At 34.1% G+C, this 288,358-nt stretch overlaps 1 protein-coding gene across 3 annotated transcripts; it reads left to right on the top strand.

Moving 5' to 3' along the window:
- The first annotated feature begins 58,422 nt into the window (after positions 1–58,422).
- Positions 58,423–208,909, top strand: LOC149069120 (uncharacterized). Of its 3 annotated transcripts, XM_089250977.1 has the most exons (4): positions 58,423–58,717; positions 149,716–149,833; positions 178,523–178,568; positions 205,704–208,909. In XM_089250977.1, exon 4 carries the CDS (start codon positions 205,835–205,837, stop codon positions 207,509–207,511), a length of 1,677 nt encoding a protein of 558 aa, XP_089107103.1. In that variant the 5' UTR covers positions 58,423–58,717; positions 149,716–149,833; positions 178,523–178,568; positions 205,704–205,834; the 3' UTR covers positions 207,512–208,909. The 3 variants fall into 3 exon arrangements, with proteins under 3 accessions (XP_089107103.1, XP_089107104.1, XP_089107105.1); XM_089250978.1 differs by lacking the exons at positions 58,423–58,717; positions 149,716–149,833 and adding an exon at positions 162,418–163,186 and having other exon boundaries at positions 205,704–208,810; XM_089250979.1 differs by lacking the exons at positions 58,423–58,717; positions 149,716–149,833 and adding an exon at positions 171,253–171,511 and having other exon boundaries at positions 205,704–207,937.
- The last annotated feature ends 79,449 nt before the right edge of the window (positions 208,910–288,358 follow it).

Here is a 288,358-nt window from a genome sequence, read left to right as displayed (position 1 = left end):
GAGATTAATATGGCCATGCTAAGCGTCAGTGATTTTTGCTGAGTCCTGTCTAATAAATTTTGATAAACAGATAATATATTAATTAAACAATGCCTGGTAATGATGTAAGAGGAAAAAATAATCCGAGGTATGTCTCAACAGAAAAATACGAGTTTTGGTCATATTTCCAAACAGGTGGAGGTAATATATCACAATAATAAAGACTTCAAGGTATTTATTTATATCGACAAATCAATAGACATTTTTACGAGAACTTATTTGTTTACAAATGTTATTGAAAAAAGCAAACTTTTAAACAAAAGTGAAATATAAAAAATAAATTTTGGTCAAAAAATGAAGTTCAATAGCTTAACTACAATTAAAATCGTAATATTACTGAGTTTAAAAATCATAAAAAATTGTCATTCGAAAATTTGCAATTTTTTTAACGACAATTAATAGGCACGCTTCTCGGACGGATGTATTATTTTTTGTCCTTCTTGGTGAATATAAATTCGTGGTGAAGGGGCATCCGAAACCTGGTTATGAGGCTCCCAATATTCCCAAAAATTCCCGTACTCGGGTTCTGAATGTCTTGATCGGGCTGCAATAGCCGCTATGATCCATGTACGTGTGGGAGCTGCTTTTGTAATTTCTTTCCTATAGTGAAGGCACGTATAAGGTAAAAGAAAGTCCCTTTCTCCTGTTCTTGGTCAGTTACTTTCAATTGGCTTCCATAAGGAATTCTATAAGAACGCGGTAGCATTGAGAGTTCTAGCACCCGCTTGACGATTTTTTTCCTTCGTAAGGAAAGAAATGGAGAACAGTCGTTAGTGAAAATTCTTGAAGCGGGTTTTAAACCCGCTTCTTCTATTTCCCATGTCACATGGCCCCCACATCCAGGAGTAGGGCCCTAGGCTAAGATCTTTCATGGGTCCTCCCGGGTCAGACTTCTCACGGGCCCTTCTATAGCTCATGTGTAGCATGAAAAAGCAAAAAATGATGAGAATTTTCCCGGGCCTCAGGGCTAGAGCCCTGTCAGCCCCGGCCATGTGGGGGCTATGCCCATGTGAACGGGGCTTATGAAACCATTGCCATAATACTCTATGAAACCATTATGATACACTATGAAAAGTATCGTATAATTCAGGAGTTCTCAAAACTGTGCTCCGCGGTGCCCTGGAGTGCCTCCAACCTTTGCCAGGGGCGCTGCGAAGCGGTGAACCCTGACACCTCTACTTCACCGAACACCAAGTCTGGTCATATCGCTATCTTTCATTTCACTACCACTAATTAGTTGGAAATGAAGGAACCATCTATCGGTGGTCACCTCTGAATCTTGTTAGGGAAAATATCTATATTCATTCCCGGGTTTGAACTGTAACGGCAACCTTCACTGCGGTAGACGAGCATCTTACCACCCGGACACCACCTTTGGTTCGTGGACCACAGGTTTAGAAACGCTATATAGCGTATACTCTATATAGTATAATATACGGTATTCCTCAGTCACATTCTAATGTATTGAGAGTTTAATAGTTCAATCAATGTATCCTATACGTGAGCATTTTTTTGAATAAATAAAAAAATATTGATTAAATATGCATGATATAATTTTGAAAACAAAAAGAACCTACCCTATTCTTAAAACACATTCGTGGTAGTGATTAATTAACTGTATAGACTAAAAGAAGAACGGATTATAAAGATTTTCTATAATCCGCGCTTATTTCTATAATCCTAATGATAAATGTCCTTTATCCTCATGGTGATTAATTATGACCGAATCAATTATTTTAATAACTGAATTTATTTTTATTATGGTTGCTTTAAATATAGGAAATTTTCTTATTTGACGCGGTTAATTTGTAATATTTCTAAGTAATTGTTTTTCTAATTCTCCCGATGGCTCTGCAATGCATGTTAATAATCATGCTGACAGCCAGTAATTTCTAACGAAGACCAGGTTTTCTGAGTTTATACCAAAGTATGAGAATCAAAGGTCTACTTGAAATTCTCTAGCTATTCGTATGTTACGCAAATCGGTTATTATTATGTAATAAATGGTTATTACTCATACTTACTTATCGTCTGGATATGTTTGATAAATTTAATACAAATTTATACAAATACAAGGCCACAACAGGCAAAAATTTCCTACGAGGTGGCTGAGAAAAATATGCTCATAAAAAAAAGTATATATATATATATATATATATAAATTATCCCTTTAAAAAATATATATATATAAATTATCATCTTTACCGTTGAATATGCATAATACCCAAGCGTCATTCGCGAATCCGATAAATAATTGAAATTTATCGCCTTTATCCGTGATTATGCGTAATACCCTAGTGTAATTGGTGAATTTGATAAATATGAAAAATATTCCAAATGAGTCTGGTATATGTGATGAATATAGTTGGACCCCGATTTAATAACAAATTTTACGATCGTACCTCAATTTAATAATAAATTTTACGTTCGTACCCCGATTTAATAACAAATTTTGCGATCGTACCCGATGTAATGATACAATACACGCTTGAATTATCATGTATAGTATATCAAATAGAACGATTTATCATGTTAGCCAACGACACGGAGCTTGGGTATTATGCATAATCGCCAATACTGAAGTGATAATTTTTTTAGTACTTATTAAATTTACCAACGACGCGTGGGTACTACGCATAATCACCGGTAAAAGTGATAAATTTAAGGAAATTTATCAAAATTAACAAAATGCTCGGCGTATATGCATAATAGACAACCGTCGAGACAACCATATTCTTTTATAGACAATATATTTATATTTTATCATAATTATTGATTTTTTATTGCTCTTATTAGGTTGCTGTATTTTTGATATAGTTTAGATATGTATTCGACATTGATATTTTTTATGGGAATCTTTTTTTCGGCCACCTCGTTGTGCATTTTGTCTGTTGCGGTCTTTGTATTTGTATTTCTATTATGTATAACAACCGGATTTATCACATTCACCGTAACACGTACAAACCACCCACAGTCCATCTTGCCAAGTCCCTCTCCCATATTATACAGTTCTAATCAAAGTATATTGCTAATACTATACTATATTCTGTGCCCATCTTTCTAGGAAATATGAGCGGATTTGAATGATACTGAATTTTTAATATTCTGCTCGATAAGATTGTTTTTTTTTCTTTAAATTCAAATTATTCCCGTAAATTTTTGATTTCTGAATATAAAAATTCTGTACAACGAATATCTCTGTAAAACGAATTTTCTTACAGGAATACTCGTATATTTTTTTAAAATTTAGTCCGCATCGAAAATTATTCCTCTATATAACGCATTTCTTGATAGATTAAAGTGATTTCATTACATAAAGACTCAAAAATCACTTCACTGCATAAAATTCTTACATATATCTTTAAAACAAAAGATACGATCATTACATTAATTTTGATACAAAAATAAATAGCTTATTTTTGTATCAAAATTAAAACCGTTAAATCATTGCAATAATCGGAAAACCATTAAATCATTGCATAAAAATGTGTATGTTACTGCTAAAGCCCGAAGTTGGCCACTTTGCGAAGTGGCCAGCCCAGTTGACCAGGCCAATGACCGAAATTCGGGCTTTAGCCGGCCTCTATATATCGATCTCTACACATCTGTATATCTATCCCTATGATTCGGGGCGATCGTCGCGTTGGCGAATTTTTTTGTGATAATTACGGATATTTATAATTAGCCATAGCAAACCATAATTACTATGGCCATTTATGGCAACCCTAATAATCAAAGGAATCTGAATATCGATATCTTAGTGATAAATAGATAGGGATGTATAGGGATCCACACATAAGGGCCGGTCAAAGCCCGTCGAAAGCCGGAATTTCAGTCATTAGCCGGGTCAACTTCAGGCTTTGGCAGTAACATGTATATGTCTTATTAATACCATCAGCGTGATATTTTTACGAATTCAAACAAACGTATTTCCATCAACAGAATTAAATTTTGCCATTTTTTTCGCTCAAAGAGGAGTACAATGTTTTCCCTTTCAGTCAACATTAATTCTCCAACTGATTAATATTGATTTATATTACTTTAAGCATGGCGTAGTATATTTACCAATCCTGGCGTGTTGCGACAGTATTCCGATCTAAGAGAGTCAGCTTTCACAAGAAGCCATCACGTAATGAAATACAGTGAAAAACCTCAGAATTTCTTAGAACCAACGTGATCCCTGATTTCAGAATTCTTGTATCAATATTTTATACAAAAAATGATTTCATAATTCCCTTTGTCGCATTTTGCTGGCAAACCGTTGATCGTAGAGGTATACTTCCACTTAGAAAAATTATCCAAACAACGTGCAGAACTCAGATACGTCAGTCATGTTGCAAGAAGTTGTTTAGTTATTAAAATAAAAAAAATATATTTTTATCCGGACGCCTTGTCCTCAAAAGCCCCTATTGTTGCCCCGTGTTCCCTGAGGACATCAGAAAAAAATTCCACGTTTCCAAGTGCAACATTCGCTGGGCTAATTTGATGCGAGAAAACTGGGAAAAAGTTGGGAAAGAACAGCATAAACTAACAGACAACGCTTAGTTTCCTCGTTTTTTTATGTGGTGTTCTTCCCCAACTTTTTTCCAAATTTCGAATCAAACTAAGACTCGGGGGGTTAAGATGGATTCCAAGAGGAAGTGTTACCGGGAAAAATTTGATTTATTAAATAAAATTTAGCAATCAAATTCTGGAAAATATTGCATGTGAAGATGAATATACCCTCCATCATCTCGGCAGAAAAAGTTTGAACGAAAAAAAAAGAAGAAGAAGAATAAAGATTTGGTGACATTAATGTTTCTAAAGCATTTTTTGAGTACAAAAAATGCAAAAACATCTTGAAAGTTCCAAAAAATGAATGCTCGGGTCTGAAAGGGATAATGCTGATTAACTCCGTTTATCATAGACCGTATCTGTAAAACTTTTATCGAGAAACTAATATCATCCTTTGCACAATAAATGTAAGGCAAATATTTAACAGAATATTTGATATATGTGTTCGATTTATTTATGAACCAAAATTACTGTTTATGATAAATTTGAAGAAAGTATGATCAATATCTTAATCAGAGTGAATTATCGTAATCCCATGAAAATCTGTTTCTCTTGGTACTACCAAAAAAGAAAGATTTACTTCTCTTTAAAAATTCAGTGCAACAAAAAATTCTTCTGACAACATCGAATCAGATATTATTAAGGCGGCGTTTGCTAATTATTCGAACTCCAACTAATAATATCAAAACGTTGAGTCTTGGGAAAATGAATCTTTTATTTGACTAAATCTTTTCCCATTGCACTTGATGTCATCACCGTTGAGGACATTTTCGTCGAAGATATTTTATTATGCATTAACAAATTTAGTAAATATTCTGGAGCTATCTAATTATGAATGACAGTTCTGCATATATATAATTAACAGCTTTTCTGACGTGGACGAGTTAAATCATCCTATTGGAGCCAGAGGAAATGCGCATAACTCCAATCATTGGAAAAGTAAAATCAGGGGAAAGGGGATCGCAATCGGTAGACCAAACACTTTCAAAGATCCAAAAAGTCTATTTTCTTTTGATGTTTAGTTAATTAAATAGAAAACGTTCAAATCTTACCTCTGACTTCATGGGCGTCAAGAGATTCAAGATAAAGTCCTTCTACACGCTAGATTCAGTGAAATCTATTTTCACTCATAAATAGCAATTTATCGTGTAAAATATGTTTTCGAATGGTTTCATTCATTCACATTTATTTTGTGTAGTGCAGAAAAAAGGGGGGCTTCGGACCCTTGTGATTCCACTTTGAACGAGACTCCCTTCATTAACGAAATTTCAACTTTGTCTTTCATTAAATGTGAAAGAATACATCCTGATTGTGAGCCGAGAGTTGCTCAAAGGTACCTTTTTAAATAAGAATTTGGAATTCAAACACGTTGTGTGAAGATTTTCAGATTCAAACATATATTCTTGGTTTTTCTTGGTTTTACTTCTCTATTCTTGAGATACATTCTTGGATTTGGACGATTTCTGAAGCCTGGTTATGAGATTTGAGCGATTTCTGAAGCCTCGTTATGGGATTTGAATGATTTCTGGAGCTTTTTTCTGGGAATTTGAACGATTTCTGAAGATGCATTTTTAAATTTGATTACTGGAAAAATGTAGGTATGGAAATAAATATAAAAAAATGTTATATTTTGCATCTATAATAATTTAATGTATCAAAATGATCGAAATAAATCCATATTTGATCCTCAGTTTCATACTTTTATAATAATGAAATTTTTTTTGGAGGAATCATGTTGTGGAATTATTGCTGTATTTAAAAAACGCGATAAATGGAAAATTATAGATGTGTTGAAAACGGAGATTTTATAAGAATCTGTCTTCTTCCTTATATTCGTGAATCTTTTTGTGTTAAAAAAATATAATAATAAGATTGAACTTTCTACTCCGGTTTTCCTAACACGATTTCTTCAAACATAGGTTCAACCATTATCAATATTATCAAAGTTATAAATAATAAAAATCCAATAATATGTTATTTACACTAATTTATCCAAAGCATTTGATAGAGTTAAGCATGGTATACGAATTACCGTTACATTAAAAATAGGTATTAATCCTTATTAATCAGATAGTTTGACTTTAATTAGGGCTGGGAACCGATTAAAAGTTTTAGCTGGTGAATAAAAAACTTTTAACTGGATAATCGGATATATCTTTTGTGACCATATAGTTATTAAGTTGCTCTAAATTCATTTCACTCACCTAATTGGGTGTAAACAAATATAGGAATAAGTTCAGAAATGAAAACTATCCGCTACAATTTAATATGATAATTGAACACACAATAATTGCAAAACTTGTAATTTCTTCGCTTGAATCTCTTGTCGTTTTTTTAAACAGTTATTTTTGGCTATTATTCGCAGATTTCAAAACTAATTTTGATTATACTGTTGCTTGTTTTACTAGAAACTCCCCTCGAATGGTACTTGTGAGGAGATGAGATGATGCTTCTGAGAATACGGAAAACTACTGTTCATAGTGGAGACAATAAATTTTAGACTTGTCTTTTTTTTTTTTAAACTCCAATAAAATTCAATGTGAAATTGAAATCATCACTTTTCGTTGAATGGAATTTGATCAAAATATTGATTCAAATATTTTTTAATATAGTCGCTTATCCAAAATGTTCTGTATAGAACATGATTTATAATACATCTAATCGGTTTTTTCAAACAATCAAGTTAATTCACAAACTTTGAAGTAAAATTGAATCGACTTTTAATCGATTACCTCGACTAAAAATTTTAATCGCGATTAATAATTTAAAGGACCAGCCCTACTTTCAATATTCTGTATTTATATCCAACTGATATATTATTCTATGTTTTCTACGAATCATCTTTTGGCCTGTTATTTATGATGCTTGTAATTTGTCTTGGTGCTTGGTCAATATTTTTTAGATTAGACACATTTAGATTTTTTTTTGTGGGTGTGCGTTTCGTTCACTATTATTTACAGTGGACATGCCAATGATCGTGCAATGCTTAAAATTGCCTAAATATATCATTATTTCACACATAATTAAAAAAATTCAATTTTTTGAATTATTGATGCAGTTTTAACCCTGAAAATGAACTGATTTTACTCCCCGAATATTGCACTTATAAAAAATGCAATATTCATGGAATATTCTATCATCTGAATACTCCTCTTTATCTGAATATTCTATCAGTAAAGTTTTATTATTTCTGATAGTTTTACTCGTACAAAATACATAAATAAAGAAAAAACAACTGACTTTGTAGTCGTGTAATTTTTTAACTGTACAAGAGAAATTACGATCTCACAATAGAACTCTATGTACCACTTATGAAACAGTTTCATTGCAAAATGTCTAAAAAACAACTCGTTGATAGATAAAATAATCTATCTATTGAATATCGTAGTCCCATTCTTTGGTGATAGATTGCAGCGGCTTACTGTTCCATCGCGATCAGTTGTATGTATTCAACTTCATTCTATTTGTTGATATGCACATCATCAATCTCATTTCTGAGTCACGTGAAACTTTCGGAATACAGATATGTATTTGTATTTGAATTAGGGCTAGTCAAATAAATTGGTATTTCGGATCAGTTTGTCGATCAGTTGTTCATCTCAGTTAAAAGTTTTAGTTGAGTTAAGGGGAGTCACGACCCTTTGAAGTCAATTTTTCAAAAATTGCTTTGAAAAATATTTCATCCATTGCAAATCAAGTGAAAAAAAGTATAGTATTACTTGGTTAATTTTGTTCTTTCAAAATAAAAGAAAGAAGTAATGAATTATAATATAAACGTATACAAGCGAAAAAACACTTTGGACGCAAAATTTCTCAGATTGCAGTTTTTGAGCTCATCCGTAACATTAAAAAAAAACTACTGCCCTAAAAATTTTGAAATTTCGAAGAATTGTTTATTCAACATGTATTAGTAAAATAGATCTCGAAATTAGATATATCCATTCGTTATAATTTTATAAATTTTTTAAAGTTTGAAAAATATGTAAATCTGCAATAGACTAAATTACATAAATATTCGAATTTTCGGTCTAAAAAATGTAATTTCCGTGGATTTCCTTCTAACAATTTATTACGCCCGGATACCTTCCCTGATTCAGCATGCTATCTGTGTCTGGGAAGGAGACTATGAATCAAACATAAATACGATTAATATTTCTCTAAATCTAATATTACGTACAATGTTCCATTCAAATAGAGCTCGTTATCACGATGATTTTCGCTATAATCTCAATAAATTACATATACTTAAAGTACTTAAACATAATACATGGAAATCATTTATGGTTTGAACTCAAAACTAAATCAAACCCGGAAAGCAGACGGGGAATTTCCTATCACATTCACAAACCCAAGAAAATCGTTTTTACAAAATCAGTTTGTTTAGATTATAGAAACTATAATAACTGAAACATTATTTAAAAAATGGTAAAAATTTAAATTCTTTTAGGAAATCCATTATTAACTATGCAATTATAAATATACACAATAACATGGAAATTTCTGTACTTTAAATGAAAAATAATTAGATTAAGAAACAATTTTAAAAAATTAAAATTAAAATTGGCTTGTGATTGGATTGATTGCGAAAACCATGTTTAATGCTATGCTATTCACTCTGCTCTATATGTATGTTTACCACCAACATAGATATTATGTTTAGTTTGCCTTGGAGATCGCACTTAGACACAATAGAAGTAAACCATGCATGTTGCACCTGTATGTTCGTATATGTGTCACGTTGCAATTATTTTGTGTATTTATGTATTGTATATGTGTGTTATACAGTCGAATCCTGTTTTAACGAATACCATTATAGCGAAAATCTCGTTTTAACGAACACTTTTCTAATCCCCCAGATACGTTTACATAGGAACAATGTGAAAACCTGGAAATCCTTTATAACGAAATTTCGTTATAACGAAGTGATTTCTTCGGTCTCTTGGAGTTCGTTACTACGGGATTCGACTGTATCGATAAATTTCAGTTTCTGTTAAAAATATTATGATATTATTATATAATATCTATATACATATATAAATTCAACATACTTTAAAAAATACTTCCTATTGGTGAATTGCTAAATCCGAGATCTCTATTTTACTTAGGGTTTACACTATAAAAGTATTGTAAACGTGCTTTTATAAAACTTGAAAAATACAATCGATAAACAGATCGGTTGTATTTACTTGAATATAATCGATCAGCTTATTGGTTGTATTTTTCAAGTTTTATAAAAACACTTTTACGAAACTTTTACAGTGTAATCCCGGCCTTACACATGCCGAATAATAAATTTCTGAAATATTCACAATTTTCGGGGAAATTTTTCTTCTATCTTACAGATGAACTCAAAATTTTCAATTTGAGAAAATCTCGCGTCCAAAGTGTTTTTATCTTTTATATATATATATATATAAAAGATAAAAAGAACAGGAGTGACTTAGAGCGTGAGTAAGCATGTGAATGACCAAAAAGAATGACCTACATAGCGAGTGACCAGGTCAGTGAGTGACCTAGAACGTGTGAAAGCTCATGAATGACCAAAACAGTGACCTGGAGTGCATACAAACATGTGAATGACCAAAACAGTGACCTGGAGTGCATACAAACACGTGAATGATCAAAACAGTGACCTGGAGTGCATACAAACATGTGAATGACCAAAACAGTGACCTGGAGTGCATACAAACACGTGAATGATCAAAACAGTGACCTGGAGTGCATACAAACATGTGAATAACCAAAATAGTGACCACTAGAATGCGTGAAATAATCATGAGAGGCAGGTTTCCCATGTAGGCCACATATATATATATATATATATATATATAACCAAGTAACACTACATTTTTTGCACTTGGCTTGCAATGAATAAAACATTTCTTGAAGTCATTTTTAAAAAAATTCGGCTTCGTGACACCAATCTGCATGTAATCGCAGTTCTCGAATGCAAAGTTTACAGGGTATTTCATTGAAGGGTTAACCAAGTGTTCGCGAGCACGAAATCTGGCATAATCATTGAGCACCCATGGTGCTCTCGAGCAACAGGTTGAAGATGTCTGGTCTAATGTACATCACGAATTTCCAATACTTTTTATAATGTACGGTACTTTCCATAGATCTCGGGAAAGTCTTTCAGGTGAAAACTGAATCTGGACAACTAAAAGAAGTGACCAAGAAATGAAGGAAAGGACATATTTTTTTTAAAAATCAAACATTCGCTTCGCTATAGTAGGAAGGCCATTGCAAGCTTCACAGTAAATGGATTATAGCGAATACTATGGCTCGCACAATCACATTAAGTACAGAATATTTATTAACAAAGAGAGGAGATAGAACACTTTCTCTCTTCCTACTTAGTTTTGCAGGCTGATAACGATAACTTACGATACCTTAACTTCGAAATACGGGGGGAAAAAAACTTCAGACGAAAAAAAGAAATTGATAACATAAACCGAAGTCCCGATAATTACAAACGAATTTCCCCCCCCCCATATTATGGTTTTATGGCGTTCCGTTCTTTGCAAAATTTATAACAATACCCAAATGATGACATTATCCGTGATTTTAATATGCGGCGTCGACAATAAATACTTATTTTTCAAGTTTAGCCTTATTGCATAGCAATCCAATCGATGAGAGTTACCTATGACAACAGCACTGAATTTCTTCTAACTCGGTTCCCATGCAAGTCCCATAGAGCAAGGGTTTCCAACGTAAAGTATCTCGCGGAACCCTTGATAGTTATAAAGCAGTTCCGTGGAACCCTTGATCATAATGAGGCTGTTCTACGGAACTCAAATTTTGGAATATTTATCCAAACAAAAATATCCCTGCTGCTGCTCAGAAGCATCATAGCCCCTGTGTAAAATGAAAGACGACTTTGGAACTACTACTTAAATGTTATATACATGTGATAAATTCGGTTATTATACTTACATAACAACCTTTATCATACATAATCACCGAGCATTTTGGTAAGTTTGATAAATTTCCCTAAATTAATCATTTTTACAGGCGATTATGCATAATTATCCAAGCGTTGTTGGTAAATTTAACAAGTGCTAAACAAATAATCACTTTTACCGGCGATTATGCATAGTTATCCAAGCATTGTTGGTAAATTTAGCAAGTACTAAATAAATTATCACTTTTTTACCGGCGATTATGCATAATACACCACCATCAATTCGTTGGTAAACATGACAAACTGTACTATATGATACACTATACACAATGATAATTCATACTTGTCCATATAATGATGTTATTCATCATTATATGGACAAGTATGAATTATCATTGTGTATAGTGTATGATATGATGTTATTCATCATTATATCCGGGTACGAGCGTAAAATTTATCACTATATCGGGTCCGACTATATTCATCGCACATACCAGACCCACTTGGAATTTTTTCACATATTTATCACATTCACCAATTACACTAGGGTATAATCACAGATAAAGCCGATAAATTTCAAGTTTTTATCAAAGTTACAAACGGCAATTGGTTATTATGCATAATCACCGGTGAAATTGATGTTTCCAAAATTTATCAAACTTACCAATGAAGCTTGGGTATTACGCATAATCTCAGGTAAAGGTGATAATTTTATCAAACTTAACCAGACGATTGGTAAGCATGTGTAATAACCGTTTATTATGTATAGTAACCGATTTATCACATTTTTTACCGTAACATTTGCATAGCTAGAGAATTTCAAATAGACCCTTGATTCGAATACTTTGCTATAAACTCAAAAAAGTGGGTATTAATTAGAAATCACTCACTTTCAGCATGATTATTAACATGCGTTCCAAAGCCATCAAGAGAATTAAAAAATATATTTAGAAATGCGGCAAATTTGAGAAATGATTGGTCATGAAAATTAGTAGAATAGGGAAATGGCGGCAAAAAATTTGTATAGCCCTCAATAAATCCGCCTCTGTCCGGACAGCTAGGGGCTAGGTCAGTGAGTGACTGAGAAAGTGGCCTAAAGACTTTACAAGCACCTGAGTGAGCACAAGAGTGACTTAGAGCGTGACTAAGCATGTGAATGACCGAAAAGAATGACCTACATAGCGAGGGACCAGGTCAGTGAGTGACCTAGAACGAGTGAAAGCTCATGAATGACCAAAACAGTGACCTGGATTGCATACAAACATGTGAATGATCAAAACAGTGACCTGGAGTGCATACAAACATGTGAATGACCAAAATAGTGACCACTAGGGTGCGTGAAATCATGTGAGGCAGGTTTCCCGTGTAGGCTAGGGTTTCCAAAACATTTTTTTTCACCTTGCTTCACCAAAGCATGTTGTAACATCCTGATAGCCCCCCGCCCCCACAACCCACAACCACTCATAAAAGACACACTGGGGGAATATGCTTATTTTGTCAAGATGACCTAAAATTGAAAAAAAGAAAAGAAAAATAGTAAGAAAAGTTAAAATACTGAAAAAATTCTTTAAATGCTGTGTTACAACTAGGGCTATTCCGATTAATCGATCAATTTTTAATCGCAGTTGAAAATTTTAGTTGAGTAAATCGACTCGATCAGTCCGATTAAAATTCGATTAAAGTTTGTAATTTAACTTGATTTATTTGACGAAACCAATTTTTTTGATGTCTTAAATTATGCTCTTATACGATAACATTTTTCCCACACACTACACTTACAGTCACACACTCTTTCACCTCACATCGAACTCAAATTTCCCTCAGCCAAAATTCCAAATTTCTAATTGATGACTCCAGTTCGTATACAGCCGCACCCTTTACAGAGCGAACAAGGGCGCGTTAATAAGGCTCCCATTACCTCCTACAAAGTCCCATTTCAGTCATTCAGACATAACATTTTAAATGAGTGATAATATTTAAAACATTTGAATCAATGTATTAATCAAATGTTTTGACATTGGGGAAAAATACATGTCGATGAAAATTGGTGATACAGAAATTTCAGTTTCAAATTGAGTTCGACGGGCATTTCAGAAGGCAGCACAAAAATTTATTGTCTCGTGTTATACGTAAAGTTTTCGTGTATTCCGTATATATTTTTGCAGACATTATTATTTTTTTAGCCACCTCGTTGGGCAGTTGTGGCCTTTGTATTTGTATTTGGGAAGCATCAGCTTCTCTCCCAACAAGTACTATCCGGCAAAAGTTTCTAGGAAATAAACAACAGTATGAAGATTGGAAGTAGTTTTTCGAAATCAGTGATTAACTTAAAGTAACAAATTTAAATGACAAGATCCAAGTGAAGAAACTCCACAAGATGTGACAAAAATAACGCTCAGCATCTTAAATTGCTTCATGCGAGCACAGCCTTGATTTATTTTCATTTATCCTTATACAGTCAAACCTCGATAATGAGTCACTCTTGGGAGAGCAAAAATATGGACAAGATCCAAGTGAAGAAACTCCACAAGATGTGACAAAAATAACGCTCAGCATCTTAAATTGCTTCATGCGAACACAGCCTTGATTTATTTTCATTTATCCTTATACAGTCAAACCTCGATAATGAGGATCCCTCACTCTTGGGAGAGAAAAAATATGACTTGATAAGCGGAGTGACTCGTTAAACGGAGTAGGCCATAGCTGTGAAAGTTCCTGCCTGAGGATAATTGGGACTTCCAAAGAGTGATCCGGTAAGCGGAGTGACGTGTTAACCGGGTGACGCACGAAAGAGGTTTGACTGTATTCGTTTAAAACAAACGAATACGTATATGAAATGAATAAAAAAAATATTTTTATAGCAGCAGTGTTAATATTATATACGAATATTAATAATATTATTATTATAAACACAGTTATTAAACATTATTAACACAGTTACGAAAAATATTAGATTAAATTAAATTAATCGGTCAAAATTTTTTTGATTAACCAGTTAAAAATTTTAATCGATTCCCAGCCATAGTTACAATCTATTTCTGTGAATTTGGAATTACAGTAAAACCTCGTTAAGTCGTCATCCTAATAAGTCGTCACTCCGGTTAAGTCGTCATTTTTCTTCAGACCTTTCCACCTCTCATACAAAACAATGTTATTAAACCCTCGTTTACTCGTCACTAATTTCGGTTAACTCGTCAGTATGAAAAATTTGAGAAAGTGGAACAGACTATTTTTATGGCTCCCATTAAAAAGAGGGTTTGTTAACAGCATTGCCATATGCTTAAAAGTCACCATAAAATCCTATGTACCCAAACGGAACAGTTTAAGTAACGAAAGTTACGCTGGGGAAGTCCATTTGCCGACTAAGGTTTTTGGAACATTGGGGACTGTTCAAGCTAGATCTCATTTCTGCATGGGCTCTACTGGAGAAACCGCGAGATACCCAGGCTCTGTCGCAAGAAGCAACGTAAGCACTTCGGCTCCCCCAGTGGGGAGGACCAGGGCATTTCCAGCAAAACCAAAACTTATTAATACGTCAAAGATACACATAGTGGAAGGAAATCAAAACTATGTAAATCGAAGAATCAAATTAATCAAGTCAAAGTGAAACGCGCGCGTGCGGGCACGGATAATAAATAATCATAGAAAGCATGGGCTCTACTAATTTAGGGCTTGAAATTTAAACAAAATATCTTTGTTGAAATCCACCAAGTCAAAAGTGTTCGTGATTACTTTGTAGCTGTGTCATGATGATGAATTTAAATTCGATATAATTATGATTATATGGGCCGACGAAAGCCCGAATTTCGGTCATTGGCCGAATCAACTGCCAATTTGGGCTTTGGCCGTAACATAAAATGTGCCCTCTAACTTTTTCTCCCAGAGATATAATGGGTACATTCTATTTTATTTTTTCTGCACAGAGATCTGTTGTTTCTCTGCGCATAGAATTCTGATGTCTCGATATCAGTGCGAAATGACATAATAAAATGCTTAAACATATATGGAGGGAATCTTTTTCTGTGCAGCAGAAATTCTATATACATACAAGCGCTCTCAGTCATTCTTGTAGGACTCTAAACGTCTATATTTTGTAAACCTTGTTCACCATGAACACAAATGGTACTTTTCTTAGTTACTTTTGTTCAATAAAATTTTATCAGTAAAAATGTGTCTTCTAGAAAATATTGAAAATAAATACAGGCCTACACAAAAGAACAGTTAATAACTTTCTTACAATTAAATGTAAGAAAAATAAGTGAACTAGAATTTCTTCCACCACCTATCAAATAAAATTGTTATAATTCTTCGATTGAAATGGAAGACTATTTTTTAATTAATGTACTGTATATAGAAAAAAATCAACGCAGTATGATATTAATGAAAAATTTTAAATTAATAATATTAATTTTAAATTTTTTTGCTTCAAAATTTTAACAGTTGTTATTTGTGTACGGTAAAATAACATAAGTAAAATGCACTTAATGTAATTAAATTATCATAAGAATTGTTGCTTATATTAAATAGGGTCGGCACACCCCTGAGAAAATGCATCTACCTCAGTCAGATAATCGTCCTCAGCTTTTTTGGGATTACAAATCGAAAAGAATGGAAGTCAGAATGGATTTTAGTTTACATCTTGTTGCTAGTTGGTGTGAAGTATTGAGCTCTGGTCTTGGCTATTCAACTGTACGGTCATTTGGCGAAATTGTGAATCATTTAACAATGCTTTTGCACATAAGCATAGATAAAATCCTAATTTACCGTACACAAACAACAACAGTTAAAATTCTGAAGCAAACGTTAAAACTCGAATAGCACTATTGCTAATAAAATATTTTTTAATATCAAATTATATTGATTTTTTTATAAAGGTACATTAATTAGAAATTAGTTTTCAATTTCAATCGAAGAATTATAACAGTTTTAATTGATAGGTGGCAGAAAAGGCTTTAGTTCATTGATGTGTGTTGTATGTGTTTTTTCTCACATTTAATATAATACAGTACTCTCTATTTCTGTATTCTTATTTTCGATATTTTCACAGAGAAGGCACATTTTTACAGATAAAATTTCATTTTTTTACGCGTTTATTGGTTATGTGCCATTTTAAGGGATATTATATTGGTTAAGGCACCATTTTTTAATCATTTGATCATTTTGGTCAACACCACGGTCATTTTCTGCACACGAATGCTAATTAGACCGGGACCTACAATTTATTGCCGATTCCGAACGGCAGTCTTTCTTATACTCACCGAGAGGTTGGTGCGCTAACCCGTCGATGTGAGATCCCCTTCGGTAGTAATCTTTTTCTGTGGTGATGCCGTCGTTTCTGTTGTACCCCGGCGCCAAGAAAGTTTCTTGACAAGGCCAAACCGGGTATCGAACTCGAGATACTCGAGTATCTTATCGACCTGGGCTACCGCGCCCATTATTTTTCAAAGAATTTCTGATCTCTTAAATATACCAAAATGTAGGCATCTCATCCGGTAGGGAAAGTCTTGAAAAACCAAGAAGAGATTGGAAAAATTTCTTTCCCAATATAAATAGAATCGCCCGAAAAGACAAAATGCCATATGTAAAATACAGTGAAAGTCCTCTAAGACGGCCACTCCACGTTCCGCAAAAAAGTGGCCGTCTGCGGAGGCGACCGCCGAATAGGGGTTGTACGATAGGAAAAGCACATTTCAGGGGGGCGTGTCAAAATATCGGTTTTTAATGTCACAAAAATGTTATGCTCAATTTACTTACAATGCCCACAAAACAGATACATATACAGTTAAAACCTCGCTACAACGATACCCGATATAATGATAAATCCCTCTACAACGTTATTTTCCAAATATTGTTTGGAACATTATAGTCTGTAATGTTAAACTTCTCTCGATACAACGATATCCTTTACTATGATAAACCCCCTCTATAACAATATTTTTTAAAAAAATTTTGAAACCGCTACCACTTTTTTTATTATTTTTGCAATTTATTTATTTTTCGCTCGAAATATCCTTCAGTATATTTTTTTAGCACATGCCACATGTTTCAGTTCTTCCGAGGACGTCTAATAATAATATCGGTGTTGGGCATCACCTAATCACCGAAAGTGTTCGGTATTGCTACTTTCCGTGCGACAACAGCAAAGTTTATTGCGATAAACCCTTTTACAGGCAATGTCGTCTTAACGCATGGGCCCACCCACATGGGTCCGGGGGCCTCAAGGGAAGAGGGGCCTCAGAGAAATTAGAACGGTTGAAATTTTCGAAAATTTGTCAGGTAGGGCCTCAGAAAAATCACTTGGCCCGGGGGCCCATGATGCTCTTAAGACGGCCCTGTTTACAGGAGCAAAATACACATCTAACAGAATTTTTTTTACCAGCTAATCGATTGAAATATTTTGCAGGTTTGAGGGATATTTTACTCCCTCGCTGTTGTTCTACTGAATCTCTGAAGAAAGTATCCTCAAAGCCGAAACTTCCACATCCTTTACCTATTCAGTAAAGATCAACTTATATATAAATGTGAAAGTATGTATGTTTGTTCTTTATACGAATCTACAGTTTTAGACCGATCGTCGCCAAATTTTGCATATACTGTATACCAAACAGAACCGGGATTGAACCGTAGGCTATTTTAAAAGTTCATTAGACGTGGGCAAGTGCCCGAAATGGGCGAAAAACCGACGGGCAACACTGGTTTCTCGACTTTAACAATGGACTTTTGGAATGTTTACTTACGTTACCGAGGTTCTTTAACAATGCGTATCAGCCGTATACATGCCTTTACAATGGTTTGCCACTTCTTTAATGCTGCCAGTATTAAGTATGATAGTTGAAGCCCTTGTAATGGTTTGACACTTTTTCACTCCTCTCAGTAATTGGAGAAAACCCGAGCAGCGCCGGGCATTACAGCTAATACACTATATTTGTCTGATTTACTCTGTCACCCCGAGAGTAAATTTTCAAACTCTCTCTCACTAGCAACTGTATAGTATTTTAGCCTCTCTCTTTGTCATCCTATTTACAAATAGTTCCAACCTGATAGTGTCATACATAAACAGAAAATCCGATTAATCCGAAAAGGTATTTATGCTGATGTATAAATATTATAAGGTTATACAAAAAGAACTACCTGCCCTGCTCCGAATGCATTAGGAAAGAAAAAATGCACAAAAAAACTTGTTTTTTTTAACTGCTATCTACAAGGAAGTGGCCGCGGACAGGTTGGCCACTGACCGCATACAGAGGTTGGCCGCTGAACGGGGGTGATTTTTGTATTATTTCTATGGAGCCTATTGTCCGTTCGGAGGAAAACTGGTGAAGGGATGGCGGCCGGGGAACAGGGTGGGCCACCTACTGGAATTTCACTGTATTCTATTCTAGTTCTATACGAATCAAATAATTAAAAAAAAAATTATTTGATTTCAAATAAATTCGTCAAATTCCTTTAAATTTTTCGGAATTATTTTGTATACACTGTCTGTATACAAATCTTATATCTAATTATACAAGGTGATTACTTGATTCTCCCTGCCGCATTTTATTGGCGAACCCTTGATCCTCCTTGAGGCATACTTCTAATTAGAAAACGTATCCAAATAACTTGTAGAATTTTGATCATGGGCGGATATATGGGAGGCGGGGGTATCACTCTCCCCACCCCCAGCTGTTAAAGGTACAGCCGGCTGATCTAATGTATTTGCTCATATATGAATCATCATCATCATCATCATCGTGCCCCTCCCCAGACTTTCAAGTCTATCTCCGCTTATGACTTAGATACGTCATTGATGTTGAGGGATTCTATAGTTATCAAAATAAAAATGACAACTTTTTTTATGGACACCCTGATCTAAAAAAACAATTAGAAAGTTTTGAGAACAGGGTGTCCCTATAATTTTTTTTTTTTAGTTTTTCTAACTATACAACCCCTTGCAACATAGATAATGTATCCGAGTTCTATTGATTTCTATCTGAGTTTATTTGGATAATTTTTCTAATTGGAAGTATGAGCTTAGGATCAACGATTGGCCAGTAAAATGCGGCAAGGGGAATTAAGTAATTACCCTGTATAGTAAGCATTTTAACTAATTTGAATATGTACATTTGATGGTTCCGATTGAAAATAATAATTAAAACATGTAAAATTTGCAAAACGTAATGAGAACATGTTCCAAAATTGAATATGAAAAACGTTGCTGGAATTCATACTTTACTGCGTTTTTTTTCCACAAAAATTTCATAACCAAGACCCGGATGTTGTTGCCCTGAACAATCTCGAAAAACGACTTCAAAAAATACCCTAAAAACTTGAAAATAATGCCTTAAAAATTAGAAAAAAATACCTTAAAAAAATAAAACAAAGTTCTCTTGAAGAGCCGGTTATGTTCGAATGTCCGAAAAGAAGAATTTTGACTTTTGACAGTATCAAAATCATATGTAAATTTTGTTATTACAAACAATTATTTAAACAATTATTATATCAAAAATAATAATTTTTCTAATTCATGAATCGGTAAGGAACACTGGCGTTGTGACCCCCTCCTACAAGGGTGGGGCTGACAGGGCTCCGGCTTGGGGGTCTGTGTGAGACGATTCTTATTTATTATTTTTTTTCATAAGCAATTCACTATTGAGAGGCCCGTCAAGAATCTGATCATAGAGCCCTGTTGCTAGATGTGGGGGGGGGGCCTACGTTTGGCTTACTGGGGGGGAGGGGATAGTGTTTTCGCGGTGAAAAACAAAAATGACCCCCCCCCCCCACCTATGGCGAGGAAGCCAAAAAAAATATTTTATTTTCCACGAAATTCAAGCATATTTTTTCATAAGTATTCGATGCAATCAGTATTGATATAATTTTTTCAATCTTTTCGACTATAAAAAAAATTTAAAAAGTGAAAAGTATCGTGAAAATGCCAAAATGTACCCCAAAAACCAAAAAAAAAAAAAAAATGCCCTAACAGTGAAAAAAATAATAAAATGTAAAAGATGCAAAATGACAGAAATGTCACCAACATCCGGCCCTGATGGCAACCATTGATGAATGAAAACTGATTGACAAACGAATATTTGTTGCCTTCATAATGATAATAATTGTGAAAATCCTTACAAAATTTTCGATTTTTCCATATCCTTTTCACACCTGATTAAAAACTCGGAAAATTTTTTTTTTTGATTGATCTGTGCTTATTGTATGTCAAAATGTCCTTTAAAAATTAAAAAAAATCTAATTAATTAATTAGAATATTTTTTTTATAGTCATTGTAGAGTTCCTTCACTGTTGATAACAGGGAAATTTACTACCGTTTGAGTTCCATCGGAACATTTTACAGCAATGTAACACGTCTGTATGTATGTGTCTATCGTTTCGCGTTATCCATAAGCAGAGCCGTCTTAAGAGCATCGGGAGCCCCCGGGCCAAGTGGTTTTTCTGAGGCCCTAACTGATAAATTCTAGAAATTTTTTACCGGATCTTATTTTTGTGAGGCCCTTTTTCTCTTGAGGCCCCCGGGCCGTGCCCGGGTGGGCCCATGCGTTAAGACGGCACTGTCCATAAGCAGTTGGTCATGCCATTTAGTTTCAAGATCGGCAGTAAATAAATAAATAATTATTTTGGATAAATATAATAAATAAAATCATGTATATGTGTTTATCTTTTCATATAATATTTTTTAATAGTATTTACGCTCTGTCAACTATTGGATTAACCTAATTATTGTAAAAGTATTTATATTCATAATTTTATACCGGCCATTACGGTATCTCCTAAACAATACCTAAATAACTTTCGAATCTCGTGAGAACCATTCTTGTGGGAATTGGGTCTATCCAGGGACAAAATAGAATACACACTGCAATATTTGATCACTACAAATCTCACACTCCAACAATTATCACGCCAAGACTTGCCAGTAGCAAACCGCTGCGTCTTTTGGCATGGAATGCCAGAAGTCTGAGAAGTGACCTTAGAGAGTTTGGGCAGGCACTCTACGACATGGAAATTGATGTAGCCCTCGTATGCGAAACATGGTTGAAGCCTTCACCCATCACTAATATATTTAACTACACCTGCCCCAGAAGAGATAGACAAAACGAAAGAGGAGATGGAGTAGCAGTCTCCATCAAAAACGATGTACCATTTAAAGAACCTGATACACTAGACTCTGACTCCATGGAAAAACTGGCAGTTACCATGTTTTTCATTAACAGGCATCGAATATCTCTATGTGCAGTATACAAGATATGTAGAAATGGACTTGACCTGAACTTACTTAACTTTCTTATCAACACCAACAATCCAATTCTACTGGCTGGGGACTGGAATTGCAAGTCCTGCCTTCTGCTGTAATAGATCAAATTCTTGTGGTAAAATTCTGAGATGTTGTAGAAACAAATGGCTACAAATACACTCCAGCTCCACTCCAACGCACTACCCTGGAGGGTGGGGTACACCGGATGTACTGGACTATGGTTTATCTAAAAACTTTAGGAATAACGTTGATTTAGAATCGTTCATCTGCCTCAACTCATCACATAATCCAATCATATTCACTATTGATCTAACAAGGCCTCAAGATGTTCCTGTCACCGACTGGAATGAATTCAGATACTTGCTAGATGTTGACGAAGCTCTCGAGCTTCAGCATGCAAACAAGGAGGAAGTTGAAGCAGCAACGGGCATCTATTCGGACAGAATTAAATCCACATTACACAATTCAACTAGAAAAATTAAATACCCCAGAAACAAATTTGGAATCTCTCTTGAGCTGAAGGAAAAAATTAGGCTCAAAAATAAAATAAGAAAATCCTAGCAAAGATATCGTCGTCCTTTGGACAAAGTTGCGCTTAATCGACTGGAAAAAGAAATTAGGAAAGAAATCAAAGAATTTGTCAACTTCATGTTGCGTATGAGTATCTATTCGCATACGTGGGCTACATCAATTTCCATGTCGTAGAGTGACTGCCCAAACTCTCTAAGGTCACTTCTCAGACTTCTGGCATTTCTCAACAGACCAAGACATCCGGACGTTAGTGGGTTTCAAGATTCAGAGCTAACAGCTGTAGAAGAGGTTAGAGAACTTATTAACAAGCTCTCGATCAAGAAAGCTTCTGGACTGGACGAAATATCCAATCTTGCTCTCAAAAATCTGCCCCTATCTGCCCTTATGTCTTTTAAATAGACATTTTTTAAATAGATTGTTAAAAACTTGTCACTCCCGAAAGTATGGATACTTTCATTAATTAAACCTATCCACAAATCTGGCTCTAACCCTCTCATAGCCAAAAATTTTCGACCGATCAGCCTTCTGAGCAATCTATCTAAGCTCTTTGAACGTATCCTTTTTACACGATTCAATAACTATCTTGACTCCTCTAATTTTCTTCGTCCTGAGCAGCATAAATTCGGAAGAAATCACTCCTGTGTCACACAGCTACATCGAGTCGTAGAATTCGCAATACAAGCCTTCAACCACAAGCAGTTCACCTGCGCAATGTGCTTGGACATTAGAAAAGGCGCTTGACAAAACGAATCACGTAACTCTGTTGGCCAAGCTGGTTGAATACGGTTTTCTTGTCCACTACGTGTTGTTCTTCAACAGCTATCTTAAAAACAGGCATTTTCTGGTCAAAAATGGAAATGCTCGTTCTTCTATTCGTCCAATAAGAGCCTCGGTTCCCCAAGGATCAGTTCTTGGGCCTCAGCTCCTCTCCATCAACATCAATGACTGTTGCGGGGCAGGGACCCCCAAATGGGAATACTGGTACTCTTTGAGGATGATGCAATTATTATCACCAACAACAGAAAATCTGATAAATGCAGAGAAAATCTTCAGGGAACTGGAGGAGGTTGAAGACTGGTGTGAGGATAGTGCTGTTGAGCTTAATCATGTCAATTGTCAGTTCATCTGGCTAACAAGAACCAAATTCACTAGAGCACCAATCTACCTGGTAGGAGAAGCCATAAGACCTGTGAAGGAAGTGAAATATTTGGAATGTATTCTAAACCAATCATTATCCTTCGTTCCTCAAAGAAATCACGTAAGAACTAAGGCTACCCAAACAACCATGGGAATGACGTCACGCATTACACTCCCAAATACAAGACTAACTCTTAAAAACAAAGTCATATTGTTTAAATCGATCATTAGACCTGTCATGACCTACGCCGCCCCAGTTTGGGCGCATGTTTCAAAGACCAACATGCAGCGTCTGCAAAATAAAATACTGAGAACCCTTGTGCGTGTTCGAATTTATAAATGAACTATATCAAAAATACAGCAATCCTATAAGAGCAATAATAAACCAATAATTATGACAAAATACAAATACATGCCCATAAAAAAAATTTAGTTGTGTTATCTAATATGGATAGCTTCTCGATTTATCTCAATATGTTTATCATATTTCTTTTTTAAACGTGTCAATTGTGTTAGAATTCACGACCACCGGAGGTAAGCTACTCCATTCATTCACAGCCCTATTAGAGGAAAAACGGCCTGGACAAGTGCTCCCCAACTCTCTGTGTATATACGTGTACCTCCGGAGCGAAGAGGATACAAATAAAGTAATTCATAAATTTTATGAAGGCAAAATAAATAAACTGATATATACTGTACTTTACATTCATTTCTTTAACTCATTAAGTTGTATTAGTATAGATATAATATAATATGGAGTGGATAATATAATATAATATAATGGTATAAACACTTCAAACACTTGTATAAAAATTTATGCCAGTGAATTTACATCAATTTTTTTGCAAGTGGTTCGCCTGTGTGGGTGTTCTTCTATTAAAATTCGAATGACTTTTATTGGAAAATATTATTACAATTAGTATTGTTTGAACAATTTTCATATTAAAATGAAAGTCACTCTTATAAAATAGTGAAATATTTATGTGTTGCTAATGCTCAAACTACATGAGTCGTTTATTGCTTCCTTGCTTTCATCTTACCACCCCCCTTTCCCTATTAAACGAACAGGTAGATTCCAGTAACCTGAAAAATCTCCAGCGTCTACCCCCCCCCCCTCCTCAAGGGGCGATATCACCCAGTTCACTATAAACCACACATGCACCTATTCATATTCCTCTACGGAACTCCTAACGAATTGGTGCATGTTGGAATGTGCACGCACGTGTTGTGAATCTAACGCGAAGTTTGCTTCGGTGTAATGCGTGTCAAGAGTGTAGTGTTCTTCCATCTACCATCAATTTTTCTAACTATCAGTTAAGTGTAATGATTGAATAATTGATATCACGCAATTTGGGAAACACTGGTTTAGAAACTTCCGGATTACTCAAAGACTTCCACGCTGAATTTTTTCAATTAAATTTCTTAATTCACTTAAAGTTTCGGCAGGGATATACAGGGTGTCCTGTAAGTCTTAATGCAGCCTTTATGTCATCAACCGTTCTTCCTAGAGGTATCGTTCCACTTTAAAAAATGCTCAAAATGTGTTTGGACATCATCCTGTTCAGTCTTGAGAGGGTAAATACTGTGGGTTACGAAATTAAAAAAAAAAAATCTAAATTTTTATACAGACATACTATGCTCAAAAGTTCAATCAGAAAGCTGTTGCCTTGTCTCTGCTGCGACTAACAAAAACATTTCACGTTTCTAAGTGCAATATTTGCCGGGATATTTGAATTCAAAAATCGGAGAAAAGTTGCCAAGGAACATTATACCTTAGCAGACAACGCTTCTTTCCCTCGTTTATGCTGTTCTTTCCCAACTTTTCTCCAATTTTCGGATGCAAATGTCTCAGCAAAACGTGAAATGTTTTTGTTGACCTCAGCAGAGACAGGACAACAACTTTCTTATTGGATTTTTGAGCCCAGTGTGTCCGTATAGAAATTTTATTTTATTTTGTGACACTGTGTTTTCCCTCTCAAAATTGGTACAACGGGGATTTCTGAAATGATTTTGAGAATTTTTTAATTTAGAACCTACCTCTACGACGAACAGTTGATGAGATAAAGGACGCATTAGGACTTGAGGACAGCCCGTTTATTGGTTTATCAAAATAAGCTTCGAGCAATATACAAGATCCCTCAAATTGTTCATCACTAGAGCTCGGAAATTAAGGCAAAATGCCATAAATGCCTTTTTTTATTACCTATTTCCAAACTTTTTCGGTGAAAATTCTTTGTTTGACATTTTTCTGCCGTAAATGCCTATTTCGACATTGCTTTAAGTCTATTCATGAATTTTAGCGACCATTTTCTGTAGAATTAGATACAGTCGAATCCCGTTATAACGAACGCCAAGATACCGGAGGAATCACTTCGTTAAAACGAAATTTCGTTATAAAAGAATTCCTGGTTACCTAGTATTGTTCCTATGTAAACTTATATAGGGGATTAGAAAAGTGTTCGTTAAAACGAGATTTTCGCTATAACGGTATTCGACTGTATATTTTTAGCATTGAGAACTTCAAAACGAAATTTCTCTTTCTAAAATCTTCAACCCTCAGCGGTAATTCCCATCAGAAAGTCTTCCTTCTATTTAGCCACAAATAGGCATAAGTGCCTGAGAGATAGGGAAATTGGTGTTAGGCATAGAAGTGACAGAGACTTCATCATCTCTACTACACGTAGCTTTCAGATATCAATCAGAATACCGTCTAATTTGCATAAAGAATGTGAGCTCTAGACGAAAGAAACCCATGTACAGCATATGAAAAGGCGAGAGTAAATTAGTTTGTCAACTTAACATGTGTTGCATAGCATTGCAGTTGAATAGCTGGCCGGTGACTATTCTAATAGCCCGTTGGTTGACAACATTAGCTACAACAGGGTGGGATGGGAGCTAGAGCCCACATGTTATTTTTATTTAATTTTTTTTACACCATGCAAACAAACCATGGCAAGTTATTTCAGATGCACAAAAATCATGTTCAGAATTTGACAGATTCTGGAGAGATTTTCCAAAATCGACTCAGACCGACCGAATACAAAGCACACTTAAAAATTTTGAGAAAAAATGTGTCGTTATTATGATGTTTGTTTTTAGTAATTCCATCTGTAAAAACGTTGCGACTTTGATATAATTATTCTTCGATTTTATCTCTAGCACTATCTTTGTATGTTAGCTAATTACATATCAAGTATCCGATTGAATTTAACTCCGACCTAACATTGAGGGACCATAAACATTTTCTTCTTTGCCATGATAATGTCAAATCAACTTGACTAACAATACAGTTATCATTATCTATTATTGAAACCGTAAATTGAGTGAGTGCAGTCGGGATATTTTTGCCATTTTTCGGACCCTTAATATAACGTAGCTTTCAGTTTCTTTTTCTTTTTACCATTAATTATAAATGCCTTTTTTAGTGCCTATTTTAGGCATTTTAGTGCCTTTTTACCTGCCTATTTTGACCATTTTTAGTGCCCAAACTTCCTGACTCTATCATCACATAGATGTCCATGGTACCGTTGGTAGTAATTATAATATACCAAATGAGAAAAATATACCATCAATATACTAGTACCGTTAAACCAGAGTTTCTTAACCTTGGGAGCAATGTTCTTTTCGTTTTTAATTTTAATGTTGTTTCTAAGGACTTGGACAAGTTTAGGAAACGTACAAGAAATTTTTTTTTCATGAATTTGATATTCTAAACAAAAGTATCAAAAAGAAAAATATCGGGGAAAAATTTAGGGAAAAAAATCATGTGTGTGAATTATTTAATTATGTTAATTCATCGGTAAAAAACCACTGCTTCCATATAAGAACATGAAACGTTTCTAAAGTGTTCTAGATCTTCTCAACCTTTGGAAGCTCACAGGACCGGTTTATTTTATTTCATTTTTTGCGAGTGGCGGCCCGGTCATACACACGGCTAATGGGAAATACAGTCGAATCCCGTTTTAACGAATACGTCATAGCGAAAATCTCGTTTTAAAGAAAACGTTTCTGATCCCCCAGATAGGTTTACACAGAAACAATGCAAAAAACTAGGATTCCTTTGTAACAAAATTTCGTTATAACGAAGTGATTTCTCTGGTCTCTTGGAGTTCGTTATAACGGGATTCGACTGTAAATGGGTAAAAATGAAACGGTGAACCACTGGTTCGACTGATGCCTGGGCCCGGTACCCGGCCGCGGCTCGGTAGTTGAGAAACACTGATATAGAACTGGGTTTCTCTGATTCTAGATCGGAGAAATTCAGGAAAAATTTGGACATTTTCCATTCCACTACAAAATGTGCAACACGGATGACAGTAGCAGTAGTATAACGCAAAACAAGCATACTCCGACATCACAAATACGTTGTGGTCATGCACATTCACACACGCGCAACACTTTCCGGCAATCACCAATTCGTTAGAAATTAGCTCAGAGGAATTTTCACGAGATGCACATGCGGTTAATTAGTAGTCTCATTAGCTCTAGTAAGCATATAATGACCTTAGAGCGGCATATAATGCCGTTGTTATTTTTCTTGTACGGAAGGATGACCTTAAAGTTTGTGTTTAAGGCCGTATTACACTATAAAATCCCTTTTATAAAAATTAAAAAATCCAACCAATAAAGCTCATAGGTTACATTCGAACAAATACAACCGATAAGCTTACTGGCTGAATTTTTCAAGTTTTATAAAAGGGATTTTACCAAACTTTTATAGTATAATCCCGACCTAAAACCAATCACTGTTAAATTTATAGTAAAGTCAGAGAGTTTGTCAGTTTCTCTCTCTCTCTCTCTCTCATTTTAATATCGATTGTCAAAGTCTTTGAATTTAAATTTAAAGTCATTTTATGAAAAATTTAGACTTTTTCTAGTCCATTTGAGAAATGTATTATTGTATTATTGAGTCTACTATTATTTTTTTTTGATTGAAATTAATACCTCGTACACTGCATATGTTATTAAGAGCGGGATGGAGTGAGGGGTGCCCTGCACCCAAAGCTCCCCATCTTCGATTCTCTTCGAGCCCCGTCTACCAGAGGGAGAGAGTGGTCTTGGGTGTCCTCTCTTGAGGGCACCACAAGACCCCTCACGGTTCTCGTCGGGTCCCCAATATTTGACGAACCTCATATTGTATTACAGTGTTTATCAACGTTTCTGAAAACAAGGACCAGTGAAATGTCTGAAACAATTTGACGGATCATTTCTGTAATTTTCGTTGTTCCGATTTTTTAATAAACATTTGTGTCCCGTTTTTTCAACAATACTTACTTGAATATGTAATATTTACTGAAGTAGTGAATGCGCGCACACACGCAAAGAAGCATTTTCTTTTTGAAGCAATTTTTTTGATAATTTATGGCAAAAAATTATAAATATTCACATCTCACGTATTTGTCCAGTTCAACGTTTTGTCCTAATTTTTTTTGGAATTTTTAGTTAATACGAGAAATTATTATTGAGTCTACTATTTAATCGAAATTAATGCCTCCTGCTACGTAAGTTATTACAGTGAATCTCGCTTATAACGTTTTTCAAAAAGCCGTCCTGAAAAAACGTTGTAAACAGGAAAACGCTTTAAACCGGAAATGCTAATGAGAATAAGTTGTAGTTGAGATCACGAAAATGAGATGTACTAAACGGGAAAACGTTCTAAGCGGGATCATTATACGCGGGATCGACTGCAATTAGACTGCCGAACCTCATGTTATATTCAGTACTATATCAGTGTTTCTCAACCATTATGAAAACAAGGAACAGTGAAATATTTTGAATAATTTGAAGAACCTCTTGTGTCCCGTATAACGGGACATTCTTGTAATTTTCTCTATTCTAATTTTTTTTTATAAATTTGTCCTGTTTTATCAACGATATTTATTTGAATTATTGAACACACACATTATATATATTATTTATAATTATGGCAAAAATAGTATAAATATTCATCTCACAAACACAATACTTTGTCAAGTTTAACGTTTTTTTCTCAAGTTTTTTGGAATTTATTACGATTGGGGTGATTGTGTCAACTTCTGACAATGTTTTTGATGGCAATTGGCGATGTCCCGTATTTTACGGATTGCTATTTGAGATCCCAATTTATCGAATTTTATTTTTCTTAATGAAATATGGTCATAAGATCATTTGAATATTTTTTTTCGTGAAATAAAATTTTTGTTTACTGTGATTTGTAGCAACTCTTTATTTTCACACCGTTTAGAAATTTTAGTAGTGATCAACATATTGCATTTGAAGCAATAAATTGCAATTTTTGGCAAAATTTAGTGATATCCAGTTTTAGGATCGCGATTTCCTCCATTTTCCTCGGTGATGTAAGGTGTACCTAAGTATGAAGGTATAATGTTATTTGAACATATAATAGATATTGCCAATATTAATTAAAACGGGTGAGTAATTTTCTCAAGTCTGCCTGCGGACTACCTATGTCATCGTCGCGCACCACAGGTTGAGAAACGCTGTTCTAAGTTAATGTTATAAACCGAGCCAGACAAGTATAAGTATAAATAGTATTATGCATTTATTTCAAATAATGTGGAATCTACCCTGTGCAGAAATTAAAAAATATACGAATAATATTTTTCGTATTTGAAGAACTCAAAAATTAATTTTATAAAGTAAAAGGCGTTTAAAAATACACCTGTATGTTATGTTTCAAGGGGGTCTTCTACCTTTTAACGTGGCAAAAGCTTCCTTTAGTAGAAATGCCATTAAAATGTAATTTAACCACTGATTTATTTCAAATTTTTACGCATGTATTTGATTGTATATGTTATCCTGCGGCAGAACAAAATTTTACACATTTTCAATATTCAATATTTTGAAGATCTGTGTTCAACATGTGATAGTGTTGTTTACAAGTAACTGACTTAGACTAATTTTAGTGCTTGTGAAAATATAGTAAATAATATTTTAATATGTAAATTTTATTTTCTGAGCATATTTTAATCATATCTGTTCGTTTTTTAATCATGAAAATTACGTTCAAAAAATTTGATAAATAATTAAAAAAAAATTCTCAGAAGTCAGGTTTCTCTTCATTTTTTTCGAATGTGTATCTTAATAATAGAAAATTTTTAGAAAAATAATTAAAGAAATTTGAAAAAATTTTGAGTGAATTAATATTGACAGATAAATGAGGTCATGTAAAAAACCCATCGTTTTTATGAAGACGGTTTTGGTTGATTTTTAAAATGCATTAATACTTGCTGGAGTCAAAATGATCCCACGACGCCAGTTACGCACAGAATTTTCACAACGCCAGTTAAGGGGTAATCAAATATATGTGTAAAAAATTGAAATAACTCAATGGTAAAGTAATATTTTTAGTGATATTTCTAACTAGAGAAAGTTTTTTGCCATGCTAAAAGGTAGGAGACTCCTTAAGTTCTGGCATTTTTCCGATTTTGCTGTTTCGTTCCAGAATCAACGTTTGTCAATTTCAAACAAAACGCACCCCTGTACCTGATTTACCCAGAGAAATTTGTAGTGAGTCAATAACCAGCACTTTCAAAGAATCCAAAAAATTGTTTTCCTTTCGATGTTCTTATATAGAAGACATTCAAATCTGACCACTCTGGCTTCATGAGCCTCAAGAGATTTAAGGTAACCCCCCCCCCCCCCATACAAGAATCAGTGAAATCAATTTTCACTCATTAATACCCATTTATCGTGTAAAATGTAATTTCGAATGGTTTCATCCATTTATATAATTATTTTATGTAATTTTATATAATGCAGAAAAAAGTGGGCCTCGGACCTTTGTGATTCCACTTTGAAAAAGACTCCCTTCATTAACGAAATTTCAACTTTGTCTTTTATTAAGTGTAAAAGTGTCCTTTTGAACACGTCAACTTGAACATATTCACATTGAGCTTGAGTCACTGAAAACTGCCTTTTTTTAAGTAATAATTTCGAATTCAAACTCCTTATGAACACCGGATTCAAACTATTTCTGAAGAGGCATTCTTCTCGAATTTGAACTATTTCTGGAGCTTCACTTCATTCTGTGATTTTAATAATTTCTGGAGATGCATTCTTCTCGAATTTGAACGTTTTTTGAAAATGCATTCTTCTCGAATTTGAACGTTTTTTGAAGATGCATTGCCGGATTTGAACGATTTCTGAAGATTAACTTACTTGGATTTTAACGATTTCTGAAGATTAACTTACTTGGATTTTAACGATTCCTTAAGATGCATTCTCTGATTTTGAACGATTTCTCAAGATGCATTCTCTGATTTTAAACGACTTCTTAAGATGCATTCTCTGATTTTGAACGATTTCTTAAGGTACAGTACATTCTACGAGTTGAATATCTTTTGAAGTGACATTTTTGAATTCAAATTCCTTCTGAAGTAAGGTTTTCAGATTTGAAAAAGTATTTGAAATTTTCAGAATTGAAACAGTATTTGGAAATTTCAAATTTGAAACAGTATTTGAAATTGGAATCTCGCTGGAGGCACCGAGTATTTACACCTTAGTAACACCTTTACATTGAAGAAGTGACGCTTTGAAATCGGTTTTTTTAATTGAACCTGGATTAAATTTTATTCGATTCATTTCTGTGTCAAATTTCATAGTACAGTAGAGTCGTCCTGCAAGAATAAATTTCACTTCATTAAAATATTTATCATACAGAAAATTCGTTTCTGAGTGACACTTTTCAATGTCCCGAAGATTGAGATTTCTGGTAAAAATTTCGCAATAATTAAAGAAATTCGATATGCACACAGTAACTATTCTGTATTATTTTCTATTTTAAAAGTGATCAGGTGAAAACCTGTCTGTAAATAAATTTCGTTTAATTGTCCGTAAATAAATTTCACTAAATTGTCCATAAATTAATTTCAGTATAAATTGTCCATAAATTAATTTCAGTATAAATTGTCCATAAATTAATTTCAGTATAAATTGTCTATAAATTAATTTCAGTATAAATTGTCCACAAATTAATTTCAGTAAATTGTTTTTGAAGTACTTTAATTTCATTGAGTTGTCATTGAATTGATTTTTATTATTTTTAAAGATTAATTTTCATCATTTTTAAGAGATTAATTTCTAACATTTTTAAGAGATTAATTTGTAGTTATTTCTTAGAAATTAATTTTTAGTATTTTTGAGGGATTCATTTTCAGTGCTTTTTAGAGGATAATTTTTAGTATGTTTTTTAGATTAATTTTTGTTATTTTTAAAAGAGATTAGTTTTCACTATTTTTAAGAGATTATCTTTTTAACATTTTTTAAGAGATTAATTTTTAACGTTTTTAAGAAATTCCATAAATTAATTTCAGTAAATTGTTTTTGAATTACTATAATTTTATTGAGTTGTCTTTAAACTAATTTCATTGAGTTGTCATTAAATTGATTTTTATTATATTTAAAGATTAATTTCTAACATTTTTCAGAGATAAATTTGTAGTAATTCTTAGAAATTAATTTTCAGCATTTTTGAGGGATTAATTTTCAGTACTTTTTACAGGATAATTTTTAGTATTTTTTTAGATTAATTTTTGTTATTTTTTTAGATTAATTTTTGTTATTTTTTTAGATTAATTTTTGTTATTTTTAAGAGATTGATTTTTGTTATTTTTAAGAGATTGATTTTTGTTATTTTTAAGAGATTAGTTTTCACTATTTAGATAAACTTTTTAATATTTTTAAGAGATTAATTTTTAATATTTTTTAAGAGATTAATTTTTAATATTTTTAAGAGATTAATTTTTAATATTTTTTTAGATTAATTTTCAATATTTTTTAAGAGATTAATTTTTAATATTTTTTAAGAGATTAATTTTTAATATTTTTTAAGAGATTAATTTTTAACGTTTTTAAAAGATTAATTTTTGAAAATTTTCTTTAGTAAATTAGATAAATTTACTTTCAGAGATTGGTTTTTTTAGTATTTTTTAAGAGATTAATTTTTAGTATTTTTTAATAGCTAAGTTTTTTAGAGATTTTTTAAGAGATTAATTTTTAGTATTTTTTAAGAGATTAATTTTTAGTATTTTTTAAAAGATTAATTTTTAGTATTTTTTAAGAGATTAATTTTTAGTATTTTTTAAGAGATTAATTTTTAGTATTTTTTAAGAGATTAATTTTTAGTATTTTTTAATAGCTAAGTTTTTTAGAGATTTTTTTAGAGTTTTTAGAAATTTTCTAGTTAATTTCAGTAAATCCCCTCTGTAGCGGTAAACCGAGGTTGTGTAGATTAGTAAATTAAGCCTATGTACTAGTTCAGAGCATTTTTACCAAAACGAACATTTAAAAAAAAAAGAGTTCAGTGGAACTGTTTCTGTGAGAATAAGGAATTAATTTATATACAAAAAAAAAGTTTCACGTGAATTAGCGGTATTGCGCGTTGGGGAAAACAAAGAAAAAAATCGGGAAAAAAATTTAACCAAAAAAACCACGGATGACGGAAGATTTACCGGAGGGGAGGAGTAAAAAAAAAATTGCCGGAAAAAATCCTCATAAAAAATGTCTGCGAAAAGTTTACGAAATAAAACAAAAAAAATTCTAAAAGTTAACTTTTTCGCTTTTCTGGGATTTCGACGCGATGCTCGTCGTTTTATGTGTAGGTACTATAATTAAAATTATAAATTCAATTTACAATTTGAATAACTTTGATTAAAATCTTTCGATTTTCTGAGTTTTCTGTTAACCGCTAAATGAACTGTTTCTTGTATTTGTGGCTAAATTTCTGATTCTATGTAAAAGAAAGGTAGATCTTCCAGTTCCTGATTAAACTGCCAATTTTTTATGTATATGATTATTAGTTAAATTTGGAAAGTTTCAAAAAATTTGATTATTTCTGTACGGTTTTCATTCTAATTAACTTCCCAATTATTTAATTTCAATTAATATAGATTAATTAACTCAATTTAGTTAAAATAATTAGTAGTTATGATCATTGGAACCCATCTATTTATGATCATGAAAAAAAAATCCAGATCGAAAATCAGGATACAATTTCCAAAATTTCATTTTTGAAGTCATAAAAAATTGAATTTTTGAAATTGAATTTAAAAATATCTGAAAATACTGTGACACTCGAATTTTAAATACTCAAAAATTAGTTTAAATCTCTTTTTTTTTTTAACAAAGTGTTGACGCAACGTCAATCAGAAATGGATTAAAGAATTTTACCGTTCGGAATTTATTTAGACTTTATCTTCTGAATTTTATGATATAGGCCTACTGTACTTTTAAACAAGTATACAAAAGTATTAAGGGAGTCTCCTACCTTTTAACATGACAAACAGATTTCTTTTGTAGAAATATTTTATTAAAAATATTATTTATCTATTGATTTATTTGAAATTTTTACCACATGTATTTGATTCTGTATGCTCTATTATTCCACTAAATAGTTTCCACATATCTCTAATACTTAATTTTTTACTAATTTTCAAAAAAAAGCGTTAAAAACAGCTTGGGTGAATGACAAAATTGCTTGAAATCAATGAAATTGAACAAAAAATGATTCAAAATAAAGAATGCTGTTCAGTTCATAAAACGATGAAAAGGATTGAAATTTTATCGATTCAGTCTTATTAAAAATTAGACTTTAAATTTTAATAATTTTATAATTAAAATTTTTTTTATAACCCCAGGATTAAACGGATCGCAAATCTTTTTCGTTATTTTATGAACTGAACAGTTTCCTTTGTTCCGAATCAGTTTTTATCCAATTTCATTGATGCCATCTTACGTGCAAGCTGTTTTTAATACAATTTTATTTTTAAATTAGTAAAAAATTAAGTATTAGAGATATGTGAAACTGTTTGCTAAAATATAAGAGAGCGTACAGAATCAAATACATATGGTAAAAATTTGAAATAAATGAATAGATAAGTAATGTTTTTAATAAAATATATATATATATATATTTCTACAAAAGAAGTTTACCATGTTAAAGGGTAGGAGACCCCTTTTACGAAATGTTACAATCTTTATAATAAATAGTATTTACAGTAGAGCCTCGATGACCAGAGCTACTGTGGCGCGGACCGGGTCACCATTAATAACCAAAAACTAATAATACTGACCTCATTTAATTTTAAGGTAAAATAAAAATTAAAACTGAAATAGCGGGAATTACGTTTGCACAAGGACTATTTTTAATTCACACCAAAGTAGGAATATTTAATTAAATTAGACCAAAAATCTTTTAAAATCAGATCAAATAAATTATTATACTGTACATAGTAGTAAGCTCTTGCTACACGCTGAGGCTATAGTTGAACCAGTTTGTTACTACACCTATTTTTTTCAAAATCAACATATAATAAATGCCCCTCGGATAAACCAAACCACGGTTAATCGAGGCTGGTATAAGCGAGGCCATACAGCATATGCAAGCAATTTCAATTGCGTCCCTTCACATACACACGAGGAATTTTTTTCTTTGTACTTTGTCATAGCCACTCGGAAGAAAAATCGTGGTCAAAATGGCACAGAAAGTTAGGGCCGTCATTTCAAATTTTTTCCAGGGGGGAGAGGGGCAAAGAACATGTACTCAATGTATTTATAATTATATATATACCATTGTTAGTGTTTTTTCAAAAGCCGGGGGAGGCAACGGCCCCTCGACACCCCCAAACGACGGGCCTGCAGAAAGTGACACTATACTATATATACAGCCTTTTTAAAAAAAAATCCCCATTTAACTTCTATTATGACTACATCACATGAATGCTTATTTGATAATTGGCGAAACAAGGAAAAACGTATTATCTTTCATTCATATTCCAACTATGGGTAATTACAAAAAGGGCATTCACACTCCGCGAGAAAACAATCTTTTGAAAATAATTGTACTGAAAGAATGTTTGACCTTAATAAGAATTTAGAATTAATATACATACCAGAATACTTTCTCAACCCTTTTAGACCCTGCATGCACAAATGTGGTAGCTGCTGCTTTTCACTACAGATTTTTTTTTTAAATCTCAAGGAGGTAAGCCTTAGCATCAAAAATACAAAAACGTCTCAAACAGCGGGTCTGAAAGGGTCTGTGTGCGCACAGCAGAACTTACTAAACCTCCTTCAAAATATCATATCTTTTTTAAAGAAGTAGGTTTCCGTCTGATTTTCAGCAGGTTTAAATTAAGCCGTATAGAGAAAAGTGCGCCATTGAGTAATCAACAAAATATCTGGGTCTATTGAATGCTAAAATAAGAGACTTTTAAGGAGATGAGCAATTTTGTCAATGTGTGTGTCACTTATGGATGGGGTTATTGTTTTTCAGATTGGTAGAATTAGCTATAAATTTTTCATCAATCTTTAACTGTTTAACAGTATAAAAATACAGTTATTTAGAAAGGCTTATTTTCCGAGCAAAACTGTACACATTTTGTTTTTCAGAAACTGAAACATAACGAAAAATATATATGAAATCGAGTTGCGCTTGTTTGGCAAAAATTCATACAGAAAAGTGAAATGATTATTATACACAGAGTGATACTAAAACCCGAGTATACACTCGGGTTTTAGTATCACTCTGTGATATACTGCTGAGTGGTTAATTCGACTTAATGTGTTATACTAATAAAATTTGAAATGAAATGAAAAAAGAAATGAATATTGATGCCGTTATATATATATTCTTTCGGATAGTTGGTGATTATTATAATCATTCTCATTAGGGTTTTGGTAACTCTATAATCTGTATAATAATTTATTTGGTTCAGGTAGATCATTTTACTCTGTAATGATCCTATAGAGCAGAGAGTCTCAAATTTTTTTACGTTCTTCACATCCCTAATTGATCTCGAGGAATTTCGGTGCCATCCTGAATTGCCGTGACACACTTGTTGGAAATCACAGCATCATTAATACTAATCGGCACTTCGTTGGCACCCGAATTGCTATGCCTCACAGATTTGCAATCACAGCCTTACTAATAGTAGGCTACAACACTGAAAATAATTTCATCATCGAAATGCCTAGTTGCGCACTCATGACTGATTTCACGACGCCACTAAATACCGCGGAGCACTTTTTGGGAATCATTACTATAGACAGTGCTGCCTTAACGCAAAAGCCCCCGGGGAGTCCTCAAGGGAAAGGGGGACCTCATAAAAATGATATCTGAAAATTTTCGAGAGTAAGCATGTAATTTTGCCAGATAGGGCTTCAGGAAAATCACTTGATCCCGGGAGGGCCTATGACGGCTCTGACTATACCGTAGATCATGGCTATGCAATCTGCTTGTCCAAAGTTCTGCTAGGATAAAATTTTTGGACCATGTGCCTGTATTATAAATTGCAAAATGGAACGTTTTAATTTAGTTTTAATTTAATTTAATTTAGTAGGCGAAGAGATATCTGCGAACGTCAGTAAATCTTCAAAGTTTATTTGATTATATTTCATGTAAATATCATATTGAACTTCTCGTAATTTAATTAAAATACGTAATTATAAATCGGATTAACATGTATTATATATATATCTATGCATTAAAAATGTATAAAGTGAAACGAATTTAAAAATTTCATTGGTGGATCGGATAAAATTATCGAATAGGCCCGATAGGTTTGAAGTCCGAACCAGTGCCATCTTAACGCATAGGTCTAACCCGGGTCGTGCCCTGGGACTTACAAGAGAAGAGGGGTATCAGAAAAATGAGAAGTTGTAGAATTTTTCGAGAATTTGCCAGGTAGAGCCTCATATAAATCACTTGACTCGGGGACACATGATGCTCTTAAGACGATCCTGGTCCGAACTTGTGCCTATGCTGTAGACAACATATCTTCAACAGTGAGCACCGTGGCGCTCTTGCTGTTTACAAGCACTTGACCGACACTTCAATTACCTACCCAGTTAAGTTCAATTCAGGAAAAATATTTTTCACATTAGGCTTTTTCGAGTAGTTGTAATTGTTGTAGTAGTAGTAAAATAATATATATATGTATATGTAATTAGAGCCCGGATAACATTCAAATGTATAAGTGCATATCCAATTGCATAATTTCAGCACGTTTTATAGTTTCTGCAAATAAACGCATGAAATGACCGAATTTTTAGAATAAGTGCATTCTTTAGCAACTTTTCTATTAATCACATTTTACTAAATGTTTTCAAGATTATTTTCATCTTTGTATCCTTAAAATTTAATCAAAGTTCTTAAAATTTTTCATGAAAATATTTCAAAATTGAGCATTGTTCATTTTACAGCACGTTTAGGCATTCAATGTTTTCTCATTTATTGAGCGAATTTTTTTTAGTGTATATTTTTCTTTTCTCTTAGGACATACTGCAGTGCTTTTAGCATGCGTATTTCTCATGATTTTTTCGCATATTTTGTTTCCATTTTTCTGCCATTTTTTTGTAAATATTTTTAATTTTTAGGTGAAATTTCTGCATTTTCAAAAATCCACGGTTTTTTGTTTTTTTTTCATTTTCTGCCCACATTTTTTCTTTTTAGAAAAGCTTCAACTTTTTTATAAATGTATTTTTTTTTTCATTTGAAGTATGTTTTTCAAAGAATTTTTAGAGCATAATCTTTATTTTACGCATATTTAATTGTTATAATAATTGTTAAAATATTCATTTTAAATGAATATTTTAAAATTTTTTATGAACTTTTTCATTTTTGGCACTGCCATAAATTCATATATATATATATATATTTTTTTTTTCATTTTTGAGTATTTTTTTCATTTTTAGTCCAATATTATTAGATGGATTTTTTTTCCATTTTTCGCACTTATTTTCGATTTCGTGTCATACCTCGGCATTTTTATAGATGAAGATTTATCTTAATTTTTAATGGATATTTCAGCTTTTTTAGTGCATATTTCCCCTTTTCAGTTCATATTTCCCCCTTTAAGGTATATAATCCGTTCTCTAATAATAATGATTTCCCCCTCCTTTTTACTCCTAAAATTTATCTCCAGTTCCGGCCCTTATTTGCTCTAAATATTGTCAATAGAATATTCCATCATATTAAAATATGATGACTTATATATACAGTGAAACCTCGATATAACGATAATCTGTTAACCAAGAAAAAATATCATTGTAGAGGGATTATCACCATATCTAGAGTTAGTTATTCAACAATACACTATAACCATTTCCAAAAAAGAATTTGCAAAATATCATTGTAGAGGGAATCATCGTTATATCGAGTTATATCGAATAACGTTGTAGCGAGTTTTCACTGTATAGTTATATTAATAGTTTTAAAGAGTACTCAATAGTATAGACGTGCTTTACCTTATCGAGAACCGGGTCACGCACATGATTTAACGTAGGGTTTTGGCTTTCAATGGCGCCAGCACCTGTAAGGTCAAGCTTCGTCAATTGCTTCATTTTCACTTAGGCCTATTATTATTTTTTATGAAATTTTAAAATTACTGCTTTCTCTAATTCCGAATTTTAATTTGTTCTAAACAATTTTGTTTCTTGGTTAGGTTTGAATTTTCCTTGATTCTGAAATTATTTCTTTTAAGAATTCTGAAATTACTTTTTTTCATAAAAATTGTAGAATTTTGATGTTCTGAAATTTTTTCGATACTTCCCCATTCTGAAAATTCTATTACTCTATGAATTTTTTCTCATAAATTTGAAAATCCCTCCCCCACTGAATTTTTTTGACAGATTTTAATTTGTTTTTTTCACCCACATTCTGAAACCCATTTTTGTACCCATATTCTGAAATTTATTCATGAAAATTTTGAAATTTTATTGTTTTTTTATTATCTTTCTTTTATTCAAATTTTTAAATACTACTGTTCTGAAATTATTTTTTTCATTGATCCCACATTTTCATGAATTTTTATTCAAATAGAAAGCGTGTGGATATTTTTGTATGTTTTTTATTTTTTCATTTCCGCACACATTCAGTGATTTTTATCATTGATTATTTATTTATTTTTGATTTGATTCATATATATTTTATGCAAAAAAAGAGCATATATATATTTTTTTCATTTCTTCACATTCTGTAATCATGTAAACCTATTTGGATGCTGACTTTTTCCTTCCAAAATTTATGGAATTGGAAGCTCTCAGAAATATTTGGCCCGTTTATCCTTACGTTAAAAGGACCCTTCGCAGGGCTATATTTTCAAGTTAATAATATGGGCCATATTAATATTTATCAAATATGGGCCATATTTTACCAACAGATCATGTTTAACATGTATGAACTACCACATAATTTACTTTCCTCTCCATGAGAGATTCTGAAAATTCATTATTCTGATAAATGTTCTCTGTTAATCAAGATTCGTGTTATCGAAATTTCAATAAATTATGGAAAAATATTAAAATGCTTCCATAAAATATGTTTCACCACACCGATAATAAAGTTGGTAATGAGAGTACTTGAACAATGAGGTAATAAAATTAAATACTTTTCCCTTTGGGAAGAATAATGAATAGCAACTGCTTATAATTTTCGATATATCATACATTTTGAATTTTTTTTTTTATTTAAGATAAATTTATGTGAATTTTCTTGATCTTTAACCCATTTTTGACTGACGTTGCATTCGTACAACTCTTTGTTTAAATTTTTTTCAATTAATTTTTTCATGGAAGTTTTTGTATGAAATTTACATTTTTGGAAATTAAAAGAGCTAATGTGTGTCGTAGTATTTTTTAAATTTTTTAAATTTTTTATGATTTTTCATAAATGAGATTTTCGGAAATTTTATCCGGATTTTCGATCTGGAAATTTATTTTCCATGATCATGAACACAAATAATTTTTTTTCAAAAATTGAAAAAAAAAGTTTTTCCTTGAATTTCTTTTTGTCACATGACACATGAGATTTCCCGAAATCATAATTACTAATCATTTTAACTAAATGGAGTTAATTATTTTAAATTAATATCAAATTTTTTTGAAATTTCTGAAAAGTTTCTGACTAGTTTTCATACATTAAAAAAATTTCCAATCTGGTCATGAATTGGAGGAGCGGTCAAAAATGGGTTAAAGCATTAATGTTATCAAAAAAATAATAATGTAATTATAATATAACATATAATGTAATAATTCTGCATATGGACTTCCAAAACTTTGAAAATGTGTGTGTGTGTGTGTGTTACGGTAAATGTGATAAATTGGTTATTATACATGATAACCGGTTATTATGCATTAACCAATCATCTTGGTAAGTTTGATAAATTTATCACTTTTACAGGTGAATATGCATAATACCCAAGTGTCGTAGGTGAATTTGATAAATACTGGAAACATCAATTTCTCCGACGATTATGAGTAGTACCCTAGTGTAATTGATGAATTTGATAAATATAAAAAAAAAATCCAAATGAGTCTGTTATTTGTGATGAATACAGTCGAGCCCCGATATAATGATACAATATATTTATTAATTATCATATTTTGTGCATCATGTAGCACGATTTATCATGTTTACAATGACGTGACGCTTGGGTATTATGAATAATCACCGATAAAACTGACTAATTCAGAGAAATTTATAAAATTTACCACGAGGCTTTGATACTATACATAATCGCCGGTAAAAGCGACAAATTTCGGGAAATCTATCAAACTTACCGAAATAATCGGCGATTATGCATAATAACCGATTAATATTTATAAAAAAAGTAACCGGATTTATCATATTCGTAGCAGTTATTTAAATAATTCACACATTCTCATAATTTCTAATATAATATACAGCATTTACCTCCTGATTCTGCTTGAATCCCGCAATAACAGAGAAATTAATCCAGAAATCCAACACTAGCACCATGCACACAGTCCATTTGTAACTGTTAATGTCGACATACTGTATATATAAATACTGATTACCAAAAATATGACGAAATAAGAATCACTGTGGATCACTTTGTGTGCCCTACTTTGCCCGTGCCCCATCAGGTAGCCTTATTTTTTTTTCACTTTTTTTTTTCCTCTCCGGAGGCCCCTTCACCTTCCAATGACGCGCGTGCGCCTCGCGTGCATCGGGGGCCCCCCTATAAGTACGAAAGGGGTAGTTTTAAAACCAGAGTGGGGCCTTCTGGGGTCCTCATACTTAAATAACAGAAATTAAGGTGCAATGGGCCCCTCCTCTGAATGAGATGGAAATGCTGGTAGGTGGTAAAGGAGGCCTACCCCCTTCTCTTTTCTCGGTTTCCTCAGCGTTGAAGGTGCCCGTGACACGCATATTCCCCTGTACGGAAAGCGTACGCTGTATGTATTGATTGTTGGAAGAACCCCTTTGAGCACCTCTGAACTAACTGCTTCTGTACGAATACTATTACTAGTAATTTTTTTACTGGGATTGACATTGAAAATTTCCCAATGAGCCACTCACAGCTGGGAATGTATATGAGGAACTTTCACGAAATCGGCTGAAAAAAGCCTGACCTTGAGCATTCAGTAATATTTACTAATTTTTTTTTTTCAAATACACTAAAACCTCGCTACAAAACGATATTCGATACAACGATAAATCCCTCTATTACGATATTTCTTCATATTTTGTTTGGAATTTCCTATAGTCCAATGCATACATGCTTACCCATGACCCGCGAGCCAAATGTGGCCCTCGGAGTCATCTGATGTGGCCCGCTACAAATAACCTTCAGTTCATTTTCAGATTACTCAAGAGGCTGGCTGGCACATTCCGAAACCACTTCAGTGGCTTGCAGTGCACTTTCAGATCAATTAATTTGCTCGTGGCTCATTTCCACTAATTTTTCTGGTACACATTTCTGGATCAACCAAGCGGCCCACAACACATTTTCACATCACCAGAGTGACTCGTGGTACATTTCCGATTACTCAAGTGACCGCGACACGTTTCAGAACCAATAGAGTGGCTCGCACTCTCAAAAAGGTTGTGTACCCTTGGTCTAATGTTTAACTTCTCTTGATACAACGATATTCTTCACTATGATATATTTTTAGAGGAAATTTTGAAACTGCTATAATTATATTTTTTTATTTCACTCAAATTACCTTCAATATATTTCTGAATTCCTTTCTTGCTCTTTCGAGGGTGTGAAAGTCTCTCTGAAAGTCTTGATGAAGAGTGCCGTGAAGCTACTTTCTGTGTAGTACACAAAGTGATGTGCAGTAAACCACTTTACAGTGTGAAACAATCAACTTAATTTTAATAATCAAATAATCAATTTGCATTTTTGTTGCGAATAAATACTTAGAAATGCATGTTTTATGGTGGTACTAACAACGCCAATTCAGAAGAGATTCCAACAACAGCATAAATTTGGCGGAGCCTGATGATAATTCTAAAATCTCGATATAACGATAAACCTTCTATACTGATATTTTTTCTTGGTCCGTCGTCATATCAAGGTTTCACTCTATGCATACAGTCCACTTAATCAAACAATGGATAAACAAATATCCCGCTTATGCGAATAAAATCTTCTGAGCAAAAAATTTATCGCATACAAGCAACGTTAATGTTCCCCCGCTTATTAGAATAATTTCGGCATCTTTCCCCCGAATAATGCAATAAAGGCATTGATGACTCAGTAAAATTGATGGCTCCCAAAAAGAAAAGACTTGAGCTTATGCTCCAAATTTTCCAAATTCCAGTTTAGGATGCAATGAAAAGTAGAAAAATCCAAAATTGTCTGGGGGTGTCTGGGGTGTCTAGCCCAAATATGGGGATCTTAAACTATGGTCAAAAACTATGCTCTAGTATATTGATTTAGTTCAAAAATTTGATACACATATATTTGATTGTGTATGATTACAAAGTTTATATATGTGCAATATAATATTATACATATTTCCAATTGTTTTTTTGTTTTTTTTTTGCAGTTTTCTCACCTTCTGCGCATGATAAAATAGCATTACATTAATGTGATTGGGTAAAAATTGATTTAAAATAAAGAAAACTGTTCAGTTCATATAAAATGATATAAAAAGGATTGAGATTGACTCAATTTTATTTAAAATTGAATTTTAAAATTTAAAAAAAAATTAAATATTTTTTCCCAAGTATTAATGAATGGATGTCAAATCTTTTTTTTTTTTTTTGTTATTTCGTGGACTTAAGTTTCCTTTACTTTTGAATCACTTTTATTTCTTCAATTACATTGATGTCATGGTATGCATGATGTCATATTACCATGCACGTAAGGCGTTAATAATGCACTCACTCTCTTTGAAAATTTGAAGAAAAGAAAAGTAATTGTAATAATAAAGAAAAGTTTGTGTAAAACATTCTATTAATATAAAATAATAAATACAATCAAAAATATGTATACTAAATTTTAAACAAATCAATGGTTGAATAGTATTTTTCTATGATTTTATTACTAGAACATAGTTATATCACCTTATTACCCCCCATTCTTAACTCACTCTTAAAAACCATGGTAATCGATTTTCATCATGTGCCCCCACCCCGATGGACATGAGGTAGCCTGGTCATGTGCGGATGGGCCTATGAGTTAAAATGGCTGTTTCTATCGGCAGTTCTCTGAATTCTGAAATCAGTCATACCCCTCTTCCCTCCCCGTTTCAATGTAAAGCATTATTTCGTCACATCTAAATTTTTTTCACAGGTCTTTATGGCTCCCTCTGCAACTTGTTTCTCACCCGTGGCCTCCTTATAATATTGCAAGACCACAAGGGGCATATGGCCCCCAGGTTGAGAAAAGTGAGCCTATATATAAATGGTAACTCCTTTGTAAAATATGATTTGCTCTGATAAATAATTTACATCTACAGTATTTGGAATAAACTCCTAATAATAACAATCAATGTACATTTCAATATTTATTTTTATTTTATAATTCGCAGTGTAAGTAGTTACTTATAGAAGTTGAATGAGAGGCTTCTCAAACTTTTAAGGTGACCCCGTTCAAGCAACACAAGAGAGATCTAATTCCAACAATGTCCACCAAACTGTACTGAATGAATGAACGCCAGAACTTTGCCACTAGACTTATCCCGTTGCCGAGATCTCTTCCAGCCCAGCTTCGTGGCAGAGTCTGGAACAATTTATTTTGTGTCAAAAAAAATGGATACATTTGGGTGCTATCGCGATTAATAAATGTTGTGGTGATTACAGACGAGATGTGGGGTTGAGAGTTGGAGAAAAGTTTCAGGGTTTCGTTAAGACGGATGAATGTACACATATTAGGATGGAGGTATGTTTTAAAAGCAATTGAGGGCCCCCCATGCCATCTCATGTTATCTTACACTTGCCATATTATATACAGAGGATACAAAAAAAAAAAAAAAAACGAAATGAGAATCTTATTGTGGAATATAAAATATCCATCGGAGCGAGTCATCTCGCTTAACACCTTATTGGTGCGCAAATGGGTTTGATGACTCACCAAACTGTACTGGAATGGCATTATGCTCAAAATGGCATGGTGTCTACGATGGTGCCACAATCAAGCAAGAATTTGAGGGAATCGGGAAAAATTTTGGAAAGGGTGAAAATTGTTTTGCTTCACAAGGAAAGTTACACATTGAGATGAGAGCAAAGTAACAATAAAGTTGGACGTTCTGTACCAGGGCTGGCCAAATTTTTTTTCCAAGCAGCGTCACAGTTACGATTACTTCCAATGTGCGTGCCACTTTACGAATTTTTAACATGCAGGTCATGCGTCCCGTTTTTATGGGTCGTGAGCATTTTCCTTCAGGGTTATGCAGTATGTATAGTATAAGAACTGTCTCATCCCTTAGAAGTTGCTCTTGCCGCCTTGGCTCGGTGGGCGTGGTATCGGATGAGGCATGAGATGTCACTGCTCTATCATTTTTTAATGAAAGCGCAACCTTGTAATACCATGGTAGCCAATGGTAATTAACTGGTTCTGTCAGGGCGATGATGTTAGATAGTGTCGACTCCGGTGCGTTATGAGACAACCCTTATTATATGGCCGTGATATTCTTCAACACCCCCCCCCCCCAAAAAAAAAAAATATATATATGGTTCGGATGTCCTCTTGTTTTCCTAGTGTTCATCTTGTAACTCTTTTGAATTCTAAACTTTTTCCATTTTTGAGTCGTAAATTCGATTACCGCAATGCGAATTGTGTATGTACGAAAATTGATAGAAGCTCATCTTACCTACACTATGGTGGGCATGGGCACTAGAACCTGAGGGTTCAGACTGCTTGGGGGACCCTTCTTCAATAAACTTTGCAAAAGAGCCGAGGCCCTGCAGGAATTCGTGGATACAGGGTGCAATAGGGTGGATCGAAAAATCAAAATGTGGATAAAAGGATCGGCGTGGGGTGCAAAAGTTTTCTTTTAAGCATACTAGCATGTGAATACAAAGTTCTTTCAACTTCAATTAATTTCTTCCGGTGCCTCAAGACACTTAAATATTTGCCAAAAATCGATTTTTATGCAAATTTTGAATTTAAAAAAAAATGAGTTAAAAAGAATTGATTTTACAGGGAAAATAACACAGACAGGGAATGAAAAATTGTTTATTGTTTTTTATCAAATGTATAAAATTATTTAGCATAGTAAAAGTTGGAAGGAATGGTCAAAATATTCATGTTATACCCAAGCTGTTGAAAGATGCATTCGCCTAATGTCCGAGGCGTCGGAAAGTGTGTGTGTGGAGAAGAGAAGAGACACGGCTTCATATTAAATAGGATAAAATCAAGAAGCCATATATCAAACATTTTAATACCAATAAAGCATTACAACATTTAGAAATATCTAAATCTTCAAATTAAAAAAGTGATTATATAAGCTCACTTTTTATGTTTTATTATTTATTGCTTTGATTTTTAAATTTATACTTTAATACCTGAATACTCTGCAAAATTTATAAAGATTTTTTATTAATTTACAATTTTTAATACATTTTCATAAAAGTGTAAATTTTTAACTATTTTTGGGGCGCTTGGGCCAAAAGAAGATATGAATGAATTTCAATAAAAAAAATTATGCTAACTTATATACACCCAAGACACAACTTTCCCACCCCACGCCAAAAGTAATTTCGAAAAAAAAAATTTCCTATATTTTTCGATATAGTATTAAAAAAGTTAAAATAATTAAGTAAATTTATAGTATAAATTAATTTAGAGATGCTTGATTTGTCCCATGGGTGAATATTATGCGCTGGAATAGCTGCTATTCGTTTAGGTGGGGCCCTGTAGCAAATAAAATTACTATAATATATAAAATAAGGCCTTGCAGAGCTGTAAAATACTTTATGAAAATGTCTTCGCCCTAGCCCCCCCCCCCCAAAAAAAGAACCGTATCTTCCTGCGTATTCTCTACGGTTTTTATTTTTCTGAGAGAAAGGAATATAATAACAATAGTTGTGAAAATAAAATTGTAAGAAAATATATTTTTTTTTATAAATTTGTAGATTTCTTATAGATGCGAGTAAGAAAAATGAAAATTTTTACCTCAAAAACGTGACAAACCAACCGTTATATTCCTTAAGATTTAATTCCTGGTTAATGAAATTTGCATACGCAGATTTTATACACAGGAAAATACCGTTTTTTTTCGGAAATTTTATTATTTTGATGATGAAGAGATATAAAATCGCCCAGAACCATGTCAAAGGATTATGGTCGAGGAGGCAGTATCTGCCAATGCAAAAAATAGTCAGTTCGTGTAAACATTGACCCCCGTCTCACGAGCCGATATTTTAGTGCTTTGTTTGCAATAAAAAATTAACCACCCTCCGGAAGGAGAAAAAAAAAGATTGACAAGGTATATTGTTCATCAGTTATCGTTGTGTAATAGCTTATTCCTCAACCGTTGGTCCTGGAGGAAATTTTCAATTACAAAAAAAGTTTGTGAAATATCATAAATGCATTCTTAAGACGACTGAAATTGACTGAGCCATAGGAGGTAAAATTTGTAAATTTCCAGGAATTTTCTTTCTAGCAAAAGTATCATTCCAACCAAGTTTCGACGTGTTACAAAAATAAATATCCAATAAACAATGTGATTTACTTGAAATTTCATTCAATGAAATTAATTCAGGTTTAAGGGGTGCTTCTGATGGATAATTTGAATTTATCGAAATTGTGTGTCTCTGAAGTACTTCTGTGCACGACCCACACACATTTCTCAGTGAGAAATGCATCACCACTTCAACTTTTATTAGTTGTAACTTGGTCCATTTTTGGTTTTAGAAAGACGTAAGAGATTAGATTTTTTCTTTAAACACATGTGTCGTCCAGTTGGAAAACTCGTTAAGTGCTCCATCCAGATTTTTCTTACAGAAAGTGAAAAAAAAAACTTTTGTAAGTGTATTTTTCGAGCTGACTGCGTTTTCATTAACATCTCAACAAGCGGTCAGCTCCAAAAATACACTCTAGAGAAAAAATTTCACTTTCTGTAAATTTGGATGGGGCACTTAACGAGTTTTTCAACTGGACGACTCACATGTCCGTGCATAAAGAATATTTTATTATATAAGAGAGAATTATAGGACTCTGACAGTGGGTGAAAATTGAATTTTATAGCTTTCCAGAAATACTTCTTTTTGGCTTGAGCTACTTTTGAATGATGTCCGACAACATTTGAAACAGTTTTTGTGGACTGTCTCGAAGACTTTCGCGGTAGGGGGAATTAGATATTGAATAGGTAACGTTTGAAATGTATAAAAAATAATATATATGAATGAAATAAAGTTAATTATAAAAAAATATTATAAATGATAATAAAAACAATAAATAAAGTTATACTGTGTATTATTATGCATCCGAATATGTAAGATATGTGTATGTAGTAAAACCTCATTAAGAGTGGCTTCCTCTATTCCTCAGGAGAGCCTGTCCGTTCGTAGAGGTGAACTATTTTTGAGGAGGGAGAAAGTTTCGGGGAATGGTAAAAATTAGACTTACATTGGGAGGACTCTCTACGGACCTGTCTCTTCGGTTTTCACTCACGTTCCAGTGAAATTTTTCTTAACATTTTACTTTGTAAAGAGTCTACCTCCCAATTGTGTTGTTTTTTAATCCGCACTTTTTCTGTATACCAAATTCCATCTGGAATGAAGGTTCAATTCCTTGAAATCCGTTTTTTCCCCAGTGATGGTTGCCCGTACATTATAAGTTTAACTATAGTAAGGATGTATAGGTAACAGCACGCACGACATTCTGCTGGCGGACCGTTTATCCTAGAGGCATACTTACAATTAGAAATGGTATCCAAATAACGTGTAGAACTCAGGTACGTCATTTATGTTGCAACGGGTAACTTTTTTACACCGACATCCTGCGCCCTAAAACCAAATTGTTGCGTGGTCTCTCCTGATGCCGAAATAAAAGAAGAAAATTCCATGTTTTTAAGTGTAACATTCACACCAAGATATTTAAATTACAAAATTAATTGGGGGGAAAAAGCAGCATTAAATTAATCGCACCCAAGAATATGCTAGAATCGATGGCAGGCGCCCGGGCAGAAGGATTTTTCTGAAGCTCTCCACCTGTTTGGAAATGATTGACTCCAGCCCCAACCAATTTGCATGCTTGCTCTTGAAAATTTCAATCAGATTTAATTTTTATGAGGCTTTCTATGCGCTTGAGGCCCACCTTCGGGTCGTAGCCCGGGTGCGCTCATGCATTGAGACGACACTGCCCCGACACTTTTCTGGTTTTCATACTATGAATTCACTGTAGTGGAGCCCGTGAAAAATCTGATCATAGTCCAGAAAAGTTCCTAGCCTAATACCCCTGCAGTGGAGGCCATTCCTCGGCCCTCGTTATTACCTTTCTCTCCTGATATATACGAACCAACTTTTGAAAAATACTACAGTATACCCTCTAACGGACAATCCCCATCAACGGAAACTTCCCATTAACGGACACTTTTTTTTTTGAATTGCGCGTCAACTGCATCAATGTATTTTACTATCCATTAACGGACATTCCTCGTTTGCGGACAAAATCCTCACCCCCAAGGATGCCCGTTATCAAGAGGTTCTACTGTATCGTAAATGGAAATTAATTCTGCGTTGACTAATTCGCTCTCGTGAGATAATTTTATCTTGTCTGTTGAAATAGAAATGAAATAAACTATAGATGGTTTCCTTACAGAAGACGGAAACTCTCAATGCCAAGATCGATAGAATAGTTATAGAAACCTCATTCAGTGAAAGGGTTTTACTTATTCATATGAAATTTCTTAAAGTAAAAAAAAAAAAGTAGGCAAGAAGAAACTGTTTCAAGGTCAGGAGTTACCTTGAACAATTTTTTAGCTTCCTGCTTGAAAAACCCCTTATACCCTCAAACAGCTTCCCGCGAATATGGATAGGTATCCTGGAATATATAAAAAAAAACGTAATAAGGCTCCTGAAGAAGAGGAATACATACGTACGTACGAATTGGATGTCGGAGGCACCTTTGGGCCCTGTTTGAATTCAAGGCCATGTCTTGAATACATAAATCCTGCTGGTCCGTCACAGGAAATCGATGAAAGAGTTACTCGAAATTTAAAAAAAAAAATCGCTCTCTGACTTTATAGCATTTTATCAATTTGGATTCGATATTTGAATTCAGAAAAATTCATATTTATTATGAATGAAAAATATAGAGGAAAAATTTCTTGAAGTTTGTATTTGATATTTCTTCTTATAAGTTTCATATTAAGCGAATCTATTTATTATAAAATTATTATAACTATTTAATATAAATTAAATTTTTTTAAATCGTAATTTTTTATTGATTTTTGAGAACAAATATTTAAACCTTAAGATTTGATGAAATATTCTAAAAATTTGTAATTCAAATTCAATAACAACTTGAATCTTTTTCAGTGTCTAATTTTAGGCAAACTAATTTTATTTTGTCTTTTCCTTCCATTACAGTGATAATTTTCATTGTTGGGAGTAAAATATCATGGATGAAAGATGTAAATATTATCAAAACACCATGGATGTAAATATTATCAAAATATCATGAATCTAAATATCGTAAAATAGCATAAATGTTTCATTTTTCAATGGATTTAAAAAAATTTTACAATTTTAATTTTTCACGTTTGTAAAATTTCTGTAATTAGTGAAAAAATTGTATCATTTATTTACAAATATTTCGATATCTAAATTTTATAATTAATAATAGCAATAATTGACTAGAATAGATGAGTGTTTGTGAAAAGGTGGTCGATGTTTTTCAGAATAAATTGCAAATTAGAGGGAATATATAGGAAAATTTTAAGATTATACAGTACACAAAGCAGAGGTATTTGATTCTTTTATTAGCTAACAAAGGTAGTGGTCAAGTAATCTAATCAAAAAATTCTGTGATAGATCATCATTTGAATAAATTATTTGATAAAATTATTATTTATAGAACTAAAGTCGTTATTTGATAAAAATTCATAAAAAGCAGCTGCTACCTATTTTATTTATGTGTAGTTTTGAACTAGTATTTTCAATGTTTTCGAGCATTTGTTAGCCCAGTGTTTCTTGACAACCCCTCCCCCCCGTCTTATTCAGGACATACACTTCTCACCCTCATCCAGAAACGACCCTTTCTCCTTACTGTTGAGTGAATTTAAATAGTGAACAGAAATTTAATAAATGCTGTTGATAACCGGGCAACCTGGGCTTCGGTTAGTTTCCCCCCGCAATGGGTAAGGAGTTCTAAGCAAATTCCTCTCAACTTCCTGGAGTCCCAAGCAAATTGATGCTTTGGAGGTTGGGGTCCCCGTACTTGACTGAGTAACAGCTTACATATATTTGTATACTCACTCTTAAAAATCATTGTAATCGATTTCATCATGCGCCCCCTCCCTCGACGGACATGAAGTAACCTGGTCATGTGCGGATGGGCCTACGCGTTCAAATAGCTCTGTTTCGGTCGGCAGTTCTCTGAATTCTGAAATCAGTCATACCCCTCTTCCCTCCCTGTTTCAATGTAAAGCATTATTTCGTCACATCTAAATTTTTTTCACAGGTCTTCATGACTCCCTCTACCACTTGATTCTCACCCGTAGCCTCCTTATAATATTACAAGACCAAAAGGAGCATATGGCCCCATGTTGAGAAAAGTGAGCCTACATAAATGGTGACTCCTTTGCAAAATATTATTTGCTCTGATAAATAATTTACATCTACAGTACTTGGAGCAAACTCTTAATAATAACAATCAATGCAAATTTCAATATTAATTTTTACTTTATAATTCGCACTGGAAGTAGTTATTTATGGAAGTTGAATAAGAAGTTTCTCAAACTTTTAAGAGGCAACTACATTGGTTAAATGCAATTTATCATCTGTAAGTTTTTTTTTATTCACCATGCAAAGATACCCGCAATCAGAACATTACTAAAAAGAAATCTATAAAAGATTATCCCCCGATAATCCGAATTTTTCAGTAATCCGAACCGATCCAGTCCCAATTAAGAAAATGAAAATATCTCCGAGATGCATAGAAATAATTTAGCAATAATATTGAATCAACGAAAGAAGGTGCCATATAATTTCGTTCTATGGGGTCTCTGCCGCAGTGGTTTCAACGTAGAGTCATATGCCCCCCCCCCCGCCTATAGTACTGAAACGCTCTAAGAGGGCCACGGGTAAAAATCGTGTGGGAATGGGAGACAGGTCAGGTAGCTATGGGGCCACAGAAAGCTCTGAAATGAAAAAAAATCAGATGTGATGAAACGAAGCTTTTAAGCGAAATACGGTGGAAAAAAAAGCTGTGTCTATTTTCAAAATCTATCAGAATTTCCCCCATAAAACCCCAGCTCATCTTACAGCATGCCATGGGTATCATGTCCATAGGAGGCTTACATGATGAGATCTGGTACTATATCAAGCTCAAGTATGAAAATATGTAAAACTGTTCTTCCAGAACATCTTTTTTCCCCGGGAATCCGTGATTTTGAGACGACCCAGCAGGGGATCCTTCCCTTCCTCTTTACAAACAAGAGGTTTACTGAAATGTTGCTTAGGGCCCATACATCGATTTTATTAAATTTTTATTCACTGTAAATTTACTGAAAAAGTAAATTCAATAAGTAGAAAGGGTCCCGTTTCTGAATTGGGGGGACGGGACGGGCTGTACCAGTCGGGAAGGGAGGGGGCACAGGAAGGAAATATGGTTCGCAGGGGGTCGTGAGAAGAAACATTGCTCTACTGTATATAACACATTTTTTAATGGGGCAAAGCAACTTAGGGGACTTGACTGTATAATATGACCGCTTGAAATAGTTCTATCGGATCCCCGCGTTGAATAATATGAAGGCTGAAATTGATATTTTGTATCTACGGTCTATAGTAAAGGAGATAAAATTATAGACGTTAAAAACATATTTACAGAGCATCAAAATAAATATGAATTCAAAATAAACATTTGAATAAAATATAAAAGAAAATTAGAGTAGTTCGTTTCATTTCCCGATATAGGTAGCAGCATACATAGTATATAAAAAGTGGGGACAGAGCTGTCTTAACGCATGGGCCCACCCGGGCACAGCCAGGGGGGCTCATGATAATGAGATCTCGTAAAGATTTTAAAATTTAAGCATGCAAATGTGTGAAAAGAAAATCAATTCTGGTCAGGGGGGGGGGGGCTCTGAAAAAAATCAATTATCCCAGGGTCCCATGATGCTTTTAAGATGGCCCTGAGTGAAGATAGTCTCCCTCATGAAAGTTTTAGAATTCATTCCAGAAAATTAGTTCATATTTTCAGGAATATTTTATTTGTTGGAATGACAGCCAACACACCATTGGAACCATGAAGTAACACAAAAAAGGAGCTCATTTTTTGTTGCGAATAAGATAAAACAGTATTTTCCCTCATAAACATACATTATTACTCAAAGAAATCAAAGACAGAAATTGGGATCCAGTGAGTCCATTAAAGTTTCAGTGTTTATGTATGGAATTACTGTGATGTGGAAGACCTCATAGAAACCGAGAAATATTTTCACTGTCTTCGGGTAAGATTTCTCGTACTACAGTCGACGCTTGTTTTCACGAACCGGTACGAACGTGAAAAAGTAGTTCGTAAAATCAAAAGTTCGTAAATGGGAAAGACATTTGAAACACTAGTTGCTTGGGAACCAGAGCGTTAATCAATTCGTAAAAACATGTAGTTCGTAAAGTCGAGCGTCGACTGTACAAACACGAAGGTCACAACAGACAAATTGCCCAATGAGATGGCTGAAATAAGATGCCCATAAAAATATGCATGTCAACTATAAACAAAACACAGCGATCTTTATAAGAGTACAGTCAAACCTCGTTAGTGCGTCACCCGGTTAACACGTCACTCCTCTTAACGGATCACTTTTTGGAAGTCCCTATTATCTTCAGGCAGGAAATGGCACAGCTATGGCTTACTCCGTTTAATGAGTCACTCCGCATATCAAGTCATATTTTTGCTCTCCCAAAAGTGACTCAAATTGACTATATAATGTCACTAAAATTATGTAACTGCATATTACAAAGAAAATAAATAGTAGTCCTATCCTCTTCACTCCGAAGGCTTTGAATGGTTTTTAACCCTTCAAGCCGGTTCAGAAATTTAAATGCCACAAGGCCCTATTTTCGCGGTATTTAAATTTAAAAATAAAATCGAACTTTGTGCAGTTCTGCTGAAAATAATTTGTATCTTTCTCAATTTTAATTCTGAAATTGTAAAAAAAGGTTATGTTATAGTAAAATGTCTACTCTCTGCAATAAAAATGTTACTGTGATAATTTCAAAAAATAATAATCAGGCGGTAAAAAATTTCACCGCCTGTAACGTACCACGTACTCAGACTGAGATCCACGCGGAGGGGTTGATGATTCTTTTTCCAAGTTTAGATCTAGGGAACACATCTGTACCTAACTCAAATGGTTCTATTAAAGATATGGACCCGAATTCATTAATTAATTTGACTTAATTATTAATTTTCTTTTTAAAGGACATTTTGACAAACAATAAACACAAATGAATAAAGAAAATATTTTTGATTGTCAGTTTTGGCTCAAGTGTGAAGAGAATAAATAATTACTGGACATCGAAGTGTATGCAAAAAAAAAAAAAAAAAAAACCCAAACTTTCTTTTTACGTGCTTCTACACGAAATTCACAAGTTCAAAATTAAAGAAAAAAAATGAAATATTAAAAAAATATTATTGACAGTAATTTCAATTCTTTAATGTAAAAGTCAATGACTGAGAACTAAATAACCATCGCAAATCAATAATCTCGCTACCCCTAGCATAAAAACCCCCACCAGCATCCACTAGAATCATTCTCATTCATATTTCATAGAGAGAGAGAGAGATAGCAAAGGCACACACACACGCACGCACGCACGCACGCACACAAACAACCACAGCAGCAGCAGCAGCTTTTGTCATCGCAAATTCCACAAATACTCTTTTCCATCTTTCCCATACCACATACTACCACATATTCCTCTTTTAGGAGGGAACGTATTTGCCCATCTTTTTATCGAATGAAAAATTCCAAACTACCCTATTTGGACTAGACGAATGAACTCTCCCTTCAAGGAAAAGAGAGAGAGAGAGAGTCAACCAACACACAGAAATAAAACTAAAACTAACCAGAGCAAAAACAATACACGTAAAAGCAGCACATACACGTATAAAAGCCTTAGAGAGAAAGAGGAGCTAGCTTAAAATTTTTCGCAGATACCACCACCTTTTACTCATTTGTTAAAACTACGTAACTAAGGGAGGAAAAAGAATAAGCGAGAGAGAGAGAGAGAGAGCGTTTAAAACGAGTGAAACATTTTTTTAAGATTATTACTTATTTTTTAAAAACAAAAACAAAAAAGAATTCGGCATCTCCAGATCTCTAATTAACTTTACCGAAAAGCGCGTCGTGTAAAACGAAACACAACACCAGCGCCCTCTAGAGAGCGTTGGGGAGTTAGCGAGGGAAAGAGAGGGTGAAAAGCGCTAAAAGTCGACAGCAACCCTTTATTTCCAAAATGCATTTTTTTGCAATCCCACCAGCTTTGTTTTTGCTTTTTTTTTTGTTGTTGCTTTCTTCTCTCTTCGTGCCTCTAACCCTTCCGAATACCAACCTCTCCATCTCTTTAGTTTGCCCAACTCCGAAATTATTGATCTGTTTTTCGGGGAGAGATGGCTTTTTGAGTAAAGAGAGAGAGGAGCGAGATAGAGCTGGAGCTAAAACCAGAGAGAGAGAGCAGCATCTAGAATGAAAAATGTTCTCTCGGAGAGAGAGAGCTATATGGAGAGCTACGAGAGAGCGAGAGGCTGGAAAAGAGGGTAGAGATGGGAATGTTGGCGGCTGTTTTCTCTCGGAGTTGGAAAAGGAGAAAAAGCGCTTCTCTCTTTCCAGTGTTGTTGTTCTATTTTAGGGGTTTTTTTTTAAAAAAAGAAGAGTTTTCGGAAAGAGTTTCGAGAGCGTTTGGGGGGGGAAAAAAAATGTGAATTAATTGGGCTGCAAGAAAATGATAATTTTTCGCCCTCGCTTACCAATTAAAAAGAAGAGAGTTTTTATCCTCTCTGGCTCGTGGACCAATCCCCGAACGGTAACGCCCGCTCTGCAAAAACTCGCTCTTGCATATCATTAAAACTATAGAAGCTGGAACTTTTTTTTTTTATGAATACGAGAGGAAAAAAAATATCTTATTATTTTTTCCTTTTTTACGGAAGAAAAGTTTTTAAGTGTGATTTTTTTGTTGTTGTTGTTAATGCTGTGGAATGTTGGATATGTTCATGCCGTGTTGTGTTCCCGAATTTAATTTTTTTTTTTTTTAATAAAAAAAAAATATAAGTAAATTTCGTTTTGTTTTTTTTTTGTTTCGATTTTTCATTTATGTTGTTATCTGGGTTTAAAATTTTTTTATTGAAATTTTTTTTTTGTTGAATTTTTAGTACTGATTTTTTTTTATTTTTTTATTTTGGAAATTTTCTATTTCATAACAATGGGAGATGATTGAAGTGAGTTTTTGTATTGTAGGATTCTGTGATTTAAAATTTTTGTTGTTTTTCATGATTTTTTTTAAAAAATAATAGGGAGAATATAAATATATATTTTTTTTCAAGCCGGTTTAAAAAGCAAGATATATTTCTTTTGAATCAATTCATATGAAAAAAAAAAAATTGAAGATAAGGGAGTCAAAAAAGAAATACGATTACAACATGTATATCGTTCTTAATAGTTATTATGAAAACGTAAAAATTGTAAGAAATCACGAAAGCCGAAAATTTTTCAAAAAAAAACTGGAAAAGATCGAAAAAAAAAATTATTAAGAATTGTAAAAATAGTTTTCCGAAGAAATCTTCAAATTCGAAAAATAAAACACAAAATTCTGAAGAGAAAAAAAAAATTGATAAAAAAATTTAAAAAATGTCAAAAATCTAAAAAGAAAAAAAAATTTTTAATGAAATTATAAAAAAAAAAAATAGGACAAAATTAAAAAAAAAAATTGACAAAATTAAAAAAAGAATTTGACAAAATTAAAAAAAAAATTGACAAAATTAAAAAAAGAATTTGACAAAATTAAAAAAAAAATTTGACAAAATTAAAAAAAGAATTTGACAAAAAAAAAGAATTTGACAAAAAAAAGAATTTGACAAAAAAAAAGAATTTGACAAAATTAAAAAAGCAATTTAAAAACCAAGTGTTAAAAATATTAGAAAATTAATTTTTATAAAAATTAGCAAGAACTAATAATTAATTAACTTAAAAATCAATACAACAGATTTTTAAATAAAATTAGCAAATAGTAAAAAAATTATAACACAATTACGAAAAAAAAATTACAATTTTGCAAAAATATAACTTCCTAAATGAAAAATTAATTTTTAAACATTCATTAAAAAAAAAAAATTGAATGTTTCTCTTTAATACGGAGATAACATCTCTTGTTCCCGTTCCAGAGAAACCAAAATCCTCGATTCCAAGAAGCCAAGAAAACTAAGAAAAGAGAGCTAAACACAAAAAAAATAGGAAGTGTCTGCGCTAAAATAAATACCATCGAGGAAAGAGAGAGAGAGCGCGTGAATACAAATACACACGCGAAAAAAAAAAAAAGAGAAGAAAACAAGAAAACGAGCGCTAGAGGGCGCTGCTCACGGCGCTGTATCTCTCCACGGTTAGATCAACACACCGGGCGCTCGCCTTGAAGATTCCGGCTCCGGTGTTTTAAGGGGGCCCCCTCCGCCGTGTTGTGATTTTTAAACGTTGCTTCTCGAGACGGCAAAAACATGAAGCCGTATGCCACGACGAGAAAATACGCCAAATACATTTTTTGTCTCGTAATATCCGACGGAAACACGTACACGTTATTCTGAATATGTCGGTTCGCTGTATTTTTACGCTTTTACCTGGAAATTTGTTATGTTTCGGACGTAAGAACGCAAGTCCATGCTATCCAGGTAAGTTTTTTGTGTTTTTGTTTGTTTTTTGTTTTTTTTTTTAAGGAAAAAAAACTTTTTTTTTTTTTTTTATGTATGCGCTGTAGAAGCGAATTTATATTTTTTCGCACTTCGTTTTGATTGGTAAAAGAGCACGTGTTTTTATCGGATTATTTAATCGTAATTAAGCGTGTTTTTTTGTTTTGTTTTTTGCCTGTTAATTGTTATTGTTTTTAGTTTTTTTTGCGTTTGTTTTTAGTTAGTTTTTTTTTGTGGATGGTATTTAAAAATTCTAAATTTTTGTGGAAATGTGTGTTTATTTTGTTTGTGATTTTATCGATTTTGTAAGTATTTTTTAATTTGAATTTTTTTGCGTATCGATACCCGGAAATGTGATTTGTTTTTGACCCCCCCCTCCTCTTCCTCCCCCCCCCCGGTTGTATTTATATGCACTGCCCATGATGCATGGAATGGAATTTACGTATTCGAATGCATGATTTTCATTGATATTTGAAATAGAATACGAAGTCGTATATATACTTAAATTTTATTTAAAAAAAAAAATTTCCCTAAAAGATAACATTTAAATTTTTGATTTGATTTATAGTGACTTCGAGTGAAAGTCATTCTTAACTAGATCAGCTATTAAGTAAATTAAAATGTAGCCTTTTACATTATATTTTAAATTTATCTTAGCGAAAGTACTGGCACTGAAATAGTTTAATAATTATTTCGACAAATATATTTTTTTAGCTGATTTAGTTAAGAATTATTTCCACTGGAAGAGTTATTTTGAATCAAATCTTAACTTTTGCCGAGTAATGACAATAAAATAATTAGAATTATCAAAAAGTAAGAGTTAAATTCAAATTTATTGTCGTTTATTTCAGTTGGTTCATATGATTCTCCAAAAATTTTTGATTCAAAAATTCGAAAACATTAAGAATTTCAAATTTCTGTATTAAAGTTAAATCGCAGTCATTGGAGATCAAAACATAGTGTTATTTCATATTTATAAATTAGAGATTTAGATTACAAGAACAATTTAATAGCAGTTATAAGAATGATGATACTTATTTTAGATTATTATTACACTCATGAAAATATACGTATATAATACACTAAATAAATCAGTCTAATCTATTTCTACTTGTCCTATCAAATACCTAACAAAAGATCTAAAACTGATTCAAAATTAATGGACTTAATTTACCTGCGTGAGTTTTTGGATCAAAACTTGGAGCAGTCGGATGTGTTTACAAACATGTATGGACATTTTTAAAACAAATTGGATGCTGCATTCATTAGTGAGTGCCATCAATTATTAACTTATTATCTGAGCTATAAGTTAAAATAGATTTCGTTCATTATTTCTCTTAATTTTGAAACAATATAAATCGCTTTTAAAGTAGATACAAAAATGAAGGTATGCAAATTACTACATAAAAATCATAACAAAATAATATTATATCAGGATTTGGTTTCTTCAATGTAAAACAACGTTTCAATTTGTCAATTTATCATACTGACATTGTTCAACTATTGGAAGAGCAATGTCTATTGTTTTCATTGGCGTATCATTATTCAAATCCAATCATTATCGGGGGGAAAACATCATGGTGTAATCCTTATTGGCATTGATAAAAATAACAATATGATATCTGAACTTGGTTTCTTCACAGAAAACAAATCATATCAATTTTTCAATTTATCGTAACGCTCTGCTTAATTATTGGGAGAGCAACGACGATTGTTTACATTAGCGTATCATTATTGAAATCCCATCCCATCATAATGGAAGGGAAAAAACATAATGAGCAATGACAACATGATACAGGCCTACTGTACAATATTCCATTTAATATTGAAATCAACTGAAGGTATGAACTAACTGCATACCCATAAAAAAATACCCAAAGTTTGATTATATTTTTCGGTTAAATTATATTTACGGTAATTTCATCCAACTTTCACTTATTAAAAACCTCCAAAGATTGTTTACATCCGAGTTCAGTTAATGAAAGCTATACAAAACGATTGAATGCATGCAATGTAGTAGGCTACAGTATTATCAAGCTACATGTCATTATGTGTTTATGATGACAAGCCTTTTATGGTCTTATCATGAGCAAATATCCCCCCATGTTTGTTTATCTAAAACAAAATGTTCTAATCCAAACTTTAATAATTTTATTTAAAAAATGTATTATTACTATAAATTTGAAAAATCGTGGTTAATACGTAAAATATACTTTTCTTTCTCATTTAAGGTAATTCTGTTTCTCATAATAACTTGTAAGAAGAAAAACTAGCGTGGTAAAACATATTAACAGCGTTCAACTACTTTGATATGCAAATTCTCGCTCATTTTCTTCGCATAATATAAAAAAAAATGTAGTTATAAATAATAAAATACACATCAAAACCGGTGGATTTACATAATAATCTTTGAAATGAATTTTCCAAAAAAATAAATATCGGTTTATTTTGAAAATTGCCCAATTAATTTAGAATATTGAAGGAAAAACACAACTCGTTAGTGATGAACGGCTTTATATACCCATGTATACTTCTTATTTTCCTGATGCCGGTTTTATGAAATATTTTACATTAATAAATATAGGTTTATAAACTAATCAAAATTATATCATTCCGAGAAAAACAAATACAGTTCTTAATATTATCAGTTGTTTTTTTCTTTCAAAAATAATTTATTTTTTTCAACTTTTCGTTTTGTAAATTCAAAAGGTTATTAACTAATTGGTTTGAATTTACGGATGTGTCTTAACATTAGCAGGCAAATTTTAATTTTTGGGATTTATTTCATTTATGGGGTTCTTTGAAATTTTGAACATGGAAATATTCTCTGTGACTTCGGATCAAAATTATTAAATTACTTCGTTGAAAAATTTATTTACAATAAAGAAGAATTGATTTATGATAAACAAGAAGTGATTTATAATAAACAAGAATTGACTTATAATAAATGAAATGAAATTGACATATAATACAAGAAACTATTAATAACAAACAGAAATTGATTTAAAATTAAAAAAAAGAACTGATTTATATTAAAGAAGAATTGACTTACAACGAACAAGAAATCATTTATAAAAAATATATTATAAATAAACAAGAAATGATTTAATTAATAAATGATTAATTTTTATTGTTCATTACAGTATAATAAACAAGAAACAATTTATAAACAAGAATTTTTTATAGTAAAGAAGATTTGATTTATAAACAAAAATTTATTTATAATAACGAAGAATTTATTTATAATAAAGAAGAATTTACTTATAATAAAGAACAATTGATTTATAATAAAGAAAAATTGATTTGTAACAAACAAGAATTTATAAGAAAAAATGTTCTAATTTCAAGATATTTATAACCAAACTCTTTTCATCCACATACTTTGAAGGGTCAATCGATTTATAACTTTTTACTTGTTAATACCATGTAATTTTGTTGATTGACAAAATTTCAATCACATATTGTAATTTTTATTCATCAATTTGAAGGCTGAATTTTCAAATGGTCGAACAATTTTTTTTTAAAATATCGATTTCTTGAGTTGACTTTTATTTTAATAGCAGCTGCTGACCGATATTTAACTTATACATATGCCTTATTTGCTTTTCAATGGCCTGCTGTAAAAATCATGAGAAACGACCAGCTTTCAGCCCGTTTCAAAAAAAAGCGACCAATTCCATTATATCCTTGCCCTCAAGGGGTGGGAGTAACCAAAAGACTCTCGGACATTCCAGGTATTCTATGGGAATCCAGCCAATAGCCATTGGTCAACTTTAACCCTCTTCTTTATTTTTCGGAACTTCCAACCCCCAGAGCAGTAATAAATCAGTTGGATTTTAAGCCAGCAGTAGCCAGGTGTCCAACTTACCCCCATAGTCGTAACTCTTTTACTCTCTCCGCGTAACTCTTACAACACAACACACATGAGAGTATCTCCCCCTTTCCCCAATTCCTCAATCCTTTTCCACCCATTTTAACCTCGAAAAAGGGTAATTTTTTTTTTTTTCTTTTACAAAAAAAGAAACCCTCTCTTTCTTTTCAAAAAAGGTCAAATTTTGAAGGACGCGGTTTTCTTGTGGATTTCTTCCGGAAAAACCCCGTTCGTTTTAAGGCTTTTGGTTAGTGTGTGTAGGTCCTCAAGGGCTTTACGCGTGTGTGTATATCATTTTCCCCCCTTTATCCTCTTCTCATTTCCTTCAGAAGTTTCTAACGCTATTACGCTTGAGGGTTAAAAAAAAAAAAACTTTTCCTTTTATTTAATTTTTTTTTAACTTTTCTAACCCCTTTTTGCAACCCATTGCATCCTTCTACAAGCGGGCGTTTTATCCACAAAGTCACTGTCAAGGGCATGATGAGTTTCCTTCCTTCTTTTCCTGAGACTTACTTCCATTTGTGTAACGTTGAATTCACGTGCACACGCCCACTGTAACACATATTGCTTCTGTGGACATGTTTAGCGCTGAAAAAACCAAAAAAAAAATGTTCATAAAAATATACAGTGGAGTACTTATGGCATACCCTGGATACAACATACACATTGGATATAATGAACGATTTTGTAATCCAGGATTTTTGGCCCATTAACTTCATATGTTTTTACTTCTGTTATTATATACCCCATGTCATGGATTTGAATAAAAATGACCAAATGTTTTTTATTATACAAAAAAATAGCGAAATTTTCGTAAAATATCGTCCAACAAACCGCATTAAAATATGTTTGTTAGTTATTTTTCCACTGAGATTTTTATAATTAAAAAATCATGTTTGTCTACGGGAAATAATATCTCCATTTCTAGTTTTCTCCGTGTTTGCCTTTCGTCACAAACTGATATTCAAAATGTCTCTTGCGAACCAAATTGCATTCAATTTACTCCGAATTTTACAAACTTGTTTCTTATGATCTATTTGAGATAACTAAGCATATCCATTTTAAATCCGTCGATATTTACTGCTACAAATATGAATTAATTGTTAAAAAGGCTAAAAAATTGTCGTTTGGTACGATTATTTTAGTCTTTATTTATTTTTGTCTCGCATACCGTTCGACTCATCCCAAAATGAATGCTTATGAATACTTGTGTGCGTCGTTGGAAGAACGATAAAAATAGGAAACGCAGGGAACAAATATAACTCATTTCAGTTTTGCAGTTGTTTTTCAATAAATTATTCATCAAACATAAAAAAGTTCAAAATAATTTGAGTAGATTCCCCAAAATGTATTTATTGTGTGTTTATGCTATTTAAAAATACATTAGCTAAAAACAGTAAAGAAATATAATCTTCATTTTGAGGGTCCCTTGTCCCATACATCGGGATATAAACATACATTTCAGGTATAACATACCCAAAACAATCTCCTAACCTAGAGAATAACTCGGATATAACATACTGCAAACAAAAACCTGGAGAAAATGAAGCCCAAAACTGACTTATTGGTGCAACGTGTATTGAATGATATCTTGAACGTTTAATCTCGATACTTTTTTCATAGGAGGTCACGAGAATTTTTATAATAACGGAAAATGCTTTGCAGAAATAACTACAATAACTGTAAATAACTGAATTAGCACTGTAATGGTCTACAGTTAAAAAGTGTCAGCTGTAAAAAAATATAAATATTCTTTCAATATAACTGAGTTATTTAAAGACATTTCTGTGAAAACTGTATGTGATATGCCACAAATTATTGAATGTTTACTTTTCTGCAACTTCTGGATCATTTGGTAGATAGATGGCAGTGATAAACAAATGTTGTGGTCGGTAAAATCGGAAAAAACCACACTGTTTTAATAGCATCAAAAGTCTCTATTAGAAGACTTTGCAAAAGTATGTTGATTGATGACAAGTAAAATGCATAAACATTAGTTGGGAGGTACAAAGTGGTATGTTATAAGCGAACTCGACTGTAGATTTCAAATGAAAGTAGGAAATATATACGCTGGATCGATTCTATTAATTATACTGATTCTGAGAACAATTTTTAGTTTAAAATGACGGTTAGTTTATAGAAAAATATCCTTCACAGATGTATTCTTGTTCGAGTCACACATTCTGTTATACCCAGAAAAGCAGCCCAAGGGACGTTCTTGAAACTATCAAATTTTACGCTAAAGATTCCATAAGAAAGGCCCTTGTTATAGCTATTTTTTAGTCCACTTAATTTAACACCAGTGAAAAACATTCCATACGTAAATGTACCTCTATATCATAGGTTTCCTGTGTTTTGGCTCGTGCGTGGAATTCTTCATAATGGTTACGAGACTGTTATACGGAAACCCAAACATACATGAATCTTTCTCCAGTATGGATATTTTTTGTGAAACATTAATTAAAAATTTCACCGCTTTTGATAACACGAAACCCCAGAAAATCTCTCTCGTAGAACCTTTGGGTTATATGAAGCACCAGTTGGAAAAACATGAAAATAAAAACAATACAGTGCGAATGAAACATGAATTTAGGGTCCATAAAATGTGAACCAAAGCCACAAATACATCTAAAATATTTCAAATAAAAATTACTACACATCACTCAAAATATCAAATCCTGTATTTGCAATAAACATTTCATACAGCCTTACATCTATCTATTTAGAAATTTAGTAAAATAAAACGAACAAAACAGAGTGTAAATGAAAATGAAATTGCATGCAAAAATTTCGTACGACAACAGAAACTTATATGGTTTAAAATATGAACCAAAGTCACAAATAAATCCAAAATATTTTCATAAAAACTACAAGACTCCTGTATTTACAATAAATATTTTAATACAGCTTATAAATGATTCATTTGGGAATTTCAAGTAAAACTTGGTTTTTCTAACATCAATACTGAAGATAACACATTATTAAAGCTCCTGCATCATAGAAATCACCATATATTGTTAAGATGTTCATTCCACCAATCTGAAATAACTATCTCTTACTATTGTTTAAGAGTTTAAATCAAAAATTATAACGAGTGTTTTCCATACAAATAAAACGCAATACTATTCTTCTATACGTCAATTATTAATATCTATTATTATGAAAGTTTTATATAAATTTGCTTTTATTCGCAATTATTCTTAGAAGTATCAGAAAATAAAGATATTTCATCGAACATGAACTTTTAGAGGCAAATGAGAAACATAAAAACAAACAAATCAACACCACAACAAAAATTTAAATCCACATAATGATTAACACGACAATTAACAATGAAAAATAAATTATATCGAATAAAAAAAGAACGTAATCTAATATCATAGAGGCAATTAAAAAAAATTCAGTATAAATGTCCCGTGAATGATGAAGAGCAATCCACAAACCGAAATAAACCACTCTTAAAAACCATCCAAAAAAAATACCCTACTTTTATCTAAAAAAAAAAATAAATTCCGATAATTCTTTCAACTAAATAAATAGGTTTAACAACAAAACAAGGCTTTTATACGAGTATAAACGCGATAAAAAATATCTAGATTTCTATGGCCGTGAACCATGGACGCTAAAACAAAACAGTAATTACTTTCGATCATTCCTTTTTTTTCTCGTCTCTCCTCAAAACTTCCCAATACTAATAAAAAAAAAAACACGTGAATTTTTAAGCATTTTTTTGTTTTATAAACCTCTTGATTTCAAAATCGAACAGCTGTTATAGATACTTTACGCACCTCATTAAAATAATAATAATAATACCTTAAAAAAAAAAACTTGATATGCTTTCCAAGATCCTCAAGTGTCTATAAGTTTCGAAGTTTCGGAAACCCGAAGAAAAAGTTCCGGAATAAAAATGAGAAACAAAAAAAAAGGGTTGCCCTTGAAAAATTTTTTTCACTCTTTTTTGGAAAAAAACACGATGATTTTTTTGTGTAAATCTTTTTTAATTTTTTTTTTTTTTTGTGCCGTTTATATATTTTTTATGATCCTTCTCATGAATCTAGTCTTACTTACTGCTCGGTGAACTGTAGGAAAGGGCAAATGAGACTAGAGAGAGAGAGAGGAGAGATTAAAAAAAAGATAATAAAACAATTAAAAATGTAATAAACGTTTCACTCAATTAATTAGGAGCAGTTAACATCTCGTCGGCCCAAATCACTTTTTACCATCTGCCTAATATAACAAGCGACTACCTCTTTTTCCTATGTTGCCCTCTTTATTATTTCCTATTTTTTTCAATTATTTTTTTTTCTCTTTCCCGTGTATGAACTCTAGAAATGTATAATTACCAAGTAGTGTGTGTGTGGAGGAGGTATTTTCCACGAAAAGTTACAATTTAATTATCTCTTCTTCTTCATCTGTTTCTTTGATAAAAAAAATAATAATAATAATACAATTTTTTTTTTCGAATATCCTGAAAACAAAAAATAAATATTTTTGCATTTGGAATAAAACTAGCATTTAATTTCATTTTTTTATAATTATCATAATCGGGATTTTTTTTACTTTTTTCGCGGAGGTGATGGAGAAAAATTATCTAAAAATCCAGATTGAATTTGATTATTATTATTTATTTTTTTTAATTGTTGTTTTTATTTATTTTTTGTTACTCCATGCTATATCGTTGACACGTTTTTGACAAAATGTTCTGGAAAGTAATGGATAGAAGAAAAAGGAAAAAAATTGAGAGAGGAAAAAAAAAAAATTGGAATTATTTTCTTTTTTGAAGAAAATGCCGTGAAACCATTAATTAAAAACTTCCCCCACTAACACTGGATGGTTGTTACAAGAGTTTTTAATTTGTTTCTAAAGCATAATGTGTAAACGTTGTATTTACATCTTGTATGATATATATTTTTTTTTCGGTTCAATTTTACAAATTGTTTTTGATTATTATTTTTTTAATGGATTCTGATGGCTTTGAAGCAATGAAATTTTAACATTAATTTTATTTTTTATTTTTTTGAATCCGTGAAAATATGTGGTTTTGTTTCTTTTTGTTTTGTTTATTGATTATTTTTTTTTCACCGTTATCTTCGCAAATCACGAATTTCCTTATTTATTAATTTTTTTTTACGATTTTCATTTTTTTTTTAAATATCTATGATATAAAACAATTTAATCTTTCCATGCTATGGCGTGTGATAAAATGTCATAAACGTCATTTTTTTCTGTAATTTAATTATAATTTTTTGATATATTTTAGATTATAGATTATGTTTTTTTTTTCTAATTATCCAGATGTTTGAAATGAATTTTTTTTTTAATATTATAAATTGTGATAAGCGATCAATTCTCTTTTTAGATTAAGCGACTGATAGCAATAACATTACGTTGGGATTATTAATAAGTTCAGGAAGGAGGAGAATATTGCAATTTTTCCTCTATCAAACAGTTAAAAAATTTGGAAAAAATAGTTTGAAAATAGCTTTTATCTTTTTATGGCGTTTTGGAATTAATAGTTCTCTCACAAATAATAGTTTTTTTTTGTATTAGTTATCGCTCATTTAAAAAAACCTAAAGATTTTGTAGAGAAGTACTTGAAAATTTATATTATTTCAAAAAAATGTGGAGGCTTATACATTAATTTAAAAAAAACATCATATTCGTAACTTTTATATTAATGTTTTTACTCTAAAAAATTCCAATGTCCATATTTAATGTCAGAATCTGTTTGAATTATTGATACTTATTAAAACTTTACGTCAAGTGCGGCTAACATTTTGGAGAGTGTGGGCTCACTTCATTGCCTTGAAAACGTGTCGTGGGCCAATTAAGTGATTCTTAAATTTGTCGTGGGCTTCTTGAATAACCTAGAACTATTCAGCGGGCCACTTAGGTTTCTGGAAATGTGCTGCCGCTTAATTGAAGGACCACTCAATTAATGTGAGCATGTGCCGCTGAGTTCATTTCTACAAAATTAGGTTTGATATCACGGGCCATATCAGACACCGAGGGTCGCAGTCGGTCCAAAGCCATGGGTTGAGTAGGACTATGTATGCTAATCGTTAATATCAACCATTGTTAGGAATCTGAATAGACATCTGATACATATTTGATTTAAGCGATCACTGTTTATTCTGTACCTGAAAAACTATCCTATCATTCAAGAGCTCCATAATATTATCATGAAAAAGTTTATCTATAGACACAGGGTTTACGTAATACTATTATCACTTAATATATCAATTGTAATCATAGCTCGATAAATACGCACAGTATTATGCATATATGCGAAGCACGTTGATAGATTTGAAATCGTTACGATCCCCACTTGGAAGTATGTAGTTTAGCTGACTTCCATACCTGAATCTCCTCTAACTAAAAGAGTGGCTTTCCAACTTCCCGTAAACTGAACATTCTGTACATGAAACATCTTTGAAAAGAATTATGCACACGTAAAGTATTTATTGAACAGCCAATTAAAAACTCCATTCACGTTGCAATTACAAATTAGCATTATGATGATTTTAATTTATGTCAGCCTCGTGATATTGGCGCTCTTTTCTTGCTAATAGGCATAGACAGCGCTCGTGACTCTAAAAGTGTTTAAAATCCTGCTGTACATAGCCAGAGAGAGTATAAACATTAAGGTTATGGGAGGAAAACAATAGACGATAGTTTTAGATTAACCTGTAGTATGCAATGAAAATATTGAAATAATGTGATCTTTATATGATGCGAGGCTTGTTAGAATCTGTAGAATTTACAATATTCGTCACTGACGTGAGAATCAAGTCGCATTTGAAATTTCAGAAATGAATGATATGATAGAAATGATATGAAAATATTTATTGTAGATTCAAGATTTGGCTTCTTTGATTCGACTTACTGGAAAGATTTTACCGGAAGTTTCCAGAACTGCTTATTTGGTTGTATCCCCTTTCGGATCCGAGCATTCATTGTTTGGAATTTTCAAAATTTTTTTGTGCATTTTTGATGCTCTCCAGAATTCTATTGCTAAATTTTATGTAATAAATCACATTTTTACCGGAGGCACTTTCTGCTGGAAGCCATCTCAAAACACCCCGAAAGTTCAACGTTAAGTGTTACCCTCTGATGAAAGCCCCCGAAGTTCATAATCATCGTATTTCTAACTCAGAACTTATTTTCTATTTCAGAACTTACAAAATCTTTCAAGTCTGAGGTTCAAATCCTTCAGGCCAAATGGAAAAAAATTATACAGTGAGAAAAAAAGCAACCCACATATGTGTAGCACGAGGGTCTGAAAGGGGTATATTAAGATTTTGTATACGTACGTCATCCATAGATTTGCTCTTGGTATTATTTGCAGTAAAATAGAAATGATTAACATGAAATTGAACTTAAAATTGTTGATATATACAGTTGGCTTATAGAGGGTGCATAAGAAATTATATCGTTGTCCAACAGGTAATTCCTAAACGGTTAGTTTTAAAAGAGACTTCTATTTATAAATCACTTTATTTTCTTTTCTCGTCTTCAAGAATAGAAATTGATTTAATTTAATTTGATAATGACTAAAATAGAATTTCAGTGATTAATGAATACTCATTTTTTTAAAGTTAACTGAAAATCGTTAATCGTTTGTAACTAATAAAGTAATTATTAGGGTATCTATCGCAACACTCATGAATAAAAAAATATGAATTTTTATGGTAGTAAATGCTATATTATTACGCGTACATTGGCAAGCATTTGGCTTTACTGATTTGACAGATTGATATTAACAGTATTATCCAAATTAAAAGAATTTACAGTACGTGTTAATACAAAAAGTAATACAGTAGAGTATATTGAATATCTTCGTGAAAAAAAATAATATGCATATAAGTTTACATCTGAAAAGTTAGTTCAATAATTTTAAAATAAATTATTAAGGAAATTGATACTTCGGTATAATTATCAGTATTTTTCTGCTGGCTCTGGAAGTCAATTTCATTCAGTTGAGAATGGATTCCGAAAACGGTCTAGGTTTGAACTCTTTTTCAAAGCAACATGTCTTGAAAAGTTCAATCTCCAATGAAATTGGTTGTGCAACTAAATTTGAAACGATTGATGATGCTTTATTCTAATATCTACAAACACATCTACCTTTTATATTTCATATACGACACAGTTTAGCTGTGAAGTTATGAGGAAAACAATGTGTATCGAAATTATACCTGTATTTTAGTCACAAGCACCTTTTATGCCGAACGTCAGACTGGTACCTGCACAGTTCAGATATTATGCCCACACTAAAATAAGCATAACGTGAATTTGAATGCTTCTACATATATCCATGGTTAGATTTATTGGATATCATAATCTTATGAGCTCGAAAGCGAGCACAAGCATTGTACTCTTTAGTACTTTGGTGAGTAATTATGGCGTCTTTTGAATTGGCTGCATTTCTGGAAATATAGCCGAATGGAAATATGTCTCATTTCTCACATGCTCATATCCCATGATTTATATGGTACATGTTAGAATAGACATCAAGGAAAAATTCAACGATACCACATTGTGATAATACGTTTTCAGGTTCGGTTGCCAGACCGCTATGCAGGAGTGAAACGGAATGAAAAATATGTACAGTAAAAGTCCGTTCATAAGCAAATTTCTGATTTTTTTGCTCTCACAGATTATAAAATCGTAGGAAATTGCTGCTTTATCTGCATTAGAACGTATTTAAGACAATTCTCCTTCTTTTCTAATATTGATGAATGAATAGAATTCTATTCATGAAATTGATTTTTGGTGTCACGGCAGTTTATTGAAAATACATTCTCTTTCTCTCATCTTTCTCTAAGACATTTTTGCATAGAATTCCCTAATTATCAAAAAGCAATTTAGTCGACCAACTGAACAATTTAAATTCCCAGTTGTTATATCACCTCTCTCACTTTCATGGCTGTATAGACTCGTCAACGTTTCCCCCACTAATCTGAAAGTTCTTTTAGCAAAATTATTTTTTCAGTCATTCGGAAACAAATTTAAACTGCAAGTTCTCTGGTCGTGTGGTCTTTTGTTGTCACTGGGAGAGAAAAAAAGACGAATAAAATCATTACATATCCCATGTGTATAGCAGAGAAGCTCGAAAATAGGAAGATAGAGTTTGAAAATCGGCTTTTTTGTGTCCATTCTTTGTTAGAAGTACCTCAGAGTAGTTTTTACGAAAAGCATGTGTCATGAGTCATCTTATTTTAATTCTTGAAGAGAGATATGGGAAAAATTTTCATTTTCGAAATTTTTTGATAGCGAATGCTTCTTAATTTTCAACTCGCTACAACCGAATATTTTTTTTGCAACTTGAACATTAGCGATTTGATGATCACTTAGCGAGATTCTAGTTATAAGCTGTATATACTCGTCGCATTGGATTTTTACTGTATTTATGTTTAAACTCGCTACGATGTCGATGTTATCGGAGGCGGATTTTTTGGTTTTTTGCCGCCTTGCTTCAACTCGCGTACAATTTCTCGACCATCATTACTAAAATTTGCCGCCTATCCACGCTTTTCCACAATGTATTATAGCCCGTTTTCCTATGACTTCGGATGATACAACCTATGATGGAACTTTTAATCTCAAGTCAATGAGTGATGTATTCACAATTCTCACGAATTACATCTTAAAAAAAAAATCACATACTTGAAAAAGTTTTGATCTCTATTAAATTCTTATAGACAAGATAACTAAGTAAAAAAAAATCCGTTCATTTAAAAAAAAAAAAATGACCGATTTACCGAAAAACCGTTGTTGAAATTGTTGTTTACCTAGTAGGTAGGTTGCAGATGGTGTGAAAAAGCACAGGAGAAAAAAAAAAAAAATAGGCACTTATATTATTTACGTGTTTTTTCTCCCTTCAGTAATGTTTGTACGTCTTCGTGTTTTCGCCCCTTTCCACCTTTTTTTCCCCCCTGTTTACAACTTTTTTTCCCTAAAAATGAAAAAAAAAGAGCGGAAAAAGGAGAGAGAGAAAGAGCGTTTTTACTACTACGTACGGTCAATGAAGGAGAGGCAACGACGTTTTCATTGACGATTCCTTATTTCGAACGTTTTTTTTGTCTTCTTATTCTTGCTTCTCCTCCGACAGTTTAATCTTTTCTCTTTTTTTTTGGGAAAAAATAATAAAATGTCTGCTTTTGTGGTTGTGTGCGTGGCATTAAAAAAAAAAGTGTTATTCCACGAAGTAAACAAACCGATTTCTTATATATCTGTGTATTTCTCTCACATTTATATAAGTAAGGAGTGGTTTCCTGATTTTGTTTTTTTGAAAACACACTCTCTGAACTTCCGAAAATATTGTTGTGCGTCCATTTTTGTTGTTATTATTATTATTATTATTGCAGATGTGCGAAGTCCGGGAATGATTTTTCGCGGGAGTGATGGACGTTTCTGTAAAGATTTAGGATTATTGGGATTTTTAATCGTTTTTGTTTTGGATGGTATGACATGGTGGAGAGGTTTTCGATGGTTTAATTTCGAGTTTAACTCTTGACGGTTATGAAACTATTCCGATGGAATGAAACACAAACAAGATATTTTTATTTTATTTTCACACCTATGGGAAATTTTTATGGCTTTTGTTACAGTGGAACTCCAAACAAAACAAGCTTGAAATGGGTTCCGTGGACCTACATCTGGAGAGATATCTGCTTTACCGCATACCAACTCCGCTCATGTATCGCCACACGAAAATTTCCAACCAGTGGAGTTGAGTTGGAAATGAAAGTGCCATCTATCGGTGGTCATCCCAGGCTCGGATTCGAACTGATCCCGAATAGATCCCGTTCTATGCTCGGATTCGAACCCGTGGACCTTGACGGTAACCTTCGTAGTGGAAGGCCAGCAACTCACCTCTACGCTACACGGGCGCACAGCTGGGTATCTACGGCTGAGTGAATGATAATGAGGTCCGAAAATGTTCTACACAAAAAAGGCCCAAAAGTGTTTACCCATTTTAACATTGGAAATTTTACTCTGAAGTTGTGTGATAACTGTATCCACACGAGAATTCAGCTGCGTGTCTTCCTCTAAGTTTGGAATCAGTGTGGATCACTATCGGTACAACTTCGCGACTCGTTGGTCTGCCTTCGACCAACGAGTCGGATTTGGACCGATAGTGACTCGTTGGTCGGAGGCAAACCAACGAGGCTCTCCACCAATATTTTTAATGAATGATCATACTCAATAAGATGACTGAAAAAAAAATATTACTTTACGTATGAAAATCAACATATATTCAATGATATTATATTCAAATGATGATGAGTCGTGAACACGTCTTTGGCCGTACGTCTTTACATCTTTTTTTCTACATTTATTGAATATTTCACATCTTTTTGAATTCAAATGATTTCTTACACACGGCCTCGTGGCTTGAACTGCTAGTTGATCACAGTTATGATTTATCAGTGTCGGTGATTATGTGTTTATTCTTCAGAAAAGAGCCAAAACAAACTAGCTTCAGACATAGTTTTGGCAAAGGCAAGCTCGAATAGATGCTGAAGAATCTTGTCATGTCATGGCCGACAGTTTAAACTTCTGTTTTTGAGGGGGTGGGGGGAAATGTCTGTTTGTGGTTGTGTTGGCACTGAAAAAAAAGTGTTACTTCACGAAGTAAACAAACCGATTCCTTATATATATCTGTGTATTTCTCTCACATTTATATAAGTAAGGAGCGGTTTCCTGATTTTGTTTTTGAAAAGACTCCCCGAACTTCCGAAAAATCTGTTGTGTCCATTTTTGTTATTATTATTCCAGATGTTTGAAGTCGTGAATGATTTTCTCGGGAGTGACGGACGTTTCTGAATTATTATTTTTTTACTGAATGTGATTTTTAATCATTTAAAACCAAATCAGAGATGGCTTTTCAAATGACAAGAATCACTGATTCTCTCAATGGGGTCCTGGGATATTCTAAGGAAGGCATACATGATCAACCCATTGTCCCCCGGGTGCCAAATGTAGTCCTTGTAGTAATCTAATGTGGCCCGTGACCTTAAACCCTAATTCTGTAAAAATGAACTAACGGCCGGGTCGATATATTTACTAAAACCATTTGAGTACCTTAAGTCTTAACTTGGAAAAAGAGTAATTAAAAACCGTTCGAAACCGTTAAAAATGGTGTACCTACCTCTGTAGCGTAAGTCCTCCTGATATGTATAGGTACCTCTGTAAAAGAATATATACATATTAGGGCTGGGAATCGATGAAAATGTTTAACTGGATAATCAAACATTTTTAATTGATTAATTGACCGATTAATCGAATTTTAGTCGAATATTTTTGTGACCAAATAATATTAATAGATGCTATAAAAATATATTTTATTAATTTCAAATTCACCTATTCGATAGATATAAACAAATGTAGGAATAGGTTAAAAAATTAAGGCTGCCCGCTTCAAACAAGTTGATATGCTGAGCATAATTGCCTAAACCAGTGATTTCTCCATTTGGATCTTGTCGTTTTTTGAAAAAAAATCGGTTATTTTTTACTGATTTCTAAAATACTTTCATTTATACTACATTTATCTTGTTTTCCTAAAAACCCCTCCCGAATGATACTTGCGAGAAGATGAGCTGATGCTTCCAAAAAATACGAAAAACTACTGTTCATAGTGACAACAAATTTTGGTAGTCTTTTAAAACTTTCATATAGAACTCTCACAGCGACACCTACACTCCCATCAAACTCAATTTAAAAGTGAAATCATCAGTTTTCATTGAATTTTATTTGATCAAAATATTGATTCAAATATTTTCAAATATATGGTCACTTATCCAAAATTTTCCGTATAGAACATGATTTTTATGGCATCTAATCGGTTTTTTTCAAAAATATAGTTAATTCACAAACTTTTATTAAAAATTTTAATCGAATTGATTGAGTCGCGATTAACTCACCTAAAATTTTCAACTGCGATTAGCAATTGATCGATTAACCGACCCGATTAATCGATTAATCGGACCAGCAGTAATATATATATACATTTATATTCCATAAATATTACTACGTGATTCTCACGTAGATGAATCTTTTAATTGATTGATCATACCCAGATACTGAGTCAAAAAGATTTTTTCCTATGCACGTTCACAAAATCATCTAGCACGGCCCTGTGGTTCCACTCCACCCCACCCCCAGTGTGCATTGCTCTGCCCATGGGCCTCATAATGGCGTTGAGTTGAGGTGACCCTGTAAATCAGAGCCAATATGTAACTGAAATGTATATTTTAATTTCCGTTCTTCCTTTAATTATAAAAATTCCCATTTACGCAAAAAACAGTACAATGGGAAAAATCTCAAAAGCCACATTTACTGTATTATCCGAGAATAAACATCCTCTTTATGGGTTCTATTTACATTCAAAACATACCAGAAAAATTATTCCCATAATACTACTAATATTTAATAGTGTCGATAGGTAATTTTTATTTTATTTTTGCTCTCTCTTTAGAGAGCACTTGCTATCTCGGAAGAGTAAAACCCACTTAACACACACACACACACAAAATGTCTGTCAAACCCCCCTTTTATTTCCACATCACGGGCATTAATAACGTAATAAATTTATCGATTTGCGAAAGCGATAATCTAATCACAACTACAATTTTCGAGCGATATTATCATCGATAACCCCGTTCACATAATAGTAATAATAATAATAATAACTCTTAAACCTAATGGAGTGGCGTTTCTTTTAATCTCGAAATATGTACAAAACTTGGCTCTGTGAACACATTTGGTGACATACGTTTAGTGGCTTTTTTGTCATAATTTCAGGGGGGCGCGAGCGCGGAATTTCCGCTCTCCCTTAATAATAATTTTCTTTCCGACGTGAAATCTTTTAACGTTTTCCCATGCTTTCATTATTATTATTATTTTTTTCGTGTGTGTGTGTCTTTCATTTTTCCGATATTTTCGCGACGCTGCCTGCATTGATGTCGTTAAATTATCGTTCTCCCTTTTGCGCTAATAGTTCATAAAAGCTCATTACAACAGCTCTTTTCTGCCATCAGTTTCTTCTCTTCTCACTTTGTCTTTTGGTGCTTCAGTTATAAGATAAGACGCTATTTCTTTTTTGTACTTTCCTTATTTTTCTTGTAATAATAATACATAAAATCTTCCTTTTCATATACTTTACCCCGGGACTTTTATTGAGGCATTAAGACACTTTAAGTCGTATGTTCAGCCTCGCGATTCATTCCCGAAAGAATAACAGCGAATCTCGTATAATTAGAAATCACGTAAGCCTTTTCTCTTCTTAAATGATAATAAAGAGAATGATGATATATAGTACAGATTTTTTGATATCATAACATAAAGGACAAAATTATTATTATTTTTATTATTATTATTATTTTTTTTTTTGCAGATACGATTATACTCTCGTTGGTTTTGCTTTCCGGTGTTATTTTAATATATTTTTTAGGAATTTATCCAGATACAGTAAAAGTCCGTTATAACGAGATTCTCGTTATAACGGATGAATCTAAGAACTAATGTTAAAGATACAAAAAAAAAATATCCGCTTAAATCCAGTTATTTATGAATGAAAATCAGAACACATTCGCTATAACGGCAACGAAGATTCTCCAAAGGCATGTTTTCCTTTCCCTTTTATTCAAGAATTAAGAATACTATAAAAAGGAAAAGAGTGGCATTTTTAAAAAAATTCTCTTCATCCCTATTCATATGTGTTTTTTAACGGAGAATGTGAATACCTCCCCATCGATAAGAAAACCACATGCTGTATCTCAATGGTTCTCAGCCGGGGGGTGGGGGGCATGTGGCCACCCTTGGGGTACTGGGATATTTCAAGGGAGCCACGGCAGAAAGTCAAGTGGGAGAGAATCCGTGACTGGGTAGAGTTATAAGGGGGGCATACAGAGAGTAGGGGTAAAAATTTAGATGTAAGGAAATAAAGTTTTTAAGCAAAATTTTGTGGGAAAAAATGTTTCTTCTTTTAGAGTCCATGGAACTTGGACCATCTTGGCGCATGGGCCGATCCGGAGGCCCCCCGTGCCTATTGGAGGCCTGCATGATGAGATCTGGTATTATCATTTTCGAGAGTAAGCATACAAATATATAGCATAATTTCTTACTTCAAGCTATGCATGCTGCCCCATAACATCACTTTTCTCGGGGACCCATGATGTGGAGACGACCTTGCATAGAAACCCCCCTCCCTCCCTGCCAAGAATTAACCTCACTGAAATCTAGCTCATGGTAGGCGCAGATCCACGATGTTGTGTAGGGGAGAGGCTTCTTATGTTACCTGTATTTTACAGGGCAGACCAATTCCCCCTCCCCCATGCAATTCGGCTGTTGGTAGAGGTTATTGCACCCCCCCCCGATCGTTGTCTGGCCCAGGGGTTGCACAGATCGACCTTATTTATAAAAAAAATTCTGTTCATTATAAATTTAGTTTTATATTCACTTTTAACTAAATTAAATTTAGTAAGTATGATGGGCTTCTCTCGTGGATGTTTACCAACCAAGTGAAATATTTGAATGCACAGGCATTTTGAAACCCTGAATCGGGCCCTTTATGCTGTATACAGTATAACTTATGCACCGGTGCAAGGGAACAGGAAAAAAGACGCATAAGTGATTGAAGCGTGTAAGGGAATATAATTATTGACCTATATCTCAGACCGGGAGTGCAGAAAATTGTCTCATAACTGAGAGAAACGTATAAGTGAGAGGCCGTATAAGTGAGAGGCCGTATAAGTGGGACAATACGTGATTGTATTATATTGTAGTTATTCACCCCTCTCTAATTTTTAGAATAAGGCCTGTGACGGACATGTTACTAAGAAGCATGAAAGCATGCCACTTCCGAGCATATGCAACCAATGAGATTATTGGTAACATCCGGGCAAAAGTTAGTAATACCGCATTCAAATGTCCCAATTCCTTCAATTTTTTTAACTCTTAACGAACTCATGGGGCACCTTATACATAAGAAAGAGATCGTTCAAAAATTAGAGAGAATTTCTTGAACCTAAAAATTTGAATTTAATTTTGAGAAACAAAAAACGCGTGACTTAATTCTATGACATTCCACAAATGTCACTGGAATGAATCATCCACCCCTGCCATAGACACACATCTACTCGGAACTATTCTTATATTCTTTCGCGGTAGATTGATATTGCATTTTGCACTAATTGAATTGTAATGCATTCGCAAGTGTGCATTTCATGCTAATGTTAGGATATCCATAGCGAAGCTGCGCTACAGGTACGCAAACAAATCACCACCGAAGTGTGCATCTGGTATTTGCTCAGTGATCTCAAGCGCCCTCGTTTCCAAAAAAAAAAAACAGCACAAAAGTACACTGTTCCGGAAGTTCCGCGAAATCCTCCAGCTTTTATATAAGAATTTGCATAAGTTATGCGTAGGAGGGAAAGGGTAGAGAGAAACACGGCATTATGAATTGTTTCCCACGTATTATATATATATACACACACACACACACACCATTCTTGTTCTTCCGCCATAAGTTCCTCCCAATGCAAACTAGTAATTGTGTGGCAGGAACAAACAAAACGGGCATGAGTGGCAAAAAAGAGCAAAAAAGAGCAAAAAAAAAAAATGCATGCCCAAGTTGAGGAAAAAATGTAGAATTTGTGGAGGGTGAATATGTATGTATGTATATGTATATAAATATGGCGCCCAATCATAAAGTCCGTCGTGCGAGTAGACGATCGTAAATATAAAAGAGCAATGGACAAAGAAGTGGGAGAGGGTTGAATATTTGCAGTAGTCGGAACGGTCACGCAAACTTGATGTCCAATGAGGCTCCAGAGGCAAAATAATAACAAAGAAAAGGGCCCCCCTTGTTTGCAGCATCGGAGGTCGACCGTCATGGACTCTCAGAATCCGTCTGAGTTATGTTCTTCGCTTTGTTGAATGCGATTTGAATACTCGCGAACAACAAAGCTCGGGACTCATGGTTGCAGCGTTAGTTATATGTATATATATACACACACACACACATTTGGCTGTAGATGCAGCAGTGGTGGTAGTAGAGGCTTTATAAGCATCTTGCACGAAAGCACTGCTATACTTACATAGTACCGTAACATAACTGTGAGGTTACGAGGCGAAAAAAAAAAAAAATTATAAGCTCAGCCGAAGGGGCGTATTCTTCATTGCTTCAGCAATTTCCACACCATGGATCAGCAATTTCTACACCAGCGGTTCTCAACCGGTGCTCCGCGGAGCCCTTGGGGGCTCCTTGGGCACTTCCCAGGGGCTCCGCAGCAGCACGAGAAAAATAAAATAAATTTGATTAATAAATAAAAATGTCTGAAGGATTCCACCATGTAAGTTATATATTAAAAAGGGCTCTTCGGGCTAAACTCGGGACTCCGCCATAGAAATTATACGTTGGAAAGGGCTCCGCGAGTCAGAATAGGTTGAGAACCGCTGTTCTACACCATAAAGATCCTATGAGGCAGTGAGTTGGGGCGATGAAAAAGAAAATTGAACAAAGGCGCAATGTGGAACAGAAAATTTGTGAAGAGACTCGACTTCACCACCATATCCCATCCCATAAGGCTATTCGGCCACCTAAAGTTTGGGAAACTGTGAGTTGGACTCTAAATCAGGCATCTTCAACCCGTTGCTCGCGAGCACCGCAGTGTGCTGTGATGAAGCGCCCAGAGTGCTCGATGCTCGTGTCTGATTTCATGCTCGCGAGCACACTTTGATCAACTTTACAATTAAACGCCTTACAAATTCCATTCATGAAAATGGATTCGTATGCCCAAACTTGCCGACAGGGTGCTCTTCTTTTGATGATGGGTATAAGCAGTACTCGCGAGTAGGAAAAAGGTTGAAGTCCTCTGCTCTAATTGATAGATTAGTAACACTAAGTGTTTTTCTCAAAATGTGCGTCGCAGCGAGCTGGATGCATTTATTTGTGTGCCCATTTATGCTTCTATCAGTGGAAATATCTACTAAACCATTCTGGGGGGTCTCGGGTGACAAAAGTTTGAGAATTTCTCTAACTGCTGGAGCATACAGCTCAACTCGTGATCCGCAGACCAAATGTGATCTTCGGAGTTATATCTGATGAGGCCTGCTACCTCAAACCTAATTTTGTAAAAATGACTAAATGGAACATTTCCAGATCACTTGAGCGACCCTCGCATATTTACAGTTCACTTGAATAGCCCGTGATACAGTTCTATATCGCTCAAGTTGCCTGTGCCTATAATCATTTGCAGATTCTCTTAAGGAATCGTGACCCGCGGCTTATTTACAGAGTATTATTGTGTAAAAATTGTGCATAATTACTATTGAAATAAGCTCTGAAGTATGTATGCTGTTGTATTTGCTTTCTTCGCAAGGAATTCAATTTTACTAATTATTTTTTACTAAACTTCACCAACATAAGGAAACTGAGCAGTGCAGTCTAAACGCATTGCCCGAGGACTTAAAGTGCACAGAGAGGCCTCATAAAAATTAGATCTAGTTAAAATTTTCGAAAGTCAACGTGTCTCGCTAGGTAGGAGACCTCAGAAACGCCACTTTCCCCGGGGGCCCCAGAAGGCTCTCAACACATTTGTCACCGGTGACGAGTTAAGTCGTGTTTTTTCACTCATACATAGCAGGTGTAATGATTGAGTTTTTCCTTAAAAAACTGGTCCACAATGTGTTTAGACGACCCCGCAAGTGAGTTTGCAGAACTCTTAAAACTGGGCTTCATCAGTAAACGTGCTGGAAATTTAAACGATAAGCAAAAATACAGGGAGAATCTATCTTCATTTCATTTGTTCTGACTAGACTAGCATACATTCCCATTAAAGTGGAAATATAAGCATTTAGATATTATATTTTTTAACATTTAGATATTTACGCATTATTTAAGTTACCCGCGGCATTGTTTCAGATCACTCCAGTGGCTCGCAGCACATTTGCAGATCACTTAAGTGGCTTACGACACGTTTTTCAAATCAATGAAGTTGTCCGCACTGTCTTAAAGGTTGAGCATTTTTGTGTTAAACACACTTTGAGTAATTACACCAAAACATAAAAGCTCTATGGGTCCTCCCTCCTTTTTTTAATGTACATCGGGAGTTCGATAATTTAAATATCAGCAGTGCCTTTATCCAATGCGATTGAAATAGTGGCGGCAGTAGGCTTTGGCCGGTAATATTTTTTTATGAGGCTTGCTGAAATGCGATTGCCGAAAGCAGACATTATTTATTGCATCTGTGAATTCCGTCGGAGCGGGGGCGTAGCCAGAAATTTCGTTCGGAGGGGGGAGGGACCAGACCCCAAGTCCCCCCTCGCTACGCCCTTGCGTCGGCGAGTGCCAAACCTAAGACCGCGCATTGTTCGCCTGTATGTAGGTCCACCACTGTAATTAAATATATACTGGCCCTCTTTTCATAAATAGATACTCGGTATGATTTTCTTCATATAGAGCATAGTTTTCCGACCTTTTTTGTCCCATCGCCCCCTTCTTCAGAAATTTTTTTCTCCCACCGCCCCCCAACGCAATCTAACCCATAGGATCCTATGTTATGCCCGTTGCTTCTACCGCGTCCCCCCCCCTCCCCCACTGGAACTTTCCATCACCCACGTTGGGAATCACTGATATAGAGCATAGTTTCCCAACCTTTTCTGTCCCATCGCCCCCCTTCTTCAGAAATATTTTCTCCCACCGCCCACCAACGCAATCTAACCCATAGAGTCCTATGTTATATCCGTAGCTTTAACCGCCCCCCTGGAACATTCCATTGCCCCCAGGGGGGCGTTAACTCCCACGTTGGGAATCACTGATATAGTCTTCAAAACTTACTTTTTTCTCACTACCTCTCTCTTTAAAAAAAAATTTTATAGCAACCTTTTTTCCTAAGCCAACCCATAGGATGCTCTGTACCCAGTGCCCATTTCTGGCCACGGCAACCAGGCCCCTACAAATTTTTTTAGGACCCCGAAGTAGGCTTTGTTTTGTATTCTAGTCTTTTTCTCCTTTTTCGTAGAATATTGACAAAAGTGGAATTGTGAGTAATACTAGTAATAAGTAAAGAACAGTAATAAGTAAGTAATGAAATTGTGTATTAATGCATAGGGTTCAGTCTACTCCATTAATTGTTCATTAATTTTGATTCATGAAGAATATCTAAATGCTTATATTTCCACTTTAATGGGAATGTACGCTAGTCAGAACAAATAAAATGAAAATAGATTCTCCCTGTATCTTTGCTTATCGTTTAAATTTCCAGCACGTTTACTGACGAAGTCTAATTTTAAGCGTTTATTCAGCAAACTCCCTTGCAGGTTCGTCTAAACACATTGTGGACCAGTTTCTAAAGGAAAAACTCACTCATTACACCGGCTACGTATGAGTGTTAAAACACGAGTGTACTCGTGCCCGGTGAAAAATGTGTTAACAGCATTCTGGGGCCCCCAGGAAAGTGACTTTTTGAGGCCCCTACCTAATGAGACACGTTTACTTTCGAAAATTTCAATCAGATCTCATTTTTAATGAGGCTTCCTGTGCACTTTAAATCCTCGAGCCACGCGTTTAGACGGCACTGCTCAATTTCTCATCTTGTTGAATTTTAGTAAAATTATTAATGAAATTGAATTCCTTCGATGGAAGCAAATACAATAGCATACTTCAGAGCTTATTTCGTTAATTCTTTTGCCAAAAAAGGAAAAAAAAAAAATTGCCCAAAGTTTAATCAGGGCCGAACATATAAGGAACAAGCCTTCTACGAATCTGTAACTTAGACTGCCCCGCTTACCACGGCCGACTAGACTAATTGTCTAGCGGGCTATGCGCTCACCCATGCGGGCCCACTCAAGAGGTGATATCACCCACTATGGGAAACACTGGTGGAGATAGATATAGCTTGAACGTGTCCGGATAAATGCATTATGTTAAAATTATTGATATACATGCAATATTTTTCGGAAAAATATTTGTCTGACGTTCTTCTTAGAGAAGAGGAAATTTAATTTGAAACGTGATCTTCTCTCAAGTATTCCCAAGAGATCTGTATGATCTGTCCAAAGAATTTGTTAATGTTAGTTCATTGGATTCGAACCCAGACCTGCATGGTTAGAAGCTGGCTCCCCAACCTTAAGAAATGGAAGAAATAATTTTCGGACAAGCAAACAATGAACTACTACTGCGGTAAATGAATAACCAACAGAACTTCTGATGGATAAAAATCAATATATAGGCAAGATATTATTTATCAAATTTAATTTTCCGAAAATCTAATTTTCCGACCCAATTCCTATATACATCCCCCGTTCCAACCAGATATATTTTAACTGTTGTTATCTAATCATTATTCTCGATGTAAGCGCTTTCCCGTGCGCCCTTGGACAAACAGCATGGAAACTAAAGACTCCTTGGGCTATTATATACTGCCCTATATTTTAAACATGATTTCTGCTTTGTTGATTTTCGAAACGCGTCTGGCGCACCCGTTAGCAACTAGGTGTGGAACCCGCGGACCACATTTTGAAAACCACCTACGTGAGGAAGGACCTCCTTACTCTTATTTTCCTGTTCGTACTGTTAAAAAAAAAGCCTTTCATAGCAAATATTAAGGCTAATCGATTTTTCTCGTATTATGCATCATTTTTCTTTTCTATGTTTAAAAGCGGCCGTTTTACGGAAATCCTTGTTCGGGGCAAGTACCTTGATATCAATCCAATAGGACGCTTTCTCTTCCAAGAAATGTGGTCGTTGTTCATAGGTTACCGTTGTTCGGAGGTGACTGTTATGGGAGGTTTCACCATATCACGATCTGAGTCTGAGTTGTTTTTGTTGAGCTGGACTAGAGTCAATAATATTGCGAGTCAACAAAATAAACTCGGTCAAGTCTTTAAGCATACTTCAAAAACAATGAGCATTTTCTTCAATCGATGAAGGCGATGGATGACATTGCCGAGACGGATTGAACTAGAACTATGAAAACTGACTGAAAAACACTAGGCATGATTCAGATCCTTGGCTAACCAACGGTCTGAATGATGCCTAGTGTTTTGACCCTTGGATTGGCAACCACCACCTCGTCGGGGATGACATCAAGCCTAGAGCCTTGGACTTCTACTTCCGAAACCCAACCCAACCTCGTAATTTTATTAAAGTGTAACCGTGAGCCTACAGCCCTAATTAGAGAATATGTGAAGAGTGATTCGTTCTTTCCTGATCTACCGAAGACGTTGATGAAACAATGGTGCAAATAAGACAAGAAATAATTGTTGAGATATTGAATGACCTCATAAAGGTAATGTCATGACGAATGCGTGCTGTAATTTGTGTTAAAGAGGTCCACAAAGCACATAAGAGTGAGTGGCTTTTTTGGCCTGGCAATGTATGTTTGTGCTGCGTTGTTTTGAGATATACAAAGTGCTGCATCAACTCCCATTATGTTTACCTGCTTAGTTTCTTTTACTGACGTGGCTGAACAGGTCTTTTCACAACCAATAGAAAGTTCTATGTATTTTCTATATAGTGCCAGCAGCTTCTACCGTCCTCCTGGTACGTTCGAACGCTCTTCGGGGGCGATACCACCCATTTAGTTTAGACAATAAGTTGTATAATACAGTGCACGTAATACGAAAGTCGAACCATGCTAAATAGAATCAGAAAATAAAATCAGGAAGATTTTGAAGTTTGGTATAGATAAAACTTCTCTTAAACGGTTAAAATTTATTCTTCTTTCAAAAAAAGGTATATCTACTAATAGTACAGTGAATATAATACGTAGAGCAAAAATGGTTTTGCTTACAAAACAAATACAGTAGGCCTGTACAAAACAGCACGACAATCTCTGCTCACTGCGACTTGCTTAAAGCGGCCGAACTTTAATTTGTCAGATTTTAGCACTCGTTGGTCCGCAATTCTAGCAAAAAAATTTTGAATGTAACTTGAATTACTCGCAGGTCCGAACACTTGTACAAAGCAAGATGTTACTGGACTATAATGATCGGGCAATTGATAGTATCTGATATATAATAGCCACCATCAGAATTCCCAAAAATAACATCTAATGAATTTCAGAAAAATAAATAGCACTGATATTTTTTGAAACATTTAACTTATATGTGGTCAAGAATGTAAGAGCATTGCAAAGTATTCTAATGTTTTCGTGAGAAATATATGTTACGGTAGATGTGATAAATCACGGTAAATTTTATTATGCATAATAACCGATAAGTTTAATATGTTTTATCCATATATTGCGAATTCATCATATTTACCGGTGATTATGAACAGTATACTTACTCTCCAGGTCGTATTGAACATGATATACCGTCAATGAAAAATACTAAAATTTACCGGAATTGTGATTAAACTTCAGTCTAGGATGATGAATTGGATCGGTAATATACTGGTTTTGTTTGTTCGTGTTGATAGGCTATATGTAAAGAAAGTCAACATTACGAGACATGATAATTTTCATGTTTTTGTATTATTTCACATTTATTTACGAATCACGTAGAGGCAAAACTAATAAACTTATCAAATTAAAGAGAAGAGAGGTGATAATTTTGTGAATATTTATCATACTTACCAACTTCATTTGGGGAATCATATATAAACACGGTTTGTCAAAAAACACCGACACGAAAACGTTGTAAGTGGGAAAACGTTTCAAACGGGAAAACTCGATGATTATTAGTAAGAGGTGGGGACGTCGAAAATAAGTTGTACCAAGTGGGAACGTTATAAGTGAGACCCGCTAAACAAAATGATGGCAAAAAATGGAATTGAACTTAGTGCGATCTATATAAATGATCATAACTCTTAAATCAATCTTTAATTATATGATTTAGTCTGAAAAAGAGAACAAGTATAAATTTATCAGCATTACACTATAAATAGGTAAACAAGAAAGCACGTTCCCGTATTAGAGAGAGAGGATTATCACCAGCCTATTGTGTGACTGTCTAAATTAGGCATCTTCAACCCGTTGTCCACGACAACCACGGTGCTCTCTGAACCACCCAAAGTGCTCGGCGCTTGTGTCCGATTTCGTGCTCGCATGATCAACAATCCAATTAAACACTTTGTACACATTGCGTCCAAGGATTGAAGTTATCTTGATTTCATGCATTCGTATGTCAAATTTGCTGTAAGTGTTCTCTTCCTTTGTTTTTGTTGTCCAGCATCAAAGATTTCTGACTGTCATCCTGATGACCCTGTAACGAATCCCAGAATGATCAACCACGCTACTACTCTACAAATACGGAAGTCATACTAGTTTCGAATATTCCAACTATCCTTAAATTTATTGTAAATCTAGGTCGAAGACGTGGCTCCGCAGTCCAGTGGTTAAGAAATTTGATTCATATCAAGATGACCTGTGTTCCAATCCCGGGATGACCAACCACGTTAGACCCGGAATGACACAACCCAGGCAGTGCTCACGACTAGAAAAAGGTTGAAGACCTCTGGTCTAAATCAACAGTACAAAAAATACACGACTACTGAAATTATTAAATTTTTCTCTACTAGATCCACGCACAGAATATCAACTACAAATAATTCAATTTTCTAGCTATTATCAGACAACAACATTACTTATCGAAGCTATTACGACAGGATATCATTCTCAGATAAATGATGGCATATACGTGGGATAATTTATAAATATCTCCCATATATATATATTTATCAATAGCTAGAAAACTTCAATAGCGACAAATCCAATCGTATACATCAATTTTCAAGAGATAATCAGATAAACTTCTATAAAATGATTGAAGACCTCATAGTCAATCTAATGCTAAATCCAAAGCGAAAGGTGATCTTCTATCGTAATCGATCATTATAATAGCAGAAACGATTTTGTTTTTTTTTGTTCCGTATTAGGAGGAGAAACTATTCAATTTAATTCAGTTGTATACTAAAAAAAAAATGCGGTATACACATACAAAGATGTATAACGGTAATAGACACATAAAAAAAATCCGAAAATTACGGCAAAAAACGTGAACTTGACCTTCAAAAAGAGAGATTCTCTCTCTCTCTCTCCCTCCACGAGAATTTAGATTGAAGGAGAAGGCAGCGGTAAATAAGGGAGAAAGAGGAGCAAAAAAAAAGGTAAAAAATCGAAAAAAAGGACAAAAAAAAGGCAAAAAAAGAGGAAGTCCAACAGAATATAGGAAAAAAAGTATAAAAGATAGAGAGAAAAAAGAGACGTTTTTGAAAGGGTTGTTAAAAAAAGGCAATTGTTGTTCGAGGGAGAGGGAAAAAAAAAGACGTTAAAAAAGGACTTAAAGATGGTAGCGCCGCCCTCTCTCTCTCTCTCTATCCCTGAGGCGCGTGTATGATGAAGGATGAAGGTAGATATTTCTATTGTTTGATGCGTTCCTTGGGATAGTGATAAATGTCCACCTTCACACCTGAAGGGCGTTCTTCCAAGGATCTTTTTTTTTTTTATGTGTACATATACCTGCAAATTATTTTTTAAGGCCTTTTTTTTTTTCTTCTTTTGCCTTTATCCTCGTTTTTTTTGTGTGTCCATAAACATAGACATCCATACCTTTGTAGGCACGTTCGGTATTTGAATGCGAAGGAGTTGAACAGGTGGACAATGAAGTCATTTTTTTTTTTTTTTTACTGTATTCTAGGACTGTGGAGATTTACTTTTTTTCGTTGGCTTTTTGGTTGTGTGGATTGAGTATATGTGTGTATTAAGTGACCGTTGGTATGCGTGAAAATATGAAAAAAAAAGTGGTGTGTATATACGTACGGACTAATGTATGTCCAATAATCTATGCCAGTAGTTATTAACAAGGGTTGTGGGGAGAAAATTTTTTATGGGTGCAAGATGGAAAAATGGTGAGATGTTGACTGAGAGAGAGATTATCCAGGGAAATTTAAATTACAAGTAAAATCTATTTCTTTCCCAATTCATTAAAAAATAAGAATTATACGTAAAACTGGTGTGACTTGGGCACGGATTTTGGGCATTTTTTGTATTATCCCCTGCTTATGAATTAATATTTTTTACGAAAAGTTGCATCACTAGGGAAATAATTTTTTTAGTTATTTGTTTATGCGAGGATAATTATTGGTTTGTAACTTATTATACAGTGGAGAAAAATCAATACAAGAGAGTAATATAATAAGTTGCCATAAATTTTTATTTTAATTTGAATAATTTCGGTTTTTTTAATTGACTATTCTGTTTTCCATACTAATTTTTACTAGCATTTACCAGAATGGGTCATTTTTCGATTGACTCCTTGGTTAATTTTTCTAATTTTTTTTGTACTGTTAATATGATAACAGTAAATATGATTTGATTTGAAATTATCTCGAATGATAATACAGTTTAACCATGTCACCCCATCTGAACAGGAGATTAGGCCTACTCTATTGCCTTGATATTTCCCTTTTCCGAAGCACATGTTTCCATCCAACTGGAAATAATTAGGAACCAATGAAAAAAAAGTATAAATACATAAATTTTGTTTTCATTACAAACATAAATACAGGGAATTATTATATTGTATATAGAAATACATTATTAGTTTATGTGTACAGTGTAAATCTGCCTAGTCGCAGATGCCTGTTTTGGTGTTAATTTCTAAAATAAATTAAAAAGTTAATCTGAACTTCTGTGTAAATTTCTGTCCTACCTTGGCATTTCCTCATGTGTTCGTGACATCTGTATAACTGTGTGTACCTGTATAACGAATACAAAATATTATCCCCAAGTCATCATGGCAAACATTAAACATTTCACTTATAAAACAACCCCAGTATTTGACAAACTGATTTAATAAATGAGTGTTTATATGTTTGTATATATATATGCTTCTATATCTCTCTTATATACAAGTATCTATAGTTATTTGTGGGGAGCCCCTCGTGGCCTGTTGGCGACGTACGTATGCACCTGCCCAAGTAACCTCAACGTTTTGTCTTCTTACCCGCTGGTGGTCTTTCGGTGCTTAGTGCTCCGGGCGTTGCATCGCTCTTCCACCATGGCCCAAACCACTACCTCCTGTATACATAGTCCTGTATATAGGAGGTAGTGCCCAAACCCTATGGGTGACCAGCTTATATCCCCTATGGGGACAGAGCAGGGGTCATGGTCGGTTTAAGGTCCTCGCGGCGCGAGTCCGTCACTATGACCACTCGACCGCCATAGCGGCGGAATTATTTACCGTAATTCCAGCAATAAAGCCGTGTCTTATACTGCTATAAAATTTAGTTTCCCCCCCCCCCTCTTGTGGCTAATTGAAAGATAATTGAGATTTTTCTAACTTTCTGACTTCGGAGAATATTTAATTAATTCTTATGAATTCTTTCTTGTATATTTCCCTCTTAGAGTTATAATCCGGTCAAAAAATCAAATTTTTACTCCAGAATAATATCTACTGTTGTAAAATTACGTTTATAATTTTATATCAGTTTCTTATTGAACGTGGACGGTAAATTGCAAAAACTCGCAACATCTACTTTTATTTTCATATCAGTGTTTCCTTTTTAGCTCTTAAATAAAATTACGCTTCTCTTATAGGGAGCTGTAGCGCAGTTTTTCCCAAAGTGGGCGATATCGGCCCCCTGGTCGGTTTTGGGGGCGATACGGGTAAAACATAGGATCCTACGGGTACGCATGAGTTGGGGGGCGATGAAAGAAACAATTTCTTAAGGGGGTGATGGAACAAAAACTTTATGAAACTATGCTGCAGCGTGTGACAAGCCGTGGCATTTGCACGAAAGCTACATTTTTGTTTGCTTTGTTTTAGTGTGGCTTATAGCTCCAACTGGATTATTTAGAAGAAATTATGATATAATTACTATAAAATATATTTTTTATACGATATACAAAACATTTTTTTAAATGTAACTTTTATACTAACGGTAATTGTACATAAAACACTTCTCGTTTCAATTGATTTCTTTAGCGTTTTTCATTCGTCTATATATTGTCCTGATTAACTTCACGACTCATGGGTCCATTTCGAATTTGAAAATGATTGTTTATTTCTTGTATGTCTATTTCTAAATAACAAAATATTTGGTTTTGAAAAAAAAATTTCAAACCCCACTCAGAGGTAGCTTAACGTTTGTGCCAAAGATTCTCGAGCAGCGTGTCCCAAATCAAACAGGATCTACATTTTTCAATAATTCTCAATAAATTCTATCACAAATTATATTTTATAAATTCTTTCATAAATTCTGAATAAATTCTTCCTAAAATTCCGGAATTATTTATCTCTTTTTAATTTTCGATTATTTCCTTCATTAATTATGAAATTCTTTCCATTAATTTTCAATCATTTCTTTCATATATTCTAAAAAAAAAAAATTATCATAAATTCTGGCAATTTTTCCCATTAAATCTGGAGATACGCATTTTTTCCCATCAATTTCAAATTATCATGATCTCTAAATTTTTGTTAATTTTTTTCAGTGTTCGTATTTTTGTGTAGATAATTTTCAACATTTCTGTGCATTCTGTAATGATGCTATGCCTTTTTTTGTATTCCCTTAAAAAAAACCAGTGGCTACACAAAAGAATTTATAATTGATGTTATGAATCAATTTGAAGAAGATTATACAAAACAAAACAAAATTACCCATCTTCTAATCAAGATTTTGAGCGCATACATTCCTAACGAAATTGGTTTCGCCCCTTTCTTTACCACATTATAAAAAGTAGAATAAGAGGAATGAGAGGAAAATAAAAAACATATAAATATAAATCTATAATGCGATAATAACTAATAATTATCGTGTAGCCTATATTATTTGCCAACCTATTTCAGTTCTAATTCAAAACAAAAAAAAGTTTTTTTCAGATAGTTACACACACAATAGTTATAAACAAATTATCCAACATGGCACTTTAAAATGCCGTTGATAGTGAAAGTCTATAGTTAAAGTCCATATATATAAAGTTAGTATTATAAACTGTGCAAATAATATAAATATGATGATGATAGGAATAGAAAAAAATTATTTATATATATATATATATATATATATAATACTACTGCATATTAAGGGTTACTATGGGAATAATAAAAAAACTCAGTTTAATGTAAATTGGAATTTTTTTGAAATTCTATGATTTTAATTACGGTTGATGAAGATTTTTTGATAAATATTCGATTTTTATGATTAATGAAAATCAATTCCTCATATTGTTTGGATGGTTCAATTCCATTTAGAAAAATAAAATTTTGATTTTTTTTTGTACGATATGTAGCCTATCTATTGACTAACAATACGAAAATAGACAGGAATAAATATTTTACGCATACTACTGGGCATCTGTTGTGAATATTTCCGATTTTCTGATTTATTTTCCCACTCTAGTAACCAGTGTTATTATTCTCCCTTCTTCTACTGCGCATGTGCTAGTTATTAATTTAATTTTGCAATTAATTTTTATTTCTTCACCGGCAAAAATTCGTAAATATGACAGGAATGTAATACAATTTATACATAGTTTACACATGTTAAAACATATGTTATAAATATACAAACTATACATAGTTTACATACCCTGCTAGGCATCTATTGTGAACGTTCCAGATTTTTTTAAATTCTTTCTTCCAATTAAAACATCTTGTATCGAGTATTGTTACTTTTTCTTCGTCCATTGCGCATGTGCTATTCATTTATTTACTTGCTCAATTATTATTTTTTCCAATTTAATTCATTTTATTAGCATATATAAACTTAATGAAAATTACCAAGGGAACACCAGGGTCTCATACTTGTTACAGTGGAGTTAATTCAATATTACTACAGTCGCCATACGGTATAAAATAGAATTAATTACAATAATGAATCAATTAGAATTACACTATTTAGTAATTATGGGGAAAGAGACAAATATTATGAAAAAATATATATTTTTTTAATTTCTTTATTGGGCAAAAAAATACGTAAATATGACAAGAATGTTTACATACACTACCGGGAAACTAGTGAATATTTCCGATTTTCTGACTTCTTTTCCCACTCCAGTACCCAATGTTATTATTCTCTCTTCTTCTACTGCGCATGTGTGAGTTATAAATTTACTTGTTCAATTAATTTCTATTTCTTTATTGGACATGACAGGAACAAATAGTTTACATACACTACTGGACATTTGTTGCGAATATTCCTGATTTCGTGAATTCTTTTTCCCCAATTAAAACATCAAATACCCAGTGTTATTATTCTCTATTTTTCATTTGCGCATGGGTTATTTATTAATTTACTTGTTCAATTGTTATTTTTTCCAATTAAATTCAATTTATTAATATATCAAGTTAATGAAAACCTCAAGGAAACACTAAGTTCCCATAATGATTGTTACAGTGAAGTTAATTCAATAATAATATACAATCACCGTACAATATAAAATAGAATCATGCTATTTTAGTAATTTTGTTGAGAGAAAAGAATTATGAAAAAAAAATGTAATTTAAAAAAAAAAAATTCTTTATTGGCCAAATAGTAGGAATAAATATTTTACACATACCATTGGGCATCTGTTGTGAATGTTTCAGATTTTCTGACTTCTTTTTTCCCACTCCAGTGTGCATCCAGTGTTGTTATTCTATTTTCTTCTACTGCGCATGCGCTATCAATTTATTTACTTGTTCAATTCAATGCATTAAAATATCAGGTTAATGAAAACTGGTTGTCGCTGTGAAATTGATTCACATTGATTCACATGGATAGCTTCACGAGAAGCTATCCATTCTTAGAATAAGACAACCATAAGTATTCTTTATGGGCATTGTATAAATGTGTATATATTGTTTGTAATTTGTGTTAATTGCATTTTTAATTGGGTTGCTGTATTTTTGAAACATATGACAACCATATTTTTATGGGCATCTTTTTATCAGCCACCTCGTTGGGCATTTTGCCTGTTGTGGCGTTGTATTTGTATTTGTATTTGTATAATACTACAATGGCCATAAAATAGAATAACACTACAGTCGACACCTCTTATCAGAATCACGGATAATGTTATCATTCGGATATTGTCATCACTTTTGCAAAGAACGGAACAGACCGATATCATAACATGGGAAAAAAAAATTCGTTCGTAGTTATCGTGACTTCGGATAATATAATTTTTTCTGCCAAAAGTTTTTTTTTGTTTCGAGCAAGTTAAGGTTTAACCAAACTTATTTTTTTCCCCTGTAAGTTATCGTTATCAGGCAAAAAAAAGTGATATTTCCCCTTTCCCCCCCCCCCCCCCCCCTGTTGATAAACTCACGTACTTAATGTCGTAATTATTGTAATTTTCGCCGTGATTCTGTACGTGTAGAGCTGTTTTTGCAATGACCTTTTTGTAATAAAGGCCGAAAAAAAAAGTCCTTTTCTTCAGTTCGTGATCAGTTTCTTTTAGTCGATCAAATTCGAATTTCTTTTTCCGAGAGATTTCCTCAAGGAATCTATGAAACACATCGTACAGGGTGATTATAATTAAAGTTCCCGAAAAGTTCCTCAAAAACTTTTTACCCGAACGCAGCCAAATTTTTAGGATATCTCAATGAGTCAGACCATGGGGAAGAGATTTATGAAATTTTAAAAAAAAGTCCAATTTTCGACCACCAGGTGAAAAAGGGCATCTTTTTTATCGAATTTCCTTTTTTCCAACATGTACCATACAGCTATATACCAAGTTTCAATAGAATACATACTCCAGAACGGGTGCTATATAGGTCTTCCATTGAAACTTAGTATATACTCTACATCAGCGTTTCTCAATCTATGGTCCGCGATGGTGGTACAGGTGGTCTGCAAGCAGCCTTGATAATAATTTAATTCTAACTGAATGACAAATTATTAAACAATTGTGATTGATATTAGTAATAACGGTATGGGTTGAAATAAAAATTACATCTTTATACTTAGGTTCACCATACATGATCGAAAAAATAAAAATACGATTCTAAATACGGGACACCACCAAATTTTGCCAAGAAACGCAGTTTATTGCCTTAAATGCAATTTGGTAATTGCTATTATTAAAATTACCGAAGGGTGGTAAAATTAAGGACTGCTACAAATCGCAATAAAAATTATTTCACGAAAAATATATGCATATGATTTGATAACCGTAGTCCATTAAGAAAAAATGTGATAAACTGGGATCACAAATGAGATAAAATACGGGACATTGCCAATTGTGATCGAATACGTTGCCAAAAGTAGGAACAATCAACATTTACTATTACGATTTGTTGAAAAATTGTGGGAAAAAACGTTTAACCTGAGAAATATGTATCTGAGACGCATATTTATATTTTTTGTCATAATTATCATAATATAATTTATATTTTTTTTACGAAAACACTTTGTATTCATGACTTTAGTAAATATTAAAAATCCAAAAAACTTCAAAAAAGGAACAAATGGGAAAATGAAAATTCAATAAAAAAAAGCACCACATTTTGGTGGTGGTCGAAAACTGAACTACAGTTTAATCCCGATATAACGAACTCCAAGAGACCGGAGAAATCACTTCGTTATAAAGGAATTTCAGAATTTTGCATTGTTCCTATGTAAATTTATCTGATGGATTAGAAAAGTGTTCGTTGAAACGGGAAAAATCTACTGTATTTTTTTTAATTTCATAAATCTCTCTCCCATGGTCTGTCTCATTAAGATATCCTAAAAATATGGCTGTATTCGTATTCGGATAAGCAGTTTTTCATAAAAACTACTCAGAGTAAGGAAACTTTAATTATAATCACCCTGTACATTAAAAAAAATATCGTGTAATTCGAGAGAGATATACATTACGTAATTCAATTCATTCTAACCCTTCATAAAATCATCACTGAATACCGAAAATGCAGGATTTTAAAATTTTATAAATTTCGGAGAGAGAGAAAAATGTGAAAAAAGTAAAAAAAAAAAAACTATTTTGTGTCTTTATTGGGCAAAAATACGGAAAATATGACAATAATAATTTACACACAGTATACCGGGCATCTGTTTAGAATATTTCCAATTTTATGAAATTCCCCCCCCCCCCCGCCCCCTCACCCCACTACAGTGTGTGTGTGTACCCAGTGTAATTATTCTCTCTTCTAACTACTGCGCATGTGCTATTTATTAATTTACTTGTTCAATTAATTTTTATTTCGTCGGCGGTATCCATGGGAGCTGTGATTTCCAATCGCTAAATAATGTTATGTTTACGAGCTATTAAAAAAAAAACGGAGAGCCCGCTATCCCCCACATCCCGCTTTCCAGGTCCTGGAAAAAAAAGGGCTTGACAAAGGCAGCAGGAGCAGCAGCAGCAGCAGTTGGGAATATGTCCGATCGATGCAATTATGCAGCGAATGGGGGGAAGATTCGCGAGCTCCTGATTGAAATTTACATAAAATATTAACGACTTTCAACTGCTCCTAATTGCGAGGACGAGGAGGTGGATTGGAGATGTTTCTTTCCCCCTCATACAAGTGTTGTTTTTTTTCCACATTATTATTGAGTACGCTCTCTAGCGAGTTTTTCGATCTGATGAACATTTTTTTGAACTTTTCCGGCCAATCGGAGCTCTTCTTACTGACTGTTAGGGGGGAAAAAAGGGGGGGGGGAATAAAAAAATTATTGTAATTTATTCATTATTTTTAATTTACAACAAATTGAATTAGTACGCTATGCTTTACGATTGCGATTCATAATTTTATGATTGTGTGTGGGTGTTATTATATGATATAGTAATTATTTTTTGAATGATAATTGAAAAAATATATATATTATTGATCAGTATAAAAAAATTTAGAGGTGAATTATTTTTTCAAAAAATTCTGAAAATTTTGTCGCGATGTGCTAAAATTAAAAAATAATTGCGTTCATTGATAGGAAATCGAAATTATTTCGTTGGCTTGCATTTCAAAAAATATTTCATATTTGTGTTATGATATCCTTCTCTTATTCTATAGGTGAATGAATATACATAAAAATAGGAGAAAAAAAAAGTTTTTTTTTAAATTTTGTTCTTTTATATAAAAATATTACTTTAGTTAAACAAAAATTTAAAAGAGATACGTTGGTATGAATTAATTTACTTAATTATTTGGGTGCATGGATTGCTTCATTTCTGACGACTTATCGAGGTTTTATTATACATAGAATTTTCATCATCGTATAGGCCTAATGCATGGACGATTTGAACCCGGGAAGGGTTATCATAGACCAACATTTATCCTCATTCTGCGCAAATCTCAGCTCTGCGTAAATGCTTGATCATTACGCATTATTTCGATTTACTCATCAGGGAATTTTATCTTTTATGAATTGTTATTATTTTACCATGGACGCACTCTAAGGAATGAAATTATAAATCAAGATCGGTAGGCACTTTCGTTGCACCCTAAAAGTGCCTTAACAAACTAAAATACAATTTTTCCCATAAAAATCTCATACGCGCCCAAGAGAATGCCATATCACACAGTTTAAAAAAGCAATCCTAAGGTTTTTGAAATAGCGTCTTAATTTAGTGTTGACCGGTAAATTATATAATAACATAAAGGTTCCTCTCTTCAGAAAATCTAGAGACATGTCCAGGGAAATATTCATTTCCTTTTGAATATAATCTGTTTTTACAACATAGAGCCTCACTTATATCTTCTTCTGACGGTACCTCACACAGTAGGCCCTATGTGATTTTTTAATTCGTTGTACGTATTTCTTAAAATCAATCCTCTCATGTTATGTAAACTGTCCAAACTTGTACATCCTCTTGTTTAAATTCTGTGGTGTTTGGTCAGAACATAACTCCAAAATAACATTTTTGAGATATAAGCATTTTCATTGTCATTTAAAAATCAAAAATAAAACATACACACAAATGCAAATGAAAATATCATACATTAGCATGTTGTTTTGCCGTACGCACGTATTTGTGCATTCATCTCACTTCTATTTGCCAGGCATACTTTTACATCAAAAAGCCATTTTTTGGAGATATCATGTTCTGACCAAACACAATAGAATTAATGTTTAGACTTCTTGACAGTTTCTGGTTTTCCCAAATAATTACAAGTTGAAAATTTTATCAATAACAGTCAACGTTAACAAATCGATGCTTTTCCCGGCGTAGAACCACCATCCGGTGTAAAAAAATCGCACCTCTAAAATTTTCCTGTTCCTTTTGGAAGATCTCACAATGCAAGGACAAGTGTTAGAATGCTAAGGAGGGCTAGAAACATAAATAAAAAATACAATTATTCAAACAAGCTTAGGAAAAATCGAAATAGGAAAATATTCCTTTATATCTTTTGATCAAAAGTGGATATCAACGAAATTCTTCATAAAGAATATTGAGCTGAAGCAAATTCTAAAACCGAAGAGGTAAAATAATCATACCGTTTCCAAAAAGTATAATTAATGTCTAAATCTACTGGGTGATCCAAAAGTCAGTTAACATTTCAGCAGGGCCGCCACTAAATGCTTGGTCAGCCGGGGCAAGCACGCATTTTGGCGGTGGCGGCCCCTTGTAAGGTTGAAGGAGAGGTTTGAAGGGTGAGATTAGCACCCTCTGTGGTGCGGGCACCAGACCCGCCTGCTCCTTACTAGTTGCGGCCCTGCATTTGAGAAATTTCCATCATTTACGGAATAAAGTAGCCCCACGTAGAGGAATAAAAATTGACACACATGCTACGGTAGCGACATGGCGTTTTATTGAAATCTTGAAAAGTAATTAAAAATTTCAGACCGATGACACTCGAAAGATTTTTAATTACTTATAAAAATTTTTTATTCAATTATTTAGCACATTATCTTTGCTAACGGATACGTTGTAATGGTAATTCTAGCTGTTATTATTGGGTGAAGCGTTATCTTTCGACCATTTTTTGTAACTATTTTTTTAAGTAAAAACCCCATTTCGTTTCTATCATATCAGTCAGTTTTTATCTCTCTATATACATCATTTCATGAATTATTAAACATTTAAAGGTTAACTGACATTTAGAAAATCTTATATTATAAGAATTTAAAAACATTATAAAATAGAAATTTTGTAATTCCCATGATTGTAAATTAATAAGGTTGTTTCAAATCCATAGGTTGGCGGGCCTGTGTATGATTGAAGTTATTCCTGCCAAACGAACCCTCTTGAGTGTCAGGTGAATCTATGGATTCACCCTCTTAAAATGGATACAGACTATCATGGTATAGTCACAGCCGTCTTAAGACTATCATGGTCCCCCGGGCCAAGTGATTTTTTCTGAGGCCCTACCAGACAAATTTTCGAAAATTTTAACCATATCTCATTTTTGTGAGGCCTTTTTTCTCTTGAGGCCCCCGGGCCGTGCCCGGATAGGCCCATGCTTTACGACGGCACTGGGTATAGTGCACTACTGCTACTGAATCGGCAGAGTAATTCTGAAGGGTGTGTGATGGGTTATTGCTACCCATTGGAGCCCCAGTATGATCAATTATGGTTTCAGGTGCTACGTGCGGTATTAGCGATTTTAAAGTTAATAAACACAGAAATCCTTCGCACTGAATCGGTCATTCATAACAAATATTCAGATTTAGATACCAAGGTAAACTTAAAAATGACTTATTGAAGACTTAGAGGAGATATATAATTTTTCTCTAAGATTGAAGATGAGAATTTCAGTCCATGATGGCAAAACTAGTCAGTCAAATATAACAGCCAGTCCCACAGTCTAAATTGCCTATAAGAAAACTATTAGGCAAAATTAAAAAATAATTAATGTTGAAATTATATTTAAAGTAGTAAGGGGGAGAAGAAGTTGCAAAGCAGCAGTACTACTGGGTCATTATCAAGGCCTCTTTCTCATATCTTCGTGTCCTGAGTAAATAAAAATTTTTGGGGGCCCCCTTATACGTGTTTTTTGAGGCAGACGCGTGGGGGTTCGGGCCTATAATGCAAAAGACAGCCAATTTCGAGGCCCTGAAAATTTCTTGGCACGTGCCTGGAGAAACCGGCCCTAATCATGATGCTCACTATGTAGTGCAATTTACCCGTATGGTTTAAAGTCAAACTACTCATTACAAGCTGAAAACAAAAAATTCAAAATTTGAGAATTTCTTTGACTTAAATTAGAGTATACAATTCAATTAACTGAAGATTAACTAAAATAACAAGTGATTTATTGGTGAATTCGATCATTTATTAAGTATAACACTGTATAACACTAAAGGCACCCGAGCAAAGTCTAATATCAATCAAACTCGTGTATTATCGAAAAAGAAAAGACATTTTTAAAGGATTTTCATAGAATGTTCCGCTTTTCAATTCAGGTTAATAACAAAAAGAAATTAATGAGCTTCCGTTCAATCATTCACCAAATGGAAATTAACTAATTAAATGACCATCCTTATTCTATTCGAGCAAAGAAAGGGAGTGTGTGTTGAATGTAATTAATGAAAAGCACCGAATTCTCTCATATTATTTTACCCTCGGAGTGTTTAATGAATCGAGATAGGATATATATCTGCTCGTTAAGATAAAGAGACTCGGTGGATATTTCTATTGAATTTGTCCAGTGAAAAGGGGTATCTTAATTTATCTTCCAACTCTGGCTATTGTTTATCGATTCTTTTAACTGAATAAAATGGAAAGAATTTTTCCGATGATGATGATGATGATGATATCGAATGGACTTAATGCACCGAATGATTATGCCGTATCCCGTTCAAATAGAGCTGTTTATTGATTAAATAGTAAGTTCTCAGTGAAACTTTTTGTGTGAAGTTCAGATTGGTTTGGAAGATGAATTAAATATGTAAATGGTACGTATATATTACTAACTTTTCAAAAATTCAATTTAAAAGCTTTTAATGTCCCTTGGTTTGGAAAGCTATTTTATATACTTAACAGCCATAAATTTTTTTTTTGCTATCAGTACTGTAAAAAGGCGGATAATCCAGAATATTTCTTCGGTAAAATAATTAAATTAAGAAAAAATAATAATTTTAATTAAATTAATGCTAATTTTTTTAAATTAAAAATAAAGTAACAACGATGGGAAAATAGAGAAAAAAACATAACGATAACAATAAATAGATAATAACATTTTAGAATTTTTTAATTTAAATTAATTTTTTCTTAATAATTGAGAAAAAATTTTGAAAACAAATTTATTTATTTTAATACGATGATCTAATAATGCATAAGAAATCAATTCTGTCATTTAATAACTAATGCAGATACATGGCATTTTTTCATTTAATTTAATAAAGAAATATTAATTAAAAAGTTTTGCACTTTTTTCGAACTTTAAAAGCTCTTTTTATAAGCGTAATAATGGTCTTCAACAATATATTATGCCTAATAATATTGTGTTTATCGGTACTATAAATATCCTACAGATTTTTATACATCCAATAGCTGTAATATTTATTAAATTTCACTATTAGAAATTCACGTGAGTATAATTTCTTCGTAACGCATGGAAAGTAGAGAGAGAAGAAAAAATTACTATAAATTATCTAAAAATATTTTGTTCGTAGTTTTCGTTGCCATGGTGCCTGATACCTAAAATGAATGATATATACTGCAAATGTGATTTTTATTATGAAAAAAAAACAGTTCTGCATAACAATTACATTGTCACATATTTTTATTTTTCATTAATTTAATTAGCAATCACGAAACAAGTCTGATATATGTCCCATAAAGTATCCACTGTGAGCTGAAAAAAGAAATGTAATTAACCTTTTCAAATCTGAGACTAAACAAACCATTAAAAAATTATTTTTCGATCGATTTGGGTTTATTATGTATCAAAATACCTTTTAAAAAGAAAAAAAATTGAAAAAAATTAATTAATTAATTAATTTGGGTCGATATCTTCACTATTAACATTTCAGTTGGTACCTTTACGCATACCTTAAGTCTTAAAAATAATTATTAAAACCATTTAAAAACCGTTAAAAATGAAGATGCACATATGTGAACCTCTGGAACGAAGAGGCTATTATATAAAAATGGGGGAAAAAATTATACTAAAACACTCAAAAACTTCTAATGGATTTTAGGACAACAATTTAATATTATGCGAATGATTATTTTTTGGACATAATTTCAATATAATGAGAATGGATTTTCAGAAGAAATTTAAATACCATGTGAGTATTTTAGATCCAAATTTTAGTACGACATGAATGGATTTTAAGAAGAAATTTAAATTTGTGAATGAATACATAATGAAATCTTAGTATATGATGTCAGTAATTCTAAGACGGAAAACTTCAGTGCTATGTGAATGATTTTTAGAACGAAATTCATATACAGTATGATGTGAATGTGGGAATTCTGAGGTGAAATCTAAATACGATGTAAACAGATTTTAGGACCAAATTATAAAACGATGTGTATGTATGGATTTAAGGAACAATTTATGATAGAATGTGATTGGATTTTTGGACCAGATTTTAATACGATGTGATTGGATCTTTTTTAGACCGCATTTTTTGATGTAATACGATTGGATTTTCGGAAAAAAAAATTAATGTGAATGGATTCGGCACGAAATTTTGACATGATATCAATGGATATTGGCACGAAATTTTGACATGATATCGGTGGATATTGGCACGAAATTTTGACATGATATCAATGGATATTGGCACGAAATTTTGACATGATATCAATGGATATTGGCACGAAATTTTGAAATAATGTGAGCGAATTTAGTCCAGATTTCTCATAATAATGATTAACTCATTGATCCTTTTGTTTTCACTGTGATGCGAGACTAGCTCAAAACACACACACACAGTTGCTGCTATAAAATTATAGTTTTTTCTAGATGGATAGAAACATTTCTTCTCATAGCTTGCTGATTTTATGTAAATTTTCACTGATTACTGAATCAAAGTTAGTGTTGGAGTAACTAAGTTTTTTTTGGTACGTAGACCTCTATATTCTTTTATGTCCGAGACAAATGAATAAAAAATTATGCAAATGAAAAAAATAAATTGAAAATTTGTGGGACAGTCACCTCTTGAAGGAAATGACACCTTGACCTTCTAGCCTGGATAGTAGGCAGCAATATCTTGGGGTTTAGAATGCCCGTGAGTCATACTAAACTATTTAGTGTGCTCGGGCAGGAATATGATGCACATCCCCGAAAAAAAAAAAAGTGTCTCGAAGGTCATAAACACTTTATTCTGAGGTCGAAATAAACTGATCGGGCAGCACACAAACAAAATTTCGTATAAGCCGTTTACGCCATACAAGGTACTATATACATTAGCAACTACAGTCAATCCCGCTTATAACGTTTTCGAAAAACCGTCATGAGAAAAAAGGATGTGAATGGATTTTAGGACAAAATTTCAATATTATGTGAATGGATTTTAAGACAAAATTTCAATATGATGTGAATGGATTTTAAGACAAAATTTCAATATTATGTGAATGGATTTTAGGACAAAATTTCAATATGATGTGAATGGATTTTAGGACAAAATTTCAATATGATGTGAATGGATTTTAAGACAAAATTTCAATATTATGTGAATGGATTTCAGGACAAAATTTCAATATGATGTGAATGGATTTTAAGACAAAATTTCAATATTATGTGAATGGATTTCAGGACAAAATTTCAATATGATGTGAATGGATTTTAGGACAAAATTTCAATATGACGTGAATGGATTTTAGGACAAAATTTCAATATGACGTGAATGGATTTCAGGACAAAATTTCAATATGATGTGAACGAGTTTTAGTACGAGGTTATAATACGATGTGAATGAATTTTTTAGGCGAGCTTTTAATATGATGTGAATGGATTAATTATAAGACGAATTTTTTTTTGGTATATAATGTGAGGGGACTTTAGGACATATAATTTTAATTTGAAGAGAATAAATTTTTAAATGAAATTTTAGTATCACGTTAATGGATTTTAAGACAAAGTTTTAGCATGATGTGGAATGGTTTTTTGGACGAACGTTTCTGATGCGAATGGATTTCAGCACGGGATTTCAATATGACGCAGATAGATGTTATGAAGAAAGTTTAAAGTGAGATGTGAGCGAATTTTATAGGACTAAACTTTAATATGTTGTGGAGGGATTTTAGAATGGAATTTTAATATGATGTGAATGGATTTTAGAACGAAATTTTTCATATTCAGTTAATAGTGACCTATTGATCCTTTTTTCCCACTGAGACGTGAGACTGACTCAACACAGCTGCTGCTGTAAAATTAGAGTTTTTCAGAATGGATAGAAGAATGTCCTCTCATAACCTGCTGATTTTTATGTAAATTTTCACTGATCACTGAATCAAAGTTACAGTGTTCCAGTAACTAGATTTTTTTCGGTACAGAGACCTCTATATGTATATGTATTTTTTTTTATAGTCAAGATAAATGAATAGAAAATTATGCAAATTCAAAAAAAATTGGAAAGCCCGTGGGAACAGTCATCTTCGAAAAAAAAAAATTATCAAACAGAATAAGGGTGGGTTCATCTACATTGAAGCAAATGACGCCTTGACCTTCTAGCCTGAATAGTAGGCAGTAATGTCTTGGGTTTAGAGGGCCCGTGAGTCATACTAAACTATTTAGCGTACTCGGGCGGGAATATGATAGCCGCCCCTGAAAAAAAAAAAATGACCTGAAAAGGTCATAAGCACTTTATTCTCAGGACGAACTAAAATGAAATGAATTAATACGGATCAGGCCACACCGTACTTACTAGACCCACACATACAAAATTTCGTATAGATCGTTACGTCATACAAGGTACTGTGTATACAGTACTAACTATACTAGGTCTGGGTTTTCGAATCATGTCAAGAGAGGGAGGGAAATATGTAACACATATTACTACTGCTCCCGATTCAAGGTCGACAGCTGTACTTAAATAAGAGAAAGGGTAAAATAGATGGAAAAAAAAAAAAATAGGATTTTTCCCTGTTTTTACCCCTTTTACCCCATTTTAGAGGACACTTTCACCCCTTTTTATAAAAAAAAACTGCTGAAACATTTCAAAGTGGTGCGCGCGCGAGACCAAAGGGGTGTCTTCAGGGTGCAAAGTCCCCGAAATTCGCCCCGTGTTCGCGTGCGGTTTGAAGTGTTATGTATGTATGTGAGGAAAGGATTGAAAAATCCAGATGCAGGAGCGGGTGCCTTGATGGTTTAAAAAAAAAAATTACATATGATTTTTTTTTTTCTCGATTCTGAAACGCGTGTCTTCTCCCAAATTTTGCCTCTGATACTTCGTCTTTGTGTGCATTGCACAGTGAAGTTGACACGCGTACCCCCTTTCGTTTTCTAACCTTGAATATATTTTAGAGGTCAACGGTAGTAGGTACAGTATATATGTATACACACACACTCGCACACACGTCACACACAAGCTTAAGATTCTCAATTTTTTTTTTTTGGTTTCTATGACGTGGCGGTTTTGATACGGTGACGCGTATACGAGAAACAGTTATATCATATCATAATTGCATCATGGGAGGAAAAAAAAACACGATGACGATAAAATATATTGTTGACTTGATAGTGTTGGAAATTTTGACACTTAGAAAATTTCTCTCATCTTATTTATAACAACGATGAATGATTTTTTTTTAAACGAAAGGTATTTTATATGTAAAATTTTGATTTCAAACGCTAATGTGTAATTATTAATCTATTATCGATTATTGTTGAAAATTTGGAAAGTTGTATGTTGCGAATTTGTAAAGTTCTTTGAAGTTAAATAATTTTCAAAGAAGTCTTCATGTACGTTTTTAGACGTTATAGAGATGTATATTATACTATACTTCGATTTAGTTGGTTGGGAATAGAAAACGTATGATGGTAATTATCCTCGCACATCATCAGTTTGGTCTGCGATATGTTGTTAAAGAGTGAAAGCTTATCATATGAAAAAACGTTGTAAGTGAGAAAACGCTTTAAACGGGTAAAGCAATATACATGAGTCACGAAATCTTACGAGAAATGAACCAGAAATTATCAAAAACGCGTCGAAACATATAAACATCCAAAAGAAATCGTGTCAAATTATATCAATGAATCAGTATTATTAAAAGCTGGGACACGAAAATAAGTCGTACTAAGCGGGAAAACGTCATAAGCAGGATACACTGCATTTCCATGTGATATAATCTTTAAATTTATTTTACTAAAATAGTAAAATTCCTAGAAAATGCAGTATATACATAAAGTAAAATATATGAATGAAATAGTAAATTACACAATAGGAATAGAGTTTTTTAATACAGTCGAATCCCGTTATAACGAACTCCAAGAGACCAGAGAAACCCCTTTTTTATAACGAAATTTCGTTGTAAAAGGAATTCCAGATTTTTACATTGTTTCCATGTAAACTTATCTGGATCAGAAAAGTTTTCGTTGAAACGGGATTCGACTGTAGTTGTAACTTTTTAAGCCACGATTGTAATTTAAAGTCGAAATAAAGCTTATCTGCTTCAGATGGTCATATTTAAACAAGTAAGAGGTAAGAGAGAAAAGATTTTATGTCGGGGCCTATCTGTTTACAGACATCTCCCGCCCTCAAAGCGGGCCCCTTGGGGGCCCATGTGAAGAAAAAGACAAGAGAGTACGTGTATGTGTAAGGTGAAAATGCATGTATGTCGGTCAAAATCGGGATTTGGTCAAAAAGTCGGAAACCCATAATTAATTATTATAGGCTCAAACTCAGCATGTCCTTCCGAGCAGGTTAGTATTATTAATTATTAAATAATTTCGGCAGGAAAAGTGAACTGCTTCGTGATTTAAACAAGTATGATAGCGGTTCCAATATCACAAAATATATTCGACAACAAACCAGTTCATTGATATGTACTTTAGTGTAAATCAGGTTAAACAATACAGCAATATATATATTAAAAAAAACTCATCAAAGGAAAAAGGTAAATAAAAGTTAAAATTCGAAGCAATATGCGAGTCACGAAATTTTACGAAAAATGAACCAGAAGTTATCAAAAATGCAACATATGAACATCCATAAAATCATTAGGGGATTTAATCCTTTTTACCTGCTGATAAATAAAATACAGTCAGCAGCGAAATTTGCTTAAAATTCACGGTGAAAAATTAATGTAAATTTAACCATGTTAAGAGATAGGCAAATCCGACGTGGCATTTTACCTATTCCAGCACTTACTTGATATTCATGCTAGACACTCGCGTGACATATCGAATCTATTTTGGTAGCTGATTTTCCAACTTCGACAAGCAAGCACTGATACTCTGGAAAAATTGTTGTTGCCAATTGCATTTTTATGTAATCGTTTTTTGTGTGTGTGTTTCTCACTCCTTTTATCGTTAATTTTATTGAAACAACAAATTTCTAATTTGTATTTGTTCTGATAGCGCACGGGAATTGCTCTCAAAGCAAAGTCTTTTGCTGAAAAATAACTCCAGCAAGAAATTTGGATTTCAATTTTTTTTTTATCCTTCGTAATTTATTACCAAATCCTCCTTCTGGTTACCTGATGCCAGGAGAAAATTTTTTTTAAGTGTTTTTTAAAATGGACCAACTTGGAGAAACGTGTTTTTCAGGAATAATAGAAGCCTCTGAATTAACACGTGAGGTAAATTGGAAGTAATTTTCAGTAACATATTCTTCAGGACAAAAAATTAGCTAGAAGGAAACATAACAGAAACACTCTTTTTTCTCGTGATCAAGTTCTATTTGTTATATAATTATCGATTGTTATTGTGGTTTAAGATAACACAATCTCAATAACTATTTGTTTCTCTACCCTACCCGCGAAATTTTGTATTCGTTTAGGGCCCTAAGTTCATCTGGGGCAGCCGATATGTTTGAAATGTCATAAATAAAGAAAAAAAGCTCTGGGTGAAATTTTAATTTCACTCTAAATTGTAGTGGACAAAAAAAAATGACTTTTTCCCTCGCAATTTTTCATCAATTTTAATTACTGTCGATGATTGTGTCTACTTACGCCAAAGTTTTATGATGACAATTGCCGATTTCGAATTGAAAAAGTCGAATTTTCAAAAATGACTTCAAAAAATATTTCATTCAATTGCAAATAAAATACTAAAAATTTCGAGTCAACCAGTTAATTTGTTCTTTCGTAATTAAAGAAAGAAATACTGGATTATAGTGTAAACGTATACTAGAAAAAACACTTTGGACGCTATTTTCTCAGATTGCAGTTTTTGAGCTCATCCGTAAGATTTAAAGAAAACTATTACCTAAAAATTCTGAATTTTTGCAGAAAATGTGTTAGTAGAATAGATCTTGAGTTTAGCAATCGACTAAGGGAAAGTATTTTGTAAAAAAATGTTGAATCTGGATTTTTGAAATTTATATAGTTTTTCAAACTTTAAAAATTCAGAAAATTGTAACGAATGGTCAAATATCAAAGTCCGAGGTCTATTCTACTAACACATATCGACTAAACTTTCCTGCAAAAATTCAGAATTTTTAGGGCAGTAGTTTTCTTTAAATCTTACGGATGAGCTCAAAAACTGCAATCTGAGAAAATCGCGTTCAAAGTGTTTTTTCTAGTATACGTTTACATTATAATCTAGTATTTCTTTCTTTAATTATGAAAAAACCAATTAACCGATTGACACGAAATTTTTAGTATTTTATTTGCAATGAAATAAAATATTTTTTGAAGTCGTTTTTGAAAATTCGACTTTTTCAAGTCGAAAGAGTAGTGAGACCCCTTAAGATCCCTGTCTACTGTATTTTTTCGCAATGAAATATGGTCATCAGATCATTTGAAAATTTTTCGTGAAATATTGTACATTTTTGAAAACGGCGATTTGTAGCAGCCCCTTTTAATCTACACCCTTCAGCAATTTCAGCAGTAATTAGAAAATTGCATTTAAAGCAATAAATTGCAATTTTTGGCAAAATTTAGTGATACACCGCATTTAAAATCACAATTCCCTGCACTATCTTCGATGATGTATTGTGAACCCAAGTATGAAGGTATGTATAATTTTATTTTAACCCATATGGATATTTACTAATATGAATTACAATGGATAAACAATTTTATAAAGTCTGCCCGTGGACCACTTCTATTCCGCTGACCATAGGCTGAGGAAACGTTGTCTTAACATAAGTAAAGCATAGGCCCACCTAAAAAAACCCAATGGGTTTTTGCTAAAAATCATTTGTCAGTCCACTTACATAATATTTAGCAAATCAAGCTAGCCTTAGGATTCATATATTTATTTTTCAAATGGAAATATTAAACCAGGGGGACGCGACGGGCCCCCAGCCCTTATGGGGATAGATGGCCCGCACAAGGGCCAGTTAAAAATTTCTATTCTGGTTCTGGTTGTGGAAATATTATAGACCTATATCCAGCTGAATCCATATTTGTTATGGGCATCTTTTTCTCAGTCACCTAGTTGGGCATTTTGCCTGTTGTGGCGTTGTATTTAAATATGACTTATTTCCATGGGAGAACAGAATATTATCCTAACGTAAACCTACTGGGTTTTTGCTAGAAAGTGGATTTTGGTGCAAATTATTTGTTAGTCCACAAATTCCATTTATTTATAGTGTTTAGTAAAGCGAGTTAGTTTTTTTATAGCCTATATCGAAATTAATACCGTGAAAATCCTACATAATAATTTTCACATGGACATCATAATAATCATCAGCATCACTTTGGGGGACAAGCTCGAGATGATATCAAAAATCGATGTTAAAAGTCGCAATTTCACTGGAGACATGGAAATTTGCAGTTTTTTGCCAAGTCAGTAATTTTAAAAATGAAACTGAATTCTTTGTTTTCGGAGGGATCATGGCTTGTTTACACCCATTCAGTGGATAGATGCTTGAAATGAGTAGAATATGTTTTTTTAATAGCATCAATTAATGTTATACAGTCAACACAACACTATGTTTACTATGAATGAATAGCATTTAATCATATTCGATTAATAGATTAATTTTTTTTATTAACCAGTTGAAAATTTTAATCGATTCACAGTTTCTAATTTCTAACAATAATTTATTCTAGCGATTTATAATTAGTAAATTTAGGGATTTATAAAATTCTATGGTGTATCAATTAAATGTAATAATGCTTTTTATGCACGTGTGCGTGTGATTGAGTGCACATACTATTAATTAATATCGTACATGAGTGCAGTTAAATGTTCACACACGCGTTCAAGGAGGACGCGCTCCTCTTAACTCCTCAATTTTTCTTAGACGACCCTCTTACCCTCAAAAAGACACGAATGTCCTCACACTTCTTTTTCTTCCTGTCAAATCCTATTTCTTCGCATTTTCTCCCCACACGTGCCCAGCAGCAGCTTCTTCACTGAAGAAAGAGTCTCTATCATCATTATTAGTGAAGAAGACCTACTGGGTATACGAAAAAAAATATATACTTTTTTTTGGTAGGGGGGTTTTTTAGGAGAAGAACCCCAAAAACCAGATGCAGGAACGTGCACACATCTATCTATCTCCCTCCTCCTCCTCCTTTAGAACATTCAATTCACCACCAAAAAAAAAAATGGTTTTTTTATATGTATATCCTGACCTCCAAAAATTTTAGAGGTCGGATAATGCAGTGCACTGATAGAGTTGGCAGGGAAGGGTTTTTTTCACTGTGTGTTAAATTTGAATATACAATATCCATTCAAATTTTTTACACACACATTGGGAAGGGGGAAAAAAACTGTATTTGAATCACTTAATAGAATTTTTTAAAAAAAGTCTATTTAATTTTACTGAAATGAAATTTTGAACGATTAAACTTATTTAAAAAATTCTTGAAAATTGAAAACGAAATACTATATTAATTGTTATGTAATTTGGGAAATTCGTAGAGAAATATTGATAAATTCAAACGTTTTGCAAAGTTTTTAGTTCGATAACTTATTATTTTGTTGGAAAAAATGGATTGTTTTTAACGCACGCACATACGGAGAGAATTAAATTTACAATGTTCACATCTCAGAAATGAAAACGTTCCAGAATGGATGTGAGAGGGATAATTTCCGAATTACTGTAAGATGAATAACTTCATAATTTATGAGAGGTGTAATTTTAAAATTTTAGAAACGAATAAATTCTAAATTTTAGAAACGAATAAATTCTAAATTTTAGAAACGAATAAATTCTAAATTTTAGAAACGAATAATTTCGAAATTTACAAGGAGTAATTTCAGAATTAATAAGGAATAATTAGTAAGCAAAATAATTCAGAGTAGGTAAGAGTGATAATTTCAGAATTGATGAGAAGAATAATTTCAAAATTTCAGAAAAAAATAATTTCAAAATTTCAGAAAAGAATAATTTCAGAATTAATAAGAGGAATATAATAATTCAGAATTGATAAGAGGAATATAATAATTCAGAATTGATAAGAGGAATATAATAATTCAGAATTGATAAGAGGAATATAATAATTCAGAATTGATAAGAGGAATATAATAATTCAGAATTGATAAGAGGAATAATTTCAAAATTTTAGAAAGGAATAATTTCAAAATTTTAGAAAGGAATAATTTCAAAATTTTAGAAAGGAATAGTTTCAAAATTTTAGAAAGGAATAATTTCAAAATTTTAGAAAGGAATAGTTTCAAAATTTTAGAAAGGAATAATTTCAAAATTTTAGTAAAAAATAATTTCAAAATTTCAGAAAAGAATAATTTCAGAATTAATAAGAGGAATATAATAATTCAGAATTGATAAGAGGAATAATTTCAAACTTTTAGAAAGGAATAATTTCAAACTTTTAGAAAGGAATAATTTCAAAATTTCAGAAAGGAATAATTTCAAGCTTTTAGAAAGGAATAATTTCAACATTTTAGAAAGGAATAATTTAAAACTTTAAGAAAAGAGTAATTTAAAACTTTTAGAAAGGAATTATTTTTCGGCATTAATGAAAATTCATGTTCAGTAAAAGAAATGATTTAATGAAAAAGTAATAATTTCAGAATAATTAAAAGTCTTCAATTATTGAAGGCTTTTTGATTCGGATCCCTGAACACGAGCCGTGCTGGTCCAGTCGTCAAGACGATACTGTACATTATATCAAGACCATGTGAATATAGATACCACTATAAGTCACTCTTTTAGTCATTCTAATGCTTGCACGCTGTTTTGGTCCCTCACATATTTGCACACACTCTAGGTCATTCTTTTGGTCGCTCAATGACATGGTCCCTTGCTTTTTAGTTCACTCTTTTGATCATTTACACCATAGTCTCCCAAACTTTTTGTTCCATCGCCCCCTTCATGAGAAATTTTTCCCTCTCATCGCCCCCCAACTCAAGTAAACCAATAGGATCCTATGTTAAATCAGTAAGTTCTATCGCCCCCTTGGACCATTGCATCACCCACCAGGGGGCGATATTGCCCACTTTGGGAAACACTGATTTACACGCTTACTCTTTTGCTCATTCGCATGCTTGCTCACGCTCCAAGTCACTCTTTTTTTACCCAATCACGTGCTTGCAGTTTCTTTAGGTCACTCACTGACCTAGTACCTCACTGTGTCGGCAGCAGGTGCCATCTTAAGAGCATCAAGATCCTCTGGGCAAAGTGATATTTTTGAGGGATCTACCTGGCTAGAAATGCTTGTACATACAAATTTACACCCTTACTCACGAAAAATTTCACCCCCGAATCTCATTTTTATGAACTCCCCGCCCTGCTGTTCTTGAGGTCCCTGGGCCGTGCCCGGATAGGCCCACGTGCTAGGGTTACACTGCTCGACAGAGGCGGATTTATTTAGGGTTATACAATTTTTGTCAACCTTCTCTCATTCTACTAATTTTTTTGGCCACTGATTCCTCAAATTTACCGCCCTTCTGAACTTGCCGTCCTGGGCAATAGCCTGCTATGCCCCCTGTAAATAAACCACTGTGTTGACCCTACTCTTGGACGGCTAAAAACAATTGAAATTTACACAAAATGGTAAATGAGATGATTACCCGTCATTAAGTAAGTAAAAATGACCATTTACAGTATATTTACATTTACAGTTCATGCATGGCAAATTATCTAATGGTTCTCAAGTACCATCCGCAGACAAAGGATTAAATAGCTCTTATTATTTGATTACTATATAATTATCTAATTTATACAAAATTATTTCTACAATTCAAATTCTTTAAAACTTGCCAATTATAATTACAGTAAACTCTCGACTATCCGGAGTGGATTCATGCAATATTAGCTTTTCACATTCGTGTAATCACTTATCAATATAGTAAGATACGTATTTATTGTATAGACTTAAAAATGCAATAGATGAAAAATTTTTTAAAGATATATTTTATGCATGGATATATTCAATTGTAACGTATGGAATCTGTGCCTGGGGTGGTGCATATTATACTAACATAAATAAATTAGATAATATATATAATAAAATCAGATTCACAATAAAAACTAATCCCACTAACCAAAACAAAACTGAGTGCCATGCATTATCCATAAGACAAAACTATATATACAGAATAATAAAATTTGTTATAGCAAATGAAGAATGGTTAATAAAGAATCGAAACAGATCTTCAAGTAGATTAAGTATGGAATATCAAGTGCCAAAAACAAATAAAACTCTATTCAAAAAAAGTTTTAGTTACACTGCTCCAAAGGTATTAAATAAATACCAAACTGCTAATTATACTAATAAAAGATTGAATTATAATATTTTTGATTTTGCAAAGAGCATTGTGTTTGAAACAATAATACAATAGAAATATTTACTAATACCTATACGTTTATTTTATTTTTACAATACGTGTTTAATTTTTGTGCATAGAGATATCTAACATAAATATCTATATTTTCAACAATTTTCATGAACACTAATCACAATTTGAAGAGATAATACTACGAACAAGATGTATTTTTAGTTTTAATTTTAAATATTTTCAACATATTTTTTTGATGTTTTAAAAATCCAATTATTGTGCGTGCACACGATCATAAATTACTAATGTTTTTTTTTTTTTTGTTGTTTTTTTGTTTATGATAATAGAACAATAATGAAAGTTGCTTGAAAAATAGAAATATAATATTACAAATTATTCGACCTTCTGGAAGGACAAGTAGTCCCTTGAGGGTCACAGAGTGGGTGTTTATGTATGTCCATTTGTCCATTTTTGTTTATTTATTATGTATTTTGTTTTGTCATCTGTCTTTCTTGTGTATTTTGTAACGTGTTCTGTTTTGTCCAATTAATTAAAAAAAAAAAAAAAAAAAAAATTTTAAATAGTTTTTGTAAGAACATAGCTAACGTTTTACGCTTATCTTCTGTTGATATTGAAAGTGTGTGCAGGGCCGTGACTAGACGGGGCGGGGGAAGGGTGGGAACTGCCCCGGGTGGAAAAATTTAGGGGGCAGCATTTTTAGGCGGGAACAAAGAACACCATTACAAAATTATTTAACTTTAAAGTTGTGGGGGCGGCAAAATAATGTTTGCCCCTTTCAGCAAAAATCCTAGTTGCGGCCCCGAGTGTGTGCATTTGTATAGCAGTTTTCCCAACCTCTTTGTTGTAGTGGAACTCTCTTTAGTGAAGGCCAAGATAGCACGGACTCCCTGTAGCGAAGATCAATTTCCACGCTGCCTATACCCATGAAATCCAAAATGCTTCGTTTTTTAATTTCCATATCATAAAAAAATTGAAGTACGGTCCATCCCGCTTATAACGTTTTCCAAAAACCTCAACTAAAATACGTTATAAGCGGGAAATGTCTATAAGAATTGTAAGACAGTTTTTCACCGACCATAGCTTTTATATGCAGTTTTTTTTTTTAATTTATTAGCAAACATTACGGTACAAATAGAGATTTAATAGGAAGAAATTGTATATTTTTGTTATTCCATTAAATATTAACGTGAATTATACGGTATGCAGTTTGTAGGAAAGAAAAAACAAAAACAGAAAAAAATAAATCTTGCATTTTTTTTGCATCTTTGAACCTAGGGTGGTGTTTAATGTGCTGGGAGGTAAACTGAATTTCTTTTTTGCTGTAGTAACTCTCTAAAGCAAAGGGTTAACGTCTAAGAATTTTCATTTAATCCCCTATACTTGGAGCTTGTCCATTTTAACTTGCTTTAAGGCATTTTGACTCGAACTGTGCTCGGCAAAATCTAAAGATGTTTATTGCTTCATTTTCCGAAATTTCAAAGGTCATGAAAGCATCGTATTGGCTGTTCTGTGAAGAATTAAATTCCAAGAACTACAGTTGGGAAATCAGATTTTTCTTATCTGAAGAAACCGCCTTCAAATGCCACTTGATGATGCCGTCTGAAAGTCTGAAAATCTGTCAAGTTCTTTATGTTTTGTGTCCATCTCACTCTTTTCTGGCTTCAGTTTGTATCAATAGATTCGGAGTTGGATGAGAAAACCCACCGTTTCATTCCTTTGTTATATGTAGTAATGTAGTCGTCTATATCAGTGGTTCTCAACCTGGGGCCATATGGCCCCCTTGCGGTCCTGGGATATTCTAGGGGGGGCCACGGGAGAAAATCAGAAGAAAAGTGATTCACGACAGGTGGTGAAGGGAGTCATAGAGAGCTGTGAAGAGAAAAAAGCTTTAAAAGTGAAACATGGTTGAAAAAAATATTACTACTTTCAGAATTCATCAGATCCGTTCATAGAACCAGGGTCATCTTAACCCTTGGTGGGCATGACCCGGGTCTTCATGTCTATAATGGAGGGAGGCGGACTGCACTATATGGGAATCTGGTACTATGATTTTCATCTGTTACTTCCAGCTAAGTATGGAGGGCCGCCAGAGCAACGGTTGATGTGTTGGGAGGGTCGATTTATCGTGCATGTTCGTTGGATCGTACCGTATTTTACACAGACTGTTTTTCAAACATATAATTTGACTCCTGGGAGAGATGATAATCCGCCATTTTTGAGTCCGTGCCTAGCCAGGATTCCAGAGATTGATCTGATTTATTAAAATTTCATTCATAATAAAAAAATAGAAAGTATCTCAATCTTTGATGAGGGGAAAGGGGGCCCTGGATAGGACAGGGGGGGGGGGGGGGGGCACGAGAAAAAAATGTGATCCATAGGGGGCCATGAGTTGAAAAAGGTTAAGAAACACTGGTCTATATTATAGACAGGGCCGTCTTAAGAGCATCATGGGCCCCCGAGTGTTTTTTTTCTGAGGCTCCACCTGACAATTTTTCGAAAATTTCAACCGGTTCTAATTTCTCTGAGACCCCTCTTCCCTTGAGGCCCATGCGTTAAGACGACACTGATTATAGATTCTATAACACCACTATGAGAAGATTAGTTTTTTGGAATCGATCTAATGCGGAAAATTTGAATAAGACCGCAAAGAAAAAAAAATTAACCCATTCTGAGAACTTCTAGTTGTTATCTGTTAGTCCCCCTATTCAGTGGCATAACTTCGATCACCTTGGTGTATGTTGAACACCAGGAAGAAACGTAAGGGCAGTTTATGATCTACACACTGTTGTTGGACAAAGTGAGAGAAGAAGAAAAAAAATTAAAATTATTATTTAAAATTATTATTAAAAATAAACCCTTGAAAAAAGGGAAGAAAGAAACTTGCTTTCAGTCGATTCTTTATGAATCGAAAATATCAGAAAAATAATCGGCTTCCAAAGAGCCACCTCTAGTTTACAGATAATAGTTTAACCTCTAGCACACAAATAACCACCTTTTTCGTTTCTTTACCTGTAAAATAGGCTAAAAAGTACGCTGTTTTGAAGGGAGGAAAAAGCCCGATCGTTGTAAGCGGGAATAGCAAAAAAATCAAACGTTGTATCCGGGGAAATTTAACATTATCAATGTAGGAAAAAAGTTAAATTCTCAAAAATTAGTCGTGCTAAGCGAGATTGACTGTATGTAATAAATTACATTTTCACAACATTAAATGCGTCCTCCATGCAATAATAATAAATGAAAATGTCCCACGGGGTCCGTTGAAAAACAGTGCTATGTATTTGATTTTATATTTCCTGCACATTCAAGTTAGATTGTGAATTATATAGTTTATCTAAAAATAAGTGAATATTTTTACTTTGGACTTTCATTTTTCTGTAGTACAGTCGAATTCCGTTTCAACAAATACCGTTATAGCGAAAAACTCGTTTTAACGAGCACTTTTCTAATCCACCAGATAAAGTCACATAGAAACTATACAAAAACCTGGAATTCCTTTATAACGAAGTGATTTCTCCTGTCTTTTGGAGTTCGTTATAACGGGATTCGTCTGTAATTTTTTTTAAAACAGTACAATTCACAGAAGTACATAACAAACATTTATTAAGCACCCGCTTGTACTTGGAGGTCAGAAAATATGAACAAGAGCGGGTTTTGCTATAAAAAGGATGGGTTTTTTTAGGGTTTGGGAGTGGGGAAGTAGTAGGAAGTGAGTATCTATAGAACTCCTGCCTATCCGGCTTTTCTATTATCCGGTAAGCCCTTCTGCCACATTTACGTCGAATAGTCCAGAGTAGGCCTATACTGTATTTGAAAGGAGTGTTATACTTATAACAATAAGTTTATATCAAATATTTTCAATGCTCTTAATGGTTTTTTGTTAATTAAAATAATAAGCAGTAGGCTATTATGTGGTTTGGTTTTTTTTAAAAAATTATAATCGTGCGCTATAATGAATTGCTAATGTTATGGTTTCGAATTTCATCAGAAGACTTCTAACAGAAATCTATTGAATTATTGAAAGTATTGATTGAATTAGTTATCGAAAGTATTATAAAAAAGCAAATTTATATGATATGAGGTTTAAGAAGAAATTTGAAAAAAAAAAACAACTTGTAAAATAACTTTTTGTACATACTATATAGGCCTATTAGTAAATTTTTTAGAGATATTTGGTCATTTAAGTATGACCAATCGAAGTATTCTAAGCTTCACCACCTCCATGCATTAAACTGGACTAGAAAAAGTTATGAAATACGACATTTTTTGAAATACATCGCGTTATTTCATTGTATGGGCACATTGAGCTCATTTAATTTTAGAATAGCTCGAGCTCAAAATTTTATTTACCAATGAAAATTAATGGTCCCCTAAGCTAGCCCCCCCCCCCGACAGCCTTTCCATTGGGGGGCGGGGGTTCCATGCATTCGAAGTGAAGGTAAAATTACTCTCGGTAGGGCCCGCCGAAGTGCTTTTCTCACCTTCTCACCAGGTTTACAAATGTCTAAGCTCGGACCTGTGTAGGTCATACAAAGCTTTAAATGATTCTTTATAAATTGGAAGTTACCACAGTTATGATCCTCTTAGTTCTATATAATACGCATATTACGAAATCCCAGCTCCAGCACATGAACAGAAGTTGATATTGGACAGGTATAAATGATGTAGCCTAGACCAGAGGGTAAAACGGTTTACCCGCATTTTTGATACCGTTTTTTTTCCCAACTTTCTTTCGTTTTTCGAATTCGAGTGTCTCAGTAAATATTGCACTTAGAAACGTGGAATTTTTTTTTTTTGGTGGTTCCAGGAGAGACATATCAACAACTTTCTAATTGGGTTTTTGAGCACACAGTGCCCATATAAAAAAGTTAACACTTATTTTAATAACTATACAATTTTTTTTGCAACAAGAATGACATATCTCAGTAGTCTTCTACACGCTATTTGGATACTTTTTCCTAATTGGAAGAATGCCTGTAGGATAAAGGGTTCTTAGATGATTTCTCGTGTATATTCATTTATTTTTGGCTGGTCCTCAAATCATTTTTTACATTCCGGTCCACGAAATTGTCCAACTATATTCATCGGTCTGCAATTGTAAATAAGTTAAAGAGCATAGGCCAGGGCTTGGCAAGTCGAGAAAATATTTAGGTGCCGGCGGGGAAAAATGAATGAAGTTATAATTCGAACCCATATGGAGATAATACTAACATCAATTACAACGGATAAATAATTCCATCAAGTCTGCCTGCGGACCACCTATGACAGAGGTCTTCAAACTTTTTTCTAATCGCGAGCACTGCTTGTGCCTATCATCAAAAGAAGGGCACCCTTACGACAAGTTTGACATACGATTGCATGAAATCAGGGCAATTTCAATCCTTGGATGCGATTTGCACAAGGTGTATGGACAATGATCAAGTGCTTACGAGCACGAAATTGGACACCAACATCGAGCACTCTAGGTCAGTGTTTCTCAACCGCCGGGCCGCGGCCCAGTACCGGGCCCTGACAATAGTCACACCGGGCCGCGAGAGATTCGCAGTTTAATTTTCCCCATTAATTTCTCGTTAGCTGCGTATGGCCGGGCCTTTCACTTACGCAAAAGAGATTTACCGGGCCGCGGACTTACAGAGGTTGAGAACCACTGCTCTAGGTGCTTCAGAGAGCACCGTGGTGCTAGCGAGTAAAGGGTTGAATATGCCTGAGTCCTATGACATCATCGAGGACCATAGGTTGAGAAACACTGTCGTAGATGAAAATATGGGGATTGAAATATCATATTAAAAGAAAAACACCATTTAACAATTAAAAAACAATTAAGGTATTAAAAGATAACCACTAAAATATATGAGAATAACACTAAAAAAATATATTTAAGAATTAAGAAATTTATTTCCGAAATCGAATAAAATCAGTGGCGAATTCAAAATCGGTCGAGGCCAGCACCGCCTATAGAAGAAGGCCTCCGCACGAAGCTTGTGACGTTAATGAAGGAGGCCATTTCTCCTATTGCCATTGGATATACTGCAAAAAAAAAAGCTAAAGATATCGTACGCGTCGACCTGCTATATCCAATGGCAATAGGTGAAATGGCCTTCTTCAGTGACGTCACGGGCTTCGTGCGGAGGAGGAGGCCCTCGTTCTATAGGTGGTGTTGTCGAGGCCCCGGGCGGAAAAGAAAATATTGGGCATTTTAAATTAGAAAAAAAAAATGTGAAATTTGGGTTTTTCTGGGCCCCCTTATAGGAATCGGGACCCCGGGCCTCGCGCCCGCCGTTAAATCCGCCTCTGAGTAAAATAGTCTCAGAAATCGATCACAAATGCTCTTCCCTCCTTTTTTTTTCCCCTTCGTGTAAAGAAGTTTCTTAAATGTGTAAAAAACCCCCCATCTTTTTTTTCATTTGCTGAGCTCAGAAAGAAAAGTCTCTCTTATTGGTCGGAGAAGTTTAAAAAAAAAAACTATTTACAAAAAATTGAAGTATCCACGGGGGTCGAGGAGAGAGAGAGAGAAAAAAATTAACGGCGAGATATAAAAATCCTCGCGGAGTAATTAAAAACATTTAAAAACCGTTGATATATTTTATGCAAATTGCAGTTAGTACGAGCGAAGCACTAGCGCCGGCATAATTTTATTGATCCAAACGGGCACGGTAAGAATTTCATTAACACCGCGCGTACACCTCGGTTCATTATAAGCGAGACAGAGAAAACTCCGAGAGAGAGAGAGAGGGAAAAAATGGAGGGAAAAACTGAATTTTTTGCATTTTTTAGAGGATCCTCCCACACGTAAGAAATAGTTTTTTTCCTCCCCCCTCTCTCATTCCAGAGATTCCCCCCCCCCTTCCCCCCCTACATTTTTTCCTCCCTCATCGCTGTGTGTGTAGGTGAAGGCGGTCATTTTTTCTTTCTCCGTCTCTCATTGGATGTTCGTCCCAATTAACCCTTCCCTCTCAGCTACCGTTTACTGTCCGCTCATTGGATGGCGGTTCGTCCAATAGCTGGGCTCTCTCTCAACCCTTTCTTGTTAGTAGCAGTAGTAGTATATCACGTGGGTGGTGATTGTGATTGGGGGGGGGGGGGAGAAACGCTTGTGAATATATTTTTTTTTGTTTCTCCTCCTTATCAACATAAAAAACATCGATTTTTTTTTTAGCATTTTCTGTGTTTTTCCTCTCTTTTTTCCCCCCCCCTCAGGGTGACTGCGCAGCTTTTCTTGCTCATGATGTTTCGATTTCAAAAGCCGGCTCATCTCAAACACGCGGAATTTTTTTTTCTCTCTCTCTCTCGAGTCTTCCCAGGAGATACTAGGGAGGAAAAAAATTTCACGGTCAAAATTTTTAAATTTTTTTTTTCAAATTTAAGTTTAAAATTTTTATTATGGCAATTGGCATGTCCCGTATTTTACGGCTAATCATTTAAGATCCCAGTTTACCCAATTTTTCTCAACGAAATATGGTCATCATATATATATGTCATGTGAATATATTTTTTTCGTGAAATACATTTTTGTTTACTGAGATTTGTAGCAGCCCTTTATTTCCCACACCCTTCAGCAATTTCAGCTGGAATTAGCGAATTGAATTTAAAGCAATAAATTGAAATTTTTGGCGAAATTTCGCGATTTATATCTAGGGCTGGTCCGATTAATCGATTAATAGGGTCGGTTGATCGATTATTTGTTAACCGCAGTTGAAAATTTCAGTTGAATTGATCGACTCGGTCAATCCAATCAAAATTCGATTAAAATTTTTTACTGAGAGTTTATAATTTTACTTGATTTATTTGACTAAACCAACTAAAAATGTCTTAAATTATGTTCCTATATATAACATTTCAGGTAAGTGACCGTATTTAAAATATTTGAATGAATATTTTGATCAAACTTTTGGATATTAGAAAACATAAGTCGATTCAATGAAAAATAGCGATGAATTCTAACATTACTGACAAAAAAAACGACAATATCAAGTTAAGACATTCCAGGATATGAGACAAGCATGTTCGGCATATTGTCCCCTTTATGCCAGAGAAATGAATTTGCAAATTTTCACTTTTCGGAAAATTAAAATTAAGATTTTAATTTTTCGATATTATTTAAATTTACGTTAACATATCCAGGGGTCCACAGACAGGATAGGCCAGGGGTTCTTTCAGCGAAATTTTGAGTTATCGCCCTTCTCAAAAAGCATTTAAATGAACAGAAATTGGTTAAAATAGCAGGTGAAAGGTATTTTCTCCCGATACGTTAATTTTTACACATACGATACGTTAATTATACATATTTATTGTCATAAATTACCAAACCAGATCTTAACGTGGAACCTCTATTAAACTGAAGTCTCCGCACATGGCCCCTACAAAGGGTGGAGTTTGCAGAGCTCCAGTCCGGGGAATCAGGATTATCCTCATAATTTTTGTTTTCACACTATAAGTTCATAATAGGAGAGGGCCCGTTACCTGGGAGCCCACCAAAGATCTCAGCTTACGGGCCCTACTGCACGATGAGGAGGGGGCATGGGTCTCTTTGCCGTGCCCGATTGAACTCACTGTTGGGACTCCGGAAGTTAGAGCCCGGTCATCCTGTTGGACGCATATTCACGAATAAAGAGCTTTTATCATAACTATCAGGGCCGAAGATAGAGGGGGGGGGGGGGCAACTGCTCCGGGAGGAAAAATTTAGGGGGAATGGCAGTTTTTTTTTTTTTTTTTAGATGGGAATAAACACCGTTACAAAATTATCGAATTTTGAAGTTGTGGGGGCGGGCACAATAATGTTTGCCCGGGCGGCAAAAATCCTAGTTACGGCCCCGATAACAATCTTCAGATTACACTTACTTTCAAAAATAAATCTCGTGTAGATTGCAAATATTCTCAATATTAAACAATTCAGTTTCACAAAGTGGTCCACTTAGCCACGAATTGCAAAATTTACCAATGTTTTACAACATAAGTGCAGCATATTTTGCAATATATTTCCATTTACACAAAAAGAAGATATGTGTATATACATGAAAACTCCAACAATGCCACCAAAACCATTCAATGTGATTTCTAAACATTTGACAAACATATTTAAAAAATAAATAATAATGATAATAGAAAAATAGAGTGGAAGGTTATATACAAAAGGTCATTATAATTTACATAACATTAATACACTCCTCATAGTCCCATCAGAATCATATGATGTAACTTTTGAACATCTGGCAATTATATTAGATTAAAAAAATCTATGCTTATTAGGTCACATGACAAACGGTTGTATAATTCACAAAGCGTTCATATCATACACCTTTCAATTATTACAATAATTAATTTTATGAATGACTGTATTTACATAAAATATTCTCACTCTACCAATGTTAAAAATGGAATTGATTGGTTTTTCTTAACTAATTCTTCCCCCAAATTAGCCGCTCTGGAATATAGCCTACTTATCTTCCCCCCCCCCCCCGGTACCGTAAATATGTTTGTGTGTCACTATCTTTCGGTCGTCACACCCTCCGTGTCACTGTTTTCGTCCCTCGCCTACCAGGTCATTCTTTTGGTCACTCACACACTTGCGCACTGTTTTGGTCACTCATATACTTGCACACTGTTCTGGTTAATCATATGTTTCCACATTCTCTAGGTTAGTCATTGAATGGTCTGGATTTTTTTAAACGCGACACTACCTCGCACAAATTCAAAACAAAGATCAGCTCAGCGAATATCAGTAACAAGAAAGTTTTCTTCTTTGAAAGCTCTCCGGGATATTCAAGGGTTCCGTGGTATTTGACCATATGGAACCCCAAAAGTCTATCACGGACCTCCGGGGTTCCACGGAACACCAGTTGGAAACTCGTGTCTTACAGACTGGTTTACGGACCGGAGACATACTTTTCACTAGTGCTTTGTGCGGCTAATTAAATTAACATATTGATTGTAAGTGATAGATTACAGTAATAAATAAAGAGCGTTATAATGTCAAAAAGTTAGTCGGACATGGTGTTGGAGAAACGAGAGGCCTGAGAGTGTAAACCATAGTTTCCCCACCTTTTTTGTCCCATCGCCCCCTTCTTCAGAAATTTTTTTTCTCCCATCGCCCCCCAAAGCAATCTAACCCATAGGATCCTATGTTAAACTCGTAGCGTCTACCGCCCCCCCTGGAACATTCCGTCACCCCCAGGGGGGGAGGGCGTTAACGCCCACGTTGGGAATCACTGGTGTAAACGAACGACGCCAAGCGCGAATCGAGTAGATTTTATAAAAAATTCAAAATCGAAAATCTGGATTTTTTTAGAGCTTATAATGCGTAACGAATTGAATTTTGTTGTTTCTTTTGGACAGCAACGTGTCCAAGGACCTTCTATTTCTGTGAAATAGTGTTTGTGTGATCTTAACTAAAAATTAATATTGAGGTGACGAGTTGTTTTTCGGCTAGCCGAGGTTGGCGGTTGGCTCGGAAGTCACTGGACCTAATGCAGCCATCTTCAATCTTTTGCTCGCAAGCACCATGATGCTGCTCCCCCCGCCCCCGAAGCACCAACAGTGCTCAATGCTCTTGCCAGATTTCGGGGTCGCGAGCACTTGATAAACTCTTCAATTAAATACCCTGCAAAAATTGCATTCAAGAATTACGATTAATGCACATTTTTTTCAAGCATAAGTATTTAAACGTTTCCGTATTGCATACATGCTCATCTCGTGGCTTTCGGAGTAAAATGATGTGTGTGGTGATCTCGAACCCTTGATTTTTTGAAAGTGAGCTAAATGGCACATTTACCGATCGTACTCAAGTGACCTGCGGTGCTGTTCTATATCACTTAAGTGGAACGCAGTATATTGACAGATCACTTGAGTGACTCGCGGCATATTTACAGATGACTTAGGTGATCTGTGGCACAGTTCCAGATCACATAAGCGGCCCGCGGCATGTCTACAGATAATTTAAGTGGTTCACGGCGAATTTATTCATCACTCAAGTAACCCGCAGTCATTATATTGTACAACGTACAAATAAGTAATTTATAATGACAACAGGGCTAGACACACCCAAACCCCCAAAAATTTACATGTCTTGTCGGGAATGCGACTTGAATTAATAGGTGCCCGAAAATAATTGGATTTATCTTCTTCAAAAAATTTCGAAAGTATAAATTGATTTATTTATTTAAAAAATATAGAAAGTGATATATACAGTAATTTTTTTTTTAAATTAAAATTTCGAAAGGAATACGAAAGATTGAAAGACCACCAATTAAGAGTCTACAATAAGTCAAACAGAATCATAGTCGATATTTGGTACAAGACCAGACTTCGGCAGGCGCCGGCCTAGGATAGGGTGGCCAAAAAATGCGATTGAGAAAACGGGACATAACGCAATTTCATTGAAAAAAAACTGGGACACCTTAATTTATTTTTTCAGAAGGTATTAGTGTCAGCGATGGATAAAATTACTTATTGACCCTAAAAGCCTGGGTCTTGTATGGTTTAGTTCGGTCTTTTTCAACTTTTCTCTCATTGAAACTCACTAAAATTAGGTGAGAGTTTTGGTGAAATGGTATAAATGGGAGAAATAATTTTCAAACCGGTGAACAAAAAATAGAGGAAACTTTCTCTCTTAATCTTTCTTCTCTGATTTACTATATTTTCACATTTTTATACTTTGGCATTATAATTACGCGAAACCGCTTTAACCTAGTGCCTCCTGCTGCCACCTATTGAATGAAATCAAAACTATCTGTTAAAATTATCAAAATAAAATGGTTGTTGGTTTTGAACCGATGTGCGAAATACTATTCTGCATACCAGTGCAAATTTATCCTCCAAAATAAGGGTTACTATGTTTTTTAGTAATTATACAAAATGTAATCCAGCAGCAAAAGCATATCAAACGGTATTTTGGCGCATTAACTTTACACTGGCATGTGACATAAAAACAAATAATACATAGTATCATAATCAATTTTTTTCGTTTTCATGCTGTATACCGATTACCATTAACTAACCATACCATTAACTAACTTAATTTAAAGAATTATAACAGGCAGTTTAGTTTGATTAGATGGCAGTAAAGATCCTATGTTTTTGTGATGGATATTTTTTTTCCGATATTTTTTCGTAGAAGAGAAATGCTCATAAATATTTTCTACAATTTTAGAATCAGTCGCAGAATTTTTGTTCCTTTCGGACACTTTATACATCGTATAATAAGATCGTATAATACATGTTTTTATTTTGGGAAAACTATATTTTTACGTTTTTTGTGGAAACTAAAGCCCCGTTCACACGTGCAAATATTGCGGTAGTATTGGGAGTGCCCGTAGCACCCGCTTGACGATCTCTTTCGTGAATGCCATTAGGATACTAGGTTGTAACATTTCCATTTTGAGTCATCATATGATTTCATTTTGAGCCAAGGTTCAGCATATAATTCCAGTTTGAGCTCAGTTGTAACATATTATTTCCTTTTTCGCACCCAACTGCAGCATATGATTTCATTTTGAGCAAGCCCGTAGCCAGAAATTACGTTCAGAGGGGGGGGGGGGAACCAAAGGGGTCATTTAAGTATTACGTCAGCATAGAGGGGGAGGAGGTTTCGGATTTGCTGACTTGTGATGACAAGGGGGGAGGGTGGTTTGAAGGTTGCTGCTTACGTCATCAACAACCCTTTTTGAAGATATGAAATATTCTAAGCTGCTGACGAAATTTTGCTGACAAGGAGGGAGGGAGGGAGGGGAGGGGGGGGGGTGGTGGTCAAAAATGGCTAAAAATCTGCTTACGTAATACTTGAATGGCACCAAAGTGATAGAACAATAGATTTGACCATCTTTTTTTTCTTTCCTTCGGTCGTTTTTTCACATTTCGTAGGGGGGGCAGACCCCAAGTCGCCCCCCCCGTTAGGGCCTTGATTTTCAGCCCAGTTGCAGCATATTACAGACGAATCCCGTTATACCGAAATTTCGTTATAAAGGAATTCCAGGTTACCTAGCATTGTTCCTATGTAAACTTATTTGAGGGGTTAGAAAAAGTGTTCGTTAAAACGAGATTTTCGCTATAACGGTATTCGCTAAAACGGGATTCGACTGTATTCCATTTTGAGCCAAGTGGAAATGTGTACGAGCCCGTCACCGCACCGGGCAGCTGCTGAATATTAGGGCCGTGAAAATAGATCAAAATACGTTGACCTACACATTTTTGCACCACGCTGCCAATTCAAATTCCTGTGAAATTTCGCGCACGTGTGTGAACAATTGCATCATCGTCGATGAAAAAATTAAAAAGAACGAAAAATGTCCAGAATGCTTTTTTAAATCTTTTTAACTCGCGTCGGGAATATGCCCGGTCAAAACTTTTCCATTCCCCAGGCGTGTCGGATAATATTAACGATTAATTTGAATTACAGATTAACGAGAATGTGAAATAAAAATTTATAATTTTTAATTTTCACAGTCATCAACTACTACAGAATTCCCGTAGTTTCTACCATAAAATATGGAATTACAGTGAATCGTGAAAAACTACGTTTGAGGGAAAGTCTGGTTTTTCTTAGAAACTTCTTCTGTTCAAGGATTTCTTTGAATTCTATGAAGTACAAAATGACTTCAAGCAAAGACCGCAGTTCCAACGAATAAATGTCAAGCCAAGAATAAATATCAAGTTGATAGCAAATCAACCCATTGACATAAAAGGATGCGTTTTACACAAAAATCATATAGCCTAGATTTTTTTTGTTTTTTTGATAAATAAAAAAAAGTTCAGATTTCACTCACAGATGGCGCTGTAAAACGAACTGTAAAAATGACATGGCTACTTTGATTACCTTGGTTATACCCAAACAATGGTAAAACGAAGAAAACCCGGGCACTGCCAAGTGTAGTCGAATCCCGTTCTAACGAATAACAAAAATCTCGTCTTAACGCGAGAACTTTTCAAATCCCCTTGAGATAAGTTTACACAGGGAACAATGCAAAAACATGGAATCCCTTAATAACGAAATTTCGTCATAACGAAGTGATTTCTCTGGTCTCTTTGGAGTTCGTTGTAATGGGATTCGACTGCATTACTGCTAGTTTGATACGGAATGTGAGTTTTGCTATTGTTTTCAGAAGTTGAAGAAAATTGATTTAAATTTTAAAAAACATTTTTAGGTCCCGTCCCTAAAATGTTTTTTTTCGGTGAACCCCCCCCCCTTCATCCCCTCCCTCCTTCCAGCGATGAACATTGCCACTACGGAGAAGCCTGGTTCCAAGGGTGTCATGTATCAAATTTTTTTTTATTTTCCTGACGCTAACTCTCAAAATTTTTGTTGATTTTTAAACTTTATGATACAAATTTTGTTGCACCGTAAAAAAATTTAAATCTCCTTGATTTTAATTTCAAATAATTACCACTGAAAATAGGCTTCTTAAATGATAATAATTCTCAACAAATGCAGATATTAGTCTTCTCGATATTTCCGTAGTGATAGATTTTATGGAGACGGATTTTCCTGTGCCCATATACAATGGATACCGCTTATAACGTTTTTTTATTTTTATTCAAAAACCATCTTAGGTCAGTATCACACTATAAAAGTTTGATAAAAGTCCTTTTATAAAACTTGAAAAATGCAGCCAATAAGGTCACAGGTTGCATTTTCTAAAATGTAGCGAATAACCTTATTGGTTAGATTTTTCAAGTTTTATAAAAGGGATTTTATCAAACTTTTATAGTGTAATACCGGCCTTAGAAAAACATTCGCAACGGGAAAACTTGATGAGAATTTTTTAGAGTTGGGGAACACGAAAGTTAAGTCACGTCCTAAGCGGGAGAAACGTCCTAAGTGGGGACGTTATAAGCGGGATCAACTGTATGTCTAGATTCTGGGGAAATGGAGGGAAAATCCGAAGTCTGGGTCGACCGGAAGTTCATGCTCCAGAGAATCGAAAAAGTATGGACGCAGGTTGGAAAAGAAAACGTTTGAGGCACACATCTCGATACCCATCCCTTGATTAAAGGCAGAGGAGGAGGAAAGGTATGTCCATCAATTTCATGTCACTCATACAGCCTGACAACCGGAAGAATATGTATGTGTGCAACGAATCCTTAAAGAGCTCCAAAGTGATTCGCAATGCAAGTTACTTAGGATGCGAGATGTATATAGTCCTAACTTGTATCACGTGTGACTAGCTACTCTTTCTTATATAACGAAAGATTCTGTTATTGACTGAATATTGCTACTCACTATGAAAAAACGTTTCCGATGTTCAGGTTCCCTTATTCGAAAAACTGGTCGGAATCAGCGGTCGTTAATGAGTACTTGCAGTCATGTGACTAGCTCAGCGTCTCCCAATGGGGTCCTATGGAACCCCGGGCATTCCTAGACATGGTCGGGGCACTCGACGAGAAATAGCAATGGGATGCATTGTTTCAGACAAGCCCGTGGCCAATAATTTCGTTCGGGGGGCGGCGGCAAAATGATAGAACAATATTCTCAGCCACCTCGTTGGGTATTTTGCCTGTTGTGGCGTTGTATTTGTATTTTTCTCCCCTTTTTTTGGTAATTTTCTCGCATTTCGGGGGGAGTTTTAAATATAAAAAGCGATCCAAAGTTGCGAATGATTCAAAGAAATAAAATTAAAGAAAATTAAGTTGCCCAAAATTGAGAAACTCACAAAAACAGTTTCATTCGAAACATGACTAAAATAACGGTTAACACTGCTCGACACTGATTTTGTTGTCAAAGTTGTTTTAGGGACAGTGATCTTAGGGAGATTTTGCGGCTCTGATTCCGAATTTGTCAAATTGGCTCTAGTTTTTGTGATATCATATTCCAATGATAATACATAAGCAGCATATAAATCACATTTTTCGCAAAAGAGAGTGCGAAATGTAAATCTATAACAAAATTAATATCAATAAATAAAGGCCACAGATGTCTGATCATGATATAAATGCAACAATGATATATTGAATAACATAGGGAAATAAATAAAAAGAATGAAAGTATAAGAATTCGGCGCGAAAATTAGTGGCTGCAGACTATATTGAAATGTTGACAGTGTGCGTTGCCTCAAAAAACCATAGCCGATTAGTCAATTGGACAAAACCAACGTCAGTTTCAAAATCAGCAGCCCTAACATGTATACAAGTGAATCCCGTTGTAACGAACGCCAAGAGACCGGAAGAATCACTTCGTTATAAAGGAATTCCAGGTTACCTATCATTGTTTCTACAGTATGTAAACTTTTTTGAGGAATTAGAAAAGTTTCTCAAAACGAGATTTTCGCTATAACGGTATCCGACTGCATATACACATAGCCCTATCATGTATATAGGCTATAGTTTTCAGATTTTATAATTGCATTTTGAATTGGGGGGGGGGGGAGAATTGCTGTACGACATCCATATTTGTTATGGGCATCTTTTTCTCAGTCACCTTGTTAGGCATTTTGCTTGTTGCGTGACCTTGTATTTGTATAATATACCCTAAAACCATTGAAATTACCTTGAGAACATCATTTTGTCTTCTTCTGTTGAGCAGTGTAATTCAGTGTAATTTCAGTTTGACCTTTACACATAAAAATTTATCCTACAGCTAAAATATATCAATTTTAGTCCATGTAGTGACTATATAGCGTAAACTCCCGAGACACGATCTTTTCTTCCACCCAAAAGTCCATGACAAGCGTTATGGAAAAAACCTTAACAGTAGTCGTCATGTTATGGGAACGATAACTAGTAGCTTTTTTTGTTGTTGTTGCTGCTGTTCAGTTAAGTGAATATTGAACCTGCTGGATCTGATTGTATGCATTGGCGAGGAACTGAGAACTGAGAGTCCACATGAACACACACACACACGTAGCTGATAGAATCTCTTTCCTCAGAAAAAAGGTGAAAGCGAGGAAGAGAGGGTATAAAAAGGCGGCCTTCTATGTATTCCTAAAACATACATCTATGGAGGTAGGTAGGTTCATTAAATATCTGCAGGCCCAATCACAAGTTTGCACGCATGGCCGCTTATCCATTACCTGCATATATACGTGCCTATATTTCACTTTATGCTGTCCTCTTTGTTTCCCCCCAATGGATATTATATTATTTCTCTTTGCACGTCCATCTGCTTTGCTAGTTTGGGAACTTTGTTTCGGTACCTTTTGTGTGTGGTGTTGGTGGATAATGAATAGTATCGCACGATCGTACATACAGTGGCGTATCCCTGCCATGTCTTTAACAGAAACGCCATCGATAACTTTCCCAATTTTCTGAAGACTTATCAGCAGCGAAAGTATAGTAGAAATCTTGAAGGGATGTCAGAATTTTCTTATGAACGATATTTTTCGATGTATAGAACTTTTTGGTTCATGGTATGATGTATAAGCTCTACTACATACATGCTCAATCGATGGTCCTTGGGCCAAATGTGGCTCTCGGTGCAGGGCCGTCTTACGAGTATCATGGGCCCCCGGGCCAAGTGGTTTTTCAGAGGCCTTACCCGGTAATCTTAGAAAATTCCAACCGGATCTAATTTTTGTGAGGGCCCCTCTTTTCTTGAGGCTCCCGGGCCGTGCCCGGGTGAACCCATGCGTTAAGACGGCACTGTCTCGGTGGTCATCTGATGCGGTCCGCGACTCAAACCTGATTTTATAAAAATGTACTATATAAGCGGCACATAAAAAAAATAACTTAAGTTCAGTTCCATATCACTTAAGTGACCCGCTGAATATTTACATATTACTTGAGTCACGGTGCGATACAGTTCCAGGGCACTTGAGTGAACCACGGCACATTTTCATAATCCCTCAAGTGACCCCGCGGTATAATCACAGATCCCCTCAACTGACCTGCGGCGCTGTTCCAGGTTACTGAATTGTCCTATATATAAAGCATTTGCATATCACTCAAATTTTCATTCACCGATCATTTGAGTGACCCACTGCATATATAAAGATCACTTGAGTGACTCGCGACACAGTTCCAGACCCCTCAAGTGATCTGCGGCACATTTACAGACCACTTTAGTGACCTGTGGCGATGTCCCAGATCACTTAATTAAGTGGCCCGTGACCCGTTTTCAAACCGATGGAGAATAAAGCTGATTTCAGAAATGATGAAAGAAACAATTTACGAAGTAATGAAGAATCGTATTCAAAACGATACAGAATTAAAGAAAATTAATTAAAGCAATAAGATTGAAATTAATGGAAGAAATAGGTCAGAAAATTAAGGAAAATCAGATTTAGTGAACGAAATATCTTCGGAATCAATAACAGGAATTCAGAATAAATCATAATAGATGATTATGGTAATCATTAAATGCTGATTGAACGTTGAATCTAATCGTGGTGTCCATCCCTATAGTACACAATCGAACTCTTGGGTGCTTTACTGAGGAAGAAGTACACCAGCGAGGATGACCAAGTTCATACACAGTTGAAAAGCTTCACAAGTTCTAAATACAGTCGAGCCCCGATTTAACGAATCAAATAAATTCGAAATTTTTGTAAGTAAAATCGGGAAAAATCGTTATATCTGGGTTTACATTGACACAAATAGAAACAGAAACTTCTACGAAATTCATTGAATCGAGGAATTCGTTATATCGGGGTTAATAACTTTCCCATTTTCTGAAGACTTATCAGCAGCGAAAGTATAGTAGAAATCGAAGGGATCTCAGAAGTTTTTTATGAAAGATATATTCGATGTATAGAACTTCTTGGTTTATGGTATGATGTATAAGCTCTCCTACATACATGCTCAATCGATGGTCCTTGGGCCAAATGTGGCCCTCGGATTCATCTGATGTGGTCCACGTCTGAAATCTGATTTTATAAAAATGTACTTAGCGGCACATAAAGAAATAACTTAAGTGACTTAGTTTCCCATAAAATATACAGTGAAACAACGATACTCGTTTTTCGATGAATCCCTCTACAACGATATTCCTTCAAGCCTTGTTTGGATGTTCATATCCAATGCTAAACTGATGCCTCTCGATATAACGGTAATCTCCTTACAACGATATTTTTTTCTGTGCCAGCAGAGCATCGTCTATCGAGGTTTCACTGTAATTATTGTTTACAGACCATATAGGCCTATTTGTCACGTATCCTGACACGTGCAGCCTAGTCTAGAAATTAAGGCCTTAATCGGGTAATAATTGGTCTGATTCAATGCTTTCGTTTTAATTTTACAATAAAAAAAAAGGTGTATATCATTCGCATTAACAATTTGCCATTTAAAACCGAAATTATTACTATAGCAGTTCTTGGAAGAAGAAACACGTTTCTTTCAAATAATAATAATTTCAGAATTATTTAATAATTAATATTTTTTTAATTTAATAATTAATATTTTTTTTAAATTTAATAATTAATTCAATAATAATTAATAATTTAATGGTTTAATAATAATAATTTAATGATTAATTCAATAATAATTAATAATTTAACATTAATAATTTCAAAATTAATGAGAATTAATATTTAATGAAAAAGAAATAACTTCATAATTAATGAAAATTCGTATTTGGTGAAAGAAAAATTTTCAGAATTAACGCCAAATCATCAAAACTACAAGCCTCAAATGCTAATTAAATTTCATTAAGGGGGGGGGGGTTCATTACTAGGCCTACCTAACGAGTACAAAATCGGTCTATAGCATCGAGCACTCTTTGGTGATTTGCTGATCATGAGTGAATATAAATAACGAAGTTAAGGCACAGTTGCAAAAAAATTCTGTTAAATAAATACAATTTCTCATATAAAAAATAATTATTTTATACAGACCATACACCTATTTACCATATGTCCCTCTTACACTTCGAAAGTTGGAAAACAGCCGCGGAACAGCTTGTAGGGCCTCTCAGCCGCGTGCAGCCTAGTCTAGAAACCAAGCCCCTGATTAGATAATAATTGGTTCGATTGAATACTTTCGTTTTCATTTTCCACTAAGAAAAGAAACGGCGTATGTGATTCGCATTAACAATTGCTTTCTAAAATCGAAATTACAACTCTGACAGAGTTCTCGAAGGAAACGCGTTTTTTTTCTGATTTCCTAGACACCTATCCATTATTTTATGATTTGCTGTTCAAATAAGTCTCGTGATTGAATGGTTACACGAATTGGGATAAGAATAAAAACTGGGGCTTCTCCGAGTATTATTACCATTATTATTATTCCAATCGCATTTCCATGAGGCCCTGGTGACATTCTCTACCCGGTTTTTTTTTTTTTTGGAAAGCTAAACACGTCCCACCGATTTATTTCTTCGGGGGGGGGGGGCGGGGGGGGGGGCTATGAAGGCCCCTCTCGTTAACTTGAGGCCCGAAATAAGGTTGGGAAAATAAGAAACTTTTCAGTTTCCTGGCCTTCGTTTTGTCAACTTCCGCCGTGAGATTTTAGGGATGCCTTTATTTTTTGTCTTTTAGAATAAACGACTCGTGTAATTTATTGCCAAAATGCCTGTTGTTGCTCATTAAAAAAAAGAATGAGTTATTACTGCTGTCAATCTAATCAACTACCATAAAATTTTAATTATTGATCTAATCATTATAAATTGGGGCAAAAATTAATTGTCTTCAAACATTGATACCCGAAACGATTGTTGCACCGCGGATCGTTTGGACGTCTACCGTTGATCTCACATGCATAAATCAATCACGCCCCCCCCCCCCCCCCCGACTGGAGCAGGGCCTCCAAGCTGGGATTTTTGGCGGGATCCCATGACAGACTTTTCACGGGTCCTTCCATAGCGAATTTATATCATTAAAGAACAGAAAAAAAAAATGTTGATAATTTTCCCGGGCACCAGGGCTAGAGTCCTTTCAGCCTCACCCTTGTGGGGGCCATAAAATCAATATGTGATACTGACAGTAATTTTTATACAGTATATATATAAGGTACTAAAATCTTTGGTGAGAATATCTAGGTTTATTGTTCATTAGGACAAAAGTCTTGAACCTTTGAGACATCAGTGGCCAAAAAAAATCCTATGAAGCCCGAGGGCCAATGAAGTCATACTGCAGTATTTAGATTCACGCAGTGGCGTCTTCACAGGTGCGCCCAACGGGGCTGAGGGCCGCAAATGAAACTGGGAGCCCTGTATTACTGGAGAGTTAAACTTATTCTGCGATTATTTTTTCCTCAAATATCAATTTTCATTATTTCTGAGATTATTTTTTCATTAAATATGAATTTTCATTGATTCTGAAATTATTCATTTGAATAATTATGAAACTATTTGTCATTGATTCTGAAATTATTCATTTGAATAATTATGAAACTATTTGTCATTGATTCTGAAATTATTCATTTGAATAATTATGAAACTATTTCTCATTGATTCTGAAATTATTATTTCATTAAATATCAATCGTCATTAATTTTGAAATTGTTATTTCATAAAATATCAATCTTCATTAATTCGGAAAATATTTCGTTCGACATTTCTGGTAATTTCTCTCATTTATTTTAAAATTATTTTCTTCAATTATTTTGAAATTATTTCCTGTTATTTCTGAATTTTTTTCTAAAAGTAATTGACAAATTACTTCATTCACGAATGTTTGGAATGCAAAAAAACACTGCACGCCGAAAAACGCTTTAAACGGGAAATTTCAATGAATACTACTATATTAAGAGTTTCGGACCACGAAAATAAGTCGCACTGAATGGGAACGTTATAAACGTGATCCACCGTTTTATGAAAGAACCATCCCGTGGGATTGAGAGAAAAATTTCATTCGTTACATCAACTATTTTCGCTGTAGCAATTTTCGACCGAATGTAGTAGGTACGAAGGTGTTATAGCGAACGTTAATAAACAATGAATTTTGTTTTGCTACATCCGATCTAATAAAGCATCTTATGGGAGGCATAGAAAATTGCATTCATAATATATTTGCGGCTTGCTATTATCCTGGAACTCTATTGCGGGATTCGACTGGGAAATTAACTTTGAATTAGTTTGATTATCACTTTGAATAGGCCAGTGTTTCTCAACCTATGGTCCGCGACGATTTCATAGGTGGCCCTCAGGCAGACTTGATAAAAATATTCACCCGTTGTAACTGATATCAGTAATATCCGTATGGGTTAAAAAATAAAATGAAAAATTCACACATACTTAAGTTCACAATACATTATTGAGCAGAATGCAGAAATTTCGATCTTAAATACGGGATATCACTGAAAATTGAAATTTACTCCTTTAAATGCAATTTGTTAATTACTGCTAGAATTACTGAAGGGTGTGGAAATAAAGGACTCTTACATATCGCAGGAAAAATATTCAAACGTGATCTGATGACCATATTTCATTGATAAAAATAAAATTCGGTAAACGGGGTATTAAATATTAGTCCGCAAAATACAGGATATCGCCAATAGTCATCAAAAACATTGTCAGAAGTAGGCACAATCACCAATAGTAATGAAAATTCTGAAGAATATTGAGGACGAAACGTTAAACGTGACGAATATGTGAGATGGATATTTATAACATTTGCCATAATTATCATAATCATAGGCGTACGCAGAATTTTCTCGAGGGGGGGGGGGCTTAGAAACCCCCAAAAGTCCCCCCCCCCACCTTGCGTACGCCAATATGATCATAGTAATATTATAATATAATTATATTATAATTTATATTACGAAAACGCGCTGTATGTTCTCGACATTATTGAAGATCACAAATTCAAATAAGTGTCGTTGAAAGAACGGGACAAATGTATAAAGAAAAAAAAAATCGGAACAACGAAATTACAGGAACGTCCCGTAGTACGGAACCTTCCCGGTCCTTGTTTTCAGAAAGGTTGAGAAACATTAGAATAGATAAATACAGAGAAAATAATTTTTTAGAAATTGTGAATTTTTTGGATGCCGAAACGAACTGTTTGGAAATATAATACAAAATAATAAAATTCAAAAAATATGTATTCTTACATCAATTTTTGGTGACGAGATATAGAGAGAGATAAAATAACTTTTCCTCCAAAATAAGAATGTAAAAAATAAGAAAATTCCCCTAAAAAAAACAAACACGCATATTTTTGTATTAATTTTCTTCAATATGCTGGCAGCTTAGTACTACATACTGCAGCAGTATGCGTACGCTCTTCCATTTCACGAGTTAACTGTTGTTGCGCCATCTATCGATCATTGACTAAACTGAAAAATTGCTGATAGTATGTACACATAAGCGCAATTTTCTCACATGCTTGTTCAAAAATTGAAATATTTTGATTAAATTTTAAAAATTATAAATATGTAATTTTTTCATGAATGAAACGCCAACGTTTACTGTTTAATTATGTTATTGTGTAATAATATGAATATAATTAATTATAAAAATATTGATCGCGGTGTCTCTAGTGTATTATAAAGTTAATCATGCATATGATTAATTTTGTGTGGTGTTAGTAATCCTCTCCCTTGTTGCGTCCTGTAATAAGTAGTTTACGTCATTGAACAGCAATGATTTCAGAATTAATCAAAAAAATAATTTTAAAATTAGTGAGAGAAATGAAGATTGATAGTTGTGGTGCGAAAAAAATTTCAGAATTTACGGGAAAATATGAATTAATGAAAATGTCAAAATTAACGAAAATTCATTTTTAATGAGAAATAGTTTCAGAGCCAATGAAGATTCAAATTTGAAGAAAAAAAATTACAGAATCAATGAGATTCATATTTGATGAAATAATTTCAGAATCAATGAGATTCATATTTGATGAAATAATTTCAGAATCAATGAAGATTCATATTTGTCGAAAAAAATAATTTCTGAATCAACGAAGATTCATATTTTTGATGAAAAAACAATTTCAGAATTTATGGGAAATTTCAGTCACGAAAATTCGCATCCAATTAAAAAATAATGAAAAAAAACCCCAAGAAAAGGTGTCCAGAGTTAGAAATATTGTCTCGAAATTTTTAGAGACATTATTAAATTATACAGTTCGGTCGGAAACTACCCAGGAAAAAAGTGGCTAGAGTAGAAATGACATGAAAAACGCGCGCGCGCGATAAAGTTTTTTTAGTCCGTGATTACACTATAAAGGTTTTATAAAAGTTCTTTTATAAAATTTGAAAAATCCAACCAGTAAGATAATCGGTTGCATTTGCTCGAATGTAACTAAAAAACCTATGATCTCCATTGACTGGATTTTTCAAGCTTTACAAAAGGGATTTTATCAAACTTTTATAGTGTAACCCCGGTCTAAGACCATAAAATAAAATAACTGCGTTTATAATATTTGTGAAAATGATAATAAAATATAATTAAATGTATTTAAGTAAAAAATATACAGATGTAAGAACTAAATGAAATATAATGTTAATTCCAAAAGACTATAGAGATTTTTAGTGTTACTAATAATACGGTACTTCACTAATTATTTGTAATAAATATTTTACAAAGTTTTAAAAAAAAATTAGAAACACCGTTTTGTTTTTCAAATTAATGCTTTTTTTGTTGAAAAAGAGCAGGTGTTTTAGAAATTGACCAGACTTTGAACATACGTTGCCCCCCCCACACACACACACATCTATTTTAGTGTAATACAATAATAAAAATGGTTCTCATATTAAACTATTTATAGCATTTATAAATATGTCTGTTGACATACCAAATGCTAAAAATGATATAACTTCCACCTCAGTGTTTCTTTAAGCTTTTTTTTTTAGTCCATGGTCCACTTTGGACATTATTTTCTTCTCATGGACCTCCAAAATGTAATCCAAGACCCCATCCTCATCCAGAAGCGAGACCCCTTTCTGCTTATTGAATTGATTCTTTGAGTAAGTTTATTGTGAGAGAGGGAACAAAACTTTTATAAATATTATACGAATTTATAGAACACACACAGATCTAGGCAAGAATTCAGTGAGCGGTCTTCATGGAGGGGGAGGTTTTCTATGCGGGGTCATGTTCGCTTCATGAGCTCCTGGGCAAAGTAATGCTCTGGGGGCTCTATACTTTCTTGGAATCGGTGTTCCACCCATTTTGTGTACGATGGTTCGATTTCTCTTCGTCGGGTAAGGCTATTTCTTTTTCCACCTTGACCCATCCCCTTGTGGCGAACCAGCTTATATCCCCTTATGGGGACAGAGCGGGGATCAAGGTTGGTCTGTTAGTGGGCAAATTTGTATTTATTTATAGCAAATTTATAGGGTGAAAAAAAGACAAAAGAAAAATTATCTTCCTGGCTATCGGGTTGCGCCCCCCACTTCTGGTGACCATACAACACGTGAGCCACCGATTTCTTCACATCTGATTTTTTTCTACCGATCTCTGTGGCCCCTTAACCATCTATCATGGCCTCTCTTCCGCTAGATTTTATTCTTGGCCCTTGAAAGGGGTCGTCCTAAGTACGACTGGTCCGCTACGACCGTGAAGGGGGGTTTTAGGCATTGCCCGCACAGTGGTGGGGATGATGAGGCGCCAGCCCGGGTTTCCGGGACGATTCTTATCATTTTTGTTTTCTCACAGCATACTGTATATTTACTGTAAAAGGGCCCTGAAAAAAAAAATCCAGCCTGGACCCACTAAGATCCTAACGTGGGGGATCTGCTGAAAGACACGAGGAACAGTGGTTGTATAGATCTTCCCCTAAAGACGACCCAGGCGGGAGGCTGACAAAGCTGTTGTCTGGGAAACCCGGGGGTAAACCTGCTTCATTGTTGATGGCGAAAATGTGTGTGACCATACATCCCGCTTTTGAAGAAATGTTTCGTTTCAAAGCAGTTGTATTACTTCTTTTTTTTTCGGGGATCGCCCTCTCTATAAATGCTCCACAGTTCGTTCAAGTGTTCTGAAACTGTGTTGCGGGTCACGTAATTGATCTGTAAATGTGCCACGAGCCTACTTGAGTGATCTGAAAATGTGTCACGGGTCACTTAAATGCTCTGGAATTGTGCCATGGATCACCTAAGCGATCTGTAAATGTGCCGCTTAGTTCATTTTTACAAAATTAGATTTGAGGGGGCAGGCCACATAAGATAACCAATAGGGCCATATTTGGTCAGCGGGCCAAGGATATACCATGTATTGTTTAGAGCAACGGTTCTCAACCTTGTTTGACTAGCGGAGCCCTTTTTAGTGAAAGAATTCTATGGCGGAGCCCCGTATATAGGCCCATTTTTTTAATTATTCATTAAAGTTACTGATTTATTTTTACTGTTTAAAAATATTTATAACTATTTTTTAAATTTTACTGGTTTTTTAAATTTCCTCGAGTGGCCGCGGAGCCCCAAGGGCTCCACGGAGGACCGGTTGAGAACCGCTGGTTTAGAGGGTGAGTCGTAATGAATTTCTTTAAAAAAATGTTGGGTTCTTGGCCTCCCAACAGCATTGAAACTAACAGAAATTGTTTACAATGACATATAAAAGTATTTTCTTTCGAAATTTTAATTTTTTTCAAAAAAGTATTTTTTTGCACAAAAAAATAAATTTTTGATTATTCGGGGGCTCCACTCCCGCCCCCTCCCGCGCATGTCTCTGATCTCACCAATATGTGTTAGGAGGTAGAGGCAGAGATGGTGAAATTTTGCTGACAAAGGTGGGGATGGGAGAGGTCAGATTTTTGCTGACTGGGGGAAGGGGTGGTGTTCGAAAATGACTAAAAATTTGCTGATGTAATACTTGAACGGCCCCTTGAAACATATTTTGTCATGGAGTTAATATCGAATAGGTGCATTTAGTATATTAATAGGTTCCAATACATGCTGTGTAAAGTCTATTACTGATTGGTATAATAAAATTGATATTTAAAAGGGTTTGCTAATAATGGGCTCTTTGGAAATGCAGTCCAAGTCCGTTACAACGACCCCCTCCGTTCCACGGAAAACGGACGTTATATTGGGAGATTGTTATATCGAACGTTAAAAGTAAAAATGTATAAAAAAAACACAATATTCGAATATATGTACATAATACAGTACAGTGCGTACATTATATTTACGAAAACACTATGTTATGGCCCAAAACCGACATTTATTTTTTACTACAAGTAGCAAAATGAGTCCACTTGCATCTATATTGTCCCATGATGAAATCAAGAAAAATCTAGAATTTAGAATAGGATTAAAAAAATCAGTCACGTGGGAAGTATGGATGAGCCACGATATGAAAAAATAAAACAGAATGGTAAGTTGGCTCCAATTAGCCAAAGTTAGCTCCAATTAGCCAAAGTTGGCTCCAATTAGCCATTGGGTTTTCCTTATCTTTTTAAACCATCTATGTTTCATAATCCTTTCTTCTCCGAACACCAAATGTAAGGTCAAACCCATTCAACAATGGATTTTGTCAATTTCTTTGAGAAAATCGACAAAAAAAAGCTGAAGGTCAAGCCGAGCTCGGCCGTTGTAATGGATCGAATGACATTTACCGGTCGTTATATTGGATAAAAAATAAAACAGGAATGATCTTTCTCTAGAACACAGTTTGATATTGGTGATGTCGTCAATGATGTTCCAACATTTGGAAAAAACATGGGGAATAGGGAAATATTTTGGACCCGCCATACCGGTCGGTATAATGGAATAGAATGGTAGTTATAACGGACGGTTGTGTGTTGTTATAACGAGCGTGGCTGTAGCATGATGCGATTTAGGGGAAAATTCTTTGATTTTTAATAAAAACTCCAAATTTTTTATCAAATGAAACGTATATAAATTTGCCGGTATTACACTATAAAAGTTTTCATTTTATAAAATTTGGTAAAATTCAACCAATAAGTTTATCGGTTGCATTTGTTCGAATGTATCCTATGAGCTTTATTGGTCGGATTTTTTGAGTTTTATAAAATGGATTTTATCAAACTTTTATAAACTTGAAAATTGCATCCAATAAGATCATCAGTTGCATTTTCTCAGATGTGACCGATATGCTTATTGGTTGGATTTTTCAAGTTCTTCAAAAAAGCTTTTGTAAAACTTTTATAATGTAATTCCGGCTTAAAATATATACTATGATAAATACCCCCTTCTGTAAAACATGAGGTCCTGGGCAAACACCCATGCTGCCCATGCGGAAATCGGACCCAGCTTGCTCGAGCCGCCACTGCCTTTAAAAAATATTCATAATCTGTGAATCGGTAATAAATATAATAACAGTCTCTCCAGAGCGCGCGCGGGGGCAGAATCTCGCGGAGAGTTTGCAGCGCCATCTAGCGACGCGATCGATAAATTCTTTTATGCTTACGTGAGCGCCGATCGCATTTTTTTGTCTTCCTTTCCCGGGAGTGACGACGGGGAGTAATAAAGCGGCCGTTTAGTTTTCAATTTTGTTTTAATCACTCTTTCCAGATTTATATTTAACTATCTTTTTATTTCATTTTATCTCTCTCTTTTATCCTATTTCTTACGCTACTTCATTCGTTTCCTTCCGCCATTGCCTTCCTTCTTCTTTTGATATTTGGTTTCGGTTTTATTTATTTATTTTTTACTCTCTCATCATTTCCTTTCTTCGATGTGCGTTCACGTTTGGTTTAACACTCACTGGATTTAATACTTATTAATATTACTTGTGTTCTCTGAGATTTGCATTTCTAATTATGTTTACGAGTACTCATTCATTTTATCCCTAATATCTGAATATGAATAGGCTTATGGTAAAAAATATGGGTTTTAGAATGTAATCGTATTTATTTGATTAATTATTCATTACAGATACGGACTCTCCTTTGGTCAGTCATATTAAAAATTTGCGTGTAATATTATTATTAATGTGATGAATAAAATTATATTAATAAATATATAAATAAATTATATAAAAATATATAAATAAATTATATAAAAATATATAAATAAAAAATAAATATAAAATATAAAATAAATATAAAACAAAAATCGACGTAGTATCGATCCGGAAATTTACTGCTTAATTATATCTTTTTAATTTGAATTCAGTAATTTTCCGTGATAACATAGCGCCTTATATAGCTTTTAAAATTTATTTTGTTTCTTGCGGTGAAATTTTTAGCCGCGGATATTCAGTAACTGTCTTTCTCTCGTATTCTGATTTTAAGGCATTCTAATAAAATTTGTTCATTAATTTTTTTAAATGTTTTTTTAATCCAGTTAAAAAAAAAATCAAATTTTTACAAGATGTAAAAATTTTATTGCCATGTAAAATTATAAAATTCTCGAAAAAAAAAAAATGGTGAGTTGAACTCATAAATTTAATTGATTTAGATTCTATGAAGGAAAATTTTCACTGAGATAATTTTTTTACTGTGAAATGCAGTAATATTATTTCACATAATTTAGAGAAAAAAGTCTCTTGCTGCAGCTTCTTTAAGAATGAATTTTTATCTAATATCAAACTTAACTAAATTTTTGCATTTTTTAAATATTATCTATGAAATTTTTTTAGCTTCCGATGTTTCATTAGTTCACTTAAGTATTGATATTTTTAACTAATCTATAAATATTATTATGCAATATTTTCACCTATAACCCTAAAACCTATCATCTAATATTTTTATCTACTCTAATTATTACTCTCTGAAACTTTATCTAATGTAAATGTAACTAATTTTTGCGTTTCTTAGTATTTTGATGATGTTTCATTAATTCATTCAAGTATCAATATTGTTATCATATCTTAAATATTATCTAACATTTTTTCTAATATTGATCTAATTATGATTATCTAATATCATCATATTTAGTATAATACTATATATTATATACATATACATTGGCGTACGCACTTGAGAAGAAAAAAAAAGTTAAATTCCCCCCTCGAGAAAATTCTACTTACGCCTATGTGTATATATTATAAATAGAATCAATATATGTTTATAATATCGGACATTACATATGTTAGATTATTATATTATCTGATCTAAATGCAACTAATTTTTGCATAATTTTTTAATACTTTGAATTAAATTGTTTAGTTCCATATTGTTACATAAATTCATTCAAATATAGTTTAATATTTCCTATACAAATGATTAAACTGTGAAAATGGTTTTTCCTCAGCTTGTGTAAAATCACGTTTTGGTTATTTCTCTACCTATAAGGGCGCGGAAATAAATTCACAATTTAAAACAAAAAAATAAATCTTCATTCCCACCATTATATTAACTATCTATTGTTTCAAAACATTAACAATTTTCTGAAAGAAAGATTCAAAAATAAATTTCCTTCTGGAACTCAAACCACAAATTAGTCCAAGAGAGAGACTTTTACTCTACTAATGAGAATTTCGGAACGGGTTTATACACAGAAAGGGGTAACAGAGAGAGAGTTAGTTGGAGTAACAGCAATGAAAACACAAGGAGGAGGAGACCACCCTCCTAAAAAAAAAAAAAAGTAATAATAAGTAAAAAAAGGGGCTTTTGTTCTCTCGGGCAACCGGAGGCTCATACAAATAACAAGTAAAAAAAGAGAAGCCAGTAGCGTAACTACTTTCTTAAAATAAGTTTTAACGAAAACTGCATCGTACAGAATAAACGTAGCGCTTTTTTTTTTTTTAGTGTTGTGTGTTAGTTCTTTACTCTTCTTCTCTTCCTAACAGCAGCTTAAAGTCATTTATTTTATTATCGTAATAAGAAGAATACAGAGAGAGAGAGAGCGGGGTACGTGTAAAAGCACGGAGTACTTACTGCGTACGGTTTCGCATGTGGAGTGAGAGGCAGAGAAAACGCCTTCCGTCTTTTATAATGTTGTCTCAATATTTCGCGCTCCGCTAGAGCTATTGTCTATGTTTTCTTTTCTCCTCTAATCAATATTTCACGTGCTGCTGCTGCCGGTATTATTATTACAAAAAAAAAAGGCAAAAATATATAAAATATTTCGGAGTAGTAACAAGAGAGAGGAAAAAGAGAGGAAATGCTCTCTCTCCTCCAATTTGCCTCTCACTCCTCCGGCCTTAATTAGCGTTTTTGGCCGCCGAAGGCAACGAGTTTTAATGAATTAAGGTTATCGATTGGTAACAGCAGCAGCAGCAGCAGCAGTAGCCTTAGTTCCTTTTTCTTCGCGCCTTTTTAACATACCTTTAAGCCCAAGTTTTCTCTTTAGCCCACCCCCCCCCCCTTGCCATCTACGTGCTCTTAAATGTCTTTTGTAGCGTTTTTTAATTTTTTTTTCATGTAAAAATTATTATTATATATTTATTTTTCCCTACTTTCGGACCTTTTCCCCCCATTACTACCTTTTTTTTTTTAACTTGTTCAATGAGTTAAAAGTTTCAAGGATTGGTTGAGCAGCTTTATCTCTCTCTCTCTCTCCCTCTCGCTGTGTGTGTTTCTCGTTGTAAAAATCTCTGTGGGAATTATTACGAGCGCTAATTTTTACGTTGGTTGGAGGTCCAGCTCGATGCACTTTTTTTTTTTTTTTGGAAAATTTGAGCATTAAAATTTATTTTTTAAAGTTAGTTTTGAGTTTTGTTCAGTTAAAAATGACGACTTTTTGAGTTGTTGTTCTTTGATGAGCCTTTAGGGGGTTTTTCGAATATTTTTGCGGAACTGGCGTTTTGAAAATATTTGTATATGTATTTTCAAAAATTTCGATTTTTCTTCTAAGATAAATATTTGTTTGGTTGGAATTTTTTCGGGTTGGGAAATCGTGGTGTTTATGAGTGTGATGAATTTATTTATGACTTACTGAATTATTATTTATGTTAGTAATTGAGGGAACACATTTTTATCAAAAAATTTTGATGCTCAAAGTTTAGAGATTGTGTACTTAGAAAAATCATGAATGGGAAAATATCCGTGAATATTGAAACATTCGTCTTGACAATAGTGTGTGAATGAGTGTTTCTAATTAGCACACAACCCAATATATCACCATTGAGAATTTCACGACCATTTTATTCTCGAGAAGTGTGAGTTACAAAAATATTTCTGCTCTAGCCATTGTCGAGGAGTGACCAGCATGCACTACGCTATTATGACGAAAGACGTCACTCCCCCTTGTCAACACGACAGATACGGAAAACTGGCTGAATGAGGAGATATTGATGTTTCAAGAAAGGAAAATTTTCCTTTCCTGAAACATTAATATCTCCTCATTCAGCCAGTTTTCGTACCTGTCGTACTACGCTACTACACTGCCGTTTCCCCCAATTTGTCTCTCATTCCTCCGGCCTTAATTAGCGTTTTCGGCGAATGAAAACAACGGGTTATAGTGAGTTAACGTTATAAATTTGCAACAGTAGCACACAGTAGTAGCTTTAGTTCCTTTTTGTTCGCCACTTTTTAACATACCTTTAAGCCCAAGTTTTCTCTTTTGCCCACCCTTTATCATGTACGTGCTCTTAAATGCCTTTTGTAGCATTTTTTAATTTTATTTTTGATTTAAGAATTATTATTATATATTTATTTTTCCTACTTTCGGAGTTTTTCCTTACTACTACCTTTTTTTAACTTGCTCAATGAGTTAAAAGTTCCAAGGAATGGTTGGGAGCAGCTTCATCTCTCTGTCTCTATGCTTTTCCGTTGTAAAAATCTCTGTAGGAATTATTGAACACTAGTTTTTACGTTGGTTGGTGGTCTTGCTCGATGCTCTTTTTTTAATAAAAATTAAAAAAAAACTTAATTTTGTTTAAGTAATATAAATATTCGTTCAGTTAAAAATTTTCGAGTTTCTAGTTGTTGCTGTTCTTTGTGAGGAGGCTTCAAATATTTCTGCGGACCTGACATTTTAAAAATATTTGTACATGTATTTTCGAAAATTTTGAAAAACATAAATATTTGTTTAGTTGAAATGTTTTTTGGTGTGGAATACTGTTTATCCCCGTGATAATTCGATTATGATTTAATTACCAGAATATTATCTACATTAGTAATTGAGGGGAAAACTCTTTTATCGGGATTGTTCGAAAATATTCATTGTGAATTTAGGGACTGTGTACCCAAGAAAATTACGAATTTAAAATGAATATTGAAACATTCGTTTTGAAAATAGTGAGTTTCTAATTAGTGCACAACCCCGCTGCATGACCATAGGGAGTTTCACAGCCATTTTACTCCCGAGAATTATGGTACAAAATTATTCCATAGTGGAGGGGTGACCAGCCAGCCTGCACAACAACATTCTGCTGCGTACGCATGTGAAGATTTTCCAAATTTTACGAAATATCTGAACATATCTAAAGATTACGCAATCTATATGAACAATTTTCAATGGAAGAAAGTTCAAACTTCTGGATTTAATTAGCATTTCAGGGAGACAACGTATATGCGGGAAGCAATTATAAAAAATGAGTGGCATGTTCAAGAAAAAAAGTGGCACTGCTGCAATAGTCACTCGCGAGAGGGAGATTTTTAACAATACTTCCATTTTGATTCGTGCTGAATTACACCCCGTGAGCCCCTGGCAGCCTCTTGTAGGCACCACTAGTGCAAATTTATATTAGTAATTATCAATTACTGAATGTAATGGTCAAATACAAATTTTTGTAATGGCTACGCTGCTCTTAGAAAGGTACGCATCCAAGCCGGCTCGTTGCAGTGGCTGAACGATTCACAAATTTTAAAATTACATGAACAGTTGAATATTGAACTTTCATCTAGAACTTACTGACCATCCACAGATTCCGTCTATCTCACTGTTTCTTAACTAGTGGTCCTTGGAGAGATTTCAGGTGGTCCTTGATCTTTTAGATGCGAAAACAATTCATTGATTTTGTATTGCTGTATAATTGATATTATTTTGTAAAAGGGTCCGAAGCCTACATTTAATTGTCACAAGGGGGTCCGGGGATCACAAGAGTGTAAGAACTCCTAGTTTATCGCAATAAACACCCTTGGACCGATCATCATTCGGTGATATTGACCAAAATGTTGAATAAATGTTGAATATTAACCACTATGTACCCCTCTTAATTTCTCAACACATTAAAATACGGCTATTCCACAGATCAGATAATTCCAAAAATAATTCGTATCAAAATCTCAAACATATTTAATAAATTGAAATAAATAAGGATATAATTTAAAATAAACATTTTGTGAATATAAATAAAATCCATACTTTTTTTTAAAATCTTTTAAAATCGTAAATTAAAAACGATTTCAATCGTATTTCAAGCACAAAGCAAATTTTTATAATCATTTGTGAAGACGAGCGTAAAAACAATAATGAAGATTATGTATCGTAAAATTTATTTAAGGGTGGAAAAAAAAAATAGAAATATCAGAAACATTTGGGATAATTTCCGAACTAATTTAGCTCCTTTTTTTTTATCTATGAAAGCATGGAAACAAATAATCATATCTTCACTAATTGGAATCAAAGTAAACAATTCACTTCATTAGAAGCGTTGCCGATGCTTAATACGTTTCAATTGAATTCTCTTCCTCTTTGTTCCCTAGCAAACATAATTGCTGCTCCAATTAATTCTCAATACGCCACTGGATTATGAAAGAATGAATTTTTAAAAATAATTATATTTAAACATAAAATATCGTAGGCAATTAGTTCCACAATTTTTTAAAATAAATATCATTGATTTTTTGTCATTTTATTATTCATTTATTTCAAAAACTCTAGGGATATATTGAGTTGGATCTTATTTCTCTCTTGATGCGTTGGCTTGTTGTATTGATAGATTAATAAAATTTGATAATATTTTTAAATTTATTTAAAGATTTTTTTATTTATCGTAGGAAATTGTTTCTTCCTTTTCTGAAAAAGTAGTAGAATTCTTTGTTATTGTAGTTTATTTTTAAAGAATTCCGAGGGTATAATTTAACTTGGTAATATCATATTTCTTGTTTTATGAGTTGGTTATTTTAAGAGACTCACAGTAATTTAATGACTTTTATCATTTATTTAGAGAACTTTTTTACTTATCGTAGACAATTAACTCTACATTTTTAAAGTAATGTTATTGATTCTTTGCCATTACTTATTTTTAAAAATTTATAAGGATATATTGAACTTCATTCTGTTTCTTGCTTAGTTGGCTTTTTTGATAGATTAGCTTAAACTTTGATAATATTTTAAAATTTATTTTTTGAGTATTTCTTCATTAATTTTAAATATTTATCGTAGACAATCAATTTCATATTTTCTGAATAAGATGAGCAATTCTTTGTCATTGTAATTTATTTTTAAAGAATTCTATGGATATATTGAACTTGATTCTGTTTGAAGCTTTATGCTTTGTTTTTTTGATAGATTTACAAAAAGATTTACAAATTTTTAAAATAATATTCACAAAATTCTTTTAATTTACGGTAAAGAATTATTTCTACATTTTTGAATAAGTAGTATAATTTTCTTGTCACTATGATGTATTTTTAAAGAATTCCAGGGATATATTGAACTTGATCTTATTTTTTGCTTGATTTTTCAATAGGTTCACAATATAAATTTATAATTTTTTTCATTTATTTAGTGAATTTTATAAATTTATCGTTGGCAATTTCCTCTACATTTTCTAAATAAATATTATTGATTCATTGTCATTACAAATTTTTAAAGTTTACGAAGGAAATTTTAGAGATTCTATTTTTTTTCTTGATATGCTGGCTTTTCTTGATAGATTAAAAAAAATTTGGTAATTTTTTTTAAATTTTACCTTGGACAATTAGTTCTTAATTTTCTGAATATATATAGTAAAATTTCTTGTCATTGTGACATATTTTAAAACGATATTCTAGAGATATATTGAACTTGATTCTATTTCTTCTTATTGATGTGTTGGCTTCTTTTAATAGATTCACTTAAATATTACAATTTTCCCTTTTATTCAGAGAATTTTTCAATATTTAATGCAGAAAATTAATTGTATATTTTCTAAATAAATCTTACCGATTCTTTGCGATTATTTATTTTTTAAATTTTCTAGTGTATGTATTGAGGATTCTATTTTTGGCGTGACGCTTTGTTAAAATAAATTTACAAAAATTTAATAATATTTTGTAACATTCATTATAGACAATTAAATATATATTTTTCCGAATAAGTACGATTATTTCTTGTGATTACAATGTATATATTTCTGAATTCTAAATACGCATACATTTTAGATACTATTTCTTGCTTTATGTATTGGATTGTTTTAATAGATTCACAAAAATTCATAAATTCTTTTAAATTAATCTAGAGAGCATTTAAATTTTTCCATGTATTGTGGGTGGAAAATAGTCGTTTCTAAAAAATTAGGTTTTCACGTTTTTAGAATTGCGTATATGTGGTCTCCGCCAGATGGCGTATCGTGAGGTTGTTTACTTAGTAGATACGGCTATCCAACAGTGAAGCCGACTTGAAGTTTTTTTCTTTTAGTGAATTCAGCTGATTTTAATATTACGAAATAATAATTATAATTCTCAAATTCTTATTTCATAATTTTCGTTTTAATTTTGGGATTATATTTCAATTTATCACCGCATTGGGGTGTTTAAATGAACCTTGAAATATAACTTAAGGTTATTTATTTCATTTATTATTCAGCTGATTTTAATGTTATGGAAACATTAAAATCAGATACTCATATGATAATTTTTGTTCAATTTTTATAATTATATTACAGTTGATCATCGCATGGGGTGCTTAAGTCACACTGGCTGCCGGCGGGGAAAGCACTGCTATGGAAGACGCAAGGGTCCGATCCACTTCTGAGGAGACGCGTTTGTTCAGTAAAACGCCTCGTAAGTGCACAAATTCATCAGTACACCGAAAAATTAATAAATGAACAAAATATATTGAAACTAAAAAAAAGGTTGCATAGAAAAGTCGTTTCGGCCTGGAATAACTTTCGAACGAAGAGAACTACAACAGTGTAACTTAGATGATGGTATAGTATAGGGATGGCAAATTACGGACCGCGGGACAGATGCTGCCCGCCAAGGAGTTCCATCCGGCCCACCAGAGGTGTTCCGGTAGAAAAGTATCAATACACACACACAATACAATAAACATCCAGGCTGATCATATATCCTTCATTCAAACGCAAGTTTAGATGCTAATTACATCAAAGAAAACTTCAAATTCAAATAAACTAGCCGATTACAGCCAAAAAAAATTGTCGAAGGGAAGTAACGTTTCCAACTATAGCTAAAATTGCTGAAAAATCACCAGTGGCAAGAAGTTGGGAGTTTCCACAAGACGTAATGTGTGAAAACTCACAATTCACCAAACAAAACGTATGTTTGACAAAAATATGAGATTAATATGTTAATATGACTATAGTTATTCGTGATATAAATTATATTATGATAATTATGACTAAGTCAGGAAAAAAATCTTGAATCTTGATTTAAGAAATACGAGTAAGACTCATTGAAAATAAGAGAGAAAATGGTGAATTTTACTTAAAAAAATTTGGGGGGGAGAACATCCAAAATTACGGAAATGTCACGTAAAATACAGGACGTATGGTCACACTATGCATACAAGTTTCTGGCACCCGAACTAAAAAGTTTGCGCACCCTTGGTATAGTAAAAGGACTACAATCAATTTTCAACAAAAAAAAACCCAGTGAGTAAAATAGTAATAACATAAGTGGAATTTAAGAATTAAAATTCATGTATTACTAATACGAAAAATTTCAATGAGTCAAATTTGTGTCTCTGTCTAGTATTCTGAAAGAAATTCGTCCCGTGGAATTTGGATGAATATTCAGATATCAATGATTGACGTTCTGGATTTCTGCCACTTTTTACAATTATCTCCGAATTCATTTGAATATTTTATTATTTGGGCGCGTAGAAAGTAGCAAAAACTAAAAATTTAGGTTAACGATAGCTGGAGGATTTTTTCTCCAAATGTTACAGCATAAATTTCTTTCTTGAAATAAAAAGAAGCCCAGATTTTACTATTGGTATTTTTCAGATTAGAGGCCGTATACAAATTTTAATTTATCTTCTTTATTATTTTATGTGCTGGTTTTTTACTGCATCAGACTGGACATAATCAATTCGCTGTATCTTCATCTAAGTTACATGGCTATAGAAAATGATTTCAGGACTCTCATATGCATTTTGTGTACATTTAATTGAAAAATTTATTCATGTAAAAGTTCACATTTAATTGGAATGTTCTGGATCGATCTTATCAATGATGGCGTGATGATCATAGAGTCTAGCACAGGTAAGCACTAATTTAGTCTGTCCATTTACTCCCATCCAAACAATGATTTATGAATACACTTCTATATAAAAGCACAGAATATATCAATAAAATCGTTATAATTAGTCAAAAGTGGCTGGAACTTGTATGAATGAGGAAGCACGGAAGGAAAATAAATGGAAGTTTGTATGTGAAATGGAAGGGGCCTGGAGAGGCAGTATAAAGAAATGTATTTACGATGGAATACGGAAGAAATCACTGAAATTTTCCAATGACATATACATGAAATAATTGGAAACGCAGTAGTTGGAAGGAAAAGTATGTTCAAAGAAAGTACATTGGACAAGGAGGCGAAAGCTACGAAGATGCTTTACTAAATTTAAAATACAGAAATTATAGAGTAGGATCGTTAAATTCCAGAATTAAATTATGGTATATAACTATCTAAGCGAGTTAAACTATAGGTATACATAAAATAAAAACTTGATTCAGTACACAGTATATCGACCAGGAAAAACTCAGTCTATTGATGACATCTTGTAATGACGATAGTAGAAACCACAGAAATGTGATAAGAATACATATGAACAAAAGAAGGACTTGCTTGCATTGCAATATCTGGACAGAAACGAAAATACATGAAGAAGAAATGAAAATACATGAAGAAGAAATGAAAATACATGAAGAAGAAATGAAAATACATGAAAGAAATGAAAATACATAAAAGAAATGAAAATACATAAAAGAAATGAAAATACATAAAAGAAATGAAAATACATAAAAGAAATGAAAATACATAAAAGAAATGAAAATACATAAAAGAAATGAAAATACATAAAAGAAATGAAAATACATAAAAGAAATGAAATATATGGAAAATAAGAAATGAAATATATGGAAAATAAGAAATGAAATATATGGAAAATAAGAAATGAAAATATATGGAAAATAAGAAATGAAATACAGTAGAACTTGGTTAATTCGAATTTTGGATAATGCCAGCTTTTACGAACTCCCTTTGAGCTTTGTATCAAATTTAATAAAAAAATTTCTTGTTTGATTCGAAGTTTTTTCTAATTATTTGGGTTATTCGAAGTTGTAGGGAAAAAATCATGATTTATGTAAGAACAAATTTAGTTTTGGAAAAATTCTTGAACAAGCCAGACTTCGCTTTTCTCGATCAAATTGTTAGACAACATATTTCAAAACACCAATAAAAGTTTGAGGAAAAATTCGGTTTTTTTCCTCTCTTTTTTTGATAGTTTAATTCCCATGTTAACATTTTGCAGCTGGAGTGCATCGAGACCGCGTGTGTATGAGTATACCACTTAATTCTTCGTCGCATTCTACGAGTGTGCTTTTCAACCTATGGGATCAAGATGCATGAAAAATTTTAATCTTTTTGGTGCCATTGAGAGTATGGGAAGCATTGGCAAGTTCAGATTGTTTAATACGTCAGTGAAAGTAATGAGAATGGATAGCATGGAGAAACTTGATAGCATGAGAATGGTAAGCAAAATTTGGAAAACAGTTACATAATAGATGATCATGAACTGTTTCCGTAAATCAGGCTTTGAACATGGTCAAGAAGTTCTGTAGTGATGCTGATCCCAGAACAGTGGAATAGCAGCTAAGATGGATTATGACTATAAATTATTAAAGTTTGGAAAATAGTTTCGTAACTGAGGGTAAAATGTTAATAATTGATAATTGTTACCTCATGTGAATGCTGAGGATTGTCTCAATCTATACTCATTTTACAGATCCAGGATAGATTAATTGGATAATTTTTTTTTGTTCCAATGACTTTAGAATCCAAATTAAACATGACTGTTTGACTGTATTACATTTTTAATCATGAGAATGATTTGAAATTATTTGATTACATAACAGTAAATTTTATAGCCTTTTTTTGCATTATACAACCAATATAATAGAGCTAACGACTTCCTTCATAAAATATTTATGACCACTATCGGTCATTACTTAGTCTGGTTGATTAATCGGGCTGGTTAATCGATCAATTGCTAATATCAGTTAAAAATTGTAGTTGAGTTAATTGACTCGATCAATTCGATTAAAACTTTTATTACAAGTTTGTGAATTAACTTGATTTGTTTGGAAAAATCGATTACATGTCTTTTAAGTCATGCTCTATACAGAACATTTTGGATAAGTGACTATATTAAAAAAGATTTAAATCAATATCAAATTCGATTCAACGAAAAGTGATGATTTCAATTTCAAATTGAATTTGATTAGAGTTTTAGAAGATAACACTAAAATTTATTGTCTCCACTATGAACAATAGTTTTTCGTATTCTTGGAAGCTCATCTTTCCACATCTACCATTCAAGAAAAGTTTCTAGGAAAACAAGAAAAAATACAATCCAAAGTAGTTTCAAAATCTGTGAATAATAACCAAAAGTAACCATTAAAACGACAAGATCCAAATGAAGAAATTACAAATATGGCAATTAATATGTTCAGCGTATAAAATTGCTTGAAGCGGCAGCTTCAACTTCTTGACTTATCCCTATATTTCTTTACATCTACCGAATAGGTGAGTGAAATGAATGAATTATATTTTTATAGCATCTATTAATATTATATGGTCATAAAACATATTCGATTAAAATTCGATTAATCGATTAAAAAATTTTGATTAACGAGTTAAAAATTTTAATCCATTCCCAGCCCCAGTCATTGGGCAGGAATTTGGCCATCCAATATTCTCATGGTGAGTATTGTTCTTCTTTAATTCCCTGTACTTTAAAGCAAAAAACAGAATCGAATGTTTAATAGATGGATCCATGGATCACTGATTTAGACTTCACTGCCACTGCAATGAGCATGTCCTTGAATTATTAGGTATTGAAAGGAATATATGTGTCACACGGAGAAAGAAAGTTTTTCAGAATATTATATGCAACACAAACTTTATTCGTGCGACCTATTTGTTTCGTCATGTGCGTATGATTCTTTGATGGCAATGGAATCGTAAAATACATTTTTTGTGACCCTGACCCTAAGATAACTTGACATTTGTTTGAACTCCAGATGACACCCGTTATAATAACTTCAGTTATAATATAATAACTCTATTACGTACAAAAGTTATATTTCTGCATTTTTGCCCTTTGGGGTCACGGTGACATTAGCTTTTTTACTTGGTAACCTCACCGTAAACCTTCCAAAAAAAATATTTTTTTTTTTTTCTAGATAGGCCGCTGTCATTTTTTGGCACCTTTTTTTTTTAATTCTTACCCACCTACACCGTTCGTTCAACAATGATATGTACATAATAATACCTCAAAAAAAAATCCCCTACCCCCCACGGCTCATCGAACCTCCAGAAAAAAATTGTGACGTCACTAACTCTGTTGGTGACGTCAGAGCCCGAGGGGTCGGGCATGGAACACACCCCACAAAAAAAAAAAAATGGTACCCACAGTATCCTCGCCTCCACGCGACTAACAGCTGTCCCGTCGGTAAGGGAATGGAGCCTGTATGACCCACGGGTGCAAAAAAAAAAAAAAAAATACCCAAAAAAATTGGCTCCTCCTCCCCCTCTCTCATTATCCAAAATGAGGGCAAAAACCCCACATACAGCTTAATTTCAGCTGCCTATATATGCAAATAACGGCTGTCTCTTTCACCTACCTTCAAAAAAAATCAACGTCACAGTTCGAATCTAAACCAATTTTTATTTAAAAAATTTGGTTCCCATAAAATAATTTCCAACGAAACCAGTCTAAAATCAAATCCTTTCCACGAAACCGGCCAATTTAAACTGATACGAATTTTCTTTTGGAGATTTGTAATTTGGGACCGTTTCTTACGCAATCAATTTCGGCAATCCAACAAAATACACAGCATACTTGTGTGTGGAAATTAATTGAAAGAACAATTTATTTTGCCAGTCGGATGTTTCTAAAAATGCCGAAAAGAAATTGAGAAAATACGCAACAGCACTAATTGAGAACAGAACAAAATTCTGAATCAAGGTTTTGAAATTAAACACAACAAAGGTATTTGGTCTCATCCCAATTTGATTCCAAAAATGCCCATTCATATGGATTTCACCTTACCTTGTAAACGGCACCAAATCAATTATTGAAAGAATCGAAGTGTTCCCATACCAGGATCACATTGCTATTAGAAACGAATTTGTTCAACGATGTTCGGAACCAAAGCGATTAAAGAATTCGAAGAATTTGTGTCCCAGGATCATAATGTGATAAAAGAGACACATTCGAACAAAATCGGCACCAAATCGATTCTTGAAGATTTCGAGGAATTTGCGTTCCACAGGATCGTAATGCAAGCAGAAGGCACATTTCTCAATGAAATCTCGACACCAAATCTATTTATAAAGAATTCGTAGAAATTTCACTCCACTATCATAATACGATGGAAGCAACACATTTCTGAACAAAATCGGCACCGAATTGATCCTTAAAGAATTTTAAGAAAATGTGTCCCATTATTATAATGCGATTAGAAGACATACCTCTTAACGGCACCGAATCGGTTTGGACCTTAGTTACAGTAAAGAAGTACATTTATCAACGAAATAGACACTAAATATATTTCTTATAAACTTGAAGCGTTTGCAAAACTCAGGATCATGATTCTATTAAAAGACACATTTCTCAAAGAAATAGACACCAAATCAATTTACAATGAAATCGAAGCAATCGCATCCCAAGATTTGTCACCATAATATGACGAAAGATACATTCCTAAACGAAATTGGCACCAAGTAGATTTTTCAATTCTTCCTAGGATCATAATGTGATTGAAGATATTCTCTATCATTCCTCAACGAAACTGGCACCAAATCAATTGAGAAACCTTAATTGCAATAAGAAAACACATTTATTAACGAAGTAGACAACGAATTGATTTCTAAGAAATTCGAAGCGCTTGCATTCCAGGATCATAATTCGATCAGAAGGCACATTCCTGAATTCGATCAGAAGGCACATTCCTGAACAAAATCAGCACCAAATCGATTTCTAAACATTTGCACACCAGGATCACACTGTAAGAAGTAAACACAGTTTTTAACAATATCGGCACCAAATCGATTTGTAAAGAATTCAAAGCATTTTCACAGGAGGATCAAAATGAAAACAGAAGACACATCTCTGAACAAAATTGGCGACAAATTGATTCAAGTGAATTCGAAGGCTTTGCATCTCTGGATCATGATGGAACCAGAAGACACATTCCTAAAACGAAATCGGCGACAAAATCAATTTCAGAAGAACGTAGAAATATTCGCATAATATGACTGACTATATTGAAATAAGGAAACGCCTTCATATCCTTTCAAAGGAATTGCCACTAAATCGATTTCTGAAGAATTTGGAGCATTTGTACATCCCAGGATCATAATTTGATCAAAAGGCTCATTCCTGTACAAAATCGGCACCGAAACGAGTCTGAAGAATTCGAAGCATGGGATCATATTGCACTAAGTATTGCATTTTGTAACGATGTCGGCACCAAATCGATTCATAAAGCATCTACGTACCAGGATGAAACCCAATAAGGGAATTCTCAACAATACCATCCCACCAAATCTATTAGCAATGGATTTTCAATGACTTCGAAGCACTGCAGGTCAAAAAACCCTTTCGGATAGTACAATAAATATGGGGCGCCCAATTCGATTCAGAATACCCAACACACGAAATGGAGATCAAGTCCGTTGCTCAACGTACGCAAATACACCATTGATATAATCTCATACAAAATTTTTGTGAAGAATTCATCCTTTGTTACTGGTTTCTTGGTTCACTTTCGATCCCTGGATCGATGTTGGCCCCCAAGTCCACTGAAAAAAATAAAGGTCAAGAACCATTTCACCACATTTTATCAAAATAAAACCATCTGCTAATGTGCCTCATGTAAAGTACGATGGCCCCCCCCCCCTTCATCCGTCCATACAACCAAAAAATTTCGCTCCAGCATATGGGGGAGGCCTATATCAGAGGCCCAGGCGCGATACATATACAAAATTTCACCTGTACATCTGACCCCAGCCACGCGTATGCGCATAATACATACTCTCTAGGACAAAACTGTACATTTGTCTTTTCCTTTCAACCACGTGGCCGTTATAACAGGGAGGGTACAAGGGATGACGAAGAAGAATTGGCGCTATTTTCATTAGATTTCTACATAGAAAAAGAATATGTTGATGGGAACAGGAGGACTTTGAGGTACTGAGGTCTCACCCAGGTGTCAATGAAAAGTGATTAAAAACACGATTTTTTTCTCGGATTTTTTTTTTTTAGCCCCATACACGGGACTAACCCTGGGGTGTTCCCTCCCTATGTGTAACGGATGTCAGCTGGATAGGGTACCAGCAGTATACGGTGGAAGAAGAAAAAAAAATATTCCATCTGATTTTTTTTTTGGTACAGACCCTGGAGTTCGTTGTACCCCGACCCCACGGGCTGAGATAAAAAAAATAATATTCTATAAGACGTAAGAGAGTAGGGGGTATACTGGTTACGTTTTCTACCTAAAAAAAACCTACAAAAAAAATACAGAGCGAGAACTGTACTGAGGATCGGGTTGGCACAGTATTGCGGCAAGTGTGTGTGTGTGTGAAAAAAAAGCGGTCAAAATCACGGTACCTACCTCCTTTAACTCCAGAAAAATCCTTTTTTTTTATCCCATTCTTTCCTCCAGGGGTAGAGTTTAACGGTCGGGGTAAATGTACAGGGTATATATGGAAGAAATTTATACATAAAAAAAAAATTAGGTACGTTGAGAAAAGGGTATAGAAATGGGTTGCGTATGAGACCCACGGGGATGAAAGGGCGAGAAAAAAAATGGAGCCAAGGTGGATGTGGATTTTGGGATCTACTGAGGAAAATCTTGCATTTTGGTGCTAAATTTTTTGAGAGCTATTAGCTGGATGCCTTAATCGACAAGGACAGGGATTCTGACAAATGACCTACCTTAGATGAGTTACCTGAATCCATCCAGAAATTTGAAAGAAGGCAAGGGTTTCATTATCTCCTCGACGAGAGTCCAATCCTTGAAAGCCATTTTCAGTCCTTAAGGATTGGACTCTCGTTAAATCTAATGCGTAAGCTAAAATAGCTTATTTTGGTTCTTAAAGAAATTTTAATTGCCTTCATCGACTAAGCTTTCTCTAAGGATGAAGTGATGGTGGCAATTTTTCAAGAGTTTCTAGCACAAAGGACATAATCCAAATTAGATTCACCGTTCCAAAGCGGATGCGCATAAATGATCTACTTTGGATAACTTATCAGGATCCATCTGGAAATTTGAAACAAGGCAAGGGATTCATCACTTCCTTTTCCTTAATGAGAGTCCGATCTTTGAATATTTTTTAGTCCTTAAAGAAGTATTAATTGCCTCACCAGCTAAGCTTTCTCTAAGGATGAAGTGATGGTGGTGGACATTTTTCAACAGCTTTAATCGCTAAGGTTCAAGTCAGATTAACCTCTCCAGATTGGATTCGCACAAATGACCTACGTAGATAGCACTAGAATCTATCCGAAATTTAAACTAACGTAAGGGATGTACCACCTTGTCGTCCTCAACGGAGGAAGAAGGAAAGGATAAGAATTATGTAATTCTTTTCCTTTAATCCTCAAAGAAATTCCAATGGAATCACTAACTAAACTTTTTCAACGTATCTCTAAGCTAAAAATGGAGTCGTAGTGGATATTTTTCCAGAGATTCATTCACTAAAGATATAATCCAAGTCAGACTGACCGCTCGCACAAAGGACCTACCTTGGATGGCTTTCAATAATCTAGCCAAAAATATGAAAGAAATCACAGAATGTACCACCTCCTCGTAAGTAATGCGATTCCAGTCCTCAAGCCTTCTTTTTAGTCCTTAAAGCAATTTTATTTGCCTCGACAATTAAGCCTTTCTCTAAGGATAAGGTCGTGGTGGAAATTTTTCAAGGGCTTCAATTACAGGACGCTATTAGATTGACCCCTCCAAATTGGATTCACACAAATTACCTACTTTCGGATGGATTACCAGAATCCATCTGGAAATTTGAAAAAAAAGGCAAGGGATTCCCCCATCTATTCTTCCTTAACGAGAGTTCAATCCGTGAGATACTTTCAATCCTTAAAGCAATTTTAATTGCCTTGCCAACTAAACTGTCTCTAAGAATGCGCTAGTGGTACAACTCTAACAACTCTAGGTTCTTTGGACTGTCAAGTAGAAATGTCCAAAACGCCTTAAAAGTGTCAAAGAGTATAAATTAGGATGAAGTGATTCCACGTTCATCAATTTTACAAATGTCAAATCACTATGCATGCAGTTTATTGCCGTGATCCAATGCAGGCACCGAATGGTTGTGTGCCGAATGATATAGTTACCACATTTCCTCTCAATAGGGATCTGAGTTCAAAATTAGTAATTTTGTCAAAGTAACTGAAAATTTCCTATTTAAATTACGTAATAAAAAAAATGAAAATTATCAATTAGTAATTAAAATGCAAACGCTGATTATAATCAGTGGAAATTAATTACGCAGTGGAACTAGGGGATGTGTTTGTTTGCCAGAAGTTGTTTATACCAATGCCATATATTGTAGGTGGTATAGTAGTACATAGAGGGCATTGTTGAAAAGGGATTTTTTTTTTCGGGTCGTTCACCCTAGTGCCCCACTCCAAGGGCCTAGGGTCGGGCGATAGGGTAGGGATAGAAAAAAAAACCATCAACGTCCCTCCTTATTCTATGTGAAAGGGGGAAAAAATAGTGAAAAAAATTGTAGCCCTATTTTTTTTTTTCACTCGCTCCGTACGTATGACGTCCGCCAGTTGGTTACCAACCTCTGCATCTATTTTTTTTTTTTTTGCTGTTGTACAGGGGGCCCTCACGAGACATTTTTCTGAGGGTGGAGGGCGATGATGAACTCCCATGTCATTAACTTTCTCACTATTTAGGCATTAGTTCTGAATCGGCTGTTGTTTTAAGCCGGGTCCGTCCACGCCAGCCACGATGCGCGATTCTGAGCTGCGCAAAACCTGTTTTTCCTTCGGTTGAAGCTGCGTAGCGCTGCGGAGTGGGGATCCGGCTTTAAGTAGCTATTGGCTCTAGCATATCATTGTGTATTTCTTCGAAGAGTTATGGTTGCAGTGGACAGTATTTGATAAGAGTGGCGCTATTTGAAATCAGATTCAGACATTGAACTTGCGGAGAGTATATTGGGAATTTCATATTTGAAGCTTGAATAGCATTTTGATCATGCCATGTACTCTTCAATGTTTTCGATCATTCTGGGGCAGAGGGACTCCATTTTACTGGTAATAGATTGGACTCCACGAGGATGTTTGACGTCTGGCGAACTGACCACAACCCCGGCTCACGTGGTTGAATGCCTAAAGCTAGGGCCACAATCATGTCCAGACTGATCCAATAGTCATTCGCAAACATTTTCTTCCAGAATTTCTCTCTCCCTGCTGCAATGAAGCACCAGCGGCATGGGCTGGCTACACACTATATGTATACACATATACTAGCCCAATATTCTTTGGCGAATATGTGCTTGTAGAACAATCCTCGTGTTGTGTCTGTTGGCATTATTCGACCAATGTGTAGTTAGACGGATTGAAAGAAGGGGAAAGAAGATGGCTCCTTCTCGACTTGAGGTGGGGGTTGGAAGGTCCTGCTCGTTCTCTTCGACAGTCTTCCGATACATTCCAGCATCCAACATCTGTTGATTCATTTTATTCTTCGATTTACATAATTTTCATTACGATGCCCTATGTATAATCTTTGATATATCAATAAATTCTGGTTTTTCTGGGGATGCCGGAGTACCCCCTGAGGGCAGAAGTGCTTATGATGCTTCTTGCGGCAGAGCCTGGGTGTTTTGCGGTTTATCCAGCCCCCAAAGAACATTGCCCATAGTGGAGTGGCCACTCTACTCGCCCATGACCAACCTTAGAACGTATTGGGCCAGGGTGGACACAAGTGTGACCTCGACTTAACACCATTTCCACAAGGGTGAAATTCCCCCCCCCCCCCCACATCTACCAAAGACAATAATTCGGTTGAAGACTTAAAATGGTCCAATTCGAAAGGTCATGGTACAAGTTCGATGAATCCCATCCTCCCGGAAATCACCAAAAAAGGTTTACAAAACTCACACGCAGTCGTTCATATCCTTGATCCAAAGATACCCACCTAGTATTCCGTTTCCTTGGCGTCTTAGCGAAATGTCTGTCCGGAAACCGTGCCCTCGTATATATACCTATGCACCTTCCGTATCCATTCTGTACAAGTGTTTCTTACCATCACCGATCTTCCCAAGAATTTATGTACTGCTAGAGAGAAAAAGCAAAAAAAAGTAAGAAAAAGTCCACGCGAAATATTCCAGAACTTCCGCTCTGATCACACCACATATGTGTTGTCTACCGTAAGAAAAACTAGGTTATCTTCTCGCATATGGTCCCCTGGGGGTCATTGATACCCAAGTACAGCTTTCACTTTTTTTTTCCCCTGTCGTCAACCACACCAAACTCCTTGTAAATTTCTTACATATAGGAAGGAAAAAGAGAGTCTTTCCGTTCTCCAGGTTTCCAGGGGGTTTTTCTAGAGAAATGCTTAATATCGTGTAGTCCCACGGATCTCTGGAAATGCGGCCATGGCCACGCCGAGAACGTTGAACCTCACCATTGAGGGGTCGGGGGGGGGGGGGGCTAAACCTTTTTTTTTTTGGCTCTATTATACCATATTTTTTTTTTATGCCCCTCACTCAGAGGTTAGTTGCCCCTACCCCACGGAGAGAGAGAGGGAGAAGGCCAAACCCCTGATGGTTCACTGCCCTGGGTTGACTCTTTTTTTTTTTAGAGAACCAAGCTGTGTGTAACCTCCCCCTTAATACATATAGGAACCAGAAGAAAACCAGGATAGAGTGTTTGAAGGATGCATCAGCTTCTTTCATCTAGTGCGGGTTCCGAAATCCCGTTGACCCCCAAAAAAATACGCTATTTTTTTTTTTTTGCCTCCAAATTCTGGGGTGGGGGCTTATTTTTTTTCCTACTTTTTTTTTGGCTCCCCATCACCCCACGGGTTCTTGGTTCTATGTTATTGGATGGATATACCAGAGATGCGCAATAAGGATGTTATACTGCGCAATGCTCCATTTTTGAACAGACCAATCCTGAACGTTCTGGCACCTGCTGACCGTGTGGAAGGGCCCATGGAGTGCAAAAACCTTTCTCCACGTGCGTATATTTGTGTCTGTGTGGAGATATGGATATTTTTTTTTTTTGCAACCATGGTACATTCTCATTTCTTTACACATGAATTTTCTAGGCCCCCCCCCCTCTCCACAACCCCCCCCCCCCCATTCATTTTTTGGACTTCTGTGTGTGTGCGTGTTCCTGAGGTTTTTACCCTATTGCTCCAGAAAAAAATAACCCAGGGCCCTTGGGAAATCCCTTTACTTTCGTTACCTCTTTCAGATTCGACATCTCAACTCTTGCACGAGGTGGTTGTGTTTGTGCCTTTCTTGCCTTTGCCTTGAGTAGACATCGGGTTAGATAAGACTTCTCAATCCGTTCGCCTTGTGCGGTGTGGATGTGCCATGGACGACACATTGACGCTTCATGCCCTTCGTTATCAACGATGATAGTATTTGACAAATCGAGGATTCTGTGAAATTCCATCACAGGACATGATGGTAGCAACATCCAGCTGAATTGTTTTAAATACCGAAAGAGTTAGGGATTTTTCGGTTCGATTCCTGAGGAAGGTGTGACTGAGATACCGTTCTGCCGTGGTATTTACCTCTGACCTGGTAATACCTTCGTGAACTTCTGAAAGTGATAAAACTCTTAGAGAACAGTAATATTTATAATTATTATAAAGAATAAGAATTTGTGATTCAATTCCTCAAGATACCTTCAGGGTAAGTTCGTTATTTTTTTTTTGGCGTTTTACTAAACCTGTCGATACTTCTTTATTATTGTAACTATCATCAGTACTTTGTATTCAGAAAAAAAAAAATTAGATATATTCGAAATTATTTTATGAGTAATAATCATAAATTAGAATGTTTTTGGGAACTTTAGAAAACATTAGAATTTTTTGTTATTGAAATATGTTTTGAAAAATTGGAAATTTTTTGAGCAAAAGGAATAAATGTGTCCTAAGTACTCTGTAAACATTATATGCAAGTATATAATGATTAATTATGTATGTATATATATATATTTATTTATTTATTATATTAATGATATAATTGTTATTAAAAAAAATTCCTTTAAAATTTTCATTTTCTCAAAAAAATTTCAATCAAAATTTGAATATGCGAAAAAAAAATTGAAATTTTTTTCTTAGGAAATATTTTGTAAATTTCTTAGAAACAAGGAAAAACTTCCTTATTTTGAAAAACTTCTTAAGTGAAGGGATAAGTAAAAGTTTTTCTAGAAACGTTTTCTTTAAATAATATTTTTTGACTTTTTTCAAATAACATATATAAAATAGTTCTTTAAATATAGAGAAAAATGAGGATTATTACATTCGATAATGAAAAATTAGCTTCATTTGCGATAAATCATCATAACACTAATGTGGGACATTCCTGAACACATATAATTGAATATGATGTCATCATGAAGTATAATGATAATAACGATTATATATTACTTGCCGTTTATTTAAGATTCAAGAATTTTTCGAAAGTTTATTCAAAACAAATACAAAAAAAATATTAGAAAAAAAGGGAGGAAAAAAATTTACCACGGGGTAAAAACAGACACATTCTGGTAAATGCTGATAAAAAAAAACTAGTAAGGACAACAAAATAATGAATGGATAAAATTATAGATATATACGGCGAAACCTCGATACAACGTTACTCTGCGGACCACAGAAAAAAAATCGTTGTATAGGGATTATCGTTATATCGAGAGGTGGCATTATCATCTCATGCCATTAAATTTATGCCACTGTTGGCATCTCTTTTAAATCAGTGTTGTTGGTACCACCACAAAATGTACATTTATACGCCGTGAGAAATTTCAATTGATTGATTTATTAATAAAAATTCGGTACGATGGATTCCCCGTAAAGTTGTTTATTTCATTGCACTTTTATGTCTTGCACAGAAAGTAGTGATAGCAGTGGCTTCCTCAGCGCCAGTGTTATCCGAAAAAAAAAAAATTTTGAGAAGAGTGATTTCATTCTTCTACAAATATTTACTTTAAGTTTTGTAAAAAAGAGGGTATTTGTTTCAGGGGAAAAAATTAAGCAGTATTTTTTACCCTTCAAGAAAATTTGGAGGAGTAAAATTGAATTTTGCTGCGCGAATCACGCGATTCTGTGGTGAAAATTTCCGATGTTATTAGACGGCTTCAAAAGAACGAAAACAAAAAGTGAAGTTAAAATAAAATTCAAGACGAATTTGAGCAAAATATAAAAAAAATATCGTTGTGGCTGTTTTTCAAAAAGTTTCTAAAAATATCGTTATAGAGGGATTCATCGTAGTAAAGGGTATCATTGCATCGAGAGGAGTTGAATATTGGATGTGGCCTGCGTATCTTTCGGTTTGACAAACAAGATTTGAAAAAATATCTTCGAAGAGGGATTCATCGTTGTATCGAGTATCGTTGTATCAAGATTTCACTGTAATACTGTATAAGTAGAAAAATTTATGGCAGCAGGAAGGAGAGTGCAACTTAGAAACAAATTCTCATGTTACATCAAATGAAATCTTAACATTTTGTAAGTTAGAAAAAAAAAACACAACAAGATGCAGCATGTAAATAAATTCAACTATTAGACTCTCACAACAGAAGAGCACTAAAACAAATTTTCAATACCTTCAAATAAGAATAAATAGTGTTTGATATGTTTGTTAAAGTACGATAAATTAGTATTGTGAGTGATTTTTCATATGGAATGTACTGTAGAATTTTGGGATGAGATAAATCAAATGTTTCTTCAAAAGTATTTTATGAACCAACAGTAGTGAGTTTGCCTACATATTATTTAGTCCCTTTGAAGATCGAGATGTAATTAGAGGTAATGAAAATTGCCAGTTAAAAAGGAGGAGGATAGATTTATAGAAATATAATTGACGTAGAGTTAGTATTTATATAGAGTCCTTGATAAAGTTGTATTGCTGGTTTCATAAAATCATTTGTGATGATTCTAATTATTCTTTTGTGGAGGCTGCTTATAGGGTTTGAAAGATAGAAAAGAAAAGATTATAAAAGTTTCTCAAAATAATTACTTTTGAAATTACAGTATTTTGCTTATTTTGTTTTACTTTGAATGCTTGAATATTTTAAGTGAAAAAAAAATTGTGACGTAAAATTGTAGCTTATAAAAATTAAGTAATAAAAAAGTATCATTTTTGAGATTCCGGAATAAAATATCACGAACGATATCACTTGAAAAATAATCGTAAAATATTGTAAAGAAATAAGAATATGAGTTTTTATATTATTTCGTACATTTTCCTTAAAATTATCCAAATCAAAAGAGATTATATAAATATTTTTGCCCTTAAATTCAACTTCATCAATTAGTTGACTATCCAAATTGAAAATTATTATCATTTTTTTTTTAGTTCTCTGGTCACATTACTATGGAATTAGTATTTGTAAATGAGATAGGAGAGAGATGTTTTTTAGCACATTGGAATGATCGTATTGGGTGCGATGTATTGAGATGCATTTTATTTAAAATATGTATTTAATTATTCAGGCATGGGAAATATTTATTATTACTGAATTTATAGAATACCATGCAACAATACCCATGGTATTCTGAGAAGCATTGAAAAGAAATAAACCATAGAAAGCAATGTAATGGGATTTGTCATCTGGAAGGTATTGTTGAAGTTAGAAGAAGTATTGATATACATGTCAGTTCTCTGATAATTTCTAGCATTTTCCAAGTTTTGATAAAGGATTAATTAGCATACTAATCAAATCGAGTTCTATGAGGCATACGTGAAAAATTCAGCGAATATTGTGTACGTAAGTTGTTTTTTTTTTTTTTTTTTTTTGAGAGCTTGCATACAGAGATAGCTAAAAATATCATTTATAATTAATAAAAAATTTAAGTAATTGAAATTAATAACACAATGAAAATTTGTTTTGCAAGAACTGATTCTTGAAATCTCTGCTACATTTATACTAAGATATTGCGTGAACCTGTTGCTCACGAGCACCCTGATTCTCGTTGGAGTTCTAAATAGTGCTCTATGCCCAAGTCCAATTTCGTAATCACTAAGTATCAATCTAATCTAAAATTGAACAAACCATACAAGTTGCAATCAAAAATTACCATCTTGATGATTTGAGTTGGACTATACGTTAGAGTTGCTATAAGAAAGTGATCTTTTGATAAAGGTTACATGTATAAACAGTGCATTTTATAGGACTCGAAAAAAATTGAAGGCTTCTGGCGTAGTTGTTAATACCGATTTAGTTAATACCGGAATATTTAGGTAAAACAATGAAACATTTTCGCTTGTATCTAGAAATGATAAAGTAAAATATAAAAATTATATAACTTATAATTATAAAAACCATATAATCAATAATGAAGTATAATATAAAAAATTAAGTGTGTACTTATATTATGTTTATGATATCAAAACATCATATTACAAATCTTCCATGACCATTTTAGACATATTTTGATTAGAGCTCGACAGGGCCGTAGCGTGCCGTCTCGGGGCTCCGGGGCAGACTTTTTAGGAGGCCCCCCGGAAATGCTTTTGCTCAGAAAATAGAGAGTTTCTGTTTCTTCCCCCTCATATTTTCAATCATTCGTTTTGGAATTCAACAATTAATTTTAGGAGGGAGTTTGTTTCTCTTGCAAATTATATCAAACAAGAAACTCAAAATTTCTAAGAAATAAACAAAATACGAGTGCATTTTTCTGTGGGGGGGGGGGCCTAAATTTGGCTAGGTGGCCCTCGGCGTTGGTCCCAGTTGCCCCAGCCTAGTTAGGGGTCTGGGGCTAAAACATTTATCAAGAGGTTTCATATTTTGTGACAATAGAATAGGTATTTATTGTGAAGGAGTTAATGTTTCTTGGTGGGTCTCAGCCCGTAATTCCAGTATTTCCTTGAATGGAATCATAAAACTAGTCCAAATCACCCCAAAAATTTTCCCTCACTGTGGTTCTTGCCCAGGGTCGAAATTTGGGGGCGGGTAGGGGCAACTACCCCGGACGGTAAAATTTAGGGTGTGGCAATTTTAGGTGGGAACAGAAAACACCGTTATGAAATATGAAATTATCCAATTTTCAAGTTGTGGGGGCAATAAAGTAATGTTTGCCCGGGCAGCAAAAATCATAGTTACGGCCCTGTCTTGCCTAAAATATTTTATTACAGGGTAGTAATATTTTTTTTTACAGTGGACACAGGATGTTTCCCAGTTGTCCGAGAGGAATAAAAATTCAACGGTTCATTTTGAAATGAAAGTAAAACGTGAGAAATGGTCAGCGAAGAGAGTAGATTTATTCTGTTGCACATTCCGAAAATAGTTATTAGAGGAAATACCAAAAATTAAAATTTTTATACGGCTTCTAATTAGATGTCAATAGGTAAAATTTGAGCTTTCTATTCCTATTATGCTGAAATGAATTTAACCTCGTAAAAATTACCTCGCTGAGATACCGGTGATTTAAACTTTTGATTTTTACCGCTTGTCCTTGTTTTGAGTCATTTTAGCACATAAATTGTGGCAAAACACACAAGCATTGCAATCAACGGTATTTCAGCAAGCATTTTCTTTCGATTTTTACGAGGCGAATTTCTTTTAGCATTTTCTTTTCAGCATTTTCCATATTTTATTTAAATTTTAAAATGAATCTAATAATTCATATTTTTTTCAAGTGAAACATATACCTTCAGCAAAGCTTCACATTCTTGGGAATGAAGTTTACAACAACAACAACAACAACAAACCCCCTTTCATCAGCTTCTCCATTTTGCTACGGTTCGACTCCCTGTTTGTGTCAGAAGGTCAGAAAAAACCCCCCTTTCTCTCTGCTGGTTCATCATCAAGTCTGAAGACCCTGTCGGCGAAATAACCGCACAACACAAAATACTTATCGTCTTACGGCCGGGGCCACGTATACCCTTCGTCCCCTATAATAATTCTTTTTTGTTGAAAAGTTTTCCCAGACCAAACCTAAGATATGTACTTGGAGGTCAACAACCGGCCAAAAATTTTCTACTGAGAAAACAACCGCCTCGTGTGCTTAAAAATGGCGTACCCCCTTTTTTTTCCACTTATTTATTTTCTCTCTACCCCCTTGTTAGAAGCAAAATATTACTTCTGGAGTACATTCAGGGGCATCCATTTTCTTCTTATACTAATGAGAAATGGGAAAGACAGGAGTGTTGTTTTCTTCTTTGTGGAGGAAGCGAAGACTGTTTGGGTTATATGGGAAAAAAATAAGTACGTACGTACGCGGTACATAGGAAGTTCATCCCGGGGTATGTGTTCGACACCCGGAACAATCCCCCCCTCCTGTACGCGAACTTTGGGAATAAGTACGCGTACATTCTCACGGTGCGAATTCGTACGTGAGGGGGTTCCCGTGAAGAAGTAACTTAACTCCCTTATGATTCTTCTCTTTCCGGGTACGAAAAATTTGTGAAGAGCTACTTGTTCCTGCACTTGTTCGGAGCTGGAATGAGATATTTCAAGAAATTAGCTTATACATGAAATCTAATACATTTCTTTCCATTTCTAGGGCTATGGGTTGGGTAATAAGCTCGGTTATATGGTACTCAGAACAACAATAATTATGTTTTCCATAAAGATTGGAAGTGAAATATATCCCGAATAATGTTCAAAATGCATTGTCTACGTTGTACGATAAATTGTCTGTTGATTTCCAATAATTTTAAACAAAAAAAAAATAGGGGAAATTAAAATGAACCTTTGATAAGTGTTTTTGGTTAAAAATCAAATAGTAATTTTTTTAAGTGTTTAGAATCTCCAGTTTCCGGACTTTTTAGGGATTCCGTGGAACCCCAAGAAAAGATGTCAGTGATCTCCTGAAACCGTGGAACACCATTTGGAAATCTAAATGCTATAGTATAGACAATCGCATTGTCTATAGCCACGCATGTGACGCGCGAATTTGTCTATGAATGTGAACATACCCTAATGATGCTGGGAACATGCTGGAATATCAGTCATGGCTTTTTGAAAAAGCATTAATTGGCTGAAATGCAGTCGTGCTTACGGGGTATGATGACATGAACTGAGTAGGAGTAGATGTTGAAATCGACATTGGTCAGTTACGTCGTGTTGGGCAATTTGCCTGTTGTGGCTTCAGATTTTGCATTTGTATAGCATACATTAAAAAATAAACTGTCTGCCTTCAGAAAAATTTGTGAATTTACTATTCTCTTATATACACTAATTCTTCAAATCTCAAATTCAACTGAAAAAGTCAGTGGCATTTTACATAGCACCAGCGTAGGACAAACACTACAGTGATTATAAAGGGAGAAAGAGCTACCCAGCTATTCTTACATCAGTGCAAAGTCTTAAGGCATTATTTATACATAGAACATTTATACCTCGGCTTACGAATTTTTTGGCTAACGCGGATCTTTTTCTGCTTCGGGTAACGAAAACTTTCGTTGACATGGATGCACGCGCTAATGTAAAACAACCTCATCGTGAGCCGAATTTTAGCTCCAATTATCATATCATCAGAATTACAATCAAGCCAAATTAACTCATGTCCACCTCAGAATCTTTTTCTATATGTTCCTCCACTTCTCTTTCTGAAAATTTTCGAATCATTTCATGTAAAATGATGCAACTAGAAGAAACTGCATTGAAAAGCAAAAAAGAAATCCGTATTTTCAGATCACGTCTTCTTTCAGTGCATGACTCTTAATATCAAACTGAACGGTCTGGACCATTGTTTGGTCTGGACTACCTCTGTTCTATACCAGAGATATTATAGTACTATTATTCTTACTTTATAGTCAGGACATTCTGGGAGCTTATCTGTCCTTTTCTAACTGCATGTACAGCTGCTTGAGTAGGACATCTATAGTTCCATTAAAGTAAAGTTAGAGAGGTGCCCACGATATTATGGTACTGTATTGTGGACACACTATGTTATAGGATTAATGGAACCGATTATGGTCTTTTCCATTCAAAACCGATCAGTGTAAGGAGGTGTCCAGGATACAGAGGTGTCTAAACTGACACAGGTTTACTGTGTCAAATACAGAAATGATCTGACCAAATTACAAAGGGATGATGACACCTACGAACTCAACTGGGTTGTGTTGATTGTGTGTACGTAATTTAAAATAGAAAGATCTTCGTGTGGGCAATAATTGGAATGAATTAAATGATTTTCCTTAGAAATTTATGGAAAATCGCGTTTCGGCTTACGAGGAATTTCTGCTAACGAACGCGATTCCGGAGCGCATCATCTTCGTTAGCAGAGGTATCACTATACTTGGTGATCTGTAGATCATTAGCGAAATATCTCCTTCCATTACATTACTTATGATAATATTCTCTTTCAAACGTATTATTCATTTTCAGAGATATCCCTGATCACCATCATTGGCTGATTCTGCATAGAATCATTACACGAATACGCATATGCTAATCAGGTTGAGAAGCCACTTGGCATTTAAATAACACTCGACCACTAGATATATAGATGAAAAAAAAAAAGAAAGTGGTACTATGCTATAGGTGTGGGGAGGTTGGAACTGGGGCAACCGCAAATATGGACCCCGTATCCCCCCTGCATTGGATTTCAAGGTGAAAACATCACGTGGGTCCAGTTTGTTTCCAATGACTGAAGCAATAATAAGTGGGGATAAAGGGAGAGAGGAAAAAAAAATTGAAATTAGGGTTTTTTCCACCCTATGTATTCTTATACCCCGTTTAGAGGTTGGGCCTTAGGCTTTGCTGGGAGAGAACCGAGCAGTTCAGTTTTTTTTTCTTCTATTTCGGCCTGTCGGATAGTCAACGGCATGGTTTTGATGTTGGTTAGTTACATTTTGTTGGAGCACAGCCGCTGTGTGGACAATGCACCTTCGTTAGGAAAAAAATTGGGAATAGAGAAATCGGTTTCAGACTAGTGAAATTAGACTTTCCCGTAGCTGCTTGTGTCTGTGCATAAATAGTTTGTTAGATCCCTCGTCTTGGAAAGGCCAGACAGCTCCGATTGAACTCTCAATCAGTAGGCGTGTTGCCTACCATGTATAACTCAGGTAAACTTTTTCGAAAAATCTCGTTTTAATATGTTTCCCGATACTTCTCACGCTTTCCTCTAATATTGTTTTCCGTATATTTTTAAAAAATTTTCGTTCCATAATACTATTTCAAACATTTTCCTCTGAAAAGATTTCGATTTAATAGAAAAACCAAAAAGAAAATTCTAAAAAGATCATAAGTTTTAATTTTAAAAATATGTTCTTAAATTTTAATCTTAAAATGGTCCTAAATGGTCCTGAAGAAAATCCTGAAAATCCTGAATTGATAAATGGACGTCCCAAGTTGTAATTTAAATTCTAATTCTAAATTTCACAACAATTAATTGTAACTGCTAATTTAATTAATACAGCTGGTCTTTAGTTGAAGTACAGCATTTGTTAAATTTACTTAAAATTTGACACCCAAATCAACCATTGTTGTTCGAAGCAATGATTGGAACTTTAATTCAACTAAATTTTGGTGCCAAAAAAAGAACGATATTGGCATTTATGTATGCGCATAATTACCCCCAACCTTCCCACGATCAAAAATTTAGTTTTCCTCAAAAAAAAAAATTGGCTCTATAACACCATTGCTAAATATGCATTATAATATAATCTTTGAAAATTGTGGCAAAAATTTTATAATTGAATACCAAAAACAATTGAAATGAAATGATAAATTTCTATTGTATTTAATCCAATGACCACTGAATAAAAGCATTTTTACATGTTCTAAATTCAACTAAAAATCTCAAAAATTATCTAGAAATCTTCTAAATTTATATAAAATCGATTTTTATCAGATGAAAAATCATTGTTTGAAATTATCTTTTTTTTTAATGCAAAAATATTTTTTCCACTAATAATAATCTCCCGGGAAATTTTTTGGGGAATGATATTGACGATTATTTCATTCACATTATCCAATATTTATCAAAACTTTGAAACAAAATAATGATGTGAATCTCATTTACTTTCATTTTGTACATTTAATGTAGATAAAATTTACCGATTTTATTTGTAAAGTAATTTTAAGGGGGTTGGTGCACGCAAGTTCTCCAAACAACGCATTTTCGAATTTTTCAATTTTTAAATACTTTATCTGCGTCAAACTGTTTCATGTTGTTGTTGTACCTGCACTAAAACTATTTGTAAAATATTTTAATATAAACTGCTGGCAAGCATTACACATTCTAATGTTTTTCACTAAAATGCGCGTTTTTCACAAAACTGTTTTTTGTTACATAAGGAGCATTTTTTCAAACACCACTCATTCAACTGTCTTGAAACTTGGTGTGTTTGTGTCACTCTCAACACACTATAGTGTTACATACGTCAATACGAGCTTTTAGGATTTTAATTGTTGGTTATTTTTTTTTCTTAAATTTTAACTTTAACAGCATGCAACTTTCCCAAAAATCCCCAAAATTTACCCATACTTTTCACTATAAAATTTTTTTCAAATACTTTTAATAAGAAATCTTCGTGTTAAAAGTATGTAACACCATAACGTGAGAGGCACACAAAGTTCAAAGACATTCGAATGAATGGTGTTCGAAAAAATGTTCCTTATCTAACACAAAACACTTAGTTTTGAGAAAAACGCCTTTCAGTGAAAAACATTAGAATGCCTGCCAGCAGTTTATATTAATATATTTTAAAAACATTTCTAGTACAAGTAGAACAAGAACCTGAACACAGTTAGACGCAGTAAATTTCATAGTAGTATTTTAAAAATTGGAAAATGTGTTTTTTGGAAAATTTGCGTGCACCAACCCCCTTAAGTGGAGCATTTTTTTTTTCCTATAAAAGACATGCATTGATACCTAAATGTACTGAAACACCCTTTTGTAAACAGTTTACACAGTTTTTTTTTGGTACATGTGGATGATATTGATGGGGGAGATACAGGGACAAACAGACAACTTGCAAACATTTATCACATAATAGACCACAGTGTGATTTCGCCCTTTCTCTGATTCACTCGTATCACTTATCGAAACGTCCGGGTCATCTTGTTTGTCCATTTCCTCACCCCGGATGAAAAAAAAACAAAAACGGACCCTAAAATGGGAAAAATACAGAAAGGAATGAAGGACGAGTAACGGTATATCGTAACCACATTGTGCGTACGGTGTGTGTGTGTTTGCTCGACCATTTTCTGTCCGTGCGGTTGCGTGTTTGAATGAATGTGTTCAACCGCAATAGATTTTGTTTTTTTTGGAGTACGATACGATCCTGTGGAAGTGGGGTTGAATTTCTTGTTTAATCTATTGCATTGCCTCGCATTAGCCGGCATGCCATAAAAATCGAGGGACACCAGCTCTTTGAATGTTAGGAGTCCGGTTCATTTCCAGCATCCCGGGAAATGCCGGGTCCCAATGAGAGTCGCATGATACATTGACAAGACCGATACCAATCTACTAAATACAGAATAAATACGCCGATTGGAATATAATAATATCGTTTTACCTTGGAGCTAACGTGTTTTGTCCAGAAATTTTACAACGATTGTGTAAATTGAGCATTTACTGATCTATTTAACCTAATTATCGCCAGCCTAATACAATAATAATAATAATAATAACCCCAGAAGGCATGAAATGCACTTATACTGGAAGAAAAAAAAAAGTACAAAGTACAGAGACGGCGTTTTCAATTTTTTTCTCTTTCGCATGTTCTAAAAAGGTCTTAATTCTAATTCTAAAAAAAAGATGATCCTAAATTCGAATTAAAATTCTATAGTTTCTGATTCTAAATTGCATAAAAATTAATTTGTAACCGATAATCCGATGGCAGCTGGTCTTCAATTAAAGTCTATATTGTTAAGAATCTTTTATATTAATATTTATTGTTGTTCGAAGCAATAGTGGAACCCCCTGATCCAACAAATATTCAATATTAGCTGGGTCAGGTGTATTTTTTTTTTCATATTTAAATTGAGAAATTGCATAAATATATTCTCGCTTTTGCATTACAGTAATATCATGTTTTGCAGTGCAATTCTCTAATTTTTCCCTCTGATTATTCAAATCTTAAACACGTGATTAAGGAATACAAAAACACTAAACGCAGTCCATTAGTTTTTACCATTTAGCTCATCTAATTTACAAGAACGAATATGTTTATAGTATCCGAAACCAAACTCTATGGTAGCAAAAGCGAAAAACCGAAATTCAAATTATCCTAAAATGCAGAAAGCAGACAAGATTCAAATCGACCAATTCAATCGATTCTATGACTCCAGATATTTGAGAATTTTCCGGAATCTGTGACTTGAACTTCCCTCATGCCGGAAAATACTGGTATTCTGGTATCTCTCGATGTTTCCCAGCATGGGGGAATGCGGTATTTAATTCCATTTAATGCTTTGAAAATGATAGATTTTAATAATGAGAATTTTACATTTTATAAAGCATCACTGGGGCTTAGTCACGCAAGCTTGGCCATTCGGTATCGTTTTTGGACTTCATGTCCCTGTCTAAGTAGCTATCGTAAATATGAAAATGAATGTGATTAGACAAGAATAATCAAGTCAGCTACGGTCATCTAGAAAAGTTTGCTCTTAATTTTCATTTTTTTAATGAAAAATTAGCCTTATATGTAACAAACCGCGAATCAGTTTGTTTTTATGCGCGAAATCTTTCGGTATCTGCTTACTTTCTGGCGTTTCACGTGCTGAACAACATGCTCGTGGAGAAAATGACAAACTGTTATAAACATACTTTCCTAATATTATTTGGTTTTTGTCTATCCTAAGCGCTTTAACTAAAAATGACAAATCTTTCGATTGAATGCTTTCTATCTGGTGTTCAGTTGTAGTTCCTACACAGTGGGCGTCGAGATCTGTGATGTAGAAGTACAATAAAATCTGATGGGAATCGAGCCAAAGGAAAAAATCACGACTTGATATTCCCCATTGTTGTTTGGAGTCTTAATTAATTAATCTAGAATTTATTCTGTGAATTATCTAGAACAGGGCCGTAGTGTACCTTTTCGAGGCCACGGGGCAGACATTTCATTGGGGGCCGGCCTTCTTGAAATGGTTATTATTATTATGCAAAATAAGTGTAAATTTTTTGGAGCCGTCTATTGGATTCGCGGCTTTAGGGCAGCGCCCCGGCTGTCCCAGCCAAGTTACCGTCCTGATGATACCCCATAGAATTCAGGTTTTTTAATATAGTTATTTCTCGCTAATAAAGAGAAATATCACTAATTTTACGAAAATACCCCTCATAATTTTGAAGAGGAGTGAAAGTACTCTTCAAAATTACTTTTTCGCATAACCATGATTCCGACAGTTTCCGAAGATGTGTTGATAATATACAAACTATCCAAACAAAATTAAATATCGGATCGAAACAAATGAATAAAAACTACTGTACCGAAATGGAGTTCGGCAATATTTTATAGAATACCGTATTCGGAAGTCATAAAACTATATTTTGAGGTACAGGAATCACAGTACGTTTTTTCCTAGGTACTGGTAGCCTGGAGCTGACCAGTTTCAATGGCATAAATATCAGCGGCTGTCCGTTCCATTCCATTAACCCTATATTCCCACCCGTTCCTTGTAATAAACAACGAGTCTATCCGATGTTTCATTCCGTCCCATTCTCTCTTTTTTTGCACATGCACACATATATTTAGGATATAGCGATTGGTAATCACACACATTTTTTTTTTCTCGGGTGTGTGTGTGTGTGTGCGCACACGGCCAGTTGTTGTTTTGGCCATCTGCTACCATCGTGCACCGCGACGACCGCCACAATGACCACTAATTTATCAGGCGATGGATAGTCGCTTCCGATTTTACCCTCTTTTTTTCCATTTTTTTTCTTTTCTCCTGTACTATCGCTAATGTAGGCAATTCCATTAGCCCCCGTCGTATTTTCTGGGCTTTTTTTAGGGGTAGGAGAGGCAAAAAAAAGGTCTATATCCTACCCGAATCCATTCATTTTGTCCACCCGAAATCCGCTTTTTTTTTTCTGTGATTGAACGGATTTGGTCCATTTGTTAGGATCAGATCAAGATGCAAATTAGCTATTCCCCTCGTTCGTGAATCCGATCAAATCCGTCTAGATTGCTTCTAATGAGATCACCGTATGTTTGGTTCTAATGTTTCGATTTCTAATGATTATTCGATGACGACATTATCGAAGTTGCAATTGGGTTATATTTTAGTTTAATTACTGGCAAATAGATATTCAGTTTCTATCATATCCCATGTGAATTCCTTGGTGTATGAAGATAGTTTGTATTTTTTTGAAGTCGTATCATTTCATTACCAGAGGCGTATTTATGGTTTTTGCCCCCGTTCTAGTCTAATTTTCTTGACTACTATTTCCTCGAATTCACCGCTCTGTGTTATAACCCGTTTGACCCCACCTCCTTCGCAAGCACCTGTGTCTTTAAATCACTCTTTTAGCCATTCACATGCTTACACACAGCTTTGGTCAATCACATGCTTACACACAGCTTTGGTCAATCACATGCTTACACACAGCTTTGGTCAATCACATGCTTACACACAGCTTTGGTCAATCACATGCTTACACACAGCTTTGGTCAATCACATGCTTACACACAGCTTTGGTCAATCACATGCTTACACACAGCTTTGGTCAATCACATGCTTACACACAGCTTTGGTCAATCACATGCTTACACACAGCTTTGGTCAATCACATGTTATCACACTGTTTTGGTCAATCACATGTTATCACACTGTTTTGATCATTTAATGCTCGCAAACTCTCTGGGTCACTGTTTTGGTTTTCACTGACTGGTTCCTTGGGCTATTCTTTTGATAATTTACATGTTTACACATGCTATAGGTCAGTCATGTTTGTTCGCACTCTAGGTTACTACTTTGGTCATTCACAAGCCTGCACACGCTCTAGATCAATGTTTCTCAACCTCTGGGCCGCGGATCGGTACCCGGGCCTGGCAAGCATCAAACAGGGCCGTGAGTGATTCATCATTTCATATATATCCTTATTCATCTCCCATTAGTCGTGTTTATGAACGAGTCTTCCACTCAACAAAAAAAGAATCCTACCAGGCCGCGGTCTTGCAAAGGTTGAGAATCACTTCCCTAGATCACTCTTTTGGGTATTCACATGATTGCACACATTCTAGGTCACTCACTGGTCTGATTCCTGGCGCTGTGGATCACTCTTCTGCTCACTCTCGCGTGCTTTCAAACTCTCTATTATAGGTCAGGCCAAGTCTCTAGTTGGCCAATTATTGACCTTGTCCCTAGCTGTCTGGGCAGAGGTGGATTTATTGAGGGTTATAGAAATATTGCCAGGATATTGCCATTGATTCCATCCTACTAATCTCTTTGGCGACTCATTCCTCAAATTTGCCGCCCCCTATGAACTTGTCACCTGGGTATATAGCCCACTAGGTCCACCCTGTAAATACGCCACTGGTCATTTACACAAGCTATATGGAAAACAATTTTCTATATTTACAATACCAAAAGCATCACTGCAAATCGAATTTTTCTTTTCCCCCAAATGGACGAGGAGTTCAAAATTAAAAAAAATAAATTAATACATAATTTTTCAAATTCCTTAGCGTTTGCGAATTTCTATGAATTATATGCAATAGGCCGGTGCTTCAGTATGCAATCAGGTGTACCTGTCCCGCCCCTAAGGGCATACAGTTGTTTCTGAAGGTCCAAGTAGAGCCAGGCATCCATTCGGCGCTGATTGGTCAATTAATTTTCTTCAAATTAATATCTTAGTTATCACTATCTTCTGCGCTGTCTCCATTCTTACTCGTTAGTATCAACTTCTTCTACTCTATACGTTTCGTCGATTATGTCTTGAGCAGGGCACTAGCTAACTAGCAAGTACTCTGCCCTCAAATTTCAAATTATTAAGTTATATATGGTGCTTCTATTATAATGCAATATTTCATATTTCCAGAAAAACGATTCTAAACTATATGAAGAGTAAAAGAGAAAGTTTGTGTTTTAATAACATTATTCGTTATTATTATTTTTTATTTTTGCAGAACACCGCAGTTTCCAATGTAGTTTTCGAAGTGGATCTTGGGAAGGGTAAGTTGGATTTTTTTTAAAATTTATTTTCCCAACTTAGTTTACTAGCCGCTATTTTTCTACTTTCCATCTCACACACTATACAGGGTGTTCTGTTAATGGAGCGACAAACTCAGAGGGTTGTTAGTAGACATCAAGAGGAACAAAGCTTGCAATGGAACATAGTATTACAAACCATGTTGAGAGGGTGAAAATCGCGAAAAACGCCCGCAGGTTTCGACGTCACGCTGGAACGACGAGAAAAGTACAATAATATAACTACAAAAATATTTATTTGATTAATTATTACAAGAGTTGCTGCCACTGACGTCATTGCACAGTCTACAACGACGTAAAAACAATTTCCGGACGCGCTCGAAGATACCAGGTATGCTTTTGGTGTCGTCCGCATAATTAACGTCGCCCGCAGCGCGTAATTCTACCCCAGCGCATGCGTTTCGCCAGGCTGCTTACGTCAGATATAGTGAGTGAACCCACGAACGCATTCGGCGATCAACTGACATCTACTTTTTGTCTCCTTTGGACTCAGAGCCTGCACGCGCTTTTCGCGATTTCCACCCATGGTTTGTGACACCATGTTCCATTGAAATTAATGTTCCCCTTCATGCCTACTAACAACCCTCTGAGTTTGTCGGTCCATTAGCAGAACACCCTGTATATTGTGTCCTGTAAGTGCTAATGAGGCTTTCACGTCATCAACCGGCCATCATAGAAGTATGGTTTTAATTTAAAAAAATGCTTAAAAGGTGTTTAAAATTACCCTGTACCAGTTTTGAGAGTGAAAATACAGTGTGTAACAAAATGAAATATCTTAATTTTTATACAGTCCCCGTTTCCTTTAACTTCCTAATGGAAAGTTGTTGCCCTGTCTTTCCTGAGACCAACAAAAAGTTTCCAAGTGCGATATGCGCTGAGATATTTGATTTCAGAAACAGAGAAAAAAGTTGGAATAGGACAGCATAAATGGGGAAAGGAGTGTTGTCCGTTAGTTTTGGCTGTTTTTTTTTATAACTTTTCTCCGATTTACGAATTAAAAAATGCCTTAGCGAATATTGCACTTAGAAACATGGAATTTTTTTCTGTTGGCCTCAGGAGATACAGGGCAACAACTTTCTAATTGGAAGTTAGAGGAACAGAGGAACATATAAAAATTATGATTTTTTATTTTGTGACGACACACTGTATTCTTACTCTCAAAACTGGTTCATGGGAATGTTTGAACGTATTTTCGGCATTTTTTGAATTGAAATCATACCTTTACGACATACAATTGATAAGATAAAGGCCACATTAGCACTTATAGGCAGTGCCGTCTTAACGCATGGGTTCACCCGGGTACGGCCCGGGGCCTCATAAAAATGAGATTTGATTAAAATTTACTAGAATTTGCCAAGTAGGGTCTCAAAAAAAACCAATTGGCCCGTAGGCCCATGATGCTCTTAAGACGGCCCTGCTTACAGGACACCCTGTATATTGAGCTTTGATTTATTTAGTCCAACTGGCATAATATAAATTTCTCAGCACAATCGAGTATAAGAGTATCAATCAAATTATTTCTAATAATTTAAAATTCAACTAAACTCAAAAACTTTTTGCTTACTTGATGCGACTGACGAAAAACCGTAATAATAAGGTATTAATGGATCATCCGAGTGTGCGAAACAAAATAGAACTGCAGTTGTGAAAATAGCTGATTGAGTGCAATCCCCAAATTCACAATTGCAAACGATATTTAGACAATTAATCTATTTATAATCGGGCCTGATGAGAATATAAAGGCACGAAGCTGTTGTGAGTTTCAAATATAATCGTATAGTGCAGATATCTTCCATTAGTGTGCCGTGAGATGATTGAGGAAATTTGCCGTATAGAAAATTTAAATAATTAATACTAATTATTGAATGCATTTCTTTCAGCCGCTGTGGGTGTAATTATTAAACGGCTCTAAAAAATTATGTATTTGCAGTAGTTTCTTGCGTGCGATCCGCGGGCAATACGTTAAAAAAATCATCATCAGAAGTCCTCAGCGGGTCGTATTTAGGATTTTTTGTGAGATGTTTGCACCACAGCAAAATTCGATGATTTCACAACGGTATTTCCGTTGGAGGAACTTTGGGGCAAGTGCCCGCTTTGCTCCCCCCCCCCCACCACCCTCCCTCTAGATCCGGCTCTGGTCCTTGGCGTGGATGACGCGTAGATTTAAGTAGAAAAAAAATCGGCATTCTTTCAACGAAAACTTAACCAACAATCCTTTCTGTTCCTGAAGATATTATATTAAGATCGTATTAATTTCAATATGAGGATTATATAAGCCTCAATGAACTACTCATAAAAAATTACGGTACTTCACGATTACAACTTCAACGTTACAAATATTCAATCATTACACTTCACTCACAATTTGAAGTATAGATGGCAGCACTGAAATATCAGGCACAACACTAGCTACACACTGAGACTGTTAGGTGCACTCACTTTGTTCCAGACTCTGCCACGAAGCTGGTCTGGAAGAGATCTCGGCAACGGGATAAGTCCGGTGGCAGAGAGACCCTGTCGTTCATTCAGCGGTACTTCACGATTGCGGCAAAATTAAAAAAATTACAAAATTACGGCAATCACAGTTCATCAATCCCAAGTTATGAAAAATCAAATCTTATTTTGTTTTTTCTTATTCCCGCGTAATGCCTGTCAATCGCATTACATTCAGTACACGTTATACGTGATAAAGCCATGGAAGTGAGCAGTGATGTAATAATTGAAACTGAGATAAAGATTTAGTGATTATGTCTCAGGAAATCACAGTTGCTGTGAGACCCAAAAAACAATTTTATGAGAAGAGAGAGTTCTATTTATTCGTTGATATTAGGACAAAATGTTCTACATAAAAGACGTTGTAAAGTAGATAAACCAGTAATTTTCTACTATTTTACAACCTGACAGAGCAAAAAATTAAAATTCTCTTATATTGAGAGATCCGACAATTTTCCTCGTGATTAAGAACTGTCGTTAAAACGGACTTTTATTGTAGCGTTAAGAAATATTTGTTTATAGATTTATAGGTGACGTATAGATGCAATCAGAAAAATCGGCATGTTTCCATCAAAAATTTGGCCAACAATCCTTTCTATTCCTTAAGACGGGGTTCTCAAACTGCGCACCACCAGCTTTTGTCAGGGGTGCCGCGGAGCAGCGGCTCGAAAGGTCTTTTCGAAGTGATTCTTTATTAAACTGCTGTAGGGCAGTGTTTCTCAACCGCCGGGCCGCTGCGGGCCGGCCGAGCCCCTAACACTAGTCACACCGGGCCGTGAGTGATTCGCAGTTTCATTTTTCCATTCATTTTTCGTTAGTTGTGTGTATGAACGGGCATTTCACTTACGGAAAAACGATTTACCGGGGCGCGGGCGTCCAAAGGTTGTGAACCACTGCTCTAGGGAGCCGTAAGCATTGACTAGGATAAGGGCAACCGCGTTTGGAAAGAGTTTGAGAACTCCCCCGTGCCTTAAGATATCATTACTAATTTCAACATGTGGATTATACACTCCCATGAAAACAACGCGCAGAAATCAAGAAAACAGTTATTTTCCGGATATTATGCTGAAGTGAACTCGAAAGGAAAAGTCATCAAGTCCATGACCCTGCGTTTTCACCCGCTGGCCATTTCCTGAAGTTAAGAGAGGCTACTGCCTCTCCTTCAGCGCCTCACGCCACAGGGCGTGAAATAAGGAAGGCATGTCTCTCCAGTGGTGTAGATGGTAGCGTGCTTGTGCCCGGTATGCAAGAATGCCTGGGTTCAAGTCCCGGCGGAGACTTGATGACTTCTTCTTCCCGAGTTCACCTCATCATAATATCCGGAAAATAACTGTTTCCTTGATATCTCGGGCTGAGAAAAAAAAAAAAAAAAAAGCCATCTCACTCCAATACGCAGAAAATCACGATACTTTCGGCAATCACAGTACATCGATCCCGATTCAAGAAAAATCAAAAACCATAACTTTTCTCAATTTCCACGTAACGCCTATCAATCACATTCCTTCACTTCATACACACGCACGCACATAATAACGTTAACGCGTCTAGACATGGCAAAGCTAACATAAACAAGCAATATAAAGCACTGACACACGTTACGCAACCAAAAGAAAAAAAATAGAAAAAATACCCACTTGAAAGAAAGAAAAAAAAAAATAGCGTTTTGGGGTAAAAAGAGGGTAAAAACGGGTAGCGTTAAGTAAAGAGAGGAAGTGCGGACAACATAACACATTGAAGATACAGGTTCAATATAAGTGAAGAGGGGGGGGAAATGAAAATTTCAAGGAAAATGTAAGAAAAAAAATATCGTGCGATGTTATCATCTTAAGGTTAAGGAAGGTCGGACACTGCTGACCTAGTTTCTTCAAAGATATATACTTTAAGAAAGCATGAAAAAAAAAATATATATATATATATTTTAGGGATGATATTATATATAAGAAAGGAAAAAAAATATGGAGGAAATCGTTTTTTCTCTCGAACGGAAGTATCATTTCTTATATACTTTCTTGGTGAGGTCGTCGAACCAAATGTCTGAGGAGAAGAGGACCTTGAGACTTTCTTCCATTTTCTTGAGAATTTGTTGTTTTTCTTTTTTTTTTCATTTCTTACTCTCTTAAATTTTTTCCCATGATTTTTTTTTTTCCAGTTTTCCCCGTTTTTCTTAGAAGTAATTTTTTTTTCCCCTCTCCCACCCTTTTCCTGTTCCCGACAGGTTGTGTGTTTGTGCCCTGTAAGAAAACCAGGAACAACACTATTTGTAATGTATTTTTTTTTTTTATGAGTGTGTGTGTGTGTGTGTAGACATTTACACCTTCCCAGTGGTTGTCAAGTTATTGTCCGTTATAAGTGCTTTTGATAACGTGTGTATTTTTTTTTTTTTTTTTGGATAATGGGAAAAGCATTAACGTGCTGTTACGTAACATGGGGGTTGAATGGTCTCTCTGGCTCTCTTTTTTTTAAATGTTTTTTTGGTGTTCCACCCACTCGAATTTTCGCCATGAGAGTCTCGGGGCTCGAAAGCTAACGTTTAACGAATCGAATCTTATGGGATTGTAAAGATTTCATAAAGTATTCACTTTTTATGGCTTATTTCAAAGGGTTTTTTTTTTCGGTTTCGAAAGTCAAAACAAGTCGGTTATAATTAAATGTTGCTTCAATGAAGACAGAATTTTTCGACACCCCCTGGGTTGGGTTTACTTCATCCTAAACTTGATATCCCCGAACCTCGGCTAAGATGTGGCATGCTTAAGGGGTCTTATACATTTTAACATGGTCAAAAAGCCTAAAAAAATATGTTCCAGTTGAAATACATTTAAAAATTCCATCGTTCACTCCTATCGAACGTAATGATTTTTTTTTTCTTTTCACAAAAATGAATGCAAACTGGTCCTGTTAATATATTTTCAGTTACAAGTACAAATACAAAGGCCACAACAAGCAAATTGCCCAACGAGGTGGCTGAAAAGAGATGCCAATAAAAATATGGATGTCAAATATAACAAAAAATGCAGCAACCCAATATAAGTGCATATATCATTAAAAAAAAAAAATCTGATAATTAATATCCTATAACATGAAAAGATTATGGTTAACTTATTCTGGGTATGAACAGCTTCCAGATTTATCCCACCATGCTTATCGTACGTGTTTTAGACGTCTCAATAGTGTTAGAATTCACGACCCCCGGAGGCAAGCTATTCCGTTTATTGAAAACCATATTAGAGGAAAAACTCCCTACGGCACTGCAACCTGGAGTTCTTCCCCCCCCCCCTCTACTAAAAAGAAGAATAGTGGTGTCCCGCTTATCGAAGCAATTGACTCTGACGATGTATTAATAACTCATGGTCCACCCTATTCATCCCGTTGAAAATTTTTAATGATGTATTGAAACAATGCATCAACACAGCAATTTAATCAATTCGACCAGGTCTTTAATTAACTAAAATGATTAATTAATGGTGAAATACCAAATTTACCTTGATTTCAATGTTATCTTTTAACAGATAAAATCTTGTTTAGCAAAGTTGAATAGTTGTTACCCTTTCAATCCCCTCAATTTGGTGCGATTTTATAAATTTTTGAACGCGCAGAATATTTCTGCAGCTCTGACATAATGGCACCAACAAGAAATCAACTCTTTCTAGATAAAAAAAAAGGAAAAGAAAAGAGTATTGTACTTATACAGCCGTATTCAGCCACCTCATTGGACATTCTCAGCCAGAGGCATCCAGTTCTTGAGGACAATGAGCCGATATTGCCATATGTTACAAGACGTTAGGATTTGACGGGAACTCTCAGTTGCCTAGTTAGTCATTTCGCCTTTTGTGGCCTTGTATTTGTATTTTGTTCTGAATTGACCTGAAAAGATGCATTTTCTAAAATACAAAAAAATTGAGAAAATAAATTGGCACATATTAAGTCTTTGAATATGCATATTCAAATATACACGGGACCAGAGGGTAAACGACTGATTTGTACCTGTTTTGGTTCACATATATTTTTCAATTTAATTTATTTTACTAAATAACAGTTACATTCTCAAAAATAACACTACCCAAGAGGCTGCCTATGCTGAGGTTATGATCATGAAAAAAAAAAAAATCAAAAACACTGATACAAACTTTTCATGGGAAAAAATATATGTATACATATATATAAATTCAAACACACAAATAATCATAAATACAAAATCAAGTTAATTAGTAATACAAGTATCATGAAATTAAATAGTAAATTACGTATAATGCGTTCATTATGTTGAAGTAAAAAAGAAAGGGGGGGGGGAAAGAAATGTATATACATGTACATATTGTGGCTGGCTCTCTGAGTGCTACTTCAATTAGACATTAAAAAGTACATTAATAAGATTTTCAGTTACGGAACTATATGAAAATAAATTTGAATATCATTTATTGAGGGAAGATATTCCATTTATATGCTATGCTATGTAAGCACAATGCTTTTTCCACAGCTTCAATACTTTTTTTCCCTCAAATTTTCAAGCATTAAGGTAAAAAAAAAATGCATCATTAACACCAAAATGGAGCGACATGAATTTGATTGAATGAAAATTGATTCAAAATCTGCTCAGTGTGTTCATAAAATGAAGCAAAATATGGAGACTTCATAGACTCAAGCTTATTTAAAATTAAATTTTTTTTTTAAATTGAAAGAAGTTAAAAATTGAATCCTATTTTTTTCATAGATCAAGTATTTTTGAATGAATCTCAAATATTTTGCCTCATTTTATGACTTGAAGAGTCTCCTTTATTTGGAATCAGTTTTCATTTAATACGATTGATGCTATGCCGTTTTATTAGGCTCAAAGTGTTAAGAATATGTGCATATGTTTTTCTTAATGTTTTAAAATTTGCAAACAAAAACAAAAGTATTAGAGCATAATGTTGGCGTAATATAACATATGCAATAGAAAATAGGAGTGCCGAATTCCAAATAAACCAGTTTGTTGAATAACATTTTTAATGGTACAGTCAGTGTTCGCCAACAAGCATTGAAATTCAATTCTACTCCTAAAAATTTCGTTGAGGAGTGAAAATACTCCTTGAAATTTTAGGTAATGTTTTCTAGTAGGTATTTCTCTCTTAAAAAAAAACCAAAAAAAAAACCAAGGAAATAGGAGAAATCTGCTATACGGCCCTGAGATATTCTAGGGTGTCACGAGTGAAAATCATTTCAAGTAGGAGCCACGTACGGAGGGATTAAGGAGTCACAGAAACCCGTGAAATCACTTTGATGCGAAGTATTCAAGTGAAATATGTCGGGCAAAAAAAAAAGTGCGGCTACTTTTAGAATCCAAATGAACTTCCCGCAGAACAACCACAAGAGGGAGTTTAATGGGTACCTAAGCTCCAGGGACCGGGTATCCGTTTTATTAGGAAAAATCGGAATCACAAATTTATAAGTGAAAGAATCTTGCTCCTGGGTGTATGTGGGGCCCGGTAAAGATCAGAGAATATAAAAAATAGATATATATGTGGCCCCCCAAAAAAGCTGCCACAGATGAAAAAATATTAAGAAACACTGTCCTAGAGACCAGCCAACCCCAAAACCGATATGAGTTCTGACTTATCACTATACTACGACCTAGGGCCAGTGGTTCTCGAAATATTAATACCCGTGGCTCTCTTGCCTTGTCAAAGTTCAACTGAGGCTCCTCAGAATTATCGAAAAAAAAACCAGTTCCAAGCACAAAATAGGCAACACCCATCGAGACACCCCCCAAATACATACATCTCGGAAATAACAGAACCATATCTAATTATCATGAAGGCCCTTATGCTCCATGCGTTGAGACGGCTCTGCTTGGGATTCTCGCTAGACGATCCAACGTGATGATGGCCTGATAATCGATAATCTGGTGATAGTTTTGGTTTTGATTTAATGATGAAAATCAACATTTCACATGTTTTACATGCTCACATTTAATATCTTATTCGTAATTCTCCTTCCACATTCCTTCGAAAGAAGTTTCATATGAAGGCTTCGAGTTCTCAAGACTCCGTTCAATAATGGCTTTCTTTAGTAGTAGCCCATGAAGTAGCCCATCGTGATCTGTCACTTAATGACTACACCATCAGTGCCGTCTTAACGCATGGGCCCAACTGGGCACGGCCCGGGGGCCTCAAGAGAAGAGGGGCCTCACAAAAATGAGACCCGGTTGAAATTTTCTAGGATTTACAAGGAAGGGCCTCCGAAAAACCACTTGGCCCGGGGGCCCATGATACTCTTAAGACGGCCCTGTACACCATAATTTCAATTTCGGAGCACAAATGCTACAGTCTACTACCACTGAAAAACACATGCCCCTCATCCATATTCCTCTGCGGAAATTCTAACGGATTGGTTCACGCTAAAGTGTAGGCGTATGTGTAGTAAACCTGACGTGAAATTTGTTTCTGAGTAATGCTTTTACGGTACAGCCATCTGCCCTCTATTTCTCTAACTATGAGTGAAGTGTAATGATTGAATGATGATGCTAGACAGTACTTTCTAAAAAAAAAAAGTCTGTGGGAAGCATTCTCTCTCTCTTTCTCTCTCTCAGCCCTACAGCATTTAAACTACACCCATAACCTATAAGATCATTCATTTATCACCGGTTTCCGATTCGGGAGATAGATGGCAGCACAGGAACGCATAACACGCTCCCAGCGAAAAGCGGAATTCCCCACACACAGCCGCCGTCCCTTCGGAGGTTTAACGGAAGGAAATGTTTTCTAGTCCTATTGTGATGGATTGTCTTATGATAACTCTCCAACTATCATATAATTACAGACATATAAATATATTCATTTCAGATATGTGTGAAATTAAAATGAATTACATTTCGATCCCTTGCGATTTGCGCTTCATTTTCCATCACTTGTGATTTCCTTCCTTTCTTTTTTTTTTCAGTGATAAGTGGCAATATTCATTTAATTTTGACAACGATGATCAGTGATGTGCCGTATTGATCCCGGTTTCCCGCATTTTCATCGAAGAAATACGGCTAGTCTTGCGTACTGATAACTTTTCTATCAGAACATTTTGCATAGGTCAGAGGTTGCACATGCATCCTTGCTTTTAGCTCTCAATATTCCACAATGACAATGACTTTCTTGCGATCTATCGTTTGTGATTCGAGATACGTAAATTTCAGCAAAAAAAAATTCCAAATCGAAAATTTTGCATTTATCCGCAAACATAAAAAAAAAAAATAAAAGTTTTCAAGCCAAGAATTTTTTGCATTCATTCGCAAAAGAAATAATAACTGTAAATTTTTCGTTCATTATGCAAAAAAAACTCAAGAAAAATTTTTGCATTCATACGCAAAAGTATGTTTCACAACAAAATCTTTGCATTCGTTCGCAAGAAAATTTCTTCAAATCAAAATCATTGTATTCATTTTTGCAAAAAAACCCCATTTTTCATCCGCAAATATATTTTTCAAATAAAAAATTTTGCATTCATTCGCATAAACGAACTAAAGACACAATTTTCTTCAAAGTTTGATTACAAGGACAAGTGTTAAGTACTTAAGCATAGTACTTAGTTCAAAGTTCTAGAATTCAAATGCTCAGCATCGCTAAGCACTTTCGATTCAAAAAGTGTAAATCATCAAGATCTCCCGGAAAAAAATTGCAAAAATCAAATTTTCGCATTTATTCATCGAAAATGGCAAAGTTCGCATTTATCGCATCTATTTCGTAAATACGAAAATTACGTATCCCTATTTATGACCAGACCAGCACCAGTGCTTTTAAATTTATTGATGCAGTGAAACCTCGATACAACGATACTCTTCAGGCGAAGAAAAAAATGTCGTTGTAGAGGGTTTATCGTTATAACGAGAGGTAGTATCATCATAATCAGGCGCCGACAAATTTAACCGCATGCTGCTGTTGTTGGCATCTCCTCTGAATTAACGCTGCTAGTAACCGCATAAAATGCATTTTAAGAATTTATCTGTAGCCAAAAATTTGATCAGTTGATGAAACGGTACTTATTACAACTTGTAATATGGTTTATACCGCACAGTACTATCATGTACTACGCGGAAAGTAGCTTTAAGGAAACTTCATTAACACTTTCGGAGGGTATACAGGGTGTCCTGAAAGTGCTAATGCGCCGTTTATCTCATCAGCCGTCCATCGTAGAGGTATGATTCCAATTTAGAAAATGCTCAAAAGGAGTTCAAAAATTACTCTGTACCAGTTTTGAGAGTGAAAATACAGTGCGTGACGAAACAAAAAAGCCTAAATTTTTATGCGGTTATCTCCATCCCCCTCCCCTCTAACTTCTAATTAGAAAAATGTTGCCTGGTCTCTCCTGAGACCAAAAAGAATTATTCAAGTTTCTAAGGGCAATATTCACAGAGATATTCGAAAATTCAAAAATCGGAAAAAAGTTGAGAAAAGACAGCATAAATGAGGCAAAGGATTGTTCTTTCATTACATTTCTCAGATTATTAGCGAATATTGTATTTTTTGTTGGCCTCAGGAGGTACAGGCAACAACTTTCTAATTGGAAATTACAGGACAAAGGAACCTCGTAAAAGTTCATTATTTTTTTATTTTGTGACACACACTGTATTTTCACTCCCAAAACTGGCACAGGGTAATTTTTAAACGCCTTTTTCAGCGTTTTTTTAAATTGTGATCGTACCTCTACGACGGACGGTTGATGAGATAAAGGCCACATTAGCACTTATATTATACCACACCCTGTATAATCTACTCATGATTCAGACAATTTATCGTATAGGTTTTATATTGAATAATAAATTATATCGTCGGTAGAAATCCATATGAAAATATTGTAGAGTCTCGAAAGTTCGAGGTTCCTGAATGGAATTTCTCGATGGCAATTAAGTCTTTTTCCTCTATAAGACGAAGACACGAGAGAAAAGAGAAGTCGAGAGAAAGAAGATCTTTGAAAATTTGCTTCATCAGGACAGAAGATGTCGGAGTCGTGCACGTGTTTCACGAAAAATAAAAGTAAGAAAAAGTCGTCTTTAAATTAAGAAGAACGCAAAAGAAAAGAGTGACTTAAGGGACCGGAAGAAGCGAGAAAAACAAGAAAAAGCTTATGTCTGGTTTTGAGGTTATTTTTAAGTCTGTGTGGAATTTTTCTACTGAGTCACTGCCGTCGCGTCTGCGTCTTCTTGCCGTAGGTACCAAGGTTATAATAGCTCATCCTCTCATCTTCTTGTTGTTTGTAGCCTTTTAGCCTTGCCGTCGGTCGTGAAGAAGCCATCAGTTGTTGTTCTGTACGGAACTTCAGGTGACTTCTTCTTCTAGGCTCGGGAGTTGAGAATTTTCTGGATACAAACGAACCTTCCATTTTTTTTTTTTATGGTTCCAGAACATTAGCTCCCTTTCTTATTTCGTTGATGTTGGCATTTAACCGGTGTAAAAATATTCTTCTTACGATACTTTATAGTACAATGGAACATCGCTATTTCGATAATCGATATAACGATAGAGCCTACTACAACGATGTTTTCTTCAGATCTTGTTTGGAATTCCCTACAGAACTGTTCCTCGAAGTGTGCGTCGCGACGATCTAGAGATATTCATTTCTACGCCTATTTATGCTTTGAAGTGTTTCTTTTATAAGTGAAAATACCTACTATATAAACTAATCCGGGGAGCCGCAGATGAACCATGAGTTGGGCAAGGAAGCCGTGGGTGACAAAAGTTTGAGAATCGCTGCCCTACAGTCTAATGTTAAATTGCTCTCGATACAGTGATATCCTTTACTACGATAAATCTTTCTATAACGATATTTTTGTATAGACTTTAAAACTACTACAAAGATATATTTTTGAACTTTTCTCAAAGTCACCTTTAATTTATTTTTAAATTCTTAGCCAGTTTTTGTTCTTTCAATGGTTTTTAATAGAATCGCTATATTTAGCACTATCTACATCCCCCCCCCCCCGTCCGAAAGTGTTAATGAAGCCGTGAAGCTACTTTTTGTGCTGCACACAACAAGTACCAGTAGAACAAACCCTTTTATAGCATGAAATAGCTAACTGAATTTGATTAATTAATCAACCAATTATAATAATTTGTTGAAAATAAATACTTATATATGCATTTTATATGGTGATACCAACAACGCCAATTCAGAAGAGATGTCAACAACGGTATAAATTTGGTGAAGACTGATGATAACGCTACATCTCGATATAACGATAACCTCCCTATAACGAAATTTTTTCTTGGTCAGCAGAGTATCGTTATATCGAGGTTACACTTCGAGTTACACGCTTGATTTGTCTGGGGAACCTTTACGTACATCGAATAAATTTCACTGCAGTATTTGAAAATAAGCCATCTCTTCGATTCGTTCGCATCTCCATAATATTGATACTCGTATAAAATTCAATATGAATGTGTAACTAGTGCAGAATGGAAGTAGTTTTGCTTACAAGACCGATACGTTACACCAGTATTTTTCAAACTACAACCGTATGGTTTCCTTGTGGTCCTAAGATATTCTAGGAGGCCATGGAAAAAGTCAAGTGGGAAAGGAGTGATGACAGACGGTTAAGGAGGGCCACAGACAGAGAGATGCGAAAGAAAAAACCGGGAGTGAAGAAATGAAGCTTCCAAGTGAAATATGGTTTACAAAAAAAAGTGAATATTTTCCCAATCAAGCAGAACTGTCCATATTATCTGGCCATCTCAAACCATATTCCCATGCTGTCTTGACCCGGGACCCCTCATGTCCACAGGGAGCCTGCATGATTAAATATGGCACTATGATTTCTGACTGCAAGTGTGTAAATATGCATGTATGCTGTTAACTTCCAGCTATAAGTACAGGTTCCCAGCACTTTACTTTGTCCGGGACGGCTGTAATGGCCAGATTTTTTGCTTATGAAGTTTTTGTTCATTATACATTGTACTCAAAGAATCAAAATAAAAACAAAAATCAGTACAATAAGTAGAAAGATCTCGCTTCTGGGTGATAGGCTAGATAAGACGGCTGAGCACGAGAAGAAAATTTGTTGCATGGAAAAAAGGTTGAAAACATTCTCCAAGAAAATTAGAAATTCTCCAAGTCAGAAAATTTATTGAATTTTGAGTTTAATTAGCTGAGAGAACTAAAAATTAACTCTTTAAGCGTATAAGCTACGGTTTTATAACGGTAAAATACGGAACTGAAAATTTGAGTTCCGAATAATTGACATTTACATTGAAACTGAATATTTCCCTCTTATAGGCTTTCTTTGCTGAACTAGGGCGTTATCTCAATAAGTGTACCCTGATTAAGAATTTCGGTAATATGTACTTACTATATGGATGCCAAGCATGGCCCCACCAGGGCTATAGCCTTGAGGCAAGGGACAATTCTCACCACTTTTTGCTTTTTCACGCTATAAATTAACTATAGCCCGGCCAAAAATCTGGCCGGTTGGCCTACAAAAGATCCCAGCCTATGGGCCCCTGCTCTAGGATGTGGGGGGGGGGGCATGATGCAAGAGGCTATTGTTGAGAGCTGTATTGCGCACCTGCTACACGTTAGGGGTTCTTCTGAACATTAACGTGGAGGTGCGTTTGGTTGTTCTGTTGAGAGCTGTATCAACAAAAGTTGGTACAGTCCGATCACACAAAAAAACGAAATCATAGTTTTCGTTCTAATATTTTATTTAATTATTATTCATTATTTAAGAATTAAAAAAAAGATGATTATGAAACATTTCACTGGTACCGGCTTATAATATGTACTCAGGGGTTATCATTATATTGAGAGGTACTAACATTATCAACATGTGCCACTTATGCTGTTATTTTCATCTCTTCTAAGTCAGCGTGACTAGTACCACCAGAAAATGAACTTATAAGTATTTATTTGCAGTAAAAAATACAGTTTATTGTTTTGCCCCTGAAGAATGTTTACCGCGTCACACTTTAGTGTATAACTCAAAAAACAACTTCACGGCAATTTCATTGACACTTTCAGAGGGCACGTCGCGCAAAACTCTCCGATGTTATTAGATACCCTTCGAAAAACAAACATTGGTGAGAAATTTTAGAACAAACAGAAGGTGATTTTGAGTAAAAATCGTTGTAGCGGTTTAAAGGTCTACTTTAAGAAGATCTTTTTATGGAAGGACTTCGCTATATCGATAGCAGTTCGACTAACATTCGACTACAATCGATTTTAAGCAAGACAATGTAAAAATATCTTAATAGAAAGATTTATCGTTCTATATTTGTATGTAGCGACGATTCTCTACATTTTGCTCATGTTTCAAAAGTTAACTTCTCGAATAACAATACAGCTATACGTATACAGTGGATCCCACTTATAACGTCCCCACCTGGAAAATTTTCCAGCTTAGTACGACTTTATTTCGTGGTCTATACTTTTACTCATCCAGATTTGCCGTTTAAAGCATTTTTCCGCTTTCAATATTTCTCCACGAATTTTTTTTTTTAAAACGTTACAAGCAGGAAACACTGTATTAATGTATAGTGAGGATTGGAAGCTCCCAGTATTATTAAAATGAGTCATTTTTCCAACGCTTTTTCTAGTTTTTTTCACGATATACATTCATGACAATGTGAATTCCAAACAGCATTCAAATTAAGACAGCTCTGTGTGTGGAAATACATGTTTATTATTAACAGTATCAAAGAGAAACTCTAGGGCAAATTATAATTCATATATTCTCCCATTTATGTATGATGTTACATAAGTTAACGTGCATTGCGTGCGTTCTTTCATAATATTAACTAATTGACTATAAACTTTCAATTCAAGGTACTACAAAACATCTCTTACATTATAGTCACGTGCCTCAAGTCAGTCCAAAGAAACCGCACCTGCTGCTGCCCTTCTTTTATAACCAGATAAAACGATCATTACACGCCTCTTCTAACCGTAATCATCTTAACACGCCCAAAGATTCATGTCTCAAGTCGAAAAAAAAGTAGTCCACACACGCGTACAAGTATATACAGTATCAAAAAAAATGAGAAAGAGTGAAAAAATAGGAAAGGAAAAGCTGTATATATTCTTTTTTTGTTGCGTGAAGAGGTGAAGAAAAAGGGTTTAAGGAAGTTTGGGGTCCTTTTTTGGGTGTCCCTGGCGCGTGTTTCGCCCAACAACAAAAAAAACTTAGACAAAAAACACCTAATACTACCCCAAAAAAAAAAAGTAGTGTGAGTAGCAATATAATATGTGTGTAACTAGGCTTCCAAAGACACGAATCCGCTACAACACACACAAAAAAAGGGTGTCCTTGAAGGTTAAACTGACTAGTCATCCTTTTTTCACCCTTTTTTCCCATGTTTGACCTCCAACATAGACGGTATTCGCGAAAGGTTAAAGAGAGGGTAGACGCAGGTGATCAAAGGGTTGATGCTAGACGCGTGGCTGCTGTCAAAGTCGTGGGAGCTCCCTTAAAATTCAACCATGTTGTAGTACTATTACATGCACGCTTTTTTTTTTTTTTTTCCTTTTCATATATTCACGGCTAACTTTTTTTTTTTTTACCTTTTGTGTTGCGAACTACTTGCTAGTTTGGTTACGGTTAGGGGTGAGGCATATTTTAAGGGGGTGTAAAGAGTGATTTCGGTTAGTGGGACAAGCTCGGAACTACAAGTACTATTTCGACTATATACATGGTACCCTATATTTCAGTTTTCGGTGATATTCGTTTACGTGGACATATCCAGGATGATGGAGGGATTATGTCTGAAATTTATGTTACGAATGCGATGATTAATGGGTTTGATTGTACCAAAAACTGCTTATAGGATTACAAATCTTTTGATTTGTCCATGTCTTGATAATCAGGATAATCGGCTAAAAAAATTACACATATTTGTAGTCTTTGTTATTAATTATTTTCATTGAATATACTTACAACATTCATGTCGGTCTTCTTAAAACGCAAAAACGAAATGAATGGGATGAATGACTTGATATAATTTAAATTTTAAACCGCTCTCAATTAATAATATTATAATAAAACTTCACATAATGAAAGGATACTGATTGGGTAAAAATTTTAAGTTTTAGGTTATTGCTGATTCTTGCGTGCTATATAAATCGTATATGTAAGGTCAGTCACAATAGCATTTTGTAAATTGAGAAAATTCGATCTCATCTAATCTCAGATCTACAGTCTAATCCCGTTTTAAAGAACGCCAAGGAATCGGAGGAATCAATTCGTTATAATGAAATTTCGTTTAAAGGAATTCCAGGATACCTAGCATTGTTCCTATGGAAACTTATTTGGGGGATTAGAAAAGTGTTCGTTGAAACGAGATTTTCTCTATAACGGTATTCGACGGTTGAGGAGAAAGCCGGCTATCTCAAGCAGACTTTGTGTTTTGGGCTCCCTGTAGTTATACACACTAAGATCGTATTCAGCACAGTGATTAAAATAAGCCAGGAAAATTTTTATAACAAAATAAAAGTTGATTTCTTCATAAAACTTATATTGTACAGTTATTCAAAGTACTGTATTGTATATTAAATATATGTAAAATATTTTTCTTATAGTATTTATCGAAACATTCAGTTTTGTTAGAATAAAACAAAAGTGCAGCTTTGCAAACAGACAAAGTAGAATACTTTCTTTTACGATTTCTAAATAATTATGAAAATAACTATTTTACATATTATTTCGTGAATTTCATATTCTATTTAAAATCTTCACAAAAAAAGCCCATTCTTTTCCCACATTTTTAATATTTCAATAAGTATAAATCATGGCTTATTAAATATACAATATGTTACTGCTGTAATTCTTCTACTTGATACGTTTCGACGTCGCATTTTCTCTCTTCAGACAATATTATCTTTTTCCCAATCAAAAAATTAATTTTTAAGGAATTTTAAAATATTAATGCATGTTTAGCAAAACACTGACATCATGGGAAAGAAGAATAAATAAATTAATAAACGATTTCCCTCTCGAAGAGGAGATTTCCCTGTGAAAAATATTTCGTGTGAAAGCATCTTTTTCTTCCTTCTAAAATTACTTTGAATAATTAGGTAGTACACAAATTTGTTTTTTTTGGAGCAACATGAACATATTTTTGTCTAATGCCATCGATTGATTCGGTGCCCAGATGCATTTTTTTCCACAAAAAACATAAAACAAAAGCAGTAAAAGCCGTAAGACCCAATAAAAAATTTTAAAACAGAAACCGATCTATAACCTCTTTTTTTCTGGTAGCGAGCACTGCCGGCACCCATCTACAAAAGAAGAGCACCCTTACGGCAAGTTTGACATACGAACGCACGAGAAATCAGGATGATTTTAATCCTTGAATGCAGTTTCTACAAGGTATTTAATCGGAACGTTGATCAAGTGCTCTCCAGCACGAAATCGGACACGGGCATAGAGTACTTTGGGTGCTTCAGGGAGCACCACGGTGTTCACGAGCGACAGGTTGAAGTTGCCTGTTCCTAAGTTCGACGAAATTATCAAGCGGATTTTACTGGGAACCCTGTAGTACCCTCATGGAAAAACATTTTAAGCGGGAGAACGCTTTAAACGGCAAATCTCAATGAGTGTCAGACATTTGGGACCACAAAAATCGGTCGTTCAAAGCGGAAAAACTTTCTAAGTGGGAACGTTATAAGAAGGATGCACTGTACATAAAATTGATTGATTTTCTGCGTGCGTGAGGGCGGGTCTACATACAAATCTACAATTTTAGATCTATTGTAGCAAAATTTTGCATATACACCAAACGGGACCCGACTCGACCGATAGGGAACTTTAAAAGTTTGTCAGAGGTGGGCGAATGTCCGAAATGGGAAAAAAACCATTGGGCAACAATAGTTCCTACCCTCAACAATAACTTTCGGAACGTTTACTTTGATTACCGTGGTTCCCTAACAGTGCGTTTCAGACATGTTAGCCTTTACAATGGTTTTTCACTTCTTCATTTCTTTTATTCCTTTGTAATGACAAATCATTATATAGGAATGAGTCATTATAACAAATCATTATTTGTTATACTTTTTGAATGTTCCCAGTAATAGAAGAAAGCCCGGGCAGAGCACCGGGTACTATAGCTAGTACAGTACCTGCATCAGAAAAATTTTACAACAAAATTCAAGTCGATTTCTTTTTAATATATGCTAATGTCGTTCCTAATTAGTATATTAGAATGTGGCACGATACTGGATGTGTGTAAAAAATAGATTCTTTTAGAAATTATGTTAAAACAGCAATTCAACAAACGAAATGAAATATTTTCTCTTCATAGTATATTTGAAATGAATACAAAAAAAAAATGTTTTGTGTGAACATTTTTAAATCTTTAGAAAAAACATTCATTTTCCCCATTTTTTTAATATTTCGATAAGTATAAATCACGGCTGATCAAATATTATTACTGTTATTCTACTTGATGCATTCCGACGCCGCATTTTCTCCTCTGATAATATTATCTTTCTCCACAAAAAAAAAAAAAAAAAATTGCAGAAAAATATTATAGCGAAAAAAAAAAAGAGAAAAAAATTTAAGGAATTTTAAAATATTAATGCACGTTTAGCAAAATACTGACATCACGAAAACGGGAAGAAAAGAAGAAGAAAAAAAAAAACGATACTCCTCTCCGAATTTTTCAGTGAAAAATATTTGATGTGAAAGCTATTTTTTTCCCCCCTTCTAAAATTACATTAAATAATTAGGTAGCACACAAATTAGTTTTTCGGTGCCGTATAAATATATTTTTTTCCTAATGTCATCGATTGATTCGGTGCCCAGAGGGATTTTTTTCCCAGAAAAAAAAGCCATAAAACAAAAGTAGCGAGAGAGAGAGAGAGAGAGAGACGGTGGAAAAAAAAAAAAAACTCTCACAAACTTGAGTAATAATAATAAATTTTCAATTATTACGCCAGAATTCTCGTATCCCCTCACCCTATTGGGTGTGGTCATGGCAACGCTTGCACTTGGAAATAACACGTCGAAAGGGTTAAAGTGTAGGCGTAGTGAAAGGGCGTGTTCTCTTGATCCTGATTGGCTAACTAGAAGAGTTTCTCACACCGTTCATTGGATAAATAATAAAAAAAAATTAGTCTTTAATTTTTTTTAATGTTGATAAGTTTTTTTTTTTTTAGCATTATTTAAGGAGGGAAGGGGGAAGAAGTAAGTGTATGTAAATCTTTTGAAAAAAACTATTTCTCTCTCATGAAAATAAAAATTCAATATTTGTTTTTGGACTTCAAATAGATTTTTCTTCCTTATTTATTTATATATATTTTTTTTAAATAGAAGCATATACGCGTCGTTGAAAATTTTAAGAATCGTTGGCATGCATGTATGAAGCTGCCCTAAAGTTAATGATAATTGGATGTGAAAACTAGTAACAGGCATTAGAAAACGAGGTCAACTAATAGATATTATTTTTTTTTATGCGCACTTTGGCCCAGATATCTTCAATAGTTTTGGACATTTCGGGCCTAATTCAAACTCCCCATTAAGCCCGAGCCCCCCCACACACACACCAGGTCATACTGCGATATTTATAACTAGCTATAACACCCGACGCCGTCCGGGTTTCCTTCAATTACTGAGAGGATTGAAAAAGTGACAAACCATTATAAAGGCATATAAACTATTACTGATAATACTTTGCAGCATTAGAGAAGTGACAAACCATTGTAAAGGCATATCCTCGTCTGAAACTCATTTCTTGGGAACTACGGCAACAAAGTAAACATTCCGAAAGTGATTTTTGAGGCACAGGAACCATTGTTGCCCGACAGCTTTTTGCCCATTTCGGGCATTTGCCAAGTTCTGACAAACGTTCTAAGTAGCCCATCGTTCCAGTCGGGTCCGTATGGTATATATGCAAAATTTGGCGACGATCAATCTAAAATTCTAGATTTGTATAGAGCACACACGCGAGCGCGCAAAATCAATTTTATAGATATGGATTGAACCGGTCATTTTGAAAAGTCTTCGCCACTTTTACAAATTTTGCAGGACAAGCGCAAAAAATCATTTCTTTCCATAATAGCTCCAGAAAATCAGTAATTTTCTATCATTATCGGGGATTACACATGATTTAAAAATGGCTACATAATTATTTCTGGCCCAACAGGATGCTAAAGGACTGCAAAACCACCAGAAAGTTAATTTTTGAAAAATATGGAGATGACCCCCTTTTCAAAATGACCGATTCAATTGTAAGAGAATCCATAGGTTTTCAAAGATTTAAAGCGGTGCAGGGGTGTCTTAATGGATTGGATAACACGGCCCAGAGTTCAAAGGTCTCCAAATAATTTAAGTTTTTTGTTTATTCCGAAATCATTTGTATCAACAATTCTGAAATTATTATTATTTTTTGATTAATTATTTCTCTTCATCAATTCTGAAAATACTTTACATGATTCTGAAATTACATTTTCTTTCAATATTTCTTGAAATCATTTCTTTTAGTTATTTTGAAATCATTTCTTTTAGTTATTTTGAAATCATTTCTTTTAGTTATTTTGAAATTATTTTTTCAGTAATTTTGAAATTACTTCTTCCAGTAATTCTGATAATATTTCTGTCGCTAATTACGGAAATATTTCTGTCACTAATTATGAAAATATTCCTGTTACTGATCCTGAAACTATTTCTCTCAAACATTCTCTGGAATTATTATTATTTTAATTCGGGGGAATTTCAAGCATTTCTTTAAATTGGGTATTTATACAAATACAAATACAAATACAACGTCACAACAGGCAAAATGCCCAACCAGGTGGCTGATAAAAAGATGCCCATAAAAATATGGATGTCATATGTTAAAAAAATACAGCAACCCAATTAAAAATGCAATTAACACAAATTATAAACAATATATACACGTGATAAAATATTATACAATGCCCATAAAGAATACTTATGGTTGTCTTATTCTAAGAATGGACAGCTTCTCGATTTACCCCAACATGTGAAATTATATGCTTTGGTCCATTGAGATAGCATAACAAAGTGTCGTTGGTAAATTTGATGAATATTTAAAATTTATCGCCTTCATCTGTGATTATGCATAACACTTTAGTGTAATTGGTGAATTTGATAAATACGAAAAAAATTCCAAATGTGACTAGTATATGGGATGAATATAGTCGCACCTCGATATAATGATAACAAATTTTATGATCGTAGCTCGATATAACGATAACAAATTTTACGATCGTACCCCGATGATACAATACAGGTAGGAATTATAATGTTTAGTATGTCACATAGTACAATTTATTATATTTACCAACGACGAAACTCTTGGGTACTATGAATAATCGCTATTAAAAACGACAATTTTTCAGTGCTTATTAAATTTACCAACGACACTTGAGTAATATGCATAATCACCGGTAAAAGTGATTAATTTAGGAATATATCAAACTTCCAAGATGCTCGGAAATTATTCATAATAACCAGTTATTATGTACATTAACCGGATATTTATCACATTTACAGTAACATATAAATTCAAAAACAAAACATTTTTTTTCCTATGAGCGTATATACTCGTCGTATAAAAATCACTGGCATGCATGTATGCATGTAACTGGCCTAAAGTTAATGATAATTGGATGAGGAAGAAGTACCAGGTATTGGAAAGAGGTCAACTTATATATATTATATATTTTTTTCCTCCTCCCTTCTGTCCATTGAGAGGGTGGTTTGATGGTGAAAAAAAAAAGTTATATAATAAAGGCAGAAATATATTAAATGGGTGAGAAGAAAACTGCTGGTCTGTGCATTTTTTCGGCGATGCCAGCTGCTTTACCTACTAGTAGCTTCTGGTGAAAGGAACATGTACGTAGCCTATATATACAACACTATATAGGCCTTATACACCATTTCCCTCGATGTAACCCCACACAAAAGCACCTGGCTCTGAACTCCCCGTAGCATAAATGCAAGGAACCACCACCCCACGAAAATAAGGGGGCTTCAAATAGGAAAAAAAAAATGGAGGGAAAAAATGAAAAAAATGAAAAAATACACCCGTTTGCAGCCTCACCTCAAACACTGGAAAATGCATCTCTCTCTCTCTCTCTCTCTGGCACTATGTGCTCGTAGTGTTTTGTTGGAAATGTATTAGGGATGTGTTTTTTGTGTCTAAACACTCTTTTAAAAAAGATGAAAAACTGCAATGGGTTTTTCATGAGTTTTCTAGCATAAATATCTGGGACATTCACAAATGGCTCTCCCTTTTATATATCTACATTCATAGGCCCTACATTGATATAGGTCTAAATACATTCATCAAAGTACTATATCTACTATATTTATATATGAATACACATACATTGAGATTTTTTTCTTCTTTGAGTTATTAGGTCATCGTGTGTGTTGAAATTTTATTTAACCTAATTTCTATGGACAATAATGAAAAATATTATCTTATGAATATTTATAGATTATTTCTTTTTATTGTGTAATAAATCTTAATTCTGTGAAACTGACGCTATATATTGCCGTGTTTTGATATGAAAATCGTTTTTATGATGAAGTTATAATTTATTTATATATGTAAATGTATAGTAACAAATTAACCTATTTAGTTAATATTATTTTTCGGATATAAGCTCACTAAATGCTTAAAATATCGGGGATATTTTTTTTCTTCAAATATTTATCGATTATTTTCATTTTAGTGGAAAATTTATTTGTCCATTATTATCAAGTAAAAATTATATTTTGTGATATCTAGAGATTACTTAGGTATAGATCTTATGGTTACGGCTTAAAAATTTTTTTTTATGGATTATGACAAGTTAAAATTACAAATTTGTATACATAAAAATATTGATATTTTTTTATTCAATGATAGAAGTATGTCATATAAAGTCATTTCTATCATATAAATGTTTTTGAATATGGTTTTATAATAAATTCTTAGTGAAGAAAAAGTATGAATCCAGAAAACTATTCCTTAAAATAAATTATAGTCAAATATATAATATCAATATACAGTACAGTAATTAATATATGATGAAGTCACTTCTTTACAATCAAAAATCCATTATAGCGATAATTTTGAATAATAATAAAATAAGTTGATGAAAATGTAAGCATTCCTGGAAAAAATGGTTCAACAGAAAAGTTTTTTACACAAAGATTTCTTCTATTTTCAAAAATATAATAATTTGATATCCTAATTTATTGTAATGCATGCTAAAATATTTTGATATAAATCAGCAAGTACTGTAAACATGACGTTAATTGTTCCGCTATATTTTTTATGCATTTGCATATTTACGTACATTAAAATTCTTTTTAAATAAATTTTTATCTGAATGAACGTTTCCAGATTTTTTCGCCGCTAATATCATATTCGAATATCTAATATATAAGATAAAAGAAAACAAAAATTAATTGAATCACGTATTTTTGAATTATGTTAATAAAATAAAAGTGAATGTGTTTGAACTGAAATACGAATCAATGAATTTACTTATCCACGAGCAGTATTTATAAACCAAAACTCAAATTTAATTACTACTGTTTATCATAGAAGTAAATCGATCGATCGGGATAGAGATTAGTCAAATATATAAAACGATAAAGTTAGCCTTAAATATGATATAATATTTTATATTGGACATGATACAAAAATTTTTACGTTTATGTCCTTATTTATGATCATAGAAACTACTCGTGGTGCAAATATGCTTCTAATTTTATTTATTTCTTACTCGAAACAATAAATTTCTTCTTTTTTCGGGATTAATATTCAAGTATGAGGAGTTAATGACTTAAGTGAATCAAAAAAATGTGTGATTCCCGCCGACAATCTATTGCAAGCGAGATCGTAATCAATATAATGGTCAATTTCGAAAACTAACATAGAAATTCACAGAAACTTAAATTTTTCTTCTTCTAATTTGTGGTCAACAAAAAGATTATTAGTAATACTTTCTAATTTTTACTGTAAAATTTATATTTTGAGTTGAATAATACGAAATTTATGTATAATTGATATTGTGCAGGATAATGGAAACGTGGCATAGAAATAACTACTTTGGTTCGATTTAGTGTATTGCGCATTTGTTCACCTATTAATTTTGTCTTATTGACTGGCATTAAACTTTTAATTGATTGGAAAGCTTTTTTAGAACGAAATTTTCTCAATCCATATAATAAACTAATAGAATACTGTTTACATTATGTGTTAATTAATTTTCGTGATAATTGTTCTTTTTTTTGGGATGAGAAATTTTAATTTTACATTATTTATGGAAAATTTTTTGAGCAACCTCGTTGGGCATTTTGCCTGTTGTGGCGTTTGCATTTGTATTTATGTGAATTAACAAAAATTTAGTTATATTTTTCAAATTATAATTATATTTTTCTACTTTACTTGAAAGAGTTTCGTAAGAATTCATTTCGATTTTTAAGGCATATTTGTTCAATTTTTTCTTTTTTCTTTCAACAGTAATTTTTTTCGTGTGTTGAAATTGCATATTTGCTAAATTTTGACTATTCTGGTCATTCTTTGAAGAAAAAAATGGAACATATCTCTACGCTTCATTTTCTATAGTGCCTGCTATTAAATTAGCAGTTTTTTGCTTTAGTAAATTTTTCTAACAATAATCGCTCAACAAAAGATTACACAACAATGCTTTTTCGTTTTTTGTATTGAAAAGAAGATACAACGCAACTATTCTTTTGCAGAATATTTTAAGTAATAAAATATGTATAATCGATACAATAGGATCGTGAACACTTGAAGCAGAAATAATTACTTTGTTTTGATACACTGGTAACCAACTGGTTTTGTCTCATAATAATTAACATTACATTTTTAATTGATTGGAATGCTTATTTAGAACGAAATTTTTTAATCAATTAATTAAGTAGTTACTTGTTAATAAAGAAATAAGTAGGTACGGTAACTGCATTATTTGTTAATGCAGTTAACAAATGTTTATGTATTTACATATATATATATATATAAACATTTGTAACTGGTTTTTTTTTAATTTTTAACTAAAAAAAACCAATTAATGAATGAAAAATTAATTAAAAAATTTGTTAGCCATTAAATGTTTTTATTCGTTAATTAATGTAATTAATTAATAAATGTAATAATTAATAAATGTAATAATTAATAAATGTAATAATTAATAAATGTAATAATTAATAAATGTAATAATTAATAAATGTAATTAATTAACGAATTCGAAATTTCGTTACATGTAATTAACGAAAATTTAGTTATGTTTTCGATTATAATTGAATTTTTTCTGCTCAATTTGAATAGTTTCGTAGAAATTTCAAGTGATAGTTTAATTTCGATTTTTAAAGCATGTGAATCTAATTTTGTTTTACTAAATCTTTTTAACAGTATTTTTTTCCCGTGTGTCGAAATGGCATATAAGCTAAATGTTGGATACTTCGGTCAGTCCTTAAAGAAAAAGAAAATAAGTAAAAAACGATCACACATAATTGGATTCTAATTTCGAAGTTGTAATCACATGCTTTCATCATTATAGGAAGTGATCATATCAATATGAAAGAAGTAAAACAGCAGGACATATATTACTTTTGATTCGATATATTACCGTTGTCTACCTATTTATCTTGTCGGGCATTTCAATACCATTAGATTTCTAATTCATTGGAATGATTATTATTTTAATATAATATGTAAACTAAATTCTGTAAATCAATATGGTAATTATAATGTTAATCAATTAATATAATTAACAAAAATGTAGTTGTATGTGTGTTTCCAACTATAATTGTATTTTTTCTATACTCTATTTGAAATAGTTTTGCGAGAAACTTCTCGAAATTTTCACATGATAATATAATTTCAAGGCATATTCTCTACCAATCTGTCGTCTCTATCTCACTCTAATTTTTACTGAATAATTTTTTTTTGGTAATTTTTTTTCCATGTGCACATAAGCCGAATTTCGGCTACTCTGGTCAGTCATTAAAGAAAAAAAAAATCGATCGCTTAATTAATTCTTCCTCTGAAGATACAATCATATGCTAGCATCATTAAGGGAAGTAATTATATTAATATGAAAAAAAAAAAAGAGTCAAACAGAGACAAAAAAAAAAATAATTATACAGCATATCTCTACGCTTCATTTTCTATGATGCCTGCCATTAAATTAGCCGTTTCTTGCTTTAGCTAAATAATAATAATAATAAAAAGTCTTGAATTAGTAAAACTAAAAAAAAAAGAACAAGGCAAGCGAACCAACCAACCATGTACTTATCCGCCCTCCTCCCTCGACTGGAATGTATTCAACTTTGAAAGTGCGAATCCGCTTTTCGCTTGTAAAGCATTAACATAATTAATTCGCTGCTCATTGCCCCTCTTTTTTTTTATAAAATTTTTTTTTTTACGCTTTACTCTTTTACGCCTGGCAATTAATGAGCTTTATCGATTTGTGTGATGGTATTTTTCCCCTTCCTTCACCCCGTTTTTCTATCTCTCTCCTTGCAGTTCCAACTCCGCCCTTTCTATACATACATATACTCTCTCTCTCTCAAGTTGCACACACATAGCATAAGTCCTTCCTCTTTTCGTAACCCTTTAACGCTTTTGCGGGGGAAGATGATGATGTTCATTCGGTTCTCGTCTTTCGTTGCAGGTTAGCAGCAGTCGTGGCCGGGTGGAAGCACAGAAGAGGCGTTAGCAGTAGCGTAGACACCACCACCACCAGCGTCGTCGGCGTCGTGGTAAGAAGTAGAAGCCGCTGCCGCCACTACTACTACTACTACCATGAAGAACGGACCAGAGACGACGACCGAAGTCGTCGTGAAGGCTGTCGTCAACAGCGCCACCACCAACGGCGGTGGTCCTGTCGTTGGTCAGAGCAACGGTGATCTGATATCCCTGACGGACAAGACACGCAACGTCAAGGTGCTTGTCCCCGAAGGTGTAGCTGGTCGTGGTGGAGGGTCACCGACCTTGCTGGCTATCGGAGCCGAAGAAGTACCGGCCGGTGACAATTCCCTTCCTCTTGGTGGCAACCTCACCTTGCTCCAAAGAGCCACTCCAGAACTGCCTCAGACGTCGGTGTCTCCGGACACCAATGGTGATGACGACAGCAGATCTGGTAACAAGAGCGATGGTAAGAACGACAAGTTGTTCGCCTGCAGTATCTGCAACCGGTGTTTCGGCTACAAGCACGTGCTACAAAACCACGAGAGGACCCACACGGGTGAGAAACCTTTCGAGTGCCTCGAATGTCACAAACGGTTCACGAGGGACCATCACTTGAAGACTCACATGAGACTGCACACGGGCGAGAAACCGTATCAGTGTTTGCATTGCGATCGCCACTTCGTTCAGGTCGCCAACCTGCGGAGGCATCTTCGAGTGCACACGGGTGAACGTCCGTACGCTTGCGAGATATGCCCGTCCCGCTTCTCGGACAGCAATCAGCTGAAAGCTCACATGCTCATTCACCGGGGTGAGAAGCCTTTCCAGTGTCTACAGTGCCGAGGACGCTTCCGAAGACGGCATCACCTCATTCACCACAAGTGTCCCAAAGACGAGGCCAACCTGGGAAAACCCAGGAGGGGCCGCCGACCCAGAGCTTACGACCAGCTTAACCGCTCTGGAGACGAAGACGATCCAGACCCACTCAGGATATCCGAGAACGAGGAAGAAATGGACTCGTCCTTGGATCACAACAACCATTCCTCGTCAGAGGCCGAACTGACGCCAACCGCTCAGGTGGTCCCAGTGATCAAGACCAACAACAATCACCACAACAACGTACCAGTGCCAGTGACCAACGGGAACAGGAAGCCCAACCACGCCATACGTATCCTCACCCCACAGCAGCGAGAGCTGTTCCTCAGGGACAAGGTGTCCATGCAGACTCAAGCGATAGACATGCGGGTCTCTTCCGAAGTCCCTCTTCGAACACTCATCGTCCCTCGATCCACGACGAACTTCGTAGAGGGCGTCCTCGACCTGTCCAACTCCAGAAGCGATTCCGAAATGGAGCCCATCGACGAAGACATGCACAGCGACTGCCTCCGCGACAACGAGGATGACATAGTGGACGTTGTGAACGGCACCGACGACGAGGTCGAGTTCGACGAGGATTCGTGCGGTAGCCACGACATCTCGAACTCCACGCCGAGAACTATACGGAACTTCACGAACGGGAGGACAACGACAACGGAAAGCAGCAGGCCGTCCCTCATCATCAGGAACCATCGTCCAAGTGTGTTAGTCGGTAAGATTATCGAACCAGTGAACGGTACCAGTAGTAACCACCTCTACCCGACGAGGGGGCTCAGCGAGGACCACCTACGAATACGCATGAACGGCGGGGGCAGCGTCCACATGAGCAGCGACGACGAGGACGCGCATGACGCTCGTAGGGAGATGTCGCCCCATCCCATAGCGCTAACGAAAAAAGCGTCCATCGCGACAGCATGAAACTATGTGCTATTAGGGGGGGAAGAAGGATGCCACACAGATCATTTTTTTTTATACAGCACACGTCTCATATATACAGACACACACAGACACATACACAGTCTCTATCTGTCTCTCTCTCTCTAGGGGTTTCTTTTCTCTTGTCTTCAAAAAAGAGGCAACAACAAGAAAAACCATTAGCGTGCAAAAAAGAAAGAAAACACGTCAGCGTTTGGTAATGTTCCTTTTGACTGTATACAGCTCGATGATGATGATGATGATGAAGACGACAACGACGAGAAGAGCCATGAGAAGTAGAAACGACTTAAGACGAAGAAAAGGGATCGGATTTCCAGCTTTTTTAGTCTCTTTTTAAGGCTAATTTCAGGCTTTTTTGTTCCTTGTTATGGCTTATCCAACCATTTATTTACTAATTCTTTAATTTGGAAAAAAAAAAAAAAATGATAATACGATTTCGATTTCGCAATCAAAACGATCTGGAGTTTCTTCAGTGAGTTGCATTTTTTTGAAAAGAAACAAATATTATTATTAATTATTAATTATTGTGATTGCTGTTTTTTCGATGTTAACATTTTTCATCTCAGTGATGCTGGATAAGAAATTATTACGCATGTTTTTTGAAATTAATTTGTTAATTGTGGCTCGTGACAGTGGTGTAAACTGAACGTGAGGATCTCCCCGGAAGATTGTTTTCATAGATATTATCTAGTGTGATGTAATAACGAGTACTGTAATAATTTAAGTTATATATAGTAGGAGTTTCTAATTACGCCACTGATATTTAGCATCTTTATACAGTGACATTAAAACGAACCTAAATGGTGTTTTTTTTCCCCTGTAAAGAGAAAGAAATTTCTGAAGAAAGCAAATTGCGTAATTACGAAGTTTTTGTGGCTCTCTTGGATATTTACGCCACTGTCCTGAAATTTAAAAAAACAAAATTAGACGATATTCTTAAATAATCCGATAAAAACTAAGTTATTACCTGAACAATCTCATAAATGGTGTTTGACATCCATATTTAAAAATTAATCTGATTATAACATTTTTCATCTCAGTGATGCTAGATCAGAAATTATTATGTATGTTTTTTTTAAAATTAATATGTTTATTATGACTCGTGACAGTGGTGTAAACTAAACATTTCCCCGGAAGATTGTTTTCATATAATATCTGATGTTACATAATAACAAATACTATAATAATTTAAGCTCTATATAATAGCAAGTTTATAATTACGCCACTGATATTTACTATCGTATACAGTGGCATAAAACAAACCTAAATGTGTTTTTCCTTTAAAAAAAGAAATTTTTGAAAGAAAGAACGTTGCAGAATTCCAATTTTGCAATAACGAGGTTTTTGTGGCTTGTGAATTTACGCCACTGTTCTGAAATTAAAAAAAAAATTAAACGGTATTCTTAAAAAATCCAAAGAAAAACGAAGTTACCTGAAAAATCTCATGAATGACATTTGATCAGAAATTATGCACATGTATTTAAATTAATTCTGTTATTAAACTGATCGATCATGTTATAAATTGCAGTGGTGTAAACATAAGAAGCGTCTCATAAAAAGTTGTTTCAAGATTGGTTCCGAAAGATTGCTCACCTACAATTTGTAGTAGAACATGATAACGATTATTGTAATAATTCATGTTCTATAATATTAAGTTTTTGATTACGCCACTGATATTTACCATCGCAATACAGTGGCATAAAACAAATTGGTTTTTTCCCCTGTAAAATAATTTTTGGATATTTTGCAATTACGAAGTTTTTGTGGCTTGGATATTTACGCCACTGTTCTGAAATTAAAAAAAATAATAATAATTAAACGGTGTTCTTAAAAATTTCGATAAAAACAAAGTTATATCACTGAAAAGTCTTATGTGATGTTAGGTCAGAAATTATCTCTCATGCATGATTTAAAATTAATTTGTTCATCAATTGAAAGACTATATTTGAAATAGCAGTGGTGTAGGTGAAAGTCATGTCTCATCACAAAAAAGTTGTTTTCCAATCACCTCTAGATTGATTGAAACCTGTAATCAGGCTCTGTAGGCTTTGTAATTACTCCACTGATATCTACTGTCTCATGCGGTGGCGCTACAAAAACATAAACGTTATTTTTTTTTCCAGTAAAATGTTTTCTCTCATATTACAAAATTATAGCTTCACTTGTTTCGGTAGTTTCAGTGGATTTAATGTTTACACCACTGTCTTAAAGAATCCGAAAAATACAAATTAAACTGTGTTCTTAAGAAATTTGATAACAGAAACTATGATTGTGTTTTATTGTGTTTTAGAATTGTTACAAGAAAAATTAGCGACGCTAGATCTCATGTTTTGAAATTTATTGATTTACTTAAAGTAAGTTATCGATCAAATTCTACAGACAATGGCGTAAAGAAAAGGAAACGCTCTTAACGAAGGGTTGTTTTCTAAACTCCTTCCAGACCGATTTATTCAAGCTTTGTTAATTACTCCACTGATCTTCATTATATACAATGCGGCAACAAAAGGTTTTCTCTTCTTTAAATGAAATTTCCGGGTAGTTTTTAGGTGCTCCTGAGCAGAGTGGTTACGCCACGGTCCCAGAATTAAAAAGCGAAGCTAATATGCATCCTTTTAATCCTAAGACAGATAAAAACAGTATTGCAGAATTTTCACCGGCAAAATTCTGAAAACAATGGCGGATCAGAAATTATTTTTACATGTTTTGAAAATGATTTATTTATTAAAACAATAAATTCAATTTCCCATGACGGTGGTGTAAAAAAACTCTTTAAAAAACATACATATTGTTTACCAACCTAGCATCATCGACAGTAGCGTAACAAAAAATCTAAAAATTACTTTTTCCCTTTGACAAATTTTTCCAAATACTAGTGTGTAATAATTATATCCCCTTTTTATGTGCTTGGTTGGCTTAGACGCTTACGCCACTGTCCTAAAATCGAAAAAAAATCCGATAAAAATAAAAGATTACGTTGTAGAAATTATATTATCACCAGAAATACTCCATGAGTTCCGTGTATTCAATTTCGGTGATGATTTTTTCATAGTTCATCCTTGATTGTTGATTCATTATTAAAAAATAACTTGAGTATTGAAATTATTACGTCGATTTCTTTACAAAAAACAAAATATTTAATCATAAAACTATTCAAGAAATCGGGTCTCATTTACAAGCGTTAAGTTTAGATCGAGTAGTTATGCAAATTAATAACAATTAGTTCCTTTTTTTTTGGTCAAAAATAATGACCAGTCATTTATTTATTCTAATCAGTTAATTGGATATCAAAATCTTTGGTTGAACAGTTCCTATTGAGAGAAATCGGAGTTGATCGAAATCGAAATCGTTTTCTTTGATTGTGCTTTGATTCAAAATATGTTTAACCTTGATTCACAACATATATTTTTTTTTTTCGTATATTATATATTATACACTAGAAGATTTGACAAGCATTTACTTGTTTTGATATACGTGGAGTATTAATTATTATTATATATATAGTATATTGGTGATTATATAAACATTTATTTTATGCGTAGAATGTAAATTTCGCAGTCATGTTTTTTTTTGTTTCCTCAAAAAAATTAATGAATCTTTGCCCTTAATAATTAAAAATACTATGATTGAAAATTTGATACATTTTCTCACAGTGTTTCTAAGAAACAAACAATTTTTTGTTTTAAATTAAAATTTTTCCTCTATTCATGAATATTCAAGCATTTTTTTTTAGGGCAAAGATTCGTAGCAATATCCCAAAGTTCCTGTGTAGTGATTGATTTTGCTTGTAATGCCGAATGTTTGTTTGGTATAATTATGGATATGTTGAGATTATGTGTAGCTTAAGAAAGTACTATGTGTGCCAAAAAAAGAGTTACGTTTCGTTGATTTGAAGAAAGATTAGATGAGTTTTTTTTTTTTTCAAGGATGATGAGGTTGGGTATTTTGAGAGATGAGACATGTACACGCTGGCATCGAGAATATTGTACATTATTTTTTCTTTCTTTTTTTGGAAATAGTTTTTTCTGAGCAAACGGTGTGAAAGTTCCTCGTAAGTTTATGTTTTTTTTTTTTTTTTTTTTTTTAAATCTCCCATATCTTTCTCTGAAATATTCAGATGCACAATTCAATTGAATTTTTTTATCAAATTTATCGTGAAATTACAAAATTTTAATAAAATTATTCAATTTAAATTTATAATATAAATATTTAATGTCAACATTGATTGTTGTAATTTCCATAAATGAAACTAATTAAAAGCCATCAATCCTTTTAGCATGCTCTGAAGTATATAGAGTTAAAACAATATATTGTTCGTTCTATTATATAATATAACTTTATTTATAATATATTGTTTTATTTAAATAGGAATCGCTCCAATAATAGTTACAAGATCACTATAATTAATAAATAGAAGCTTTTTTTCTAGTTTTTATTCTAATTTTTGATTATATTATCTTTTTTATTAAATTATATTATTATTTAATGATTAAAAATTATTTGTTTATTTATATATGTTTTCAAGAAAACATAATAAAAAATAAACATTAAAAAAGGAAACATTATTTTAAAAAAATGCTAAATTAATTACTATTTCAAGAGCCTTTTGATTTATTGTTGAAAATAATCATTTATATTGCTTAAACTTCAAGATAAAAACTATTCAACTCTGCTAAGCAAGATTTTATCTATTTGTAAATAACATTAAAATGAAGGCAAACTGTATATTTTACTTTTAATTGAACATTTAATCCACTCTAATTAATTAAATTGCTGCGTTGATTAATTGTTTCAATATGCTAACAGCCCCGATTTACATATTTCGCGTTAAAAAAAAACGATGCGTTTTCATGAAGGTGAACCATAGAGGGTTAATTGGAATATATAATTAACTACATTCAAAATATTATTAAATTCACATTTAGAAGATCAATTCGAGAGAAAGAAATCATGTTCTCAATTAGAAATACTTTAATTTATTATAATGGTTAACATATTTTTGCACGATATTAACTTTTGTTAATTATATTCTCATTTCTGTTTGTAATTTTCCGATGTTTTGGAATTTGATAATTTCTCTGAATTTATTAAGACTATATTATCGTCTAATATAAAGTCTTTATTTTTATGAATTCAATATATTTATTTAAAAAAATTGCATTCTCGAAAATTGATAAAAATAGATATTCTCATTTTAGATTACGAATATTTATTAATTCGGGAAAATTACCTTCAGTTAATTAATTAATTATTAACTTGATTAATTGTGCATCTGAAATATTATTTTAAAAATATGCTGAATATTATCTTATTTAGATAATCGAAACAATTAATAAATAATTGTCGGTACGAAATGATCGACAAGGAGAAAGAACAATTCATGAACTACTACAACCGCTATCTACCTTAAAATGATCGCTTCACTTTTTTGAATACAGTGCAGCGTCAAACATCAGAATTGTACAGTTGATTGTAATAATAATGATAATAAAAAAAATAATAATAATTAAACAAAACAATAATTTTTAGAGACTATATCATTTTTTATATATACGTATAAAGCAGTGTGTGTAAATTTCTCCTCATGTTATTTTACTTAAATTCTATCAGAAGAATTTTATTTCCTCCTCTATCTTCTGTTTAATTTTGAAGCTGTGTGTCCATAATATCATACTTCATACTTGTAAATACAATACCTTTTTACTTCGTTAAAATATATATTTTTTTCGATCTCTCAATAATATCAGGTTCTACAGGTTCTACATTTTGATGTCAATAACGATGTCCAATGTCATACGTCTGAATACATGAAAATAAATCTGGTGTAATATGATCTCAAAAATATCTGTATGATTTTACCCGGATGTGAAAAAAAACCCTATGTCAGTAAAAATTACCTTGAGAATTCAATAAAAAGAAGCTATTTTCTTTCTTGATATAAATTCTTGTTTCTTATATTGAATTGTTTCTGAGTGCTTGATTTTAGTAAAAAACAAAAATCTAAGAGTTCTTTACATAGTTCGATATTTCTAGAATAATTTTTTGTGCTTTTTTTTTTATTATTGTGATTAGTTTTTGGATGAGTTCCTAGAAAAGCGTGTGATTCGAGACCGGTTTAGCGTTGTTTTTTACAGGAAACGAAAATATTTTAAGAAATTTTTTATATAAATGATGATTATGGCTAAACAAAATCAAGTCTATTGATCCACTTCAAGTGACACCGCTACCAGAAATATTTCCAAGTGTAGTTTTCTTCCAATTTCAAAATTTTTACCAGCCCTATTGATTTTTAATTCACGAAAATTGAATTTCTAAACTCAGTTCACATGACAACGTTGCCAGAAATATTTCCAAGTTTAAGTGTAGTTTTCTTCCAATTTCACCAATTTCAAATTTTTTACCAGCCCTATTGATTTTTAATTCACGAAAATTGAATTTCTAAACTCAGTTCACATGAAAACGTTGCCAGAAACATTTACAAGTATAAATTTCAATTTTTTTTTCGAATTTTATGAAGGTTCTGTGGATTTTTATCTTCATATTCTATCGATATTTATCAAAAAACGAATTTCATAATTTTAAGAATATGTAGTTTTTTCATCTCTTTTATGTATCCCAAAAGAATGTGTCTCATAAATGCAACTTCATAAAGTTTTAATTAACAAATAGCAGTTGAAAAAAAAAACAAAACATCGCAACAACAAAAATTGGATTTCGCGACTAACTTTAACTATTCAGCAATGAAAATTATGCTATATAACGCTGGGAGAAATCTGTTTTTACAATACAAATGCAATTTTAAGCAAGTGATAAAAAAAAATGAGATTTTTAACCAAACATATAAAATACCGATTTTTTTTAAAGAAAACTGATAAAAGTAAAACTGTAATTTGGTTTTTAAAACAACTTTGGTTAAAATATATTTTAGTTAAGGCCTAAGAAATTAATACAAATACAAAAACAAGGCCACAACAGACAAAATGCCTAATGAGGTGGCTGAGAAAAACATGCCGATAACAAATATGGATGTCACATATTTCTGGTCAATTTAATGGTTACCAATTATTATTTCTTTATTTTTAATATGTTTCTACATAAACATGCATTTTGGAAAAGCATCGCGATATTATAGTGACGCCATATAAGCGATTTTAATGAATCTAGTTATCAGTGAATTTTCTAATGCTGTAATATCGGTAATTTTTTTCCATTTGGACTTTTTTTCTAGTGAAATTTTCTTACATATCTTCATCGGCATTCTATTCATTAGTAAACGATTCTGTATCAATAACAGATGATTATCGGTACTCTAACGTTGCGTTAAGAAGTAATATTAATTTTAGCCATTCATAACGATGAAGAAAACTTTCATTTTAGTCATTAATATTACTTATTAACGCAATGTTAGAGTACCGATAATCATCTTTTATTGATACAGAATCGTTTACTAATGATTAAAGTGTTCAATATGGTCGCTAAAATCATGTCGTAATAAATCCAACGAGATCAGAAAATTCGTCAGCGTTATTGTGAAATTTACCAGAAGCTAAACGGTCTCCTCAATCACACGTACTTTCAAGCATTATTTTTAGTTCCTAGAATCATCATTATTATCATATGATTGTGGCTTGTGCATTTGTAATTTTATTGCGTGATTAATCACTTTATTTTTTTTGAAAATGTAGTTCCTCTTCGTTATGTACATTGTATATTTTACAATAATATAATCGGTACCCAGTCATTTTTTTTTATACACATATGTATACTAACAACCGAAAATTTCAAAATTTATCGAGAAATTAAAAAAAAAAATATTCTAACACGAAATCATTTTTTTTTTAGTGAATTTCAAATTCTCAAGTTTGCTTATTATTATTGTATTTGACACTTTCTATTGTATTTTATCAAGTATAACGTTTGCCTGTTATTAGTATATCTTATATATATATATATATAGCGTAATTTATTGTTGTGTATACATGTATTTTTTCAAGCGAAAGTGTGGATACGGATTTTTTTTTCTGTAATATATGTTTACTTCTTTTTCCTCTTCCATCATTTTCTTTAATATGTGAAAAAGGCAAAATAAGAAATATCTATTGTATAAGATCGATTTTTTTTTTAAATTTTCAACGACATGTAACATCACCTTCAGGAAACGAAATACGAAAAATTGTAATTCATTCGGAGAAATATTTTGTAGTAAAAATGCCACTACACGAGGGGAAAACAAAAAATGTATAAATGTGTCCACTCACCTTGAATAAATGCGTTGAGATATTAAATAAACGAGAAATTTTATGTAAATTTTAGTGTGCGTTTTGATCTGTTGATTTATTTATTCAAATTTTTCTTTATTTTTATGCGCTTCAAAAATTTATTCACCAGTGTAATTGAAAGGTTTTTTTTGGAAGAGTTTTCTGATTTACATATGAATGGATATTATAATCAACCATTCGTCAAGCGGGAGTATTGCATTTAGAACGTATTGTTTTAATGTGATTAGTTTTCTCTTGGATAACGCGGTAGTAGAGAAAATTCAAGCATTTTGACGGCATTTGGAAAGTTTTGATGTCGTGGAACTTGATAATAGGGTGGGGGGGGGTATCTATAACGAAGTACGTATTTTATGGGTATTGATGTATTGAGAGAGATAACTGAAAAATGTTAATCAAATGAGCTTGAACTATTTTTTCTATACACAGTAAGCCTACACAATGGACAGAGAAGAGATCTAAACACCATAAATCACCGAACAAACATTAAAATTCCAGAACAGCGTTTCTCAAACTTCCTAAACCCAAGTGCCACTAAAATTCCTTAAGCAATTCTCGACGGACCACTAATTTACAGAATGTAGGCTTAAACTATTATTCGAGCCTATGTGGATATCATTAATATTGGTTATTTATGTTTACGGTAAATCTGGTTAATTATGCGTAATCGCCGGTTATTTTGGTGAGTTTGATAATTTTTTCTAAATTTACCACTTTCACCGGCAATTGTGCATATTTTTAGGTACACAAGCTTCGTTGGTGAATTTGATGAATTTCCCTAAGTTGATAACTTTTACAGATGGTTATGCATTATACTCAAGCGTCGTTGTTGTTGGTAAACAATCGTATTATATGATAGCATTCATACATGTATTTCATCATTATATCGGGGTACGATCGCAGTAAAGTTTGTTATCATTATATTGAGGTCCGACTGTATTTATCATACATACTAGACTCATTTGGAATTTTTATCATATTTATCAAATTCACCGATTACGCTTGGGTACCATGCATAATCACAGATAAAGGCGATAAATTTCAAGTATTTATTTATTTATCATCATTCCAACAACAGAAATATCCAGTTACAGTTGGAGAGGGTAACAAATTTACCAAGGGCACTTGCTTATTATGCATAATCACCGGTAAAAAGTGATAAATTTATCAAACTTACCAAGAAAATTCTTAAGCATGCACAATAACCGATTTATCACATTTACCGTAACGTACAATTGAATAATCTTCATTTAATCATAATTGAGTTTGCAGGTCAGCCTTCGGACCACTTGTCTTATCCTCCGCGGACCATAGATTGAGAAACGCTGTCATAAAATGATATATATATAATATATATGTGTATAGAGAGAAAGTTATTCAAATACTTTTGAATTAAAAAAAAAAATTAATTTTTTACTTACAAATTTTAGTTTTGTTGCCATTTAGACACTATTAGCCAAAATACTTTTTATTTTTTAACGTATTTTTCCTCTTATATTCCGCGGTGACGGAAGATTAACTTAAGAAGGAGAAACTTAAAATCTTAAGTTTTGTGAATTTCACTTATTTTGCAGCGTATAATTAGCATATGAGAATTTCATTTACGGTGAACCCTCTCTACGGGCACCGGCGGGGTAAAGAAAACTTCGTCCATAAAAGAGGGGTGGCCATTATTCAGGAGGTCAAAATGCGTACATTTATTATACAAAGGGAAATTATATTATTTGGCCATAAAGAGGAGAGGCCGCATCTGAGGGAGGTGTCCATTAAGAGGGGTTTTACTGTACTCATAAGAAATTGTAAACAATCGGAGGGGGATATTTAAAACGTTTTTGTAGAAAAAAAAAAAATAATTCAATTTTTTTTCTTATATATATATATATATATATAATTTATTTATACAATATTGTTTGGCCGAGGCCTACACAAGAGGATGCGGAATTATATATGGCAAAAGTGTCGATTGATGGTACGAGAAAATTCAGAAATCGTAGTGCAATCTACAATATTTGATGGTAGGTTGTTCCAGTCGATAATAGTTCTTGGGAAAAAGCTAAATTTGTGACAATCTGATGATTCAAAGATGGGCTGTAATTTTTTGGAATGATTGAGTCTAACAGAGAAATGTTAAGGTCGGATTAGAATATTGGATGTGTCAATATTAAAAACCCCATGGAGGAGTTTGTAAAGAAAAGTTAAACGAGAGATAAGTCGAAGAGAGGAGAGCGGTTGGATATTGAGTTGTCGCTTGAGTTCCGTTATAGAGACATGTGAAGACCAACAGTTGAAAATGAAACGAGTGGACTTATTTTGGATAGATTCTAATTTGTCCATGTTGGTTTGGGTGTGGGGGGTCCCAGGCTTCACAGGCATAGGAGAGGGCAGGGAGAATATATGTTTGGTAGCACAAGTGACGAACATGACGAGTGGAGTATTTTAGGTAAAGGCGAAGGAAAAACAGTTTTTGGAGACATTTATTAAAGATATAATCAACGTGAAGGTTCCAGCGGAGATCGGAAGAGATTATAATGCCCAGGTATTTATATTGGGAAACCTCAGAGATCAAAGAGTCGTTTATAGAATAGGGGAATTCGTGAGGGATTCTTTTACGGGTCACTTTCATAAAAACAGTTTTTGAGAAATTGAGGGGTAATTCCCAGTTTGAGCATCATTTGGAAATAATATTAAGGTTGTGTTGGAGAGATTCTTGGTCAGAAAGATTGGACACTGTTTTATAGATATATAGAGGGAACGTATGTCGAGGAATATGCACTTGAAGTATCGGAAAAACACTGCTATGAGCAAGCTCACTCTATTGCTACAGTTTGTTTTATTGAATATCTGGTAGATATTGGTCAGTGAAAAAAAATCTTCAAAATTTGATCATAAGTCACAAAAATTTTATGAAATTTGAAAGAGAATAATTTTTATTTAGCCTATACAGTTAGTCCATTGTTTCTCAACATGGGGCTCACATGACTTCTTGGTTGTCTTCAGATATCTTGTGAAAACTTTGCACTAAGACGGTGGTTATCAATGTGGGGTCCATGCCCCAAGGGGACAATTCGACTTTTTTTTCGGGGGGGGGGGGGACAATATGAGAAAAATGAGGTTTTTTTTGTTACGATTTGGAACTTTTTTTCAGAACCCCTACCATTTATTATACCAGTTCTAATTTGCACTTTTTAAAAAATTTCTTGGTGAAGAAAAGGATATATGACGCCTATAGATTCGGTAAGAAAAGTTATCTGGTCTCCGCCGGGACTCGAACCCAGGCCATCTTGCAAATTGTGTGGCAAGCATGCTATCATCTACATCACTGGAGACACTACCCGCCTTCCTGATTTCATGCACTGTGGTGTGAGGCGCTAAAGTAGAACCATTGGTAGACTTTATTTTGATTTCTTGACTTCCTCAATTTCTTTAGCTTACTTTTAATTTTTCTCTCAGTGTTTTCTTTGGAAGTGGTTTAACTAAGGGTGCTTATAAATTTTTGCATTCCACGGACAATTTGTGCCAGTGAGATGAAGTCCACCGAGCCCTCCCCCTCCTGTGACAATAAAAAGATGAAATATGCGATCCTCACGGACCCCTTCACAAAATAATATTCTGTACGTAGCCGTGTAAAAACAATGTGAGTTCATTGTTATCTCATCCAAGCTCGAAGACCCCCCCCCCCCCCACGAAATGTTTTTAAAGCCCAGTGGTTAAGAACCACTGCTTTTTAACAAAGTAAATAATGTTTTGGCTCCCTCAACGTGAATGGGACTACTTTTTGAATAACAATTACAAGAAAAAAGAAGGGGGGGGGGGGAAGAGACAGAAATAGGCGAGGGGAGCAAAGCTCCCAGATTGCAAAATTTAAGGATATAAAGCAAAAAAGTTTTTACATAACACAACTTTTTTTTTTGTCATCACAGAATTATGAATTGCCACGAGAGTGGGGTGGTGTCACCTCTCCTGAAAAAAGGTCTAGTTACTGCCCTGATAGGGAAACATCAGGATTTCAGATAGGCTTTGGTGAGGCGTGGCTTAAAAAAGGTTGGGAATCAATGTGACAATAAGACCTATGATACTGTGACCAAGGACCGTTCCTCATAAGTTCAGGCCAAGGCAAACATGACTTTCTGTGGAGGGGGGGGGGGACTTATATATAGCAATCTTTCAGTCGGAGGTGTACGCAGAAGAAGAGGGACATGGACAGCGCCCGTTCTTCCCCCCCCCCCCCCCCAAGACGATCAAAACTTGAAAATATTTGTTGAAATTTCTTTGACATATCAAAGTGTCGAAGGAAAATGCCAATTTCAGGGATCCAAAAATTCTTGCCACATGCCCCGTTTGCAGGACCTGTTCCTCATAAATTTGCGTTCAGGGCAAATATGAATTTTTGGGGCTCGTTAATTGTTGTCTTCTTTGAGACAGGGGCGAACGCCAGGCAAGGGGCACGCAGGCTGTGATTAAAATACGAAAGGCAGCCAATTTTTTGGGAACCTGGGCACGTGTCCATTTGCCCATGCGAGAAACATGCCCCTAGTGGCGACGGGCCAGCATAGAACTCCCACTAGAGGGAAGTTCACTAAACTCTAGCACCAGATGTCCACGGAGATTAAATTTGTTTATAACAAATTTTGTTCTCTATAAATTTACTCAAACAACCCATTCAATAAGTAGAAAGAGTCTCGGTCCAAGCTTGCAGGCGAGGAACGCTGAATAAGATAAGTTTACCCCAAGAAGAAACGCCTAATGTTGAATGAGGAAAAGTAATTTTACCCGTATTTAACGCTGTTCTTTCCCAAATTTCCTCCGTTTTTTTTCAAATTCAAATATCTCTGTGAATATTGCACTTGGAAACATGGATGCTTTTTTGGCATCAGGAGAGACAGAGCAACAACTTTCTAATTAGAAGTTCGAGCATAGGGAGACCGTATAAAAATTTAGATTTTTTAGATAGCACCTACAGGACTCCCTGTATAATGCCAAATAAACTGCTAACGAACTATATAATGCCGGGTTATCGTAGGCGTACACTTGTCCGATCAATGAGCCCGAGTCCACTCAATACTTACCACCATGTTGACAACACCTACATAAATATTGGGATTAGCCCAACGCCCACGCCCTACAATATTTTTCAGTCCTACCAGTATTTCCAATAACTTCACGTCTTTGCATATTGTACTTGATATCATTTCTAATTTGATAACGCATCAGTCAGTTTTAAATCCTCTCTCTACGAAATTATTCTAAGGTATCGCCGCTCACAAGCAAAGACTAGCATAGAATAAAATAGGGAAAAAAGTGATTTAGAGTGAAAGAAAACCCCACCTGTTTTTATCTACTTACACAAAATATTAACAAGGTTATCTTCTTATCTCAAATAGGCGCACACTTTGGCAAGTGGAAGAATGATGTTTGTAATTCTTCCATAGAGAAACTTCCGATGTAATATTACGACAAAAACATTGGACGGGTTAAGGCTGTCCTTTGGTAAGAAATGTTTGCTTTTTGGGACAAATTAACCCCAACTTACGGTACATAAAAAATATTGTAGAAACGACTATTGGAGAGTTTGTTAATTAATCTATATATATGAAATTGATTTTCTCTTTACAAACCTACAATTTTAGATCCATTGTCGTCAAATTTTGCATATATGCCAAATAGGACCCGACTTGAGCGATAGGCTACTTTAAAAGTTTGTCAGACCTGGGCAAATGCCTGAAATGAGCAAAAAACTGTCGGGCAACAATGATTCCTCGGCCTCAACAACCACTTTCGGAATGTTTAGTTTGGTTACCGTGGTTCCCAATGAATACGTTTCAGACATATATATGCCTTCACAATGGTTTGTCACTTCCTTAATGCTACCAGTATGGATTGGATTGGATTTTGATTTTTTTTGGCGCAATGTGGTGCCAGTATTGTGTGTAGTGTAGTTTATTCCTTTACAATGCTCTGTCACTTGTTTCTATCCTCCCCGTGATTGAAGAAGTGCCGAGTATTACAGCCAGCATGTTTATGGCTTCACAATGGTTTGTTACTTCTTTAATGATGTCAGCATATAAGGAAAACCCGGGCTGTGCCGGGTATTATAGCTAGTAATCTATGTATATAAAATTGATTTTCTGTGTGTGTGTTCCCTATACAACTCTACAATTTTAGAGCGATATTCGCCAAATTTCGCAAATATACTCAATGGGACGTGACTTGAACGACATGCTACTTTAAAAGTTCGTCAGAGATGGAAAAATGCTCGAAATGTGCAACAATCTGTCGGGCAGCAAATGCCTTTTGAACTTCAACAATGGTTTTCAGAATGTTTACTTCGGCGGTACCGCGGTTCTCTAACAATGCGTTTCAGTCATGTAAATGTCTTTACAATGGTTTGACACTTCTTTAATGCTGCCAGTATTAGGCATAATTTGTCATTTTTCCAATCCTCCCAGTAGTTGAAGAAAACCCCCGGCAACAGCGCCGGGTATTATAACTAGTCAATAATAATTAAGAAAATTAGAGATATGAAAGCTTCACGAGTCAGGTTATTATGCGCTCACTGCTAATCCTCTCTCTTAGCAAATAATCCATTGGAAGACAAATATATATAAATAAAAAGAGGTTATTTTTATGTTTTTCGCGTTTTTATCAAATCCTACTTCCAGTGTATAGCGGGCGAACACAATAGGTATATAGCGAGGTATGTCGTCGTTGTCTTTCTCGTTGAGCTTCCGTTGTCATGACAACCTTTGTCCTTCATGTTTTGCCTCTCTTATTTTTACCCCCGGTAGCAGTACAGTACTCGTATAACCTACCGCCATCTATTATTACATTCTTATGTTTTCAAGAACCCGTCTCTTTTGTATATGCGTATATTTATAAGTATTTTTTGCTCCTGATTTTATTATTATTATTTTTAGGGAGCGAAAACGACGCGTAAAGAATGGATTTCATTCTCCCTGTGATTTTTAGACGCCCAGGGCAAACAATCGAGATCTTTTTTTTGTTTTCGGGTTTTTAATCCTCTAGGATTAAGAAAGCGATAGGAAATTCTTGAAACAATAGAAGAAAAGTATTTAAGATATGTGGAAAACGGGGGAGGGTGAAATAATCTTATATTGATTGGAAAGAGATATAGAGGAAAGTAAGGTTGTAATGTGTGTTTTCTTTTGCGTGCCATTGATTTTTGTTCGAGTTTACATTCTTTCCGTTAAAAAAACTCGTGTAGGTTTTCTTTTGATAAAAAATGTTAAATTTTCCCCCCGTTCCTTATTAGTATTGTTGTTGTCAATGATAAAATTATTCCCGAAACTGAATACAAATTTTAAAATCTGAGTATTTCAAAATCGGATGGCATTCAGTCCTCGATAATTAAATAATATGCATTCGTTTCTCTTCGAAATTTATATGTAATAATATTCGGTCCATCAGACTGAGTTATGTTTGATCGAAAATTCGAATGGTATTCAAGAATTGAATACTATCCACTCCTAAAAAATTGTGCCCGAGTGGAGCAGTGGTCAAGGTCTACGGGTTCGAATTCGGGCAGAGAACATCAGAAACAAGTTCTTTACTTATTGAGAATGGGTCGATTACTGATAGATCGTCTTCATTTTCCACCCAACTCTACTAGTTGAAAATTGCCGTATGGTGATATATGACCGGAGCTGGTGTGCGGTAAAGTAGTCCTTAAAAATTGAATAATATCCAGTCCTTAAAAATCTTTCATTCGTTCAGTCCTTAAAAATCCTTCATTCGTCCAGTCCTTCAAAATTGAATAATATCCAGGCACTACAAAATTGAATGATGTCCAGGCATTAAAAAATTATATAATACCTGATCATTCAAAATTGAATAGGTTCCAGTTCTCCAGAATTGAATGAAATTCAGTTCTTTAAAATTTACTAATATTCATTCCTTAAAAACTGAATAATATTCGGTCATTCAAAACATGATAATAAAAATATGATAATATTCAGTCATTCAAAATTTATTAATTGTTATTAATCAGTACTTGGGAATAGGATATAATATTCAGTCCTCCCAAACTAAACAATTTTCAGTCCTTTAAAGAAGGAATAATATTCAGTCCTTCAAAATTAAATATTATTCAGCCTTTTAAAAAATTTCATAATATTCAATCCTTCAAACTGAATAACATTCAGCTATGCTTTTCAATGTTCACCTATTTGCATGAATCGTAAGCTCACGTTTACAGGAGAAATTTAAATCTAAAACGCTATATATTTGTACAATTTTGTGGTAGAGTAGGCCTACATGAAAAGAAGTAACAAAGTGGTTTAAGTGTATTTCACATGATCGGATGAGCGTAAGCTGATAAATGATATTCAGCCCCAATGTTATCCTATTAAGAAGATTCGACTGTATATTTTGAAGTCATTACCGTTGATCTGAAATAAAACTGTTTGTGTCATGGGCATGCAAACTCAAGCTCGAGAATAAAATGAAATCCATTTAGAATTTTTCCAGCCACAAACAACCTAAAAAGGTGTACCCAGAAACGGTATTGTCTTTGGATTGCTTTTATTTGGCTGGTGTTATTTTTGTTTTTGGTGGCATGAATGAATGAACGCCAGGACTCTGAAATCGGACTTATCCCGTTGCCGAGATCTCTTCCAGCCCAGCCTCATGGCAGAGTCTGGAACAAAGTGTGTGTATCTAACAGTCTCTGAGTGCGTATCTAGTGTTGTGTCTGTTTTTTTTCTTTGCTGCCATCTATATTTCAAATAGTGAGTGAAGTGTAAAAATTGAATATTTGTACCATTGTGAAACTGTTGTTCTCTGTAGCAAGACTTTTCAACGGGGAGATTCGGCTAGCATTCTTGTAGTTGGGAGTCACAGAATACCAACAATTAAATATATCTTTATTCATAATATATATGTTGCCTTTAAGGGTGGCATAACCCAAAATGAATGCACAACATGATACACCTCCTCAAGCCTTACATCTAAAAAAAAAAATTAAACATCACATTGCATATTGCTCACAAAAGAAAGAAAATCACGGAAAAACCAAAAACCGGTACACGAGAATATATAGAGTTTAGAAATGAATAGTACATACAGGGATTGAATAGAAACCATTTAGTGAGAGACTGTCAGATACTGTCAAATGTACACATCAAAAAGCATATAACGCAACACAAAATATAAAATTCCAAAATACGTGACAAAGTGCGCCAATCTATAATGTACGCCAGTGTTTCCCGAAATGGGCAATATCGCCCCCAGTTGGATGATGGAATGGTCCAGGGAGGCGATAGAAGCTTCGAGTATAACATAGAATCCTATGGGGGGGGGGGGGTGTGTGATGAAACAATGAGTTTGAGAAACTATGATGTACGCAAATAACGAGCCTCTGTATAAATGGCAGTAAACTAGGCAAAAAAATTAGCAAATCTGTTCATAGAATCATTTTCTTAGGGAAAAAAAAGAAATTATGCAAACATAACACTCAACTAGATAACAAAAACGAATACAACATGATAACAAAAACGAATACAACGTGATAAACAAAAACAAATACAACGTGATAACAAAAACAAATGCAACGTGATAAAAAAAACAAATACAACGTGATAACAAAAACAAATACAACGTGATAACAAAAACAAATACAACGTGATAAAAAAAAACAAATACAACGTGATAACAAAAGACAAAATATCAAGCCCTTTGAAAAAACCAACGAACAAAATCTACGCATACTACTGATTAGACCACAAGCAAGAAATGGGCAAAACCAAAATCTTACAATCCAAGATAATAAGTAAATTTACCACTTTGGCTCCCGAACCCAGTTTCCTCGCGATGCAAATCCGCCACTATGACCACTCGACCACCCCGTGGTTATTTTCTGCGGCAAACCTTTTTTGAATCTCAATGGCACGTCGAAGCACCACGGAAACTGCTTTTGAAAATAACTGTGTAAAATTTTGGGTAAGAATTCACGAAATTTGAATTTATCCAAACTCTCGTGCGTAAATGTAATAGAAGAGAAAAGTCGAAATAACTATACCTTATAAGAAATCGTGATATTTTTCGGTAATAACTGCATTTCACGCGCTTCGCTCATTATCACTTCGGATTCTTTTTTTTTTATATTATTAACACCTGGTAGCGGCGCAAGGCCGTAATTTGCGTCGTCTCCTAACGTTAATTCTTCGCGGTGAGATTAAAAAGACTACGAAACAATTAAGGAACTAAATTCATAAGGTCAGCATTTACCCTCCTCTACAAACTTGAAATGAAAAAAAAAAAATGGGAAGCCATTATAAAAGACGTGTTGCACCCATTTCTGGACCTCACCATACAATGATTTATATATACGTGTGTATATATATACACACACACATATATAAGCTTTAAGATTCCATCCTTGAGAACCGCCCATCTTCTTGCTAGTTATCTTCTTGTCAGCAAGGAGATTTGCAGAAAAAAGAAAATTGCTACAAGCAAAGTGGCAGCTGCGTGGATCCTATGTGGTACCTCCTTAAAAAAAACGTCTTGGAGTGCGAAACTCAGGTGCAATTCAACCTCCATCACTCCTTCAAGGCCGTATATGATATCATACATTTATATAAATGTAAGGATATGGGAGGAGGGAGGTTAAGTAAGAAAGACACCTTATAAGAAAGTGGTCGGGGGCAAGAAATGGGAAGAGGAAGTGGTTTTTCCTTGAAAACTTCCTTACTTTCTTCTCAAATCGGCCTTTACCTTGTCATGCCTCCTCCTTGGAGTTCTGAGACTTTATTTAGCGGAACCCTTTTTTATATATATATATATGTATACTAGTATTTATATATGTACGTGAGTAAAAAAAAAATATTCTTCCGCGACCTGTCACTTCCGTAAGAAAATTTACTTTCTTGAAAATATTTAGTTTCCTGTAGGCAGCAGCAGTTGGATATAGTGTGTGCGTGTGATAAATATTCACTGCTAGACTTTTAATTGGTTATTAGGAAGAAGCGCGTGATAAGCTGCGACTTCGAAAATTAACGACTGCATTGAAAAAAGGAGGAACACACTTTTGCTGTGATATTAGAGCTATAAATGGCCATCATTAGTGGAAGTTTTGATGTCGTCGTTACTGGTCTGCTGAGACGCATTGCTCAAGTTTCCATGCGTTACTTCAGCTATTCCGATAATTCCGTTTGGGGACGTTCGAGTATTACATAAGCAAACTTTTAGCGATTTTTGACCCCCTTCCCCCTCGTCAGCAAAACTCTGACACCATCCCCAGGTGGATGATGCAACTGCTCGATGTGAAGAGACTCCGGAATAGGATTAGACTGGTTACTTGACCAGCAACTAGGGATTGAGTGCAATGATGATAATGGTTTCATATGTGCCGCTGGATGTGGAACGGACGTACGGTTCTTCCCCGTTGATCCGATGGACGGGAAATGACGGATGGTGCCGTCCTGCTGTAGGTCCGGCGGGACCTAGGGCTGCCAGGGTGTTCTTTCTGGTCATTTGCGTGGGTCGGAAGTCCGGTGATGCGATGCCGGCCGGCGTTCGACCGGTGGTCTTGGTGGCTGGCGGAGCTTTCCTTTTTCCAACATGGCCCAGCCGTGACCTGCTTATATCCCGCAAGGGACAGGGCGGGGGCTATGTTTGGTGTTTGGGTGACACCATCCCCACTTTGTCAGCAAAATTTCGTCATCAGCTCTGCCCCTCTGAATCCTAACGCATATTGGTGGGATCAGAGACGTACACGGGGGGAGGGGCATAAGGGGCTCGTGCCCCTCCTCCCACGATCAAAAATTTATATTTTTAACTCGAAAAAATATTTTTTTTAATTGAAATTTCGGAAGGAAATACCTTTATATGTTACTATAATAAATTTCTGTGAATTTCAATGTTATTTGAAGGCTGTGAACTTGAAATTTATCTTTAATAAGTTCATTGTGACCCACCCTCTAAGCCCTATAATGATAAATCGCATAAAGGCCCTCGGCCGCGGACCAAATATGGCTCCGGAGGGTTATCTGATGCGCCCTGCCCTCCTCAAATCTAATTTTGTAAAAAAAATTGAAGTAAGCGGCAAATCTACAGATCGCTTAAGTGTCCCGTGGTACAATTCCAGAATATTTAAGCGGCCGTGGCACATTTTCAGATCACTTAAATGACCCGGTACACAGTTCCAGAACACCTAAGTGATCCGTGACACATTTAGAGATCCTTTGAGTGACATGCGACGTAGTTTTATAGCACTTAAGTGGCCCCCAGTGCGGTTCTACATCACTCAAGTTACCCGCGGCACATCCTCAGATTATTTACGTGATCCGCGGTATATAATTACGGATCACTTGAGTGATGCGTGGCACAGTTCCAGGGCACTTGGATCCGCGAAACATTCAGAGATCACTGAAGTGGCTCTGTAGGGCAAAGGTTTTTTTTTCATTTTTGGCGCACCGAGTAAGATGCTATTGAAAGTATTTATTTCATATTTTCATAAAGGGTGGTTGATGACGTAAGCATTACCCAAACCCCCCTTTTCATCAAAAGTCAGCAAATCGAAACCCCCACCCCCATCGATGATGACGTAATACTTGAACGGCCCCTTTCCAAAGCGATCGAAAAATATTACACATACAGGATGTTGTCTTGAAATGGCTACAAACTCGGAGGGAGGGATATTAGGCATCAAGAGGAATAAATATTGCCATAGAACATGGCATCGCAAACCCCGTTTATTCGGTGAAAATCGCAAAAAAAATACTTTTGAAGTGTGTGACGTCGAGTGGGACAAAAAGGCCAATAATAAGTAGAAAAAAACATTTATTTGACAGCACGATTATATACAACACAGCCTGTGGCGTACGAAATAAAGTACAATAATCTCCCCGGTAATCATTTCTCTTCGTCTACTTTCTGACACTGAACTGTGCTTCACAGGCTGTATTGTAATCATGCTGTCAAGTAAATGTTTTTGTATACTTATTTGTTTTACTTTTTTTATACTCAATTTTACATATTATAAAACTTTATATATGACATGAATGTCGCTCTCCACTTATTAATGCAAGATATACAGAAAACTGGATGTGATGTGAAGATATTTATTTTTTGAGATGTTGATTTTTTTAAGGAAGGAAAACGCTAATCTCTGCCGGGAGTCGAACCAGCACCTCCTAGAGATAGAAGGCCTCTGCAGTGTTTGCCATAAACGTCATTCAGACTACCTAGCAAGTTTGCCGTGTTTTGAAACGCAGCATCCTATTTCGTTTCTTCTTATTTTGTCGTGAAATCTTCCTGATTGGCACACAAATACAGCATATTGATTGGATGTGGGGCATTGAAATCGAAAAAATTCGAGCCCGATCATTTCTTTCCCTCACAACGAAGATACTGGCACGAGCAGGGAATGTTTTTTCCCTGAATATTCTGAGGAAAAATGGACTACTTACTGACGTCAGACTGCAGAGGCCTTCTATCTCTAGGAGGTGTCGGTCGAACCCGAGTCCCTCGTTTGCCGGGCGATTGCTCTCACCACTAAGCTACAGAGGAGATAGAGATTTTCCTTCATTGGAGCGTATATATGCCAAACGGAACCATGCGATAGACAGTCTGACACGATCACCTAATAGATCATAGACGACAAGCCACCAGATGGCTATATATATATGACATAATGCCGCTCTCCACTTGTTAATGCAAGGTATACAAAATCAACTTTAAAAATCTATAAATCAAGTATAAAAAATCAACATATCTCAAAAAAATAAATATTTTCAGAACATCCAGCTTTCTGTATATCTTGTATAGAACTTTATTTTGTACACCATAGGCTGTGTTGTATATAATCGTGCTGTCAAATAAATGTTTTTTTCCTACTTATTATTGGCCTTTTTGTCCCACTCGACGTCACACGCTTCAAAAGTATTTTTGCGAGATTTTAACCGGCTAAACGTGGTTTGCGATGCCATTTTATGTGGCAATTTTGTGTTCCTCTTGATGCCTAATCCAGTTGACAATGCACCTGGTCAGTTGCAACTTTACATTAACTTCAGGATGAAATTTGTTCTCTTACCCCCAAACACGAGCAGCTCATTTCTTTCGATGGGTCAAGGCGTTACAGTATTTATCGAAACATTAAAAAAGCGTTTAATACACGACTTTCATTTGCACAGATTTCAGTGGAATACGGTTTTTTTTACTGGACCAGATAGCAGTCACAACGCAAGTTAGGTTTTATGAAGTCATGGAAGAGCACCATAGCATTATAGTCATAGCAAGAAACAAAAACGGCAGGTGTTCCAAAAATTTGATCCCAATTAACCGGTATTTATATGTATTATTTCTATGAGAAACTGTACCCCGACTTACGTGGTTGTTGTCATCGGTCCCACCTATCGCGTAACTTCGAGGGTATTAATGTACAGTAAAACTCCGTTATAAAGAGTACGGTTTACGTACGAGAATTTCGCTGTAACAAATAATTTTGTACAGCGTAAGTTATTGTCACTAATGTTGAAGACACAAAAAACATTCGTGTTTATAGCGAGTTGAAAATTAGAACGCATTCGCTATAGTGTCAAAACAATTCTCGAAAACGGACAAGATTTTTTTTCTACATATCCAAGGATTATGAACTGAGGACAGATAAATATCTCTTACTCTACGGAGTACATGTAAATATCATTCTGAAATACTTCTTACAAAGGAGGACGCAGAAAAGTCAAATTTTTCATTCTCCCTTTATTCTTACACTTTCCTCAACATAGATGTGAAACATGTAACAAATTCATCCGGATTTTTCCACTTCCAATGACTGACAGACTGCGGTTATCTCTCACTGCTAGAGCTTATTTAACCGGCACTTAATGTTTAAAGTCGTTTCCGTCATGGACAAATCATGTTAAGAAAACTCTTGCGATTATCGGAAAGCTGTCAACGAGTCCAAGAAGCCATTGAATTGGGAATTTTAATTGTCCGGTCAGTTGATTACATGGTTTTTGAGAATATGGAATTCCATTCGGAGACGTTTCAGCGAATCAACTTCCGTAAATACAAGATTCATCGAAAGACTGGTTATTTGTGGAGATGAATCTTGTATTGACAAGTGGAGAGGACGTTTCTGTATGCAACTTCCGTAAGCCCAAATATACATTTCATGACTGCAGTCAAATGTCACACTGTCACAGACACAGCGCAGACAGTTCTGTATCCTGCATAATTTCTGAACTCTTTGGATATTCCGGGTGTGCCACCACATAATTTGACCCTCAAAGTCGAATCACCTATAATGCTTTTAAGAAATTTGGAGACACCGACACTCTGCAATGGCATCAGACTTGGCGTGAAGAAATCGCACATCATTGAAGCAACGATTCTAACTGGATTTTGTGCCAAAGGGGAAGACGTCTTCATTCCACGTATCCCAATTATCACTGAAGAAATGCCATTCACTTTCAAGCGATAACAGTTCCAGATTCGTTTAGGCTTTTGCATGACAATCAACAAAGCGCAAGGCCAGTCGTTAGCAGTGGCAGGTATCAACTTACTTGGGTCCTGTTTTTCCCACGGACTGCTTTTCGTCGCCTGTTGGTAATCCCAAAAATTTTTACATCTACACATCAGATGGGAAAACAAAAAATATTGTGTATCCACAAGCGATTGTGCCTGAAATTTTTAATTAAAATATTTAAATACGGGACGGGCACAACGTCGCCGGGTATCAGCTAGTAAAGACTATAATGTAATGTTCACACACGTAATAAACCTAAATAATAAGGCTTCGTGAGACACACGATAGATGATAAACAAAACCAGTTTTGTAAAGTTCGCTTTTTTATCACTGGTGAAATAAGATAATTTGAGGAGCATAATTTCAAAAGGGAACAACATTTCCACTTTTATTGAATTCACAGTTAAAGTAGAAAACGTATTCCTCCGTAATTGGACTGCTTTACAAAAGGGGAAAGGTAGCCCAACACGTAGCATATATGAGTGGTATAAGAAAAATTGTAATACATAGTAGATGGACACTCCGTTATAGCGACTATTCCATTACAACGACCGGTAGGATAAGCCCTAAGTGTTTTTATAGAACGACTATCAGATACGTTTTACTTTCGATACAACGATCCTTCCAATATAGCGTCCGTTTTAGATGGGACAAAGGGGCGTCGTTATACCGAGCGTCGACTGTATTATGTTTCTTGATCAACCGAGGGGGAAGGTCACATTCAATGAAGATATATACACTTGGATTTAAGAAATGTTACACTTTTAAAAAAAAATTTGGAAATGTTACCGTTTTTGATCAAAATTGTTGCTGATCAAACCTAGAAAATAGGAAATATCAACGCCACCTGTTGATTCCACAAGATTTCACTTGACCAAGGAAGGTACCCTTACTACTTTCTCGTGAGTAACATAAGGAACACGATCATTCTACATTGGAAGCCCCCCGTAACGGACACTCCCGTCAGCGGACACCTCCACTAACGAACACTTTTTTGAATAACATCGTCGGGACTCAATGCATTTTGCTATCCGTTAACCGACACGCCTCGTTAGGGGAACAAATTTTCTGCCTCATGGGTGTGTGCCCGTTGTCGAGAGGTTCTACTGTAAAATGCGACTCTGAAAGCGCTTCCGAAAGATGTGTCGTTTTGATTTAAAAAAAAAAAAACCCTTAACGCAAGTAAGACAACTGCTTTGTTATGTTCCCTTTGCAATGAAAAATGCCCGAAGTGAATGAATAAGGTGGATATGTTCCTCTTTGTTGGAAAAGACTAACTTTACATTGTAATTTCGAACAAAAATATTCCTGTTTGAATAAATCCTGTTGCAGAATCCGACTCAGAGCTCATCCCAAACATTCAGAAACCATTAGAAAGTTCATTTTGAAAAAAAGTGGGAATGTTCCCTTTTGAAAACAAGCTTCTTTCTAGTTTAATTAAAATACAGATACAAAATATTTTCGGGCTAAGCTGACTCGTAAGCCCCAAAAAACAAAAATAATTATATGTATGCCAGTACAAATAGGAATGAAAAAAACCCATTAAGTTATTATTTTTATGTGTCTCCGACTACCTTTCTTAGTGCTTTTTACTATAGAATGGTACTTGAGTGTACTTAAATCAGTGCCGTCTTAACGCATAGTCCCACCCCGGCTTGGCCCGGGTGGCTCAAGGGAAGTGGGGCCTAACAATAATGAGAACTGATTGAAATTTTCAAGAATTTTCCAGGTAGGGCCTCAGAAAAATCACTTGGCCCGGGGGGCCCATTATGCTCTTAAGACGGCACTGACTTAAATAACAGTTTTAAAGAAATTATCTCAAAATGGTGAAAACAACAGCAAATTTTGGACTACCTAATGTTATTTACTATTAAAAAAAAGGACATTTTTATGTCAAATTTTAGGCAAAATTCATGTAATATTCGTAAACACGATTGCAAAAAATTCTATGAATGGAATGTTTTCTTATTTTCTCAGTAAATTCAGCTAGTGATGATGCAGGTTATGAACAAATATTTAAAGCATTTGTAATCCTGATAAGTTACACCAAAATCTACTGATTTATATTAGTTTTTTTGAAATTTCATTTACCATATCGTGTTTAAAACACTTTGAAAAAAAAACATGTAACAAACACATGTAATAGGCGTCAGTAACAATGTATGGCAAAATATCGTTCTGAAATTTCTTAATAATACAATCAAAAGATTTTTAGAAATTATGTTTCAATCTCACACAAGTAAAACTGTCAAAAATATCATTCTTCGTAAAATGTGTCCAAAACGTAGATTACTTGATGTAGAAACACAACACTAAAGTGGACGCAACTTTAGTTCTAAGCGTCATATAAGCAAAACAAGGACTATTTTGGAATCACAAGAATGAGGCTGTCATAAAAAATCGATATTTTCTTCAAAAATTCCATTTCTGAGCGTTGCCGGATTCCTCAAACCAGATATTCGTTCAGTTTATATCGTTCTGAATGTGTTATTCCTCAAGTTAATTAAAGAGCTTTCTGAGCAAGAAAGAGTTATATCGTCAACAATTTTTTGTTTTAAAATTATTATTTTTTTCTTTCTAAATTAAAAATATAGGGGGTCGTTTATTTATACGCGAAAGAAAATTGATCCAAGTACCGACCCTTGATGTACATCAGATGCAATTTAAAATTCAGTACTGAAATCATAAGCAATTCAATCAGTACGCTACACATTAAATATTCACGAAATTTACTGCATGCGAAATGTTAACACAGTGATAGAGATAGGAATTCGTACCGATGTGGAAGTTGAAACACAAAATTTCTTTTCAAATCCATACATGTAATAAATAATGGCGTTGAAAGTCATTGTATAATATTTTATCACGTGTATATATTGTTTATAATTTTTATTAATTGCATTTTTAATTGGGTTGCTGTATTTTTGAAATATATGACATCCATATTTTTATGGGCATCTTCTTCTCAGCCACCTCGTTGGGCATTTTGCCTGTTGTGGCGTTGTATTTGTATTTGTATAAATGATAGTAATACATAATGATTTTCTTCCTCCATATTGGATTTATAATATTTTATCTTGAAATCCAAATATTCACTTTCATATATTCGATACATAGATCTCGTAGTTACTGTATTCAAAACTCTAAAATTTCCATTCAATACTCGTAAATTTCCTGGATATCTTGGATGATATAACAACCAAAAAAACTTTTCTATAACAGACAGAACTTAATTTTTCTCGTCGCTGCCCAGCCCGAAGGGACTGCCTAGCGACTTACAGACAGCCCTTGCTAGCTATGGAGGGGGTTATAGACAAGTTTGTGAGTGTTTGTGTAGATGTGAAGTGCTTGTATGTTAATAGAAAGGAAAAAAACACAAACACACACACGGTCCGGTAAATGACACCGTCAGAATACTACAATACACGAAGATCAGCCATGTATATACTTCATCAGAATGTTACTCTATGCAATAGAGTTGATCAGTATAAAATCAATAGTAAGAAAAGAAATATTATGCGATAAATGCGAGTATTATAATGAGTACAACAATGGTATCGCTGATGTACAATTCACCAAAATGTTACATAATGCATTAATTAGGAAAATAATAATAAATCTAACATGCAAAAGAAGTAATAGAAAAACAAGTGTTAGCTGAAATTATACCAATTGGTACAATGCAAAAAAGATCAGCCATGTATATTTAACCACAATGTCACTCTATGCAGTAGAGTTGGTCAATAAAATTCGATAGCAAGATACAAGCACAAAAGTATTACGATCGATAGATGGAAAAAGATTATACAGCTCAGTAATTCAGACCATGGCACGTGCAGCACGTTTTGAGGCCTGAGAAATTTTAGTCTTTGACAAGGGTTGTAGTCGACCAGCTCTCCCAGATGCTCGTACTCCTCATCCTTTCAAAGTGATCCTCTGAGATTTGTTGGATGTAGCTGAGGATGGTTGGAATATTCAGGTTTTTTCTAATGTCAGCCACCCCTGATGTACTTTGGGGCACGCACAAGGGTTCTCAATATTTTATTCTGTTGACTTTGCAAACGCTGCATGTTGGTTTTTGAAACATGAGCCCATGCTGGGGCGGCGTAGGTCATGATAGGTCTAATGACCGATTAAAACAATATGACTTTGTTTTTAAGAGTTAGTCTTGTAGTTGGGAATGTAATGCGTGACATCATTCCCATGGTTTGGGTAGCCTTAGTTCTTAACGTGCTGTATTTGAGGAACGGAGGATAATGATTGGTTTAGTATACATCCCAACTATTTCACAGGTCTCATGGCTTCTATGCCTACGTAGATCGGTGCTCTAGTGAATTTGATTCTCAAAAACATTTCGAAATTGAGAACTACATTACATTAAATCCTGCTCACGTTGTACGTTGACTGGTATTTTAAAAAAATTGGAACGATCAAAGAATAATAATATATAATTTAAATTATAAATTCTTTTTTTGTTTCAAGTCTATTTACGACATAAAGAGATCGATTGAAGTAAGTATAAAAAAATTATCACAATCGCGAAAATGAATTCCATTCATCCAATCACCGCTCATGCCTTCAATAGTTTCCTGATTTAACAGTTCGATAAATAAAAAATAAGAATTTTTTAAATTTAATAATAACAAAATATTTTTCATTTTATCATCATCATCATCATCACCACCATTATGTAATGTAATATTTAAAATATTATTAAATTTTTAAAAAAAAAATTTGAATATCTGTTGAGTATATGTCAGTTTATATAGATATACAGTAATATGTTTGTATATAATATATACGCTATTTACATAATATAAATTTCCCTTTTTATAATAATTGGTGATACACATGACCATTACTATGTACAATACATATTGGGAAGCAAGTGTCATTATGAGCTCATACAAATATTTAAGGTTACAAAATTATTATCGTACTATGAAAGTGTATGTACAAAAACATTTGTTTATTTGATAATTATGATAATTTTTGTCGCACCACGGTCATTTTTCTGCACACGAGGGCTAATTAGACCGGGACCTACAATTTATTGCCGACTCCGAACGGCAGGCTTGTTTTTTATACTCATCGAGAGGTTGGTGCTCTAACCCCTCGATGGGGGACTCCCTGCGGTAACAATTTCTTGCTGCGGTCAAGTCACCGTTTTTTGTTGTACCCCTGTGTCAGGAAAGTTTTCTGACAAGGACGAACCGGGTATCGAACTCGCGATACCTCTAAACATCCTTTGGTACTTTAGGCGATCATCTTATCGACCGGGCTACCGCGCCCCACATTTGTTTATTCTTCCGATTGTTTACGACAGGCTCGCTGAGTATATCGCCTTTATGATAAGGTGTGTGAGGATACTAATTCTTACTTTCAAAAATAGCTCACACATATACAAACATTTCCTTGATTCCCAATCGTAAATTATACAGTGTGTACTACTTAAATATTATGGTATAGGAGCCTTTATATATAAGTGCGACGTATATCAGATTCTACTTCCGAATCACTAGTGATATGTTCACTGCTTCTAGTTATTATCAAAATAGTTTCTTTATTATTCACCAGATAGTTCAAGACTTGTACTTTTCTCGTTGGAGATCTTTGTAAAATTATTTTCCGTAAGATCTCTCGTCCGTGCGGTGGTGCATCTAAATGGCATCCCTTTGTGTACTCGACACACCTCAGATGCGGTCACCATTCTTTTGCGGCGAAATAATATAATTTTCCTTTGTATAATAAAACATGCATTTAAATCCCCTTATTAACGGTCATCCCACTTTTACGGTAGATTTTTTTTGTCCCACCGGTGTCCGCAAAAGAGAGGTTTCACTGTATATGATGTAGAGTGGGCTCGGGTTCCCTTAGTGCCCCCCCCCCCCCGGAGATCAGCTAGATCAGTGGTTCTTAACCTTCTTTTGCTCGTGGCCCCACTTTGAACCATTTTTTTTTCTCGTGGCTCCCCTGTCTTACCCAGAGTCTTTGACCCTCATCTAGAAGCGAGATCCTTTTATACGTATTGAATTGATTGTTTTCGGTGAGTTGATACTGAACGAAAATTTTGCAAATAAGATTGGTCTCCAGACCACTTTGCTAGAATTTATTGAGCTCCCCGCTAGTCCGAGTTCTATTCAGGGCCGTCTGAATATTATCGGTCCCCGAGGCAAAGTGATGCTATGGTTGTCCCGCACTTAAGTGGAAATAAACAGCCTACACATTCCCTACTTATTTTCAAAATTTATTGTACTATACAAAATATCATTAGGTGGGGGTCACTTATGGGCATAGACCCCCCAGGCATGGCCCTTACAAAAATGGGACTGACAGATCTGTAGCCCGAGGACCTGATATGGTTTTCATCATTTTTTGTTTTTTCACACTATAATTTATTATGGAAGGGTATGTGAAAGATCTAACTGGGAGCCCGCGAAAAAACCCCATCCCCTAGGGAACCTTCTATAAAATGTAGGTGGTGAGGCCCGGGTGGGGTCCATGCCCTAAATTGGCCTTGGTTTTATGGGTAGTTTCGTTGGATTCTGTAAGTGTATAGTCACTAATTTAAAAGCTTTATTAGCTCACACCTTAATTTTTCTTCTCAGCTCTCTGCAGCCCTTCAAATCACCTGTCATGGCCCTTTTCCCCCATTTTCTTCCGTGGCCCCCTGAAGTATCCCAGTACCACTAGAGGGCTTTCAGAATTTTCTCCGGCAAGACCACACCCGCTGGGGCAATGAGCTAAAATCGTGTAGGCGACAGAGCCTGCTCGTGCTCGGTCTGTTCTGTATATGATACATGCTTAGTAGCTTAGTTGAGTAAATATATCTTTTGTTCTGACATATTTTTGTTTACGTTGCGCAAAAGTTAACATAAATTTCTTATTCGAACGTTTCTATTTAGGAGAATCTCTCGCGAACCCCTCCCCACGAAGTAACGAACCACACTTTGAGAACCACTGTAATACAACATCCCCGAACACAGTTCTGTTCCGTTTTTGTTTTGTTTTTTTCTCGTTTGCCAAAATTGTAATTACTTTGACATTGGAGAATTCGTACATAAGTGCGTACCAGTGCAGTAAAACCTCTCATTTGCGGACACCGGCGGGAACAAAAATTTCGTCCGTGAAAGAAGGGGGGGGGGTGAGCGTTAATTAGGGGTTTGAAATGCATACTGTTATTATACAGGGGGAAATTATATATTAATGGCCGTAAAAGAGGGATTACCGCATCTGTGGAGGGGGGGGGGGTATCCGTCAAGAAAACAACTGTAATTGATTATAGCAAGTTTAATATGTTTCGCTAACCTGATATATGACCGCTGCATCTACTTACAACCATAATGAATAACATAATTTTTCATTCCGTTCAAATATGAATTCTGTTACGGATCCAATTTTCATTCCAACGTTCGATATAATGACCTCCTGATATAACGTCAGTTTTCCGTGGAATGACAGCAGTCGTTATAACGAGCGTCAACTGTTCAAACAAATATTTAAGGGGGGTTGGTGCACGATCTCGGCTTCCCATGCTTTCCTATGGGAAAATTCTCCTTCCTTTGAACAACATTTAAAAACTTTCTATTCCCTTTGGGCACTCATTTTTTTTTCTTCAAATACTCTCTATGGATATTTTTATACAATTTAACACATCCGTCTAGAATTTTAATTGTTTTTGTTGTTTTTTTCCTCGAATTTTAACTTCAACAACATGCAACTTTTCCAAGAATAAAATTTACCCATATTTTGTCCCGTATAAAAAAGTTTTAAATGACTTTTATAAAAACTCCTCATATTGTTAGAGAAACTCCTCATATTGTTAGGCCGGGATTACACCAGAAAAGTTTGATGAAAGTTCTTTTATATAAAACTTTAAAAACGCAGCCAATAAAACTATTGGTTGCATTTGCGTGAATGTCACCGGTACGATTATTGGTGCATTTTTCAAGTTCTATAAAAGAACTTTTATCAAACTTTTACAGTGTAATCCAGTCCTTAAAGTATGTAATACCATAGTGTTGAGAGATGACTAAAAACACGCAAAGTTTCAAGACATTTGAATGAGTTGTGTTCGAAATCATATTCCTTATCTAACAAAAAACTTAGTTTTGAGAAAAGGGCATTTTAGTGTGGAAAACATTAGCATATACAGGGTCCGACAAACTCAGAGGGTTGTTAGGAGACATCAAGAGGAACAAAAATTGCAATGGAACATGGTGTCGCAAACCACGTTCAAAGGGTGAAAATCGTGAAAAACTGATGCAGGCTCTGAGTCCAGAGGAGACGAAAGGTGGATGTCAATTGATCGCTGAATGCATTCGTGGGTTCGCTCACTATATCTGACGTAAGCAGCCTATGGGGGGGGGGTCACCTTAAATCACTCGTTTACCCGACGCCTGCGGACACACTGGAGGATCTCGTAGCGCGGATCGTCGTCGCTGTGGCGGATCTCAAAAGAATACCTGGTATCTTCGAGCGCGTGCGGGAATCGTTTTTACGTCGTTGTAGACTGTGCAATGACGTCAGAGGCCACCACTTCCAACAACTCTTGTACTAATTAATCAAATAGATATTAAATAAATATTTTTGCAGTTATATTATTGTACTTTTTTGTCCGTTCTAGCATGACGTCGAAACCTGCACGCGTTTTTCGCGATTTCCACCCTCTCAACGTGGTTTGCGACACCAGGTTCCATTGCAATTTTTGTTCCTCTTGATGCCTACTAACAACCCTCTGAGTTTGTCGCTCCATTAACAGAACACCCTGTATAATGCCTGCCAGAAGTTTGAATTAGAATACTTTTTAAAAATATTTCTATTGCAGGTAGAACAAAGACACAGAAAATTTCACAGTATTTGAAAATTGAAAAATTTTAAATATGATTTTTTTTGAGAAATTTGTGAGCATCAACCACCCCCCCCCCCACTTAATCTAGCTTTTCTATTAATAACTGACAATGAAAAAAAAACCATGACTGTCGGTAACTCAATCACCTGGAATCCATTTTACGTACGAACATTGGCCGACTTCCTACACAAGCTGTGGATCGTATTTTATTTCCATTTTTAATATCAAGCTTTTTCCCCCAATGATCGGGATTCTTAGTTCGGTCTGATCCTTGCACCTGTTATCGCTTTGAGCTCCGTCTTCTACTTGGAAGGAATTTCTGGAATGCAAAGAATACGTCAGCAAGAAACTTGCCGTTTTTAATCAATTCAAATTTTAAGGAGGTGTGTTCTCTACACTTCTGTATGCGTAGATTTTCTTTTTTTGGAGTGCGGCGTAAGCTTCATTTACTTCTTAAATAATGTATTTTCAGTAAGATTATGTTGTCGAATAACCAATTCGAAAGATATTTCTAGTTCTCTTAAAGGATCCGCGGAACATTCAAGAGATCACTAAAAAGACTTATCAATAGGTGATATATTAGTTCAGGTGGCACCACAAACAAACAAGGGAGTGGTTTTTTTCTCTTTTTTGGCACACTCAGTAAAGATGTCATTAAGAATATATCATAATTTTTATAAAGGGTGTTTGATGACGTAAGCACCATTCAAACCCTCCCCCCCCCCGTCATCAAAAGTCAGCAAATCGGAAAACCCCCATCGATGCTGACATAGTACTTGAATGACCCCTAATGTAATTATTTCGCCAATGCATTTTTCGTTATTATAAGAATTCCCACGACTTTCCGTGAAAGAATACACCAAGATGTCACCCGGATGCAATGAATGGTGCACAAATGTGTCAGGTTTCGGCTTCATTTCTCCATGTTTTTGTTTGCAGTATGTCATATTCGAATTATATTCTAGGTTAGGAGAGTATTTTTGATATGTTATATCCACAGTGTGTGTTTAGTGGAATATGTAATACCAGAGGTAAAAATACATGGGCCAAAAATCGGGTATTACAAAAACCTATATACGTAAAAACGTATGTTATACAGTCGATCCCGCTTATAACATTTTTCAAGAAACCGTAACTGAAAATGTTATAAGCTGGAAATGTCTACAAGAATTATAAGACACAGTTTTACATCGACCATAGCTAGTTTTTTATGTCCTTTGTAATCGATTAACAAATCAGTCAAACCGGGCCGTGATTCATCTTTTAATTCTTCCCCATTCATTTCCCATAGTCGTGTTTATGATCGGGCCTCCACTCAAAAGAAAATACTCAACCGGGCCGTGGGCTTCCAAAGGTTGAGAACCACTGCTCTACTTGATGCTTAAAATCGGTCGAGTTGTTTATGTTTTGTGTCCATGCCACTCTTTTGCGGCTGGATTTTTGTATCAACAGATTCGGAAGTGGATGAGGAAGACAGCCGCGTTTATTTCTTTGTTATGTGCAGTCACCTATAACGCCCCTGTGCAGAGCAGTAATTAGCCATTCCTGTGCCCTGTGCAGAGCCGTAATTAGCCATTCCTGTGCCCTGTGCGAGAATTTGATTTTAGGCCCCCCTAAAAATTTTAAATTTAAAAATATTATTTTTTGTGAACAGCATTTTGGGCCCTCCAAGTGGGCCCTGTGCGGGTGCACCTGTTGCATCTGTCTAGTTACAGCACTGCCCCTAGGAGATGATTAATTCTTTTGGAATCGATCTAATGCTACAATTTTGAATAAGACTGCAAATGAAAAAAAAAAAAAAAGCAACACCTCCCATTTTGAGACTTTTTCTAGTTCTTATCTATTAGTCTCTCTATTCAGAGAGATCAAGCTTGTGCGTTTGAACAGTGGTAAGAGGTAATTATACTCTGCACACTATTGCTAAACAAATTGAGAGAAGAAGGTAAAAATTTCTTCAACGCTAGCACACATATAATCGCCATTTTCGTTTCCTTACATGAAAAAAAGGTGAATTGATTTCAAGGGCAGAGGATAAAGCCCGATTCAAATTTTTCAAACATTATAAGCCGGAATAGTTTAAAATTTAAACGTTGTATCTTGGAAAAGTTAACATTATCAGAGAGTAGGAAAAAATTTAAATTCACGAAAATTAGTCTCACTAAGCGGGATCGAATGTATTACACACATTATTTTGACTAGTTTAATTGAGTATGGTTAGTCTATGTTAACTTTATATTTGTCGATAATTTACATAGTATAAATTGTTTTCGTCACTATCAATATAATGAGTGTAAATAGTTTTCCGCTGTCGGAACGCGAATAGCTCAAATAATGAACAGAAATTTGATTTAACACTTTGTCAATTATAAATTTTAATTTTACTTTGCCTGGGCCGCACAAAATCACCTCGCAGGCCACATGCGGCAATACGGGCAGGTTGTTGGCCACCCCTGCAATAAGATATTTGACTAAACTACATGAATGGAACCCCCCCATACAGAAGCACTTAAACCCTCCTTATACTATCATTTACCTGAGAGTATGAAGATGATTTTCCGATTCCTTTCAGAGATAGTATAAAGGAGGCCAGAGAATCGATAGTTTCTAATATAACCATCTGCGTTAAGAAAAGAAACTACTATGTAATAATAATAATAATAAGAGTAAAAAAAAAAGCAACACAAAATAGTCTTTCTTCGTACATATCTTATTATTGTAAAAAGGGTGGGGTGGGGGGGGCAATGATTTTTTTAGTAAAAAATTTTTCTTTTCCTCTTTCTCTTAATAATATTCGTATTTTTCTGTGGAAACCCCCCTGCCCTTGACTGTCGACAAGCTGGAGCATTGTTCTGACCACAGTACGTACTAGCAGATGTTACAGTTTTGTCTGGTGATGGTGGGTGAACGGATCTGAGCAGAATTATTATGATTTTTTTTTTGGAAAAAATCATTTTTTCCCCCCTGAAAGTCTTCTTCCCCTCGGGAAATTTTTTTTTTTTCTGTGGGGTTTCATCCTTATCCCCCCACGGGCTGGCACTGATTTCCTCTCCAGACGGGATTTTTTATTTATTTATTTATTATTATATATATATATATATATATAGATTTTCTAACCTATGTATATGCGTTACTAAATTCACCAAAGACTTCACTGCCTATCACTAGGTTGAATCGATTTTTCATTTTTTTTTTTAGGCCTTTAACATAAAAGGGAATGCCAATTTTCGTATGGTGCTATTAGTAGAAATTGCCCCGATTCCTACTTGGCGTGTGGCCTGAACATATACGTGAGTGTGGGAGAGGTTATTATTTAGTTGATGGGCTGAACCTCGGATATATTATGTCGGGATTTTTCCTCCCTCTATTCCATTCAAAACTGAACTAATCATCATATGCATATGATGGTTTTTTTTTACTTAATTTGGTGTGGAACTTTAATTAACAAAATCTCAATAAAATTTAAAAAAAATTTAGTTAGTTTTGTTTTCTCTGCAAATTTAGGTTTATATATAGCCGTAATAGCTGCCCGGGTTTTCTTCCGTTCCTGAGAGGATTGAGAAAGCGACAAAAGCCATTATAAAGGGATGTAAACTATTATGCATAAATACTGGCAGCATTAGAGAAGTGACAAATCATTGTAAGGTACCATAAAGGGGTATATACATGCCTGAAACGCATTGCTAGGGAACCACGGTAACCAAAGTAAATATTCCGAAAGTGATTGTTGAGGCCCAGGAACTATTGTTGCCCGACAGTTTTTTTGCCCATTTCGGGCATTTTCCAAGCTCTGCCAAATTTTTAAAGTAGCCTATCGTTCAAGTCGGGTCCCATTTGATATATATGCAAAATTTGGGGCGACGATCGATCTAAAATTGTAGATTTGTATAGCGAATACTCACACACACACACACACACACACACACACACACAGAAAATCAGTTTTATATACATAGATGTATAGAAATCAACTCTCTACGGTTCAACCCCTCATAAACAAAACGTATTGGAAAAAAAATTTCTCATGAAAATGGATGTAAATTGGTGCTGTTAGCATGTTTTCAATTGAAACAACTCATTAACACAGCAATTCAATTAATTATTGTGGAATTTTTAATTAACTAAAATGGTTAATTAACCTTGTACCGGCTGAATTATGATTTGAATTGGTTTCCTAAAAAAATGTTTCCTGTTATTCCCCCTTCTGATCTTCTAGCTCAGAGATATCCAAGTACAAAATCTATGGAAAAAAAATTTCCTGCGTGTTTTCTCTCTGTACTTATCCATGTCCAATTTGTGCCAATTTGCCAATTTTTTTCCAAACTCTAATTTATTAATTTTTCTGCATAACTCGAGAATTTATCATGTAAATACAAATACAACGCCACAACAGGCAAAATGCCCAAGGAAGGTGGTTGAGAAATTAATATTCTATCGATATGTCCTATTCATAATATTCTATTCATATCGTGCAATACGATGATGATTTATAATCCTAAGCTCGTATTGGTAGATATGATAATTCGTCAGTTAATTACATGATTAACTGAACGTAACTATCGCCCAGGATGCTGATTCTGAATGGTAATGTTGGTTTTGTTCGCACATGTTGATACTTGTGAAGAAAATCAACGTTATATAATATTGATAACAGTTTTTTACCTCTCTGTACTTATTCTATTTGATTCAATATTTATTGAAAAATATGTGTAGTCCACGTAACATGTACACGGGTAGAAGTAATTATTGGTTTAATGAACAAAACAAAAGTTACAAATTTTTCCATATTTATCAGACTTTAAAACTTTATTTGGGAATTATGCATCTCAAAAATTATCATAAAAATGATAATCGTGTTTAAATTTAATCGAACTTTCTTTATCGAGACGATTTGTGATTTATGCATAACCACTGATGCATCACTTTTGTAGTAACATAGTATAGGAACCAATTGCGACCGAAGCCAAACGTCGTATAAATGTGAAAGTCGTATAAATGAGGTTCCATTGTACCTCCCCAATAGCGGACATTCCCCGTTAGCGGACAAAATTTTTGGCCCCATGGATGTCCGTTGTCGAGAGTTTCTACTGTATGACCATGTATTTGCGATGCATATACAAATGTACACTTGACCTATATAGGGTTAATTCATATTCGACCCACTAGCGGATCATTTTTCGAACAGGAATGCATTTGCGTTATTTATTCGATGGGCGAACTTATATACAGTCGAATCCAGTAATAACGGCAAGAGACCGAAGAAATCACTTCATTACAACGAAAAATTTCATCGTAAAGCAATTCCAGGTATTTGCATTGCCCCTATGTAAACATATCTGCGGGATTTTAAAAGTGTTCATATTAAAACGAGATTTTTTCGCTGTAACCGTATTCGTTAAATGCGACTCTAGTATGTCGGGATTTTCTTCCACCCTTTATTCCATGAAAAAAAAAACCGGAATCATCACATATATATAATTTTCTATTTTAAAATTAATTTAAAATTATTTTTGTAATCTGTAATTAATTTTTATTATAAAAATTTGAATAATTTTTCCCATAAAATTTTAGGTACTTATGTATCTAAAATTAATATTTTTCCTCAGTTCTCGAATAATTTTATTATGAGATGATTCAGCTGAATAAATCTCTTTAACATTTGAAAAACTGAAAAAGTAATGGCTAAAAATAGATCAACTAGAAATAAGCATGTTGAGATATTTAATAAGTAACATTCTAGATGTTTGCATTATTAATAAAGCAAGAATTTAATTTATTTTAATGGTAATCAAGTCATTATTCGATAATTTAATTTCGGTAATCAAAGCAGTGTTGTATTGCGTCTAGTATATTCAATAGGTACGTCTGATACTAGTGTTTAGATTCGTTTTTATTTCATGTGAGAATCATATTTGTCTGACTTGCGGGTCATTTTTTAGGCCAGGTGTGGTTTTGTGTGCCGTATACAGTCGAATCCCGTTGTAACAAACTCCAAGAGACTGGAGAAATCACTTCGTTAAAACGAAATTTCTTTATAAAGGAAGTCCAATTTTTTTACATTGTTCCTATGTAAACTTCGGTGGGGGATTAGAAAAGTGTTGGTTGAAACGAGATTTCCGCTATAACGGTATTCATTAAAACGGGATTCGACTGTACAAAAAGGCAAATAACTTTTCCTACGACGATATATGGGGTGGAAAATATGTATGAAATCAATTTGAATACAATCGTCTTGATTGGTGCTAAGGTTTCTGTATACACTAATCATTGTTCATAGTTTTGCCAACTTTATTTCATGCATATTTGAATTTACTGCGCGTCCTATATCGTATTTTGAGATAATGAAATATGTCTTTTGATGATTTACGGGCTACATGAACGTTCTCAAATGCTAAATTGGCCACGGGCAGAATGTTTTGCAAATATAAGCTGAAAAACCGCCACACACGCATCTTTACAGTAAAATTTTCAGTACATGCGATTTTCTCATTCGATTTTTTATACACCTTATCTGGAAATTTGATTGGTTCATCATTTGATTGCTTTAACCAGCGTATGTATTATACGTAATTATAGTCACTTTTAATTGATTTGAACGAAACAGCATTTTACTGTAAGAACAGTTCGCGTATATATTAGCTAAAAAAAAAATTCGAAAAACTCAGAAAATTATCTTAATTTTTTCCCGGGATATTTCCCCCCCCCCATTACTATTACTTTAATTAAAGATTTTCAGTAATTTATAGCAGTTAAAGGTAATAATTAACGTGAAATATGCCGTTAAGAATGAGTTTTAATCAAAGGAATTCCAAGAATTATATTTTAAACTCAAGTCTGTTTAGATCCTCAGAACAGCGAATTAATTATGGAACCATAAAAGTATAAAATCTCTCGATCTCAATTCCAAGTATATTCATGGTACTTACGGTAATACTTATAAAATACGAGAATTTTATGACACGCAATTTAGCGGATGAAATCATTAAAATTGAGAGAGGATTAAATTCGTTCATGAAAGAAGAAAGAAAAAAAAAGACACAACACGCATATATATTAACAAAGATTAATAAATTTTTAGAATTGTAAATCTTTCTGCATTAATTAATTAGTTAATTAATAGTTATATTGGGAGTAATTCCTAAATTCTGTGTCTTAATTAACTTTGACGCCGCCGTCGTCTCGGAATTGCTTTCTTCTAGTAATATGTTGCAAGCTGTGGATTCGGAATCTTCACAGAAATTAATTAATTTTTCTCCACCTTAAAACTTGCATAATTTTTCCGTTAATTCTGATAATTGAACGTTTTGAATTTAATTTATGTTGGTAGTGTAACATTTTCTCGGGTTTTCTTTCCCTATACTTGAATGCACGCCCGTGTTTCATCTGAATTTTATTTAAGCCTTCATTGCACGCATATCGTAATAGAAAAACACTTTCTTTCTTCACAGAGGTTCCAGATTATTTTATTGAATCTATTAGCTACGGTGCAATAATACCCGGTGCTTGCCCGGGTTTTCTACATATACTGAGAGCATTGAAGAACTTACAACCAAAGTAAACATTCCAAAAGTCACTGTTAAGACTTATAAACCACTAGCTGTAATATCCGGCGCTGTGCCAGGGTTTTCTAAAATTACTGGGAGGATAGAAAAAGTGTCAAAAACCATTATAAAGGAATGGACTATTAATACATAATACTGGCAGCATTAAGGAAGTGGCAAACGATTGTAGAGTCGCATGCATGTCTGAACCGTATTGCTAGGGAACCACGGTAACCAAAGTAAACATTCCGAAAGTGATTGTTGAGGCCCAGGAAACATTGTTGCCCGACGGTTTTTCTCCCATTTCGGGCATTGGCCGAGCAATTATGAACTTTGCAGTAGCCTATCGTTCAATCCGGGCCCTGTCTGGTATATATGAAAAATTTAGCGGCGATCGATTTAAAATTGTAGATTTGTACAGAGAACATACACACACGGACAGAAAATCAATTTTATATAGATCGATTGATAGACTGTTCCTTGATAGTTTTTTTTTGCCCATTTCAGTCATTTTTCCAGCTCTGAGGAGCTTTTAAAGTATCTAGTTATTTAAGTCGGGTCCGGTTTTGTATACAATAGGCAACATACATACAGACAGACAGAAAATCAGTTTTATATGTTAAGGTATAGGTATAATACCTTTATCTTTATCTGAAACCGACTATAGCTCAAGCCTACCACAATGAAGTGATTTTCTGCCCTAAGGTATAATACCCGGTGCTGCCCGGGTTTTCTCTATTTACTGGAAGCATTAAAGAGTTGACAAACCATTGTTCAAAAATAATTATTAAGAAACCATGGTGCAACACCAAAGTAAGCATTCCGAAAGTCATTGTTGAGGCCCAAGAACCATTGTTGCCCGATAGTTTTTTTGCCCATGTCGAACACTTGCCCAGCTTTGACGAACTTTTAAAGTAGCCTATAGTTCAAGTCGGGACTTTTCTGGTATACATATGTTACGGTAAATATGATAAATCGGTTATTTTACAAAACACGTTATGGACATGCTGATAGACTAATTATTATTAACATGCTGACCATTCGTCATGGTAAGTTTGATAAATTTATCACTTTTACCGGTGATGATTATGCATAATAAGCGAGTGTCGTAGATTAATTTAATAAAAAATACTTGAAATCTATCGCCTTTAATATATATCGCCTTTATCTGTGATTATGCATAATGCCCAAGTGGAATTTGATAAATGTGAAAAAAATTCCGAATGAGTCCAGTATGTGTGATGAATATAGTCGGACCCACGATATAATGATAACAAGTTTCGCGATCGTACCCCGATGTAATGATACAATACACGTATGAATTATCATGTATAGTGTATATTACGATTTATCGTTCTTACCAAAGACGCGACGCTTGGGTAAAACTATGCATAATAGCCGGTTATACGTATAATAACCACATTTATCACATGTTTCGTAACATATGCAAAATTTGGCGACGATCGGTTTGATATCGTAGTTTCGTATAAAGAACACACACACACAGAGACAGACAAAAAAAATCAATTTTACAAATACAAATACAACGCCACAACAGGCAAAATGCCCAACGAGGTGGCTGAGAAAAAGATGCCCATAAAAATATGGATGTCATATATTTCAAAAAAACAGCAACCCAATTAAAAATGCAATTAACAAAAATTATAAACAAATATATACACATGACAAAATATTATACAATGCCCATAAAGAATACTTATGGCTGTCTGATTCTAAGTATGGATAGCATAATATCATGTATAATTTTATACATGTACATGAAGGCGACCGCTCTGCTTCAAATGATGAATTTCGTCAAAAGTTTCAAAATTATCTTTATTTGTTCATTCTAAAGAGCAGTTATTCTAGAATCAAAAAACTATTTCATTTCCATCTGTACAATAACTAGAAGAAAGGCTTTAATCATCTTATTTGAAAATCGAATCTTTGAATGCGTTTCCTAAAGATTTGCTTTTCCACTTCACGAAAAACTTTATATCTCAAGAATTTTTCAAAATATCTCTATTATACTTTCCCACTATGTTTTAAACTATGAAATGAATCAAAAACTAATCAATATGTTTAAAACTTTTTGATTCACATGATTGATTCACATGATTTTGAATTGAGAATATTAAGTATTTTGAATGAAAAATGCGTTGTTGTTTTTTTTAGACGTAATATAATCTGAAAAGTTTTCATGCTATTCTAAAACTTTCAGTTCGTTGCACAGAAAAATGTCATAGCAATAATCTGTGTTGAAAACATGTCGATACAAGCAATAGTTTTAGTGTGCAATGTCTAGCAGAAGTGATGAAAATATGCTAATTTCAGGAAAAAAAATTGCAATAAAAATGTTTTTTGCGAAAATATTCATGAAATGGCAATTATTTTCTTAATTTTATGTCATATTCAAACCAAAACCACAGCGTTTTATTTGAATTGTCCTTATTTTAAATTTGAAAAAAAATTAGAGGCCAGTCGTCTTAATTAATTACAATTTCCAACCGATTCATATTCGAGTTGATATTCTTGTAATTTTGATACTCTAGTAAACTGGAAAGCTCACCGGATATGAACTTGTGAACTTGAACAAGTATTTTGCATACAATAATTTAATGTAAATGGATTTCTACAGCGTTCAAGATAAATGACGAAATGTAATGTTAATTCTTATTACATACTTGATTCTTCATGTGCTTTACACTAAATTCGTGAATTTTCTCCAAATTATATAGAAAAAATATAAATACAGTCGGCCCCGCTTAATCGGGTATCATCGATTCCAGCACATAATATCCGATTATGACGGGAACAATTCAATTACCATTTTACAACGTTATTATAACCTGTATAATGAAAATTGATGAAGGATGAATATTGATAAAGTTTCTCGAATAAATCAGACATCAAGAATGAAATTAAAATTGTATTTCAGCTACAATAATCAAAGTACCTAAGATTTTTACTTTCCATTAGGAAGTTAGCGCTCCCTATTGGCTTAACACAGAACAAAACTAAAGTAATTAAATGTACATATTGAAGACAATTTAAATACTTAGAGGTCAACTCTCAATTTTTTTTAAAATTTAACTTATAATAGCGTTCAATATATACGTATTTTTCATTAATTCCAAATGTTTCATTTAATAAAAAACATTATGTGTTTAGTGGTGGATGTGTAAGTAACAGTTGACATGTGGAGCGTAAATATTCGATTAAGCGGGAACTTTGTCTCCGTGGGAGAAATTTCGGTACCTGAGGATTTTATCCGTTTAAACGGGTGTGTCCTTTTTATCCGTTATCCGATCAAGCGGGACCGACTGTTTATCATTGCGGTTGAAGATGTAGCCCGATTTTTTTGGAAAGCGAAATTAACTTTTTCTTTCATTTCCATCACTGTTTTTTCTCTCAACAAAGCAATTTCGAAAAGAATTAACGTTATGCATTGCAATGACACCGTACTATAAAGCAAGTAGTGAAACTGTTTTTTTTCCCCCTACAGAAATCCCGAAAACAATTACTTCACTCAACAGTATCATCTAGTTGTCATTACTTCATTCAATAAATTCAAAACACAACAATAACTCCATTCAATAAATTCAAAACACAACAATAACGCCATTCATTAACTTCAAAGCACAACAATAACGCCATTCAATAAATTCAAAACACAACAATAACGCCATTCAATAAATTCAAAACACAACAAATACTTTATTCAACAAAGCTATCTTAAACAGTGTCTTCTGTCATAAAAGTAGATCGAAATAAGCTATTCTTTTTTCAGCACATAGCAATCTATAAGTTAACAATCAGTGAATAGAATGCCATGAATTGTATTCGAAGAATACTTGTGAAAGAGGTGCCAACGGGCATTTAGCCTTCATAAATTCCTCCTTATTTTCTCTATTCCACGGATCTATGAGTACATGAGTTTCCTTATACAGAGGGAATTCTCATAAAAAACACTCCCCGACAGCAGACAACTCTTTCCTTACGGACTATTTTTGTTACTGTATTTTACTACATTACTACGCATTAACGGACAAACTCCAACAAAATTTTCGGGTCCGTGGTTGTACATCGAAAGGTCCTACTGCGATACAATTCTGGAAAATTCGTCCATAAATACGTAAGGGCCACACAACACTCATTCCGGCATGTACTAATTTGTCAGAGGAATGTTTACAAAGTACACGTATGGTTGAGTGGCAATACCTACATTGTTTGCACGTCGGACATGTTTTTTTTTTTTTTCAGGATAATATACTTACATCCTTTATACAGTATGATAGGTATAACATTTGTATTAAATAGCTGGTCTCGGATCAATCACAAAGAGTTTCGAACACTGTAAAAAGAAAACAAGGTATTTTTTACTCAAACTGTTTTCAAAAGATAAACAGTTTCTATATCAGTATAAAGTAGGTTTAACTGGTTAGTCAAAAAAATTTAATTAATTAATCGACTGATTAATCGAATTTTAATCGAATATTCTCAAATGCTATTCATTCATAGCGAATGTAGTGTTGTTAACTATGTAAAATTTATTAATGCTATAAAAATAGAGTCTATTCATTTCACGCGTCTATACACTGAATGGATAAATAAATATAAAAATATATTGGCAAACAAAGGCCGCCTGCTTGAAACTATTTAATATCGTCCCCTTGTGCCAGAAATATGAATGTGCAAATTTTTCTAGAACTTGGAAAACGACTTTTGAATGTTACACTATGAAAGTTGTTCTCCTACAATGTTTTGTAAAGCGTGTTTCAATAGGGCAGTGGTGCGCACCGTTCAATAGGGCACCGTGGGTCGCGACCCCACCTGGGGGGAGGGGATGAACTAGGGGGGTCGAGGGAGATTCTCCAAAATAAAAACTTCCAAATAAGAAATTCATTTTTATTTAAAAACTAGCTATAATACCCGGCGCTGCCCGGGTTTTCTTCATTGGGGCTTTTTGGATCACGTGATATCTCAACCGTGTCTAAGTCAACCAATATGGCGACTTCCTGCACGACTCATGAAATAAAACAATCTGGATTTAAAGAAACGTAGAAATGAATATTTTCCCCTCTTTTTAAGGGGCGCTTAGTATTTCGATTCCTCCCCCCTTGAACTTCAATTTATCGACACCTGCCTATTTCAGCTTCCAAAATTCTTAGTTAAAGAAGAAGATAATCAATGTTATTGCATGGATATCCAATTCAAAAGTAGGTATATAGATATGTCAAAACTAAAAAATGCCTTTGTTCAGCTGAGCTAATCATACAATGTAATTTTATTAGATTATACTTGTACAGCAATCAATATATCGGCTCCGTCATGCCAGAATCACGAATGTGCAATGTTCTTGTAAAAAAAAGAACGTGGAGAAATGACGTTTGAATGTTTACTCTCTACCCATGTTACTCTATGGAAGTTGTTTTCCTAAAATGTTTTCTAACATGCGTTTCAATAGGGATGCACATTCCCGTTTCAGGCATCGCAAAACAAGGAATCTAAACACCTGATAAAGATAAAGGAAAATTTGTACCTTCGAGCTTGTGGCATGCGACGGACAATATCAAGTTAGTACTTTTACAAGGTGACTAAGAGAAAATCACCCGATTTCTAAAAATTGTATATTTCTTAAAAATTAAAAACACAGAATACACACAATGTCAAGTAATATGTGAATATAAGGGGGGAAATGTTTGTACGTTGTATGAAAAATTTTTGTGTGAATGGTCGATTTCAAGTGTAGGATCATTTTGAAATCGGATGATTCTTTCTCAATCACCCTGTATACGAAAATCAAGGACCATACACCTCTCTACACTTTCATCTTGCATAAGGGGCACCAAGTACCTTCATCAAAAAACAAAGTAAATATTTATGATATTAAAAAAATAGAATATCTTTGGAAGTCAATATCGACTAGTCAAAATCGAAACAAGCGTTTCGAAAAGTGCTGGGTCAGCTAATGTACAGGGTCGCGGGACGTATGGTCAGCATTCGTAAGGGTCGTCGATAAATTTTTTTTGATCAAAAGGAGGTCGCAGTTCAAAAAGTTTGCGCACCACTGTTATAAGCGATACACATTTGCGCGTTTTTTGGCAAAACATATCAAAATAAGTGATTCAATCAGCTGATGAACCCTAAAGTGACAATTTGCACATTCATGTCTCTGGCATAAGGGGGATGATATACTGAACATGTTTGTCACATCCTGGAATTTCTTAAAGTGAATTGTTTTGTTTTTTTTAATCGGTATTATTAGATATCATCACTGGTTTTCGTTGAATCGACTTGTGTTTCCTCATGTCGAAAACTTTGATCAAAATATTGATCCAAATATTTTTAAATACGGTCACTTATCTGAAATGAATGCATAGAAAGACATTTTTATCAGTTCAATCAAATAAATCAAGTTATATTATAAATTTTTAATAAAAATTTTCATAAGATTGAGATCGTGTCGATTAAATCAACTGAAATTTTTAACTGCTACTTAACAATTGATCGATTAACCAACCCAATTAATCGATTAATCGGACCATCCCTAGTACCAAGTTCCGTTATCGAATCGCAATAAATTATGCGAAAAATATTTATTCATTGTTTCTATCCAATATGTTGATTTTAAAGCATGAACGACGACACCAAAAACTTACAATGCGGTATTTTAAGGGGTTTTATTACTAAATTTTATTTTTGACAGTTAACTATCTTGACAGTAATCAAAAGCAGCTGTTGATCGGTGGCTGCATAAAATCACATCCGATCAATTAACTCTAATGAGAATGTGCAAATAAATCGACACTTTTTTGATGCATTATTTTAGTGAAGAGAAATTTTGACCTTTAATCGATTCAGTGAGGAGGGGGAAAAACTTTTGTTTCTGATGACTTTAGAGGTATTTTTAAATTGCGGAAAATAAAAAGAGACAATTATCAATAAATTTTTCTTTCATAAGTTATACAAAATTTGCGCATTAATTTTGGTAAGTCATCCAAAACAGCTGCATGCTACAAAGATTTTTTTTCTGAAAATTCTGCAAACTTTTCTGAAGCAGTTCCTCTGGCAACAGTGTATAGTCGTACATCAAAAGATCACGTTCCCAAAATTTTTGAAGCGCGACCCCCCTTTTGAAAAGAATTTTATCAGCCAACTCTCCTATATATATATAACGTGACAAAATGTCCAGGTTTCCCGGACATTCTAGATTTTTTTTGTTAATGGATGTGCTATAATTTCCCCTAATCAATGATGAAACCAATTATTTTTCGATATTTAGTTGGCGTTTTATTGTGAAATCTCAAACAGTCATACGTTGTTTTTTTTAGTTTTGAATCCTGTGGACACAGCCGCAAGTTAGGGTAGAAATTTCTAATTTTTCAGACTTAATCAGGTCCAATTTTAATCGAAAAGTAACATTTTCATCAATTTTCTTTCTAAACGGAACATTTTCGAAATTCAAATGTAGATAAATTTTGAATGTTAATCAAGAAACATAGTATTTATTTAAATATTCTTATACCATTCCTATTTGCTGCCACACACACACACACGCGTTAGACCACATTTTCTACTTCTCTAAGCTTTTTACTTCTTTTCAGTTTTTTACTTTACTGTAAATTTAGCAAAAGTGGAAAATTTTTCTTTAAAAAATAAGCTCCTCAACTGAATCAAAGAATAAAACAAATAGGAGGCGCTGGTTATGGTTGTATGATATCTGTCTTACATATTATTATACGAATGAGTTATTATGTGAATGAAACGAATTGATCGCTGATAAATGCGGTTATTATGCATAATTACCGAACATTTCGGTCGGTAATTTATAGTTGCATAAATTTTACGAGTTTATATCATTTATCGGTTATTATGCATAACTCCCAGCTCGCACTCGTAAGTATGATAAATCGTCAATTAAATACAAATACAACGCCGCAACAGGCAAATTGCCCAACGAGGTGGCTGACTTAAGCCCCCACGACTCATTCGCGTGAATTCTGACCACGAGGTCCTGATGACGGCTCTCCATAGAAGAGCCGAAACGCGTCGACCATTCGACCAATTGAATTTTATTTGTCTTGAAAACGTTGCAATTTTTGTATAATAATTTACACGTTTTTATCCTTATAACGATAAATTATTTTCATTTAATTTAATTTTTATGGCAATATATACATAGTGCACCCATCACGTGTCCTTGTAAGTGATATTTGCTTACATGTCTTCTGTTATACATGTCTTCTGTTACATATTTTTTATATATTTTCCACACTTACCAACTTCAATAGGAAATTATGCATAATAACCAGTAAAAGTAATAAATGTAGGAAAATTTATCAAACTTACCGAGACGATTGGTAATTGTGTACAATTACCTGTTTATCACACATTTACTGTAACACCTGTAACACCTATAAATAAATTTGATTTTCTGCCTTTGGGCACGTGCGTTCTCTATACAAACTTGTAATTTTAGATGAAACATTTTGCATACATACCAAATAAGACCCGACTTGAACGATAGGCCACTTTAAAAGTTTTTCAGACTTCGGCAAATGCCCGAAATGAGCTAGACTACACCGATAAGCAATGCCAAATTATAGGTGGGATCGAAATACATCTAGTAATAAACTCAATTGAAGAAATTTTCAAAGTAATTCCAGTTATCAGTGTGATATTTATTGAACTTATTGTGGTGATAACAACTTCAATTACCATTCATTGTAGAATCTTCAAAATTTTCAGTACTTTACTTCAAGTACGATCTATTTTCAGATTGGAACAATGTCAGTAAAAATTACTTTCGATATCTAATTTTAGTGTCTTGTTTGAGAGGTATTTAAGTCAGAAAACAAGTTTGCTCTCATCTTATTCTTAGTTATCTCGTTGCTTATCAAAATGATGTTATGAGATAACGATGATGATTTTCTACTTTACAGCAAGATTGTTATCAGAACACTCTCCCAATGTCATCGTTATGTTGGTTGCGGTTGACGTCTAGGAGTAGATGACTTTCAACAGAGATAGTCTTTTTTAGCTTCATTTACTTCGTATATTGTACAGTAAATATACTCGTATATTTTCGAGATATGATGCTTCTTTATTTTTTTTTAAGGGGATATCACGACCCTTGCAGTCGAATTTCCAAAATCGACTTCAAAAAATATTTCATTCAATTGCAAATAAAATACTAAAAATTTCGTTTCAATCGGTTAATTTGTTCTTTCATAATGAAAGTAAAAGTAAAATAGTATATACGAGAAAAACACTTTCAACGCCATTTTCTCAGATTGCAGTTTTTGAGCTCATCCGTAAGATTAAGGCAAAACTACGGCAACAAAAAAATTTCTGAAATTTTGAAGAAATGATTTTCAACATTTGTTAGTAAAATAGACCCCCTGGTTTCGCAATTGACTAATGGGAAGCAATTTTTTTTTTAATGTTGAATTCAGATTTTTGAAATTTACATATTTTTTTTTCAAATTTTAAAACTTCATAAAATTCTAACGAATGATGATATATCCAATTTCGAGGTTCATTTTACTGACACATGTCGAATAAACATTTCTGCAAAATTTCAGAATTTTTGGTGCAGTAGTTTTTTGCTTTCTTTTTAATCTTGCAGATGAACTCGAAAACTGCAAACTCAGAAAAACAACGTTCAAAGTGTTTTTTTCTCGTATAAGTTTACACTGTAATTCATTATTTCTTTAGATCAGTGTTTCTTAACCTTTTTTTGCCCGTGGCCCCCTTTGAAACATATTTTTTTTCTCGTGGTTCCCCTGTCTTACACACAGGGTCTTCACCTCTCATCTAGAAGCAAGATCCCTTATACGTATTGAAATGATTTTTTCAGTGAATTTATACAGAACGAAAATTTTGTAAAGAAAATTGGCCTCCAGACCACTAGCCTAGAATTTATTGATTTCCATGCTAGCCCGAGTTCTATCAGGACCATCTCAACATCACAGCCCCCCTACCAAAGCGATGCTATGGTAGTTGGTAGTCCCATACTTAACTGGAAATAAACAGCCTACATATTTCCTACTTATTTCCAAAATTAATTGTACTACAAAAATATCATAAGGTGGTGTCACTTATGGACATGAGGCCCCCCAGGCATTACCTCTCACAAGAGAGGAACTGACAGAGCTGCAGCCCGGGGCTTGATATGGTTTTCATCATTTTTTTGTTTTTCACACTATATTTAATATGGGGGGGGGGTCTGCGAAAAAACCCATCCTAGGGAACTTGTTGGAAAATGTAGGAGGTGAGGCCCGGATGGGTCTTTGCCCTAAGACGGCCCTAGTTTTATGGGTAGTTTTGTTGGATTCTGTAAGTGTATATTCACTAATATAAAAGCTTTATTTCTTCACACCTTAATTTTTCTCCTCAGCTCTATGCAGCCTTCCAAACCACCTGTCATGGCCAGTTTCTCTATTTCCGTCCGTGACCCCCTTGAAGTATCCCAGTACCACTAGGGGGCCACATGGCCCTCGGTTGAGAGCAACTGCTTTAGATCATTAAATTCATTATGTCTTGGATTAAAATCATCCGGATTCCATGAATTCAGTATGCCAAGGGCGCTCTTCTTTTGATGATGAATACAGGCAGTGCTCGCGACGTGGCTAGAAAAAGGTTGAATACCTCTGCTTCAGTGGAAGGGATTTAAAGCTAAATTTGATACTTTTTTTGTTTGATAGACGACTGTTTATCGAATTCTTCCATGGTGATAACTCACAAATACAGGTTTTTCTACTCGCTTGTGTTACTTTAGAAATATGTGCGCGATATGCAATCAATGTGGTTATTTAACAGTTCCATGAAAAAAAAAATTGATGTACAGGGTGATTAAAATTAAAGTTTCCGTACCCTGAATAGTTTTTCCTCAAAACTACTCAACCGAATGCAGCCAAATTTTCTAGGATATCTTAATGAGACTATGGGAGAGAGATTTGTGAAATGGAAAAATAGTTCAATTTTCGACCCTCGGGTGAAAAATTAGTGCTTTTTCATTGAATTTTCCTTTTTTTCCATGGACTACATAGCTTACATACCAAATTTCAATGGAATACGTCTACCACAACGGGCGATACATGGAGTAACTAGTGGTTATAGGTCGTCAGTATACTAACGGAGACTGCTTTGGTTTGAGCAGTGTCCGTATACTGAAACTACTCAGACCTATGTATTTATCACCTTTATTAAAAATTATCAAGACGTCTTTGGCTATCTTATTTTCGCACCGGGCCCCGCATCTGGTAAGGGCCGCCGTGGTGATATTTGCAAATTAAAAATGGGCTTTAAATGATTGAAGCTTATTCCAGTTTATATCTGATAAGGAAGTATTAAAGAGGGAGATAAAAGTTGTAAAAATATCCAGTATATCCATTTCGATTAATTTCACAAATTGAAAAATAAAATACCGGCATAAATATTTGTATACTGGAAATTATTCGTAGAAATTTTGTGACTCTTAATAAGCGCCCTGTATCAAGAACTTAAAGAGTGTTGAAATATAGTAAAATATGCCAAAAACGGCCACTAACGGGACCGTGGAAATGTGGCCGTTATTGGGAATGGCCATTTTGTTTCTGAAAAAAATAATAATAATCTAAAAAATTGGCGATCTTTATAACATGTAAAATGATAATCCATTCTGAAATTGATTACGATAATTATATAATTGATTAATTTATATAACACTAATTGTTAAAACAATTGATTTTATTAGACTATATTATATTGATACTGTAATATTATAATTCATTAATCGACAGGGCTACCTGACTGGAGGGGATCAGGTGGGTCAGAGGTGCCGGATCAGGGGAAGGGGAGGGGGTGAAAATGTGTGTTTGCCCCAGCTGACCAGGCATATAGTTGCAGACCTGTTAATCGATCTACAGTGCTATTTTGGCACCCTAAAATTTAGGCTTGCAGTGTTGTAGTAGGACACAACAGAAACTACTTGTTGAAAAAACTGGTATGGACTAATACTGTATACCGGCACTCCACAAATAGCTCTTTATTCCCACCCACGATAAACTAGACCAAACATGCACAACCCACCACGCGTGGGCTCTTGGAGTCATCTGATGTGGCCCGCAATCTTACACCTAAATTTTTAAGAACGAACCAAGCGGCACATTCTCATATAACTTCAGTGACTCGTAGCACATTTACCTATCACTTAAGTAACCTGGAGCGTTATTCCAGATCACTTACGTGATCCGCGGCACATTCTCTCACTTCAATTAACTACCTCGCCAAACTGCAACCCCGGCCATAACGCTATATTGCAGTTTACTGCCATTAATGAGATGGATTGGAAATGAAGGCGATGTCTATCGGTGGTCGCCTCAAGCTCTTTTTTAGGGGGAAAATATCTTATCTATATCCTCCCTCGGGTTTGAACCTGGGACAGTGACGGAAACCTTCACGGTAGTAGATGAGCATCTTACCACCACCACGCCGCTCGGGCGGCACTTCAATTAACCGCAGCATATTTTCCGATTACTCAAGTGACCCGCGGTACAACTATAGATCACTTAAGTGGGCATTTTTCGCATCTCCACTGCCTTCAATAAACCCGTCTGACGTTTGTACCCAGCAAAAGAAAGCCTGCATAATAGTGTCACCAATTGGTGATTGGTGGTAGTCCAAAGTGGCAATTGTCCAGAAATCGTTGTTGGGAGGTTATCTGTATTGTCGAGTTTATGGGACTCGTTCGGTTCCAACAAAATGTGGTCGTTGTTCGGAGATTACCGTTGTTTGGAGGTGGTCGTTTGAGGGAGGTATATATTACCGTATCTGTACACGTAACTAAATTTATTAGATAAATAAATAAAGTATCCAAATATGAATTTGATTCAAACGAAAATTTTGGAAAAAAAATCGTTTTTTTTTTAAATGTCTTCTACAGTCGCATCCCGTTTTAACGAATACCGTTATATCGAAAATCTTGTTTTAACGAACACTTTTCTAATATCCCAGATAAGTTTTCATATTAACAATGCAAAAACCTGGAATTCTTTTATAAAAAAAAAAATTCGTTATAACGAAGTGATTTCTCCGGCCTCTTGGTGCTCGTTATATTCGACTGTATATTAAATAACATGCTGGGTGGCAGCCGAGTGGGTTAGCGGAACACACCTTCGACTCGACAGGTCTGAGTCCCAGTGACACACATAGAGAAGAAAAGTCGTTTTAAATCAGCTTTGGCCCTTAAATGCTAGCGTTTTTATTTTACGTTGATTATTATTTTAACCCTTTAATTTTCAAGCATTGAAATATCCAGAGGAGAAAAATTTTGGGGGGGGGGGGGGGTCATAATTTAAGGCAAATGAGGTACCCCCTGAATGCTATTGGATGACAACAAAAAAAATTATTGCCAATAATTATGAAAATATGAGATGTCGCACATCAGGGGAAAATACGCTGTATTTACATCATTTAAACCAGAGGTCTTCAAACTTTTTCTACTCGCGAGCACTGAATCATCAAAAGAAGAGCACCCTTACAACAAGTTTGACATGCAAATGCATGAAATCAGGATGATTTCGAATCCTTCAATGCAATTTGTACAAGGTGTTTACCTGGGACGTTGATCAATTGCTCGCGAGAACAAAATCAGACGCGAGCATCGAGCCCTCTGGGTGCTTCAGGGTGGAGCACCACGGGTTGAAAATGCCCGAGTTTAAATAGATATGAAAATAGTGCGAGAAAGTATTGTTTTTGTCAAGTTGCTTTTCTAATGACTGTTGAAGAATGCACAGAAGTAAGTGACTCGTTCGCTCAATAATCGTTCTTGCTTGGCTCGTCAAGAGAAATAGGAAACGTGTACATTTGAATTATTCTACTGGTAATTATATGGAAAAATTTCAGAACAGCTCACAAGTAAAAATCGAATGTTTAGGAGTTGCTTAAAAGCATCAAGACCGAAACGACCTCAAATACACAATGACTTCATTTGAAGAATATAAACGAAAAAACCATGTTGCGCTTTTGTTGTTTGAGCGTTAAAATAATTCATATAATAATGAAACATATAATAATTCATTTCTCAATATTATAATGCCCGTAAATGTGCGTTACGCAATATATATTTCTTTTTCGTACCAGTTTTTTTCAAAACAATATGCACAGAATTAGAAATTTACACGCGTAAACTAATACAGAAAAACTTCTTCAGACTGACCATTCGTCATTTATTTGAAAACTGGCCTTAACGGAACATTTCTTTTGCAGTGGGGGGAAAAAAAACACGGTTTATGCTATAAATGCATAAAAATAGAGGATTTTCATCAATTAAATATTATAACTGATATCTATAAAGCAATAGAAAAGTAAATCATTGACACTATTTTCTGTCGCGATACGGTCATTTTCTGCACACGAGGGCAAATTAGACCAGGACTTACAATTTATTGCCAATTACGAATTTCTCGCCGAGAGGTTGGTGCTCTAACCCTTCGGTGTGGGGGGGCTCCCTGCGGTAGCAATCTTTTTTTGTGGTCATGTCGCCGTTTTTGCCGTTGTTGTACCTCTGTGTTGGTAAAGTTTCTGATAACGACGAACAGGGTATCGAACTCGCGAGACCTCTAAAATATCCTTTAGTACTTTAGGCGAGTATCTTATCGGCCTGGGCTATCACGCCAGCATTAGGGGAAAAAAATTATCAAATGTCTCTTGGTATAAAATGCATCTAGGTGTCTGAAGAACGCATGACCTAAATCTGATTGAACTTCTGGAATTCAATAAGAAATTTACACGTTATCAGGTACGAAACATGAAATCATACAAAATTTTTACGAAGTCTATACTGATAATGACCGATGTCAAATCTTTATTTTGCACATCGTTTACACTCATCGATAAGCAATTCACAATGTTTCTGACTTTTTCATCAATATTTTTTCTGTTTTAGATAACGTCAACAGAGCATGAGGAATTTCTAATACCCATGTAGATGACATGGAACAGCAAGCATTTTATAGATGCCAAGTGATGGGGAGATTCGTTTGAGCCGAAACACTGAAGTACAGCAAAACTCGGCTATAACAACATTGAAGATTCCGCGGAATACCGTCATTGTAATACCCATTACAACCGAGCTCTTGAGGTTTTCTAATCTTTTTTTGACTAAAAATATTATCAGATGCAATCAAATAGCCTACTATTCGTAGAGTTGTTATTTCAATATAATTTCAGGGTGACAATATTTGATCGAGAAAAATACTGGAGAAGTTGGGAATCACATAAAAATACGGATATTGCTATAAATTCTCACCAAAACTGTTACTAATTGTCGGCAAAATTGCCAAATATCGCTTATTAATAACCGTCGGTGATAAATACGGTGCTACATGAAGTCTGCAGCAATCTGAAACGTTTTTCACGGAAGAAAAACACTTTTTGATATGAAAATATGTGAAGTGAATATTTATATTTACAGTCATATTGATTGTAACACAATTGCTAATTACCTTCAATCCCGATTTTAGTAAAGATTGTGAATCACAAAGTAAGCTTCGTTGAAAAAAACGGGATATGCTTATAAAAAAAAAGTCAGGAAAAGCAAAATTACGTTGAAATACGGGTCATGTCAAGGATCAAGTCGGTGCATCGAACATGCAATAAACCTTTTTTTTTTTCGAAGTTATTTATTGATAGACATGCAAACAAACATTGCCTGAATATGATGAGCACAAATTCTAAGAATCTATTGGAAGAAATGTCGTAAAAACCAAATTTTAGGCGTTGAAAAAGAGTTGGTTGCGCCTGCATCGACGGTATAATCAAGGTCCATTAACATTGATCTCTATGGGAATCGACCCGGACCTACAATTATAGTCGCTATAATCGAGGTCGTTATAAACAAGTCATACTTTACGTACCGTAATTTAATGTAAATAAGCAGCACTGAGAAAAATGACCAGCAGAAGTTTTCCGTAGAAACAAAAAAATAGACTCGCTCACACATTTTCAACTTTTCTCACAATGAAACATTTATATGTTTATAAATGTTCTATGTTTATAAATGTTTATATGTTTATAAATGTTCAAAAATGTTTTATAAAATCTCGTCATCTTAATCTAAAGCTATGTAAGTAGTCTACGATACGATTTAGCCTTCATACTGTACAGCATAGTCTCCCAAACTTTTTGTTCCATCGCCCCCTTCATCAGAAATTTTTTCCTCTCATCGCCCCCCAACTCAATTAAACCCATAGGATCCTATGTTAAATCAGTAGGTTCTATCGCCCCCTTGGACCATTCCATCGCCCACCATGGGGCGATATTGCCCACTTCTGGAAACACTGCTGTACAGGTACCGAAACCAAATAAAACTAGTTTTCAATTTTTTTTTCAGCATTTACTTCCTAAAATATTTCATTTACTTCCACACAATTTACAATTGCACAACTTTCATGTACATCTTTTTTTTGCAAATATAAAATGCTTATTAACACGTGAAATTTATACTATTTTTTGATATTGTCATGTTATTTTTATTACTCACAAAATTTTACCACCAATGTGCTCTTTGTATCTTTCATACGTCGCTAAATATCATTTTTTGAACTCTATTAGTTCTGTTTCCTGTAGCCACTCATTACTTTCAATTATACAGGGTATTCAACAAATTCGTAAATAGTTTAAAAATTCATGAAAATTGAAGGAATTGGTATATTCGAATGAAATTTTTGAAAAAAGTTGTTTTTTTTTGTCGATGAAGGGCGCTGCTAACCAGTTCGGTAAGAGTGATTGGACCTGAATCTTCCTTCAATTTCTAATGTGTCTGAAACGTTCGTAAAGCTTCAGCCGGTGATTCGTGGCTGAGTAATGAGGAAACTTCACCAATGTCGTTTTATCCATCAATGTCAACATTACAATGAAAATCTCGTGTAAGCGCCAGTAACAGGAAAATTCGTGAATGAGCTATTAATCGTACAACCACCGTGCATTTTATATGGCTGTGATTTGCATATTTCCAGTGATTTGCTTTCGTGCATCATCCACTATCGACAAAAATTTGAAACATTTTCTTTCTATACCAAAAAGAAAGAAAGAAATCCTCCTTCGAATTACTTTTTCGTAGAAAAAATAAAGGGAATAACTTTTTCGGAAAATGCATTCACGTATACAAATTCTTTCAGTTTTTATGAATTTTTAAACTGTTTATGAATTTACGAGATACCCTGTAAACGTGGATTTCTTGAAGTCTTCAATTGAGTATGTCGAGGCTCTGAATTGACCGCAAGAGCTAAAAATAGTATTAAAGCCGTGGTTTTACCAAGGAAAATCGCAGGGTGATATACATCATATCACATGTATTTGCTCCTTTTGTGTCTATCAGACAATTATGAAGTCCAGTCAGAGATAAAATGAAAACCATCTTCTCTTTTAAAGTACAGCGATACCTCGGATAACGAAGATGGTTCGTTCTGGAATCACGTTCGTTAGCCGAAACGTGATTTCCCATAGTTTCCTGTAGAAAATCGTTTGATTCGGTCTAGGTTCTGTGTAAGATTCTAAGATAAGTTTTTAAAAAACATCATGGGGCAATATGAAAACACAAAAACTGATTGAAGGCTAAAACGAACAGCTTAAAAATTGAATGAATGAGAATTTACAGGAAGATGAGATTCTAAAGATCTTTTCATTTTACACTAATGTACGCAAACCAACACCAGCTTTCGCATGCTAAAGGGGCTGGTGTTGACACAACCTAGTCAAAATTCGTAGGTGGTCCCCATTCATTTGCGATGGGGCACCACATGAGCTGATTTTGTCAGCTCATTTCTGTACCTGATACATGCAGACGGAAAAAATCTCCTAGAATGTCCATACTGTTCAGATCGATGCTAAGGTTCTTGTACTGAAAGAACGCATGCTCTGAAAACATGGGTTCCTTTTTTAAACGCATTTTCTATCAGCTAAGTCTGTCATTTCACATGAAATGTTTCAGAAAATTTCAGAAATAGAAATGGAGGTATATCTGGGAAAATATTCTGAGGTGGGCATGAGTCAACCGAGCGAGTGGCAGTAATTGTGATGATGATTGTCGCGAAAATTGTTAACCGAATAAGTATTCGTTAGCCGAAAAAATTCGTAAGCCGAGGCGTTTGTTAGCCTAAGTATCAAAGGAGGTATAGCTGTGGTTAAAAAATAGTCTTAAAATAGAAGAGGTAGGTGGATTTCACAGTAGAAAAAGTTGCTCCGAAAGGAGATAGCCCTTCAGAGAAAAGTCCCATCGATCTCAATCATCATTTCAATTCTTAACAAATTGCAGTTCTTCGAAGAATTAAAGGAACCTAATAACGTATAATATCCGTTTCAGTGCACATCAAGCTAGCCTCAAACCGAGCTTTTCAACCTAACGTCCTTGTAGTAATGGTTCCATACCTACATTTCAACAGCACCTTAAAAAAGTCTTCCCAGAATCTTCGAAAATCCAGGTAAGAGAGAAGAAAACCCCTTCTCTGCTCCCCAATCTTTTCTCAATTCCGGAAGCTTCAAAATGTTTCTTTGAAGCAGTTACGAAAAAAAAAAACACCGTATATATATAAGATGTTGAGGTTTCTCAGAGGGGCGGTGTGCGGAAATTCCAATTGGGTGCCTCTCAAGGTCTTCTTCTTAACTCTTTTTCGTTTGCCCTTCCGTTACAGAATATAGGACTTCTCGGAGAAGAAGGGTGGAAAGGAAGGTCGCTCAAGTCAAGGTCTAACGGTATATCAAGGGCAGTAGGACTCCTATTTTTTTTTTTTTTTTCCGACACACAATGGCGTCATTTTTCCGGAAACCACAGAAACCGCAAAAAAGGATGTAGGAAAGAAAATTCGCAGGTGATGGCAGCGGTCAGTGGTGTGTTATTTTCATAATGGAGAGAAGAGCTATAGTAACGAAAGGGTGAGGTATTGTGTTCTATAATGAACGCGTGATGCCAATTTATGTAATAAAGGTCAAGGTTGCTAAAAAATAAAATCACTTTTGGCTGTGTGTGTTGTATTTTTTCTTTCTTTCTTTCTTTTTGCAGTTTTTCTGTGGTTTTCCTTTTCGGAATAGCACATCTGCCCTTTTGAAATTGTGTGTCCATTGCCTACTAAAACTAATTGAGCTTATTTTCAGCCGTATCTGCTGTAGTCCTTGAGAATATCTTAAGAATACTGTAAATTAGCCTCGTAGGCTGATGATTTTCTTTCAGAGATTCATGGCTTCGGTAGTAAAATGAAAATTTCGAGGAAAAGCTGCAGCACAAAAGAGTCCGGAATGACTTCTTTGCGCTCTGTACTTAGATCCGATTTTCCGTAAGAGTAAATACAGTGAATTCCACTAATAAAGTTTTCTCAAAAAGCGTTTTCCCGGTTAGTACGACTTGTGTATTTTTGCGGTCCAACCTATTTCACTTTATTAATGATGTTAGTAGCTTTTTCCCTGATACAATGTTCAATGTAAAGCTATTTCCCATTTACAACGTTTGAAAAATTCAGCTTGGGCTTTTTTTTTCGCACCTTGAAATCATAGTACTCTTTTTTTCGCTTTATTTCTCGAATAAAGAAAATAAAATGTTGATTATTGATGTGCTGGTGATCAACAATTATGTGAGAAGTAGAGAAAGAGCGCTTTCCCTTGATGGCTTTCCGAATGTATAAGAGCTTTCGGACGTGCTTGACGTGCCATTCGCAGTTTTCCCTTTCAGAAACATAGGTAGCAAGAGGATCCCCCGAGAACACAGAAGTGGCCTACAAAAAATTAAAAAGTTTTTTTACAAAAAGAAAGAAAAATTTAAATAAAATAAAAGACAAAAATTGTCATTGTAAGTGCATAACTACATCACTGATCAAAATGCACGCAGATTAAAATTTTCGCTGATAGAAATGAAATTATTCATTGTTCGAAAATTTCTAAAATATGACCGATCGCTGAAATTGCTGAAAGTATGACCAATAGCTCGAAAATGCCAAAAATATGTCTTGCCATAAAAAAATATATGACGTCATGAAAATCGCAGCACTGGTGATTATTTTTTCATTTTTTATGTAAATATTGTTTAATACTTCACCGATTTTTATAGACATTGTATAATAATTTATGAATTTTTATGTTGATTTATTTTACTAATTTTTATGTTGATTATTTCACTTATTTTTATGTTGATTATTTCACTTATTTTTATGTTGATTATTTCACTTATTTTTATGGTGATTATTTTACTTATTTTTATGGTGATTATTTACTTATTTTTATGTTGATTATTTCACTTATTTTTATGGTGATTATTTTACTAATTTTTATGTTGATTATTTCACTTATTTTTATGTTGATTATTTCACTTATTTTTATGTTGATTATTTCACTTATTTTTATGTTGATTATTTCACTTATTTTTATGTTGATTATTTCACTTATTTTTATGTTGATTATATCACTTATTTTTATGGTGATTATTTTACTTATTTTTATGGTGATCATTTTACTAATTTTTATGTTGATTATTTCACTTATTTTTATGTTGATTATTTCACTTATTTTTATGGTGATTATTTTACTAATTTTTATGTTGATTATTTCACTTATTTTTATGTTGATTATTTCACTTATTTTTATGTTGATTATTTCACTTATTTTTATGTTGATTATTTCACTTATTTTTATGTTGATTATTTCACTTATTTTTATGTTGATTATATCACTTATTTTTATGGTGATTATTTTACTTATTTTTATGGTGATCATTTTACTAATTTTTATGTTGATTATTTCACTTATTTTTATGTTGATTATTTCACTTATTTTTATGTTGAGTATTTCACTTATTTTTATATTGATTATTTTACTTATTTTTATGTTGGTTATTTCACTTATTTTTATGTTGATTATTTCACTTATTTTTATGTTGATTATTTACTTATTTTTATGTTGTTTCACTTATTTTTATGGTGATTATTTTACTTATTTTTATGTTGATTATTTCACTTATTTTTATGTTGATTATTTTACTTATTTTTATGCTGGTTATTTCACTTATTTTTATGTTGATTATTTCACTTATTTTTATGTTGATTATTTACTTATTTTTATGTTGTTTCACTTATTTTTATGTTGTTTCACTTATTTTTATGTTGTTTCACTTATTTTTATGGTGATTATTTCACTTATTTTTATGTTGATTATTTTACTTATTTGTATGGTGATCGTTCCACTGATTCTTATATCGATCATTTCACTGGCTTCACACGTGGAATTATAGTTTTGATTCTGAAGGAGAAACTTTCTGAACAGGTTACATACGAAACGGTCACTTACGAACGTCCCACGTAAACAACAAATCTCTCATACACACCCAATGATGATTCTATTCAAATAGCGGGTCATTTCAGCGTAAGAAACGCTCTTCCGTTCCTTTTAATTTCTGCGTGTTTTTTGCAACACTAACTACCATCGACAATAAGAAAAAAAAAAAAAAAAAAAAAGAGAGAGAAGGGTAAACGTACTTGTAAACGGATTAAGGGCGATGATAGATTATTTCTTAAGAGCGAAATCCAATCAATGTAAAAGATGAATAGCTACAAATTGAACGAAGAAAACAAAACAAAAAGAGCAAAGTTTGTTTCCGCCTTTTATCATTTTACTGATATCCTTTTTTTTTTTTTTTTTTTTTTTTAAAAGGCGCTGCTGGTGATCATGATACGGAGAAAACGTTATAAGAGTGCTTCCTTTCATTATCATTTGACATCAGCTTTATATTTTAGTTTTATTTTCGTTCCAAACTAACATTAGAAGTACTTGAATGAAAGGCTATGTATGTATATGGGAGAGTCCCATGTACGCACTTTGAAACCATTAGACAACGGAATTGGGAAAAGGAAGAACTAAAAAGTTTCTTTTCTCTGATTCATTATGTTTTTAGTTTTTTTTTGTGTGTGTGCTAATTATAGTCTTTCTTGTTGCTCTCTGTTCATGGGTTGAACACACTTTCTCATTAGTAGAAGGGGTTGTGTCTCTTTTTGGTATCCGACGAATCACGAGACGCCGTTTTTTTTATATGATGTTATAATACAAAAAAAAAAAAATCAATGTACTTCACTGAGAGAAAAAGGGGAAAAAATGCTAATGAAAAAAAAAAGGGGATCTAGAAGTACGCTCCGTATATCATTAACTCACGGTTCTGTTTTTTTTGTATTTTGCTTGCATTTATTATTCCTACTAACTCAAGCGAGTTCTTCTTCCCCCAACAGTCCTCGTGGGATGCGAATGTATGCACGATGCCATCTAGCGGGAAAAATAGGAAGTGAAAAGCTTATTATATTTTTAAGGTGAAAATACGCAACTTGGTTAATACGAATTTTTATGAACTGCCTCCTTTGAGTTTTTTTTAATTTGATGTTTAAATTTTTTTGTTTGATTCGAATTTTTTTTTTTTTTTTTGAATATTCTGGATTGTTCGAAGTTGGGGGGGGGGGGGGAATCACGATTTTTTTTGTTGAGTAAACGCAGTCGGAAAAAATTGCACAAAAAGCCCGAATTTGCTGTTTTTAAAGTTGTCAATTTTTAAAAAAAAATTTAAGACTAATAAAAATTTAAAAATTCTATTTTTTCCTCTTCTCTTTGCTAATTTAATGCCCATTTTAACATTGTTCAGCTTTTGTGTATCGAGACTGTGTGCCACGTAATAATAATGTTGCATTGAGACTCCGTACCACTTAATAATAATGTTGCATTGAGACTCCGCACCACTTAATAAGAATGTTGTATCGAGACTGTGTGCCACTTAAAAAAACTTAATAGTAATGTTGTATCGAGACTGTGTGCCACTTAAAAAAACTTAATAGTAATGTTGTATCGAGACTGTGTGCCACTTAAAAAACTTAATAGTAATGTTGTATCGAGACTGTGTGACACTTAATACCACTAAATAATAATGTTGTATCGAGACTGCGTGCCACTTAATAATAATGTTGTATCGAGACTGTGTACCGCTTAATAATAATGTTGCGTTGAGACTGTGCACCACTTAATAATAATGTTGTATCGAGACTGTGCACCACTTAATACCACTTAATAATAATGTTGTATAAAATATGGATCAAAGTGTAATATTCAAAATCTGAATATTTTCGTCGTCATTAAGAAAGAGTATGGAGTGTATCAGAAAAGTTCAGATTGCGTAACACGTCAATGAAAGTATCTTTCTCTGATAGCATAAGAATGATAAGCAAAATTTGGGAAACTGTTTCATAACGGATGATCATAAACCGTTTCCGTAAATCAGGCTTTGAACATGGTCAAGAAATTCTGCAGGAATGCTGATTCCAGAACAGTGGAGTAATGTTGCAGCTATAAGATCACTCATATATTATAATTATAAATTATTAAAATTTGCAAAACGGTTTCGTTTTAGTAGTTGATATCTGTTAACCTTTATGAATGTCGATGATTAAGTTGCAATTTGTAGCCATTTTACAGATATCGGATAGATTAACTGGATAATTCGAATTTCGGATAATTCGGATTTCTTCTGTGACTTTAGAATTCAAATTATTATTCTAAGTTCGGCTATTTATATTGAAGACAAATAAGACTAACGCGAAAATTATTATTATTTTCAATTTTATAATTATTATATACTCGTACGTAGATTCTCGCATGAATTTTTGAAACGATATATATAGTATTTAAATCAAATTTTCGTAACCCATTTTTGACTGACGTTGCGCAACGCTTAGTTTAAATTTTTTTCAATTAATATCGATGCAAAATTTTCTATGAAATTAACATTTTTGGAAATTAAAATGCCTAATGAGAGAGAGAAAGAGAGAGAGTGTGTCACGGTATTTTTTTAATATTTGTTTGCCAAGAAATTCGGATTTTTATTGCTTTCCAATAAAAAGAAATTTTCGAAAATTTTATGCTTATTCTTATGCTTATTTGGCTCCGAGATCAGCAATTATTTTTCATCACCGTGAACAGAAATGAATTTTTTAAATGTAGGAAAACAAATAGTATTTCTCTTGAATTTTTTTGTCACATGGGATACATGAGGGCTCCAGAAGTAAAAATTACTAATTATTTTAGCGAAATTAAGTTAATTAATTTATGTTGATCAAAAAATTAATTTTAAATTGACATTAATTAAGAAAAAACCATGATAAATTTATGATCAGTTTTTTTAAACTGCTCAATCATCGTGCAAATTTTCACTTTTTTGGGGTTTATAAGCTGGTTGAATCCTTTATTTTTACTTTGCTATCTAAGTTTTGTGAGAAACACGAATGTTTAACCCCTATTGAAACGCATGTCACAAAGCTTTTTAGGGAAATGACACTCATAGAGTAAACATTCAAGCGTAATGTGTTGGAAATTTGCACATTCATGCTTCTGACATGAGGAGGGAAGGAACAATATATTTTATTGAAGTAATAGCTATCATATACATAAAAAAAAATTGCAATTTGGTCACGAGAAAGAGCTGTCAAAAAAATGGGTCAAGTAAGTTAGAGCAGCACCGTACGAGACATACCTTACTTCCCCCGCATTAGCCGGCATGCTGGGAAACATCGAGGGACATTAGCGTGATGGGAATACTCGTCTTTTCTGGCATTTCGAGAAATTTCAGTCTCGGGGGTTTCAGATAATTCCCAAATTATCTTCACCGTAAGAATCGAGTTAATTGGTTGATTTGAACCCTGTCTGTTCTCTGGATTTTAAGGATGCTGATTGTTTGACGAACCAAGTTCAGGTACGTATCTAGTAGAATGTTGAATTATACAGGGTGTTCTAAAATTGGACAGACAAACTCAGAGGGTTGTGAGTAGGCTTCAAAAGGAACAAAAATGGTAATGGAACATGGTGTCGCATACCACGTTGAGACGGTGAAGATTGCGAAAAACGCATGCAGGTTTCGACGTGAAGCTGGAACGACAAAAAGTACAATAGTAACTACAAAACTGATTAATATTATTACAAGAGTTGTTGGAAGTGGCGGCCGCTGACGTCATTGCACAGTCTACAACGACCTAAAAACGATTCCCGGACGCGCTTGAAGATATACCAGGTATGCTTTTGATGTCGTCCAAAAAATAGCGCTAATTTACCTCGCCCGCAGCCCGTGATCCTACTCCAGCGCATGCGTTTCGCGACGCTGCTTACGTCAGATATGGTGAGTAAACCTACGAACGCATTCAGTGATCAACTGATATCCACCTTTCTTCTCTGGACTCAGAGCCTGCCTGCGTTTTTCGCGATTTTCATCCTGTCAACATGCTTTGCGACATCATGTTCCATTGCAATTTTTTGTTCCTCTTGATGCCTACAATATTAGTTTGTCGGTGTTCCAATATGGTTTGTCCTGAGTTTGTCGGTCCATTAACAGAACATATTGCTGTGTTGCTGTATTTACTGTATTGCCAATTGAATGGTGAATGTCAGTGAAATCCCCCATATTAATCACATATGGTCAAAGACTCATAAAACAGATATATATATTTTTCAAATTTCAATTTACTCATTTTATTTTATCCTTATTACAATAATTTTAAATAATATAACATAGTTATATTATTAAACTTTTTATATATAATATTTTTCTTCATTCTAGCCTGCTAAGGCAGGGTTGGCCAATTTGCAGATTTGCAGTACGTCATTGTACTGTAAGCGAGGCACGAACATGTTCCCAACTAAAATTTTCCAAAATAATTGAAAATACCGAAAGTTCAAAAAAATTCAAATTTTTGAACTTACTTATTAAAATCTGTCCATCCCTGAGAGGACTCCTGTTCATTGCATCATTACGATACAACATGGGACTATCCCGTGCATTCGAGACGTCTGACAACCCTAAATGCGAGCATGAAAAAATGGGTGGCATGCGTAAAATTTGTTTTTGTCTTTTTTAATGGTGAAAAGTCGTCGTCAAGATTTGTGGTGTTGATAACCAGCGCCGTCTTAAGGCATCGGTCCACTCGCGCACGGCCCGTTGGAACTCACAAAAATGAGATCTGATTCTTTCGAGATTTTGCCCAGTAAGGCCTCAGAAAAATCACTTGGCCCAGGGGCCCATGTTAAGACGGCCCTGTTGATAACGGCACGAGCTGGGAAATGTTCAGCCATCACTGTGATAGGGCCTTCTTTGAACTTGTTGAAAGAAAAATCCTGAACTTGTACTCGAAGATTTAAAAAAATTTCCGGTTTTCAAAAATTCTTATCCGGTGTATAATATTACAGCATATCTATATCTGATACCCGAAAGATTCACTTAAAATTCACCGTTTTATGTTTCGATTTATTTCGCAATTTTACATTCCACCAATATTTTATAGTCTGCTGATGATCTGCTGACACCATCTACTGTCATACACATTACAATGGTTTTTGAGCGGGATGTGATTCTCATAATTTTGCATTTTTGAGAGCAGTACATTGTTTACACAGGGCATTCCACATATAAAAAGAGTATTTGCAAAGCCGCAGTCTTCCAAAAGACTTCAACAAGCAAAAAGCCAAACTCATTAAAACAACTACGATAGTGAAAAGTACACTCAAAATTTAATTAATTTTATTAAGGCCGGGATTACACTATAAATGTTTGATAAAAGTTATTTTATAAAACTTGAAAAATGTAATCAATTATCGTACTAGTCATATTCAAGCAAATGCAACCTATAGCCTTATTGGCTGCATTTTTGAAGTTTTATAAAAGAACTTTTATCAACCTTTTATAGTATAATCCCGAACTAAAGAACTTATGTCTAATGATGATGTGGGAAATAATGAAAATTCTGTTTCCGATATCAATATAGCAAATTGATATCGCGTAATATACGTAGAACGAACGACGTACGTGATCCCAAAAGAATGGATTAAAAAAATTATACGCATATCTGAAATTTATGAAGTTTTTCTCCTGAGTAATAAGAAAACCAAACTACAAAAATATAAAGAATCTCTCATACACTGAGTACATAGTACATAAGCAGGACTCTTATGCGTTGTTACGAGTGCATATTAAAAAAAAATTAAATGCATCGAATTCAAAACTTTTGCTGCTATCCAAAATTTTACTAGAATCGGAACACTCCGGATAATATTCTTCTGTAGACTTTTTTCTTTATGCAGTCCATTTGTGTAAATTTATTAAAAATTTCTTTGCTTTTCATCAACTGCAACTAAACTAATTAAGCTTAACTGATGCCACCTTTGCCACAAATACTGAGGTGGAAACGATAATTTATCTCGAATCTTTTCATTCTTTTCACATGAAATTTCATTCATAACTCTATAATTTAATATCTTCTATTTATCTAATATCTAAGATCTTCTATTTATCTAATATCTAAGCTCTTCTATTTATCTAATATCTAAGATCTTCTATTTATCTAATATCTAAGATCTTCTATTAATCTAATATCTAACAACTTCTATTTATCTAATATCTAAGATCTTCGAGTTATCAAATATCTAAGATCTTCTAATTATCTAATATCTAAGATCTTCTATTTATCTACTATCTAAGCTCTTCTATTTATCTAATATCTAAGATCTTCTATTTATCTAATATCTAAGATCTTCTATTTATCTAATATCTAAAATCTTCTATTTATCTAATATCTAAGCTCTTCTATTTATCTAATATCTAAGATCTTCTATTTATCTAATATCTAAGATCTTCGAGTTATCAAATATCTAAGATCTTCTAATTATCAAATATCTAAGCTCTTCTAATTATCTAATATCTAAGATCTTCTATTTATCTAATATCTAAGATCTTCTATTAATCTAATATCTAACAACTTCTATTTATCTAATATCTAAGATCTTCGAGTTATCAAATATCTAAGATCTTCTAATTATCTAATATCTAAGATCTTCTATTTATCTACTATCTAAGCTCTTCTATTTATCTAATATCTAAGATCTTCTATTTATCTAATATCTAAAATCTTCTATTTATCTAATATCTAAGCTCTTCTATTTATCTAATATCTAAGATCTTCTATTAATCTAATATCTAAGATCTTCTATTTATCTAATATCTAAGATCTTCTATTTATCTAATATCTAAGATCTTCGAGTTATCAAATATCTAAGATCTTCTAATTATCAAATATCTAAGCTCTTCTAATTATCTAATATCTAAGCTCTTCTATTTATCTAATATCTAAGATCTTCTATTAATCTAATATCTAAGATCTTCTATTTATCTAATATCTAAGATTTTGTATTTGAAAAATTTGTCTATCCTCATCCCTCAAGTTTCACGTAACGATAAACTCTTCAGTTTAAAATTTCATCCAGATCACATCTACGTACAACCGGCTCCGCAGGAACGGACAAACGAATAACCCACTTGTAGTAATAAAACCTTTCAGAACCGAAATTTCTCCCACAGAGATAATGCTTAATTTCTCCCAGCTAATTAGAATAGTTTCCGTGGATAACGCAAAAAAGCATTGATCACTTCCATGTTGTGACTTGAACGGTAAAAAAAAAAAAAATTAACGTGAAAGGAAAAGATTTAGGTTTGTGCGACCAATCGCCAAATTTTGGATGCGGTAAAAAATACAGTGCAAACTCTTTTTCTAAGACGGCAGCTCGGCGTTTCGTGAAAAAAAGTGGCCGTCTCAGGAGGAGACCATCGCATAGATGTTGCATGACAGTAAAAACGCATTTCGGGAGAGTGTCAGAATAACGGTTTTCAATGTCGCAAAAAAGATGCTATGCTCAATTTATTTACAATTCCCAAAAAACATATGCATATTCAGTGAAACCTCGCAACAACGACACCCGATATAATGATAAATCTCTCTACTACGGTCTGTAATATTCAACTCCTCAGGATACAAAGCTATCCTTTAGTGGGTCCTTTACTATGTTAAATCCCCATAACGATATTTTTTGAAGGATTTTGAAACCGCTAAACTTTATCTTTATTCATTTTCCCTTCGAAATATCCTCCTTCAGTATATTTTTAAATATTTCACATCTTTCAATTCTTTCAAGAACGTCTGTTAATATCGGTATTGGCCATCACCTAATCTCCAAAAGTGTTCGGTAAAATCACATTGGCAAATGCAATTATAATTTTCAATTCGTATTTTCATTTTATCTAGATGTTGAATTCATTTCAGAAGTTTATCTTCGATACAGATTTGAAGTTTATCTTTTTGGAAAATTAATGTTCGTTTTAATTGCTGTTGTTTTACCACCACATATTAAAGGTGTAACATAGCGCTTCATGAATGTATTACATATGAATCAAATATTACTTGGTAGAATCATTGATATCCGTTAAAGCAACTCCGACGGTATATGTACGTATTTTACTTCCGTAAATGGCAAAAGAATAGCTGTGAACTGTAATTTTTCAGCACACAGGGCATAGAAGATGAACTAGCAGTAAAAAAGCAAGGGGTGACATCTTTTTCTAGTACAATAGCCAGCATTGGAAATTCTTTTTGATTAGCACAAAATAATGTTTTGAGATCTCATTTATATCAGGTCAAAACGAGTTCCATAACCGGGAAGAATTTCTTATTTCTAGAAATTAAAATTTGCAAGTATTCGTAATGGTATACATAAACTGTGCATATTTTTAGAAAAACATCTTATCAGCTCATGCTATGTGAATTCACTATTTCAAAAAATATATAAATTATATTTCTCAAAAAACTTTCCAAAATGAAAATTTTTGCCAAAATGACGAGATGGCCACAAAATATTGAAAATATAATTATGTCCCGTTTAATACGGGCCATATGATCAACATATCTATAAGTTAAATGTCGTTTCCTAAACAAAATGACCTATTTATTAACGTTGAAAGTTATTTTTCTGATTGTTCAGTTGGGTTAAGTCCAAGTTGGTCCGAACTAGTGCTTTTAAACTGTGTGTGATTTTTTTTTTCAACTACAGTTAAAACTTAAACATTGATTTAATGTTAAAACTTGAAATTACAGTTAACATTGTAATTTAACCACGTTCCGTAAATAGTTGGATATTACTATACTTAATATACCAAAGATCGTCAATTTTTTTCAAATAGATTACAATATAATGATAGAATATATAATACGATAAAATCTGTCATTCAAAAATTTATCAGTTAATTTCAGTATTTATCAGTTAATTTCAGTATTTATCAGTTAATTTCAGTATTTATCAGTTAATTTCAGTATTTATCAGTTAATTTCAGTATTTATCAGTTAATTTTAACTGCTAAATACGGTAACCATCAATATCCACATGATCAACTTCTCACAAGAACAAAAATGAAATTCGGGCTAATTATGCAGAATTATTAAATTCAATTACACTCGAACAAAATAATTACAAATTAATAATTACTAAATTAATGAGAATATTCTGGAAAATAGGTTAATTTTTTTTTTTAAATTGACAACGACATCATTAGAAATTATTTCTTGTATGGAAAGCGAAAAATAATTTCTCAAAAATATATTTCCCTTAAAACTTGGAGATCTGTTATATGTGCCCATCATCTCATTATATCATAGAATTTCCAATCCTTGAGTTGATAACAGCTCAAAAACGTCGTTACGGTACAATAAAATGACTGAACTTGACCCAGTGTTTAAACCCGATATCGGCGGTGTACAGGTACATATGCCCCAGTAAGAAAACCCGGAACGGTGCCTCATGTGCGTACGGGGAAAAAAATGAGCGATATGGGGCACTGGGGGCACTTTCAGGTTCCCCGGATTCGGTGAATTCTGTGTGGGGGAGAAAAACCGAAAAAGGTCAATAAAATGTCAAAATTTCTATTGATGCTACAGTTACATGATCGGAAAACTGAATTTTTTTTTTATGAATTATCGAGACAACATGGAAACGATGTAAAATTTTATGTCTGACATTAATTTCTTATTATTATGCTTATTATATTTTATATAATTATATCTTAATTATGCTTAAATGGAATTTTTCATCAGAAAGAAAATGAATTATCATTTGTTTTAGTGATTAGTTATCGGATATCAGTTACAAATAATCTAGGAAAAATCTCGGAAAAGTTCACCTGGAAATTTGCAAATTTGTTTTTCCTATCCTAATGTCAAAAAGAATACGGAATTATTTATTTAATTGATGTTCGAAAATTATATTCTACAGTGATCTTCCTTCTTTATTTTGTTATTTAGCCATTTAAATCCATGCCGATTAAATTTCGTCAAAATCTCGCATATTGCAATATTATACTCATTTTTATTATTTATACCACTTACGGTATATGTGATGAATAGATGATAATCCATAATCGCCGGTTATTATGCGCAATTCCCCCAATGATCTCGATATAAAGTTTGATAAACTTTCCTACATCTATATCTTTTACTATGCACAATTCCCGAATGAAGTTAGTGAGTATGATAAATGTGGAAGAAATTAAACTCGATTTTAGCTTCTTTCATATTTATCATAATCACCAACTATTTAAATTACCCCAATTTATCAGTTTCTCCCGTACGTAATGGGTGCACTACACATAATTTGCCATAAAAATTATATTAAATTAAAATAAGTCTCATAAGGATAAAACGTACTAATTGTTATGTTTTGTATATATATTGTTAGCTTTTTTTCACATTTATCAACATTTTTAAACATAATATCAAGGGTTGGGAATCGATTAGAATTTTTAATTGGTTAATAAATTTTTTTGATCGATTAATCGACAGATCAATCGAATTTTATTCGCATACTTTTTTTGACAATATAATCAATAGATACTATAAAAACACAATTTATTCATTCCACTCATCTAGTCGGTACATGCAAACAACTATAGGAATAGGTTAAATTAAGGCTGTCGCTTCAAGAAATTGAATAAGCTAAACATAATAATTGCCAAAACTCGTAATTTCTTCACTTGGATCTTGCCATATTTTTTTTTAATGTTTATTTTTCGTTATTATTCACCGATTCCGAAACGACTTTCGATTATATTGTTCCTTGTTTTTCAAGAAATTCCTCTGGAATGGTGCATGTGAAGAGATTATCTGATGCTTCCAAGAATACGAAAAACTACTGTTCATAGTGAAGACAATAAATTTTGGTCTTGTCTTCTAAAACTACAATCAAACTCAATTTGAAATTGAAATCATCAGTTTTCATTGAATCGAATTCGATCAAAATATCGATTCAAATATTTTTCAATATAGTCACTTATCCAAAATGTTCTGCATAGAACAGGATTTAAAAGCCATGTCTAATCGGTCTTTTAAAAAAAAAATCAAGTTAATTCACATACTTGTAATAAAAATTTTAATCGAATTGGTTGAGTCGATTAACTCAACTAAAATTTATAACTGCAATTAATAATTGATCGATTAACTGATGCCTTAATAATATCACAGATCGAATCCATCATCCTAAACTTAAATTTGAGCAAAATGTCCGGTTAATTTAAGTAATTCACGTTGATGCTTTATCATATTTACCAATACCGGGTGGAGATTATGCATGAATGTGAGTAATTCGCAAAATTTATCAATTTTATATACCAAAATAGTAGGTGATTATAGATAATAACCAGAGATTATGCATAATCACCAAATTTATCCCATTCACCGCAACATACTAATTCGGAAAATCACGTATCATTCTAGGTAAATTCCACTTGTATCGAAAAATTTTAGAAATCATGAAAAAGTATTATAGGCATGACTCTCCGTTCTCTCATCCTAGCCAACTATATGTTGTTATTTTCTTCTTTTCCTAGTAAAATTTTATGCACAAATTTTTGTTGATTCGATGACATGAAATGTATTGTTGATACTGGTTATAAATTTGCATTTTGTCAACTAGTATGGGACATTTGACCCCCTTGGCTGATTTCCCGCCATCTTGGGTTTTTTGAAAAGAATGTAAAAAAAAATGAATAGAGTTAATTGAATTGAATAATCGGAACGACACATTCTCTAAAAGACATGACAATGTGTAAGAGAATATGCCAAGGATATGAACAAAATCATTCTGTAAATCTTTCAGGATATGATAAAAATGTTTAAAACTATCAACACTTACGTACAAACTGTTCATCCAAATTTTGCACCATTTTCATCCGGTTTCTGCATTATTTTTCATTCATATTTTGCACTTTATTGTTTATTCCCATTTTCTGCGCTATTGTTCATCCACACATTCTGCACTGCTTTTCGTCTATATTCTGTAATATTTTTTTGTCCACAAGAACTATGTTTCGTCTACATTCTGCGCTATTGGTTAACCACATTCTGCGCTATTTTTCATCTACATTCTGCATTATTTTTCATCCACTCCCACCCTTCACTATTTTTCATCCACATTCTGCACTATTGTTAAACTTAATGACAATTTTGAGAAATGCGGAGGTGATTTCGGAAAGGATGGCGATATAGGCGGGTTCCAGCACGTCTAAAAATGACAAACACGTTGGAACAACACGCAAGTAGATGGAGACGATTCTTCAAAAGCCGGTAAGAAGCTCTGGACTCGATATAAAACTCTCTTACATAAATGTGATTTATGAAACTATAATTATGAAATTTAATAATCATACATTTATATGGATATATACATGATTATGAAATTAAAACGCAGTAGATAAATCTGTACTCAAGGAAGCAGTTATTTTCCGGATATTATGCTAAGATGAACTCGGAAAAGAAAAGTCATCCCGTCTCCGCCGGGACACGAACCCAGACCCTCTTGCATACCGGGAAAGCATGCTGTAAATCTGTATTCTTTGGATACTTAGATTAGTCCATATTACACAATATCCCACAGCTTTAAGATCGAATAATATTATATTCATTTCTTAAATGGTTTACTCTCAACACACGAATTATATTTATCATACTAAGTTTAGTTATATATCACACTTTCTATAACTGATCACCGATAAAGCTATCTTCAATCTTCAAGAAAAAAGCTCTTTCTTACTCAGTAAGTAATACACTATACCAGCGGTTCTCAACCGGTGCTCCGTGTGTACTTCCCAAGGGCTCCGCAGCCGCTCGAAGAAAATAAAACAAATCAGTGAATTTGATAAATAAATAAAAAATGAGGCCTAAAGGGTTCCACCACATACATTAAATCTAAAAAGAGCTCCCCGAGTGAAACGGGGCTCCGCTATAGAAATTATACACTGAAAAGAGCTCCGCGAGTCAGAAAAGGTTGAGAATCGCTGCATTATACAGTGGATTCCGCTTACAGCCTGTTTTCCAAAAACACCGTCACGAAAAAAAACGTTTTAAGCGGGAAAACGCTTTAAACTGTAAATCTTCATGAGTATTAGTAAGATTTTGGATCATTCATTCATTCAAACCAACACAATCTGTGTTCGGTTTGAATGAACGGTCTACCGCCATGGGCAATTTACTAGCGTTTGAAAAACGAAAGTAAGTCATAATAAGCGAGAAAATGTTCCAAGTGGGAATGTTCTAAGCGGGATCTACTGTTCTTGAATGCAATTTGAATGTCTATGAGACAAAGGACTAATCATTATATATATTCATTGTTATTGGTCAAGTTTTGCTAATTAAAATCTTGTAAAAATGTTTAAGAAATTTTCGGTTTTCGTCTATTTGGAATCATTTTGCGCATTTCATTTCGTTTGCATCACGGATATGATTTTTTAAAGATCAGGACTCATAACTAAAATTTCCATCACTTACATATTTACTCCTTCTCAAGCACTGAATTCGAATCATTTGCGCTGAATATTACAATGTATTCAATCAAGTCTAAGTCTCATAACTAATTTGAATCAATTAGACTAGTTTTTGCCTACTGAATCATCTAAATTCGGTGTCATAGTCACAAAACTAAAGTTACGATTCCTATGGCGTTTTTGAGAAAGCTACGATTACTTGCGGAAGTTCAAAAACAGAAATGAAAATATCGACTGGAAAGAAATGTAATCGGAAAAAAGTAAGCAATTTAAATTTTCAAAATCGGAACGTGGTTTTAGCGAAGACTATGAGCAAACAACACTTTTTGGAAAGGTCGGGTGTCACCGAGAATGAATTCAAACAGTAAAAATATTAATTTCGCCACTGAAAAAGAAAGTTAATTTTGAGTATCGACTTCAAAAATTAGAATACTAAAACGCTAATGTGAGTTTTCATTAAAAAAATAAATAATTCTCACAGAAAATAGTTGATAATAATTTTATAGATAAAAGAAGTATAGCTTCAGCATTCTAATTCAAAAATTCCACAAAAGATTTATTAAGAAGTCACCAACGAATAAGGCAGATACACGAAAAATATACAAAATTTAGGAGTTTGTATTTGCCTTATTCATTGGTGACTTCTTAATATTCTTGGGCAAAGTTGATCTACTCTTCCACAAAAGATGTTTTTGCATGCTGATAGAGCCAAACTATGTAGAAAAATGATCAATTAGTGGATAAAAATTCATTGAAGCATAAATTATCACGATGCAAAAAATTTGATATTTAATAAGTACATATGATTCAAGCAGATTCAACGAATAGACATTTTTTAACACAATATTCAGAAATCTTGAGTCACAAAAGAATGAGAATGGTTTTATTAATTGCCAACTAACATTGAGTGCGAAATGTAAGAACTAGCAATGCAAGTTGCCAACTGACACAACTTATATACGTTGAATCCAATTTCTTACTGTATTTTTCAAAAATGGCGCCTCATTGACTTGAATGTTCTTGTTTCAGCGTGTAGATTGTAGCGTGTATTCTTAGGAGACGTTTGTGATTCTTAGTCTATCAACATCGTTTCCGAAATCACCTCCGCATTTTTCAGCACTATCATTAAGTGCAACAACAGTGTAGAATGTAGATGAAAAACAGCGGAATGTAGATGAAAAACAGCGGAATGTAGATGAGAAACAGCGGAATGTAGATGAGAAACAGCGGAATGTAGATGAACAGTAGTGACGAAAATAGATTATAAATAGTCCAGAATGAGGATGAAAAATACTTTTACCTTTGAAGACCAAACACACCCCGCTTCTCATCTCAGAGAGATATCGAAGCGTTCCCGAATGATGGGTGTATCCGGAAAGTTTTATTATAAACAACAAAACATTGTCGGCTCGGACAATGGCAACAAAAAAAAATAAAAATGATCGTCAATCTCAGATCATATAACAGATAATTAAAATCGATACAACAAACGCCGATAGACAATCAAAATCATGAACAAGATTATACGATGATGGCTTAGTATGATGGCATTCTCATAAAGAATCTAGTAATCGTCAGTTAATCGAATGATTGTCAATAATCTAAATCTAATTATTAGTATAATGCGGTGTAATGATTAGTATAATACAATAGTGTATAATGCGGACGTACAATAGGTATAGAATGTGGATGAAAAATAGTGCGAAATACGGTTGAACAAGAAAGCAGAATGTGTATATAAACAACAGAAATGTGGATGAAAAATAGTGTGGAATGTGGATCATGATATGATCATTATCATCCGCATTCTGCACTATCTTACCATTTATGATTAATACATATCAATATTACATCAAATCAACGTGATATCCAACTTTCTGTTAGACCCATCCTCTTCAAAAATTGATTCCTATTTTCAGAATCGCACTGACTTTCAAATTATGCGAAATTATTTGAAATGATGCAAATAAACTTCTCAAAAAAAGTAGACATGAACTTGTTTCTATATAGGCAATAATTTACACTCTTGAAACCCGACATGATTATTTAGTTGTGAATTAGTTTTGAAAAAACGATTATTTTTCAATTACTTCTGCGAATTATCTCTGGAATACCTATGAAATTTTGTTGTTTTTTTTGACAGAAGCTTCAATGAGACAATTAACGAAATCACAGTAACCAATTGAGTCCAAAAATTTTCTAAGTATGAATTTCTCTTGGAATTTTAGCGGTTACCGCACCGTTCGGGATCAGCTTGAATTCCGGTCTGATTTAGATAGAGATTAGTAGTACAATACAGCAACGTTTCTAACGTTTTAAGTTCACGCGCAAACCTTGATCGATTCGAGTCGAGATTTCTCCAAATGGAACCAATACACGTATGAATATTTCTACAATATACTGAAATTTTTATTGTGATACCTATGAAAAATTTCACCGCTTTTGAAATACTACGGAACTTCCCAAAAAATCCTCGCGGGAAACCAGTTGGAAACTTCTGCTGTGCGGAACGTCACAACGGTAACGTTACGCCAAATTCGCTTAGCATTCATATTTCTATGGAAAAACCGTCATCAGGGGTACACAACTTTTTCAGACCACGGACCGGTATTTTTGCAGCTTGCGGGTCAGAAATTTGTATCTATAGGGTGACCACCGTATGGCCCGTGTTCTTTTACGGAACATGCCCGTAATTTTGGTCATCCAAACCTTCTCAAAAAAATGTTTCGTTTTTCCCTGTATTTTCAAAGAATCTTACTCTAATTTTTGAAATTAAGAATTAAGATTATTTTGGTGACGTATAAATATTAATGTCTTTAACAATTTTTTCTCGCTGTAGTTGGCATGTTCACTTGATTTCGAAATTTTTTTTGGTCTTTAGGTACTACTTGAGTTTCAAAATTCTTTTTTAACTGAACTTGACATTTTTAATGAATTTTATAACTTTTGTAGCTTAAATTGGAAACTTCAGTTGCCTTTGACAGACTTTTGGCTATAATTGGCACCTTTAAAATTGCCTTTTTAAAATTTTTTTAGTTCAAATTGGCACCTTTAATTGCCTTTTTCACAATTTTTTTAGTTCAAATTGGCACCTTTAATTGCCTTTTTTACAATTTTTTTAGTTCAAATTGGCAATATTAGTTGCCTTTTTAAAATATTTTTAGTTCAAACTGGCACCTTTAATTGCCTTTTTACAATTTTTTTAGTTCAAATTGACAATATTACTTGCCTTTGACAATTCGTTTTTTTTTTTTGCCATAAATGGCGATATTCCGTATGGATCCTGATTTTATGTAATTTCATGAAGGAAATACGGTCAACATAGGCATTCATCGGGTTGAGAGTGATATTTTTCTACTAGAGCACCTTCTCCACGGGCCGGATGGAACCACTTGATGGCACGGAGGTTGTGCAACCTCGGTCAACACCACAAAGTTGAAAGTATTTGCCAGTCTAAGCGTCAATCATGATGGTTTTTTTTTTGGCATCAAAACGTTAGTAATTGATTTGGCATAAAAACTATGAGATCAATAACCATGCTTAATGATAGTGGGCAAGAAAGAGGAAAGCTTCCTAAGATAAGCTTTTCTTATAATTCGTTCTTTATCCATTTTTTTCCCAAATAGAAATTTAATAGGAAAATCCTTGACAACTGTTTGAAAAAAATAAATTCGAAAAAAAGTTACTTCCCATCTTTCCCACCTTGTACGGCTCTATTCAAAGGCCACAGAGGCAATTTACTAGATTTCTGCTTGAAAGAAAATTGCAAAAATATTTCTTTTGGGATTAATTTTGCTTAAATTTCATTCCGTATTTTTCGAATTAGGAATTTGGTGCAGCATGTACGAAAGTATGGGTTAAAATTCCGAAATTTATTTTTAGCTTTTTTTCCAGGGTGAAATTTGATTTTTGTGGTTCATGGAGGGATTTTAGTATAGATTTCATAGCAGAGGTTCCCAAACTTTCAGCTCTACATTCTCCAGAATATTTTTAGCATGAGGCTACTATGTTTGTAAGCTCAGTTTGTTACTATGTTCCTAAAGCTCAGTTTGTTACTATGTTTCTAAAGCTCAGTTTGTTACTATGTTTCTACTCAGGGCATCACGCTACCGTGCTTATTTTAGTAAGGAAAGATAGAGCTGTTCCTCTCTGTTCTCGAATGTGCAGCGGCTGACGAAAAACTTCCGAGTTATCGTTAGTTCGACTTATAGGAAATTCCGATTTCACAGTGGGAAGAAATGTCTATTAAAATAACAGTGCTATTTACGAATATCGTATTAAGTAAAACATGCCAATCTACTGGAGATGAAGAAATTCGAAAATATTTATCTAATTTAATCATGTTTAGTTACTGAATGAGAATATTTGGAAATAAACTAGACGTGCATGTACTGTATTATGGGAAACGGGCGTATACATGATACTCGTACAAATATATAAAAAGCGTAAACATAATTATTTTCTGTCAAAAACATAAAGCAATTTTTGATTGTCTCTTCCTTTTTTGTCCATCTTTTGTGAGAAAAGTCACACACTTTTCGCAAGCAGATAAATAAGTCCGCTACGTGAATCTACTGAATTCGATTGTTGAATGCTGAATTCGATTGTTGAATGCTGAATTCGATTGCTAAATGCTGAATTCTATCGTTGAATTCGATTGTTAAATGCTGAATTGTATTGTTGAATTCTATTGTTGAATGCTGAATTATATTGCTGAATTCAATTGTTAAATGCTGAATTATATTGCTGAATTCAATTGTTAAATGCTGAATTCTATTGTTGAATGCTGAATTATATTGCTGAATTCGATTGTTAAATGCTGAATTCTATTGTTGAATGCTGAATTCTATTGTTGAATGCTGAATTCTATTGTTGAATGCTGAATTCTATTGTTGAATGCTGAATTCTATTGTTGAATGCTGAATTCTATTGTTGAATGCTGAATTCTATTGTTGAATGCTGAATTCTATTGTTGAATGCTGAATTCTATTGTTGAATTCGATTGTTAAATGCTGAATTGTATTGTTGAATTCTATCGTTGAATGCTGAATTATATTGTTGAATTCGATTGTTAAATGCTGAATTGTATTGTTGAATTCTATCGTTGAATGCTGAATTATATTGTTGAATTCGATTGTTAAATGCTGAATTCTATTGTTGAATGCTGAATTCGATTGCTAAATGCTGAATTCTATTGTTGAATGCTGAATTATATTGCTGAATTCAATTGTTAAATGCTGAATTCTATTGTTGAATGCTGAATTATATTGCTGAATTCGATTGTTAAATGCTGAATTCTATTGTTGAATGCTGAATTCTATTGTTGAATGCTGAATTCTATTGTTGAATGCTGAATTCTATTGTTGAATGCTGAATTCTATTGTTGAATGCTGAATTCGATTGTTGAATTCGATTGTTAAATGCTGAATTGTATTGTTGAATTCTATCGTTGAATGCTGAATTATATTGTTGAATTCGATTGTTAAATGCTGAATTGTATTGTTGAATTCTATCGTTGAATGCTGAATTATATTGTTGAATTCGATTGTTAAATGCTGAATTCTATTGTTGAATGCTGAATTCGATTGCTAAATGCTGAATTCTATTGTTGAATGCTGAATTCAATTGCTAAATGCTGAATTCAATTGCTAAATGCTGAATTCAATTGCTAAATGCTGAATTCAATTGCTATATGCTGAATTCTATTGCTGAATTCTATTGTTGAATTCTATTGCTGAATTCTATTGTTGAATTCTATTGTTGAATTCTATTGTTGAATTCTATTGTTGAATGCTGAATTCTATTGTTGAATGCTGAATTCTATTGCTAAATGCTGAATTCTATTGTTGAATGCTGAATTCTATTGCTAAATGCTGAATTCTATTGTTGAATTCTATTGTTGAATGCTGAATTCTATTGCTAAATGCTGAATTCAATTGTTGAATGCTGAATTCTATTGCTAAATGCTGAATTCAATTGCTAAATGCTGAATTCAATTGTTGAAT

Source organism: Pholcus phalangioides, unplaced genomic scaffold (genome assembly GCF_987345545.1).
Source record: "Pholcus phalangioides strain wild (caught in Gottingen) unplaced genomic scaffold, Ppha-v1.0 ptg000024l_1, whole genome shotgun sequence".
NCBI classification, from domain to species: Eukaryota; Metazoa; Arthropoda; class Arachnida; order Araneae; family Pholcidae; genus Pholcus; species Pholcus phalangioides.
This window is presented reverse-complemented; position numbering and strand designations above follow the sequence as displayed.

Coding starts and splice junctions, on each gene's coding strand:
- LOC149069120 (XM_089250977.1), top strand. CDS start 205,835: ATGAAGAACGGACCAGAGACGACGACCGAAGTCGTCGTGAAGGCTGTC.